The 288,358-nt window shown below is 38.5% G+C and overlaps 1 protein-coding gene across 4 annotated transcripts; it reads left to right on the top strand.

The window, feature by feature from the left end:
- The first annotated feature begins 122,255 nt into the window (after window positions 1-122,255).
- ATP2B1 (ATPase plasma membrane Ca2+ transporting 1) lies at window positions 122,256-257,900 on the top strand. Of its 4 annotated transcripts, none has more exons than XM_056117937.1 (22): window positions 122,256-122,393; window positions 182,948-183,373; window positions 197,686-197,883; window positions 203,583-203,837; window positions 203,929-204,054; window positions 207,936-208,076; window positions 210,546-210,584; window positions 211,272-211,433; window positions 213,725-213,939; window positions 216,894-217,136; window positions 218,417-218,658; window positions 221,221-221,458; window positions 228,284-228,463; window positions 229,221-229,308; window positions 229,646-229,752; window positions 238,334-238,525; window positions 239,031-239,244; window positions 239,687-239,898; window positions 242,938-243,045; window positions 244,890-245,072; window positions 245,460-245,546; window positions 254,679-257,900. In XM_056117937.1, exons 2-22 carry the CDS (start codon window positions 183,166-183,168, stop codon window positions 254,988-254,990), a joined length of 3,750 nt encoding a protein of 1,249 aa, XP_055973912.1. In that variant the 5' UTR covers window positions 122,256-122,393; window positions 182,948-183,165; the 3' UTR covers window positions 254,991-257,900. The 4 variants fall into 4 exon arrangements, with proteins under 4 accessions (XP_055973912.1, XP_055973917.1, XP_055973923.1 ...); XM_056117942.1 differs by lacking the exon at window positions 122,256-122,393 and adding an exon at window positions 123,128-123,194; XM_056117953.1 differs by lacking the exon at window positions 122,256-122,393 and having other exon boundaries at window positions 182,958-183,373; window positions 245,460-245,611; window positions 254,679-254,830.
- The last annotated feature ends 30,458 nt before the right edge of the window (window positions 257,901-288,358 follow it).

The raw sequence follows: 288,358 nt of genomic DNA, 5'->3' as shown, positions 1-288,358 counted from the left end.
CTTTCTGACTCATTTCGCTTAGCATGATACTTTCCATATTGTACCACGTGTATGTAAATTTCATGCTTCATCTTTTCTAACAGCTACATAGTACTCCATTGTGTAGATGTACCAAAGTTTCTTTAACCAGTCATCTGTTCGTGGGCATTCAGGTTTCTTCCAGTTTCTGGCTATTGTAAAGAGTGCTGCAATGAACAAACAAGTGCAGATGTCACTTCGACTATACATTTTTGCCTCTCTGGGATATATTCCCAGGAGTGGTATTGCTGGGTCAAATGGGAGCTCAATTTCTAATTTTTTGGAGAATCGTCCATACTGTTTTCCAGAAGGGCTGAACCAGTGGACATTCCCACCAACAGTGAAGAAGTGTCCCTTTCTCGCCACATCCACGCCAGCATCGGTTGCTTTTGTTCTTTTGAATGTGGGCCAGTCTCTGAGGTGTGAGATGGTATCTCATTGTGGTTTTGATCTGCATCTCTCTGATGATTAATGATGTAGAGCATTTTCTCATGTGCTTTTTTGCCATTCGGATTTCTTCTTTGAGAAAGTTTCTGTTCATTTCATTGCCCCATTTTTGGATGGGGTTGGATGTTTTCTTCTTGTGGAGTTTAACCAGTATTTTGTATATCCTGGATATCAACCCCTTGTCAGATGTGTATTCGGTGAATATCCTTTCCCATTCTGTAGACTGTCTTTGTATTTTGGTCACTGTTTCTTTGGAGGTGCAGAAGCTTCTTAGTTTAAGATAGTCCCATTTATCTATCTCTGTTTTCACTTGCTCGGCCAGTGGCGTGGCATCTTTGAAGATACCATTAGCTTCAATGTCATGGAGGGTTTTGCCAACTTTATCTTCAATGTACCTTATGGTTTCTGGTCTGATGTTGAGGTCTTTAATCCATTTTGATCTTACTTTTGTACATGGTGTTAGGCAGAGTTCTGAGCCTATTTTTTTGCATGTAGCCATCCAGTGATGCCAACACAATTTATAAAAGAGGCTTTCCTTACTCCACTTCACATTACTTGCACCTTTATCAAAGATTAGATGATCATATGATTGAGGGGAGATGTCAGTGTATTCAACCCTGTTCCATTGGTCTGCAGTTCTGCCTTTGTTCCAGTACCATGCTGTTTTAATTATTACTGCTTTGTAGTACAGTTTGAAGTTCGGGAGGTTGATTCCTCCCATTTTCTTTTTCCCAAGAATTGCTTTAGCTATTCGTGGGGGCTTATTGTTCCATATAAATTTCAGGAGTGTTTGCTCCATTTCTTTGAAGAATGTCATGGGTATCCTTATAGGGATTGCATTGAATTTATACAATGCTTTCGGTAGTATTGCCATTTTGACGATGTTAAGTCTCCCGACCCATGAGCAGGGGATATCTTTCCATTTCCTCATGTCCTCTTTTATTTCCTGAAGTAGCGTTTTGTAGTTTTCTTTGTACAGGTCCTTTACTTCCTTAGTTAAGCTGATTCCTAGGTACTTGATTTTCTGGGGCACAATTGTGAACGGGATTGTTTTTTTCATGTTGCTTTCTTCTCTCTCACTATTTGCGTGACTATTAGATTTTTTAAGATCAATAGCTGTACTTGGGGGTTTATTCTTATTTTAAGTTGGATTCTAGTGTTGGATCTAGTGATTTAGATATATAACTTCACTTCTGGACTGGAGCGATAGCACAGGAGGTAGAGTATTTGCTTGCACAAGACCAACAAGGGTTCGATTCCTCCACCCCTCTTGGAGATCCTGGCAAGCTACGGAGAGTATCCCACCTGCACAGCAGAGCCTGGAAAGCTCCCTGTGGCATATTCAATATACCAAAACCAGTAACATGTCTCACAATGGAGACATTGCTGGTGCCCATTCAAGCAAATCGATGAACAACGGGAGGACAGTATGTCAGTGCTACTTCACTTCTGCACCACAGAGAGGTCCAAGGCCCATGAACCTTGCCCCTTATGTTACTATCAGACCTTCTTTTCTTGCTTTCCTGCTCCACTTCACTCTGCCCTAGAAATTTTTGTTTCTGTAATCACGAGTCTGTTTTTTTCCACCTACTACCAACCATTCCTTAGATATGTTTTTCTTTACACCACAGATTAGTGAGAACATCCATTGTTTAACCTTGTCCTTCTGACTTATTTCACTTATCATAAGATCCTCCAGTTCCACCCATGTTGTTCACAGCTCCACCATTCCTTGTGGGCAAGTAGTTTTCCACTGTGTGTAGTTGCCACAACTTCATTTTCTACTTTTCTGATATTGGACACCTAGGCTGTTTTCATAACTTGGCTATTGTGCTGCAATAAATTTAAGTGTACAAGTATCATTTTAAATGGATATTTTTGTATCTAATAGATAAATGCCACACGGTGGGATTGCTGGGTCATATAGCAGCTCTATTCTTAGTTTTTTGACGAATCTCCTTAATGTTTTCCATGAGAGCTGAACTAGACAATATTCCCATGAGCAGTACATGAGAATTCCTTTTTCACCACATCCCCACCAGCACAGCTTATTTCTCTCAACCCCACTCTCAATTCCGCCCACCAGTTCTTGGGTCTTCTATCTTTACTCAAATACATCTATAATAACCTGCTATGCAAACAGAAATATTACATATTCAACTATGTTGCCAGTGAAATAGTATACTATTGGTGTAGCAATTGCTAGATTAATAGACTGTAAGGAGTATCTTCTTCCTGAAAAATAAAAAATAAGATCATATCTCAGATATTCTGGAATATGAAGTTTAAACTATTTCACCCACAAATCTTCAAGAACAATGGTGAAGCAATGGATTTCACGTACTCTGAGAGACAGGGACAGAAGTCCTGACAAATCATTAAGCTCAAATAAACCCTCAAGCCTCATTGATGAGAAACTCAAATCATGCTCCATGTAATATCCATGGAAATAAAGCAATCACTGAAAGAAAAATTCAACCAACTCAAAGATGAACTGATCCAGGACATCAGAGTCCATACAAATGCTATTGGAGGAGTTAAAAAAAATACAAAAGTAAGTCACGGTAACAGAATTCAACTTGGCTGTATCAATAATATTGAAGACAAAATAGTAGCCATCACAAATAATGAAGTGAAAAAAGAAAAGTATGGAAGAGAATGGAAGATTTGTGATTGATAATAGCAAGAGGAATAATCTTTATATTATAGGAATACCAGGAAAGAAAAGTGGAAAGAGGAAGAATGGCTAGTGGAATGAATAACCGAGAACTTTCCCAATCTCGTAAGTGAGAGATCTCTCAAGAGACCCAAAGAATAACAAACAAATTAGACTCAAATAGAACAACACCAAAATACATAGTAATCAAAATGGCAAAATCAAAAGACAAAAGCAAACTACTTAAAGCAGCAAGATAAACAAAAACCTTCAAATATAAGGAAACAGCATAAGAATCATAACAGACCTTCAACTGACATCATAGAAAGAGTAGAAAAGAGCAAGAAAGATTAGAATGACATATTCAAAGTACTGACTGAAAAAAAAACCTCCAGACAGAGTCCATCACCCTACATAGCTATCATTTGCACTTTGCAGACAAACAATAGCTAACAGCACTTGAGACAACTTAACCAATTCTACAAGAATTACTGAAAGCTCATCTATAAAAAATAAATATACTCTTGCAAAAACAATTTGATCACACACACACAAATGACAACACAACCATTTATGTCAATAATCTCTCTAAATGTCAATGGATTAAACTCCCCTACAAAAAAAAAAAAGCATAGAGTACCTGGATGGATCAAGAAAGAAAATTCATCCTTTTGCTGCTTATAGGATCACACATAAGCTCATATGATAAACACAGATTTAGAGTGAAAGATTGGAAAACAATCATAGAAGTCAATAGAATACCAAAAAATGTTGGAACATCCCTACTTATATCAAACAAAATTGCACTCACTATAAAAAATGTAATTAGAGTCAGTGATTGACACTACTTATTGTTCAAGGGAACAATAGGTTCAAGAAACAATAGGTCAAAAAATGCTAACTGTAATCCTTCATGTCACTGTCACTGTCACTGTTCTCCCATTGTTCATAGATTTGCTCTAGCGAGCCCAGTAATGTCTCCATTGTGAGACTTTTTACTGTGTTTAGCATATCGAATATGTCATGGGTAGCTTGCCAGGCTTTGTCATGCGGGCGTAATACTCTCGATTGCTTGCCAGGCTCTCCGAGAGGGGCTGAAGAATCGAACTCGGGTCAGCCATGTGAAAGGCAAACACCTTACCTTCTTGCAAATATTTTTTTCCAACCAATATTTTTTCCAATCTTTTAATTTTTGTTTGTGCTTCTTTTGCCATGAAAACCATTTTTATTTCATGTAGTCCCACTTATTTTTATTTATGTTGTCTTTGTCATAGAATCATACTGCTGAAGAAAACATTGAGGTCCAAATCCTGAAGAATTATATCAATTTTTTTCCTCAGTATTTTTATGGAATCTGTTTTTTGATCTATTTTTAGATTTTTTAATTGAATCTTCATGAATTGCAAAGTTATAAACTCATTCATGATTGAGTTTCAGGCATACAATGTTCAACACCAATACCTTCAGTGTCCACTTGCCTCCACCAATGTCCCCAGTTTCCCTTTCATTCCCCCATCCCCAGGCTGCCTCTATGGTGAGGACTTTTTCTTTTTTCCTTTTAGGCACCATGGTTTATAATACTGTTACTAATAGGGCATCAGGCATGTTACTTTACCTCCTTTCAGCACCCAGTCCTCCATAAATTAGATTATTTTGTGTCTGTCCCTCCCTCTTCGATTTATTTCACTCAGCATGGTGCTTTTCAAATCCATCCATGTACCAAAAAATTTGCCTGACTTCATCTTTTCTTATGGATGAGTAGTATTCCATTGTAGATATGTACCATAGCTTCTTTATCCAATCATATGTTCTTGGATATTTGGGACTTTTGTGTACGATGTGAGATACAGTCCAATTTTATCTTTTTGTTTGTAGGTATCCAGTTTTCCCAACACCTTTGTTGAAGAGACTATTTTTATTACACTTCTTGGACCCAGATCTTTTTGTAAATTAACTGACCAATTGGTGTGACTCCCAAAACACAACCCCTAAATTAATCAGATAGAACACTATTAAGTATTTTATAAATGCTGGAGCAAGAGCACAGCGGGTAGGGCGTTTGCCTTGCATGCAGCCAACATGGTCAACCTGAGTTCAATTCCTCCACCCCTCTCAGAGAGCCCGGCAAGGTACCGAGAGTATCTCGCCCACATGGCAAAGCCTGGCAAGCTACCCGTGACATATTTGATATGCCAAACACAGCAACAAGTCTCACAATGTTACTGGGCCCTCTTGTGCAAATTGATTGACAACAGGAGGACAGTGACAGTGATACATGCCTAAAAATATATAATGAATATTTATAAAATCACTGTCCTCCCGTTGTTCATCGATTTGCTCGAGAGGGCCCAGTAACGTCTCCATTTTGAGACTTGCTGTTACTGTGTTTGGCATATTGAATATACTCTTGGTAGCTTGCCAGGCTCTCCGAATTTATAAAATAGTCATAAAAAATTAAATTTAACCCTAATATATTATTTTATTGCTCTTACAGATTCTAGAATCATCTCTTTTCTAATTTTTGCCAGTATTTTTAAACTAAACTTTAATCTCCAATTATTATTAAGCATATTAAAATATTTAGTGCTTTAAAAGCTTTATATATTCCACAATCAGTATACTGAACCTCAGCCAGAGAGATAATATTAAGATTAAGGCACTTGACTTGCCTGTGACCTATCCCAGTTCAGTCTCTGGAACCTCCTATGGTCCCTGACACTGCTGAGAGTGACTCTTGAGGAGTAGACCCTAAACATTGCCAGTGTAGTCCAAATTCCCTGCCCTTACAAAATAATACTGAACCCCAAGAATGCTGGCAATGTGTCCCAAATCCTAAATTGTGGAAGATCTGTGATTCAAATCCAAGTCTTTCTGGCTCTGGATCCAGCATCTTTCTACCAACATGTATCATACTACCTTGTAGTAAAGAGGAGATGACAATTAAATGTGGGTTATTTTTGGGGGGGGTTGGGGTTTTTTTGTTTTTGTTTTTGTTTTTGTTTTTTGATCCAGCATCGCACAGGGGTTACTCCTGGCTCATGTACTCAGGAATTACTCTTGGCGGTGATCAGGGGATCATATGGGATGCTGGGAATCAAACCCTGGTTGTCCACATGCAAGGCAAATGCCCTACCCGCTGTGATATTGCTCCAGCCCAGGCAATGAACTTTTTCATGCAGTAACTATATTAATATATCAGTGATAAAGTCAGTATGTCCTTTTAAGTAAGTACAATAGTTTGAATGATCCAAATATTGGTTTCTGCATAATTGGACTATACTTGAGGAAATAGGAGGGAGTTGGGCCATACCCAGTGGTACTCAGGACCTCAGGGCTCACTCCTGACTCTGTGCCCAGAGATTATTCTGAGAGTTCTTAGGGGACCATGTGTGGTACTGTGGATTGAACAAGAGTTGGCCACTTCCAAGGCAAGTGATTTAAGCCCCTTAATCTATTTGACCCTGATTAGACAAATTTATATAAAGGAAAAATAAATGAGAGCACTGTGTAAGAACCATCATTACTATGATTTCTTATCTTTAAATTTCCTGGGAGTTAAGATAAATATGATGGTCTACATAATTCTGTCAAAATTTTGAGAAAATTTTTCTGGTACCATGTTCTAAAAAGTAAATGTATTATACTAGAATTATGGGAAACAAGAATTATCAACAATGTCTTAAATATCAATTTTATCAAGAAAGAGAAGCTGCATGATTCACCTGACTTTTAGATCATACCTCTATAAGAGACAACAGCAAAATGTAATTCAACAAGAACAATTTTTCAGACATTATAATTAATAGCTATAAATAACCCAAGAAATTAATATTTCTCTTAACAGTTATATCTGTGAAGGATGTATGATGATCAGTACAATTCAGCCTCGCCATAAAATAAAGTGGTCATACAGATGTTTTTTTTGTAATATCCACTCTAAATTGACGTCGTATTTGTTTGAGTTGTACAAAACTATTCTGTCTGTGAATTCAATCCTTCCTCCCTTTAAGTTCAAAAACCATACAGCTTTTGAAACAGAATTAAAAAGAATGCATACATTCCTTTAAGAAAACTTGCAAAAGAATTTGTTCAGAAGAGCATATATTCTTTCAAAAGAATTCTTTTCTTTCCTTAAAACACCTTCCCTGTCTAAGGCTGATATCTCTGAAAACTCAGATATGAAAATAGTACATCTCCATCTCCATATCCTCTGGTTCTTGCCAGAGCTTCCGGAGCCTTCTTAGTCTGTAACTCTGAAGATAGACCGCTGGAAAGAAAGTGGACAAGGCCACCTGAGTTGACCTATTGTGCTGGAAGTGATTCCTCTCCCCATTCTTTGCGCAGGCCCCAAGTGCACACCAAAACTGTTCTCCAGTACATTCTGTTAGCAGCTGCCGATCCTCACTCATTTGCTTTTTGAATGAGGTCATGCTAATAGATATAATGCAAGGGATATGATGAAGAGATGTAGTCCTTTTGCTCATTAAGACAACATGTAAAACACAGAATTAGATAGGGTCTCTCTAGAGGAAACTTAATTAGACATTTCAAATTCATAGTTATCATTACATATTCAGAGATAATCAGCAGCAGCTTACCTTGGATGTACTGAGGCACGAAGGGAAAAGAGAACATGAAAATCGCTTACCAAGTTCACAAAGGTACTGGGCAGCTAATGCTTCTATAGTCCTTGGACAGAAGAATCAAATCCTTATCTTCTTAGCAAGATACTGGCATGGGCGTCCATATGGTCCCATCTTCCAATAATTGCACTTAGATGTTATATGCCTTTGAGGATTATGATGATGGGTGATGTGATTATAAAATTCGTTCCATGGGGCACTTTGTCCAGGGACAAAACTGTCTTTATCCTATAGGATAAACTTTCTCAGCCTGAAATAATTTACTTCTGCCATCAATAGGTTATAAACTTAGCCTCAGGCTCGTGGTGTGCAAAAATGTCTTTGACTGATGTTCCTGCCGTAAGGGGTTTCTTTAAAAAAAGAGAATGAAGCCTCCATTTGTACCATGTGACACTATCTTATCTATTATCTAGACTGTGTTACCAGTTCAGATCCTTTTCTGTTGGGTGAATTAAGTTTAAAGGGAGATAAAACAAAGCTATAGTTACACTATGTAAACTGATCTGGAAAAAAATTTAACAGGCAGTAACCTACAATGACATTGAACCAAGTACTCATGTTCATTTTGCTTACTTGTAGAAACTTATATTATTCAAACTTAGAATCAATGTGCGAGTATTTTAATTACTCTTATAATTAAATTGAGTCTTATTTGAGAACACAAGAGAATCAAAAGTTCATGAAGCTTGTTATCTAAGTCTCAGATTGTGAAGTCAGTAAAAGGTCATGTTTTAGTTCTGCTTTTTATTTTTTATTTTTAACTTGCCAATAAAGGGAAAATTTTGCTGTAACTTATGGCTTTGAAATATTTCTATATTACTTATTAAATTTTAAGATGTGAATAAAAATTATGCATAGCTTACACATTAGTTTCCTTACTTTCCCTGTAAGAGCAAAACATGGTTCCAGTTTTCCGTTGCCATCCCTACATTACTATGATGGCATTTCTGTTTGAATGCAGAATGCTTGGCAGCATTCATCTTCCCCAGGCTGCAAACTCTTTGTGAAGAGTTTAAGAGATAAGTTAAGGTTTCCCTTTCAACATAGGCAGCTTTGGCACCGCCATATTTATTTCAAGACATGAACGATAAAAACTTCCTTGATTCTTTTACTCAATCACTTTTAAAAAGTGAGGGTTAGATTTTGCAAAGGCAATGATCCATTGTCTTTGTATTATAAGCAAAAGAAAGATACCAAAACTAATGAACTCTTACTCTTCATCCAAAAAAGGGGTGAAAAAATAAGAAAATTTATATCATCCACATCTTATTCTATTTTCCTCGAAGTGAACAATACATAATAGTCAAAAATAACAAAAGGTTAAATTCCTATTATTTTTTTCAACAAACTAACACACTTTAAGAAGACCAGAAAATCTTTTTGAAAAAATATCAAAACAAAAATAAAAAAAAGAGACTACATCACATTTATGGAGTTTCTGCATGACAAAAGAAATATGGGCTGATTATATGACTAGTCATGAACTATACTGTAACATATATCTCACAGTGATCAATTTTTTTAATTAATTATTTTTTTAAAAAAGAATCATGGGCTAAAACTAAAAGGCACCTAACTGAGTGAGAGAAAATATTGCAGTCAACACATCAATACATCAGATAAAGAATTGATATCCAGGATATATGAAGTACTCACAAAGATCAGCAACAAAAAAGTCCAAAAATCCCATGAAAAAAGGGGAGAGGAAGTGAATGGGGACTTCTCTAAGGTAGACAGATGAGCAACCGGCACATAAAAAAAATGGCTATCACCACTTATTATTAGAGAAATTCAAATCAAGAAAACAATGAGATACCATTTCACACCCATAATATGGCACATATCAAAATTAATGGTCTCTGTTGGTAGGGATGTGGCAAAAAAAAGGAACTCTCATCCATTGCTGGTGGAAACATTGGGTCTGGTTCAAACCCAATGTTCCATCAAAACATTTGGTGTAAAATGGTATGGAGGGTTCTCAGGCAACTTAAAATCAAACTACCATTTTTGGGCACTTACCCCAGGGCAGAAAAACATTTATTCAAAAGGGCATATGCACACTATTATTCACTGTAGCTCTCAGTACAGTTGTAAGATTTGGAATCAATCAATATGTCCAACAACAGATCAGTGGATCATAAAGATGTGGTGTATATACACAATGAAATTCTACTCAGTTGTAAAGGTAAAGGTAAAGGCCCTCCCGTTGATCATCGATTTGCTCGAGCGGGCCCAGTAACGTCTCCATTGGAGACTTTGTTGTTACTGTGTCTGGCATATCAAATACTCTCGGTAGCTTGCCGGGCTCTCCGAGAGGGGCGGAGGAATTGAACTCGGGTCGGAAGAAATGATAAAATTATGAATTTGCTGCAACATGGGTAGAACTGGAATACATCATGTTAAATGAAGTAAGCTAAAAGAAGGGCACACACAGGATATCACATGTATATGGTATTAAGAGTAATTGGAGAGGAATTGCAATGGTTGCAAAGGAGTGGATACCTAGATCATCCATGGCCCCAGAATATATGGAAGAGAAAGTAAGAAATGGAGTGAAAGAGAAGGGAAGAATAGACAGATGAGAAGCAACAGGGGCAGGGGTCAAAGGGATTCAGATATATCATTGGTATAAAGGAATGATAGAGCTAAATATCCAAATCACAGAGTCAAGGACACTGAAATCACCAACTTTAATAACCAAACTTAAAAGATGCCTGTGAAGATGTCAGAGAGAATACTGGAAGAGGAAAGCTGACACTTGTGGTGGAACATTGTATCTCAAAAACCCAATTATAAATGACTTTGTAACTTACAATGTTTTAATAAAATAAAATTGGGGGAGGAAGAAAGAAAAAATAATTTCAAAATTATTATATCTTCACATAATTTTAAGTTATCTTGCAATTTAACTGTATTATAATTTAGTATGATGGGTGAGGTTGTCGGCCTCTCCTTTCTCATCCTTCTCAATGCTGCCATGTCGGTGAAGCCTTCAGGGTCAGGTGAATGAGACCAGTTGTAGTTACTGGTTTTGGCATATTGAATACACAACGGATAGCTTGCCAGGCTCTTCCGTACGGGCGGAATACTCTCGGTAGCTTGCCAGTCTTTCCGAGAGGGATAGAGGCTTTTGGGGCGACCTCTAATCACCCTTGTAGGTGTTACCATATTTGAACCCTATCAAATACGGTACGACAATTCCTGGTCGATGGGCTGGTCACGTAATGAGATTTAAAGACGACCGCTGGACTAGAGCTGTTACCGACTGGATTCCACGGGATGTCAAAAGACCGCATGGCCGCCCACCTACCAGATGGTCAGACTTCTTCGTCAAGATCATGAACGATCTGTTTGAGGCCCTTCATGTTCCCGGAGCGAACAGATGCCATTGGGCTACACTAGTACGCGACAAGGACAAATGGAGACGTTACCCGGCGCCCGCTCCAGCAAATCGACGACTAACGGGAAGTTAAGTGATTAAGTGATTAAGTGGGTGAGGTTGAGACTATCCACTATCAACTGTTACTTTTTAAAAACAGAATGATAACCTAAGGTACAGCATTGTACCCAGTCAAACCATTATTTCTGTGTTCATTTATAGCTAAATTCACGTAAAGAGAGGACCAGTTCTACAAATAAGTAAAATTCGTGTAGAACTCTAGAAAAGCTAAAAGCAGTAAACCCAGAAAGATGAAGATTGTATATTTCCCTGAGGAGAGAAAGAAAAAGTGTATATGTCAATACAGTACTATTTTCCCAAAAGATTGGACAAATTTGGGAAACTTAAGCTAATACAATAGTTAGGAATGTAAGGCCTTAACATATACATAATCATTTGGAAATGGATACTTAGATTTTTCCAGTAACAGGCATCTTTGCTTAAGAGTTTCTAAGCTTCAATTAGGTAACTATTTGGAAAGTCCAGTTGTTCTATGGGAGTTTGGAGGAGAAAATCAAGGATCAGTTGAAAAGGGAAAAATAAAAATTATGAAGGGGAAATGGCTTGTCTTTTAAAACCTTGGTGTATTGTTCTAAGTGGGATCTGGGTACTGGTATCCATCATTTCTCTCAATGTTTTTCAAAACAAATTGTAATGTTTTTTATAAGACTTCTTTTTATAGTATTTGCGTTTTGTTGTCACACCCAGTGGTGCTCATGGACTATTCCTCATGCACAGGGGTTGCTCCCGTCAATCTTCAGGGAACCTCAGGGTGCCACAGATCAAATTCTAGTCTCCTACATTCAGAACATGCACTCACACCCTTTGAGCTAGCTACCAGCCCAAATTTCTTTATAGGCTATAAGATTTTAGTATTGTTCGTCCTCTCCATTAACTCAGCATATCTGGGCCCATAACTCATAAAGCCTTTCATCCTTTATCTTGTTTTCATCTTTATCCCAAATACCTAAACTTTAAGGCAAATCTATTTATCCAACAATGTACAGACATATATCCAGCAGACTAGTCAATCGGTACTATTGCTACAGAAGAAAGATTTTAGAACATATTTAAATTTTCAATAATAGAAATGAAGATGGTTTCGCTTCTTGAAAGATCAATCAGTGCAGTCCTTTCTTTACCATGTGTAATGAAAGTGAACATTCCAAAACATTTAAAAATGAATAAACTGAGCTTGGCCAGTTACTCTCTTATCCATGATCCATGATGTGATCTGGATATTTAAGCTATAAGTAAAAAAATAACTGCTTGATTGCTCTTAATTTTATACAGGAATACACTATTCATACTTTAATTTCAGTAAAGTATTTACCTTATATACTGTATTCTATCAGAATGTTGCACCTCTGTATAGAAAACAAACAGTTATTTTGTCAAATTACTCAATTAATATTAGTACCTCAGATAAAGAAGCAATTGTGAAAAAGGAGATAAACTTCAGTATCTACTGGGATACTTCTGTTACATTCACATAAATTATTTCAGTCTTCATTAATTAATCATATGAGACACAAACATGTGTTCTTCAAGGAGTTGGTCTCATTATAATTAGATAACTATGGCTTCATAGGGATCTATACAGTATATTATATATAATACACATACAAGATAGCTTGTAATAACTCCACTTTTTATGTAACTTCATTTATGATGTTAAACAGGTATCTTATCGATAGGGAGATACAATGAAATAAAATTTCCTAAGTATAAGATTGATCATATTAAAAAGGTAAATATAAGAATCCTGAGAGAACATTTTTAAAATAAAAACATCAGTATTTGATCAGTCTTTACATGATTTAATGGTTTGGTTGTGAGTTTAGCTGAGTATTAATACAGATCCTAAAGGACACTACTAGGTTGAACTTAAACCTGATAACAGATGATATATTTTATACAGCTCTTAGTAATAAGCTAAAGTCACTGCTAATTTTCTCCCTATAATAAATATATTCCAGATGGAGGTAAATGGGTTTTCAATTTCTCTGAGCAGTCTTTTAGCTTTCAAATGACCATTGTTCTTGCTCCAATTACTAATTCATATTAGAATCATTACATTATACGCATTATTCATTTAATCAAAAAGCTAACCAGTACTATTAAATGCAGGGGTGGTATTTAAGAAAATAAAATTCATACATTTCTCGTCACCCTTTGGAGCATACAGTTTGCCAATGACTTGTACTTAAAACACTGCCATAGTCAAAAAACAAATAGTCCAGGCTGCATTATGAGACAAACATCTTCCTGAACCAAAGAGAATGAAACCTTATCTAAGTGGCTAGGCTGTAAATGATACCCTGGCTTCAGATACAGCTCCATGAAATTGTTTCCTCTGTTGAGTATGGAAGGATAAAATTGATTGGTAACATACAGAAAAGAGGGGTGATTTTCAGACTGCTTAACCAAAGTCTTCTAGAAATTCTCCTTTAGAAACCAAATCCCTCTTGTAAAGTCTTAGCAACTACCTGCTAACTGGAAGATTAAGATGTTAGAAAGTTTTTTTTCTATAGAATCAATTAAAATGCTATTTAATTTTGTGTGTGTCCAATGAGCCAAAAGATAAAATGACTCATTTTAAAATTTTTTAAAAATTAGACTTTACATAAAAAAATCATTATAGTAATTCTCAATCTATTTGTAAATATGTTTAAGATTTAGTACTCAAAGACATATAAGTATATGTCTTGAATAATTCATATAAAAATACCTACATAATTATGTCAAAAATAAACAGCATTCTGTCCCCAGAAAGAAAAGGGAAACAATATCTAAACTTTTTAGCTGAGTTTTTAAGCTTCTGAGTGTTCTGGTATTTGGTTTTGCCATTTTAGTCCTTTAGTTCTCCTCACTATAGAGTTCAGCTTGATTGGTCTCTCAGCTCTGCCCTAACGCTTCTTAAGCTATTTCTTCTTCCTGGGATGTTGATCTTTCATCTCTTTGAAACTTTCTTTCTCAGGACTCATCTTAAATAGTCCCTCTGCAGTTAGGCCCTTCCTAACAATTTATCAGAAGTGGACTCCTTTTTGGTCTCAATTTCAACATCTAATCCATATATATATTTAGTATGATGGGTGAGTTTGAGACTATCCACTATCAACTGTTACTTTTTAGAAACAGAATGATGACCTGAGGTACAGCATTGTACCCAATCAAATCATCATTTCTGTGTTCATTTACAGCTAAGTTTACACAAAGATATGACCAGTTCTGCAAATAAGTAAAATTTGTGTAGAACTCTATAAAAGCTAAAAACAGTAAACCCAGAAAGATGAAGATTGTATATTTCCCTGAGGAAGATTGGAGATGCCATTGTTTTGTCTATTGGTCTATGTTTGGCTGTTGGCTGTGTGTGTGTGTGTGTGTGTGTAATAAAGAATTAAACCATCTTATGTTAATTTTAAAAAAGAGAGAGAAAGAAAAAGTATATGTGTCAATACAATAATATTTTCCCAAAAGATTGGACATATACCATAACTTAAAATTTTCAGATTTGTTTGTCCTCCATTGGATTATATGTTCCATAGGAAAGAAATCAAAATGCCTTGTCCCACATTGTATCATAAATTCAGATCACTGTGCCTGCCCCTGGTAAGCTTTGGGTATACATTTGTTCAGTGATTATACTGAAGCCCCAAAAGAGGTTATAATAACTGCTTTATTTCTTGATGCTTGCAAGCCAATGTTTAATCCCAAATACTAAATGATAAACAGTGACCTATTTTACCACTCTCAAAAAAGTCTTTGCAGTGCAATTTTTACTATAAATTTTGTTCAAGACAATATATAACTCTTTATCACCAGTGAAAAGAGTTTGAGTTCCTTAAATGGGAAATTAAGTGGGTTTTTTTGTTTGTTTGTTTTTTGCTTTTGGAGTCACACCCAATGATGCACAGGGGTTACTCCTGGCTCGTGCACTCAGGAGTCACTCCCGGTGGTGCTCAGGGGACTATTTGGGATGCTGGAAATCAAACCCAGGTTGACCGCATGCAAGGCAAATGCCCTACTGCTGTGCTATCGCTCCAGTCCCTATGTTTTAAAACTGGCCTCTGAAAAGCTGCCTAGTATCATTTCTCTTCCATTCTTAGCCTTCCTTTTCATACCCTAACAATGACAAATTGTAGCAAGTTTTATACCTGGGACAAAGTAGGCACTCCACAAATATTTGGTAAATTAACTGTGGGAAGTTCCCTGAATACACCTATCTATTGGGACAGTGTCCACTGGGACTGGAAAGCTAGCCAAGGATGAAACGTTAAAGGATCTCTACATAACTTGTTAGTAATTAAAGTCTTCAAAGCAATGGAAAGCTTTGAGGGAACTCTGAGTGGGGAAAAGATAAAAGAAATGACTGCTCAGGAATAGTGTCCTCCCTGCTCTGGAATAACTTAGCCTGTCATTATGCGATTGCCCAATGGCAGAGTCACCAGCCCTCTATGAGGGGAGGGGAGGTGTTCAGCTTCTAAGACTCCAGAGCTTAGAGGAATGAAAATATTTCTACTTGGTAGTTTCCACTTGAGTTGCATCTTGTTCACTTTCAGTTCTGTATTTTATGAAGCACATAAGTTCTGAGTATCATCCAAAATCACTGAAGTAAAAACAAATGAATTGTCTTTTACATTCCACTTCCCTTTGGGTTCACAGACAGAAGTCTAGCGCAGGGATCCATAGCTTTCCTAGTCATTTGTCTGTGCAAACTATTAAAGTCTCAATGATTTTCATGAGAGCATATTTTCAAAAATAAAATAAACATAGGAACAACAACAAAATCCTCCATGTTTTGGTAATTTGAAATACAGATTTCTTGTCGAGATGTATACTGCTATAATATTTGCTAATGTTTGTTTTGATGATGGATATGTGTATTAAGAAATTCATAGCTGGGATTGACGACGCTGGACAAGATCTGAGGGTTAAAAGTAGGTAAGAGAAATACTTGATAACCTTTCAGTATCAATATTGTAAGCCTCAATGCACAAAAAGGAAATGGGGGAGAAAAAGAGAGGAGAGAGAGAGATAGAGAAGAAAAGCACCTGTCATAGTGCATAGAGGAAGTCAGGGGCTGGTGGTGGGGGGTTATAGGAGAGAACCTGGGGATACTGGTGCTGGGAAATGTACACTGGTGGAGAGATGGGTGTTGGAATGGTTTTTGACTGAAATTCAATCATGAACAGCTTTGTAATGGTCTATCTCACAGTGATTCAATAAAAAATGTGAAGAAAAAAGAAATTCAAAGGCAAATTTTGTTTTCATCATCAAAGAGCTTGTACAAAATAATTGAGTCTTTTGTATAAAGAGTCTTTTGTATAAAGACTCAATTATTTTGTACGAGCACATAAATAAATATGCACTAATTTCATCATGAATTGTTACTTCCTCTCTGGTATTCTTACCTGTATTTGGACTGTATTTGGATTGTTTTTTAAATAACTTAGTTATAAAAACATTTTGTGACTGAGTGTCAGCCTGAATCAGTTTTCCTCATCTGTCAAAAATATCTCAAGCTAATATGACAGCATAAGCAAAGAGGAAGGTACATTATTCTTCAAAGATATCAGACAGCTATGTTATGAGTAGGCATTCCTTGCCTGCTTTTTCTAAAATAAATTCCTATAGCTTTCATAAAATCTGAGTTAAAAATCAGCACTTTCCAAAATTACATGAAATAATCTGCAGGTGTTGACATGCTGATAACTTGCAGAGCTTAGAGGAATGGAATTAGCGTGATGAAACAGGTTGCATTTTGGAATATTCTAAGAGCCAGGCATCCAGGGGGACAGCATCGGCAAGCCTCAGCACCTCACTCACACTCAGTGCTCAGAAGTGCATAGGCAGGGAAAAGAAAATAGAGGCAGTCAGAAGTCTGCAAGAGCAGGCCAGGCACCATCTGGGTTATGTAGGAGGACTGGTGGGGGGAAAGGAACATGCTGGCATATGCTCTGGAAGTACAGACTGTAAAGAAGGGGAGCACCCTGGTTTTGCAGGCAAGTTACTACATTTGTGTTGCAAAAGAGTCTCTAAGACTCAAAGAAAGAAAACACTCTGGTTTCAAGTTAACTGCGTTACAGGATTCACTAAGATTTACTGGGGAAGGCTGGTGGGAAGGTGCGGGCATTTATTATAACCCAGTAGGAATAAATAAGTGCCCTTGGGTGTAAATCTCATAAGGACTGAGTAAGAATCTTCGGGGAGGATCCCTATCTAACAAGTCTCCCTACATTCCCTACAGAAATGCAATGCAGGACATGTGAGAGTGGCAAAAACACTGTATTTGGAACTTGGAACATCTGGGTTTAATTACCATCTTTGTTTTTGTGAGAATGTCAACGTCCCTGCCTAACTCATCATCTGCAAAACACAAAAAAGAGGGATGTAAATACCAGTCCATTGTGTTTTGAGGAGAAGTTGTCAGAAATGAATAGATTAATATATGTGAAGACACTCCCTAAACAGTAAAAAGCCCCATAGCTGGAAGGTGAAGCTATTACCATTGGAGCAAAAGGGCAATAAACACGTGTTGATAGACTGGTTTCTTGATTAGGATTTACTCATGACTCATCTACAAAGGATTCCTTTCGATTTACTTCAGTTTCTCGACCTCAGCACTACTGACATTTTGAACCAGAACACTGCATGGGGTAGGGGGTAGAGAGGGTGCAGAATGATGAGAAATGAAACATCCCACTATCTCCTCCTACTTTATACCAATAGCAGCTTTCCTCACCACCACCCTGTCCACCCAACCCCCAGCCATGACTTAAATAAAACAAAAATGTCTCCAGACGCAAACAAATGTGCCCCCTACCCTTGGAGGGCCTGGGAGTAGGGAAAGGGCAAAATGATTCCTGATTAGGAGGGGAAAAAAACTGATTTAACATAGAGACAAAAATCTCTTTATATTCTTAAAAAGCCACATGAGTTTTTTTCTATGTCTGGCCCATACATTATAGCTATTAGTCATTGTCTATGATTAATCTATAGAAGGCACTCTGCAGAACTCTGCTTATATTAAGTTGTTTACTCCAACAGTGAAGAAGCTGAAACAATCATCACTTTATAAATGAAGAAATGGAGGTTGAGAGGGTTGAAGTGACTCACCAACTTACAAGTTAGAATGAAGTAGAGCTGGGTCTAGACCCTGCTCAAGAGAATGCCAATGTCTTTGTTCTAAACCATGCTGGATATACTTCATCCCATTAGATAAGAAGATCAAAACAGCGCACTCTGGGTTAAACATAAGACCTTTGCAAGGTGAACATAAAGGGTGGAAGCTGCTTGCTAAGTATCATTTACACAAACTATAGGAGTAGGCAAAGCATGAAAAAAAACATAACTGAAGAAAACAGAGCAAGACCTAATGTACTTGTGAAAGCATAATCATCATTCAAACCCATAGAAACTGGTTTTTGGGGGGGAAGGAAATATATTTTTGCAAATATTTCTATTTCTTGCTCCAGTAGTATGGGGAAAATGAAGCTATCCAAAACTTAGAAGCAAAATTGGTAAGGACAAGATGATTAAGTATGTACATTAGTCGAGAGATATGAGTGCTGAAAGCCTTTCCATGAGATCAATATGCTCAGAGCAAGTGCTATTATCATTCATTAGGCATCTATGTGGGTATGTTTTGCCAACAGCTTAACAAAAAATTAATTCTGAAATGCTTAAAACCTAGGATCTCGTTTCTTTCAAAAGACAGAAGCTACTAATATTACTCCTGATTTCTGGACTAAAAAGTGAAGACAAGGTGAGGTTGGAGCAATACGTCAAGTCACATAATTCAAAGGCAGCAGGAGAAAACTTCAATTACAAAATGATGTAATACTCAGGTCATTCTCTTTGTACCGTCAATCATTAATGCCCACTGAAAAGTAATCTGGGTAGCAAAGGTATTTTGTTTCTTAAGACATCTATCACTAGTTGATTCCTTCCGAGCTGAACATGGACAAGACTGTAATCTCTACTGTACGAAAAGAAAGACGGTTTTCATTTTCTTCCAACTTCGTTCTCTCAAACCACAATTCCCAACTTCTGCCATTTGATGCGTGTATTTATTTTCTTCAATAATAATCTGAAAAGATAGTTCAACCGACGGAGCACATACTCTGCATCTGGAAGACCTGAATTCGATTTCTAGCACTGCCTGGTTCTCCATGCTCCCTGGGAAGCTACCCCCAAGAACTCATCCAGGAGTAGTCCCTGAGCACTGATCAGTATAGTACCCCACAGCAAAATAATAGTCATCTTGAGTGTTGATAGTGTGGAGAGCATTTATTTCTACCAATAATATACCAATATTTCCAGATGAAGCACAAATCTGGCACTTAGCAATAGTTTGAGCACCTGTCTGCGAGGCATAGTTACAAGTTTGTTCTTTTTTTAAAAAATTTATTATTTTTTTTTATTAGTGAAACACCATGAAGTACAGTTGTAGACTTACAAACTTTCATTCTTAGGTTTCAGCTATACAATGATCGTGTACCCATCCCTCCACCAGTGCCCATTCCCCACCACCAATGATTCTAGTAGCCCTCCCATCCCCCCCAACATTTCTCCACCCCCACCCCACCCCGCCTCTGTGGCAGGGCATTCCCTTTTGTTCACTCTTTCCTTAAGGGTCTTGTAGTTTGCAATAGAGGTATTGAGTGGCCATCATGTTCGGTCTCTAGTCTACTTTCAGCACACATCTTGCATCCCAAGTGAGTCCTCCATAAGTCCTCCAAACATCATTTACTTGGTGTTCCCTTCTCTATCTGAGCTGCCTTTTCCCCCAGCATATGAGGCTGGCTTCCAAGCCATGGAGCAAACCTCCTGGTACTTATCTCAACTATTTTTGGGTGTTCGACTCCCATTCTGTTACTTTATATTCCCCAGATGAATGCAGTCTTTTTATGTCTGTCCCTCTTTTTCAGGCTCATTTCACTTAGCATGATACTTTCCATGTAGATCCACTTGTATGTAAAATTCATTACTTCATCTTTTCTAACAGTTGCATAGTATTCCATTGTGTAGATGTACCAAAGTTGTTTAACCAGGCATCTGTTCTTGGACACTCGGGTTTTTTCCAAATTTTGGCTATTGTGAACAGTACAGCAATGAACATAGAAGTGTAGATGTCATTTCAACTGTACTTTTTTGCCTCTCCGGGATATATTCCCAGGAGTGGTATTACTAGGTCAAATGGGAGCTCAATTTCTAATTTATTGAACCCAGATTAGCTGCGTGCAATGCAAATGCCCTACTGGTGTGCTATTGCTCCAGCCCAAAATGCAGGCAATGGGAGATAAAAGTTACCTGTACAGTGTGCTTCCTGGGATGGCTTGGGGTTGGAGGTGGACACAGAGCCAGGTGCTTCCCTGTTTCTCAGAGTGCAAGGGTGCTTCTGGGGTTACTCCTAGCATTATACTTAGGAATCACTCCTGGGTAGGTCTCAAGGGACCATACGGGATGCCAGAGATTGAACCCAGGTCAGCTATGTGCAAGGCAAAAACCCTCCTCATTGTACTATCTATCCAATACCTATAAGACAGCTTTTTGGAGTTAAAAGTATATGCAAAGGAGAAGACAGTGCTTAATTTTATCACTATTACTCCATGTTGACAAATAGATCAAGAGCCATATCAGTATCATTAACATTTAACTCTGCTATGGTGTCACTGTCACTCGCAGCAAATATAAATGCCAGAAGAGTAAGTTCTCTGTGCACCTCGGGTCACAAAATTAACACTTCCTTTTGCTCATCCTCATAGCCTTGACACTAAGCGTCATTTTGGTTCGATTAATGGAGAACAAATCTTAATGAGTCATAAAATCTAAAGAATAAGTAGAGGACAAATGGAACTCCAGAGACTTTATGAGACTATAGATATTATTCTTTCTGAGTCTGAAATAAAAATTAATCACTTTTGAAGTTCCCATTTGGTTGTAAATGAAGATGACTAATTGATAAAGGATACATATAAGTTACCCCATTGTTGTGGAGTTGTATAAAATTTCAACAATAACAATGGAAAGGTACCTCTGCTGCCACCTGCTCACAGAATCCCATCCGTCCTCCTAACTCAGCAGTTTGTAGACATCAAATATCCAGTTCTATTATTAGAATTAACATCAAATTTGATGTGTCAGTCACAATATTAAAGCACTTTCATCTTCTCCATAAATCCCGTGTATCCCTTTGCTAGATATCTCTTTCCTTTTCATTAGAATCCAACATATAAACTCATTGTCTCAAATTCTTCATCCATCATTTATTTTTCATATTGTCACTCAGTTTTCATCCCCTTTTATTCTGCTAAACTTGTTCCACCCAGCTTCTGATACCATATACCAATTTCAGATTCCAGGGTATTCTTTTTATTTTTGATCTTTCTTGAACCCTCTCTTGCATGACATTTTAAACTTCTTCTTTATAGCTTTCTCCTCTAGATGAGCAGACACCTTAATACAGATGGCCAGTAGACATATGAAAATATGCTCTCCATCACTGATAATCAGGGAAATGCAACTCAGAACAATGTGATATCACCTCACACCTCAGAAAGAACAGTGAGACTAGTACACATTAAAAGAAAAAAATAACCAATGTTGGTGGGGCTTGGGAGACAAAGGAATCCTCGTCTACTGTTAATAGGAATATTGACTAGTTCAACTTCTTCTGAAAAACAATATGGAAAAACTAAGAATTAAACTCAAAAAACTAGGAATTAAACTTCCATAGACTCCAATAACTCAACTTCTACAACCAACGGCCTAAAAATACTACTTTAAAAATCATGTTCATTTCAGCATTATTCATAATAATAAAACTAGAGAAAATGTGGTACATATATACAACTACAATGAATATATATATATATGTTTAGCTATGAAATCATGCAATTTGAGAGATGCTTCTGGTCCCTACGAAAGGCTGAGGCACCCAGAACACCCCTCAGTGGGGTGATGGGTAAGCCCAGCACCCACCCAGACAGTGTCCCAGCAGTCAAAGACCCCCACACTCAACAACCGCCACCATGCTCCTGGCCGGACATCACTGCTCAGGACAAACCTCATTCAAAAATTAATCTGTTGAAAAACCGAGGTATGAGGGCTGGAGCGATAGCACAGCAGGTAGAGCATTTGCCTTGCAAGCAGCTGACCCGGGTCCAATTCCCAGCATCCCATATGGTCCACCGAGCACTACCAGGAGTAAGTCCTGAGTGCAGAGCCAGGAGATCATTGGGTGTGGCCCAAAAAGCAAACAAAAAAAAAGAAGAAAAGAAAAAAAGAAAAACTGAGGTATGCAGGTTTTGTAACTGAAATCTCCCTGCTTTCATGAAGTCAGGGATGGGCTACTTCCTCCCATTTCCCTGTACTTCCAGAAGCCCCAGCAGTCATTTACACACCCTAAAGCCACCATCCAGTTAAAAATTTCATCCCAGCTGTGCACTCCATTAAAAATTCTGGTCAAGACCACAACACCCAAAAAGAGAGAGAGAACTAAAGGGAATGCCCTGCCACAGAGGCAGGGTGGGATGGGCGGCGGGGGTGGGGGGATGGGTGTGGGAGGGATACTGGGATCCATGGTCGTGGAAAATGGGCACTGGTGGAGGGATGGGTATTTGATCATTGTATAATCAAAACCCAAGCACAAAAATTTATAAATCTACAACTGTACCTCATGGTGTTTCCCTAATAAAAATTAAAAAAAAAAAATTCTGGTCTTCCTGGAGTAACATCTCAAATTCTACAATACTAACAAACCAGGAATAGCCTCCAGATTGGATGAGATGGAATATAAAAGGCAACCAATCTCAATAAGAAGTCTTAATCTGTCACATTTTAGTAATCTTTTATACAAGGATTAATGTCTCCATAGTGAGATAGAACAATCTTAACTTTCTTCTACGGAAACATTATTCTAATCATTCTTTTAGCAAATTATTTATAACAAGCAATATAATAAATTATTAACAGCCTGCTATAGGGGCAGGCTTAAGGGATGATTGAAAAAATTTGGGATAATGGTGGTGGGAAGGTGCAATGATGGTGGGATTGGTGTTAGCATATTGAATGTCTATAACAAATCATCATGAGCAACTTTGTAAACCACAGTGTTTATATAGTGTAAGGAGGAAATAAAAAATTTTAATTATTAAATTTAAAAACTTAAATAAATTAATAAAATAGAATCATGCAATTTACTTCTATGTGGTTGAAACTAGGTGGTCTCACGCTGGACGAGTGAGTCAAAATACAGAATGATCTCCTTTATGTATAGGATATAAAGAAATATAGTAGGAGAATAACAAATGGTCATAAGCACAGAACCTCAGAATTGTGCTGGAGAACTGTACCTACCAATAGTGGGGGCAAAGAGTGTCTGGGAGGGAACCCTGAGACAATGGTAGAAGGAAGCAGACACTCTGATGGAGGGTGTGGTGTTGGAAGGTTGTGTGCATGAACCCTATCATTAACAATACTGTAAATCACTACACTTCAAATAAAAAAATTCTTTTATAGCTCTTTCTCTTCTGAAGGTCATAGTCTGCCTAGTTATTTATTATCAATAAAATTATCAATCTCCTTCCTTACCATTCTTCCAAACTACTAGCTTTCCCCCAAGTTCCCTTTATCAATTGTCTATCTACACAACCTTCTAGGAAATCTTGTCCTTATCTCAGCCTTCAGTGGTTATCCTCAAAATCTGTGTCTTCAGTATTCAAGATTTCAATCAAAACATCCACAAGCAATTCAACTAGCTCACACATCAACATTTCAATAGGCCACATACAAACGGCATTGTGAAAAATCCCACCAATTTTTCATTACTCACTCCCTCTCAAAATGAAGTCAGTAATATATACTCTACATTCGAACAATCTCCTCTACTCCTGTGGCCAAATTATCCCGTGCTTACTACCATTTCCAAAATAAGTATCCTGATTTTTATGAAGATGTTATCTCATCCCTGTGTAGAGCTCCACCTACTCATATATCCCTATTTCCCTAACATCATACATTTATCATCCAAACATCAGTCAAAGTTATTCTTAAAAAGAAAATCTGATCAAGGTTGGCCAGAGCAATAGTACAGCAATCACCTTGCATGTGGCTGATCTGGATTGAATCCTTGACACCTCATATGGTTTCCGAAAGCTGCCAGGAGTGATACTTGAGTGCAGAGCCAGGAGTATGCTCTGAGCATCATTGGGTGTGACCCAACACCAAAACCCCCCAAAATCTGATAATGCCATTTCTAAACCTGAAATGCTTCAGTGACTGCCCATCACCTTCAGAGTGAAATTTTAACTCCATAAAATGTCTATTCTACAAGGTTCCTTGTTTCTGGCTCCAGCACTTTTCTTATGCCCCATCTAATATATTTTAGTTGATTTCTATATTTATTGCTCTAGTTCTGAATAGGCTTTTGACAGGAATTTTTTCAATGAATGAACACATGAATAAACGAATTCTTAGAAATATCCACATAGATTTTTAAATAAAAGTAATGCATAGTTTCTTTTCATCTTCAACATATAGTAATGTTTTGAGATATATGAATTTACATCGTTTCTTTGTTTTGATGCTTAAAGTGTATAGGCCAAATAGAGAGGGTCCTAAAATTTGTTCCTTTATGAAAAAATTTTTCTTCTAAGGAGAACATTTAGTAAGATATTTTACAATACACACCAAACATATGAGGAACTACCAAACTTGTAAATGGCTGTGTTCCAAAAATTATTTTATAACTTGGTTCTGTGAAACTTGGAATGCATTTTCTCATAGAAACAATGTTCTATAGTTTTATTTAATTTAGACTTAAACTATTTTTGAAATAATTTAAAGTAGTTTATAATAAAATACACATGTCATAAAATTTCAAAATAATGAAATAAAGGTCTGTAGTAATATATTTGGGCCATGGAAAGTAATTATATCATATGTCCCATAAACCTACACTAACTCAAAACCAAGTAGAATTTAACTATAAGAATTCTGTCAGTCACTATAATAAAAACTGGAGAAAAGAAAAGGAAATATCTTTTTTGGGTGGTGCAGGGCTTGGGTCACATCCAGTGAAATTCAGGGGTTACTTGGCTCTGCACTCAGGGTTTATCCTGGCAAAATATGGGATGTGAGGGGCCAAACTCAGGTCTGTTGCATTCAAGGCAAGCATTCTACCAACTGTACTATCACTCCAGTCCCCAAGATATATTTTTTATTTTCTGTTTTCATTCTTCTTTTACTTTTTCTTGTCTAAATAAGGTAAAGGTAAAAGGTAAAGGCCCTCCCGTTGATCGTCGATTTGCTCGAGCGGGCCCAGTAACGTCTCCATTGGAGACTTTGTTGTTACTGTGTCTGGCATATCGAATACTCTCGGGAGCTTGCCGGGCTCTCCGAGAGGGGCGGAGGAATCGAACTCGGGTCGGCCATGTTGGCCGCTTGTAAGGCGAACGCCCTACCGCTGTGCTATCGCTCCAGCCCTCTTGTCTAAATAATATGCCCTAATCGATCAAAGGAGACAACTTTGTATAACCTCTCAGAAGTAATTTTTATTGTAAACCTTCTACAAAAAAATGATTAATACCACTAGGAAAGGTTATTTTTATTATAGTTTAGATGGTTCAAGTAGTGTAAAAGTTTTCAGTACCGATATACAAAATTACTATCCCTAACCACCAGCAAAGTACCCCCAACCCTCCACTGTAATCACTATGTCACCTCTAGTCTGATCTTATTTCCTCTATTCTCCCTCCACTTTAATAATTGATTTCACTCCAACTCTAAGGATTTGTCATTGTTCAGTACACTGTCTATTCTCTAGTTTTGTCTATAATGCACAGATGAGTGAGATCAGCTAGTGCATGACCTTCTCCCTCTGACTTATTTTGCTTAACATGATACCCTCCAATTCCAGCTATGTTGCAATAATTTCATCTCTTATGCACAATTTCATCTTTTCTTATAGCTTCACAGTATTCCATGTGTGTATATATTCCACAGCTTCCTGATCCATTAAACATTTGGGTTGCTTCTATTATACCAAGTGCTACAATGAACATAGGTATGCATATATACTTACAAAGTAATGGGCGGGGTTGGGGGAGGGGAAGATGCCAAGAAGTAGAATGACAGATTTGTGTGAGAGTTCTATTCTTCCTTTTCTAAGAACTCTCCATACTATTGAACCAAGAAATATTCCCGACTTTTTTTTTCTAAAGTAAAATAATTTTATTCAAAGGGAAGGAGAGAGGTAGATACATACTCAAGACAATACAGTGGAGTCATTCAGAGTGGGGTGAAAAAAGTATCCCAGAGATGTGTGGACCTTTCCCCCAAATGTGGAAATGTACTTTAAATTAAGAAAATACACATCTCGGGCAGATAAGGTTGGAGCTGTTGATGGTCTTCTGATGTTCTGATAGTGGTATTTATTCCAGCAGTGGATCTTTTTGTCCCAGGGGTTTCAGCCACCTTTCTTCTCTTCTCAGGAAGGCACTAATTTTTCTGGGGGCAGAGGAATTCTTCAATTCTGAATTTCAATGGTTTTCCAGATATGTATGATGGGTCTTTTGTCTCAAACAACTTTATGCCTTTGGAAAATCCTTTTTCACCACATCCCATTACACTGGTCATTATATATATAGCATATATATATAGCATTTGCTTTGCATGCATCCAGATGGTTGAGCCAGGTTCAATTCCTCCACCCCTCTCAGAGAGTCTGGCAAGCTACCCATGACATATTTGATATGCCAAACACAGTAACAACAAGTCTCAAAATGGAGGCGTTACTAGGCTTGCTTGAGCAAATCGATGAACAACAGGAGAACAGTAACAGTAATATATATAAAGATATATATATATATATATATATATATATATATATCACGGTCATGGTCACGGTCCTCCCGTTGTTCATCGATTTGCTCGAGCTGGCCCAGTAACGTCTCCATTGGAGACTTTTTTGTTACTGTGTTTGGCATACGAATACATCACAGGTAGCTTGCCAGGCTCTGCCGTGATATAATGAAATATCATCACACCAGTGGTTTTATATATATATGCACATATATATATAAAACCATATATATATATAAAACCACTGGTGTGATGATATTTCATTATTGTTTTGATTTTCATTTCCCTAATAGTGAATGATAAGCACGTTTTCATGTCCCTAGTAGTCATTTGCATGTCTTCTTTGGTGAAGTGTCTGTCCATATCCTCTCCCCATTTTTTGATGGTGTTTTTAGATTTTTTTGTTGTTTCTATTGGTAAAGGTAAAGGTAAAGGCCCTCCCGTTGATCGTCGATTTGCTCGAGCGGGCCCAGTAACGTTTCCATTGGAGACTTTGTTGTTACTGTGTCTGGCATATCGAATACTCTCGGTAGCTTGCCAGGCTCTCCGAGAGTGGTGGAGGAATCGAACTCGGGTTGGCCGTGTTGGCCGCTTGTAAGGCGAACGCCCTACCCGCTGTGCTAAACACTGTGAATTACAAAGTTATTCATGGTGGGTGTTAGACATACAATATTCTAGTGAATTTGCGGGGGGGGGGTTTGTAATTTAGTTTTGTGGGTGCTTTATAAATCTTGCATATAGCCCTTCAACTTATGTATTACATGCAAATATATTTTTCCCATTTGGTAGGGTGTTTTTCTATTTTAGCTCAAATTTCTTTTGTAATTTACACAACATATTTCAGCTACTTGATAACTGCATTTCAAACGTTCAATAGCTACATGTGGATAGTAGCTATTATGTTGAACAGCACAATTTAATTTAAAATGTAAAGTCTTGGGGCTGAAGCCATAGTACAACAGGTAAAGTGCTTGCATTACATGCAACTGACCCAGGCTCGATTCTTAGCATCCAAGATGGTCTCCCAAGTACCACCAGAAGTGATTCCTGAGCTAAGTGGACAGTGTCAAATGTAAGCCCTGAGAACTGCTGAGTGTGGCACAAAACCCCCAAACTAAATAAATCAGATAAAATTCAAAGTCTTGTGTAGGATAACACTGTTTTGTCCTTCCTCAGGTAATTTAGGTTTATTAGGTCACATCCATCTAAGGACACTGAACTTGTATTGTAAGCAATGTCCTTTCTGTATGGACACAGGGAGATAGTTAATATTATGCTTTGTAACTTGGGAGTTGATTGACTCTGAATAATATTTACTCCTGGGCATCTGCTTTCTTGACTCAGTTGCCCTTAGTTCCAGGCACCCCAAAAGCAGGGTCCCAACGAGGGACTGAATGGATCCAGGGCAAGCCGTGAGCTACCCTGACATCAAAATGGGCCAGGCCAAAGCACCAAAATACTCGGCTCTAAGTTGAGGGCATGATCATGGACAAATGCTGTCATGATCCAAAGTTAAGTAACGACGAGACTAGGACCCTGCTGGGGATAGGAAGACTAACCTGGCCTGAGGACTGCGGAATGTATGAGATAGTTTATATCTCTTACTGTGCTCACACAGAATGACATTGCTAGAAATATTAGAAGTAGATTTATTACAACTATTTAAGTAAATTACTAGCTGAGGAAAAAACACACCCTTGTTAGGATCCCACCCTTGAGCGGATCTCCTAGTAATATGGAGTAATCTCTTTAGATGAGATTTTATCCTTAAATTAATCTCCTGGAGGAGTGGTCTTACCTCTCATTGTTGATTTGTCAATATTCAACCCACCTTTGTGTCACCACCTTATGTGATTGCTATATAAATTAAGACTGTAAGCTCGGAGAGCAGAATCAGAAGTGAGAGAGCTTGGGCTCCAGAGATCCAGAGTCAGAGCCAGAAGGAGAAAGGGTTCCAGATTGGGGCCCAGGAGAGAAGGAGGCAGAGGTGAGACAGAAGTGAAGAAGATTGGAATGAACTACAATTGATACCGACCAGCCTGGCCCTCCCTCGTTTCTTCTTTCGTCTGCCCTTGGCCAACAGCCGTCCCGATCCACACACAGTGGCTCAAGAGCACCAAATGCAGCCGGTGAGACAGTACCATCCTGTGAGGCCACAAACACACAACCTTCAGGGTTCTAAGATTTTATACTCTTGTACACTAGCAAATCCAAAGAACCTAGATTAATAGTATATACAATCAGCAGAAGCTGGAAGAACTAGAGTTCCCAAAAGAAAATTGACTTCTTCAGCCAGTGAAAATGATTTTAGGTAGCTAATCTGCAAATGAGTAAATAAAGACATGTTCTTTTAAGCCACCAAATTTGTTGTAGTTTGTTATAGTAGCCATAGGTAACTAATACTTTTTTCTGATTTTTCATGTTACCTTCATGTTTAGTATAATTCTATCATATCTTGCAAACATAACTGAAATTCCTCTTCTTTCTGGATTCCTAATCCTTTTGCAGTGTGAATTAGCAACTCTTCACACCAAGAGTTATACAATCATACACTGCCTAACAATGAGGATACATTCTGAAAATGCATCATCAGACAGTTTTGTTTATTGTGTGAATGTCAAAGAGCAGTTACACAACCCTAGATGGTACAACCTATTATTCATCTAGGTTTTATATATAGGAAATATATTGTTATAGTTTTGAACAAAATATCTTTATGCAGTGTATAAACTATATCTGGTTTTGCCAACGTATTACTTTGCTTAATACAATGCAGTATTAAACAAACTCCTAGCCTAGGTCTCAGAAAACTTTCTATACATTCTTACTCACACTTGGATCTCTCTGTACTTCCACGTGACAAGCCTGGTCTAGTCTGATATAGTATAGTAAGAAATTAGAAAACAAGATGTACTTTATTGTCCATACTAACAGTAAAACATCTGTTGAATTTGGGAATGATGTCAACTTAGATATCCATTCCCAGTTGACTTGCCAGTAGCTAACTAGACAAATTAGCAATATCCACTGAAACCAAAAGTGCTTTAGCTGAGTCTAGCCCAAATTACCAACCTATAAAAATGTGAGTTAAAAAAAAAAAAAGAAAAATTAAAGCAGGGCTGGAGCAATAGTACAGCCAGTAGGGTATTTGCCTTGCACGCAGTCGACCTGGTTTGATTCCCAGAATCCAATATGGTCCCCTAAGTACTGCCAGGAGTAATTCCTGAGTGCAGAGCCAGGATTAACCCCTGAGCATCTCTGGGTATGATCCACAAAGTAAAATATAAATAAATAAATAAAATGAAAAAAAAACCTTTCAAAATTGTTTAAGTGTTAGAGTAGCTTATTAAACACCAATCAATAATGGATAGATTTCCAAAGAGTATATTCCTTCTATATGAGTTCAGTTCTCCTAAGCATATTCAGAGAAATATGCCAAAACAAAAGAACTATTTGTGGTTTTACTTGAGGACAGGGCCAAATTACTACATTTTCTACTACAACATCTTCAGAACTAAAATTTTCTTATAGAAGCATCATTTCATTATATTGAGCATCTCAATGAATATTTTGATAAGGAAAAGTGCTTATCAGCTCTCACAATAGAAATAAAATAGTCCTAGAAAAAATTGTTTCTTACATAGAAAATTTTGAGTGACTTTTAAGTTCCTTTTGTTCAAGACAGATAAATTTGTTATACAATATACCTTTGATTAACTATAAGAGTAGACTTGTTAAATGTTTAATCTGGTCAGTCTAAGTTCTAAAGAATTTCTATGAAAATTTATTATTTTAACTTTGACACAGTTGATATAAAATTGTACTTACAAACAGTAATTAGGTAACAATTTCAATTAGTTCTTATTCTTAGTACATAATAAGAATAAAACTATATTTCAGAAGAGGAACTTGTCTATCTAATAAAGCAGAATACTGTTTTTCAAAATGACTTTTAGATAGACGAATGAGAGATGCCAGAAGATAAGAAGTTTATCAATGTTTAAGACTTGAGTGAAAAGAAATATTTCAGAATTTGGGTTTTGACTAGATGCCCACGCTATAGACTTTCCCTACAACTTGCTAAAATACCCATGAAAGCAAAGACAAAAACTGATGACAACAAAAATGAAAACTGGTGTTCATTCTACTACCAGAATACAGAAAATTTCATATGCTACAGGATCTATGAAGATTAATTTTAGATCATAAAAAGTAGTCACCTAAAATATAGGAGGATGGCATGAAAAATAGAGGAATAGATTCCTCTCACCCTTTATTTTATATCATACAAATCAACACCAGAATCAGTTCTAGTCAGAACACCAGGTAATGTACCCCATCCAGGATATGGAACTTTATCATGGCATATATGTACCTGTGTGGATGCGAGGAGGATGAGGGGGTGGTTGCCACATATAGATTTACCATTCTTTTTCAAAAATAAAGAAGAAAAAACTTTTAAAAGACAAAAATAAAAGGAATACAGTTCAGAGGGTAAAAATTTGGTAAATGGATAAATTTGTATTATTAACTAATCATGAACCAAATAAAGCAACATCAAAATTAAAAAAATATAAAACTTTACCAGTTGAAGTGAAAATCTAAGTGTGATTTGTAGGCAAAAGGACTTATTCTTTTTTTCCAGACTCCTCAGTCAACTGTTATACTACAAGATGTAGACAAAATGAAGCAGAGTCTATCAGAGACACAGAAGAAGACAGAGAAAAATTATTTCTTTCTTTCTTCCTCGGAGATCACAACAGCAAGAACTATAACTTCATCTATCACTGAGAGACCCTTCATAATTTCAGCTTCCAACAATCAAGTAATCAAGTAATCCTAGGCACTGATATCCTCACCTCTCCCTTTATCCTTCCAGCAAATGATAACCTCATTTGTGTGATTTCTGTTTTTCTGATTTGACTTTGATTGATGAAATCATTACAGAAATTCTTTTGAGTTGAACTCAGTTCTTAGGAAGGGAGACACATCTTTAGTTCTGAACAAAAACTTTCTTAGCAATTGTAATTTTTAAAGCTTATTAATTTTCCTGGGAAGATGGTTTACATTAAACAGTTTGAGTCATAAAAGGAAAATTTTTAGTGGGATAAGAAAAAGGTTTAATTAGTGGATAAAAGCCAGTCAGCCTGCTCTATTTAGAACAGTGTCTCTCAATCAAATTTTCCATCAGAATAATCTGGAGGGAGAGAGGGGTGTTAAAAATCACCCAAAAAATGAAATTCTGAGTTTATTTATCCACAATAATTACTTTTGTGTATTGGTACTCTTCAAGCCAAGAGTGTCAATGTTACTTAGAAACTAGCCATAAATGCAAAATTTAAAACCCCACAATAGAACCACTGTAGCAAAATCTTTAGGTTGGCATAAGAAATATGTCTTGTTGAGGACAGCCGCACATGCTAGGGGAAAAGGCAGCTCAGATAGAGAAGGGAGCACCAAATAAAGGGTGTTGGGAGGTTCCTCTCAGGACGGAAAATGCATGATGAGAGTATACTATAGACCAAACAAGATTGCCACTCAATGTCTCTTGTGTAAACCACAGCACTCAAAAGGAGAGAGATAACAAAAGGGAATGCCCTGCCACAGAGGTAGGGTGAGATGGAGAAATGGGAGGTAGGAGGGATACTGGGACTGGTGGTGGTGGAGAGTGGGCACTGGTGGAGGGATGGGGGTATTCGATCATTGTATAACTGAAACCCAAGCACAAAAATTTGAAGTCTACAACTGTACCTCATGGTGTTTCACTAATAAAAATTTAAGAAAAAATAAATAAATAAAAGTATTTGCCAGATAATAACAAAAAAAAAAAGAAAAGAAATATGTCTTAGTAAATCCACGAGATGATTTGTTGTCCACTGAACTTAAAGATCCATTATTTAGGATTTCCTTCGGGTGATTTTAATATGCAAACTTTAAAACCACTGGTTTAGCAAGACTATTGATAAAAACTTTTGTTGCTTTTGTTTGGGGACCACACCCTGCTAAGCTCAGAGTTTATTTCTGGTCTGTGCTCAGGGATCACTCCTGGCAGTATTCAGGAGACTATATGGCATGCCAGGGATCAAACCAGAGCTAGTCACATGCAAAACACAAGTGATTTAGTTCCTGTACTCGCTCTCCAACCCCCAAATTATAATTTTAATTCCAAATATTTATTAAATATCAACATTGCTTTTTAGGACTGGAGCGATAGCACAGTGGTAGGGAGTTTGCCTTGCATGTAACTAGTCCAGCTAAGCCGGGTTCGATTCCTCCGCCTCTCTCGGAGAGCCCAGCAAGCTACCTAGAGTATCTCTTTCACGGGACAAAGCCTGGCAAGCTACCCATGAGGGATTCAATATGCCAAACACAGTAACAACAAGTCTCAAAAATGGAGATGTTACTGGGCCCGCTCGAGCAAATTTATGAACATTGTTTTAGAATTTTCTGTGGGCAACAAAAATTAGATTACTGATAAAATTTGAAACTGCAAAAAATGATGCATTACAGAGAAGTTATAAAAAAGCACAAGTATTCAACTACACAGAACAGAAAAAGAAAGACAAATCATGAAAGTTCCATTTTTTAAAATTAGAGATAGCTAATTTGATAGTAAGTATTCAATTACTCCAATTACTTTACTCTGCAATTCTGTTGGTTTTATTCTCTTTGTATTAAATTTGACTCCAAACTTGGTATGTCTCATTACAAAAAAATGGCTATAGTGGTATCACATCTCATACCTGCATCCCTTAACACTCAGTGGAAAAGAAAATATCTTTACAAATACATTTTTAGATAAAATAAAGATTTTTCTTTTCCAAAAATTCCCAGACACTACATCCTGACTTTTCCTTTGCCCATGTTGTTTCATGGAACCCAGTTCTAGTGACCGGGAAATGAATGGGCTTCAATAAATCAGGATTAATTCCCTAGAGTTAGGGACAAAGATTTTTCTCCTCAGATATCAGAAAATTTATATTCATGCCATAATAAAAGTCCTTGAATGCCAAGATGCCAAAAACGGCAAATATTAATGAAGTATGGTGGAAAAGGGAAGACTTTATTTTAATTTATTTTTTCTCTTCCCTTATCTTTATTTTTCTCTTCCCTTATCTGTGTCATTGCTTTTGTGATATCTATGGGCCACACACTTGTCATGCCAGTGCTCACACCATGCTGTGAATCACAGCGGCACTTTTGGGAATCCCATTAGATTGGTGAGGCATTGCAAAAGATCAAGCTACCAGCATCATACATACGTACAACCAAGCCCCATCTCAGGGAGGAGTGTTTTTCGATTGACAAGTAAAATAATTATTTTTCCTTAAATGATAAGCAGAGTCTCCAAGAGTTTATCCAACGAACAACATGACAACAATGCAGATTAAATATTCTTATGACTCGATCATTCAGTTTATTAACCAGGTTACTATTACTGTTGAATGCTTTCTCTACCTTAAAATGTTATTTTTTTAGTCAAATGTATAATTTTATACTTTCAATGGATCAGTGATTAGAGATAGAACGACAAGCATGTTATTCATTTTTTAATTGTATTTTGTAGTAGGGGGAATACTTAATGGTACTCGGGACTTACTCTTGACTCTGTGTTAAGGAATAACTCCAGATGGTACTTGGTCACATGCAAGGCAAACACTCTACCCACTACACTATTTTTCTGGCCCAATACAAACAATATAAAAATGTGTTGTTTAAGTTCACTCCACACTGTCTAATGAATGCACTATCATTTTATTTTGGGAAGTATCATTGCCTCTCCCCCAGTGATAATAATTTGCATGGGACTTTCAATCAATATCTCCACTCACCCATAGATAGCCAAGCAGAGAGCAAGCAACCCAAAATAGAATCATTAAATTCTTTTTCCTGTAATTTTGACTCTTATTTGGTGGGCCAAAAGAGTAAAGAATGAACGAAGGTGAGTCACCTGTTGTAATGACACTTTGGTAGGATTATTAAATTAGCTACTGGTCACCTAATCCTAATACCTTCCAAGGTTCTTGATCTTTCTAAGACCTGGTTCTTAAGGGGTTTTTTTTTCATTTTTTTTTTATGTTATGAGTCATCTCTTAATTTCCCCATCAATTCTCTCTCAGCTTCAGCTTTAAAGAACATTTCTGTTGTTTGAAACATATAATTCTAATCACTTCCATCACTTGTCATCCCATTGGTCTTTGATTTGCTCGAGCGGGCGCCAATAACATCTCCTCCATTTGTTCCTGTCTCATGCTAGTGTAGCCCAATGGCATCTGCTCACTCCAGGAACATGAAGAGACTCAAACCATTCATTCAGAGTCTTGATGAAGAAGTTTGATCATATCTTAGGTGGGCAGCCAGGCGTTCTTTGATGTCTAATAATCTTTAATTCTAATAAGAAGCATAAATATTACAATTCCAAACATTTTCTTCAAGATGATCAACATCAACAATATGGCTAAGCAAAATTTTCAGAAGGAAGCCCAGAGAAATAGTACAGCAGTTAGGGTACCTGCATTGCAGGGGGCCAACCTAAGTTCAATTTCCAAAACCCCTATATAGTCCCCTTTGCATTCCTAGGAGTAATCCCTGAGCATATTGGCAGGACTTAACCCTGAGCACTGCCAGGTGTGGCTGGAAAACCAAAAGAAAAATAATTTTAAAAAACCCCACTGTTAAAAAAGCAAAATATAACCTTTTAGCTGATTTGACCTATAATTTCTTAGAATAAAGACCTTCTAAATTCTCATTGCTATTTGTGGGTAAGTGCTTGGAAATAACGGTTTGAAGTCTTCACTTTTATTCTAGCATTGAGAAACAAAAGACCAAAATTACAAAAATAAGCGAGCTCTTTTTGAAAGCAACATGCAAGAAATCTAATTTTAGCTACAAAAGCAGTTTTTGTCAAGGTAGATGAATAATAGACAGTTAACTTTAAGTATATGTTTTAATATCTATTCAATCCCAAATAAAACATTGATGTTCTGATTTGTATTGAGATCATATAAATCTTTCACATTTTACTAAATAAAACATGATGTAATATTATTTAAATTGATCTATCAAGAAAGTGTTTCATCATAGAATAAAATTCAGGAAAATTAAAGAAATTTTAGCATTTTCAAATACAAAAGATACAAATATGTAGTGACACATGGTGTATCTATCTAAACTATAATTTTTAAAGATATTATAAAGGTTTTATAAAATATGTATAGTAATCTTTATAAATACACTGGCCTGAATTTGCCTTTAAAGTCACTATCTTAGTTTTGCTCTTGAACTCTGTACTTTCTCTTGAACATGTATCTTGCTTGTCTCTGTTTCTTTGCCTGCTAATTTTCATTCTGGGGAAGACTTGAACATGCACTTTTCTCTTTCTCTCCCACATATTTCTAAACAAGTTTCAATAAAAATCTCATTCAACTAAAAAGAAATCGCCATCATATGTAGCTTATATAATATCTGTTTAATTTCTAATGGAATTTGATGTGTATATATTTCACTGAAAGGTTTCTGAGAAAAAAATGGAAATAAAGGAAAAGGGGAAGAAGGGATGGGCAAATCCAAGGAAAGGGGTCAACTGTAAGGTGACAGAATTAAGACTTTTAAAACATTATTCTCATGAATGTAATATAAATAGAGTTGGTTTATAATGATGCATACCTGAAACCTAGATAATGTAATAAACCATTATTACTTCAGTGAAAGAAAATGTTTCAGTAGGATAACTGGTCTACTTTCTTTCATAACAGTAAATAAAGAGGTCAGTTGGGTGAGATACAGGCAGAGTTCCTTAAACTTTAAATACCAATCAGATTCTCTTACTCCCTGCCACCACAAATGCACATCAACCCTTAAAGAAAAGTGAATTCTCATCATCAACTAGACAATGTCAGTAATTATATATAGCCTCTACATAATAATAACTTCTATATAACAAGTATTATTACTAATGTGCCTCCAGATACGTTGAAAATTGTACTCACACATTTTGAGGCTATAATACAGAGCAATATTTCAATATTCATAGATTGACTTCAGACATTCCCAATTGTAAGTAATCTTATTCATGAGTGGACCATTAGGCCAAGCCAGTAGTGTTCAGACCTTACTCTTGGATCTATGCTCAGGTGTCACATATTCATAGATTGACTTTAGAAATTCTTACTATTGAGTAATATTTTTGGAGGATACATTAGGTCAACCCAACAATGCTCAGGACTTTTCTTGAATCTATTCTCAGTGGTCACATGCAATGCCAAGGATTGAACTGGCCCAGGTCAGTCACATTCAAGAAGTCTCTTAAGCCCTGTTTTACCTCTCCAGTAACTGAATTATGTTGTGAAATAAGTTCACAAATGTATTAATTTATAATTTAGATATTAAAATTATAATACTAACAAGAAGTAAAGCTTTGACCATTTTCCAGTTGTCTGGAAACATAAAGCTAAGCATAGTCAAATACTGACTATTATTGTATGCCTTCACTTGTTTCTGTTGCCCTAGTCACTTTTCAATATTTTTAATATTCAAGAACATTTTCAATATCAGTGTGTCTCTGATGAGATGTCTAATTTTTCATTAATTCAAAATACCTTGACATTGAAATCTGTAAGTAACAAAAAATAATTCAAATTCCTCCCTGGATAAGATCTCTCCCTCTGTCAAATGGACTTCCCTGATAACCACAGAAAGGAAGAGTATTCAAATATTCAAGAAGTCCATAACATCGGAGCTTTAAAAGTCTTTGTAAAAGTTTTGTGTTAGCTTCAACTATGCTCTTGTCTAATCCACATGACATTATTAATGTTACAGAGATAAGAAAAACTTATTATAGACCAAATTTCTAAGTTCCTATGAATGCTATGATCTTCAGTTATAAAAATTAAATAAGCAGATGTCACTGTCACTGTCCTTCCATTGTTCATCGATTTGCTTGAGCAGGCCCAGTAACGTCTCCATTGGAGACTTCGTTGTTACTGTGTTTGGCATATCGAATACGTCACGGGGAGCTTGCCAGGCTCTGCCGTGCGGGCGAAATACTCTCAGTAGCTTGCCGGGCTCTCCGGGAGGGGCGGAGGAATCGAACTCGGGTCGGCCATGTTGACCGCTTGTAAGGCAAACACCCTACCACTGTGCTATCGCTCCAGCCCAAATAAGCAGATGAGGAAAATAATTTGATTGCTATAATTTATGACAGCATATACCCCACCAATTGATTGTAATTTCTGATATGTGAAGTTATGGCCCAAAAACACACTTTTCTTAGATATTATGCAACTTGGCCTAGAGTCCAAGTGAACTGGTTTCTCCAGACCATATTCTATCCTGAAATTTGGGACTCAAGTTCAAGTTCAAGTCTTCTTTTTACCCTCTGATCAATATCATTTTCCAATCAAAGTATCCCATGATACTTTTCAATCTCTCAACAGTTCAGTTTGTGTTTTTTATTATGGAATAGGGAGGGATTCTTTTGGTCGTGCTCAAAGGACCATGAGTTGCCTGGAATGTAATCCAGGATTCACACATTCAGAACATGCCCTCCTTCAACATTGAAGTTAATATTCCTAAACCCTGTTTCTCTCTTATCAACTAAGTTTGTATAATAACAAATCAATTATCTTAGCTTTCATTTCACCACTATTCATAGTTTTCTCACCAGAAATAGATACCATCTCAGGAAACCACTTTCTTTGCTCACTCAACAAAAACAACTCAGCCATTCAAGTTTATCATGAACTGTTCAATAGCAGTTACCAGTTAGCAGTTCCATCACATTTTTCAGGGTATGGGGAGTCACAGCTGGCAGTACTCAGGAGTTATTCCTGACTCTGCACTCAGGGATCACCTCTGATGGGCTTGGATTACCATATGGGGTTCCTGGAATTGAACACAGGTCAGCCTCATACAAAGCAAACAACCACCCACTGCACAATCCCTCTGCCCATAATTCCATCACATCTCGAGGCTCCACTTCTAATGTTAATTCTCTTGTCATTTTCACTGAAGTCTTTTTGTTTTGTTTTGTTTTGTTTTGTTTTGGGGCCACCTGGCAGTGCTTAGAGATTACTCCAGGTTCTACACTCACATTCTCTCTCTCCTGTGGTTCTACACTCCAGGTTGTATCTCTACTGCGGTGCTTGAGTGATAATATGGGATGATGAGGACTGAACCCAGGTAGGCTGTGTGCAAGGCAAGTGCCTTACCTGCTGTGCTATCTCTCCAGCTTCTCCACTGAAATCTTGATTCTTCCATACAATCCTTGAGTGTTTTAATCAGTTTTTCAAAGTCTTTGTAAGTTTTGATATTTTTACTTCCTCTCTTGAATCACAAATGTTTTTAATGTCATCTTAAATCATTGGGTTAGGGAGATAGCTCAAAGGGTTAAGGTAGGTGTTTTTCAAAAGGGCCCCAGTTTTAATCCCTGGAGTACATGGTTCCTTGAGAACCACTGGGTGTGTCCCTTCCCCAAAAGAGGGGTGACAAATTCTCTAGACAATATCTTTTGTTTTCAGGAATGTTATTTTGAAACACTGTGATTTATACAAGATTTTTACAGTATATTTTTTCATTAGAGAAGTTGCTCTCTATGGCAGTTATAGTCTTACTAAATGTATTTCATCAGTAATAAAATTTGATAGTAAAAATTACTCCTTGTTCCATGAACTGCAGAAAAGATATGTCTTGGCAGGCATGAAAATAGCATTAGTATCATGGGACATCTCTATCAGAGCTTTCTGGTATCCAAGTGCATTGTCAATAAATAGTAATATTTTTAAGGGTACTTTTTTTCAGAGAAGCAGACCTATACAGTGAGTTTAAAATATTAAAGAAACAGTGCTGACAAATTTTCTGTCATTCAAGTATGCTATTTAATTTATAAAACAAATGTAGATTAGCTTTAGATTATGAACAAGGACTCTAGAATTTTTGAGATGGTAAAAACACTCATTTTGCCTTCAAATCACTAACTGCAATCCCTATACGAGTTGGTCTGTTCTTGTAACTTTTAAGTCAGGTATTGACTTTTACTCTTTTGCTATAAAGTTTTTTTGTCTGTTTTTTTCTATTTCAAAATAGGTTGTTTCAGTGCTGGCATGGATGTGGGGGAAAATAGACACTCTTTCACTGTTGGTGGGAATGCCCACTGGTCCAGTGCTTCTGGAAAAAAATTAGAACATTCCTTCAAAAACTAGAAATTGAGCTTCCATATGACCCTGCAATACCACTTCCTGGAATATATCCCAAGGATGCAAAAAAGCACAGTAAAATGACATTTGTGCCTTTATGTTCATTTCAGTACTGTTCACACTAACCATAATCTGGAAATAACCTGAGTGCCCAAGAATAGACAACTGGTTAAATAAACTTTGGTACATCTACACAATGGAATACTATGCAGCTGTTAGGATAGATGAAGTCATGAAATTTGCTTATAAGTGGATAGATATGGAGGGGATCATGCTAAGTGAAATGACTCAGAAATAGAAGGACAAACATAGAAGGACTGCACTCATTTGTGGGGTATAAAACAACGTAACATGAGACTGACTCCCAAGAATGGTAGACACAAGGGCCAGGAAGATTGCTCTATAGTTGGAAGCCTGCCCCATGAGCAGGGGGAGAAGGCAGCTGGAATAGAGAATGGATCACTAAGAAAATGATGGCTTAAGGAACCGGTTGGGATGGGAGATGTGTGCAGAAAGTAGATAAAGGACCAAACATGATAACCTCTCAGTGTCTGTATTGCAAACCATAATGCCCAAAAGTAGAGAGAGAGTATGTGGGAAATTGTCTGCCAGGGAGGCGAGGGGAGGGTGGGAAAGGAGGGTATATTGGAGAGATTGGTGGTGGGGAAAGTGCATTGGTGGAGGGATAGGAGTTTGGACATTGTATGACGGTAATTCAAACATGAAAGCTTGTAACTATATCTCATGATGATTCAATAAAATAAAATTTAAAAAAATAGGTTGTTACCTTCTTAAGTTATCTCAACCATATCTTCTGAATAACCTGTTATAGCTCCTATGTTAGCCCTTGCTGCTTCTTCACCTGACATTTGTTGTTGTTGTTGTTGTTGTTACATGATGGCTTCTTCACTTGCACCTCATGAATCTACCTCTTCAACCTTCAGAATTTTCGTCTGCAGTTTCCTCACCTCTCTCAGCCTACACAGAACAAAGAAAATTAAAGTCCTGCTCTGGAAAAGGCTTCAGCTTCAGGGATCACTTTAACTGGTTTGAACTATCTAAACACAAAAACTTTCTTCCTATCAGCATAAGGCTGTTTTACCTTCTTAGCATTTATGTGTTCACTCAAGTAGCACTTTTAATTTCCTTAAAGAAAGATTCATTAGCATTCACAACATGGCTATTTGGTGCAAGAGTCTGGCTCTCAGCCTATATAGACTTTTGACCTACCTTCCTAAGTAAGTTTAATTATGTTGGGCTTTTGATTTAAAGTGCAAATGGTTCAACTCTTCCTTTTCCTTGGAGGTCAATGTGGGGTAATTAACTGGCCTAATTTGAATATTGTTGTGTCTCAGGCATAAAGAAGCCTGAGGAGAGGAAAAGCTGGGGAATAGCTGGTTGGTGGGGCAGTTAGAATACATGCAGCATTTATCTATTAAATTCAGTGTCTTATGTGGTGCACCAAATTAATACAGTATTGATATCAAGGACCACTGACCTTAGATCATCATAACAGATATAATAAAAATACCGCACTGCACTGCACTGCACTGTCCTCCCATTGTTCATCGATTTGCTCTAGTGGGCCCAGTAACGTCTCCATTGTGAGACTTGTTGTTACATTGTTTGGCATATCGAATAGTCACAGGGAGCTTACCAGGCTTTGTTGGCTGGCGAGATATTCTTGGTAGCTTGCCGGGCTCTCCTAGAGGGGTGGAGGAATCGAACCCAGCTTGGCCGGGCCGGCTGTGTGCAAGGCAACACCCTACTGCTGTCCTATCACTCCAGCCCATAATAATAGTAATGATGATAATGTTTGAAATATTGCAATAATTACTATAATGTTGCCCAAAGATATAAAATGAGCATATGCTGTTGAAAAAAAAAGCACCAAAAGATGCACAAATGCACATTTGTCACAAAACTCATCTTATTAAAACACATAAAGTAGTTTTATTAAAACACTAAGCAATCTTTAAGAAAAAAAAAGGCAAAGCTTAATAAAATTAGGTAGGTATGTATTAAGTCTTTCAAGGAGTCCAAAGCAGGTGAGTTTTGTTATTGGTTTTTTAAAATTCATCTAAAGACAATTGAAATAATAATTCTACTAAAAATCCTAACAGAACTTTTTAAATTGTCATAAACTCCACACAGTATGAAATATTATTTTCATATCAATTTTTAGGAGAGTCAATTTATAAGTTTGCTTTATTGCATACTCTTTAATCAAGATAATTGCCATATAAATGAATTTATTTATCTAGTCATTTTAGATTTGCAAAGAGAAAACAATACATACCTCGGATACAATTACTAGTGCATTTGTTCTGGATACCTATGTGCTCAGCTCATTTTAGCTGATTGGCTGGCTGGCCGATTGAAGGTCTATCTCTCGCAGACAGCCGGTGTATCACAGTGGAAAGGGCACAGGACAAGGAGCCAGAAGATCAGATATCAGCACTGCACTGTCCCTGGGAAAATCTCTCTGCACTTATAACTCTCAGTTTTTTCATCTGTAAAATAGGGTAAAAATATCTTCTGGCCTGGCCTGCTGGTTCATTAGGAACATCAGAAAAGACAAAGCAAAGGGAAGCATTTTGCAAATGGAAGGCATTAGTAATACAATTATATTTAACTAATAATTTATATTCTTCTACTAAAAAGCTACATTTTCGGAAACTAAGGCACTTCATTATGGTGATTGACATGCACCTGAAAACTAAATATTATATAAAAACAGCAAATTCATAGGTCTGAGCCAGGTGTCCAGTTCTTGGGTCTGAATATAATTCAATGTTTTCCAAAGCTGGCATTAGTCACTTAGTGGCTCTGGACAGTACCAGCAGCATGCCAATGATACTCAGTTTTAGCCTGGCACCAATTTTCCCCTGACCTCAATATTATAATGTTTCCACTATCACATTTTAGAATTCTGGGGGTTGGTTAATAGGCTAGATGAGGGAGAGTGCAAATACCTGGGGCTCAGCTAGTTTAGTTAGATTACATCACCGTTTGATGAGGGGAGGTTTTTCAACCACTATTCAATTGTTTATTAAGTTGATTTCAGCCTTATGGGAAATTTTAAGCTAAGTTACAAAGCACCCGAGTCAGAGTAACAATGTTATTTCTCAGTTATCAAAAGGGCCCACTATAAACCTAGTCCATGAATGAACATGTTGTGCCTTTCACCTAGCTATTCAACATGGGTCAAAGTTATTTTCCAGAAGATCTCGGCATCATCTTTTATTTGTCCTGTCTTTGGTGGATAAAGGGGTACAGTTCTCTGAGAATAAGAGTAATAGGAGAGAATCTCTGAGCATCCTGACAGCACTCCCATTACCGGTGGTTACAACTTTAGCTTTCAATTTTCAGATATCAAAACAGCAAGGAAAGTTTACTACTTTTCCCTGCCTCTGCCACTTCACAGCTAAATTGTATCTGGAAGCTAAGATATGGGCACAGGACTTTAGGTGTTTCCATTAGCAGGTTGGTTTGCACCGCTAGATAAAGATGTCTGGGGGAGTCCAAATCTCATTTACCAAGGTGGCTCCTTTTTATTTTTCCACTTGCCTTCCATATAGTATAACACAACAAAGTTAAATAGCATAGATTCCCAGGTTAAGGGCTAGCAATAAACTAGACCACATCTGCAAAATGTCAAGCAGAGGAGATGCATAAATTTCAATAAAACTCTAGGGCCAGGAGCTGAAGATGCTATGTTTTAATTAGGTCTACTTCTGTCAGGCTCCTAATGCTCATACAGTTTTCCTCTACCTCATAATTGTGAGGCTGTTCAAAAAACAATTATCAAAATATAAGATTTTTTCTCCCAACCCTTTTAAATACACATCTGCAAGGGAAATTGCCAGATATTTTCATCACATCTATTTTTTAAATATAGCATTATTAGAAATTGAAGACTTGACATGTCAAAGCACTTTCCCATCTCTAAATCGGCATTGAATCAAGCATTTCTAGAATCCCTCCAAGCATTAATATGCTACATTCTATGTCTGCAAAGGAATGCCGACAAATTTTAAAATGAGTAGGGCAAAATTAGTAGACCTAATAGAATGTAAATGATTATTCTAAACGCTAATTTTACTCATTTATTTCAGAATCTTTTCCTGTGTTTTCTCTTATTCTTACTATTCTTTTGGTAACTACACAAATATCAATAAGGACCAAACAGGTATCACAGACAGAAGTATGTAGGTCAAAGAATACAAAGTTTCCATTAGAAGAAGTTCTGGGGATCTAAGGTACAGCATGGTGACTAAATAATACAGTGTTGTATTCTTGGAAGTTGCTGAAAGTGCAACTCAAACATTCTCACCACACACTCAAAAATGCCAATCATATGAGGTGATGAATATCTTAATTATCTTGATTTGGATCATCATTCCATAATCATTATGTATTTTTAAAATTACATACCATATACTTTAAATATATACATTCGTTAGTTCTCATAAAATTGGAGCAGAAATATAATCTATCAATATTAAAGGACTAATTATAATTATGAATCTCTACAATGATTTACAAAGTATATTAAAATGCCTCCTCTGTATATCATTATTGTAAGTAGATTGGGCTCAAGCATATTCCACGTTAGATGCTAATTCTGCCTGCTAACTGCTAGTGAATTGTTCTAAATCTGATTAGGTCCCATAGTCCCTTCAATTCATAGACTAGGGGAAAGAGGACAGTGACAATTTTGCTCCAGGACATTGTACTACTAGTTGGCCTCAATCCTGACCTAGAAGGAACATCTTCAAAGCTAAAAATTAATTGAGAGTCTATTCCAGGAGAGTACTTGGCATCTTTGTTAAGAAGACTGATTATTGCAAGCTGCAAGAGAAATAAATAAAATCTCATCTTGAATTGGACTAAGCCAATCAGTCATTTAACATAAAACAAATAGCAAATCCTGTCAAATCATGACTCTACCCACTCAAAAATGAGAAAAATAAATAAATTCTAAAATGTCATGGGAGGTAATAGCTCATTAAAAGGTGCAGAGTTTACACATTATCAACAAACAGTATACTCTTAAAATAGCATTTTAGAAAAGTCTAAATAGAATGATCTCATTATTTAATTTGAACCAAAAATGTTTCAAAGTAACATATTGTAACATACTACTATTAACGCATGTACTAGGATATGCCACTGAAAATTACCCTTTGTATCTGATTCTATAAAAGATACAAAAAAGTACTTCTAAATTGTATGAAAAAAATTTGTTTTGCTTTTTGGGTTACACCTGGTGATGCACAGGGGCACTCCTGGCTTTGCACCCAGGAATTTCTCCTGGTGGTTTTCAGGGGACCATATGGGATGCTGGGAATCAAACCCAGGTCGGCCACGTGCAAGGCAAATACCCTACCCCCTATGCTATCATTCCAGACCCTGAAAATGTTATTATTCTTTAAAAATGATAAACTAAACAAATGCTAAAATGTAGTCAATCATATACTGGATCAAGACTTAAAAACTTCCAAAATATTCCTATGAGTAAAGGTATCTATAAAATTACCAAATAGTTATATTTTGATGATAGGAAGTCCTTGCCAAATGGAACTCATATAAAACTTATTTTTCAATATCTGAGTCATGAATTAAACTTAATGTATTATAGTATACAATCATATTGAGAAGTATACCCTTGGTGGTTTATATGTAAATATTATAGGCATATCTCTATAGTTATAGGAGAACTGAATTAAAAGGCACTTTTCTGGTATTTGTCCTCCATGGGAAAAGGACAAGTCCAGACTAAAAGTCCATCTCACACAGTTTGCAGATCAATGGTCATGTTTTCTCTTGAGCAAGGATACTTCAACAGTGTGAGTAAATGATAAGGGGCATGAGGCCAGGACTGGGCAGGGACAAAGCTGGAGAAACTGACCCAGCTACAGAACTGGTGCCCGAGGAGGTAGTCTACAGTCAAATGACCCGTCCCAAAGGGCACAGTGATCCTCGAGCTTGGTTGCCAAAGTCATCAGTGTCAGAGATGCACTGAGCAGGAAATGTCTGGCAAGATGAGGTTTTAAGCCCTCAATGATCTGCTGAGACAGAGGGGACTGTTGCCCTACACCCTGTATCAGTCAGGGTCCCAGAGGAAGTAGTCATCACATACACTTGCAGCTACTTCAAGGTTTAATAAAAGGACTGTCTTAAAGATACAGGACTAAGCTGAAAAAAAAAAGCAAATGCAAGGCCCCAATATCGACTTAGGCTGTATCCATCTTTAGTCCAAGGGAGCCGAACAATAGGAGTCATTCTAGAATCTCGAAGCAGAGCAGCTCCTGGAGTTGAGCTCTGGTCTTTAGTAAAAGAAAATAAGTTGCTTGAGGTGGCCCAGAGCTAGAAAGCTGACTCTATAAATGCCATTGTCTTACTCTGTCACTCCCTGAGATCATCTTCCAGGACTCGTCCACTGATAAAAGTCAGCAGCATGCCGCAAGCCAAGGGTCGGTGGGTCCAGATAGATCCATAGGGGAAGAAGAAATAGAAAGAAAAGGAAGTCGAGAGGATCTGATGTAGCAAACAAAAGAATGACAGCTGTCCTGGGAGAGCATCCAATTCCAAACCAGGTCCCAGAAAACAAGTGGGAGTTTAGGATAAGGAGCCAGCATTCTGGAGAAAGATATGAGCAGAATGAAGCAGAATCTGAAAGCTCTAATGGAGAAAAAAAAGGGGGACAGGGGAAAACTCCACCCCCACAGGAAGTCAGGATGCTAAGCAGAAAACCAAGACAGAAGTCTGCTGGCACAAGTCATGCCAGAAATGTGGGAGTCAGAGAAAGTCCCCGGGCAGGCTGCAGGGCCGAGTGCACAGCAGAAAGCTTATCCTAAACCCAATGCTCTTGCCTTTGGCATCAAGTGTACTTTTACTGGGCCAGGACTGACATACAAAATAAGCCAGGACTGAGACCATTACAGACCCACAGCATCTGCAACTGGAAAGAAAATAGGACATAAAGAAGATAGCAGTGCAATGGGAAACTCGGGTTCCTTGCAGAAAATGGCTAGCACACTCGAACTGAAAAATGTGAAGAGTTGACAAAGGTGTAGAAAAAAGGTCAGCAAACAGGAATAGTGCGATGTGTATATGAGTGCTTCATTCTAACCCCTGAGATAATGAGCAAAGAAGCAGTTTGAAAACCCAGAATTGGGCCAGAGAGATAGTACCACAGGTTAAGGGCACTTGCCATGCCACCCAGGCTCGATCCCTGGTATCATATATGGCCCCCCAAGCCCTCCAGGAATGATGTAGGAATAAGCACAGACCCAGGAGAAAGCCATGAGCACCACCAAGTATGACTCCAACACAAACAAAACTTACAGAGTTGCTGTCAAAGTGGAAATGGCCTGACCTTTACATAATGGTCATCAATTGTCTAAGGCAGGATGGGGGAAGGGTGAGACAGAGATGTGAACAGGTGACACTGCTGTCCATATTCAACACAGAAGTATGATAAAGGTGAAAAGAATGCTAATGATCTTCCCATGACATACTTATTCATCACGAAAAAAATTTTATTATAGAGAAACTCACCATCTTCACCTTGAAGGAGTGACCAAATTCACCTCACCAATCAAGGGGCAAATTGACTCAGGTACCACTAGTACATTTCAGGGAGAAGAACCTAACATCAGGTACCTGGTACTCAGGTCAGAAATGCTTGCCTGAATCTGATGAGGAGTAATTAATTACCCAACATTAATTGAGAGACAGTCCACCAAGTAGTTGGCCTGTTCACTTAAAAAAATCAGAATCAGATGCCTGAGGTCCTATGTTTGATCTCCGGCACTGAAAATAAGTAAATAACAAAAAAAAAATGTCAGTGTCGCCAAAAGGATCCATGAAAAGAAATTAAAAAGACATGGACACTGAATGCAATATATAATCTAGAGGCTTCTGCTGCTGTCACGACGTTATGGAACAAACTGGTGTGATCCAGGTTAGGCCTGTAAATCAGATCAAGTTTGGATTTTCTAATTTTTGATTCTTATACAATGGTTATGTCATAATAATAATAATAATTTAATTATTTAATTTCAGATAATTACACAAGTAGTATCTGGAGGTAAAGGGACATCAGGCATTCTCTGTAACAGTTCAGTGGTCAAAATTCATAAAAAAGGAAGAAAAAATAAAATATTACCTAGCATTAGTATTTGAGCAAGTTGGTGAATGGTATACGGGAGCTCTTTAACTATCGATGCAATTTTTTGAGTCTAAAAGTAGTTTAAACACACACATAAAATAATGAGATTGAAATGTGCAGTGTATAGTTTGTGATGATCTCTATGTAAGGAGTCTACAATAAGCAATGCTTTTGAACCACCATATCGTTCAGGAATCATACTTTCGAAATTCTAAGCATCAAATTTCCAAGTTGTTTGAATGATATTTTAAGCAGACCCCGTCTAAATAATCCAAGCATCAGAGTTGAGGAAACAGTTCAGAGGGTAGGATGCATGCCTCCTCTCAAGATGAGAACCAGTTTGATCCCCAGCTAAGCATCACTGAGGTGGCTCCAGGCAGTAACTGGCACAACTGGCACAATAGGGTCCAACCAGCACCACATTCTCAGGCCTTAATACTGGACTGGAATCACTGGGAATGGCCTCAGGTCCTTTAAACACCTCTTAGGAGTTTCTCCCTATCCCCATAGAATCCATAGCTTTAAAACTTATTACATTTCTATTCCATTGATACTGCAGTCGCATATTGAATTAGATATTAATGCATCCAAGTCAAGATTCTAAATCTTTGCCCAGTTAATGCACTGCACTGTAGCACTGTCTCCCATTGTTCATCGATTTGCTCAAGAGAGCACCAGTAATGTCTCCATTGTGAGACTTGTTGTTACTGTTTTAACATATTGAATACACCTCGGGGAGCTTGCCAGGCTGTGTCATGCAGGCAAGATACTCTCAGTAGCTTGCTGGGCTCTCTAAGAAGGACAGAGGAATCAAACCCAGGTCGGCCTCATGCAACGCAAATGCCCTACCCGCTGTGCTATCGCCTTGCCCAATTAATAGGACTAAAAATTCTTTCCCTGAGGAAAGTTAGTTATTGGTAAAATGGAATGACCCTGAAAAAAAGTCCCTTTTTGGCAGTATTCTCTGAGGCAGGGGATATAATCAGAAATCTTTCAAGGAAACATAAAACATTTTTAAGCTAAAAGTAACTCAGACCTGTGAGAGTGATTTGGAACTGATACTAGTAGCAGGTTGTGTGAGAGAACACTCCAAACTCTGGCAAAACACTTTTTTTCCTGTAAACTTGAAAAAAGATAACCTTATGTCTCCTGGGCTTCCATCAATTATTAATCATCATTGACAGAAAGAATTAGCGCCATTGCCTTAATCATCTAGTGTTCTTATCCAGAGTACAAAGTCCAGTTGTTTTAGGTGTGGTCTATTCAATGAATGTGTATAGAATAATCGCCATTATTGTAAGCTTTTTCATCAGTATCAGATTTATGAATAGGTATAATCCATGCCCACACTTTACAGAAAATAATGAGTGAAGAGTCTTGATAGAGCATTCTGTCTTATTATGATTGTAATGTCACTGTAGTAGAACTATATGTAACTAAAGATTTAAATGAGTATACATCATACCATATCTGTTTTTCTTGTTAATTACTTCAACAATTATAATGTGGGTTATAATTATGATACTTAATATTGGTAAAACTTACTGAACAATGAAAACCTAAGAAAATTTGCAGTACCCCCATGTTACTACTGAGCTGAGAAGGAAATTATATAGACATAAATTTAGATACATATTTTTTTTGTTTGGAGGTCATACCCAGAGATGCTCAATATTTACTCCTGTCTCTGTTTCAAAGATCACTCCTGGTGATGCTGCAAGACCATTTGTAGTGTGGATGATTGAGCCAGAGTTGATGACATGCAGGACCTTATCCTCTATAGTATCGCTCTGGTCCAAGAATGACACATTTTTTAATTAGAGTTTAGGTAAAATGGTTCAAATCATTTTAATGTTAATAGTATTGACATACAGAGTTCTGCACTCCACAACACCAAAGTTCCACAACCCTCCACCATGGTTCCTAGATCACATCTAGTCCAATCGTGAAGGGAATGGTATTGATGGGAAATTGATTATTTAATTAAATTGATGTCTAAAGAAGCATCTCTCAACAAAAATTTTTACCACAAATTCTATAGTATTATCAACCATTAGAAATCCCTATCTTTAATGACATCTGCAACTATATGTTCATTGCAGCACTATTCACAATTCCCAGATTCTGGAAACAACCCAAGTGCCCGAGAACAGTTGACTGGCTAAAGAAATGTTGGTACATCTACACAATGGAATACTACGAAGCTGTTAGGAGAGATGAAGTCATGAAATTTGCTTGTAAGTCGATAGACATGGGGAGTATCATGCTAAGTGAAATATGTCAGAAAGCGAGGGACAGACATAGAAGGACTGCACTCCTTTGTGGAATATAAAATAACATAACATGAGACTGACACCCAAAGATGGTAGACACAAGGGCCAGGAAGATTGCTCCATAGTTGGAAGCCTGCCTCATGAACTGGGAGAAAAGTCAGCTGGAATAGAGAAGGAATCGCTAAGTCAATGATGGTTGGAGGGATCAATCGTCATGGAACATGTGTGCTGAAAGTAGATAAAGGACCAAACATGATAACCTCTCAGTAGCTTCATTTCAAACCATGATGCCCCAAAACAGAGAGAGAGTATGGGGGAAATTGTTTGTCATAGAGGCAGGGGAAGGGTGGGAAAGGGTGGGTATACTAGGGGATTGGTGGTGGGGAATGTGCATTGGCGGAGAAATGGGTGTTTGGCCATTGTATGATTGTAACTCAAACATGAAAGCTTGTGACTGTGTCTCACAGTTATTCAATTAAAAAGAAAAAAGAAAAAGAAAAGAAATCCCTTTCTTTGAAATAACACTTACCAAGGTCTCCATTACAATGTAAGTACCCTTAGGTATGTAGATAACGGCAAATCATTTTAGTAAATATTTGAAGGGTGAGGGCACCATAAGAGTACTTCAGGATCTGGGAGTGGAACATTTTGAAATGGAGGAAAGGGCAGAAAATAGGGAAGTGCAAACTCTTAGGGAAAAAAACATGCCAACCTCAGAGCTTTCACTAGGAATAATAAAGTCATGAGTGCATGAGTGCATTTTCTATAACTTTTTCCAGTCAAGAATTTGTTTCCCCTAAGGTCATAATCTATATCCGTCAAACTTAGACAAGCATCTTATATCAAAAGGAGAGCTAAGAAACCAGACAGAATACAAAGACACAAATAATTATTAGAGATTTCAGAGCATATGCTTCACTGGCATCATCAATTTCATATTGCAACAGCATCAAAATTAGTAAATAATGAGGATATTTGCTTACCTTTCTATGACCTGCCAATTCTAGCACTCATTCTCTGCCAAAAGCAAAGGGGTTTTTTTGTTGTTGTTTTGTTTTATTTTGACTTTCCTTCTAACTATAAGAAAGAACACGACTAAAATCTGCAGCTGGTTGGAAGACTATCTCCAAGCGTGGGGTTGAACATCTTCAATTAATTTTCAAAGAACATTTTCTTCTGTGGAGATATGTTTGGAATTTCAGGACTCAGAGCAAAGTACCTTCAGCCTCCTTTTCAAACTGATCATCCTTCTTTAATTTCTCCCACCACGCAGAGTGTTGCCTTGAAGACAGCTCCCAGGACCCTGTGGCTGATCACAGCCCACAGTTCAGCAGGAGGGACCATCCATGCCAAGATCTAAAGGTAAACTGTGCACATTTTCATGAACACCACTCTAGATAATAGCTTATATTTAATCACTTCAAGTACTACATCGCTTTTTCTCTGATAACTTCTATTTTAATTTTCTTCTTTAGTAATCCAAAAAAGAGTGAAGAGGGGAAAAGAACTCAAAATAGATTTCTCCTAGTATTTTGTCATTGGAACATTTCAAAACTTTCCCTTCCCCGATTGTTTTTTCTGAAGGCAGATAAACCCTTTAAAAAATAATATTATAAAATCTAACAAGGCCAAATTTCTTGTCAAGTCCCACATATATTAAAAAAAGACAAAGTTTTCTATGATGCAGAGACAATTATGTAATATGAATTTTACAAAGTAGATGCTTGGTAAATGGTAGTGGTTCTTCCCCCAAGCAGACATTTAGAATGGTAGAGATTCAAATATAGCCTTGATCCTGATAGGGCAGAAACCATTCTAGTAACATTGATCTCATATATACTGCTTCATAACTCACAGGGCATGTTACATACCTCCACACTCTGTTTAGTAGCAAGAACATCCTGCTAGTTTTCTGTCTCTCATAAGAAATTGCAAAAAGAAAAAAAAGAAGAAAGAAATCTCCATATATTTAGTGAATTAAACATTCCAAAGGTTCTGTAGGTCAGAAATCCAACAAGGATTTCACTAGGCTAAAATCAAGGTGTCCACAGCACCGTTTCATTCTGGAAGCTCTAGGGGGATATCCGGTTCATTCATCAGCTGTCCATTTCCTTTCTGGCTGCCAACTGAAACCCATTTTAACTTCTACAGTCTGCCCCATTTCTTCTTGACTCTGGACCTCTTCCCTCCAAGTCAGCAACATTAGGCTGAATTCCTTTTCCACTCCAAACAAGCTCTTATGTCATCTGTCATAGCATCTTCCTGATTTCAATTAGGAAATGTTTCCTGCTTTTAAGGGTGTCTCGGGGTACATATCTTTAATCCCTTCTGAGAAGCCTTTTGTACTGGCCATGTAACATATTCTGACGTTCAAGGATAAGGACATAGATACCCTGGGGAGGGGGAGTTATTAATTTCCCTTTCAGTGTTTTATTGTGCACATTTTTGCAGATGAGAAGATGAGAAGAATGAAGATCAAAAATGATAGGAAAATTATAGAGGATACACAGGAAGTAGCAAAGAATGGACTCAAATTCCAAAATTGTTTTACTCCAAGCCCAAGTCACTGTTCTTCCAATAAACTATCTTTTGTCTGTAAAGCAATTCAGCATTGACTCTCTGGCTTATTCCCCCTTCCCCACCCACACGTAAACCCACGCTTCCATTAGCTATATTTAAGCCTGACATTCTGGAGGAATTAATGCATTTTCCACAGCTTCCATGGAGAAAGTAAAGCTTAGATGCATTTCTGCTGATTTTGTTTTTTATTATTTCTTCCAAAACTGATGCCATGTTGAAAATATTATTTGCGAGCAATTGAATACTTTCAGCTAGGGCTGTAAAGAAAACATATTTCTTGATGTGCTGAATACTAAAGGAAGCTTATATAATAGTTTTTCTCATCTATTTTTCTCTAAAGATGCACTTGGCACTTTTATATCAAACGCTTACTATTTAGTTGAAAACAAAACTGGTCACTTTGTTTTGTCACTTTGTGGGAAACAGTATATCTATCTTCCTTGTCAGTGGAAATTTAAATTGATTTTAGTCAACAACTGGATGTTTAGTAAGTCATTAACAATAAAAATTGTTTATGGGAAACTCAAAGGAATATGTGATTAAATGGAAAATGGGGGTTAAAGCTGTTCTCTGAAACAACCATATTTCTGAAATATAAGGAGACTATTCTGATTTGAAGCAGAAGATGATCATTACATAAAGATGGGCACTAAGTTGACATTGGTTATACACAGAAAACACAGAGGACTCTAAAGTCCAAGCCATAATTAACCATATACAAGAATCATGATAAAAATTAATATTTACCCCCTAAATCCTGAGAACCATATGCCAACAACTTATATATTTTGAAATAAATTATATGCTTTTATGAATTGCAAAATGAAATAAATAGAACTCATTTTTTAAGATCCAGACACTGGATCTTAAAAATGAACAAAATGGATTTATTGCAATTTTTTAAAAGAAAAGATAGTACAAGGGTTAAAGGTGCTTGCCTTTCATGAAGCTGACACTGGTACAATCCCTGATACTACATATGCTCCCCCTGATCAATGCCAAGAGTCATCCCTGGGCACAGAGTCAGGAGTAAGCCCTGAACAGAGTTAAGTCTGGCCCCAAACCCTGCCTCCCAAAATTAAAAATTAAACTTTCATATGATCCAGCAAATTCACTTCTTGACAGCTATCCAAAGAGTCCAAAACCAATAAAATAAAATGTACATATTTTATTAAAAATATATATTTGCACTTCTGTGTTCTTTGCAGAACTATTTACAATAACAAATATATGAAAATAACTTGCTCAAGAATAGGTAACTGAATAAAGGAATTGTGGTGTGTATATATATACAAAGGAATATTATGGCTATGAGAAAAAATGGAACCATACAATTTGATGGTACATTGATACAAGGACAAGGTAACATACTGAGTGAGGTCAGTTAAAAGAAGAGTTACAAATGTAGAATGATCTCTCTCATATATGTAATACAAAGGAAGTAGTAGGTCACTAACAGTAAAAAACCTTGAGTCAGCCCATATAACTGAGTTTGCTAGGGCACAGTGATGGAGACACTGATACACTGGTGGTAGTTGTGATGTTGGAACACTGTACACCTGAAATTGTATCAGTAACTTTGTTGTAAAGCATGGTGTCTAAATAAAGATATTTTTGATAAAGAAACATTTTCAATTAAACCTATTTCTGCCACTTATCAGGTGTTTTCCCTTTAATAAGTCACTTGATTGATCTAAAACTCAACTTTCCCTGCTATAAAATGTAGATTATCACATAACTCTCCTCATGGTATGTTATGGGCTAGTGGCTACTCATCTAGACAGGAGCATAGCTGCTGTCATATCCAAAATGATCAGTATTGGAGACATACAGGAACACCGAAGTATACAGAGCAGCAGATATTGCTAGATGGTGGATGTGATATGGAAGATGTATTCACGTCCAAAAGTAGGAGTAGATCAGAACAAAAGATGAGGACATGTTTATCTTAGGACTGAAAAGTCCAACATTTTATATTATATTTCTGAGATAATTAATAAGCAAGCCCACAGGATTAATAGTTTAAATGACTTCTTTTTTGGAACCTAGAAAAAAGGAAATGAGTAAGGAAATGAAAAAATACATGGAAAACTAGAAGGACAAAAGATCACCTTCCAGTCCTACAGAAGTTTTGGTCCATCTGCTGCTCTCATTCTCTGTGTGCAACAGTGGTTTCAGATGAAGAAAAAGGAAACAGTTTAATTTCTTATTGCTTTCTCCTTCACTTCACAAGTCTTCTACTTCCTTTGAATTTGACCCTATAACTAGCTACATCTTTCCCTGTTCTTCTCCCACAGTAGTAGTAGCACACACACACACACACACTACACACAAACACACACAAACACACAATATCTGAGAAGATTGTGTTTCTTAAACCTAGCTCATATCAACTTTCTAGTCAAATATCTTGCCAGATTTTGGAAACCTTCCTAAGCTTTAGTCATATCAAACGTTCACAAATACAAAGGCCTTTTTCTGTTGCACATGGTGGTTGTTGGAAATGTTTAAAATCTAGCTTTTTCTGCCTAGGTGGTTAAAAACAAATACTTTTTAAAAACATTTTAATTTTTATTTAATTAAAAAACTATGATTTACAAAGTTATTAAGAGTTGGGATTTAGGCTTAAAATATTTTGACACCAATTTTGACACCAATCTGACCACTAGTATCTATTTCATTCCACCTATGTCTCCGTGTTCCCTCCCACCCCACCTTCCAATCCCCCACACCTGCCACCTTGACAGGCACATTTCAAAGTTCTGTGGTTGTGGTTTAGATCTCATGTTCACAGTGATGTTGCGTTTGCTTTAGATATATAGCTCTACCACTCTCCTGCATCATCAATATAACCTAAGGCCCTGATCCCTATTCCTCCACTACTTCCCTCTTTCTTCCCATCCCCCTTGATTTCTTTACTTCTCTGACATCCTCCCTATACTCTGGGGTCAAGGCTAATCTAGGAATTCCCTTTACTATGTTACATTTCCTCTTCCAATTATTCTATGTATCACTGATACTGCAGGAGGCATGGGAGGCCTACCTCGTTGGACTCTTCGAGGACACCAACCTCTGCGCATTTCCCACCAAGAACGTCACCATTATGCCCAAGGACATCCAGCTGGTGTGCTGCACCCGCTGAGAGAGAGCATAAAGCCTACTATGCTAAAATCTCAGGGTTGGGACGAAAGGAGATGCGACTGGTTCCCGCTCAAGTAAATCGATGATTAACGGGATGACAGTGACAGTGACACTGATACTGATAAGCGAAATGATCCTGTGTTTGTCCTTTTTCTGGTTTACTTCACTCAAATATCTTCCACTTCCAACCAATCTTTCATTACAGCTTGGTAGTATTCCATTGTGTGTGTATCCATTGTGTGTATATATATATATATATTATATATCTCACATCTTTGTAATTCATTCATTCATTAGTCGTCAGATATACGGGGGGGGGTCCATATTTTAGCTACTGTATCCAATGGAGACGTTACTGGGCCCGCTCGAGCAAATCGACGATCAACGGGAGGGCCTTTATTATATGCTGCAGTGAATAATGGTGTGCATATGTCCTTTTGAATGAATGTTTTCCTGTCCTGGGAGTATATGCCCAAGAGTGAAATTGTTGAGCCACATCATAGCTCAATTCTAAGTTCACTTAGAATGCTTCATACTGTAAAACTGAATCTCTTAAAACCTCGGGAGTCATCTTTACAAAAAGAAAACTTACAATTTCTTATCAGAAAAGCTTGAGAAAAGCATATTTATACAATTAATTTTATAAATTAATCATTTTAAATAATAGCACAGCGGGTAGGGCGTTCGCCTTACACGCGGCCAACATGGCCGACCCGAGTTCGATTCCTCCGCCCCTCTCGGAGAGCCCGGCAAGCTACCGAGAGTATTCGATATGCCAGACACAGTAACAACAAAGTCTCCAAGAGAGACGTTACTGGGCCCGCTCGAGCAAGTAATTAAAATCAAAATCAAAATCAAAATCAAGCATTTTGAAGGAAATAACTCAGTCAATGGCTTAGAACATATGCCTTGCAAGTGAAGGCCCTGAGTTTAATTGTCAATGCTCTCAATGCACTGAGTGCTGCTCCTAGAAGCTCTCCTATCTGTGACCACTGGGGCTGAAAGCTTTCTGCCCCTGGGGAACAAAGCCAGACTTATGCGAGCACCACAACTGGAAAAGGGTGTGAACCTTATTGTGTACCAAAACTAAAAATAATGTGTGGGTAGCACAAAATGGCCAGGAAGTGACACCCCAGTAGGCAGAGGTGAGAGCATTAACCAGAATGTGCACTGGTACGAGAACTAAAGAAATGAAGCCTCTGGTAAGGGCAGAAGCAAGTTTAGGAATTGCCAGTACTGTGACCTTGTGCACAACTTCCATGATCTGATGTAAGACTCCTGCTGAGGACCACAACCAAACATGCAGTCCCCATACTAAGAGTGTATGTGTGTGTGTATGTGTGTGTGAGTGTATATGTGTGTGTGTGTGTGCGTGTGTGGCGCAAGCCCATCACAACAGCATTAAGAGATGGAAGGAACAAAGTATTTAAAGTTCATTATTTGAGACTTTTTGAAATGCAAAAAAAAAATAATAAATTTTCTAACACCAAGAGAAAATTTATTAATTTAAAAATAAACTAAAAGGGGCAGAGAGATAATGCATTGTGTAGGGCACTTTCTTTATACATGGCCAGCCCAGGTTCAATTCCGGAAACCTCAGAATCACTGGGGGTGGACCCTGAGCTCTACTGGGTATGGCCCCTAACAAAAAACTAAACATAAATTAAACTAGAAAAAATTCTAGAGATTAATTTTTCAAAATACCTTTTCGGCAAACAAAGTGAAATAGATAAAAACTGAGTGCCCTTCAAACACATAAAAAGCAAATGACAGCTTCTATGTAAGACCACTTCCAGAGTTGGAGATAAAATGGGTAAGATAGTTTCCTTGCACACAGCAGACTCATGTTCAATCCTCAACGTCCCAAATGGTCCCCCAATGACTGTAGGAGTGATTCCTGAGCACAGAGTAGTAAGCCTTGAGCAACACCAGGTACCCCCCCCCAAAAAAAACCCAAAATAAATAAATAAAACCAACTCACTACATAATATTTTGTTCTTTCTCAAATGATCAAAGAATTATACTTTATCATGGTAAAAGTTATTTCAACAATAACCTTTATATCAATATAAGATATATTGAGAAAAGCATATGCATATACTATCAATATATATCAATGCAGGCTGGAGCGATAGCACAGTGGTAGGGCGCTTGCCTTGCACGCAGCCAGCCCGGCCGAGCCGGGTTCAATTCCTCCACCCCTCTCCGAGAGCCCGGCAAGCTACTGAGAGTATCTCTTCCTCACGGCAAAGCCTGGAAAGCTACCCTTGACGAATTCAATATGCCAAACACAGTAACAACAAGTCTCAAAATGGAGACGTTACTGGGCCCGCTCGAGCAAATCGATGAACAACGGGAGGACAGTGCTACAGTGCTATATATCAATGCCAAATATTCTCATCAAGCCAATATTTACTAGGTAGAGACATCTAGATATCTCTATTCTAGGTACCTTATCTGAGAGTCAAGAGGGAAGGAGAGATATTGCATTGTTTAATAGAAAGTATCTAATAATATAGTTTGATTTATAATAGCACAGCGGTAGGGCGTTTGCCTTGCACGCAGCCAACATGGTCGACCCGAGATCGATTCCTCCGCCCCTCTCGGAGAGCCCGGCAAGCTACCGAGAGTATCTCGCCCGCATGGCAGAGCCTGGCAAGCTCCCCGTGACGTATTTGATATGCCAAACACAGTAACAACAAAGTCTCCAATGGAGACGTTACTGGGCCCGCTTGAGAAAATCGATGATCAACGGGAGGGCCTTTACCTTTACCTTTATAATTGTTTAATTCACCAATCATATTTTCTGTTGCCAAAATAAGCAGAAAAAACATTTAATTTGTGTTTAAAGTTTTTTTTTCTGCAAACGCTTTAAAATAATGTGACAATAATGATGACCAATACACTGTTAAAGAGCCTGTAACAAGTCCAGAGAGCAGCAGCGCAAAACAGGACCTGCAATCAGAGGTGGGAATTATTTGGAAGTAAAGCAACACTGAGATAGCAACACTGGTGTTTCTACTAGTTTGTTAACAATTTGCTCATTTTAGAGGGCAGATAATTCAATCCATGCATTATGAACACATAATGAATATGTACTTGACATGCAAATATTTATCTGTCTTGATGTGCTTGAATTAAGCCCAGGACTAGAAGTCCATTTTTGGGTTCTCTCTTAAGTCAGGTTTCTTAGGTGAGAGATACTGAAATATAGAGTAACAGGAAAACTACTAGAGCAAGGAGCATTTCTTGAGAGTGAGTACTCCTAGGAACGACACATGTGGCTGCAACAGTGAACTAAAATTCAACAAGGAGAGAGATTTAATTTTGATATAACAAAGGCTTTAGAGATCCTATGGGAGCTCTGAAACTGGGCTGACCCTTCAGTCTGGTGCTCAACTGAGATGAGGGGGCTGAGCAATTAATTTGACCTCCAATCAACCAGCCCTCAAATGTGAGCTGCACTAAGAAAAGAACTATTATCTGGACAAGGTCAATACTTTCGGTCAAGGGAAATTATAAGATAGGAGCTCATGGCAGTCAATTCCTCTCCAGACTGGGATAATGAGCACACTGGTCTTGAAAGAGAACTCTAGTGCTGTATCATAGCATTGATTTCATTACTAGGATTCTACTTATTGATTTAGTGAGTTTACCCAATTGGTCATAGTCCCAGCAGAACTCCCAAGGATTGGATTATGCATCTTTTGAAACCCAAAGACAGCTATCAAACGTGACACTCTTCTTGCTGGTAGAAGATGCAAGATATAATAAGTTTCATTTTCCTTTAGGGATGATACTCCTGCATAACCTAGATCACTGCATTCAAAAAACTCTTCACAGAGGCGGAAGACTTCTAAATCTTCATGGGGTTTTCTCACCCTCTAGAGAAGTTTGATAAAACTTTGGCAATAGAAGGTCGGAAAGCACTGGTAGTTCAGGAGGGAGCACTGCAATGGGGATCCCTTTTGTGTTACCCTGAATTAAGGCAAAAGTCCTCTGCTAAATCCCGACTCCCACACTCCCAATCCTCCAGCTCAGCTTTTTGCCTCATAATCAGCTAATCATTAAAAGGCTCTTCCTCAAAAAAGGCATAGAGTTGAGCAAAGCAACTAGCTCTCTTGGTAGAAGACAATGCCAAAGAGAAAACAGAATTTCTAAAGAGAAAATTGGCCTTTTATCTCAGTCACTAACACTCCCTGCTATCAACAGAAGTTTCAGACTTGGAACTGCAGGAGTGGGAGGGGCGTCTGAGCACTCAGGATCTACTAAAGCATCACTGATCCCGGCTCTGCTACTAGCTAGGGAACCCAGAGATGAAGCCTAACCAATATACTTTACACTCTGGTTTATATTTTAAGAAGTTTCATGACTTCCTTTTTCATAAAGCAGGTTTTTTAAGTGAGATTTTTCAATCTAGACCAATGGAAATTCATAGGAATTTTTAAAAAAATTTAATAGAAACAGATGATTCTACCGATACATTACTTCACTACAACAACAACAATAGTATAGCAGGTAGGGTGTTTGCCTTGCCTATGGCAGATCCAGGTTCAATCCCCACCATCCCATATGGCCCTAAGCACCACCAGGAATAATTCCTGAGTGCAGAGCCAGAAGTCCTGAGCACAGCAGGGTATGACCAAATCAATCAATCAATCAATCAATCAATAACAACGGCAAAAAAACCCTTAAAATCAGTCTTAGCTTCCATAAACAGTTTCTAATAGTTTTTTTTATTTGTTTTACAATGTCACAAGAGTTCTAAGTTTTTCTTGCCACTTAATTTCATTACATAAATTTGTAATCATGAGTTATGTCTATAATGGCTATTCACCTTTAAGCACAAAACACACCACAAATTCATAAATATCCTTAACAAAGACCAGAAAACATATTAACTCTGGCAGAGGGGTACAGGCACTTTGATGACAGACATGATGTAGTAATATTCTACATCTAAAATACATAATCCTTTACACACCTGAAAACTAAATAGAAAATGTAGAGAGAGAAAACATAACTACAGTTTACACTCTACCTGATAGGTAAACTACTAAGGCAATTTAGAATGTTTATAGTAGTCAATAGTCTATATAAATGTGAGTTTTATACTCTAATAGAAAATAAGCAGATCAGAAATACTTGGTTTTTAAGTCAAAGCCTCCTTTCAGGAACCACTGTTTCATCACTTTATCATCACCTTATAAAAGCTAACTGTCAACAAATACCTGTTGATAATTTCATTATTGACAGAGGTAACCCAGGTATCCTCTGATCTGTAGTTATGGTAACTGTGTCCTCTGATCCTTAAATTCATATTGCCCTTGACTTTCTCCTACTTGTTTGTTTCTTTGTTTGTTTGTTTTTGAGCAACACCCAGCAGTGATCAAGGCATACTGTTAATTCTATGCTCAGGGATTACTATTGCTGTGCTGCGGGAACCATATGTGATGCTGGGGACTAAACTATGGTCAGCCACACGCAAGGCAAGTGCCTTAACTCCTATACTATTTCTGCAGTCCTTACTTTCCCCTACTTCTGAGTGATAAGCACTGTACTGATCCAAATGATGATGCTTTTCCAAGGGTTCCACAACTGCATAAACACATAAGAAGGGTAGCTGAACGGTAGGATGGCTGCACAAAATTCCTTTACACATCCCCATGCAGTCATTCAGATATGTGAAGAATGCCTTATGTTTGGTGGTAGATGTTCCATATGGATTAATTTATATAATACTACAGCAAATTTTCTGAAATGCTATTGGTATTATTCTACATCTTTAAAAAGTTAGCTTCAGAGAAATTAAATATCTTGGCAGGGAGGTAGAAAAAAAATTAAATATTTTGCCCAGACCATTTAGGCAATCAAGAGCAGAGACAGAATTCGAATATTTTTGACTCTTAGCCCCTGTTAATTTTCTAGTGTATTCTTCTCCAAGTAACCTTTTATGTTTAGGCAAGTCAGCTTAGTTGTGAAGATTAGGAACTGTGGAGTTAAATTCTGGTTTCAGAACCATTTCTCAGCTTATGACCTTCATGGCATCTCTGTGCTTCAATCCAGTAATCAGTAAAGTAGACAAAATAATAGCAAATAACTCATAAAATTGTTAGTATAATTAAAGGTGTGAGTATATACAAAGTGTGTAGAAAAATGTCTTCCATAGAAGATATCCCCATAATTAGCTATTATTTTTGTTTATTTTTTATTAAGTAATTAAAGGTCATACAGAAAAACAAATGATACACAGGGAGAAACCAAGACAGTGATACACTACCTCAGTAGCCTATTATAAAGTCTGGGAATTAGTCGGCTCCTAAACCCCCAGGGAAATGAAGACACTAAGCAAGTCCGTTAGACTATTGAGCAATGAAGATGGAGAGATGCTGCCACAAATAATCAAATGGACAGAAACACTGGAAGCCTCAGGAGGGTTAAACCAACAAAGAAGCACACAGCTTCTATCTGAAAATACTGGTGAAAGTAATCTCGACTTTTATTTTATATTTTGCAGCTATTCTTCTGGCATCATTTTGGCCCAAACTATTTTAAATACAATTGTCTTCATGTTGACCCATCACTATGCCAATACACGTGTTCAGTGAAAATAAATCTCTTTCTAATTCAGACATACTAATGGAATTTTGAAACATCATTATTCATTTTTATTATTTAACATTAAATACAGCTTGTGGGACAGTTATTATAAAACTACTTGGAATTACATATGAGACTGCTATTAATTCTAGGCCTTAAATTTTTACTATTACCTAATATGGATCAAGATCTAGGGCCCAATAAAGTCACAATTGTTTGACAGGATTCCAAATAGTTCTTATTCTTCTTGATTTGACTTTATTTAACATAAAAATAGCATGCTTCATAGCAGCTTTTAACTTTCTATTGTGTCTGGTACTACAATCTGAGAACGGTCTAAATATCTCATCACATTTTTAAAGTTAAAGCATTGGTAGCATAATCAAAACCTAGGTTTCTATTGACAGCAACAAAAGCAATTCTCGGTGATCATTTTGTTCAATATGTATAAGAATTCTTTTTAACTCATAAAAATTATAACAAATAACATTCAACAAAATTATATTATTCACAGACCTTCAATACAAATATTTAAACTGACTCCCTGTACAGACCATTTGCAAACATATTTTAAAGCTTTATTGCTCCATACTGATTCCTCATGCAAAAAAAAATACTATATTGTGCAGAGGAAAATGCCCTAAAAGTCATGAAATCATAATAGGGAGATGATTCACTTGTAACTTTACTCCTCCAAATATTGCACAGGTGGCCAGAGGAATCCAATGTCCCTATTAGCAGGCCAAATGAAAAAATACTCTATTAGAATAGAGATCTGATTGGTTACTTTGCAACAATACCACTGGGAGAAGATCATATTATTATCAATGCCCAAGTTGTTTTATAATGCCTAATAATAAATAATTCTGTCCCTATAATAAATTCAATTATAGCAGTAAGAGTAAGTATCTTGGAGCCTGAGCAATTGTATTGAAGGTAGGGTGTTTGCCATGCATGCAGCCAACCTAAATTCAATCTTCAACATCCCATATGGTCCCCCGAGCACCATCAAGAGTAATTCCTGAGTGCAGAACCAGGAGCAACCCCTGAGTACCACCGGGTGTAAACCAAAACAAACAAAAAAAACCCCAAAGAATAAGTATCTTAAAAGTAATAAGTAATAGTAAGAATCACTTGTATCACTTGTCATCCCACTGATCTTCGATTTGCTCGATTGGGTGCCAGTAATGTCTCCATTCATCTGTGTCAAGTGCTAGTGTAGCCCAACTGCATCTGTTCGCTCCAGGCACACAAAGAGCCTCAAACTGTTTGTTCAGGGTTTTGAGGAAGAAGTCTGACCATCTCATAGGTGGGCGGACACGCATCCTTTTCACGTCCCTGGGGTCCAGTCGGTAATAGTTCTAGTCCAGCGGTCATCTCTAAATTGCATTACGTGTCTGGCCCATCTGATTTTTGACTACTTGGCAAACGAGACAGAGTTCCTGATTCTTGGTCATCGACAGAGGTCAGAACTCCTGATTCTTTCTCTCACTTGAGTGAAATGTGATATTCCAAGCATACCTCTTTCAATTCGTCTTTGGGTAGACCTGAGTAGAATAGTGTTCTCATTCTGTTTTCATAGGGCCCAAGTCTCTGAGGCATATGTTAGTGCAGAAAGAACGGTGGAGTCGAAAAGATATGCCCAGAGCCAGAGTTTCTTTGTCCTCTTAAGAACTTCTCCAACGCTCTTGAAGGTGTTCCATGCCGCTCTCTTCCTCCTGCACAGTTCCAGCGCCAAGTCGTTCGTCATGTTGAGTTCTCGACCTAGGTACACATAGCTGCTGCATTCAGAGATGTTCGTTCTGTTGAGAGCAAATGAAACGTCAGGGACTAGTTTGTTTTTCATGAACATTGTCTTGGTGAGATTCAGCTGCAGTCCAACCTTTCCACAGTCACAGCCGAAGTTGGCCAGTATTTGTGCCGCTTGGCTAAGTAAGAGTAAAAATCTTAAAATTGCATGTGTGTTTGTTAGAGTTATCAAACACACCAACTACTATAACCTTTAATTCAAATATATGGGTGCATCATAGACACTACTCAGTGGTTTCCACTGTGCTATCACTTTGACAAACACGAATACAATCTAATCTATTTTGAGTGTGCTTGATGATATCCATTTATGGTAAGTCTGTACGTAACATTGTCAATAGGTTCTTAGAAACTAACTCTAGGAAAACAGTATATAACAAAAGCAGTCCTCAATTAACTACCACTTTAATCAACATGGGTCAAGATTGTTTCTTCTCACAAGTAACAAATAACATTGAAAAAAATTATTTTACTCACCAACATTCTGTGCAAGGGATTTTCTATTAAAAATATTTGTTAGCTATTATTTATTAATGATCCTGTGTGCTAGTTTGGATAGGGTAACTATTATTGCCCTCATTTTAAAGATTAAGGATTAAAACCAATCAAAACTTTGAAAGTATTTTAAATGATTCTTCTTGAGTCATAGCTAGTTAGGTTGCCATAAGTAATAGTAAGAATAAGAATCTTATGTTTATTTGCACATGGCAAACAATCATGTAGTACCATGGCTAGAACTGGGTCAGCTGTGTGCAAGACTTGTGCCTTAATCATTGGACTAACTCTCCAGCCCCCAAACATTCATCTTATATGCCAAAATTTATCCTGCTTTCTGCTCTTACAATGTCTTCAGACTAATTGCTGTGATCAGTTTTCAGAAAAGTTACCTTAAAAACACTTAACAAGGGCAATAATAACTAAGGACAAGGGCAACAATAACTAAGACAGTTACTCAAATAAAGAAAACAAATCTGCAAACATTAATCAGTTCCAAAGAAAACTTTATTGTCTCTGATTGTTGGTAATAAAAAAAAATCCTACTAGGATTCCAGTTTTAGAACATCATGTGTTCTTTAAATGTGTAGTGGCAACAGAGGACTAGCTTGGCTTTCTTCTGTGGTCATAGAGAAAGAGCAGTTAGACATCTAACTGGAGGTTGTTTGACCGGTTTGGCATACTGTGAAAGTGCAAGATTTATGTTGGAGAGTATCAGATGATAGTGGTAGATGAATCACAAGAGATTAAAAGAAAGTTTAATACCAAGCAAGAAATTTGTCCTGGATTCAGTTGAGTTGGAATAAAGGAAAAAAATAATCCAGCCACCTGATGTGAGATGAATATAAAGACCTATCAAGATAAGTAAGGTCGATATGATGAGATATTTTAATGGAGATAGCATTCAGTCATTTAAAAAGAAACTGAAGGCTAATTTTTTAACATGATAATCACCAAAAATAGCAAAAGATTAGGGTGATTTTGAAGTCTAGAGATAACTGTATGATCTGTAGCAGTGATCCTATTGATTACATTAAAATGTAGTTTGTCAGGCTGTATTTTAGTGTATTTGGATGCAGAGGGGAAAGTAGTTGTTTTTTGTAATGTGACTCCTTGACTAAAAGCAGGCCATGCTCCTATTTGAGCTACTTTCTTTAATTTGGAGACAAACAAATGACTTATCTATGATAAGATTTATTATTCTACGAAATACCTTACTTCCCATTATATATTTAATATTTAGTGGGGGTGACTGGAGAGGGAAGATAGATCAAAGGTTTGAAAGATTTGCTTTGTATATGGATCCCATGGTTAGGTTCCCCAATATTGCATGGTCCTCTAAGCACTGAAAACTATGGTGAAAACTAAAAAAAACAAAAATGAAATGATAACTGGGGCCAGAGAGGTAGTAATGGGGTTAAAGCACATGTCTTGAATGTGGCCGAGCAGGGTTTGAGTTCCAACAGCAAGTACTCTGGAAAACCCCCAGAAAGGAGAACGAAAGAGTAGCTCCTTGGAGACTCTTGAATAATCTATAGTGTTCCAATAATTCCTGGCAAGAATCCACAGGCAGCACTGCATCCTCTGATGAACATTGAACTGAGGGTGTTACTGACCAAGAATTGCTAGTAAGGGGTTCCAGGTCTCCTGAACAGGGTTTTAATAGGGGGAAAAAGAGATACAGTACTGGGGGAAATTTTGAAAACTTTAATATTTGCAAATTCTGATGGTTTGCGGTCTATAGAAACAAAACCAGGTATTCAGTTGTTCTGCCTTCATATAAGTCTAGATAGTTTATAATCCCCATTAAGGGAGACAGTAATGATGGTGGAAGACTGCAAGTTCAAACCAAGGTCTCTACTTTTAATTTGGTATTTGTGAAAGGGTATGATTCTTCTATAAATACATAATAAAAAATAGAAATGACCAGGCATAAGGTGTCCTTAGTAAAACAAAACAAAGCAAAAGACATAAAGAACAAAATAGAAAAGGATGTTATTATCCTTAAGAAATGAAAACATTTATGAAATAAGAACTTTATTTAACATAATATCTTCAATAAAGCAAGTCAGAAGGATAGACAGGATGACCTGTCGTATGTGATATATAAAATAAGTAATGAGAAAATTTACTTATTTTAAATCTTAAAGATGGGACGCCTAGATCACCCTTGGCCCCAGTCTATGAGAAAGAGAAGGAAAGAAATCAAGGTGGGGAAAAAGAGACAGGCAGGAGGCAGTGATGGGACAGGTATCAATGGGATTTGTGTTCATCAGTGGTGTAAAGGAGTGGTAAGCTAGGGGCTGGAGTGATACCACAGTGGGTAGGGCATTTGCCTTGCACGTGGCTGACCTGAGTTCGATTTCCAGCATCCCATATGGTCCCCTGAGCACCTCCAGGAGTAATAATTCCTGAGTGCAGAGCCAGGAGTAACCTCTGTGCATCACTGAGTGTGACCCAAAAAGAAAAAAAAAGGGGGAGTGGTAAGCTAAATTAAACAACACTGAAAACAAGAGAGTTAAACTACAACTAAAATGACTAAAATGGTGTCTGTCATGGTGGCTAGTGGGCAGGAGGTTGGGAAGATGACGTGGGGCTTGACAGGGAGGGAGGAGTGGCGAGGATTGAAGGATGAAGGGTATGGGAGGGAACCTGGGAACACACTTGGGGGAAGTTGACACTGATGGTGGGATTGGTGCTGGAATATTTCTTGTATGTCTAAAATTCAATAATGAATTATTTTGTAATTCATGGTGTTTTAATAAGATAAAATTTAAAACATATGAATTTTAAAGCAAATAAAACATAAACTTATGGAACTGGAGAAATAGTACAATGGTGGATGGCATTTTCCTTTTGTGCAGCTGACCCAGGTTCAATCCAAAGCACTCAATATGGTCACATGAGTGTTAGGAGTCATCTCTGAGAACAAAGCCAGGAGCAAGCCCTGGGCACTACCAGGTATGCCCCTGCCCTCCCCCACCAAAACAACAACAACAAAATTAAAAACAGAAACATAAGCTTAATAAATAAATGTAAAAAAGACATAAAGATGGCCAAATGGTGCCATAACATTATTTTTAAGTCATTGTGCTATTGCAGAAGTTTTTAAATACCTCACAATAACTTTAGGAGTATTGCCTGAGATTAAAAATAGATTACAGTAAGTGGTCAATTGTTATAAATATGAAAATGTAATGTTTTCCAGATTATTTAAAACTTTAGTACGTTGGGGGCTGGAGTGAGAGCACAGCAGGTAGGGCGTTTGTCTTGCACGTGCCGACCGGGGTTCAATTTCCAGCATACCATATGATCCCCCTGAGCACTGCCAGGAGTAATTCCTGAGTGCATGAGACAAGAGAAACCCCTGTGCAATGCCGGGTGTGACCCAAACAAAAAGGAAACTAAGAGTGTCAAATATGACCAAGGGCATAGCTCTGTAGTTGAGTATTTGCCTTGGATTTGCAATACTCTTGTCTGTCTATGGATTCAAACCCAGCACCACCACCACTACACACACACACACACACACACACACACACACACACACAGGTGTGTCTACAAGTATCAAAATTTTAAGTTTTTCTTTCTATCTCAGAGACCTGTTGCTCTTCAGCCTTTACCTAGTAAAGCCATCTAACACACAACTTGGCCATGAAGTTCAAGAACTAAGTGCAGGGAACCTTCCATTGAGTGAACATGTTTGGCTTGCGCAGTACTACAAAAAACAAAATATTTCTTTCTGATGGATGAATCATAACAACATAAGGAACTTCCCACAGAAGAACTTGACTTTTTTTTAACATGCACTTTAAAAATAATTGAACAAGTGCAAAAGACTTTAGATAACATGGGATTTTGGTAGAAAGAGTTCACGATCAAGTCCCTCACTAGAATCTGACTTTCACTGAGCTTCAAACTGGGCCACACTTCAGAGTTATCCACAAATATTGATAGTAATGTTTGCAGCAGCAAATACTGAAGGTGCATCCTGGGACTTCTTTGTCTTAAATTAAAAAAAGAAAAAACGCTCAAAAATGAGTGAAAGGAACAAGTGAGCTTGAGATTTCTGATAGAAGCAAAATATATAGTTCCTCAGTGAGCTTTCTCTCAGAAGAATTAGCTACGATATTGCCACAAAAGCAAACAGAAAATTCTCTCTGATAAAGAGAATTTTCCCAGTGAGAAGAGTTATCTCAATTCCATTGCTCCACAAAATAGCTGCTGTTCCACAATCTGGATACCTTCAGGCTATCCCACTTTCAGCAGCTGCGATAAATTCCAAGCATATTTCTAATGCAAACCAACCCAACCTTTGAATCTAAATCCTTTCAAGTCTCTTCTAAAGTTTAACTGTAAATGTTCAATTTGGTTCAACTTTCCACTTGCCTTGTATTATTCAGTAGGTAAGGTTTAAACATTTATAGACAGAAAAACTTAGATACAATCCATATTTGATTGCATTCACATGTTAAGTGGGTTGTTCGTGCAACCAAATATTTGATTCCAATAGACATTAAAAAATAATTCCTATTAATGACTCTAAAAATGTTTTTCTTAAAAACAATAATAAAACTCATTCAATATAGGAATTAGGACTCGAATATAGCTGGACAATGTGATATGTTCTGGGTATACAGTGATGTTCTCAATTTGCTCATATTCCAATTGGAAAACGTTGATCTGACAAATATTTATTAATGGATGCAAAGAGGCACAGAATGTAATCTTTGCATTGTGGAACATCACAATCTACATGTAGAAAAAGTTCTGGCAAGTGCATGATAGGAGCAGTCATGAATAGTCAAGCAATCACAAAGGAAAAACAGCTATATGGAGAATGTCAATATAAGTCTTTCAGAGAAAGTGGTTGGAAGAATATGTGGGATTTTTCAAACAGAGAAGAGGAGAAAGAGAACTCAAAACAGAAAGAGTATATTTATGTCTCAGAAGTAAGAAACCATGACACATTCCAGAAAGAATGAAAATTCACAGAATAGTTCAAAGGAGGCATACAGATTCTCTAGGGTCAAGCTCTTATCACTATTGAAAGTGACATCAGTAGATCCTAGCTTCTTAAACTGCAGGTTGCAGCACCACACAAGGTCACAGAACTGGATATATGGGGGAGACGGGTCATGAACAAAGTTGGCAACAGTTAAATATTTCTGAACATGGAGCAACAAAATACTGATTAAAATCAAACATGTGATGAATCTAAGGTGTTTCTGGCAGTGTTCTTCCACTTTATAGTTCCTGGTAAAAGAGGGACCTCAAGTGAAGAAAACTTAAGGACCTGCTGTAGCTATCCATACAGTTGCTTGGCCTCTGGGCTCATCACTCGCATAGAGTGAAGAAGGATTAGCTCTCTGTCTGGAGATCTTGGAACTAGGACCTGAGTAATTTCCTGAGCTCAGATAGTAACTTACACCACCAGCTCTTACTGTTTTCAGATCTGTGGTTCTGGACTCCCACTTGGTGACTAAAGATCTTCTATCTTCTTGGCCTCCTTACCTGTGTAAAGGAATTTCTTAAACAAATACATGCATGTTAAATACATATATATGTGCCTGCATGCATTAGTGTTGGCTCTGTTTCTTTAGAGGGCCCAGACTAACTTAAAAGCAAACAGTAAATAAAATGGAGGGCTTAATGTTGCTATGTGTAACTAAAGTATGGCAGAAATAGTAAGATAAAAAAGCAAAAATACTTTGAGTATTTTTGAGTTAATAGTAGGTTAAAAATATTCTTATTGGGGACTAAAGTGATAGTACAGTGGGTAGGAGGGAGCATTTGCCTTATATGTAACTGACCTGGATTTGATCCCTGCCATATGGTCCTCCAAGCACTGTCAGGAGTAATCTCTGAGTGCAAAGTCAGGAGTAAGGCCTGAGAACTACTGGGTTGGCATATATATATATTTACTATACAAACCAATAATTCTACTCCTAGATATCCATCAAAGAACAATGGAAAGATACAAATTCACTCTCTGCTTATGCACTTCTATGTTCATTGCAACACCATTTACTTTTAAAAGTTATGGAAAAACTCCAAGTGTTTAACAATGGATAAATGGATAAAGGAGATGTAGTGTGTATAACAATGGAATAGTGATCAGAAATAAAAGATAAAACTTTTGCTATCCCTTAGATACAGACCACAAAACTGAGGTTTAGAACAAGAGAGAGATGAGGAACAAAGAATGGAGGAGTAGATCCAATAATTGTAGTAGAGGAATATCTGTACTTGGAGAGTGAGCATAGAACTTACTGCAAAAGGGGTATGAAAATGCACTGCTGAAACATACGCAATTATGTAAAGCAATATACCTCAATTTTTTTAAAAAAGAGTTAAATGTGTTACTTCTTAATTACCCAACAGTATACACTGACTTGACTGCTATGTGTTATTGATGACTTTTACTTAGTAAATGATGCATGATGGTTAGCAGAGATATTTTTCTGGCTTCAAGAAACATTAGGTTAACAATACACAAAACATGATGCTTTTGAACAGCCCTTCCATTTTTCAGTTCTGTAACTAGTTATTTGCAATAGAAGAAATTAATTATAAGAGCAAAATAACTACTAATTACAAGCAACTGTAAAGCAGAAAAATTGAGTTCAATGAAGCATTTTAAACCATGTGTTTCATTTCAGAAATGTGGGGTCCAGGTCATTAGTAATGTGGGAATTATGTTTTACTCTAAAAACCAAAAAGTCTGTGTATAGTAGACTTAATTAAAAAAAATTAAAACTTGGAAGGGAAAAAAAAACTTATTTTCCCCTCACACAGTCATTCAAGGATTGGCAGACCTTCCGTGTATAAATCAGTAAATTCTCAGATAATAAACATTTTATTAGGGTTTTTTTTTTTTGAGCCACACCCAACTGTGCTCAGGGCTTACTCCTGGCTCCATACTCAGGAATCACTCCGGGCAGGATGCAATGGCCCATATGTGGTGCCAGAGATTAAACCCTAGTTGGCAGCATTCAAGGCAAGCAGCCTATCTGTGTACTGTCTTTCCAACCCCCTAATAAATATTTTAGGATTTGTAGGTCATATCATCTCTCTGTCTTCAGTTTAACTCTGCTGTTGTTGTATGAAAAATACACGGACAATAAGTAAATGAATAGACCCAATGTGTTCCAATAAAACTGTATTTTGAAAACCAGATGGTGGATGGGACTTGGTTTAAGGATTGTAGTTGGCCCAAAACTTGATCTAGAATTTATGTGCTGTATTTTCAGATTACAAAACATAAACAAACAAAGATAGACTCCTCATTCTGATGCAAATTACTTAGTGATGAAGTCAAATCTGGCAAATAGTAGCACTCAGAGGGAAGAATAGGTTGAGAAACAGTAGAAGAAGCAGTTATTACAAGATTGTCTCTATTAGAGCCAATAACAAAACAATCGATGTCACTAAAGAATCAGAGCAATTATAACTTTGAGACAGGAAACCACTATTTTATTCAACATCATCTCAAATATCACTGGTTTCCTCACAGAAATCTCAGTTTACTCCCTGTATCTATCTGCCCTAGGCAAAGCAGATTTGTTATTTTCCCTAAAATTATGGTGATTTGTAAGCTGAAGCATGGGTACAAATTAGATATATTTAACTGCAAATTATTTTTTACATATGATATTTCTAATTATCCTACCCATGTCCTAACAAAACTCAGCCAAGGGAAAATTTTCAAAGTTTTCAGTTTGTAGATTCAAATTGCGTTACAAATCATAGTAAATTGCACTGGAGAGGAAGTGCTCTGTATACATATCTATGAAAAAATGTCTTCCCAGTACCCGAGTACTATGAAAAGTCAAAACTGAAAAGAAGAATCTAGCCAAATCACCATTAACTATTTAGGGTACCAGTCAGACCATGTGCTACTGAGGGTGCTGATCAGAGTTTGTAGTAACAAGATGATGCATCAAGAGTTATATACAGTGAACAATGGCATTAAGCAATTAAAAATGAATAACAAGATTTCAACTCCATCGAACTTATTAGTAGAGGTAATATAACCACCATTTTTGTTATCACTCCCACAATAAGTCTACAGGGGGGTGTAGACACACACAGAGAGAGAGAGAGAGAGAGAGAGAGAGAGAGAGAGAGAGAGAGAGAGAGAGAAAGAGAGAGAGAATACAGCACATGGTCGTGGTGGTTCAGTTACCAATCATATGTGAGACTACTACCTAGGGTTGTCCAGAAAGATAGGAGGGGACTGGACTTGTGCAAAGGATAAGAGGAAAAAGAAAACCGCCATAGAATTACTGTTTTGTTATTATCATTTCATTTTTGTTCCTCAGTTAAACCAACAAGGATGGATGAAAAAAAGATGCGCTAAGAAAGAATGAAGCAATGTTTTTATGGTTTCAATATGCTTTCAGTATTAGTGGTCTTACCAGTTTCTTATGTTTTAATTATACAGGGAAATCATTATACAGTGGAACTTCGTCACACCAGAAATTGTTGGTTACTTATGAATGCTTCCTCAAAGATAAGGACCTACATTGTGTATTGTGAAGAAAAACACAAAGGGAGGTTTTGACCTTTTCTTTCGTTTTTATTTTTCATTTCAAAAGATTATAAGAGAATGCTTCAAAAAATTATAACCAAAACATGAATCACAAGCCCAATTTGAGAGTCTAATTTATTATAATCTAAACAGTTATTATGATCTAAATAGTTATTGGACTTATAAATCCTGTATTTAAAATCTTTTTTTTTCACCTGGCTGTGTCAGGGCTCTGCATTCAGGGATTTCTCCTGGTGGTACTCAGGTGACCATTTGTTGTAACAGGGATCAAATATGAGTCAGTTTCATGGAAGGTAAGTTCCCTTCCCTCTGTATCACCTCTCCAACACTTAAAATATTTTGACATTGTGCTAAAAATTCTCCATACTTTAGTAATCAGTACTTTTTTTCCACTTTATACATTTGCTTTCCAGAGATTTATAAACTCTATGTCATTTTACTAGTTCAAGCTGAAAATGAGATCTTGTTAACACATGACACTGGAATTTTATTGTCATCAAAACTGAAATATTCCAAACGGAATTGAAATCATCAAAGGCTACCTGGTTTAAGTTCTAAGTTCCAGTAGAGTCATTAATTTTTTTCCCAAAGATGTGGGAAAAAATTCTTTCCCAAAAGAATATGGAAAAACTTTTCCTTTCTTTTTTTTTTAGAAAATACCATTTTTTTAATTTCAACAGGCAACGCGTACATGTACTTAAAAACCAGAACGTCATAAAACATTGAAGATTCTATTTCTTCCACCCACCTAGATAACCACTATTAGCTATTTATGGGATGCATCATTTCTGATGCATGTTTATATTCCAAATTGTCAAGTACCAAGTACTGTGTTCTAAGAGATAATAAGGAAAAAAGTCACCAAGGATGGCTTTCTGATACACTGGTTTTCCTACTGGTACCCTACTCAAGGAACAGTATACTTTCTAGTCCTGGCATTTATTGAAGTAAATTGCTTTGACTTGCTCTCGGTGTATTTACCTCAGCATATTTAACAAATATTCTTTTTTTTTTCAAACCAGGTGTTATTTTTATTGCTTTAAAATCAAGTGATGAGGTCATGCAGATTCCATTCCTATGGAGTTCACATTCTTTTTTGTTTGTTTGTTTCTTTTTTTTTTTTTACAGTTGTAGATTTACAATTTTTTGTGCTTGGGTTTCGATTATACAATGATCAGATACCCATCCCTCCACCAGTGCCCATTTTCCACCACCATGGATAATATCCCCCCACCCCCATCCCTCCATCCCCCCCTGTCTCTGTGGCAGGGCAATCCCCTGTGTTCTCTCTCTCTCCTTTTGGGTGTTGTGGTCTGCAAAAGAGGCATTGAGTGGCAAACATGTTCAGTCCATAGTCTACTTTCGACATGCATCTCCCCTCCTGGGAGGATCCTCTAAACATCCTTTATTTGGTGCTCCCTTCTCTATCTGAACTGCCCTTTCCTCTAGGATACCCGGCTGGCCTCTAAGTTATGGAGTAATCCTCCTGGTGCTGATCTCAGCTATTCTTGGGTATTAATCTCATACTTTAAAACTTTTCTTTTTTACTCTCTCTCTCCTGAAGCGATAGCACAGCGGTAGGGCATTTGCCTTGTACGAGGTGGACATGGCTGACCCGAGTTTGATTCTTCCACCCCTCTCAGAGAGCCCAGCAAGCTACCGAGAGTATCTCACCTGCACGGCAGAGCCTGGCAAGCTACCCGTAAGGTGTTCGATATGCCAAACACAGTAACAACAAGTCTCACGATGGAGATGTTACTGGGCCCACTCAAGCAAATCGATGAACAACGGGAGGACAGTGACCCTCTCTCTCCACTACCCTTCATTGTTGTTACTATTGCTCCCAGTGCTGGAGCAAAGCAAAGGCATCTTCCTGACACAAAATCATTGATTTTTAATTTCCAAAGAGAATACCACAAAACACAAATACCACCTTTTGCTCGAGCGGGCCCAGTAACGTCTCCATTGGAGACTTTGTTGTTACTGTGTCTGGCATATCGAATACTCTCGGTAGCTTGCCGGGCTCAGGGCCAGACTGATAGCACAGTGGCTAAGATTCTTCTCTTGCATGTGACCAACCCCAGTTCTGTCCCCAGGGCCCCATATGGTCACCTAGGCAACCATGAGTGATCCCTGAATGCAGAGCCAAGAGCAAACCCTGAAGCACTGCCATGTGTGGCCCATAAACCAAAATAATAATATTAATAAAAACTCTAGAAAGATAGCACAAAGGAGCTCATTTATGCTTTGCATATGGAAGTCCCAGATTGGATCTCAGGTACTTCATAGTCCCTCCAACACTGCCAGGAGTGACCCCTCCCCCCCAAAAAAGAAATACATTTCATGTTGTTTTGGAGCGATAGCACAGCAGTAGGGCATTTGCTTTGCACGCAGCCAGCCAGGCCAAGCCGGGTTCAATTCCTCCGCCCCTCTCGGAGAGCCCAGCAAGCTACCTAGAGTATCTCGCCTGCATGGCAAAGCCTGGCAAGATACCCATGACATATTCGATATGCCAAACACAGTAACAAGAAGTCTCACAATGGAGATGTTACTGGGCCCACTCGAGCAAATCGATGAGCAACGGGAAGACAGTGTTATAGTTACAGTTGTTTTGGTTTATTCAGTAAGAAAGATAATGTCCAACTAAGTTTAAGATACTATTGATTAATCTTAAATAGTTTTCAAAGCAGATCTTTAAATTTTCTGAAATATTTATTCTACTTGCCTAAATTTCTCGTCTCAGAAAGTTCAGCTAGAGGTTGGGTTAGCATTTGCAAGAAAATAATATTCTTCATATGAAAAATTTTGTGTCTGAAGCCATTGCAAAAGACTCTTTCAGGCTTTTTCTCTCAAACTACTAGAAGATGTGAACAAGCTGGCTCATGCATTGCCAATTCAGAAGGCCCTCATGTATAGGGGCCTCATCCCTAACACTGATTTAGAAAACTGAATTTAAAATCACATCAGTAGGAAAAAAGTTTATCAATTTAAAACTATGCTAATTTTGGTGTGCTAACGTATTTTGAAGAGGTGTGAAATGGTATCCCTAGAATACATTTAATTGTGAAAACTAATGATATCTGAAATAAAGTAAATTTTAGAACTATGCTATCTACTATAATTATTGTTATTATTTTGAACTATAGTTATTTAGAAGAGAATTTTTGAGCTCTTGTGGGATTCTTTCAAAACACATAATTAGGCATATTAAGGCAAGAAAAAAATTTTTTCCCCACAGATGTGTGGGCTTTTTCTATTTATTTTATTTAGTTACAAAGTAGATTATGACAATAATCTTTAATGAGACAGGTGAACACATTAAAGAAAATCCATTATTGTATCACGGGAATGTGGTGTTTGGAAAGGCAAATATCCTTTTTTCCAAACAATGTCTTGCTCATTTTCAAACCTCATAAGCATGACTTCTGTATATAACACTTATTTGTTGATTATCACAACTGGTTAAAGGGCCAAAATGTGGTTAGAAACTACCAGTATAGAGAAAGAAAAAAAGAGCTTCCTACTTTTCAGCTTTATCAAAAGAGAATTGTGTGGCTAATAAAACACTGTATTTTAAAATAACCATAGTACAAGGCTGAAGCAATAGTGCAGCAGGTAGGGCGTTGGCCTTGCATGTGACCGACCCAGGTTCGACTCCCAGAATCCCATATGGTCCCCTGAGTACCACCAGGGGTAACTCCTGAGTGCAGAGCCAGAAGTAACCCCTGTATATCGCCGGTGTGACCCAAAAAAGCATAAATAAATAAATAAATAAGTAACCATAGAACTATTGAGACAACTAACTTCATTAGTGTTTAAGAATATATTGAAATACCTATCAATAACCATGGCTAGAATCATGTATTTTATTGCATGAAGTGTATAATTTTGCATATTCTATGTCATAATTGAAAATTGCTTTATAATTTCTGAATATCTAAGCCCATCTCCAAGGGCAGAATGAACATATAAGCTTATATTTTTTTTTTTATGTAAACAGTGGTCAATTGGAAGAGGTAAGTAAGAAAACAGAAAATTTGAAAATTTTGGAAAAAGATTAAAGCAGAATTTTTAAATGAGTTCTAGAAATATAGAAGAGAGTAGAAAACAAGAGGAGTGGAAAAGCAGCCAGAGTGGACAGAAAATAGTGGCAAATGGAGTTAAAATAGAATCATATAAAATAGATATTGCCTCAGTTTCTTTTCCATACAATTTTGGACTTAAAAAAATACATACTATGTGAAATACAAACTGTAACCACCCCAAAGTTGCAGAACTGAAACTCTTTTGTCACCAAAGGCATCCTTCAACTTCACAATAATAAGCCCTACCCAGCATTTCTGGACACAGTGATCACTCTCTCATGGCTCACTGCCTGTTCCTTCCATCACTGCATGCTTCATATCCACAGGGGAATAATCTTCTAGACACAGTGAGGTCAGAGCCTGAGTATAGCAGCCAAAGTCACAGTCAGAGCACTAGGAACGAAGCTTTAGGAGAGAATTCCTAATACATAGATCGGGCAGGGAAATATGAGAGTGTAGCACCTCATTTAGACATCATCCTGGGATGCTACGGCCTGTGTGTCAAAGTACTATTCCACAAATGACTTATTCATTTAAAATAGGAGAGCCTCTCTATTAAAACCATGAAATCAGTTGACACCAGCGGTCCCCAACTTAATCCAGCAGTCAAACATAGCTTCATTGACAATAGGGCAACCTTACATTTTCTTCTGTATATTTTCTTCTGCCAAAAATAGCGTGACCTAAATGTAAGTGTCAGGAAAGAACTACTTAAAGACAGAACTTGGGACACTCTGAATGACTAGTTACCTGACATTTCAAAAGCAATAACAGCACACACACACACAACTACAAACTTTTCTTGAAAGAGTTGAAAGATCTAGTACTCAAATGTTGTGCATTATCCTAAGCTAGTTCATGGATAGAGGGAAAAGGTCTATAACAACATTTTCAAAGTTACAGATGAATATTGAATGATATTATTGAATAATTATTGTAGCTAGGTTTCTTAGGTGTGAAAGGATTTGTTATGTAAAATAATGTTTATTCTTAAGAAATTTAGGTTAAATGTACTTGTCTATTAAACTTTTAAAATGGGTCACAAAACAACTGTGTATATATCTTTAAGGACATAAATTTGGCAAGATGAAAATCAGTGAACAAGGTAAAGGGTATACAGATGTTCACTATACTACTGAAAAAAATTTTTTGGGGGGGGCAGAGAGATAGTACAACTATAGGGCATTTTCCTTGCAATGCAGTTGACCGAGTCCAATCCCCACCATATCATATGGTCCCCTGTGCACTGCGAGGAGTAATTCTTTTTTCAAAAAAATTTTTCATGAAACACTGTAAGATACAATTATAGACTTACACACTTTTGTGCTTACATTTCAGTCATATAAAGGTTGAATACCCATCCCTCCACAAGTGCCCATTCTTCACCACCAATGTTCCCAGAGTCCCTCCCACCACCCCCACCCCATCACACACACACACACAAACACACACACACACACACACACACACACACACACACACACACCCTCTGTGGCAGGCACATTCCCTTTTGCTCGCTCTCTCTCCTTTTGGGTGTGATGGTTTGCAATACATCTATTAGTGGTCATCATGTTCAGTCTATAGTCTACTTTCAGCACACATCTTCCATCCCAAGTGAGCCCTCCAAGCATCCTTTGCTTGGTGTTCCCTTCTCTATATCATCTGCCTTCCCCCCCTCTCCCACCCTGCATGTGACGCCAGCTTCCAAGCTGTGGAGCAATTCTCCTGGTCCTTATCTCTACTATCCCTGGGTGTTAGTCTCCCATTATGTTGCTCTATATTCCACAAATGAGTGCAGTCATTCTATGTCTGTCTCTCTTTCTGACTCATTTCACTTAACATCATACTGCAGGAGTAATTCTTGAGTGTAGAGCCAGGTACTCCTGGGCACCACTGGGTGTGGCCCATAAACCAAAATAAAAAATAAATGGGTTTTATTTTATAATTTTTTACACAAAGTGTTGTATAGTATGAGGAAAATTGTTGGTCTTCTAGTCAGAAAATCTGGAATCTCAATTGAGTGTTTTTGCTATAGGCCAAGCTCCTCTAACCTTCGGCATTTGAAAAGATCACTTCATTGATACGTTTCATCAAAGTGGCATAAGAACTAATAACGTGCATCAAAGGGTGTTTGCGAACTGCAAAGCACTTAAGGGTTCTTAACCCGATGTCTAAGTATAGAGAACAGTGTTGCACTCATTTGGATGGGGAAGAACATATACCATTGTTTTCAGTAGCCTCGACATTTCCTCCACATATGCACAAAGGTGTAAGTTAACATGCCGTGCGTCTGGGAGGTCATAAAAGGTTAATAAATGTTAGTGCTGTTATCTTTAACAGTACATTTCTTTAAGTTGCACAGATGAGGGTGGTGAACACTATGAGTCAGTCACTGAGCTCTAGCAATCCTGCACTCTTTTCCCTTCCACATCTAAATATCTACTCGAAGCCAATGCTGTGTGTGACAAATGCTTTATCACTGACTCATGCTTCCATGTCCTCACTTGTGCAATTGAAAAAAGAATGAATTGTACAGCTAACAAAACTAACTCAATGTGTTTAAAACTGATTACTCCCATCATTAAAATAAAAAGAAAAAGAAAAAAAAAGAAAACCTTCCTCAATCAAGTCTCTACCCTTGTATTAAGCTCAAAACTTCGACTCTTCTATCCTCCACACCTCATCATTCAGGAATATCTCTTGGTTCCAATTTTAAAATGTATATTTGAAAACTGAATCAGTTCAGTCAAGGAATTAGTTCATAGGGCTGGTGCATGCACTTTGCATGCAGGAGCCCTGGCTTAAAACCCCAGCAAAACATGGTTCCAGAGTGGCTCCTGAGCACCATGCTTAGTCTGTTCCTCAAAAACGAAGCTTCAACCACTTTCCACCTCCTCTTCTGCTTCCATTCTGGTCCAAGATATCATCATCTCTCATTGAAAGATTAACACAACAGTTTGCCAGCATACCACCTTTTCCCCTTCTTCCCAATGCATCTACTGTCCATAGAGAGTTCACTATATCATCGTATCACTGTCATCCCATTGTTCATCGATTGACTCTAGCGGGCACCAGTAACTTCCCCATTCGTCCCAGCCCTGAGATTTTAGCAGCCTCTCCTTACTCGTTTTTTTCAATTCTGCCATATTGGAGGCTCTTTTAGGATCAGTGGAATGAGACCCGTTATTGTTACTGTTTTTGGCATATCGAATATGTCATGGGTAGCTTGCCAGATTCTGCCTCTAGAGAGTTATCTTTTTTAAATGTCACAACAATGGGTCTTGAGAGATTTTACAGGAATAAGAGCCAACCTAGATTTGATCCCTTATACCCCACATGATCCCCCAACCCCGATCAGGAGCGAACACTGAGAGCACAGCCAGAAATAAGCCTTACAATCTTGCTATGGAACACTACCCTTGCTTCTATGACATCAAATCCTCCCACTTCCCCCACACGCCATCTACTCCCTTCATCCCAACTATACTCTCCAGTTTTTGTGCCCTTAATAAACCAAGCATGTCCCTACTTTTTACCCTGATTATTCCCATTGCCTTGGGATGCTTTTATTTCTCAGATATTCATATTGCTAATTCCATAATCTCCATGTCTCTGCTTGTCATCTCCTTCATAAAGCCTATGATGACAATCCTGTTTAAAATGACTCCAAATGTTTGATCTTCTGACTCTGTTTTGCTTTTTTTTAATCTATAATATAACACTAATCATCCTCTAACATATATATAAGTCAATTCTATATTCTCTCCCTACTGGATTATAAACTTCAGAAGATAAAGAATGTTTTCCCTGGTTTTAAAAAAATTTGTATTGTAATAAAATCCACATGAAATTTACTATACTTTTGTGTGTGTGTGAGTGTGTGTGTGTGTGTGTGTGTGTGTGTGTAGTTCTGTAACATTAAGTACATTCATATCAATGGGCAACTGCCACCACGGCCAAAACTCTTTAAATCATGCAAAAGTGAAACGATACTTATAAAAGAATAACCCGTGGGTCAAGGATGTGACTTAAGTAGTAGAGAACATGCCTCCTGTATGAGGTCCAGATAAGGTCCTACATTTGATACAGGCACCACAGAGAAACCCTAATACCTCAGAATATAGCCCTGCTAGCCTCAAACTCTGTCATGTATGATCCTCACACAACAACTAAGGGTAATTCTCCATCCCTATTTGTACATATTTTTTAATTTTTTTAATTTAGATTTTTATTAGTGAAACACCATGAGGTACAGTTGTAGATTTACAAATTTTTGTGCTTGGGTTTCAGTTATACAATGATCGAATACCCATCCCTCCACCAGTGCCTGTTCTCCACCACCACCGATTCCAGCACCCCTCTTCACCCCCATCCCACCTTGCCTCTGTGGCAGGGCATTCCCCCTTGTTCTCTCTCTCCTTTTGGGTGCTGTGGTTTGCAAAAAAGGCATTGACTGGCAATCATGTTCGGATGCGTGCTGAGAGTAGACTTATTTATACATATTTTATAAACATATACACTTACCACAGAGGTATTTAGTACATTTTGATTGACTATAATATTGAATGTCTCTGGAAAACTTTAAATAAAATTTTTATGGTGAATTTTTCTGAGGTCCCAATTCAAGCAAACACTATTTCAAATTATAATTTGCTCGAGCGGGCCCAGTAACGTCTCCATCATGGGACTTGTTTTTACTGTGTTTGGCATATTGAATACGTCACGGGTAGCCGGGCATGGTGGCGCACGCCTGTAGTCCCAGCTACTCGGGAGGCTGAGGCCGGAGGATTGCTTGAGTCCAGGAGTTCTGGGCTGCAGTGCGCTATGCAGATCGGGTGTCCGCACTAAGTTCGGCATCAATATAGTGACCCTCCGGGAGCAGAGGACCACCAGGTTGCCTAAGGAGGGGTGAACCGGCCCAGGTCGGAAATAGAGCAGGTCAAATTATAATAAATTATTAAATTCCAGGGCTGTGAATGATACCTTTCTCCTACTTCAAAACCAGCATCACAACATTTTAGCACCTATTGCAAAGTTTCAAATCTTTCAGTTAAAGCTGAGATGTTCTGAACAGAAAGGGAATAAATAGTAAATTTGAAAATGCACAGTGCCAATTTTTTCACTAACATTAAACCTGAGTTTAACACGACCTATTTGGGCCAGAATGGTAGTGTTAAGAGGGCATTTGCCTTGTACTTCTTCAACCTGGGTTTGATCCCCAGCATCTCATATGTCCCCCAAACTTGCCAGGAGTGTCCCTGAGCACAGAGCTAGGAGTAAGTCATGAACACCCCTAGGTGTAACCCAACTCTCAGTAAAAAAAAAAAGCCCTATTAATAACCTTATTTATAATACTAGTGTGTTAAAGGCTATCAGATAATAAAAGATAGGAAACAAGGAAAACTCTAATCAGTGTATTGGTATCAGGAATTGTGGGCAAAACAACAGGCTTCCAGGATTTCTGCTAATCTATCTGCTACCTCTCTTACAATAAACACTGAGATAGAAAGCCTAAGACACTGTAAATGTCATTTCTCTGCCAAAAAAGAAAAGGTCAAGGTGTTTAGAACCCAATCTCTGGTACCCATTAACTGAAGGGAAGAAGAGAACTTTTCAAGAAGGCGTAATTACGTCACTCAAATTTAATACCTCCCAGTCCCTAGGAAAATGTGCCGATAAGCACAGACTGGCAAATGTGCAGATAAGCTAAAAGTCAAGCTAATGCTGGGATCCCAGAACATGCTGGAGGCTCTGGTGAGGATGAAAGACTTCGACAACTCTATGAGAAAGAAAAGGGTCACAGCTGTAGTCTGAAGAGAGGAAAGGTGACCAGCAAAGGAGCGGGAATGGCAGAATACCGTTAAAGGAGCAAATATGTAATGGTTAATGTAGAGTGGGCAAGCGCAAGGAGTTATGGGGATGCTGGCACATCCAAGTGCTTAAATAGGTAGATTGCTGTTTTCAAGCACACTTTTATTGTGTGTGTGTGTGTGTGTGTGTGTGTGTGTGTGTGTGTGTGTTGTTAGCAATAGAGCCCATGCCTGGCCAATGCTCTACCACTTATCTATATTTCTGAGCAAAACAGGTGAATTTTAAAGCTGAATGCTAAAATCTCTTATATATTCCTCCTTGTCTACAGAGTTTTAAGAAGAGGCATAATTCAATCACCCAAATTGAATTCTCTTCTTTGAATTTAAATTTCATCTGCAAAATGAGTCATAGAAGGTCTGTGTGCCTTAAGTCACATGTATTTTCTATTCCAAAATTGCACACTAGTTAAATTTCTTTTTATCAAACAATATGCTGAACCTCTCTATATGATTAGATCTGAAGAGTTGACACTGGCTTCTGGTAGCCATTGAACCCAATAATACACTTTACTTCATGTCTCTAATCTCTGTGTCTTGCCTGTCACTTCTATTTTTTAAAGTTTCTCTTGTAACATCTACATGAAAGCTACAGAATTTTGTGGTTGGGGGAAGGAGATAAAGAAGGGAGATTATATGATGATAAAAATATGCTTCATTTTCATTTGCTTCTTCAATTGGACATAGCCTAAACTCAATAAAGCACACCAAGATTTGTACTTTAAACATCAGGGAGCTCAAACATTCATTCAGCATCTCTTTCTTTAATCTGTTTCAAATTTTCTGAAATATTGACACATCTTCAACTTTTAAATTTAGTGATATACTTTTATTTGCTTATAGTCTTTTACAAATGGACACTTTGCTTTTTATGATACTTATATTACAGCCTATTTTGACTGAATGAATGAAATCTGAAGAGGATTTCAGTCTTTCTGACAAAAAAGGCAAAAAATGTCTGTGTTTGTTTTGCAGCAGTCATTTTAGAGTTATTGTGTTTCCTGAGTGGTTAGAGGAGTACCAATATGCTCCTTCTCCAGGAACTACTTTACACAAGTATGTAGTTATCATCTCATTCCAAATCTTAGTAGATCAGTGTTGTTTTAGACTGTATGTATTCTTTGTATGATTTAGAAAGCTATTTTATGAATCTTAGAATGCTCAAAAATTTATATATATATGAATAATAATTGCTTTTTCAATGTGTGCCATTTTGACTTAAAAGAAAAAAGACTTTATATCACTGTTAGGAGTGATCCCTGAACACAGACTCAGGAGTACACCCTGAGCACGGCTGGGTGTGACCCAAAAAAAGAAAAATGTATTTTTAAAGGCTTTGTAGGACACTTTGAAATATGTCTGTGGGAAAGACTTTCTCCCCCAGTGTTTCTCTCAGAGGAAAGCAGCCCATAAGCTGAGGAAAATATAAGTCAGGTCTATGGTGTCCTTCCAGAGAAGGGAAAAAAGGATACTGGAATAATAGGAAGCATCCTGTGTTACAGACTAAAAATCTTGAAATTCAGTTTTGCTCTGTGATTTAATTCCATGTTATACGCCCTCTACACCCTATTATGCTGAAGAATGCTCTTAAATTCCTAAAGACAAAGAAAGTATTGAGGAAGAAAGGAGAGATGTTTTATGAATTGTGTAATATCTCTATTTCTTTCCTTCCCTTTCCTCATTGCTATACACTACGGGCACACGTAATCAAGGTATTTCCCAATTTGTACCTTGTATTCCCTTTTCCTATTATTCTATATACCACAGATATTGTGCTAGGGTTTCAAGAGTTGCAATGAACAATAAGGTACACATGTTCTTTAGAATAAATGCATTTGTGTCCTGGAGGTAGATACCGAGAAATGAAACTGCTGGATCATATGACAGCTCTAATTCTTACTTTCATGAGAAATCTCCGTATCATTTTCCATAGGAATCTAATGAGACAATGAGGAATCATGTTTTTATGTCCAATCTTAGGAAATGAATCATATTCTAAACTAGAAGGTAGCAAACTTTTCTATAATAAGCCAGTAAATATTTAGGTTTTGCAAACCATAGTCTCTGCTACACCAATTAACTTTGATATTACTGCATAAAACATCTATGAGCTGAATTACAGTGGCTATATTCTAATAAAACTTGACTAACAAAAATAGATATATACCGGACTTGACCCATCAACTAGAGTTGTCAATCTTTCATCTGAGGTAGTCACAGCAACTCCATTTTCTTTTGCCAGTGATCAATCTAGGATTACATAGGTGACCTTCTTGTGTTCAGTAAGAAGCAAAAGAAGTCAGTTAGAGGTTTCTAATAAAAAGTCTCTTTCATGATAAAAGAAAGTGGGAAATAAGGGGAAAGTCTTTTGTTCCCTTCCTTCCCTGTTTTGCTTTGAACACTTTGTGAGGAAGCTATGCTTGAAGCTGTGGCAGCCATTTGTCCTCGTGGGACTTTAAGTTATTAAAAAATGATAACAAACTGAGAGCAGAGCAATGGCAGAATGGAAAGAGCCAGATCCCTCACTGAGTCACCAAACTGACAACTATTTCCAGATATCTTAAGAAAAAAATTAATATTCTGATGACTAAGTCATTATTTCTCTAGTTTTCTGACTTGTGGCTAAAAGCATTTCTCATTTATATAGTCACAGAAGCTCAACAGATGAAAGGAACTGTTTTAATAATACTATTAGTCTTCTGAATATCTTGAAATAGTTTATGTTATAGCATTGGGGCATGAGCTCTTATAAAGGGAAAAGAAGGACTAAAAGAGATGGGACGTGCACAGTGAAAAATATGAAGAATGTGGCAACTGCTCCTGTACTTTCTAACACTGACTATAGTAGTCACCATGACTGTAAGAAGTGATTATCTTACACACACACACACACACACACACACACACACACACACATCATTTTATCAGGGTTGGAGCAGTAGTACAGCAGATGGGGCATTTGCCTTGCATGCGGCAGATTCAAGTTCAATCCTGGGCATCCTATATGATCCCCTAAGCCTGCCAGGTGTGACCTCTGAATGCAGAGCCAAAATAAGCACCACCAAGTGTGGGCAAAAACAAACATACAAACAAAGGAAATTATTTTATCTGTAAAAGTAACAGAGAATATAATGAGTATTTATAAGCAGGATTTGGTAAATTATACTCCACTCGATTTGTAAATAAAATTGTATTGGATACAAATTTCCTCATTTGTTTACATGTTACCTACTGCTTTCCATCTATAAGAGGCAGAAATACACATTTATAATGAAGACCTCATGGCCTGCAATACACAAAAGAAATACTATCTAAGTCTTTAAAAATGAGTTGACTCCCAATCTAGATCACCGTTATTTTCATTCCTACTCTAGTCTTCAGATTTAGAATTATTTAATCCATCCATTCCAATCTCCTAAAGGTTTCAGTAACTTGCTCAAAAGCATGTGCATAATTAACACAGAACTAAGACTGATTACATATCTATCACAGTGAGTAATTATTGGATGTTAAGAGTTAAATGTTCTGCCAAGGAGAAAGCACAGTGAGTAAGATGATTGCCTTGCACACAGCTGACCCGGGTTCAATCCCTGCTATCACATACAGTCCTGAGAGCACTTCAAGAATAAGATTTGAGGACAGTCATTGGACCACAATGTTCTGGACGAAAGTTAATAGTGTTTTTATATGTTTGTTATTATATGTTTTAATTTCCACACTTTCAGGATTTTTATACCTTACATTTATTAACAAAAATTCATTATGCGACTTAAAGCAGTAATTTATACAGAACATTTCATTTTAATTACAACATTCTTATTAGTTGAAGAAATAACAATAATTGAGACTATATGTACCAATGCTTATACAGTATTCACAGTTTCATTTTTCTTTCTACACATTCCTCTTGCCAATGGAAGCTCTCTTAAATGAACTTGAGAGTCCAGTCAACTTATCTCTTTAGAACACACAAGTAGATCCTTAGAAGGAGGGGGTAATATCATTTCTATGTTTCACAAACTCGTGTACTTGAGTTCAAGCAATAAATTAAACAATGAAACTGAAGTCTTAATAAGAATCTATGTAACATTAATTTTTTTTGTAACATTAATTTTGCTAAAATTTTTGGCTTACTGTTCAACAGCATATTAGAGGAGATGGAAAAGGACTGAGAAAAGTACACAGTAGAAATAATAATGGATTCAGTGAAAGTAATTTTGGTCAAACAGGAGGAGACTTAGATTGAGATAATCTGTTTTTAAATATTTTATTAGGCCTTGGACAAATCATAAAATATCTCTAAGACTAAAAAACAAAATCTGCACATTCAAAAGAACAAAAGAAACCAGTGCTGGCATGGATGTGGGGAAAAGGGACACTCTTACACTTTTGGTGGGAATGCCCACTAGTCCAGCCTTTCTGGAAAGCAATATGAACAGTTCTTCAAAAACTAGAAATTGAGCTTTCATATGACCCCGCAATGCCACTTCTGGGAATATATCCCGAAGATGCAAAAAGGCACAGTAGAAATGACATCTGTACCTATATGTTCATTGCAACACTGTTCACAATAGCCAAAATATGGAAACAACCCAAGTGCCCTAGAACAGATGACTGGTTAAAGAAACTTTGCGGTGGGACGGGCACAGAGGCCCAGCTCTGGGCAACAAAGCTGAACGGCTCCAATTCCAACAGGTACAGCCCGCCCCCAAGGGCCTGGGTTCCTCTCTGGGCACGCGCAGCTAGAAACAGCCCCTAGACAGCCGGTTTTCAACCCCTGATCTGCGTGGGACGGGCACAGAGGCCCAGCTCTGGGCAACAAAGCTGAACGGCTCCAATTCCAAACAGGAGACATCCCCAACTCCTCGCCCAGTGCCAGGGACTCTTTCCGGAGCCGCGGCCACATTAGCGGCCGCGAAATATTTTCCCACTACATATGCCATAGGAATCATAAGCTAACTTCTTAGATGGAAACTTCTCTATTTTAGCTCAGCCACTAGAAACACAGTAGCCAATAATTCATAAGCCTATCTTAACTCACACTGCATATCAAGCAGAATAGTAACACTGAACGTGAAGGACTAAACCACACCTCTCACAATGGTAAAGCAACGCAAAAGCCCACCAAACATTCATATTGAAGAGTCTAGCCCAGATGACACCAACAGTACTGTAGTGTTAGACAACCTCTCTGACAAGGAATTCAGAAGGGAGCTACTTAGGATGCTTAGGGAATTAAAAGAAACAATGGAAAGAAATGCCAATAGAAGACAAGAGGATCTGAAGGCAGAAATGAGGAAAATGCAATCAGAAATGTCAGACCTGAAAAATCTCGTAGGCGAATTGAAAAGCTCAGTGGAAGGCCTCAGCAGCAGAGTAAGAGCAGCTGAGAACAGAATCAGTGAGCTCGAAGATGAAGTTCAGAGACTCTCCAGAAAAGAGCAGAAAATGGAAAAGAGACTCACAATTCGGGAACAGATGGCAAGAGAAGATCGTGATGAAGCCAAGAGGGGTAACATAAGAATTATTGGAGTCCCAGAGGAACAGGAAGAAAACCTCGATGAAGAAGAAACTGTCAAAGACATCATTGCTACAACATTTCCAGAGCTGAAGAAAACTTGTGACCACATTCAGGCGGCCCGAAGGGTACCAGCTAGAAGAAATCCGAATAAAAATACCCCAAGACACATTCTGATCAAAATGACCAAAACCTTAGACAGAGACAAAATTCTGAAAGCAGCAAGATCGAAGAAAGAAATCTCTTACAAAGGAGCATCCTTAAAATTCACAGCTGATTTTTCTGATGAAACCCTCATGGCCCGAAAACAGTGGTGGGACATAGTAAAAAAAACTCAATGAAATAAATGCCTCCCCCAAAATACTTTTCCCAGCAAGACTCTCATTCATAATAGAAGGAACAACACACAGTTTCACAGACAAACAACAGCTCAGGAACTTCATAGACTCAAAACCATGGTTACAAGAACAACTAAATGGGCTACTTTAAGGCAAGAAAGGCCCCTCAAATACACCAAATTTTAACAGAACAATGGGACAAAATCCCATAACAATAATCTCTCTCAATGTCAATGGGCTAAACGCACCAATTAAAAGACATAGAGTGGCAGGATGGATTAGAAAATTGAACCCAACATTCTGCTGCCTGCAAGAAACGCATCTCAATAGTCAAAGCAAAGACAGACTCAGAGTCAAAGGCTGGAAAACAATCCTACAGGCAAACAGCTCCCATAAAAAAGCTGGGGTAGCCATCCTTATATCAGACCACATCGATTTCAGAGTGAGGAAGGTCATAAGAGACAGTGAAGGCCATTTCTTATTGATCAGAGGATCTGTACAACAGGAAGAACTTACAATAATAAATGTATATGCACCTAATGAGAGACCAGCAAAGTACTTAAAACAACTACTCATAGATTTGGAAAAAGACATCAATAGCAACACAATACTAGTGGGAGACTTCAACACTGCTTTGTCACCTCTTGATAGATCAACCAGACTCAAGCTTAGCAAGGACATACTTCATTTGAGGGAAACAATGGAAGAAAGGGACTTAGTAGATATATACAGGACACTTCATCCACAAAAAGCTGAATACACATTCTTCTCAAGCGTACATGGAACATTCTCCAAGATAGACCACATGCTGAGCCACAAAACATGCCTCCATAAAATTAAGAAGGTAGAGATTGTATCAACAATCTTCTCAGACCATAATGCTCTGAAATTAGAAATAAATCACACACAAAAACAGAAAACTAAATCAAACACCTGGAAATTAAACAGTGCACTATTGAACAACGAGTGGATTAGACAGGAAATCAAAGAGGAAATCAAAAGATTCCTAGAAACGAATGAAAATGAGAACACGAGTTACCAAAACTTATGGGACACAGCAAAGGCTGTGTTAAGAGGAAAGTTTATAGCTCTACAAGCATTCCTCAGGAAGGAGGAGCGAGCACACATAAGTAACCTAACCTCACAGCTTAAGAGCTTGGAGAAGGACCAAAAAAAGGAGCACAACCCGAACAGGAGAAAGGAAATAATAAAACTCAGAGCAGAGATTAACGAGATGGAAACCCAAAAAACAATCCGAAAGATCAATGAAACCAAGAGCTGGTTCTTCGAGAAAATTAACAAGATCGATAAGCCTCTAGCAAAACTCACAAAGAAAGGGAGAGAGAAAACCCTAATAAACCGAATCAGAAATGAAAAGGGGGTCATTACAACAGAAACCACAGAAATTCAGAGGATCCTCAGGGAGTACTTTGAGAAGCTTTATGCCACGGAACATCAAAACCTCGAGGAAATGGATAAATTCCTAGACTCCTACAGACTCCCAAGGCTGAACCAAGAAGACCTGGAATACCTGAACAGACCTATCACCATCAAGGAAATTGAAATGGTAATAAAAAGTCTCCCCAAACACAAAAGTCCTGGCCCGGATGGATTCACTAGTGAATTCTTCCAAATCTTTAAAGAGGACTTACTCCCAATGCTCTTTAAGCTTTTCCACGAAATTGAAATATCAAAAACACTTCCGAACAGTTTCTACGAAGCAAATATCACACTGATACCAAAAGCAGACAGAGATACCACAAAGAAAGAGAATTACAGGCCGATATCCCTGATGAACACAGATGCAAAGATCCTCAACAAACTACTAGCAAATAGAATCCAACTACTCATCAAAAAGATCATACACCATGACCAAGTAGGATTCATCCCAGGGATGCAAGGATGGTTTAACATTCGGAAATCAATCAACATAATCCACTATATCAACAAAAGACAAGATAAAATAAAAAGCATATGATCATATCAATAGATGCAGAGAAAGCATTTGATAAGATCCAGCACCCCTTTATGATGAAAACCCTAGCCAAAATGGGTAGAGGGGACCTTCCTCAACATAATTAAAGCCATCTACCACAAACCTACAGCAAGCATCATCCTCAATGGGGAAAAACTGAGAGCCTTCCCTCTAAGATCAGGGACGAGACAGGGATGCCCACTCTCTCCACTGCTGTTCAATATAGTACTGGAAGTACTTGCAATAGCGATTAGGCAGGAAAAAGATATTAAGGGCATTCAGGTAGGAAAGGAAGAAATCAAGCTCTCACTATTCGCAGATGATATGATACTCTACTTAGAGAACCCAATAACTTCCACCAAAAAACTCCTAGAAACAATAGACTCGTATAGTAAAGTTGCAGGTTATAAAATCAATACCCAAAAGTCCATGGCTTTCCTATACGCAAACAGTGAGAGAGAAGAAAGCAACATGAAAAAAACAATCCCATTCACAATTGTGCCCCAGAAAATCAAGTACCTAGGAATCAGCTTAACTAAGGAAGTAAAGGACCTGTACAAAGAAAACTACAAAACGCTACTTCAGGAAATAAAAGAGAACATGAGGAAATGGAAAGATATCCCCTGCTCATGGGTCGGGAGACTTAACATTGTCAAAATGGCAATACTACCAAAAGCATTGTATAAATTCAATGCAATCCCTATAAGGATACCCATGACATTCTTCAAAGAAATGGAGCAAACACTCCTGAAATTTATATGGAACAATAAGCCCCCACGAATAGCTAAAGCAATTCTTGGGAAAAAGAAAATGGGAGGAATCAACCTCCCGAACTTCAAACTGTACTACAAAGCAGTAATAATTAAAACAGCATGGTACTGGAACAAAGGCAGAACTGCAGACCAATGGAACAGGGTTGAATACACTGACATCTCCCCTCAATCATATGATCATCTAATCTTTGATAAAGGTGCAAGTAATGTGAAGTGGAGTAAGGAAAGCCTCTTTAATAAATTGTGTTGGCATCACTGGACGGCTACATGCAAAAAAATAGGCTCAGAACTCTGCCTAACACCATGTACAAAAGTAAGATCAAAATGGATTAAAGACCTCAACATCAGACCAGAAACCATAAGGTACATTGAAGATAAAGTTGGCAAAACCCTCCATGACATTGAAGCTAATGGTATCTTCAAAGATGCCACGCCACTGGCCAAGCAAGTGAAAACAGAGATAGATAAATGGGACTATCTTAAACTAAGAAGCTTCTGCACCTCCAAAGAAACAGTGACCAAAATACAAAGACAGTCTACAGAATGGGAAAGGATATTCACCGAATACACATCTGACAAGGGGTTGATATCCAGGATATACAAAATACTGGTTAAACTCCACAAGAAGAAAACATCCAACCCCATCCAAAAATGGGGCAATGAAATGAACAGAAACTTTCTCAAAGAAGAAATCCGAATGGCAAAAAAGCACATGAGAAAATGCTCTGCATCATTAATCATCAGGGAGATGCAGATCAAAACCACAATGAGATACCATCTCACACCTCAGAGACTGGCCCACATTCAAAAGAACAAAAGCAACCGATGCTGGCGTGGATGTGGCGAGAAAGGGACACTCCTTCACTGTTGGTGGGAATGTCCACTGGTTCAGCCCTTCTGGAAAACAGTATGGACGATTCTCAAAAAATTAGAAATTGAGCTCCCATTTGACCCAGCAATACCACTCCTGGGAATATATCCCAGAGAGGCAAAAATGTATAGTCGAAGTGACATCTGCACTTGTTTGTTCATTGCAGCACTCTTTACAATAGCCAGAAACTGGAAGAAACCTGAATGCCCAAGAACAGATGACTGGTTAAAGAAACTTTGGTACATCTACACAATGGAGTACTATGTAGCTCTTAGAAAAGATGAAGTCATGAAATTTACATACAAGTGGTACAATATGGAAAGTATCATGCTAAGCGAAATGAGTCAGAAAGAGAGGGATAGACATAGAAAGATTGCATTCATCTGGGGGATATAAAGTAACAAAGTATGAGATTAATACCCAAGAATAGCTGATATCAGCACCAGGAGGATTACTCCATAACTTAGAGGCCAGCCGGGTATCCTAGAGGAAAGGGCCGTTCAGATAGAGAAGGGAGCACCAAATAAAGGATGTTTGGAGGATCCTCCCAGGAGGGGAGATGCATGTCGAAAGTAGACTATGGACTGAACATGTTTGCCACTCAATGCCTCTTTTGCAGACCACAACACCCAAAAGGAGAGAGAGAACACAGGGGATTGCCCTGCCACAGAGACAGGGGGGATGGGGGGATGGGGGTGGGAGGGATATTATCCATGGTGGTGGAAAATGGGCACTGGTGGAGGGATGGGTATCTGATCATTGTATAATTGAAACCCAAGCACAAAAAATTGTAAATCTACAACTTTAAAAAAAATAAAATAAAATTAAGGGAAAAAAAAAAGAAACTTTGCTACATCTACACAATGGAATACTATGCAGCTGTTAGGAGAGATGAAGTCATGAAATTTGCTTATAAGTGGATAGACAAGGAGAGTATCATGCTAAGTGAAATGAGTCAGAAATAGAAGGACTGCACTCATTTGTGGAGTATAAAACAACATAACATGAGGCTGACATCTAAGGATAGTAGATACACAAGACAGGAAGATTGCTCCATAGCTGGAAGCCTGCCTCATGAGCAAAGGGGAGAAGGCAGCTGGAATAGAGAAGGGATCAGTAAAAAAATGATGGCTTGAGGAACTGGTCTGGATGGGAGATGTGTGCTGAAAGTAGATAATGGACCAAAGATGATAACCTCTCAGTATCTGCATTGCAAACCATAATGTCCAAAAGTAAAGAGAGAGTATGGGAAATATGGAGGCAGGGGGAGGGTGGGAAAGGGGAGTATACCGGGGATATTGGTGGTGGGGAATGTGCACTGGTGGAGGGATGGGTGTTTGATCATTGTGTGATTGTAACCCAAACATGAAAGCTTAAACTATCTCACGGTGATTCAATAATTTTTTTTAAAAATCTGTAAAATGAGGAAACTAGGCCAACAGCACATCTATCATAATTCCTTTTAATAAAGTAGTGGTTCTATGGGGTGGTTAATAGAGATATTCCACAAAACAAGACTTTACAGCAAAGAAAATTCAAAATTACTATATAACTTTGCATGGCTTTATTTCATTAGAAACTCAGAAAGCATAGTAAATGTTCAGTGAATTCCTGAATTTGTGTTTTAAATCAAACACCAAATCTATTCACCCAAAGTTATTAAATGATGAACCCATACCTTTTCATATTGAAAATAACTGTCCATTCTTTAAAGGAGAAATTAAGCTTCATAAAATACAACTTGAAATTCATTTAAGTAGTTTATTCCTAAGATCCTCTCTTTTCTTCAAAGTCCTTTCACTGTCACTGTCACTGCCCTCCCGTTGTTCATCGATTTGCTCAAGGGGCCCAGTAACATTGTGAGACTTGTTACTGTTTTTGGTATATCACATACATCACGGGTAGCTTGCCAGTCTTTGCCGTGCATGTGAGGTACTCTTGTAGCTTGCCGGGCTCTCCGTGAGGAGCGGAGAAATCGAAGGCAGAGGAATCCTAACCTTTAAAAAAAATTGTTGAACATCTATTATGTATAAGATACTGTTTAATACATTAAATAAAACTATTGATAAGATATATATATAATAAGATATATTTCTGGAATGGACCTTCAAGAAATTACTCAATATACAGTACAAGTGCAAAGACTGAGAAGAGCTATGAACACACACAAAGCATAATATAAAGATAGAGTTGGCAGAGAGCTCCACAAGGACTGGAACACATGTTTTGCATGTAGAAGTCACTGGTTCAATCTCCAGCACAGCAAGTTCCCCTGACCACAACTGGGTGTGGCCAAAAAAGGATAAAAGATTGAATCTATAAAGGGGGTTATAATAATTAAAAATGGGGTTCTAAGAGTGCTCAAGGAAGACTATTGTTTGGATATAAAATTCAATAAAACAAGTGAACAAGTTATGGGAGCTTCTGAGGAAGTAGGATTTTTTAAATTTGTTTTGGTTTGGGGGGCCATATCCAATGGTTCTTAGGGCATTCTTCTGGCTCAGGGAATAACTCCTGGCAAGGATTGGGGGGCCATATGTGGTTCTGAGGATTGAACTGTGGTCAGCTATGTGCAAGGAAAGTGCCCTATCTGCTAGTACTATTGTTCCAGTCTATGGGCATTTTTATAAGAAGAAGAAAAAGCAATCAGAAAAGCTTTAAGAATATAGGAAGATCTCGAGAAAAGTGAGAGAGAGGATAGGAGATAAGATCAAACTTTGGAATCTTATTGACAACAGAAAATAATGTAAAAAATTTTGAATTAAGAAATAAAGAAGGGACTGGAGCGATAGCACAGCAGGTAGGGCATTTGCCTTGCATGCAGCCACCCCAGGTTTGAATACCAGCATCCCATATGATTCCCCTGAGCACTGCCAGGAGTAATTCCTGAGTGCAGAGCCAGGAGTAACCCCTGTGCATCACTGGGTGTGACAAAAAAAGAAAGAAAGAAAGAAAGAAAGAAAGAAAGGAAGGAAGGAAGGAAGGAAGGAAGGAAGGAAGGAAGGAAGGAAGGAAGGAAGAAAGAAAGAAAAGAATGCAGCATTCCTTGAAACAAGATAGTATTCAACTTGGATGGAAAGTTTGAGCCAAGGAAATTAGTTACATATCCACTTCAGTAGTCTCCAGAGATGATGGGGGGCTTATTAGCCCAGGCAGGACTGGAGGAAGATGGAGAAAGGCTGGAATTTATTTTTAAGGTCTGGACTACTGGACATCTGAATTGATTGATGGTGTGGCTCAAGGAAGAAAAAGAAACATGGGTTGTACCCTCTTAAGTGAAAGCTCTATTTCACTGGGGTGAAGGATATGGCTAAGTGGTAAAATACCACACCTAGCATATATAACCACCTAAGTTTGTTCTCCCGTACTTTATTTTTTAAAAGTTCATAAATTAAATATTGAACAACAAACTTGACTTAATTGACTTTTATAGAACATCCAATCCAGCAAAGAAAATTACAAAAATAGATTTTTTTCCTAAAAAGCAGAAACAAAGACACAGCAGTCAGGGTGCTCTGAGAATAAAATTCTGGCTCCACACATCCCAATCCACCCTGGGGACAGCAGTAGATAAAATTTTATCGGTTAATAATTTATCTGGCTCTAAAGAACAGAATGTGGACACATTTGTAGCTTAAATAAATAGGATGTCATTTTTCTAATATAGCAGCAATGAATCAATGTTTTCTAAGACAAAAACCTCCGTGATTTTCTTAGTCTTTCTTCCTAGAATATTACATCAATTAAGAACTTGTTTTAAGATGGTTTTTTGAAATGGCTGCAGGAGGTTTAGACATCATATTCTTAATTTAAAGAGTAAAGAAATGTAAAAGCAAAGTAGTAATGCAGTTTCATTCCTTTCTTTCTGGGAGTAAAGTTTCTTTTATTATCCACATAATAGTAGTTATAATATATTACATAGAATTATTTTCAGGTGGACACATAATTAAGCATCTACGTGTACTTTATTATGATCAGTGTCAAAAGCCTAATTTCCACCATCATATAACTGGCCTCCTTTCTAGGCTTCATTCAATTCCTTCTGACATCCACCTACCTATCTGTTCTGTCTAGGAGTTCATTTTCGTGCTTTATATGTCATATTTGTTTTTGATTCTTTATACTCCACTTGAGTGAAATCACACGGTATTTGTCTTCAGTTGACTTATTTTATTTAGCATAATGGCCTCATTTGAAACATTTTTAATTAAAAAAAAAACTTTCCCAGAAAAGTCTCAACAAAATTGTGCTCAGATCTCATTCATCAAAAATTGGATCACATAGCTATCAGCCCTTCAAGGGAGTATGAGAAAGATAAAAAGGAAAAAAATGTCATGAATTGATCACTTGATCACTTGACATCCTGTTACTCATCGTAACATCTCCATTCATCCTTGTCGCGTGCTAGTGTAGCCCAGTGGCGTCTGCTCGTTCTAGGAACACGAAGAGACTCAAACCAATCGTTCAGGGTCTTGATGAAGAAGTCTGACCATCTCGTAGGTGGGCGGTCACGCGATCTTTTGACGTCCCGTGGAATCGAGTCAGTAACAGCTCTAGTCCAGCAGTCATCTCCAAATCTCATTACCTGTCCAGCCCATCTGATTTTCGAGGCCTTGGCAAATGAGACAGCATCTATCATTCTTGACCGACAATGGAGGTCGGAACTCTGAATTCTCTCTCTCATTTGAGTGAAGCCGGTTACTCAAGCATAGCTCTTTCGATTCCTCTTTGGGAGACCCAAATAGTGGTCTCATCCTGTTTTTGTAGGGCCCAGGTTTCTGAGGCATATGTTAAATGCAGGAAGAATAGTGGAATCGAAGAGATGTGCCCGGAGCTGGACGTTCTTCATCCTCTTAGCTATTTCTTCGACGCTCTTGAAGGAGTGCGAAGCCGCTCTCTTTCTCCTACACAACTCAGGTGCCAGGTCATTTGTCATATTGACTTCTCAACTCAGGTATACTTAACTGTTGCATTTGGAGATGGTCATTCCGTTGAGAGCAAATGGAACATCAGGAATGAGACTGTTTCGCATAAACATTGTCTTCGTGAGATTCAGCTGTAGTCCAACCTTTCCACACTCATGGTCGAAGTTGGCCAGCATTTGTGCCACTTGGCTAATGTTTGGTGTTATTAGAACGATGTCATCAGCAAAGTAGAGGTGGTGTAGTTGCCAACCATCTATCTTCAATCCCATTCCTTCCCATTCTAGTCATTGCATGAGGTTATCGAGGGTGGCACTGAAGAGTTTCAGTGAAATGGTATCACCCTGCTGAACCCCTCTCTTGACATCAATGATCACTTCCCTGTAGAATGGTGAGATCCTGGTAGTGAATCCATAATACAGCTCATGGAGGATCCTGATGTATTGAGTTTAAATGCCCTGTTTGGCTAGGGCATCGATGACTGCTTCCGTCTCAACAGAATCAAAGGCCTTCTTTAAATCAATGAACGTTAGACAGAGCGGCATCTTAAACTCCCAAGAAACCTCAATGAGCTTGGTTATCATGTGGATATGGTCGATCATGCTGAATCCTTTGTGGAATCCTGCTTGTTCGCATGGTTGTCCTTCATCTAATGTTCTGCCAATCCTATTCAGTATGACTCAGGTGAACAGCTTATAGATGATAGACAATAGGCAGATTGGGCGATAGTTGCCAATGTCGTGGATATCTCCCTTCTTGCACAGTAGTACAGTCCTGCTGGTTTTCCATTGGGATGGAACCTTGCATTCAGACATGTAGCGTATGAAGAGCCAAGCCAGTGTACTGATGAGTACTGACGGCAGGTTCTTCAGGTGTTCAGATCTGGCCTTGTCTGGGTCGGGTGCTGTTCACTTCTTTACCAATGAAATGGCGTGTTGGATTTTGGAAGGGAGAACATTTGGAACGACATATCCATTCTGCAGAATTTGGTATGTGGGGAGGTGGACACGGTTATCTAAGTGATCCAAGTAGAAGTCATGAATAATCTTCTCCATTGCCCTTCTGGAAAATGTGATAGATCCATCAGGATGTTGGAGGGCAGTCATCTTGGTCTTGTAGCTGGCGAAGGGCAGAAAGGCATTGTGAATGCTTTTCCTGGCTTCTGCCGCATGTGCCAGCACTGCTGCTCTTCTCTCTTTGAGGTCTTTCTTTACTGCTTCTCTGCACTGTTTTGCAAGCTTGGACGTTCACTTGCGGTTGCCTGAAGATTGCTCCAAGCCACGTTGGCGAATAAGCTCAAGAGTTTTCAAAGACAGGCATCTTTTTGTGGCGATCTCTCTCTTGGCATTCTTTGCACAATCATGGAGGTGCTGAACCAGTCGATCGTATTCCTCATAAATGTTGTCAACTACAGCATCTTCCCATGTCACCGCAATAGTGCCAAATAGCTCCCAGTTGATGGTCATTCTGGGAGTTCTCTTCTTAAACTTTGCAGCCCTTTCTCCCTGATCAGTGAAGTAGAATTTTGCACAAAGGATACAGTGGTCGAATCCCATTCAGAATTTTGGGACAACAGTGACATTGCTCAGGCAAAACCGTCGATTGAATATGATGTTTTAAATTTCGTTGTGGGACTGTCCACTGGGAGATTCCCAAGTCCAATATTAGATTCAGCCTTCTGGAACTGTGAGTTACCATGGATGGTCTTGGTTGACATGATAACCCAGACAGTTTCTCACCCTATTTGTTCCATTCTAGGCCATGGGTCCCGCTGTGGAGTTCTTCGGCTCATCTTCTTGGTCCTATCTTAGCATTAAAATCACCGACAATGACCTTGTAGAAGGTGTGGTCTTCTTTATAGAACTTCTCCAGCTCCATGTAGAACTTCTCAATTTCTCCTTCATCATAATTGGATGTTGGTGTGTAGACAACCAAGATAGAAACTGCCAGCAGTGAGCCACATCTATTCAACTGTAATCGTCCTATTCAGGTTGTTAGGTATTCGAATGAATCAATGCTTATGGCCAAGTTCATGTTGACAAGGACAAGGACACCACCGACACCTCTTTTGTCACATGTTCCGAGGAACAGTTCTTCTCCAGTGTCAAAAACAGCGTGATGTGATTGATGCCTTCTGGTCTCATTCAGACCAATGATGTCGTACTTGATCTTTCACGCTTGTACCATCAGGTCCTTGATGGATGCATCCGATGCCAGCGTACATGCATTGTAAGTACAGAGAGTCATTTTTGTCTTTCTTCATTTTGGCAGCCCAGTTCGGCCTTAAGATTTTACCAGCCTCTCCTGTTAAGTCATGAATTACTTAACACAATACTTTATGGTCTATAAAATATAAAAACTTCTAATGCAATGTTCTAACAGACACACTTTTATGTAAAAATAAATAAGATATTTCAATTGTATCTTTTAACTCAAGACATCCAATATGTTATTATTTTAACGTGATCTCAATATAAACATTACTGAAATCTTTTTACTTAGTGTTTGAAATGCAGCATGTATGTATATAAATTCCTCCCTTTACCCTCCATTGATGTTTCTAATATGGTGACCAAAGGATTGCACCTCTTGATTGTGATGCTCATATACTTACACACATTACTAACTTCGGTTTGTATGCTCTACTCATAGTGCTTGCAAACATGTTCATCCAGGACTGCACTATTTAGTTGTGGTGCTCACACACACACACAGGAAACAGTGTACAGAAGATCCCATGGATTTTTGTAGTTTTGGGGCTCCAGATCATGACCTCGAGCAAGATACTGAGACAAACTCTGAGCCTTCCTGTATACCTTTTACATGTGCTGCCCATCAATTTGGATAGGCCTCATGTCCAGAATCCATTTGTGACTAGTGGCTCCCTTCATGGATAACACAACTCTAGAGCAACAGAATCTCCTGCCACAGAGCACATTGCTACTCCAGTCAAATCAAGTTTTGTTAACAAGGAGGAAGAGAGGTTGGAGTGCATATGAATAGAGGCAACCAACAATGATTGTCACACTAAAACAATTACTGAAATTATTATTGATTAATTTAAATTGTTAAATTAAATTAAATTAAATGGTTACTGTGGAAGAATGCAGGGAATTATACAAACTATTTTTAAAGTTTGTTGGGCAAATTAATCGAAAAGAACTTTATGGTCTTCAGAAAACCGAGCATTACAGATAGATTCTTGTCCCCAGATCTTATTTAATGAATAGATATTTCACAATGGCTTCATACTGTTTTTAAGCCCCTTATGATCTTTTTCTGTGACCCCTAGTTCTTTATATATACTACTTCCTCTGAAGGTAATGTTTCATAATCCTACATTTCAATCCCCAAATCTGGCTGACTAAACTCATCTGCAGGTTTCAGACTGAATGCTATTGCCTCAGGAAAACTTTTCTCTAACTCCATATAATTACATTATGTGTTTTCATGACTGCCTGTCTTTCCTCTATCATTATGTTCATTGTACTTGGCTGCAATTATTTTTTTATTATCCCTCTACCTCACTATAATATATTCCCCACAAGGTCTAAGATTATGTGCGCTTTGTACAATAGAGCCTATCAGGCTGCCTACTCCATGTTAATCTAGCATTGTTGAATTGGACTAAGCAGATCATGCAAGTCAAGGGAGCAGATAGTACAGCGAGCAGGGAACTTCCTTTGAATGCCGGGGTTCAGTCCCCAGGACACCATATGGTCCCCCAAGCCCCATCAGGGCTCAGGAGTAATCCCTGAGCAAGCCAGGTGTTCACACCCCCACCACCCCACCACCCCCAAAAAGCAACTAAGCTCTGAAAACAGAAAACTGAAGGCAGAATAGCAAAATATTATACATCAGCACAATGAAGGCTACTACAGAATTATGAACAAATTACTAGGGAATGCAAATGTGATGGGTCTAACCTAGGTTCTGTGAGATGTGTTGACCAAGTAGTCAAGGTGAATAAGAACATTTTAGGCAGAAGGAAAACTAGTCTAGAAAAAGACAAGTAAAATTCTGAATCATGGCAGTTGTCATGGGACAGGGTCATAAGAAAGTCAAGGTATATTTAGAAAGTAGAATAAAAACTGAGAAATTGGTTGTCAGTGTTGAGGAAGTATAGGTGTCCCAGATAATGTCAACATTCCCCCTAGGCAACTGGGCTGAAGATAACACCATTTATGAATTATGAATTAAAGAATTAAATGTTTGGGATTAGAAGCTAAGCTTAGAAGCAAACTGTGAAGGTTTGGGTAAACTTCTGTCTATAGATGATAAGAATCCTGAGAAGTTTAAATTGGGAGACATATTTGAGAGAAACCATGGAGCATAGATGAGCACTGAAAACATGTGTACAAATGAGATCAAGTTCAATTTGATACCTTATACCTGAAAAAAAGAAAAAAAAGTGCAAGACTATAAAGCAATGCAATTGCTTCAAACAAACAAACAAAACCCCAGCATCACTTACACATTCAAATGAATGATGCTTCTTTCAAATGAGTCACCCCAGGAGGCCCTGTACTCATGCTGTCTCTGCTGCTACTAACTCTAAAAATAATTTCAATGCTCTTTTTTTGGCCATTCTTTTAAAAAGTGAACAAGATCATCTTTTGGTTATTTGCAAACCTCAGGATTTGCAAATCTTCATTGTTTTAGGATAAATGGATTCAACCAAATAAATGCAGGGCCACTTCTGGTGAATAAGGGGAATGAAAGGTCACATTCTGAAATATCATTAGGGTTCAAAAAAAGAGGTATAGCAATGTACACCGGTGTAAGAAAATTTTTTCTATATGACTTACAAATGACTATTAAAAACAATTTTAATTTCACAAACATTTCTTTGAGTCTAAGAGGCAAGCACTGCACTCTTACATGCAAAATAGCAAAAGGAAAGTTCTTGATGTGTTTTAAGCTACAACAGTGTCAATCAAGTAAGTAATCAACTTCCTCAGTTGACTCCTTTGAAACACATTTTACTTAAAGAAGTGTTCTATTTTTCTGATTTCCACATGGTTAACCAAATGCCTCTTTATTGTGCCTCCAAATCTCCCTGTACATAGCTCTTTGAGATGATGCTGTGATTATCTCTACTTATCTGCCTCAGAAGACATTATGATCATCATATTCTGCATTGAGCACAGTGCCTGACACAGAGTAATGAGTAATAATTGAATAGGTAAATGGATTAATGAGGGAGGGAATGAATAATTTTAAAACTTCAGTCAGATTTCTGTTCAAATGAACTGTCTCCAGAGTCCCTTCTTAATTGGTCCATTTAAATAGTCACATGCCTCAGCCCCTACAAGCCTCTATCTTTCCATCTTATTTTTCTATACAGTGTTTTTGAATAACTAACAATATGTATGAAATTTGAAACCCTCATGTCAATAGTGGGTTTTCCTAAGTTGTTCATTTGCATCCACCAAATGCCAAGAACCATTGCTGGCATAGTAGTTTCTTCTTAAATAAATAAAGGCACATTTCAGCTATTCATTGCTATATGATAAATTATTTCAAAACTTAGTGACATAAAACAACAATAAGGAATTATTATTCTAATTTATATAAAAAACAATAAAAATTTCTTCTTATTATATTATTGGCATAGTACAGGAGTTAAGTTATTGGGCATATAGCATAGGATTTAAGGTGTGAGCCTTGAATGTGGACAAATCCAGTTCAATCATCAAGGAATGACACTTCGTGACAGAGCCAGGTGTAACTCTCAAATACTACGAATGTGACCACAAAAACAATCGCTTCGTTATACCTTATGAATTTGTGGGTTAGGAATTAGGGTAATTTTCAGTTGGTAAATTCTAATGCCAACTGAGGAACATTAGTGATAATGAGCAAGTAGATGGGATGATCAATTCTAGAGAGCCTAAGATTATCTTGCTTATATATTTTATTCCTTGGCAAGGATGACTGGAAGAATAGTCCTGGCTGGGTTCCTTCCCATGACATTCCCAACATGGAGCCTCACACTGGTTCAGTTCTTACCTGGTGGTTGAGAACGTCAAGAATGAATATTGAAAGATATAGAGACAGAAGGCTGGAGTGATAGTACAGCGGGTAGGGCATTTGCCTTCCATGCGGCTGACCTAGGTTTGATTCCCAGCATCCCATGTGGTCACCTGAGCACTGCCAGGAGTAATTCCTGAGTGCATGAGCCAGGAGTAACGTTCATCGCCAGGTGTGACCCAAAAAAGCAAAAAAAAAAAGATATAGGGACATAAAGATGTATGACCTTCTGTCACTTAGCCCTAATTGTTGCATTTGGTCCTTTCCATCAAGCAAGTCACTAAGTCTAGAAGAATTAGACCTCTTCTCTTAAGCTTAAGATATTAACAAAGAATGTATAAAGAATGTATGGCCAAGCTTTAATCTATGTTTTATAAAGGGGGGTAGTCCGTAAAATCTGGTAGGGTTCTAAAACAGAACACTGCTAAGAATTTAGATATAATTAAGAAAAACATAATTTATAACTCAGAAATATTTTTATATCCACAATAGATCCATTCTCATAGCATATGACACTGGAAAACAATATATATATTACCAGCCCAGCTTATTGATTTTATGTATTCTATTTATTCCTCACAAACCACATTACTGAAATATTATTGCAGTAATATTATTGCAATATTACTGCAATCATTCCCTTTTTACAGATAAAGAAACTGAAGTACTTAGACTTCAAGTAATAGCTCAAGATCATACAATGAGAGACCTTAGAAATATTATGAGAGACTTTAGAAACCTAGATTGTCCAATTCCAGAGCTCATAATATTTTTTGTTTGATGTTTGAATCTCATTGGCAGTGTTCAGAGCTTATTCCTGGCTCTGCACTCAGGTATCACTCCTGGAGGGCTCAGTGGATGATACAGGGTTCTCAGGATCAAACCCAAGTCAGCTTCATGCTAGGTAAGCACTGTACCTGCTGAACTATAGCAGAGCCCATAATTTTATCCTTAAGTTTATATGAGCCCTCACAGGGAAGGCATTATAATAAACCATAAGGATACTATTTCTGTCTAAAAGTGAGCGGAAGGAACATGTTTCACGAAAGCACAAAAACCATTAGCTTAACAATCAACCCTGTATCTTCATGTTAGCACTTCTTAATAACTTTGCAACAGTGGACAAGTTATTTCACTTTAATTACTTCTCTGTAAAATAAGGATGTTTGCTTATAGGATGCAGTAAAGGTAAAAGGGAATGGGACTGGAGTGATAGCACAGTGGGCAGGGCATTTGCCTTGCACGAGGCTGACCCAGGTTTGATTCCCAGCATCCCACATGGTCCCCAGAGCACCACTAGGAGTAATTCCTGAGTGCATGAGCCAGGAGTAACCCTTATGCGTCACTGAGTATGACCCAAAAAGAGAAAAAAAGGTAAAAGGAAATGTTTTAAAGTGGCAAGAAAAAAACCATCACTTAGACTTAAATACTGTTCATTCCTGGCCAAGAGTGATAGTATTGAGGGTAGGGCATTTGCCTTGCAAGCTGCAAATCAGAGTTGGATCCCAGACATCCCATATGGTTCGCCAAGCATTGTCAGGAGTAATATTTGAGTGCGGAGGTCAGGAATAAGGTCAGATGTGGCACAAATACAAAAACAGAAACAAAATGATTGAACAAGCCCTTGAATGCATAACTTTCTCAAATATTTCAGAATTTCTCCTGACACAATTAAATATTTATACTTAATAGTAATAAAAGGTTCCAGTAATCTGTGTTTATGTCCTTCAGACTGTTTGTTGAACGTCCCATCTAAGGTGGACAGCAGAATTGATTCACCTAACAAAAAGCAAGGTTACCTAACAAAAGTTAACCTAATAAGGTTACCTGAAAGAACTGATCTTCCTAACAAAACCAAGGTTACAAAGTACTAGGGAGCTGTCTACACAATTTTTCACTGGTAATAGAAATAGTTTAAGGAAAGATTTACTTTTTAGTTAAAATTAGAATGTAATAAAATAATTTAGAAAAAAATGCTATACATTTGGCATCTGGTTCCCTCTAAGTATCATAGGAGGAGAAAGGGTGCCGTAGGACTTCTGTTAGCATATGTAATATCTCTTACCTGTATGATTAGCACAAGTATTTTACTCTCCATTGTACAGTCACATTTTTGTAAGAAAATTTTCTTTTCTACAGCTAAAAGCACAAGACTGAAACTCAGTCACCCATAATTTATGTGTAATAATTCACAGTACTATTTTAAGATTTAAATTAGCTATTTGCCTGACAAATAGCAAAGTATATCAAATACATTAACCAATTCTAAATTCTGTACTCTCTGTAAAAGGATATAAAATACACTTGAGAGCAAGCAGGCAGTCCAAGTTTACTGAACGTAAGTGGACCATTAGTCTAGGGAAGAAGTAGGGCAGCTAGCAGTGACCTAAGGAAAAAGCTTGCGGCTATTAGGAGGAGGAGGGAAAAGTCGCTGGAGATCATGTGCAGAATAGTTTGGCAGAGAGGCCTGAACAAATACATGACAAATACAAAAGTTTAAGACATCCCTGAATTCTAATAATAATATATTGACAAGTATTTCATTTGAGGACTCACGTTGTCTCCTAGTGTCTATTTTATAATAATCTAAGTTACAAAATTTAATTCAAATATTGGAATGGGAGGACCACTCCAGAGCATTAGAATATGACAATGATGAAACAGCAACAGAAAAGGAACAGGGAGACAAAGTCTGAATATCCCAACCTCCTTGAAAATCATGAAGCAATTTTCTTACAAATGAGGGTAGCAGCAGAAGCACTGGAATTTTGAAGAGAACAGGTCTCAGTGAGAACCTCGAGGAAAGTGGGAGATTAAGGGGCCTTCTTAGAGAAAGGCCTCTCAGAGAGAGTCTGTATTTTTGACACAGAGCAATAGAATATGTGATGCAAATTATAAACAAAGCCATCTATGGTCAATAAGTTACAAATGAGTCACAGATTGCTAATGATATAATAAGTACATCACCTTGTTAATTGCCTCTGATGAATTAATCAGTAGAGATCCATGAAAGGGATAATAGTTTTAATCTTTGGCTACTAAGTTACTATCACCAAATACAACCGGTCAAACAGAAAAAAAGAAAGTGAACTTTGTATCATGGATGTCATTAAAACTCTATAAAACTATGTGCCGCTCTACAGTCATGGAAACTTTCAGAAATTATCACAGCTAATGAGATGGAAAACTAATAGAAGAAATTCTGAAAGCCACATGTGTATCAGGGTCCTGAATCATTGACTGTGGCAGTAAAGTGACCAACAGATTGCTACACATCTGAATTTATTGTTTACTGCCTTGCATGTGGCCGACCTGGGTCCTCTGTCTCTCTCGGAGAGCTCAGCAAGCTACCGAGAGTACCTCGTCTGCACCACAAAGTCTGGTAAGCTCCCCATGACATATTCGATATTCCAAACACAGTAACAAGTCTCACAATGGAGACTTTACTGGGCGCTGGAGCAAATCGATGTCCTTAAGAAGTTAAAAATTACACTAAAGATGATAAAATTATAAACATAGAATCAATGCAGAAAAATTCAGACACAAAATTATACAACATTGCATGTAGTTTTCATATTTCTAGAGGTGAAGAAACTGTTACTTTTGTAAGCACTGCATTCCAAGTCCAACTGAGAATGATAATCTCTATTTTCCTTTCATCTACACAATTCAGCATCCACCAGTTTCAGTCCTTAATATGCTCCCTCATTTTCATCCACATCATCACTTCCCTTGTTTATGTAGCAACATTTCCCTTGAAATATTAACATTGTCCAGTCTTCCTGGAGAGTTGTCACTGACCTCAGCTGCCACGAACTCATAACACTCACAGAACATCTCTTCAAATAAAATGTCAATCTGATCATGTCATCAATTGCTTAAAACAAGACGTTTTTGACATTGTGCTTAGGTTTCTAGTTCACTCACCTCATTCTTTCTTTCCAAATTCATTCTTATGTCCAACTGTCAGTAATATTCTATACTTAGTCATGATGAAGAACATAACTTGTACATTTGTAGCATTCCCTAATATGTTCTTCTCTTTCCATATGTTATTAATTCTACCTGAAAAGCTCTCTTCTCTTCCCTCCTCTGGTTAAGTTTATTACCCCAAATTGCTACTTTCTTTGCTCCCACTGAACCATGAGGCTCGCAGGCTTGGTACTCATGGTACTTAAGAGATGCCAAAAATACAGCTAGCTACTCAATGTTGAGCAAATACAAGCAATGGCTACTATTTGGTGAAAAACTACTTGTCCATGGGTATATTCCTACCTTTTCTAAATAGTAGGTCTAATGTTTGAGCACAGCATTATATGTAAATTTACTATTTTTCTCAACATCTCCAGTAATTCAGCATCCTGACTCTGTTTGCCTTGTTGATCATAAGACTATTTTTGAACAGATTTCCTATCGAATCCTATATTGTTTGCTCACTCTCCTCCCGTTGTTCATCGATTTTGCTCGAGCAGGCCCAGTAACGACTCCATTGGAGATTTTGTTGTTACTGTGTTTGGCATATCGAATACATCACGGGGAGCTTGCCAGGCTCTGCCGTGCGGGCGAGATACTCTCGGTAGCTTGCCGGGCTCTCCGAGAGGGGCGGAGGAATCGAACTCGGGTCCACCGTGTTGGCTGCGTGCAAGGCAAATGCCTTACCACTGTGCTATCACTCCAGATATTGTTTGCTGACTTACCCAAATTTATAACATACAATACATACAATCTAAAATCTACCCAATTCATTCTCTAAGAGTAACCCCTGATTGCAACTATAAAATGACTTAAATTGCATTGTAAACGATGAGATCTAAATTTTAAAAATTAATAACAATAAAATAGTAACTCCAGACATATTCTAAATAACTCATTTTCTCCCTTACCTGTTACTACTAAAGCTTTCTCCTCCACTTAGGTGGTTGGGGAAGGGTAAATGAAAAGGTTTTTATCAAGACATCTAATCTTTGCCCTAAATCCTTCTTTGTAAATATAACATAAATGTGTCAAGACCATCACTCACTGTACAACCAACTGCAGTAATAATTAGAAGCCAAAGACAACAACTGACTATGGCATCTTATCAAGGAAGGGACTGTTTGACTTGAAAATATCAGGTTATTGATGAAAACACAAAATATTGAGGCCAAAAAGATAGCACAGTGTATAGGGCGCTTGCATTGCACATGGCCAACCTGGTTTCAATCCCTGGCACCCATATAGTCCCAGAAGCTGAACCAGAAGTTATTTCTCAACACAGATGCAAGAGTAATCCTTAAGCACTGTCAGATGTAGCCCAAAAGCAAAACAAGCAAAATCAGAGTCTTAGTTCAAAATGTTATGACTGCTGAGAAATTCTTCCAACCTTCTCCTTGTTTGAATTGCAAGGTCACTTCTTAAGAAAGCTTTTCCTCCCTGCTTAGAATTGTATAGGAAGAAACTCAGAAGATCTAGAAACGAAGTATCTAACCAAAATATGGCACACCTATATTTAAAGAGTACTTGTTCTTCCACCAAGAAATTAACTTCTGGTAGAATCTGTATGGAACAATAAGAATAGATATATAGACCTGATTTTTAAAATGACTGCCAACTTTGTTAATAACATATTAGAAATGGTTGAGATTTTTTTTATCTCCCCAATTCAAAAGTAGCTAGGGTATGCCAGCTATACATAGATACTATGCATCCATTAGACTATACACAAAAGTATATATTATATGTGAGGCTTATTTGTCAGAGGAAATGTCTACCTAGATGCCTATAGAATTTTTTTGCAGATTTTTTTTCTGCTGCATTTTTGTTACTGCATTGGAAAAGAACATGGGGTAAGTTCTAAACTCTCCATTTTAGGAATGAGTGGGTAGGATTGTAAAGATCTGACTCATTTGTTTCACGTCCTCTTGAATCACTTCCATGAGGTACCAATATTGATGAAACTATTTCAGTTATCATTTCCATATCTTACTTCTACCTTTTACTGTCCATAAATAATAAGTTAAATAATGACAGCTTTAAGAATTCACAAAAAAGTAGAATTTTTGCTTTTGTCTTTTACTTATATTTCTAGGTATAAATTTTAAAGTGCAGTTACTAAGATTAATTAGGAAGGAAAATATCATACTACACAGTAAGTTAAAATATCTTTACCTTATACATTCTAGATTTTACTGATTTATTTCTAAGTTCATTAAGTTTATAATTGCTACATATTTCAAGTATATGTCTGATGATTTGATTCCAGTGTACCACTGGCCATCAATATGTGTTTTGGAGTCTTTGAAATAATATACTTTTGAAAGTGTTTCCAGCATCTCTGAAGCACTATTTTAGAATTTAAATGTCAGAGTGCAATAACCTCATTACTTTGCTTCAAATATCATTGCTCAGTTTTTGCATCTATATGAAGGATCCCATAGGCTTCATCTATAATAAGCAGCTTATACAGTATGTTAATTTTTTAAATGCTGCTCAAGAAAGGGGCTGCTTTTTTCTGATAAATCCCAGACTTTAATAGCATGTACTCTGAATTAATTCTCTAAATGCAGTGCTAAAGTTCAGCATAGTGATCTGGGCTGTTTAATTAACTCACAGCTGCACTGCTGGGATAACATTTCTTGTTGAGGAGCTAGCTTGGTATTCATTATTTGGGCTCTGGTTCAGAGTTCAAGGGTCAGTTTAAGATTTCCTAAAGATTTGCTTGTCTTTGTTTTCAAGGAAAGACCAGATGCTCTCTTGCTTAATCACTCTCAGATAAACTTGCTGGCTTTCTTACCGTAACTGTAAGGTCATTGATCTGGCTTTCACATGACAAATGGTGGCAATATTCTCTGTATGGAGTGACTTAGTGTGATAGAAAAGTGGCATTATAAATCCACAGCTCTAACCTAAATCTCAAACATTTTATGACTTATAAAATCTTCAAAAAATAAAATTATAAAATTTTAAAAATTATTGTTTATACATAGATGATAATATGAAAATTTAATGAAAGAGTGAAAGACTATGTAAAAGTATGAAGAGAAGGAGTCCTGATTTGCTGAGTATCTACTATGAAACGTGTATCGTCTAACTTTATCCCCAAAACAAATTAGTTTGTCCCCATTTTACATAGGGGGTAACTAGAGAATCAGAGCAGTTAAGGAACTCACCTAAGATAATACAGCTGGTAAAATTCAGAACAATGATTAAATGGGGCCTGCTTTTCATCGGAGCTCATGCTTTTTCTAAATGTCTCATTGCCTCCTTTTCAAAGCCAAGTTTAAGATGAATCTTTCCCATAATAATCTTTCCAATAACTTTTATTTCTCTAGGCATGAATTATACAACATGAAATATCTATCACATATTTATATATTTCTTTAGATTACTTTTTGTGTGTTATTTTATAATTTATCAAGGCCTCGTCTCTAAATACAGATTCTATACCCTCTACTTCGCTGTATGAACAACTCCGGACAAATTATACAACTTTTTTCACTGGTTGCATCAGAATAAGATTAGAGATTTTCACTCATGTATGTGGGGGAAGGAGGGTATGCAAATGCTTGCAATCACGTGTGTGGAGTACTTGGGATCAAATCCAGGGTCTCTACAACTGAGCACATCCCTGCCCCAAATCTTTTACTTTTTATACCATTCATATCTGTGTTGTTTGAATTAGGAAAAGAAGATACTTGGACATGTATTACCCATGCTTGTAATTTAAAAAGTATGACAATTAGTGTAGAACATGTTTGATGGGAAAGTACAAAGGGTATACATACAGAAGTAATATAATTGGTTTTAACCTGTTTAATTATAAAAAATGAGTTAAATAGCAGAAATAGCTTAATTATTTTTCTTTTTAATTAGTCATGGGTATGGTTTGCAAGAAAATACGAAAAATAATTATATTACAAAAATAAGAATAAGAAGCTATTAGATACCTAGGACTTCATTTTTAAAGACATGAGGAGGAATTATAAAAGATAGTGAGACTTTTATTTATCACATAAAGAGACCATAAATGTGTACAAAACCAGTCTTAGTATAATTATAGAAAAAGCACACCATACACCAGAAAATAGAAGTAAAGATATTATACTATTCAATTATAATTATCTCCAAATAGTACTACAAAATAGGTGATATACACTGATTTTGTATCAACAGAATAATGTGTCACAAAAAGAATTTAACATACCAAATAAAAATGATTCAATCTTCATCGTCCTTGGCAGACTTTTTTTTTCATGTAAAAGCGTTCTTATTGTTCTATAACCAAGGCAATTCCTTCGGGGAAAAAACTATTTTGTTGAGATAAACTCATGGTGGAATCACTTTCATTACTTACCTGGAAACAAGGCATTTGACAAATGTACAAATAGAACAAACAATACCCACATTAAGTGAATAAAATAAATGAAATTATAATGGACAAACATACTTTTTTGAAATTATAATGGACAAGCGTAAGTCAATGCTCGGATTGTGCACAATGATGATTAGAGAATTTAAAAGTGGTTAGAGTTTGTAACAGGGAAAGCTAGAATTGTAAGAGTTAAGAAGCTTGATAATTCAAGGGAACTAGACCTCAGGATTCTTTTTCAGAATCCAGCATAACTGAAGTTCAAGATGAGCCAATGAGGTCAGAACCGAAGCAACAAGCAAGCAGAAGTGATTATAAATAGATGTGAGAAGTAAGTCTAATCATTGGGTCAAAAGCTGGGTAGATAAGCAGAAGATTAAGAGGACACAGCAGAATTTAGAGCAAAGAATGAAAAACTGGAGTACACATTTTTCCCCCACCAACCAAAAGAAACAAAAACAGAACTTCAAGGATGATTTGGAATCAGAAAAATTCATAAAAGCCAGTGAGTCCAGTAGTAAAATAATTTGCTTCTGTGACAAGGTGTCTGACTTGGATTTCTTGACCATTACCATAAGGAAGAAACTTCATATTTAAATCAGTATATTAAAGTCTCAAAAAGTAGAAATAGGCAGATACACCTAACTGAGCACAGCTTATTTCCAGGTTGTTTTTATGGTGATAATCACTCAGCAGTTTTTTATTTACAGAACTTCAATGTTAGTTTTCCCTCCCTGCCTCTATGCAGAGTAACTTAACTGTCATCTTAGTCATATCCCTAGAAAACTGTCTAAGCTAAATGTAGCGACGATTTCCAATTGCTTTATCATACAATTCCCTCCTTTGATTACTTTTCTGATGATGATTCTCTTTTGGAGGATATGCAGAGTTTGGGTTATACCTGGCACTGATCAGGGCTTATTCCTGACTCTGTGCTCGGGGATCACTTCTGTTGGTGCTCAGGGGACTGTATGTAGAGCTGGGACTGCACCCATGTTAGCACATGAAAAGCAAGAACCTTACCTGTCGTATTAGCTGTCTGGCCCATGTTTTATGTGTAGATTCTAATAACCCTTTCCCTCCCTGTAAATTAGCTAGGTTCACAACTTTTTACAAAAGATGTAAAAAAATGCCATTCTAAAAATAAAGTAACCCCCCAAATAAAACAAGCACAATAAAAATAGAGGGCACCCTTTTAGCCTTAACCCCTGCTATATCTTTGATCCTCTGATGACAATATTGCTCAGGTATTAGGTTATGACATCACTCACCTACAATATCTATTTTAAATGTTTTAACCATGATACAGTGAAATCCCCATAACTATAATAAACTCTGAAGCAGATAAGTAAACCTTCTGGGACCTTTCAACTAGTAAAACTTAAGTCTATCACTGTCAGAAAACTTGTGTCTTTGAGTTCACCTTCTTTTGCCTTCATTTCTGAGGGAGGAGGCCGTGGTTGTACTTTTATATGCCTCTCTATCCTTTAGGGCTGGAGCAATAGCACAGCGGGTAGGGCGTCTGCCTTGCACGCAGCCAACATGGCCGACCCGAGTTCGATTCCTCCGCCCCTCTCGGAGAGCCCGGCAAGCTACCGAGAGTATTCGATACGCCAAACACAGTAACAACAAAGTCTCCAATGGAGACGTTACTGGGCCTGCTCGAGCACATCGATGACCAACGGGAGGGCCTTTACTTTACTTTTTACTTTTACTCTGTCCTTTAAATTCTAACACTTAGAACATTGAGGAAAAAGGGAGATCGAGGAGAAAATGCTTTTCTGACCTAGACTCCTCTGCAACAGCAGTTGATGCATTTGGCATGGTAAATTGTCTAAGTAGGTACACATGGGAGTTCTTAGAAGAACCCCAGCAAACCCTTCCACCAATCAGCTTCTCACTAGCCTCTTGCCCCTGCCATACCATCTCCTTCCTCTAGAACGAAGTCTCCTAATGCTCTCACCTGTACTTCTAAGTCACTAAGGGATTCTCAAGCCCTTCTGTTAAATCAAAACGATGGGCTAATAGATAATTCTCTGCTCCTCCTATACTCACCTAAAGTCTCTCTTTATTTCTTTATGCTCCATAAATTTAAAAAAAAAAGTGTTTATCAACACATATACTGCCTATGCAAACAAACAGCAAAGGAATACAAGACCCCTGGCATTTATTTGTTTTGGATGATTCTCTTTGGAATCTTGTTCTCTTGGTCTGCAATTGGGTAAAACTGCCTGCCTCTAGAAATCTTGCAGTCCACATGTCACACAGTCCTTACTCTTTCCCTTTTGCCCCACCCCACCCTAGTTGTCCTTTCAAAACCGCATGGCTGAGGAAATGAAAGCAGTTGTGCTGTTCATAATAAATTCTGTGGAAGTACATGGCCCTAGCTGTGGATGGCAGTGAGAATACAGGTCATTTCTTGTCTCTTTTACTAATGCTGGGACCTACATTTCTATACAATAGACAACATCTATTCAATGCCTTATTCCATGATGCTGCTATCATTAATAAGCTCAAGACCATCATTTGTCAATGAAAGAGGGAACTCATGCCAGAGTTCCTTGGAGGTTTATATGAAGATATAGAAGCCCTCCCCTAGATTCTAATCTACAGTTTGTGCTGGGCCTCAAAATTGGTTTTGAGATGGTAGAGGGATAGTATGGGGGGAAGTTTCTAACCAGGCACAGCTAACCAGAATTCAATCCCCAGCAGCACACATGGTCCCTTGAGCCCTACCAAGAGTGTTCCTTGAAAACAGAGCAGGACTAAGTCTTGAGCTCCAGCTGGTGTGGCCGCAAAACCAAAATAAATAAATAAATAGTTTTTTTAGGTTAAACATTCTAGCTTGATTAGTTTAATAAATAGCTTTCAAATTTACATGTCAACTAGGAACAGAGCTATAGCATGGGCCGGAGTGATAGCATAGAGGGTAGGGCGTTTGCCGTGCATGCAACCCAGCTGGGTTTGATTCCTCCACCCCTCTCAAAGAGCCGGGCAAGCTACCCAGAGTACTCCATCTGCGCGGCAAAGCCTGGCAAGCTATCCATGATGTACTCGATATGCCAAAAACAGTAACAACAAAGTCTCACAATGGAGACGTTTCTGGGCCCGCTCGAGCAAATAGATGAACAACGGGAGGATGGTGACAGTGACAGTGACACATAAACTAAGCTTAAAGTTAAAATGCATTTCTGACTATTTCTCGATTCAACAATTCTCATGGGCTGATAGATGCTTCAGATATAGTGGCTACTCTATCTTTGAGTTCTACATTTATCTACTCTATCTTCGAGTTCTACATTTTTAGCCCTGAAGATTTCAGGTTTGTTTATTGTAACTATATATGAACTCTTTTTGCGATAGTTTTGCAGCATTTGGAGAGAGATGTTACATAATACATAAAATATGATCCAGTAAGCGAGGGCTTCCCAACTCTTTTCAATCGTGGCCCCACTTTCCACATTGTCTCTCCCCTCTACCCTGTCTTATTGCTTAGCTTAGTCTTTTGTTGTGACCCCTCCCCTCATTTAAATGATTTTTTCTTGTGGCCCTCTTAGAATATCCTAGAGGCCCACAGGGGCCATATATATGATTGAGTCACCCATACTGAAATATTATCATGAAGGCCAAAAGCAATAAAATCTTATATTGAGTTTCATATCCATCCCTGCTGAGACCAACTTTCTTGAACAACTCTATTTACCACCAACACCTTCTAAATTGATGAGAAAATAATATATGTCTCTTTTGTCATAAATTTTTTCTCTAAATTTATCTGCGTCTGGGAGAACATTTTCCTTAATTCCTCAGTTTTAGCTTATCCTTCATGGTTTTAAACTGTACCCTTCCATCCGTTGCCTTTATTTAATTCTAGATGCTGACCATAAACAGATATTATGGAAAAACTATTAAGATGACGTTGGTGTCATATGTTATTTTCCTCTTAATTTTTATTCTTCAAACATTTCTCCTCTTTGCCTTTTTATTCTATTTCAGAGAAAGAGAGTTTCTTTTTTCTCTTTGTGGTGAAGCACCTGTTTTAGCTCCTACCTTCTTCTGACCTCTGCATCTATTTATTCTCCAGCATTTTCAACATCTCTTCTTTGATTCCTTACCCTCCATCATCAAAAACATATTATGTTTAAATATTGGCTTTCAGTAACTTGGTTTTTGGCTATTGGTGGTTATATATTGATGGTTTCTTTCCAATATTTCTATTTAGAAGAAAAAAATGATCCAGAGAGTTGTTTCTGTGGGCCACCAAAATAAAAGACAAGACAGCAGATGTAAATTTAGATTTTTATTATCAAAGAGATTGAAAACTGATTTCTTTTCATCGGGTCACTTCAACCTAATTTATTTATTTCTTTGATTTTTGGGTCATACCCAGCATTGTTCCAGGATTGTTCTCACACCTCCTGCAAGCAAGGCATGCACTCAGTAGGTTGAGTCATTCCTCTGGCCCTTAATCTATTTTGATTTTAAGCAATTCTTCTGTGTCAGATCCTCGGAAGCCTGTAATATTTCTACATACAAGTGAGTATGTAAAATAGCACCTTGCAGCTAATGCCTTCTAAATAGACATCTTTTGTTTTCTTATCTTTGTTAGCTGAGAGGACATAAGTCAGAACCAACAAGTGATTAATGAATAACTGGATGAGTAAGATTAGCCTTGTCCTTAAGGGATTGAAGTCTTGAAAATGGGAGAACTCTTTAGTAGCTAGGATACAGAAAAATGCCCAAACATAAGATTCAATGTATTGAAAATAGTGGGAACTAAAGAATAATAATGAATAACATAACAAAAGAACATTCTCCCAACAGGGGACTAGAGAGACAGTGTGGTGCTTCAGAATCACCTACATGGATTGTCAAAAAGGCAAATCAGTGGGCTTCATTCTGAACTGACTCAATAAGAACCTCTGGCTGTGTGGCCCCAGGTATCTGCATTGCTAAATTTACCTGGAGCTGCTTCTGCACATTACAATGTTTTAAAAAACCAAAGTAGTTTCAAAGAAAAGGGGGAAGAAACAATGAGAAATAACATATAAATATAAGCAAAAAAAATCTGAAAATTGTAAGCTGAACTCCAAATATGAGAGAAATCTACCGTCTTTCCTATTTTATATAAAAAGAGATGGAAATAAGCATACATCAGGGAGAGTAAAGCAGAAATTTGTGAATGTGGATTTTTTTCAGTTTTGGGGTTGAAACTCAGGGCCTCAGATGTACTAGGTAAGTACTCTAAGCCAGATACATCCCCAGTCTTGTATCTTAAATGGTGTTCAACAGCTGAAACAAATCATCTATCTCCAAACTTCTGGTGTGAGAAAAACAAACCCCTATTCATTAAAGAAAAAAATGTGTATTTTTGTTTGCAGTACATTTACTTGGTAAATGCTGATAAAATGTAGTGACAACATTTATGATTTATTACACTTCAGGTTCTCTGTTTTAGTTTTATATAAATCTTCACAATCTCACAATAACCCTATGATACACCCTATAACACAACACCATTAATGGGAAAATAAATGAGTTCCATTTCTGGAGGTGAAGCATATCAAAGGTAGTAAATAAATATTTCATACATAATGAAAGAAGAGAAAAATGAATGTGGTTAACTTTAATAAAGTTATTAATTTCAGGAGCTTTTCTGGCATTTTCATTGCCCATTTACTTTTGCATTAATTTAAATTCTGTGTACCTTGCAGGGCACAAGTTTGATTTCTTTCTTAGGAAACAATAATATTTAAGTATGTTTCTCTCCTTTTTCAACCTTCCAGAGTTTAGGTAGGACCATACAGTGTTATCTAGATTACATAACATTTACAGTAGAAAAAAATATATTACATCTAGAAGACTACAGGGTATTAAGTAACACTTGTCAAATGATGACATCTAATATCTGCATTTTTTAACCTATAAAAGTTTCTGTTTTGTGACTGGCAAATTCTTATATTATACCCACCTGTAATCACATTTCATTTAATTCAGCGAATGTAATTAACTTTTTACTAATAGATAACAGTCCTCTGTGGTTTTCAGCTAAGTAATGTTTCTCTCGACAACTCCCTCTGGTGATCCAGGTTAATGGAACTCCAAGAACACACACAACTACTTTTTAAAAAATGTTGACTATTCCTCCTCCATCCCTCCTTACAGCTCTTGAGTTTTCTAGCATTTTGCAATATCCAAACTGACACATTCATGTATATAAAAATGTAGCACTGTTGCACTGCACTGTCCTCCCATTGTTCATCTATTTGCTCAAGCGGGCACCAGTAACGTCTCACAACAAATTGTGAGACTTGTTACTGTGTTTGGCATATTGAATACGTCATGGGTAGCTTGCAAGGCTTTGTGGTTGAGATACTCTTGGTAGCTTGCTGGGCTCTCTGAGAGGGGCAGCGGAATCGAACCCAGATCAGCCACGTGCAAGGCAAACGCCTTACCCACTGTGCTATCACTCCAGCCCATAAAAATGTATATGGGGTGCTGGAGCAATAGCACAGCGGGTAGGGCGTTTGCCTTGCACATGGCCAATCTGGGTTCGATTCCCAGCATCCCATATTGTCCCCCAGTACCTCCAGGAGTGATTCCTGAGTTCAGAGCCTGGAGTAACCCCTGTCCATCGCCGGCCGTGATCCCCCCCCAAAAAAACGTATAGTTGGGGAAATTATATGGTTTTAAAATATGCTGCTGTTGGTATATTTTTACCTTGTCTTTTTGACAGATGCATGTTACAGATCTCAAGAGAAAAAGCTCCTAGTGTTTTCCTTTTATGTTTAATTGCATCAAGGAATTCTGAAATCTGCCTCCACGGATTGTACATGGTTCATTCATGTTGAATTGATTACCTATCAGAAAAGATGTCAATAGCTGAAATTTATTTGACAAAAAGGAATGCAACTTTAACAATTTGCAAAATCCAATTATTTTGATTAAAGGATCTATCTTAATTCAAACCATCTGAAGATCCAAAATACTTAACTTCACATAAGATGTTAATATCATTGTTAACTTTTGCACTGTAGCTAAAAATGTATTCAAAAGGTAAAATTTTTGTAAGATCCAGAATCTTAAACAACAAATTGCACTATTATATTGCCCCTATGTTGACACATCTCAAGATAAATTAAACCTCACAAAATAAGTGTTGGTTTAAGGCAATCTGGTTATATCAGACACAGTGGTATTTGTAAAACATACAGTTCCATTTTTAAGGAAATGAGAAGTAACCAAAATTCTGGGTTTTTTTTTAATTGAAATGTAGGTTGATCCTTTGGATGGATAAAATAGGAAATTCTCAAATAAAGTATGGTTAATTATAAATTGCATTCAGCTATTATTTGCTATTTGAAGAATGAAAATGCAAATACTAAGAACACAATATCCTATGTCCCTAAAAGTATATCATGTATGTGACTCACATTTCATTAAAATGCATATACATGTTCTGAGATATATATATATATATATAATCTCTGTAAGTGAAAATTCTACAGAAACCCATTCTAAAGTGAAGTTGCTGAGTAATTTTATGACCATAACACATTAAGAGAATATATTATTTGCAACTGCAATAAACCCACAAAGTGAACAGACTCTAGCTTAAGCTATTATCCATTTTGCTAGTGTATTATGGCAATGATTCACATATTACTTTAATGTCAAATTCTTGATTAAAGTAGAATACATAATTCAATTTTCCATTGTGATTTCCTTGGAGGAGAAGTTGGACAAAAGCCAATGATCCTTAAATGTCTCTAAGCCCTTTCTGAAGTGAATCTGTTCTTCTGTTAAGAAGTTTTGAAAATAGTGTCTAAAGGGCTATTTGGTACTACACCAATCAATTCTCTCCCAGTGATTGATGAGAAGAAATACGGCATTATTTCTCCCAATGCCTGTGAAGGGCATAGCCCAAAAGGATGGTAAAGTCTGATCTGGTGAGATATGCAAATTGGTTAAAAATTATTTTCAATCGGATTACCTTGAAACTTTTTGCCTTTTCATTTTCCTTTACATACGTTTTCCAAACCTTTAGAGGTATTTAAAAATACTAGCTAACATAGTCAAGTCCTACTCATCGCCTGCTTTTAGGAAAACGTTAGGCGTGCTAATCTTCTGAAGTTAAGAGAAAGGACGAGACGCTGCAGAACTTGATCTCATTTGTTCTGACCGAGACTAAAAAAAAAAAAAAATGACAAAGCTATCGTGGGAAATGGACCTGGTGAGTTGAAATAGAGGCGATTAGGCGAGGATGCAGAGACCCAGATCTTTCCGTGTGTGTGTGTGTGTGTGTGTGTGTGTGTGTGTGTGTGTGTGTGTGTAGATGGGGAAAGGCTGCATTTTCAAAAGTATGCAGCTGTCACGATGGGTGACTGTGTCCGTGTTTCTCGCAAACATCGCTCGAATGGAGGCAGAGCAGGCTACGTTTTGGCATCGAAATCGCGCCGGTCCCCCTGGGCTTTTCCCAGCTGCTTTTCCGAACACGGAGAGCCGGGCGCCCGGGCTAAGACGCTACAAGTGACCCCGAAGAGCCGGCGGGCAGTTTGGTTGGTGACGGGGAGGAAAAATCTTGCGCCAAACGCAAAACCCCGGGTTCGGGAGCTCGGCTGCCGGCCTAATGTGCAACGGCCCAACACTCGCATCATTAACCCCACGGGCGCTGCAGAGGGGATCCCCAGTGTCCGCGGGCTCGACCCCGCAGGAAGCGCAATGGGGGTACCCGGCCCCCAGCGTGGCAGTGGGCTTTCGGGGGCGGGGGGGCGTGGCTAGGCTAGACGCGGGTGGGATGGGGACTGAGGTCTGAGGCATTTCCTGGGCCGGCTCGTTATGGTTCGGCCCGGGACAGGCAGTCAGTGCAGGAAGGACTGGAGCAGAGTGGCTGCAAGGAGCCCGCTCACGCGGGGTCCCCGAAACCTGTTCTCGCCTGGGGCGCTCGCCCTCCCTAACTTCTCGGCTCCGGAGACGCGCAGGCTCCGGGCCACTCGGGCTGGGGGCCCAGGTAAGGACGCCCGCGTCCCCCCGCGGCTGTCCTGGCTCTGCAGCCTGCACGGTGGCGGGAGCTGCCCGGCCCCTCGCCTCCACAGCAGCTGTGACAGACGGAGTCACCGCCCAGCGCGGCCGGGCGGGCCGCCCCCTCCTCCTCCCCCGCCCGGCCTCCACACCCCCCCCGCCCGCCCGCCCCCATACGTCATGGAAACACGGACGTCAGAGCCTCCCAGCCAATGGCGGGCAGCGACGGGACGAAAGGCACGAGCGGGAGGGGGCGGGGGGAGCGGCGAGCCGGGGCGCTCGCGGAAGGAAGGGCGGGAGGGAGGGGCGAGCGGAGGCGCGAGGTCCCCGCCCCTCACTCCGGCGCCCGCGAGCCCGCGGCGCCGCAAGTTCCCCTCGCCGGGCGCGCGCGCTCGCCGGCCCGGGGGCGCGCTCGCCGGGTCCTCCCCCTTCAACGCCCCTCTCCGGGCCGCTCGCTCGCTCGGCAGCTCCCAGTCCCGGGTCCGTCCGAGTCCCGCGCGCGCCCCCGCGCGCGCGCGCGCCTGCCCGCCCCCAGGCTCCCCGCGGGCCGCGTCACGTGACCGCGCCCAGCCAAGGCGGCAGCAGCGGCGGCGCGAGCTCCGGCGGCGGCGGCGGCGGCGGCGGTGGAGGTGGTGGCGGCGGCGGCGGCGGCGGCGGCGGCGGCGGCAGTGGCAGCGGAGCAGCTGCGCCGCCAGCGTGGAGCGGGAGGCGTGTGGGTGTGGAGAGAAGGGAGCGCGGGTCCGGAACGGGTGAGCCTTCGTCTCTCCTTCTGCCTACCCCGGCGGTCCTGCGGCGGGGTGGGAGAAGTGGGGAGGGCGGGGGTTGGGGAGAGCCCCCCTCGGTCCCCCAGCCGGGTCGGCCACCCGGAGCTGACGGACACGCCGCCTCGTGCGCGGCCCGTGCGCTTCAGTGCCGGCCGCGGGCTGCCGGGGCTTGCCCTGGGCGAGGGCTTGCACCCCGCCCGCCCGTCCGCCCGCCCGCCGCTTGCCGTTGCGGGCCGGCGGCGTGAGGCCGGCCGGGCTGCCCGTGCGGAGCGCGGCGCGCCCAGTGTGCGGCTCTGCGGAGTCGAGGAGGCGGGTCCTGCGGGGACGCGGGCGGCCACTCGCCGGCTGCCGGGCTCTGGGCGGGGGCCGGGTCGGGCGCCGCCTCCGCCGCCGCCGCCTCCTCCTCCTCCGCCACCACCTCCTCCTCCTTCTCCTCCTCCTCGCGGTGCAGCGTGAGTAGGGAAGCCCCGGCTGTTGGACGCGCAGCCTCTCGGCTCCGTGGCCGCCACCTCCCCGAGCTGCACAGCCGCACCTCCGCGTGCTGCCCGCCCCCAGCCCCGAGCGCCGGCTGCCCCCGAACACCGAGCGCACCCCCAACCCCACCCCACCCCACCCCAGCCCAGCCCAGTTCGCGGACGCTGCTCACGGACCTTCCCGCTCTCCTGCTCTCCTCTTCCCCCCCCCCCCCCACACACACACACTCCCTCCCGTCCCCCATCGCCCCGACCCTCCTTGCAGTCTCCTTTCTGCCTCCCTCTCCGGAAAATGGTTCCTGCTGCTGGCGAGGTGAGTGGCGGCCGCCGCCCGCTGTCGGCGGGGGCGGCGGGGCAGGTCACCTGCTGGGGGAAAAGGCCGGGCAGAACCCCGCGGTCGGGGGTCCGGAGCGCCGGCTGCTCGGCTAACTGCAGCCAATTCGGGGGGAAGTTGGCTGGGGGTTGGGGGGCAGCCCGGCAGAACTGGAGGCGCGCGCCGGGAGGGTGTGTGTGTCTGTGTGTTTGTGTGTGTATTGGTGGGGGGGGCGACTTGCAGGTGGTCTCTGGACGTAAAGGTGAGCGGGGTTTCTGGGCGGGCGTGGAGCAACCCCGCCGCCCTGGGGCCTGAGAGCCGGGGCTTGTCGCCGGGGGGGGGGGGACGGGGGGACGGGGGGGGGGGCTTCGTCTCCACCGCCACAGCTAGCTCCCCGGCTTTCCCACCCGCCTCGGCAGCGCCCCGAGCCCATCCTGCCGCCGGCCGCCCCCCCAATCCCGGCGCGTGGTGACCTTGAGGGCAGCGCTGCCCTGCACACTCTGTGTGCCCGCGCCCCGCGGGAGGGTCACCCCCACCTCGAATCCCCACTCCCAGCCCCCTCCGCCCCCGGACTGCGCCCCCCGTGGGGAGGCGCCGCGCGTGGGGCGCTGGGCTGGTGGTGGTGGGGGGGGTGTTCTTCCCTCGCACACGCCGGCCGCGGATTGGTGCCTGTCCGATCGGACGGCGATTCCTGGGGAGTTGAGAGCGAGCGCCTTCGCCTTTGCTCCCTAGTCTTGCAGTCTCGTTCCCCGAGGATGTGCACGGGTGCTTCCGATTTCCCGTTTTTGGGGTGCGTGTTTTTTTTCTTTCTTTTTTTTTTTTAGCGGGGGGCTTTAGTTTCAAAGGAGAGAGAACCGTGCGCCCGCGTTCCCGTCCTCCCCTCCGAGCCCCCCCATCCTTCTTTGGTAGGGATCGGTCGGAACGGGTAGCATTCCTGTTGCGTGGGTGGGGTTCGCCCCTTCTGATTCCCTCCTGCTGGTCTCAGACCCGTCCGGGGACTAGCTGAGGGGGCGACCTCCGGGCTCTCTGCGGCTCCCGCATCGCTTCTGCGCGCGTTTCATTCACCAGATTTTTTTTTTTTTTTTGCGGGACTCGACTCTCGAGTGCCCACGTCCTGTGCGGGGGAGCGGTGTGGAGCGCCCCGACCGAGGACTGGGTATGCTTAAGGGTGGATTAAGTGAGGGAGAAGGTGCTCCTCCGCCAGCGTTTTTTTTTTTTTTAACCTTTGCCTGGAGTCTCAGCGCACTGGCCGCACACCTTTGACAGCTGTGCACGATCCTTTTTTTTTTTTTTTGCATTTTGCATTTATTCAAGCTGATAGTTCCTGTTGGTACAGATGGTGGTTCTTGATCTACTAGTTGCACAGATTTCCCCCGCCTTACGTGTGTGGGTATGTGCAGGTATCTGGACTGTCTGCCCTTGAACATGGGAGCCTTTGTTAGGTTCATCCGCCCCCACCTGAGGACTGCCGTGCTTTAAAATGAGGCTCTTGTTGGCGTGGGTGGATTTTTATCACCAGTAGCGCCTTAAAGATCCACTTGGTCCGAGATCCCTCGGGATCCAGTAACCCACGTGAGTGCGTGGCAGGCCTGACCGCCTCACCCGGACCCCTGTGCCACATGGCGTGCGGCAGAGGCGGATTGTGGGAATTAAAGGGATTGGAGGAAAATCTGCTGTTTGTACTACCTGCGTTTCATTTGGACCTCCCGCTCCCCCTCTTCAGGGTCCAGATGAGTTCAGATTTGAAGGAAATGGAAACATTTCCCTTCAAGGGCCCCTTTGGAGACTGGTAAATAAAATGGGCTCATTTAGCCATGGTTTTCCAGGGGACGTTTTAGTTTCTACCTTGCTCTGGATGAGACAGTTAAATTGCTGTAATTAAGGGTGGATCTCTGTCCTGATTTTGGCTTGGGTGTAACTGCAAAGATCTTTGAAAAGTAACTGTTATTTCCTACCATATAGTCTGCAAAAGTGAGTCACAATCGGGTGAGTTGAGGACAGAGCGCCACCTTTAATCTGAAATTTGTGGTTTTTCTTTTATCAACAAGGTGAAAATTCACAGTATGGCTTTTTGATTTTTATTACAGTTGTCATTACAGTCATATTCATTTAGATGCCTTTAGATGTATGATGAAATTGGCTTCAGTTTTGTGTATTCGCTAATGGTTCACTGTTTGAGGCGGGGGATTTCTGCATTTGTGTAGGAAATCATGTCTTTTAAATTGAAGCGTGAAGCTGTGGTGAGACATCTGATTTTGACTTTTGCTTCTGATAAAGTAGTTAAATGATAATGACAGTTTGAATCTGCTTAAATAAAACAGTAGCCGCATTGTGGACACTCAAAATTGCCCCGGTATAAGGGTAACTACCAGGTTGGTGGCAGTTTATATTGTTTTCCTAGTTTCTCTGCTATTAACAGATCCAAAAATAAATATTCGTTATCTATAGTGTGATCACCCTTGCTTGAATAGGGTTTAGTATAATTTTTTTTTAATCGTCCGTCTGAGAGCTTTAAGGCTTTACTGTAAGTATTAGGATGGCTTGTTTTTAAATAATACACATGAGGACTTCCAGTATCAGTATTTATCTTTGTTTTTATTTTGTTTTGGGGAGCACACCCAGTGGTGCTCAGGGCATTTTCCTGGCTATTTTTCCAAGAGTGTTCAGGGATTATTCTTGGCAGTGCTGGGGGACCATAGGTGATGCCTGAATCGAACCCTAGTTGACCTGTGCAAGGCAACCGCCCTCCTTCTTCTGTACTGTCTCTCCAACCTTAGCATCAGTATTTAAAACTCAGAGTTTAAGATGTGCTGGAAAAAGTGCTTCCTATATATGGCTTTTCTTAAGTGCACCTCATAGGGAAATCAGTGGAATTTTTAATGCTTAGAAAACAAATGGCAGTAGTGTCTGTTGAATTAGTTAAGATTTCCTGCTCAGCCCACATGTTCCCTTCTGTCCCCTTCCCTTCCATATCTCCGAAGACACAATGATTTTTTTTATTATTGTGCTGCAAATGTGACATAAGTAAGGATTTAGCGCTCTACTAATAAATTAATGTGTGGTTATTACCAAATATAGTTGTAGTTACAAACCACAAGATGTTGCTCCTGTTTGCAGTTAAGTTTTAATTAAACACTTGCTCTTTCTTCATGGACTTCTGTAAAACCTAAGCTATTGAGTTGTAGATTAAATTTTATTAAGTTAAAATTAAAGAATCCGCTGGAGATGAAAGGCAGTTTATGCTTTTTCAACCTTTGGAATATGACCCCAGGTTAAAGGACATTATTTGCGCCATTAGGTTGAGTATACATTGTTATATATGCTTGGATAGGATTCTTGATTTGAGGGTTAAGCTTAGTAATTTCCTTTGTCTAACATATTAACTTCAGTTTGATGAAACAGTGCCTTCCCATGTGATTTGAGTTGTACAGGTCAACAGATTTTAAGAGGAATGACCCATTAGAACTGTAGGTGGAGTTTTTTGAATTCTAAAAGAGTTCTTGCCCTTTTCTTCTTTCATGTAGGCATATAGTTGTTATATATTTCAGCTAATTCAAATGTTAGGTCTTCATTTTTTCAGTACGGATGTAGTTGTAATATACATCAACTAATAGAAATTTTACCTTTTCACTTTTTAATTCTGCAGTTTTATTTGTAGAGACTGAGGGGGCACACCCAGTGGTGGTATGGGATTACTCCTGGCTTTGTGCTTAGGCTTGGGGGACTGTGGGGGGGGGGGCAAGATCAAATCAGGGTCAGCATCAAACAAGGCTCTCGCCCCACCTGCAGTACTATCTCTCCAGCTCCTAATTCTGCAGCCTTGTAATGAATGAACAATTAAAACTAAAAGTACAAAGGAGTAAAAAGCAAGAAGCAGAAACGTCAGTGAAATTCTGCAGTTGGATAAGAAGAGTACTTTACTGAAACCATTTGGAGTAATTATTTTCTAGCAGGTGTCATAATGCACAGAATGTGAGGTAATATGAAAGGAAAGTGATACAATATAGAATAAATTTCAGAAAGAACTTAAAAGATTCCTTTTGGAAATTTAGCCTTCACCTTTTCTTTTTTTTTCTTTCTTTTTTTAAATACACCTATCTTTGGTGTCTGGTTAAAATTTTTTCATCATGACTTTGTGTTCAGGGATCTCCTGGCTCCTGCTGTTGACTGGGGGTATTGTGAGGCAAGTGCATTAATACATGTGCTATTTGCCAGTCTAAGTTAAAATTTTTCATTGTGAAAATTTCCAAAGAAGTGGAAGGGTGAAACTTAGAGATCAGTTTTAATAGTTATTAACTCAGAAAGCTAAATATACTTTCTCATCAGTTACTAGCTCCACAGTCCTCTAATTTCATTCATATAAGAAGTACACGTTTGGGGCAGGAACAGTGGTACAGAGAGTAGGATGCTTGCCTCGCATGGAACTGAGCCCGGTTCAGTCCCCAGCACCCTGAGCACTACAGGGGTGATCCCTGAGCACAGAACTAGGAGTAAGCCTGGAGCACTGGAGTGGCCCCGAAACAAACAGAAAAAGAAATTCATGTTACAAATAGGATCATAGGTCTGGTGGCAGAATCTAATTTTTAGATTTTATATTTGTACTTAACAGAAAAATACACAGTGGTGACTAATATCTAAATGAATTTGAAAGGTCAATTTTATTTCTCATGTTTTTGTAACTCCATTTTACAACAGGTATTTAAAGCTAGTGTGCCTTAAAATTTACTCGTCATAATAATGCTGTTGATTTGTAAAGTGCTTAATAGTATTTCAGAATTGTTACCCCCTCACTTGCTTCTCCTTATGAGATGGCAGACAGTTAAACATTTCTTTTTCTCACTTAGACAAAATTAGTAGTCTAGGCCAGTGTTTCCCAAAGTGGGAGATACTGCCCCCTGTGGGGTGCTGAAAGGATTGGGGGTGGGGGTTGTCATGGTGGTAGTCTATGGTAGACTTTGGGGGGACATGTTCTCTTTTCTTGGGGATGCTGTGTGATTCATTTTTTTTCCTGAAAAAAAGAAAATATCGTTTGATACACTAGCTAAATGTGGAACTTCTGGCCTAAGTGTCGAAGGTCACATAGCTTAGATTAGCCGGATCTAGGTGGCTTCTAACTTTTGCAGTATTACTCTTTCCATTACATATGCTTTTAAAATAATGCACATTTATGAAAAATCTGATTAGAGTGAATATGCTGTATTATGAACATTTGTTTGGGTTTTGCTTTATACATTTTTTAAAGCCTGGCAAGCTCCCCGTGACGTATTCGATATGCCAAACACAGTAACAAGTCTCACAATGGAGACGTTACTGGGCCTGCTCAAGCAAATCAGTGAACAACGGGAGGACAGTGCTACAGAGCTACAGTGCTTTTGGGGTCTACAGAGCTACAGTGCTTTTGGGGTCACACCTGGCAATGCACAAAGATCACTACTGGCTCGGCACTCAGGAATTACCCCTGGCGGTGATCGACCATATGGGATGCTGAGAATCCAACCCGAGTTCGCCGCTATCGCTCCAGCCCCCTTGCTTTATACATTTAATTGTTGCGTGTGTTGGGTTAATATAAACAGTCCTGGCCTAATGTAATTCTTTCAGAGTTATCTAAAACCTGAGTCAGTAAATTTGAACTTCAGAAATTTTTAATAGTTCAAGGTATTGGAGCTCACGCTTTGCATTTTGGAAGCCTGAGTTTGATCCCTTTCACCACAGGGACTCCAGAGCGCTCCCAGGTGTGGCCCCAAAACAAAACAACCAAAAGAGAAATTTGTTTTGAAAAACTTGTTCTTTGAAATAATTAAGGGTGTCTTAAATATTAAATTAAGAATAAAATTTTAATTGCTACTCCTCTAATTTGTAACGCTTTATTATTTATTTATTTTTTTGTGCAAAGGACCACATCCAGGGATGCTCTGGGTTTACTGTGACCATATTCCCATATGCAGTAACCATATGCAGTGCCATGGATTGAACCAGGGTCAGTCACATGCAAGGATAATGCCTTACCCCTGACTATCTGGACTCTGCCAGGATTGGCTCTGCTATCCACCATCCCAAGGATATTTTTTCTCTGCAGCTACATGCTAAATCATTTCCCAGCACCAATTTATTATGTAGCACTGTAGCACTGTTGTCCATTGTTCATCCATTTGCTTGAGCGGGCACCAGTAACGTTTACATTGTGAGACTTGTTGTTACTATTTTTGGCATAACGAATTAACCACGGGTAACTTTCCAGGCTCTGCCGTGCGGGCGGGATACACTCAGTAGCTTGCCGGGCTCTCCAAGAGGGATGGAGGAATGGAACCCGGGTCGGCCATGTACAAGACAAATGTCCTACCCGCGGTGCTATCGCTCCAGCCCAATTTATTATGTAATGAAATTTATTTTGACAAAGTCCCAAATGAGAAGATTTTAGCTCTTGAAATCAAACCTTGTAAATCCCACAAAGAAGATAACAGTTCTCCTGTCTTAAGTGCACAAGAGGATCGCCTGGGAATATTGGAGGTACAGACTGCCTAGTATTGGCCCTGCGGTTTCCATTCTGCGTGTTTAGGCTGGGGCTGAGTAATCTGCATTTTGAGGAACACTGAGGTTGAATTTATCACCAGGTTAAAATTATGTATTAGAGGCCCGTTTATAATTAGAACATTATTGATTAATTGACTTTGACCATAGCAGAGTTAGAGCTTTCTGTTTTAACTACTGTAGCCCACGTTTCATTGGTGGATTTAGTTGTGGTTGTGTGACAATTGTATAATTGAAAAATCAAAAATATTTTTATTATCTGTATGTACTATCTTTCAAAAGATCTGTCTCTGATTATTTTTTTAAGTTGCTTAGTAAGCACTGTAAACTCCTAGACAGAATGTTAATCTTTTTGTGTGTCATGTCTCAGTGCCTGCCATTTCCAAATGACTTGAACATGAAACTTATTTTGATAAAAATAATGCATACTGTATAGTTTTGCTTTAGTCTTTTTACTAGAAAAGTAATATTGGATTAAAAGTAATATTGGATAGTCTTTCAAGGTAAAAAAAATATTGGTGGATAAGTAGTGGTCTCTCAGTAGTTTCAACTTACAAGTGACTCTTCTTTCAGAAACGGCAAGTTAGTGCCAGTTGATCTTTCAGTAGTATTAATGATATAAGAAAAATTGATAATTTGCCATCTCTGTGTTGTAATAATACATTGCTATTTCATGTAGATCTTAATAGCAGTTTGTAGAGCAGTCTCCTGCAAGGTTCATTTGATTTTAGTCAGTCTGACTTTTTGAACTAATTTATGTAATAATATATACCACATGATTTTTTCCCTAAGATTGATTTCTAAATGTTATTTTTGACTCATATATCCAGTGGCCTGCATATGTATTTATAATACATGTTATAATAAAAGTCATTCAGGCAGTTCCATTTCAAGGCTGCCAAATGTATTTTTGTTGTTTAAAAAAACTTACGCTTATTTGCATTACTCTAGGAAAAATTAGAATTATCAATTATAATTACCAGCAATTGTGGAAATAAATTTATACTAATACCAGTTTCTATTAGACTCAGATAAATTATTTCTAGACTTCTCATTACTCCTGTTTACTACTATTTTTTTTTGATATTTCTAATAATAATTTGCAATACTCTCTCCCAGAAGCTGAGGTATCTGCTTGGTATTAATATTCCTGTCACCTGAGATTGCAAGGGTTGGATGTGGGGTAGATAGTTTTGAATGAACTAATGCTTGCTTACTCTGTGAAATCTGAGATTATAAAAAAAAACTTGAGATTATGCTTTGTAACTGTAAACTGGTATGAAATCTGTAAAGCTCTGGTAAATTAGAAATGAATGTTTTTATCTTATTTTTCTTCTGAAAAGTAGATATTTAAAAGGATTTGACTTTTAAAAAGGTAATTTTTAAGTAACTTGATAATCAACAATATGGATTTATTGTGCTTTGTATTTGGGGGTTCAATCATGCCTCCATCTGCTCTAAACAATCTTTACCAGTATTTTCAGATCTCCTACTTTAGTCTTTTATTTTGGTACAAGAATTTTTTGTTTTTAAATAGCTTTCTTGTTTTTACTTGTTTACTAAAACTTTTCATGGTTCCTCCTTTCTCTCTTTATGCGTTTTATGTAGCATGATTTAGAAATTAGGACACTTGTTCAGAGAAATATTAATGAAGAAGGCAGAGCCAAATCCGAGATTGGGACTTCTCCCCTGCCTGGACAATGCTATTATGAGCTGAATCTGTCTTAACTGTTTAACGTTTTGCTCCCCTAGTTCCCAGAATCCTTTTAAAATGGAGGTTCTTAGCTGTTACTTTTCTCTATTCCCTAATGAGGATCATTACTTTGCACACCTCTGGGGGTGCTGTTCACAATCAGTACCGTGTGACTCCTGTTAACTGGAGTTGAGAGCAGGGAGGCAGGACTGCAGTAGCAATGCTGACTACCCAGTAGTGCACGTGGGTATTCTGGCAGTGTCCTTGCTCCCTTTACATTCCCTTTGCTGTGACTTCATGTATGTTTTTCTTCCAGTACAACTTTCTGTCTTGGCTTTATCTTTTCTAGTCATTGATTTTCTAGTCTGGATTTCTCTTGTTTTGTAGTGGTGTTTATAAACTTTCCAAAGAGCCTTCTAAATAGTTACTGTATATCCTTTTAGTATTTGGGGATAATTTTATATGGGAGGAGTTGAGATGGGTTATTAAAATATATATATAGCATTGTATGTATACAGCTAATGTTCAATCAGTTTTGGGCACATTTATTTAGAATTCCAGCGTTGTATAACTTGCATTGTTAATGTGAAGCAGTTAAAATTGAAGAGCTTTTCTTGAATCATTCCTCAGACCTTTTTACCTTTGAAGTTAGTATTTTTGGGTCTGTACACTGCTATGTTGAAGGGCCTAGCATATTCCCCAGGGATACTCAAGGGTTCCTCCCTAAGCCAGAATTTAAACTGGGCCTCGCCTACAAAGCATATGCCATGGCTCCTAGAGCTCTCTCAAGCTCCCAGTTTCTCTTTTGCAGTGCGCATATTTCATAGAATGTTTCTTTGGACAATAGAATTTGGTTTCTATATATAAGAAGTCTTTCATTCCCTAATTTCGTTGTAGTAATTAATTTGCCCACTACAAATTTCATTCTGTTTTGTAACTAGTCATCATAATAGCTGAAATTTATATCTTAAAATGACCAGTTTCACTTTTCCTTTGGCCTTTGACATCTTTTCTCTTCATAGGGATTGATGTTCTCAAGACGTACTTGCTGGTTCTGTAATCTTCTGATACGTTAGTGTGTAAAATGGTGTAATTGGAAGCATGTCTATGACTTAAAGGTTAAAGTGACACCATAATAGTGACTATATTGAAGGAATATCATTAGAAATCATTTTTAAATCAAAAAGTGCTACAAGTTCTAATATTTTTAGGAGAGTTTTTCATGAACTGGAATAAACTGTTAGCTTGTAAACTGTTGCCAGGATCACTGTAGCTTCAGGAGTAAGTGTAGATACATGTTCTCTATTAAAGTATAAAAATTTTAGTTTGCTTATCTTTTAAGTGCTTCCCCTAGGTTAATACAGGAAAGCCCATCCATTATCTCTTTTGTGGAATGCTCATATAAAATGTGGAATTGTTATTACAAACATTGAATCACTTACTCATTCGTGTGAATTTAGTGTATAAACCAGTATAAAAGTTGCCTGACATACATGTGAATTTAGTGTATAAGCCATTATAAAAGTTGCCTGAAAAAAGTTCTCTCCAGATTTATTTTCTGGTGATTAATACAACTGAAACGGTACAGGTGCACCTTTGTTGAGTGCTCTAACCCTTTTAAATTTTTTGAACTTAGTTGTTGGTGAGCTACTTAGAAGGAATTCTCACTCCTTTTTTTTTTTTTGCTTTAACATTGTCATAGTCATAATAAAATTGTTGTTGATCCAGAGAGGAAGGCATCTTAGGTTTTGGTGCAGGGGGAAAAAAGAAAGTGAAGGTGAAAATTAGTGGAACCAGCAAAAGTAAATTAGGTTGGAACATGATTTTTTTCTACTCGATTGGGGTCATACTACTGACCACACATGGGCAACATTGACATTAACCCCATGCTGCCTTGCTAATAAAGTTAATGCACGATTTTCAGTTTCTATGCTGTAATCAAGTGATGCTCTCCTCCCTCTTTCCCCTCCCCCACCCCCACTTTTTTTTTTTTTAATTTATGAACACCATGAGGTACAGTTGTAGACTTTCAAACTTTTGTGCTTGGGTTTCAGTTATACAATGATCAAGTACCCATCCCTCTACCAGTGCCCATTCTTCACCACCAATAATCCCATTAGCCCTCCCACCCCACCCCACCTCTGTGGCAGGGCATTCCCTTTTGCTCACTCTTTCCTTTAGGGACACACACTTTGTTTTGCTTTACAAATGATTGTTGAACTTTATCACTCCAAATAACATGATAGAGAATTAGTGTACGTTCTCTGTCCTGGAGATTCACCTGCACCTCAGCCTGTGAATCTCTTCCCTCTTGAGAAGCCTGTGTTCTCTTAAATGTGTACCGCTCCCACCCTCCCTCGCTCCCAGCCCCTGCTTGCTCTTCTATATATTTCTTAAGCACTTTTCCTTGAGTATTTGTTAGCTCTTAATGTTCTTTCCTATGAGGAGGGAAGGTGATGAACCTGGAAAACGAGGTGGAGGGTCACGCCCAGTGATGCTGGGGCTGGGGTCCCTGGAGAAATTCCCAGTGATAGTCCCAGGAGGATCAGCGGTGCTGCAGCCATCAGCACTGCACTCTGCAGTGCACAGGGAACCACGTGGTGCCGAGGACCAAACTCAAGAGCCCGGCACCTATAATCCATCCCTTTGAGCCAGGTCCCCTTTCTTTCCTTTTGCCAGTGACTCCCCCTCCCCCATTATAAAATATTCTATTCTGTGCCAAACATTGAAGAGTCTTATCTTCATGCTAGACGGGATGCTGTGCAATGAAGTCAATTAAATGTTCTTTAAAAAAGAGAGAATTACTGAGTCAAAATACAAAAGTACAAATAAAAGACTGAAAGCAAGTAAGGTTAGTGAGACAGGAAGTAAATGAGGACAGATACATTAAACACTCTGAATATTGTGTAGCTATAAAACAGGTATCGACCAACCAGCCTGCCCTTCACATCAGATGTTATAGCCAGGCATACATAGGATTTAGGGTGAGATTAAGTTCATCTGTTGCTGACTTTTAATTTTTGTTTGGTGACCACACCCAGTGATGCTCATGGACTACTCCTTGCTCAGTGCATGTGGATTGTTCCTGAGTGCTTGGGGGATCATGCAGTTCTGGTGTTAGAACGGGAGCCACTACCCTTGGAGGTCTCTCCACCCTCAACACCATGTTTATAGGTTTAGTTGAACACCGAAACTTACCTGATAGGTTCTCTTTGTCTCTAGACCTCATGCTACAGTAGTCCTTTTGTTCCTTTGCTATCTTTTTCTGTGCCTGTGTTAATTAGTATTCCTGTTTGTCTTTGATTTAGGTGTTCATTCTGATGTGGTCTTAAGTTCTTTCCTTATTTTAAATTTGATTTTTTTTTTTCACCACCAGGAACTATAAAGCCACTGTATCCAAGTGACTTTGGATATGAATCTTGTTTCTTTCTTACTGCCTCCAAAGTACAAAATACCAAGTTCAGGGAATTTTATGTCATTTAGGGTTTGATATAAATCAGAAAATCTTGTATGCCTCAAATTTTCAGCCACTTAATTCTATATTCTTCTAGGTTTGCCTTCTAAAGATCTTTTTTTAAACTAGTTTTTTATCGTTTGATGTTTCATCTGTGATATTATTTTATATATGAAAAGAAGTATAGAGAAGCCATGCTATCTGAGATATACCCAGTTAAAGAAATGGCATATAATTCATATTTAGCTCTGCTTCTTGCCAAAAATGAGTTAGTATGAATTTACATATTTATATTAAGATTCCCAGCCTTCCTCACTTCACTTCATGGAATGCTGGCCACTTGAGAGGTATCTTCCCCAAAGACTCTGACCGACTCGAGGATGTGGACCAAACGATTTTGATATTCTGGCACTTGGGGTGGTGGGGTGTTACAAAGAAAAGGTCTCAGTCTCCTCCCCTAATAGTGCACTCCCCAATTAGAAAGCTCCACAAGTAGGTTTAGCTTCACTGTCACTGTCCTCCCATTGTTTATCGATTTGCTCAAGCGTGCCCAGTAACATTGTGAGACTTGTTACTGTGTTTGGCATATCGAATATGTCACGGGTTTAACTTATTTGTTTATTATTCTTTCCTCACTTTTTTTTTTCGGACCACACCTGGCAGGTGTGTGATAGGGCAAGTGCCCTACCTGCTGTACTATCACTCCAGCCCCACGCACACCTTTTTGAACTGGTAAATTCTTATTGCCACACTAAATTATGCCCATTTTAGCAACAACAAAAAAACCCTTGAACTTTGACATATAAATTACAGAAAAACTGTCACTGTGGTCAAGTAAAAGAATGCAAACTTAGAAGCCAGACAGTTTTATTTAGTGTTAGGACAAAGTGATGTGCTTGCGGGAAGCCACCGCTTGTGGTGCTTAGGGGCGAACATGCTTGCTCTGGGGATTTAACCCAGGGCCTTAGAGGCATTTCTCAAACCGCCTTAAGACTTTTCTGTTTGATTTTTAGTTTTGGGGTTATTCTTAGCAATGCTCAGGGGTCACTCCTGACTGCACTCAGGAATTACTCCTGGCATGATTGGGGGACCATATGGGACGCTGGGGATCAAACCTCAGTCAGACACGTACAAGACAAGCACCCTACCCGCTGTACTATCTTTCCAACCCCTTCCCTTAATTCCTTTTTGTAATCTTCCCCCCTCCATTTTCCTCATCTTCTTTTGTCATTATTTGAATTTTCAGTTGATTTGAATTTTTAAAAATCTCTATGTACAAGGAATCGTATAGCTTGCATTCTTTTAGAGGCCGACTTTGAATACAATTATTTGAGGTTTTATTTGTGTTGTATTAATAGTTCTAATTAATGCTATATATTCTACATGGATGTGTACATTCCTACATACATGCATATTTTATTGTATTCATAGTAGTTTTATCTCATGGCTTTCAGTACAGTGTCCAGTTTCTTATGCACTTCCCCCCCCCCCCGCTTTCCCTGTCCCCCCCCCCCCGCCACTCCAAATCACCCCATTCTCCGCATTTGATACACTTTTTAATTGAATTGTTTGCATTTTAGATGCAAAACTGTTTATATTTTCCATTATGTCGCTTATGTCCTTTACCTGTTGAGTTGTAGGTTCTTTATAAACTCTAGTTAAAAGTACTATGGGAGGAAGCTTTTGTATTTGTACTTGGTTGAAAACTTTGTTGAAGATAAAAAAGTATATGTGATGCCTAAAAGTGAAAGAGTGAACAGGAACACTTAAGTATTCTTTGTTGAGATCAGAACTAAAGTAAAAGTCATTGCTCTAGATGCCCGAGGGAGTATATGGGCAGACTGCTTAATGCCTATGCAGTAGCTGTTTTTCTAAAAAATCATTTGAGAGTTATTTTTGAGCATATGTTAGCCCTTGTTTGTCCAAAAAAATCATATATGGTAGAAATTAAACTCGATTGGTGAAAAGAAAAATATATTTATTTTTCTGATTTTGGGAACCAGCTGTATCCTGGCTCTGCAATCAGGGATTTCTCCTGCCCTGGCTTGGAACCATATTGGGTGCTGAGGATTTAACCTGGGATGGGCATGTGCAGGGCAAGTACCTTACCTGCTACACTCTCTCTCCAGCCCTAAGATATGACCAAATAAAAGAGAGATTAACCTGTAAAGTATTTGAGAAAATCTGCCTTGCCTGTGAATTTACTGTTAAAATAAATGTAGTAGCCATTTCTGTGGGCTGCTTCTTTGGATTCTGCTATACTTAAGAAGTCTGTCTTATCCTTTAAAAACAGTAATGGGAACCACAGAGATAGTAGAGCTTGTAGGGCATTTGCCTTGCACGTCACCGTTCTCGGTTCAGTCTCTGGCATCATTTACAATCCCCTGAGCATGACCAGGAGTAATCCCTGAGTATGGCCAGGTGTGTGTCCTGAAAACTAAGAGATAAAAAATCTGGGGTGGACCAGAGAGATAATACAGTGGGTAAGGTACTTGCCTTGTATGTGACTGAACCAGATTTGATCCCTGGCATCCCGTATGATCCCCTGAGCTCCACCAGGAGTGATCCCTGAGCACCAAGAAAGGAGTGAGCTCTGAGCACAGCTGAATGTGGCCCCCAAATCAAAATGAAAAGCGGGGATGGTATGGTTATTTTACAAAGAATTACATTAATATAGCATAGTTGCAGCAAACTATTTTATATCTTCCATTATGTCATTTTTGTCCTTTAACTGAAGATAAAAGAAATTCTCACCACAAACATTACAGTTCTTAGGGAGAAATAAAACAAGTGCATTATCAGTTATTTAGTTTCTATGTCCATGTGCTGTCTGGTGCGGTTTTAGATGCAAAACCCAGAGTCCCTTTGGATCAAAGAATGCAGTTTTTCAAAAGCATTTGCTGAGCAACCTGTCCTTGACCGAAAATCATCCTTAGTGAAGACAGTCAGTCAGAACAATATTAGACTTGATTTCTGCCTGTCTTCTTTCTCCACTTTGCAGGTTCCAGTGTCTGATTAATTTATTATGTAGAACAGTTGGTTGCTCTTATTGTTTCTTGAATGTCCCCTGGGGCTTCCCTCACCACCTACCCCACACACACTGCGGGAGGCTCATAAAACCCTATAAAGTGTTTCTCTCTCAGATAGTTATTACCATGTCATATAGATACGTTATATACATAAAACTAGTTATTACTTTCCCCCATGTGTAGGTATTATAATTATTGTAGTTGTAGCACTGTAGCACTGTCCTTCCATTGTTCATCGATTTGCTCGTGTGGGCAGTTATAATAATTACATGTAAAAATGCATATTAATGTAACAGTAAGAATTTCTTCATAAGAATCGTGTGTGATTTCTTCATTTCTTTGTCTTGATACATATGTATTATTAGTGTAGAGTTATTTAAGTCCATGAAATATTGACTTGAGACTCTTTAACAAGTTGGTTAAGATTAAGAAATTTATTTCTACAGGTGTATCTGTAAGAATCGACCATAGGACTGACTGGAGAGAGAGTAGTGCAGGTAAGATGATGGCCTTGCACATGGCCCACCCATGTTTGATCCCCAGCATCCCATGTGGTCCCCCAAGCACTGCCAAGAGTGATTCTAGATGCAGAGCCATGAGTTACTCCTGTGCATCAGTGGCCCCCAAACAACAACAGAAAAACAAAAAAAGATTGACCATGTTTTTAAGATTTTACAACTTTCATTTATTTCACTTTGAGGACCTTGATATTTAACTGAATTTGTTTTTTTCTTTGAAAGAAGTAAAATCTCAAAGAACGGTCAACTTTTAAGAGATGTTAGATTAAAAAGGAGAAAAAACAACATTCTTTTTCCAAATAGACTAGCTCTAAAAATAAATTGCTTTCATTAGGTAAAGGGAACTTAAAATTATTAAAGTGAACACTTTTTACTAAGTACTGTTCTAAAGCAATTTATGCATCTTAACTGATTTCTGTGAAATTTGTGGGGCAAGATACTATACTGAAAATGATGAAAAGGTTATTAATGACTTCAAAGAGAAATCCTGAAATACTGCCAATTACATAACCTTTTTGTCGACTTAAAGTATAATGATACTGATTGTATATTGTTTAGGAAATGTAGGATAAGTAAAATAAAAATGAAATCTTATTCTAACTCTTAGAAATAGCCAGTTATGTTTTGACTTATATTGAGTCTTTTTTGTACCTTTTCAATTGCTGGAGATTATGCCGATAATTGTGTCGGTTAAAACTATTTTTTTATTATATCATTAATATCGTTTTAGTTAGTATAATACTCTATCCTGTGGCTCTTTTCATGGACGTATTGGTTTTGAGTTTTACTGTTATGTTAAATAGTTCTGCAATGAGGGTCTTTACTTCTTTATAGGTTTATCTTTGCCGATATTTCCTTTCTAATTTTACTGGGTAATAATTAAAAGATTTTGGTAGTTTATTGTCTTTTGATGAAAATTTTCTTCCATCCTTTCTTTCTGTGAGCCTGAGAAGGCATTTTAAAAATTTTTGCCCCAATTCTTGCTCTGCTGCTCTCTTCTAGATGTGTAATTTTAACTTTTCCAAATTCCCCTAGCAAAGTACCTTCATAAAATACTTAATTTGAGAAAAAAAGAACTGAAAAATCTTAACCAGTTTTGAGAAATTAATCACTCATCTTTGGCACAATGTCCTGTCCCGACATGGTTCTTTGTGACTCTTGAATAAATCAGATCTTGTGTCTGGTCTTGAACTTGAGACCACTGACATTTTACTCTGGTAAAGTGCTGATTTTATCTCTCCTTAGGTATTGTAATATTCTTGTGATAATTTATCACAACAATGTACCCTTTTTTTTTAAATCAAGCCACTTTTTTTTAACTCCACCTAATTGACACTGGAAGGTATGAAATACTTTGTGTAACTATGCTCTGCAAATGTAATTCTTTGTGAAACAATCTCATTATCTCTTTATCTCTTGTTTTTAAAGGGTAGGATAGACTTTACATGAGTCCCAGAATTCAAAGAAGCAACCTGTAGAAATGGTTACTTGATTTTAATAATGTCAGTGAATAGTCAAGCAAGTTTTCTAAAATGCTTATTTACTGGTTATTCTCATTTTTAATGAAAGGAAACTACCAATCTCATAATGGTGAACATTGTATATGAAATAAAAGCTTTACAAACATGTACTTGTTTTAGTTTTAAGTCCTCAGGCTTTGAATGGAATATTTGGGATTTTTGAATATATTTTCTTCAAAAATATTAGTAATCATTGTCCTGGGCAGTAGCTTTATAATCTGCTAAGAGGCAGTGTTCATGTTTTAAGTCAGTCTTATTCTAGTTCTCAGTATGCTTTGAAAGTGTGTGATGAATCATCAGGTGTTGTATAATCCCAAAGAACTATTCTAAGTGTGTGCCCCCTCCTGGTCTGTCATCTCTTCCTGTAATGAATGGGGATATGTTTGCAATTACTCCTATACAAAGAAGAAAAGCATTTTGGAGTGGCTGTCATACCTTCAAACTTCAGCTGTTTTTGCCATTTTTGCATCCTGTTCTTAGAACTAGATAGTGATCTCTAGCTCTCTGCCACGATTTTTTTTTAAGTTGTGCTGAGTTTTGCTTGTATTTCCACATATAATCCAGGTTGAGAGCCCAGCTGTCAACTCTGCATCATAATTTGGATGGCCCTCTACTCTCTGCTCTATTGATATAAACCCATAGATTTCATTTAAATATTTTCTTTGTCAGAGACTACATTGTTCATAGTCTTTGTCCTGAAAGGAGGGAAAAGGAGGGAAGACAATTTTCTGGGAGCTTTTGACCATACACTCTCCAGTAATTTGATACCAGGGCTCCCCTACAAGACAGATGCCCCAGAAGTTGAAAAGAAATGTTTATTGTATTTGTTTTGGGATCTAGGCACTTTTAACTTGAAGTTGCAGATATACACAGATTTCACTGGGAGGGGCTGTGGCTTGGGGGTGGGGAGGTGCTGGGAGAATCATATGAGTGTGCCTCACACATGCAAGATACAAGTCCCATGAAGAAACCGCATCTTTGAGCCCCCCAATTTGGAATCTTCAATAGGTTACAGTGCTGTTGAGATCACAGCTGCAGAAATGGGGTGTGATAATGGAAGGAGACAAAGACAAATGACGTAGTTGATTGGACATTACATTTTTGCATATGAAGTAAATTAGATCAATATATATGAATGTGAGTAGTTTATGCAAGTGGTTTTCATTCAAGTATTGCATCTTAATTAGTAAAAGTATAGGTGTCAGAGCATGAAGTGAGAAGGAAAAGAAAAGATGAAGTATACCATAATAACTTTAGCGGTCTGTTACTTTAAGAGAATGAAGTCACTGAATATTGGTCTGGTCATGGAATACATCTAATTGCTATCTGGAATGGAAAGAAATGAAAGAGTGAGGAGAGGTGTGGGATAATTTCTCTCTTACCCTGAAGGCTACTACATTTTCAGCTTCCTGAATCAAGTAGAACAAATGGAGAACCAGGAACTTGGCAGAAAAATCCTCTTAGAAGCCAAAAGTCTGTCCTCAAAACTCAGTGCCTTACATCACTTTAGTTGTTTACTTGGTGTCTTTAACTTTAAATACATTTCTGTAACATTTTGATAATTTCTTTATCAGCACAATACAAAGGAAATTTGTAGAGATGGAAAGGTTGCTCCGAGATAAGCACAAGTTAAGAAAGAATTAAAAATCGAGATTGAAGTTTTTTTAAAAAAAATAACTCAGCCAGGAGAAATATTAATAGCGGTCAAAATTCTTGCCTTGCACTCAGCTGATCTCCAGTACCACGGAACCCACCAGGAGTAAGCCCTGAGTTTAGCTAGTTGTGGCCCCAAAACAACAAAAATCCAGTAACTCTTTGTTGCTCTTTCTGACTGTCATATTCCCATCTGAACTAGTCATCTTTTAGAATTCATTGCAAAACTCCTCCATGAAGCCCTCCCAATCCCTGCAGAAAAATTAAAAGCTTTCTTGGCACTGAAGTATTATGTGTTCAGTAGATACTGAACCTACATCTCTTTTTTTGTAGTCACAGTAATTAACTCATCATTCCAGGAGTTCACTTTATTATAGACCTGCCTGCTTTGCTCATTATTCTGTGACATGGTTTGTACACGTGCTCCCCTTGCCTAAATTTCTCACATTATCCAAGAGCTCTTTAATGCCCACTTTGAAAATTAACTTTAAATAAGGCAGACCCCCAGCTTTCCTAGGTAGGCATCACTGTTTTAAGCTAGTGTTTCTTTGATTCTGAAACAACCATTAGAAAATGTTTTCAGTAATAGTTATAGATTTGGAAATAGTTATGCACTAAGAAATAATTCTGGATTAATAGAGTTATGGACTAAGAAAGATTTACACACAGATACTTGTAAGGACAGAGGCATATTGTAGGCATAGATCACTTTAATGTAGAAAAATATGAATCAAAGCCTTTTCTGTGTTTCAACTAAATCATTTTGGCTATTTGGAATGACAGCATAGCAACATTTTTTTTTATTACCTGATGTTACGATCTTCACCATCATGACACTTTTACTCTGATTTGTACCTTTGAAATTAAAGGTACAATGAATTCTAAAAGATGCAATGAATTCTAAAAGATGACTAGTTCAGATGGGAATATGACAGTCAGGAAGAGCAACAAAGAGTTACTGGATTTTTGTTGTTTTGGGGCCACAACTAGCTAAACTCAGGGCTTACTCCTGGTGGGTTCAGTGGTACTGGAGATCAGCTGAGTGCAAGGCAAGACAATTTTGTTGTCATTTCCTGTGAGTTAATAAGTTTTTATCTTTTTAAGCTTTTTTTTATATAATAGTAATTGGGAACTGATAGACTGAAAGGAGACATTCTCTTAACTTTGCTTGAAAATTCTGTGAATTTTCTATGAGGTAGCGAATTCTTTCATTTGATTGCTTTGCTTGGGTGTGAGTGGTCTATCAGTGTGGTTTTTTTTAATATCATTGCTACCTTTGAATTACAGACATTTAAAAATTACTTTAAGAAAAAAAATGCCCATCTATTCACAGTAAAAGGATAGAATATGTGGGCTGAAAATGTTGGGGAGTGGAAAGAATAAACTGTGGCCTGTATTGGAGCCAGGCAAATACGGCATCTCTAAAATACTATTTACCATCTTACGTTGTTCTCTCTGTAAGTCCATCCTCACAGATAACCTAAAGATAATTTATGTTCAAGGACAAAGTCTAGGTTGTTGGTAGTTGATGTCTTTAGGACTCAGCATAGTACCTATATTATAGGTTTAAAATATAGTAATTCTCTTTGATCACTTACTGGTTTGATTTAAAATTGTTTTTCAAGATGATTGTTTGTTGTTGAAATTCTTCTTTGTAAAACCTTTGGATAACCTATGCCTTATGACAGTTGTCTCATAACCCAGTTGCACTGAATAATAAGTTGCTTTGACGTAAAGAGTTGGAGTTTTAAAGCTCCGTAACTATCACTGATTGCAGTCTTTGCTTTAAAGAAAATAGGTTTTACTTGGCCGGCGTCAGTGTGTGAGGTCTTCAGGATGAAGACACAGATTTTCTTTTAGAGTTAGTATGGATTGTGTTAGAAGCACATTGTATATAACACTTAGTATCTTTTATTCTGTAGAAATAAGTAGTCCTTCAGATAGAACGGTGACTTCTTTGTAGATACAGAAATGAGTCAGTTTACCTGTCCAAGTGCTGAGTAGCAGAGAAGGCATGTGGTCTGGCTCTCTTCACTCCTTTGTCCATTGTTATTTCGCTTATAATGCATTGTTGAACTTCCTGCATGTTACTAGAGGTTGAAAGTAATGTCAAGAGCAGGAAATACTTTTTCATATTCTTTTCTAGGAATACAATAAAAACAAATAGTCAAGCACATGTCCATTTAACTAAGGGTTGATTAAAAATGTGCTAGAAACTAGGGATGTGACCCCTTTTTTTCAGTGGAGGTGGCGGAACCTATACTGGGGATTGAACCTGGTCTTCCTGTATTTGCAAGGCAAGGCAAACTCTCAGCTCAGAGGTCAGTCTCTGACTGAGGCTAGCAATAGAATCTAAGTATTTACTGCAAAAAGCCAAATTTACAGCTAGCTCTGTTTAAGGTAAAAGAAAATTGTGCACATACTTAAAGCGACAAACAGTGAAGACTTGATTGTAACCTGATCTTGAGGGGAGATCAGTGTTTATGCTACCAGAGATTTCAGAGGGGAAATAATCCTTCATGAATTATTTCTGATGATGTATTTCTGATGATAATCGGTGGGGCAACCTTAAGGCATATAAAAGAATATAGTACTCGATTCAAGAAAGAACTCATGTCAGCTCTAATAAGTGGTCAGCTGTGAATGTTTAAGCGCTGGTCTTTTTATTTGTTTCTGGTTTTGAGTACAGTTCTGGGTCCAGGGTTGTATCTCAATATATGTTTTACTTATGTGCACAGAAGCTTAGCAAATATTTTATGAATATTAAATGTTGGTATGAGGTATTGGGTTTGATCCTGGCACAGGGAAGAAATAATTGTGTTGTATAAAGTGCAGATAATTTATTTGGGATTAGGGTGTTGACATTCTGAACTGATTAAGGAGATTCTCTTATAAAATATTGCCTTTCATAGACATTTGCCTCTGCAAAGCAACAGTTATAATGTTGTTTTGGGTCTGCACTTGGCTGTGTTTAGGGCTGTGTTTAGCCTTGCAGGGCTCAGGTAACCATATGTGATGCTGGAGATCAAATCTGGATTGGCATCTATAAGGCAAGTTCCCTACCTGCTGTACTCTTTTAGATCCCAACCGTTTAAAGGTTTTTAAATGTATGTCCTTATAACTTGTGTGAGCCATCCATATTAATGGCACTTATCAACACAATTCTCCCTAATATATCTCCCTCTATTCCACACCCACTCATGAAGATCAGCTATTGTTAAAGATATTTCAGTTTTTTTAAGTGGTACTAACCCTAAAGGAGATCTTAAAATGGGAGTGCTTGAAATAATTGTAGCAGTGGCAGCCTTAATGGTGAGCTAAGTTTATTCTGCTGCAAAGATAAATATATTTGGTATATATTAGTATATTTTAGAATGTGACATAACTTTATAGTCATACTGAATAGTAAACAGCATCTAAGAAGTCTATTTATTCAGTAAATGCATATCAGAAAAAATCCAGGTATTTGAAAAATAGGTAACAGAGATTTCTACACATACTATGTTTAAGCCATAGGAAAATCAATGAGTGTGAATTTATTAAAAGGTGGCCTGCACGATTTAGGTTGGATTATACCAGTGCAGTACAGGCCACTGCAGCTAGTTTGTTTTTATGCTGTTGTACAAAGACATTTAATATTCATAAAATATTTGCTAAGCTTCTGTGTACATAAGTACTTTGTGCATTGTGTATAGAGGAATGAATAGATGAGGTGAGACTATAAAAGAAGTGTCTCCTAATTTGCTTATGGTATGTTGAATATAAATATTAGCCAACAAATTAAAAGTGGGTGAGAATTAAGAAATTGTTGATGACTTAAAAAATATATGTGCAGAGGATTTTTTTTGGGGGGGGGGCAAGGAGGAAGCCACATGCAGTAGTGCCCAGGACTTGGTCCCAACTTTGTGCCCAAGGTTCATCATGGAAAATTATTTAACCATTAAAAGGAAGGAAATCTTGCCACTTGTACATGATAGCCTTTGAGGCATACATGTTAAGTGAAATAAGACAGAGATAAATACTGCATGTTCTCACTTATGTGTAGAAACAGACAAAAAATAAACCTGAACTTAGATTGGTGGTAGCCCAAGTCAGTGGTATGGGCCTAATGAAATGAGTAAAATGGGTGATCAAGAAACACAGATTTCCAAATACAAAAGAAGTCCTAGAGATGTAATGTACGGAATGGTGACTTATAGTTTATAATATTTTTATTGCTTAGATTCTCATCACAAGATTATTTGTAACGTATAGGGCTGGAGTGATAGCATAGTTGCACGCAGCCAACATGGCCGACACGAGTTCGATTCCTCCACCCCTCTCAGAGAGCCCGGCAAGCTACCGAGAGTATCTCGCCCGCACGGCAGAGTCTGGCAAGCTCCCTGTGACGTACTCGATATGCCAAACACAGTAACAACAAGTCTCATGATGGAGACGTTACTGGGCCCGCTCGAGAAAATCGATGCACAACAGGAGGACAGTGACAGTGATGAATAGTAAGTTTGTGATAATTTCGCAATGTGTATGAAAAATTTTTATACTTGAAACTAATACAATGTTGTATATCAAGTATATCTCAATTTTAAAAGTGAAGAAACATCCTGAGTAGGGGTCACTTGTAATTCCCAAACTGTAAATTAGTATTTGGTGTATTTGTTATTTTTTCCCTTCCAGTGCCAGGTGCCAAAGCAGGTCTCATGCATCCATGGCAAGCGCTCTACTACTGGGCCGTATCCCTAGCCCAGATGTTGGGGTTACTAAATTCCATCTTGGCAGCATTTAGATTATTGTCTTTCTTAATCTGGGCCCAGGAAGTCAGGCCAGATAAAAGGGATTACATTGCAGTTAATTTCTAATACTTTGCAAGTATGGTAGGTTGGGAAACCGGAGCTGATACTTAGCTACTGGAAGACCCAATTTCTTTCTGAAACACAAAAAAAATGTATATAGTCTAAACTACTTATTAAAAGTGTGTTTCTTTAGAAACTTGTAATAATAAATCAGGGGCAACATGGTTAAATTTAGCAAAGTTTGAAAGCAGTTAAATTGCCTTCATGTAAATAACTTTTTAGTGTATGTGATCCAAATAGAGGATACATTTATGAAGAAATGATAGTTGTTTTTTTCTGAAATTCAAGCTTAATGTGCTGATCTGTAGTTGATTTGGCAGCCCTGTTGAGTCCTGATGAGACATATAGTAACAGCGAATCTTCTAAGTTCGAAAATAGGAAGTGAAATGAAGATCTCACATGGGGACTGAAAAGAGTGTTGTTGAAACTGCACTGGATGCTGCTGACATATTTTTGCAGCCCCTTGTGTGTTTGCTGGGCTGTGTGACACTCCAGAAAGGGAAACAAGCCGTGTATTCAAGTTATTCAAGATCATAACCAGTTGCCAGAACCTATTGAGACAGGATTCACAGGGATATTAGGGGAAAGCTGCATTGTGGAGATGGTGCCTGGTCTCTGTTTCTTGTGTAGCCAAGGGTCTTGGTGTAGGGTTATCAGTTCATACTGATAGCTTATTCAAGGCTGATAAAGACCCTCTTGTGGTCTTTATCTGTTGGATTTCCCAATAGAGATTATGATGCCTCTTTTTTCACCATGGCATGTTCACTTTTCTCATCCAGGTACTCCTGCCACTACTAGCTGTAGTTTGAGGGCTGGTGGTAGAATTTTATTTTATTTCTATTTTATTTTATTTTCGGAGACTAGTTATGTTTTTATGTTTAATTTTTTAAAATTTTTTATTTTTTTAAATCGAAACACCGTGAGATACAGTTACAAAGCTTTCATGATTGGGTTTCCATCATACAATGATCGAACACCCATCTCGCCACCAGTGTACATTTTCCACCACCAGTTATCCCTCCCATCACCCCATCCCTCCCACCCTTCCCCTGCCTCTGTGGCAGACAATTTCCTTTTTACTCTCTGCTTTGGGGCATTATGGTTTGCAATACAGATACTGAGAGGCCACCATGTTTGGTCCTTTCTGTACTTTCAGCATACATCTGTGATCCCAAGCCATCCCTCCAAGCATCATTGACTTGGTTATCTCTTCTCTGTCCCACCTGCCTTCTCCCCCCTGCTTATGAGGCAGGCCTCCAAATATGGAGCAATCTCCCTGGAACTTGTCTCTAGGTGGTAGAATTTTAAAGCCAAAGAAAGATATTAGAGAACCTGATCTCATCATCTCTTTGATAGATGAGAAAACAGAGACTTGGGGTACTTGCCCATCAGTGAGACAAACTATGAGTAAGATTTCCAGATTTCCCCTCTTAATGCCCATTCTACCTTGCAGCATTTAGCTTGCCTAAACTTGACAGAAGTAGTGTTCATGTCTGTGAAATATTTGAGCTTTATCTTAATGTCGTTCTCAGTTACAGTTTCACATAAGGTACTTGATGCTCAGGATAATGTTGGTTAAAATCGGTAGTATCTGTCCTGTGTACATGAAAGTTTATTTTTCCACGGTTGACTATATGGGGCTGGAGCTTTCCTTGCATGGGCTGACCCAGGTTCGATCCTTAGCACCCCATGTGGGTCCCTGAACCCCACTAGGAGTGATACCTGGGCACTGCTGGTTATGCTTCCTTCCTCCCCAATAAATAAAGTTCTGTGAAATAAGCAAATGTTTTAAAAGCATATTATTTGGACTCGGTAGAGTAGGAATGGGTTAAAGGTAAAAGTTTGAAGAAAGAGTCATCTTTTGTTTAGATAGGGTAAAGAGTAAATCAGTAAACCAGTGTTAGGATGGATTGTAGGTAATGGAAGCAACACATTTTCTATTTGGAAAGTGACTTCTAACAGTTGGCTATACATCAAACTTACCTTCATTCTTCATTACCTAAAAAGTGTGAAAGATTGATTTCAAGAAGACTTTTATAGATGCTTAAGGGGAGTTTCAGAAAAATTTTCGTAAGCAATGAAGAGTGGGTCCCTGAACCCCGCTAGGAGTGATCATGTCATACCTAGAGGGAAAGAGCCTTAAAATTAGCATTGTTTGGGGCAGATCTAAGTATATTAATTGACTAGTGGCATTGTACCACAGTCTTGGTGGCTTAAACAGAAATTCATTTTCCCACAATTTTGGAAGCTGAAAGTTCCAGATTAAAAAAGGGTCCGCAGGGTTTTTCTTTGTTTGTTGGTTTGTTCTCTGCTTGTGGATGACTGCTTTGCGTGTCCTCACCTGGTACAGATCCCTGAATAATAAAGACAGCAATCCTATTGAATTAGTCTTTTCTAGGTCTAGAATGGGCTTGATGTTTTGCATTTTTAACAAGCTCAACGATATGCTGATGCATTTGGTCTGGGGTACTCAGAGAATCATTGATGTCCAATTTCCTGCTTGATTTGAGGGGAAGTTGCTGAGAATGCCTCTGAAACAGGGCTAACTTTCTTGGGGAATGTGATTGATGGGACAGAATACAGTGGGAGATCAGAAATGATGAGGAATATTGGTTTTACTTGTCAGACTTAGACTTCCTCTGGATTCATTAAGTGAAATAAACATTTTGATTGGAAGTTGAAAGCGAGCTCTTTTGTTAATATTGGAGGAAAATTGATTCTAGACTTTGTTATTAGAGAATTTTTTACTTTAAGAAGCAGTGAGTATATATGTTACCTATAAAATTGGTGATATGGTTATAAATACATGTAAAATCATAAATTAATACTAATACCACCAATTTCAAGCTCAAGCGGGCCCAGTAACGTCTCCGTTGGAGACTTTGTTGTTACTGTGTCTGGCATATCGAATACTCTCGGTAGCTTGCCGGCGGCCAACATGGCCGACCCGAGTTTGATTCCTCCGCCCCTCTCGAAGAGCCCAGCAAGCTACCGAGAGTATCTCGCCCGCATGGCAGAGCCTGGCAAGCTCCCCGTGACGTATTCGATATGCCAGACACAGTAACAACAAAGTCTCCAATGGAGACGTTACTGGGCCCGCTCGAGCAAATCGACGATCAACGGGAGGGCCTTTACCTTTTACCTTTACCACCAATTTCAGACTAACCCACAGCTGTTGTCTTTTACTTCACTCAGTTTTTTTTTCTGAGTCAGCCTCTACAGTGATCTTGAACTGCCACTACTGAAACTTTTAATGCTTTGCTCAGTTCTATAGTATATGAGCTATAGTTTTAGGAGTTCTGTATCCTTAGCTCTTGATAAATTACAGAGCTCTTTTCCCTTCTGTACTAAAGGATTATTAGTGTGTCTAAAGATTACTTGCATTGTGTTCTCTGTCACCACCCTTTCTGGTCGATCATTTTATTCTTTTGAAATAAGTTATTCTGTGAAAGTTATTTTTCATAAAATATATGCAGTATTTAGGTTTAGCCCTTTCTCAAAAATTTTAAAGCTGATAAAAATTATAAACAAAGTTAAATATATTTTGAATATGTAGAAAATTAATTTGCTTCCACAAATCAAATCATCCATTTAAAATTGCTTGACCAGGACTGGAAAGATAGCACAGTGGGTAGGGAATGATAGCTGAGTACAGAACCAGAAGTAAGCCCTGAGCACCTCCAGGTATGGCCCAAATACCACCCCCATCACAGCCCCTCCAAAAAAAGTATATTCAGGGCCCAAGCAATTGCACAGTAGGTAGGGCGTTCACCTTGCATATGGCCGACATGGGTTTGATTCCCAGTATTCTATGTTGTCCCCCAAGCACAGCCAGGAGTGATTCCTGAGTGCAGTGTCAGGAGTAAGTCCTGAGCAAAGCTGGGTGTGACCCAAAAAGAAAAAAAAAGATAATAGAAATAAAAAGTGTAATCAACATGTATGCCACTCCCTCCTTTTCCTTTCTATGGTTATATCACTTTTTTTCTCCCCCCCTCCCCCAACTCTCTCTCTCTCTCCACAAAAGATACTGTTTTGTGTATGCTCTGCTGATGTACCTGTGTGTGTGTGTATTCTTTATGCATATTTCTTTTTTTAGGGGCAGTGGGGGTGTGGTGGGGGCTACCTGGAGTTCCTAGGGGCTTACTCCTGGCAGTACTCTGCCAGGCTCTGCCAGACAGATGGCTCAGTGGTAGGGACTGGTATTGCTGCTCACGCTCAGAGGTGCTGGGCACCATGGCCACATCTAAAGGTTTTGGGGGACCACAGGATACCAGGGATTGATCTGAAGACCTCACATAAGCCTTGTGCTCTCGTCCTCTGAAATGTCTCCCTGACTCAGTTTCCAGCTCTCAGAAGTTATAAGTGCAGTTAATAGCTCTGTGCATATGTAGCTTCCTATTGTTAAAATACGTCTTCATTGTAAATTCTTGTAAGTGGAGGAGAAAAATTATATGTATTATTAGCTATTATCAAATTCCCTTCCATAAGAACAGGCCTATTCTAGTCTAAATATCTACTTCTGTTCTGCAAACCACCACAGATTCAGTTGTATGAAACAATCCTTTTATTTACTCCCAGGTTATTCAGTCTCAGAGATTTGGGTAAAGGACATCAGGTGACTTGTCCTGTTCTCTAACCTCTGGAGAGGTCCTTTCATTCAGGATTTGGGGGGGAAACTGAACAGCTAGAACATAAGGGTTAGAATTGCACTAATACCTCTTCACTGATATCTGGGTGCCTGGAGGAAGATGATTGAAATTAGGCTGTTTGAACTGGCAGCCAAAACATTTACACAGGATCTCTCAGTGTGGCCTGCATTTAGACAGAGAAACGGTAATCCTGCATTTTGGAGTTGGCATAGCAGGACCGTGACAACCAGACAGAGGTAACAACCTTTTATGACCTAGCTTTAAATCCAGTAATAATGCTTCTGTGGCACCTTATTGCATCAAGAAGACATGATCTGCCTCATCTCAAGGGAAGGGACAGACCCATCTCTCCACGGAATTAGAGTAAAAGCATTTGCAACTATGTTCTAAAACATCTATATGACATTTTGCACACATCTGTGGTGAATTATTTAAACAATACACTTTGAGCTTCTGAATTTTTATTAATATTTGTTGAAAGTGGCACTCTATCTTGTAATATTGGTGTGGTACCCTGTTTCTGAAGGATATCGTCTTGTCTCTCTTTTTAAAAACTATTTTTATAAATTGTTTGATTTTTTTTTCTCGTTTTCCTAAAGAATTTACTGTGTTAGGGAAATAAGCTTTTTTTTCCCCTGTAATATTCCTAATACTTTTTATGTACTTATTATTTACCTTGACTTTGCTTATGTTGTATCTTACAATATAGAAGTTTAATTCTGTGGACACATTTGTCAATCTTATTTAATACTTATGCATTTTAAGTCATAAGAAATTTTAAGTCATAAGAAATCCTTTCTGTACATTCCAGCTTACAGAGGGATTTACTGTTTTGCCTGGTTTGGGGGCACTTTTATTTTTTGGATTCTTTAGAGTTTTTTGGTTCTGGAGGTCTTCGGCTGCCTGAGCCTGTGCTGAGTTTTCCTTCCCGCCCCAAACGAGGGCACGCGGATCCCGGGGCTGAGATCTCCAAGCCTACTCGGATCAGGGCTGAGCCTCCTCTACCCAGATCCTCCAAATTCCAGTAGGCGGGGGTCACACCCACCAACTGGCCCCCTGGTGCCGTGGAATCCCATCAACGGCCAAGACTCAGAGACTATAAAAACCAGCTCCCGGAAGAGAACAGTGCAGTCTCCTGCCCCCGCTCCTGGCTGCCCTCGCCGGAGCCCCTCGGAGGGGAGCGGGTTGAGCTTTCCTCCCCGCCCCGACCAGGGCTCCGCAGCTAAAGACCTCCAGGACCAGCCACCACCATGCTGAGACCACTCTCCACACACATGAAGGTACCGGCAGAGGAACGAGGGCACACGGATCCCAGGGCTGAGATCTCCAAGCTTACTCGGATCGGGGCTGAGCATCCTCCACCCAGACCCTCCAAATTCCAATAGGCGGGGGTCACACCCACCAACTGGCCCCCAGGCCCCGTGTAATCCCATCAACGGCCAAGACTCAGAGACTATAAAACCCAGCTCCTGGACATCTTATTATCTCATTATTACTTTGTACAAACTGGCAGGCTACCGAATGTAACCTGTCCACACGGCAGAGTCTGGCAAACTCCCCGTGGCGTACCCAATATGCCAAATACCAGTAATAATGAAGGGTCTCATTCTCCTAACTCTGAAAGAGCTTTGAATATGGCACTTTTTAAAAAAAAATATCAGGGCTAGGACGAAGGAGATGTTACTGGGGCCTGCTCGAGGCAATCGACGAATAACAGGATGGTTGTGATTGATTGATTGATTTAGAGTTTTTTAGATATAATTTTATCTATGTCTAAATAACGATTCAATTGTCCCACATAATTCATTGGAAAAAGATACCTTTGTTTCCCCTTTCTTATAAGTCACTGTCACTGTCACTGTCTTCTGGTTCGTTGATTCTGCTTGAGCAGGCCCTGTAACGTCTCCATTGTGACAATTGTTACTGTGTTTGGCATATCGAATACGTCACGGGTAGCTTGCCAGGCTTTGGGTTATTACCACCACTGTCATGCTTTAACTTTGATATGTCGTTGGGTTTGTTTTGGGGCATTATTTTTGTCAGAGGCTCTGGTAGATTTTCCCTTGTCTTAGTAGTTTTACAGTCTTGAAGAGATCATGGTCTTGAGTAGGTCTCAGATGTACTGAGACCAATATGCTGCCTAAAATTTTCTTCTATTTTGGGGGATAAAGATACCTTGATTATTTTTAAATATTAATTTGGTTCCCTTTTTTTTTTAAGAAAATAATACATTGGATTTCTTGTGTCTCGTATTTCAGAAATTGTCTTCTGACCATTTTAACACTTTTATCGCATTTTCAGTCTCATGTTTTCCTGCTACAGTGTCTCATTAGATTTTCAAATAAATCCTCCTTTAGTAGTTTGTAACTGAGTCTTGATTTCAGAAATGCTCTTATTGTTTCCTTCCTTGAGACTGATTCTCATTGTGTTTGTTTTTTTTCCCCCCCGGATTATTTCTGTTGTCCAAATGTTTGCTTGCAGTTATTTAATTCAGTTCGAGCTATTACTGTGGCAGTAGTGATTGCCTTTTCCCTTGGTTTCCACAGCATCATTCATTTTCCCTTCATCAATTTCCCTTCATTCCCTTCATTCATTTTCCCTTCACTGCCATATCTCCAGGAGCACCTCTTTTCTCGTTTCATGGTACACCCCAGAGGTCTAGGTTTTCTGGGTCTGCATTTCCGTTACTTTTTTTTTCTTTTTTTTGTAAATCTCCTTTGTAGTTGATGGCGGGTGCACATTTCTAGGTCTTTTTCTGTGGGTGAGTTGGTGAAACCTCTTAGATTTTGATGTTTGTTTCTTTACTAACAGGTAATACGAAGTTTGTGGTGTTCCATCTTTTATTATTGTAGTTGTATGTGTTATTTTTACTCTTTGTGATTTTATATTTTGGGGGCAGGGAGATTGGCTGATGATACTGTATCCTCCTGACTCAAAAGTTCCAGGGGGAACCATTTCAAAATTTAGATTCTTTGATCTGATGCCTGGTTACAGAATTTAGTTCTGGAGACTCACTGTTGCTATGGAGTCAGACCAAGGACTTTTACATTTTTGAAAAATTTCTCCAGATAATTTGGATATAGAACTTGCCTTAGACTGGGGATCAACAAACTTTTTCTGAGAACAGATAGTAAATATTTTAGGCGAACATGTACAGTCATTATTACATATTTTTTCTTTTCTGAGTCTTTAAACTATATCAAAATTAATTCTTAGCCTTAGGCCTTATGAAAACAGACTGTGGGTGATTAGGTTAGCTTTGCCATAGAACATCTTCAAAATGCCTTATTTGAACTTGGCTTGAAAGTTAGTGTAATGTTTGCTTTCTTCTGAGAATCTAAAATAAGGAATGTTTTTAATGCTTTAAGCAGCTTGGATCTGCTCAGGAGTATAAACTAAGATACGGTTTGAGGTACAATCCAGAAAGTATGGAAATCGCTATGTAAAATGGCAAATAATAAATGTTGGTTACTGGCTGGCCACTTCAACAATAAAAGAACTTCCTATGATGCTTGAAAAACACCTGGTTTCACAAATACTTCAGATTCCTAGCGTATTCACCACCCCTATGTGTATTCATATGTGAAAGAGGAACCCTGGAGAATGGAGTTGCAACTCACCCTCCACTTCCACCAGACTTTTTTTGCCTTTGTACATCTGACACTGAGCATTTCTGGCATTATATAGTTTCATTTGCAACTTGATATGTGTAAGACCTGCAAAAGACCTTCCCGTTTCCCCCGGCCACAGGCATGTTTTATTTATTTCTTCGAGTTATTAGCATATTTTCTAAATATACTGGAGAAGGTGCACAAAATCGTACTGCGATGACTCGCCTTAACACTTTTAATTCCTCAGCAGTTTTTTTTTAAACTAGGCCTGATAGCAAAAAATTCACTTCAGGAACAAGGATCATTTGGGAGGTTAAAAAATAATGGTATAGAAGTGAAACAGTAAGATTTATTGAGCTTGTTAGTTACTGAGCCAACTCTGGATGTCACCCACTTGAAGTGGTTCATTCTATTCCCACTAGAAGAAAACATGAAATTAAGGTCAAACGGACACTGAAAAATGTCTTTTTAAACTTTTTTGAGTCATATCATCTCATCCTTCTGCCATGAAGGGATTGGTTTCCATTGTGGAATCACTGTGGTTTGAAGTTTGGGGTTTAAAAAAAGAAGGCAGTGTGTTAGTCACCTTTATTTTTGGTCCCAAGTCATCCTGTTTATCTTCATTATTCACTAATGCTGTCAGTGTTTGGGAGTCTTCACACAGACTCTGGGAAATAGGAGCAGTTTGTAGGCTAGTAATTTTGATGCCGTGTCCTGGATTTTTCCACCATTTCGGAAATGATAATTTTTGTTTCCTTGCCCAATAAGACAGGAGTAAAGTCAGACCATATCAAATTGTAAATAATACTCAAAGTTCTTGCCCTGGCCTGTAAGGCCTTCAGTATCTGTCCTTCAGCTCATCCTCTTCTACCTTTTACGGCCTTGTACTAGACATTAGCTGCATTGACCGTCTTTCTCTTCTGAACAACTCGGCCTTCTTTCTACTTCCACAGAAAAGATCTTCCCCCACATTTTCTTGGCTGCACTCTTTTCATTATTGAGGAGACTCAAATACTTCCCTCTTCTAATCGCTAAAATAGTGTCCTTCCTTGCATCCATCCTATCCTTTCAGCTCTTTAACATTCTAAGAAAAATGGAGGAAAAAAGATCATTAGGATTCAGATATCATTCGAACAGGAATGCAGCCATGTTCACCTGAGTTCTGGGTTCCTTTATAAAATATTGCCTCGCACATGGCAGACACTCATTTTGGTAAATGAATGGTAGTTTTTGTTATTTGTTGTATTTATTTATTTTATTATTGATAACAATAAACAGCAGTGTAACTCCCCAAACTCATGTTCCATCTGATGGAAATTAAGGGAAAATTTAATTGTGCTTAGAGACATATCCTTTAAAAAATAAATTGAGATCGCATTGATTTACATTACTATATATCTCCAGCTCGCATATATATATATATATTTAAATAAATTGTCATGACGTGGGATCTCACTCAAGGGGCTAGAATATTTGCCTTCCCTGTGGGAGGCTGGAGTTCTGTTTCTCATGATTGATGGGCCCCCATGTACCACCAGACAGTAGCTCTCAGCACTGAGAGGATGCCCCTCCCCCAAAAAAATATCAGTTGTCAAACCCTAGTCTTATGCCTTATATGCAGTAACTTTTCACTGTTTAAGGATACGTACATAACAGGGTTTCTGTAACTAACTGGGAAAGCTATCTATAGTTGGTTCCCTTTTTGAATACATGTCCAAAGTTCAGGTCCATGAAGAGTTGTATTTACCAGCACTTCAGCAGAAAAACAGGATTTCTTTTTTAATAATAGGACTATTAAAAAGTGATTTCTCACAGGACATTTGAATTTTGAGATCTCTAGATGTAACTATTGTCCTAACTATTGATCCAAGAAAGAGTGAGCACTTGATGCTTTCTGTTTCACACCTGCCTTCCCCAAGCCTGTGAGTATATAATCAGAGGCTTGCTTCTGAACCAGTTTTCTTTGTTTTAGAGATCTGTATAGACAAATAATTTCCCCACTCAGTTTCTCCGAAGATACGCATTATATTTTCCTTACTTATTTAATGTATTGTTGATATAGGGAATTTAGACTGAGTTTGGAGTGAACTCTTAAGTCCTGTTTTTTAATGTTTTTCTTTTGAGTTTTCTCTGTTCTATACTTATTTGTGGCTTTTTGCCATGCTTAAGAAGTTTAAATGTAGGGTTTAGTACTTAGAAAATTTTTGTCTTGTTCCTTTTTGGTTCCATCCAGCGAACATATAGTTTACCATCTGCTTATGTCGTCTCCTACATCTTGGCATTTGAAAATTATGTCTTTTATGCCTTCATTTAGGTTTTTTGATGGGAAACAATAAAAAGGATGGACATATAATTTAATTGATCAGCTTCTGCCGATGAAAATAGGAGTAACCACACCTTACTTTCTGGTACTTTAAAGAAGAGGAAATGAGCACTGGAGGTTTTAGGACCCAAAAAAAAGTGCAAAACATAGTTGTATTTTTCAAGACAGTGTAAGTAGCATTCTTTCCAGTATAGTTTTTCTTTGAAGATAGTAAAGAAATAAATGCAGCAAGTACATTTGTTCTGTGGCATCTTCAGCCTTCTATTTTTTATTTTTTGCTTTTTTGTGAGGGTGGGGGGGATGGGGTCACACCTGATGATGCTCAGGGATTACTCCTGGCTGGGGATCGAATTCAGGTCAGCCATGTGCAAGGCAAAAGCCCTACCCACTGTTCTATCGCTCTGGCCCCATCTTCAGCATTTTAAAATAAGTAAAGTATAAGTTTCATTATAAGCCTAGTCTTGTCTTCTTCCATTTAAAGTGTAGTGAATCAGATATTGCCATTAGAGAGTTAGGAGGAGAATATTTGAAGGACAAATTAATCTCAGTTGGAAACTATTCCTTAAAATGATCATTAGTGTGCTAGAAAGATTTGGGGAGGGTATAATCACTGCCTCCCACTTCCCAGCACACAATTGAAATTAAACTCCTGTGGAGAAATCACTCAAAACAGCTGGGCTCAACATAGGAGTACTTCCAGAGTTGGGCCCTGGATCCCTGGAAAATACAAGGTGTTTAATACCCTGCAGGGTCTGTGTTCAGTATCATTTGGCAGTGATAAAGCTTCTATATGTTTGTTCCTTGTGTTGCTTTTCGATCACTTGCATAGACTGAGTTTGTAACATTCAAAATTGTGGAATACTTTTTAGACAAAGTGCTGTAATTTTTTGATGGTAGCTAATTTTTGCTTTCGAGCGTGATTTCTGATTTTGTTAAAATTAACAATTCATACTAAATATTTCTTCCCGGGAGAAAAATAAGTTGAAATGATAGAATTACGTTTTCTTTTATATTCTGTAATAATAAGAACCATTGGAATAACAGTGGATGATTGTAAATCTGGGAATTATAGTTCTTTTTAAAAATGTGAATATTGGGCCAGGAATGTAGTTCAGTGGGTAAAGCATACACCTTATTTCTGATCCTGGGTTTGATCCCTGGCATGATTGCATTTAATAATATTGTAGGAGAATAATAGTGTAGAAGAATCGTCATTTTGTACTAAACACAATTTAGCTGAGTAGATGTTAAAGCTCTGATTGGCTTTTTGCAACTATTCACGAATGGAACTACATCCAGTCATCCAGATAGAAGGAAACTTCGAGGAGTTGCACAAAACCAAGATACATAGTTAGAAATGAGCAGAAACAAGGAAGTTTTGCTCACTAAAAAAGAAAATTGGTGAAATCAAGGTCACTTGCCTTTAGGGAATAAGAAGAGTATGTCAAGAAGGTAACCTAACTAGAGCTGATCAGGTGATTTCCTGATTGACTGGTTTAAGATTCCATTTCTGTGACAGGTGAAACTGTAATCAAGCTAAATCTTCATTTGAAGGCATGGCGCTTAGCATCACTGACCCTATATTGGATCTGCTGGTCGTCAGAATGTGGGAGCCAGAACATTTTGTTTTCTTGATGCCAGTGAGGCAGCAGCTGTATTGAAAAATCTACATCCATTTTCAGTTCCCCCTGCCACTCCTTACCTTCATTGTTGTGATGACTGGGGTTCAGACGCATTTGATTGTGGCATTCAAACTTGGTTATTGGTTCTTGCTGGAGGTCACTCCTCTGATTGCAGTGCTCGCAGACTCGGCGACAGTGCTCATGGGGAGTCTCACAATTGCACATGGGTGTCAGCCTTCTCCAGTTGTAGTTCTCTCACTCTTGACTCCAATGCTCACATATCTTTCCTCTCCCCTGGTGTCTCACAGTTCACTTGTGTTGGTACACCCTTGCTTTAGTGAGCCTGAGACAGAACATAGTTGTGGCAGATTGTAGCAAATAGGGCTGGGGAATTCCTATTTGCTGGCACATTTGGGTGGCACCAGGGACAGAACTCTGGTCCTTCAGTTTGTAAGTACCTTTTGCTACTGAGTCACTCCTAGGACTCCTGTTGTATTTTTTTATATCCTTGGTTGAGCAAAAGTGGACATAGAGAACTCTTCACATGCCCCTTTTTTTTTTTGTCCTTTTTAATAAAATATTTATATAAACAGCAGCAGCTGAAACGGTTATTTAAAAATTGAAATATAGTAAATGCTTACTTTCCAGACCTTTTCTAGAAGAACATTATTTTTAAGTTAGTGTTCCAAGTCATAAATAGTTCTATCTGCAGCGGCCACACAGCCTAACAAAATCTCTCCAGTTCTACCAAGCAGCAGCTGTATAAACCTTGTCTCTAATTATTTTGTAGTGCCTTTTTTGGTTCTGTTGACCTAAAGCTATTTAAGAAGTATTTATTGATGAGAGTAAAATGTAGAAACCCTTGTTTTAAACCCTTCGGTCTGTATTTCCATGAATACCTAGGAGCTTGTGCAATGCGAGAGAAGAGATGGGACGTTCTTCCTCATTGTACTTCTCTCACTAACTTGTTATAGTAGATACAGCAGGTTTCAGCAGTGTAAAGTTACTACCTCTCTACTGACCCATTCCCCCAAGGAGAAAATATTTTGGTGATACTGAAATTCTGAGTGTTGTGAAAGTAGTTCTTCTGGGACTGGAGAGAGAATACAACGGATAGGGAACTTGGCTTGACATGATTGACCCGGTTCAGTTCCTAGCATAGTGTCTGGTCAGGGGTGAGTCATGATTCAGATACGGATCCAGTAGTGAGTCCTGAGTGCATTTGGACATACCCCAGGCAGTAGGAACAAAATAAAAAATAATTCTTCTCACTTAACAAGATTTGACTATTAAGTGTACTCTTGATCAGCAGTTTTTAGTCTTTTACATATGAACACAAGTGTTAAGCTGCAATAACTTTTTAACTGATCAACCTCCATCAGTGGTCTGAAGGTTGAAAGCCACTCTTTTAAGGAACAGTCTTTTTCTAAGGACCTTTTGTCATTTGTTTTTGAAATAATTATACCTAAAAATAAGACTTGGCTAGGTAGAGTTTCAAGGTAAACAGCACACACACCATTGAAGTTGGAAATTGAGTCTGGGTTTGCCTGGAAAGAACTCTGTACTTTTCATATGTTTTATTTTACCGGCAACCACTGACTGAATTGGTGATATCTATTGATAATCATGAATGTTATATAAGGGCCACTTTTCTGGACTAGAGGAAGAGCACATTATCACTTTTTGGGCAGGGTGCAAATTTTATACTTGGATGTTTTTTTCCTAGCTTGCGGTAATAAACATTCCAAATCTGATGGTATAGTAAAATACCACCTTTTAATTTAACAAGCGTTACAGTGCCTGCTTTGTCTTAGATCATGTACTCCCTTCCGGGGTTGGGTAATAAGTGAATTCTTGGGTTTCTTGTCAGTTTAGCCATAACAAATGTTCTCAAACTTCAGAATAATATGTTTTAAAAATATTACTACTAACATTTTTAAATATTAGTACTAATGTAATAAAAAATATTAGAGAGATAGGGCTGGATTGATAGCACAGCGGGTAGGGCATTTGCCTTGCACACGACTGACTCGGCCAACCTGAGTTCGATTCTTCTACCCCTCTCGGAGAGCCCAGCAAGCTACTAAGAGTATCTCTCCAGCACGGCAAAGTCTGGCAAGCTACCCGTGACGTATTTGATATGCCAAACACAATAACAACAAGTTTCTCAATGGAGATGTTACTGGTGCCCGCTCAAGTAAATAGATGAACAACGGGAGAACAATGCTACAGTGCTAGAGAGATAGTACAGTGGCTAAGGCTCTATGATTCTCTTAATCACCAGGAGTGATCCATGAGTGCAGAGCCAGTAGTAAGCCCTTGAGCACCACTGGGAATGACCCCAAAACAAACAGAAATGAAAAAATAAACATTGATAATGCAAGTATGACTTTTTTTTTTCAGAATAGTTTAATATTTGAATTCTGGAAGACATTTATGTAAAATTCCCTGTCTACTAGTACTTGTGTGTTAATTGTGGAAAGCCTGAGCGTAAGTTTTAACTGCTAGAATAAAAACATAGTATTTCTCAATATAACAAGCTTCAAGTGAATATTGATAATCATGAAAAACCCTGATTTCCTAAATAGAGGATTTTTCAGAACCCTTAATCTCCAAAGGATTTTCGGGAGAGAATCTCTGCTGAATTTCCGAATAGATGAGCATCTCAGCAAGGTCGGGCACCATGTGCTTCCATGTACATGCCAAGGCGGCAGTTCGGGTGAGTAGTGAGGCGCCAGCTGCTGCCTGGATGTGAATCACAGCTCTGCCTTTGAGCTCCAAGATCTTTGACAGGATGCTTACCTTATTTTACCTCAGTAAGTTTAAAATGAGAAGGAAGAGTACCAGGCTTAAAATAGTACACTATGGAAATGTTAGTTTTTATGACTGTGACCCGTGTCGTCATAATCATTGGAGTTGATGTGTATAAAACTGGTAGCACGTGGCTTGCAGTAATAAACATTCCAAATCCAATGTAGTGTTTTTGGGTTTTTGTTGTTGTTGTTGTTATTTTAGTTTGGCATAAGTCAGAAAGGCAATAATGTGATGTGTATTTGCTGTCATAGGCTCAATTTAAAAGAATTTGCTTTCAAAATTTACCTTTTGGCCAAAGATCCCTCACTTAACACTCTCTCCTCCCTATCTTCCCCCCAAATATCCAGCGCTTGTTTTGCTTTTTCAGAGCAATTCCAAAGGCAATGTTTTTTGAACTTTGTATGAGCTAAATGCCCTCTTACCCCCTCCCTTCCTCTTATAAACCTAAGGTCCCATTACTAAGTGGACATGTTTAAAAAGTCAGCCTGTGTACGGTATAGTTCTAATTAAAATTTTTGTTATTTCTTCTAGATACTGCCATAAGATTAGTAACTGTGGGGAAGGGCTTGAGTTTTCCACTGTGTCCGTAATGCTCAGATCTTGAGTGAGTACATAGTACTGGAAAACTTGCAGACTAGATTTGCACCCTTATTTTGATGTTCTTCTGGTATTGAATCTGTAGCAAATCACTCTGTCTTCTTTCTTGGTCTCATTGTTCTCTTCTGTTGCACCAACGGCTGCCTGTTGTTCTTTGCTGTACAACTCCCTTACTTGCCACATTCCATTTCTGGTTTGGTACTATCTCTCTGAGCTTTCCTTTTCTGCACTGAAGAGTTTCTCCTTTCATGTACAGGCATTCCAGTCATCTGGGGGTTTCTACTTAACAGCACTCAGTTACAACTTATATTGAAACACGGTGTCTGACTCTTCCGGAATACATAAAATCATGATGACTATATATTCTTGAGGTATTGAAAAACAGTGCCTTTGTCTGAAAAATCAGGGCCGAATATACAATATAGGGAATAGTGAACTTGTCTTGTGTGCAGCCATGTTGCAAACCCCAGTTTGATCCTTGGCACTGAGTAAGGTCCCTGAAGCACCGCCGGGGGTCAACTGAGCACAGAGCGAAGAACAACTCCAAACACTGCCGTATGTCCCTAAACCCCCACCCCCCAATGATCTGATAAATCCAAATTCAATTCAACAATAGTTAATATTTTCTTTTTCAATTTTTCTCTCTTGTTCTCAATAACAACTTAAGAAAACTATTTCCATATTTTATAGTTCTCTCATCTTCAATACCTTGTTGGTAACTTAATTTTCAGTCCTAACATCAAGCTCAGACCCGTTTATATCAATAGGTTAGCAACCCCCAAATTCCTCTAGATGAATCTTTTCAAGGCTTGTATCTTAGAGAAGCTAATTCACAGTATGCTATTCATCACAGTATAAAAAGTTTTCTCTTCAGCACAGTAAATAGGTTTTCTTTAGTCATAGACTTCTTATCCTTGCACATTTATAAATCTACAAGAGGGAAATGTTATATGTAGCATTTCCTGAGCTTATTTTTAACTACTTTTTCCCCCCATGAAGTGCTTATTAATATCTCCTGGAACCAGTGTTTCATAGAATACTTCAGGAAACACAGTTCTATTCTTTCCTGTTTCAAAGTACCAATAACTGGCTCAAAAGCACTTATATCTCACACTCCCTAAAATCAATCAGTAACTAAGTTTCTTTGCCTCCCCAATCTTATTACTCCTTTCAATTCCCTCAAGAGCATGAACTTCAGACTCTATAATACATAGAAGTTATAGAACATGTCTAAAAATTAAATATGAGATACGGTGTTATCAACCCATCATGTCACACTGCCATAAGGATTAAAAGAAAATGAGTATGACATCTTGTATAACAGTTGTCTTATAAGCACCTAACATTTCTCCCTGGTAACTGGAATACGTTCTTGATTATGGCAGTTTTAATTAAAAGTTATAACGATATCCATATACTTGATAAGGGCAGCATTTGGCAGCAGATTTTTTACTGAGGTAAATTTTAAAATGAGGGTTACATGACTATAACGTTAGTAACAATAGAGGTACAGTAGTTTTCAGCCCTGACACTGGTCATCACCCCTAATCAACATGCAGTCATGCAACAGGGGAAATTTACAGCTAGATGGGAACATTTCTTAAAGTCGTGTTTTCCTAACTCAACATACTGATTTAAATTTTTAATTTCTCCCAAATGGTCCCAATAGTACCTATTATGGGAAGCTAAGTTTGTTATGGAGTTCTGAAATATTTCATTTAAATGCACAGAAATACTTTTTCCATCTGTGATCAGGTTATGAGGTCTTTCTATTATGCTTGTTTATCTTTTGTGTACTTTTGTATTTTGTGTTTAGTGTATTCTTTTGTCATTTCCATTTCTGTGCTTTTTTCCCCCTTCTTTTTACATTTTGTCTGTTGTCTGCTGAGCCCAGCATAGACCATGTGTGATTTTTTACTTGCGTTTATATGGCACATTTAAAGATTAAATTGAACATGACTTTTACCCTTTTTTTTGTTTGTTTGTTTGTTTTTGGGCCACACCCGTGATGCTCAGAGGCTCTGCACTCAGGTATCATTCCTGGTGGGGTTTGGGGGCTCCTATATGGTTCCAGGGATTGAACCTCTGATTGGCTACATGCAAAGCAAGTGCCCAACCCTCTACTATAGCTCTAGTCTCTTTTTAACAATTTTTAAAACAGAGCTTGCTCCTCAGTTTTTAACCTGCATATCAGAGAACGGTATTAGTATCTACTTCCTTTAAGCAAACAGAAAACATCCCCAGTTGCATCCTAGTCTACGGTTGCCCACCCTGGATTGTTCCAGTGCCCTCTAGTGGGGGCAGTATTGCCTGTTTTGGGAAATATTGTCCTAGATCTTCAACATTAACCTTAAAAATTTAGTTTTATTTATGATACTGTGGGTCAATATGACAAAATCTTTTGCTGAAATAGAATTTCACAATGATGCTGATAGATTAAAGCCTGATAACTGATGAGAATAGTTCATTTTTATTTTTGTGCAAGTAACATCTGATGCAGTTTTTTTCTGGTATATGAATATGCATGGTTGTAATCATTACATAGAAACATGATTTTCCCCTGAATTTTACATCACAGGTAGTTTTTTAAGATTTGTATTTAGTTTTTGTTTTCCTATCATTTTTTTGTCCGAAGAATCTTCAACAATTAACTATGCAATATTAATTGTGGGAAGGAAACTATTTCTTCTTTTAATTACTATTTTGCAGTTCTTTTCACAGACTAGTTGTTCTTTGATGGCTGTTGTAAACATTAGGATCATGATACAGCTTCTGCTTTTCAATTCTTAAGCACTGAGATAGTCTTTCTGAAGGATTATGCTGGCATTTAGTACATTGTCTGATGTCCAGTTAAACTGCCCTGTGTTGAAGATCTCTGAACCAAGGTTCTGTTTTTGTAGAAGTAGCTAGGAGATAGTAGAAATGAGCAAACCACCTAACCCCCATAGCTCTTAGTTGAACCGGAAAGAAAACTGTATGTAAGGAACCACAGTGCACATTAAATGTGTTGTAGTTGCTCAAAATGAGCACAGAAACAGTCATTGCATGCTTAGAGATTAAAATTAAATTTACTGTGACTTTTACTTTTTTTGTTTTCTGGGCCACACTCAGTGATACACAGAGCTTACTTCTGGCTCTGTACCCAGAAATCACTTCTGGCAGGGTTTAGAGGATCATATGTGGTGCCAGGGATTGAACCACTGGCCACATGAAAAGCAAGTGTCCTACCTACTGTACTATAGTAGTTTTATTTTGGTTCCACTTTCTCTGGTACTCAGGGGTTATTTCTGGTTTGGTGCTCCTGGCAGTGCTTGGAGGGGACCATGTAGCACCAGGGATGGAACTTCAGTATCTTTCTGTGTCGAGCATGAGTTTCTGGCCCATGATTTCCCAGCACTCGCCAGGACATTTAAACTGTTCCTTGAAGGAAAAGCTTGGCAGGGAGTGAAAAACGACACTAGGACGCTACTTGGAGCATTTCTCCCACTCCTGTCCACATCCCCCCAAAAGGCCATGAGGTGTTTGAGAGTGATATTAAACCAAGTAGCTGCTGCCTTGTTACCTGACACCCACTGTTGATTCTTTCAACATCTCTTTTATTGAAGACCTGAATGGGGAAGAGATGCTTACAGCTGAAAGGCTGTGTCCATCACCATCTGGAAGGTAATTTCTTCTGAACTCCTTCCTACTTTCTTCATTGTACATTCTGTAATGAATACAAAAGGAAATTCCCAAAAGATGCTCAAGTCTTTGTTTGGTCTTATTAAACTATTTCTACATCAGAAATTAACAAGGGAAAAAAAAAAGAAATCAGCAAGGTTTTGAAAATGGATGTCTTGTCCCTTCTCTGTTATCCTGAAGTTTGGGTTATCATTATTTGTTTAAGCTGTGTGCTTATTTATTTTTACTTCAAATTTTTGGTGGGGACTTGCAGGCTAAATAGTATTACTAATCTATTACCATTCAGACATTATAGTTTCAGACCTGTTTTTATTTTCACAGTTGATCAGTCTCTTAGCTGAAGTTGTGGCAGCTGTCCTCTGGAGGTTTAAGTTGTATTTGAGAAGAAAAGATCCACTTTTAGGAAATCCCCAGAGGCATAACTAGTTACTCTGTTTTTATCCTAGTACTTGCTTTTTTTTTTTTTTCTGAACTGCAGCTTATTCTAGGCTCAGTCATCTCAAACATCAAGTATGTCTCTTTATTTTGGGCATTTCTGGATTCTGTTCTCACCTTCATTTTAGGTAGCCTTTATTGATGCCACAAAACTAACATTTTATGCTTTTTGTGTTTACTGACTCCTTGTTATGTTCTCCACAACACGATTGTGTTTGCTATTGTACTTGTTTTTCTCATTCAACTGTAAATTGATTCTTTGACGAAAGAGCTTTTTGAACCTAGGATAACTGAGATATGTTCGAGATTGAAAAAAATAGGACAACAGGTTTGGGAGGAGCAGTGATTAAGTATAGTATTGGTGATGGGGTTTGGTGCACTGCAAGTATTCAAATTTATACTTGAAACTGTGACTTGGAGCTTGATCAAGGCCAGAGATGTAGGTCATGATGAGATGCTGAGAGGTTATAGAGAATGAGCTCTGTGGTTAGATCCCAGGATGTGGGAAGATTCAAAGTGCCAAATAATGTGGCTGAAGAGGATTAGAGAACTTTGAGAACGAAGTGATAAAACAGATGTGGGAAGAATACTGTCAAATTATACAACAGTATCTAGGAGGAGGAGGACTAAGAAAAGTGAGCACTGATTTGATTCACTGCCGAAAGCCGACTCAGACTGTGAGGTTGGAACCTCTGTGATCGAAGTCAAAGTTAGAGTTCGTGATTTGAAAGAAACGGGTAAGATATGATTAAAAGGAGCAATGGGGTGGGAATGGGGGATGAACAGACATGGTAACTTACTTGATTAACAAAATTCAGAAAAAGCCTTTTTTTTTCTTTTTTTTTAAATGGTGATAACATTGAACATAGGTTTACATGTATTGTGTTTCGAAAGTGCTTGTCTCCACCTCTGCAAAGTAAGCAGTCACATCCCACCCACCACCATCCCTTCTGCTCACTGTGCCCTCTCGCTTAGCAACCTCACTTCCACTTTCTGAACCCAGCATCACTCAATCAGATGGTAAATTTATTCAGGATTAGTTAATTTACGAAGTGGATAAGGTGGAAGAATGAAAGAGCAAGAACAGGGTCTGGAGCGATAGCACAGCGGGCAGGGCGTTTGCCTTGCACGGGGCTGACCTGGGTTCAATTCCATATGGTCCCCTGAGCACTGCTAGGGGTAATTCCTGAGTGCATGAGCTAGAAGTAACCCCTATGCATCGCCGGGTGTGACCCAGAAGGCAGAAAAAGCCGGGGTGGGGGGCAAGAACAAACTGGAATTGCTGCCCCTTGCAAAGTTATTTATTTATTTATATATCGAGAGGCAGTAATGATCAGAAGTCCTGAATGGTTTACTGAACTTGAGCTTGACGATCAGAACATATGTATACACAAGATTGCATGTAATTGAAAAGAAATGAAGTGAGATTTGCACTGGAGAGGCGTTGTTGAAAAGAGAACAATTCCAAGTAGTGATGACTTTAGTAAATATATGGCTCTGCCCTTCACTGGCAGTTCCAGAGTACAAATCAAAGTCAGGAAAGAAGGTCAGAAACTGTGAAACCAGAGTTTGTTTGAATTACCATCAACATGATGTGATGGAGTGAGTTACAGTTTAACACATGCCCTACTGTTGGTAACTGTAAAGCAAAAATTTTTTTCTTCTATTCTTTTTTTATTGAATCACAGTGAGATTCACAGTTACAAAGGTGTCCATGATTGTCCAGTCATGTCATGTTACAATACCTGTCCCTTCACCAGTGTACATTTCCCATCACCAATGTCCCCCAGACCCCCCTCCCCTTTCTCCCTTTCTCCCTTTCTCCCTCTCTCTCTCTCTCTCTCTCTCTCTCTCTCCTCCCCCCCCCCCCGTTTCCCACCTCCTTCCTCCCCCCCCCCCGCCCCACTTTGGGCATTATGGTGTGCAGTACAGATACTGAAAGGTTATCATGTATATCACTTTATCTACTTTCAACACTCTCTTGTATCCTCTTAAAATGTACCTTGTTTTTGTCTGGATACTTTCTATTTTTTTTTCCTCAAAAAAGTGCGTATTGATTTGCTGAGCTATTCTTTAGTAACCGCAGTTGGAAATTGCAGCCCATCAATGATAAAACTATATAAAGCAAAGGGAGTTAGAGAAATAGAAAAGTATCTTCCTTTAGTTCTGTATTTAGGTGTTTAAACATTGGACTAAGTCTTGAAATGCAAAGTTTTTAATGAAGAAAACAGAAAGCTCTTGTTAAATTTACAGATAAGAATTATGCCTCCCTAAATGTTGTCAATTTTATTTTTGTGAGCTCCTTCAGTGACATAATGAGCATCCTGTTTCCTTAAGAATTTAAGTGGAGGTTCTTGTGACAGCATCGAAGCTCTGAAGAACTGAGTAGGCTGATGGAGCAGCTGGTGTGACATTCAAGTGTTCAGATTGCCTTCTAGCTCCTGAACAGAAGGGGAAAAACACTGTTTTAATTTAGAAATATCTTTCTTGACTGTAGTTGAAATTCTCAAAACCAGTCACACTAGAAAATGATGGAACATTTCGTTCTCATATCTGACTGGAGATATATGTTTTTAGATTTAGTGGTAAGCTGTGCAGAATTATATAAAATTAACTTATTTTTGAGATTATTTTAAAAGTTTTTGCTTTATAGGAGATGTTTACTGTTAGGATGAAAGTTTCTCAGATACCTAAATAGAACAGTAATGTAGAAAAAAAAAACTAATTTATTTGGGGGAGAGTAGAAGAGAAGGTAGGCATCTTAGAGGCCAGCCGGGCATTCTAGGGGAAAGGGCAGCTCAGATAGAGAAAGGAGCACCAAATAAAGGGTGTTTGGAGGATCCTCCCAGGAGGGGAGATGCATGTTGAAAGTAGACTTTGGACTGAACATGATTGCCACTCAGTGCCTCTTTTGCAGACCACAACACCCAAAAGGAGAGAGAGAACAAAAGGGAATGCCCTGCCACAGAGGCAGGGTGGGATGGGGGGGATGGGGGTGGGAGGGATACTGGGATCCATGGTGGTGGAAAATGGGCACTGGTGGAGGGATGGGTATTTGATCATTGTATAACCGAAACCCAAGCACAAAAATGTGTAAGTCTACAACTGTACCTCATGGTATTTCACTAATAAAAATTTTTTAAAAAGTAGGCATCTCAATTATATGTCTTTGATAATTTAGTAAAATTCTTAATGGCATTTGAAATCATTTTATGTATGTTCAGAATGTTTCAGTAATGAGTCTCCACATTTCTTTTAGTGAAAGCAGTTATTTACAGGTTTTATATAGTATGGTTTTAAGTAGAAAAATGTCAGTATACTTGTAAAATCAAACCAGCTCAAAAATGTTTTTAGAAATACAATATGGCCTGCTGTCAGTATTTGTGCAGATTAAGAATAGTCTAATAAAGAATCAAGAGTAATTTGCATGTATTATTGTCAGGAAAAATTGGAGTAAGATGATAATTCGTATTTGTTTCCTACTCAAAAGTCTGTTGCAGTCTCATTTATCTCTAGCGGTAGTTCTCCAGACCAGAAGTTTCAGCATCTCTGAGCCCTGCATTGGCCTCACCCAGCAGTCAATTGTAGGTTTTGGTGGGGATGCAGGGGAAGGGGGGGTTTTAGATCGGAAGACTCTTCAGTTTTGGGTGTCAGACCCATGCCTCTTGCTTGCAAAGTGTGAGCCTCAACTCCTCTTGCTGTCTGTCTTAGCAGTCTTTGTTTAAAAGGACCCCATGAGTTGATTCTGATTCATGTTGAAGTTTGAGAATTATTGCTCTGTGTTAGGTTGCAGTTAGTATATAGATGAATAAAAACGATTATGTGCTTTAACCTTTAACACTTGAATTTGTTCCCCCCGCCCCTCCCCCCCTCCACACACACACACACACACACACACACACACACACACACACACACCCAGCAGAGCAACCTTTTCAAAGGTACAGGTGATTATCAGTATTTGGAACCAGATATGATTTCAACTGATTTAACTGTAAAGCAGGAATTATCTTTGGTGAATGTCATGTTATCAATGTTTGGGATCACTCACATTAAAATTTTATCATGGAGTATGCTTCATTAAGTATTTTGTTGGCATAAACAAATAATCTGCTGGAAATGACAGTTCTCTAAAGCTAGAGAAAATTGTCTTTCAGCCCTCGGGAGTGGTGGTTGAATCATCAATTTAGAGAATCTGTTCTGTTTTAGGTTGACATATTTCTTTGTAGACTGAAGGCAACGGGAAATAGCTGTGTTTGGGACCAGCAGGAGGAAACTGGGTGGTTTTATTCACACTTTCCCTGAGCCAGATTGATGTGGCATGGTTCGACCAGTTTCATTGAATTGTGAAATTCTGAAGTATGGAGGAAAAACAAAACAACTCCAAAATTTATAGATTTTTACTCTTCTCCATAATCTGATCCTATGCTCACTGATGAAAAACAGATTGAGAACAGTTGTGATCCTGGTTGTGTTGTCACCCAACTCCTCCCCATGACCTCCCTAGACAATTATTCAAGATGTGGAAAGTGAGAACAGGCAGCCAGAGATGGCTTATAGTGGAAACCAGAGTCAGAGAAATTACAGCATCAGTATTTCAAGGAGGGAGTGGTTAGCTGCAAAGGTTGGCTGGGACCTCAGTTAAGAGGGATTAAACGCGTTCATTAGATATAGGTCATTGCCACCTAAATCAGTATGTTCAGCGAAGCCCCGGAGAAGTTAGATTGAAGTAGGTTGATCTGTGAGTAGGAGATTAAGGGGAAATAGTTCATTTTAGAGAGAAATAGCTATTTTTTTGTGACACTGGGCTTTTTGTTTGTTTGTTTTTAATACCAGTGGCCTTCACTGGGTAGGATTTTTGCTTCGTTATTTAAATTTAATTGCTAAGTTTTTAACTATATTTAATACAATTTTAATTTAGCACAGGCAACCCTAACCAGTTATTTAAACAAAGTGTCATGTCCTCCCAAGTTTTATGAAATCCTGTGTGAAATTTAGTATTCACATAGCCTCGCAGGTCTAGGATGCTGTGGTTTAAAACCATTACAATTTATTAGATAACCCTAAGTAGCTTTTTAAGCTACACTATTCAAAACAGCCTTTCTGTGGATTGAGGGAATTGAAAACAAGGTAGGAAGGATTCCATGGTTTGAAAAAAAGTGTTTATGAAGGTTCTAAAGAAAAGTTAGATTTCTGTATCTTGAACACCAGAATAGTTTGAAAACACCTTAAATTTGACCTTAACCTCGTAGACACATAGCACATTATTTATACCAAGGGACTTGAAGTTTTATTCTGTTATCTAATTCAGTTGTCATTTTTGATAATGTATCCATTTTCTTTTCTTTTTGGGTCACACCCGGCGATGCACAGGCGTTACTCCTGGCTCTGCATTCAGGAGTTACTCCTAGCGGTGCTCAGGGGACCATATGGGATGCTGGGAATCGAACCCAGGTCGGCCGCGTGCAAGGCAAACATGCTATCTCTCCAGCCCCCAATATTGTATCCATTTTGAAAACTGATTTTTAACATAAGTTTTGAGGAGAAACATTTATATTCCATAGACATTTAGTACCTGTATTCTAGACTCTTATTTGGCATTAAAAATAGTGTACAAATCCTTGGACTCACAGTTCTTTGGAGAATCCCAAGGTAAACAGATTATTGCAGCTTTATGATCATAGCTATTATATATAATAAGAGAAGAACAAATTAGTCTCTTCTTTAATCTACTTGTTTCCCATCCATCCTGAGGGGTTTGCTGAAGTGGTCATGCTGAATTTATCATTGGCAGCAGCTGTAACTTGCTGTTCAGAGTATTGTTTTTTAGTATCTGCCTCTGAAAGAATCTGGTAAAAAAGTAACTTATTGAGTAGAGAGGCCTAACTATGCAATAGAGACACAGAACTGTATTTATAAATCTTTTTAGATGAATGTTAGACATTGTACACAATGCTTACTTTATAGTTTATCTAATTTAAAAATTAAAAGCCTGTTGATAACTTTAATTATGTATTATTCTTTACCCACCTGATAAAAATTTCTGTATTTATTATTTATAGTCTAAGAACCATTTTATTTTTTATTTGGTTTAGGAACCACATCTGGTGGTGCTCAGGGCTTACTACTGCCTCTGTACTCAGGATCACTCCAGATGGGTTCAGGGAACCATACGGAATTCCAGGCTCAGCTGCATGTAAAGCTAGTGCCTTACCTGCTATGCTATAACACTGTCCCCTCGTTTTGTTTATTTCTGAAAGGTAACTTAAAAAATTTAAACGTGAGTTTAAATTACCATTAAAGCCGAGTTGGTTCTCCTGAACACCTTAACAACAACAAAAACAACAAAACGATCCTTTTTTTAAAAAAAAAACAAAAACAAAAAAACACCATAATCTTGAGGTGTCAATTCTGATACACGTATTCCCTGTTCTTTCTTTCACTAGAGCGAGGTCTTATTAGCATTTACTTTTATATTTAGTAATTTGCAAAAGATTTTATCATTATTAAAAATTGCTTTCTTAGATTAAAAATTTTCAGGATGTGAATCAGGATTTTTTTTTCTTCCTGCAGAAGCTGCCTATATTAAGAGATTTCTACAATTTAGAGATGAAAGATGATAAGGCATGGTTTTTATCCTTATGATTTTGGTATGAAAGGCTTAAATTTAGGCCTGGCTGTAGGTGTTAACACTGTGAGCACCCTACAGGGGCATTTTTAAGGTGGTAGTTTTGGGATAATCAAACTAAGGCTTTCACTGCTGGTACAGTGAAGTATAGTGGGCGGGGATTTCTTTTTTATGAGACAGTGCTCACTGTCAGTGAAATTCCCGTAACACTCAACACTAAGAAAAAGCAGTTTAGTTTGTCTACAAAATAAATCAAAATGTGGGGCGGGGGGGGGGGGGGCAGGGGGCGAATTCTGTGTCTGCGCACTCATATGTATTTTTCTAAATCGTGTGTGGTTCACATGATTTTTATATTAAACAGAACCTACAACATGGAGGTTTCTTGACTTATTCCATCAACTGTGGTCAAATCTATTTTTCTCTTTGTCAGTCAAAGGGTGTGTTTCACAGCCAGGGTGCCTGTGTATCTTTTAAAGTAGAACGCCAGTTACTTTTCTGATATACATTCTTAGGATTTATTCCATAATCTAAGTTTCTCTCTTTTTTTTAAGTAATGACTTTGTAAGTTCTATTCGTTTGCCTTTTTTTGTAAGATATCTTTATTCTTTGGGAAAGTAGATGATTATGAATATATTATTCTTGTGGCTGTAATAGGAGCAGTTGAATTTCATCTGTGTCCCTATCAACTGCTAAACTCCAGATTATTTTGTGGTGGTTTTGTAACAGTGATGGCTTGTTAAAATTTGCTTATGGTCAATATTTTTTATTTAGAAATTTTGAAGTAATTATTCTCTTAAGTGAATAAGAATTCTATTTTTAGAGGATTTGTTTTTTCGAAACAATTGGGCTGGACCATGGTACATGCTTATATAGAACTGGAAATGGATTCAAGCCCTTTAAACATTATTTTTGATTTTTTAAAAACATTGAGACATAAAACCACTTAGTAGAAATTTGACCAACTCTTAAATTATTTTTATGTATCAGATGAAAGTTGAAAAATATTTCATTGAGCTCTTTGAGCTATTTCTTCAAATATTAAGAGAATTGGTTCAATTTGGGTGGGGGAAGAATACATGAAACTGAAAGTAACCTCATAGACTGAAGTTGTTACTAAATGTGTAAACTTTAGAAAATTGAAGAATTAAGATTTAGGACTGTATGTACTCTTGAGTTTCATTTTAAATCAGCGATTTGAAAAATATTAAGATTACTTAGAATTTTTAACTAGTTGACTTAAAAGACATTTAAGGAGACTTGACTCAGACCAGAAGGATAGTATAGAGCGAGCCTAAAGCACTTGCCTTGCACACTGTGGACCCTGGTTCAATCCCCAACTCTGCTTATGGCCCTGGGGGACGCTGCTGTGAATTATCCCTAGCACAGAGCTAGAGCTAAGCTCTGAGTACTGCCAGGTATGACTCCAAAGCAAAATAACAAACAAAATAATAAAGAGACTAATAAAAATTTAAAGGAGCTTTTTTCTTTAAGATTACTTTTGATTTATATAACCAGTTTCTTTAAAAATTGAAATTATACAATTTCTAATACTTAGATGAACACAACTAGACTGTCTTTGACCTGTATCCTATCTTTATATTCACCTAAAAATTCAAGATGTCATTTAAAATACATCAGATTGTATTAACTTGGGATCCAAGAATTGTACTTTAGGGCGCACAGTTTTGTATTTGGAAATCCCGATTGCCCTGAACCAGGGTCAAAAAGTCAGGAACCTTCTTGTAAAGGAAGAAAGAATGTTGAAGGAATGGATGAGGCAAATAATTGTTCAGTGGACAAAATAAAAGCAACATCACACTTGCCCCTCTTCTTTTATCCCGCCACTACCGGGGCTGACTCCTGAACACACACCAGGAATATAGCCCCTGCGCCCTGCCCCAATTAATAGAAAAGTAAAAGTAGTTAAAAGTTCATTTATATGTGGGGCCGGAGAGATAGTACAGCACACAGAACTGCTTGCCTTGCATGAGGCTGAACCTGGTTCCATCCCAGCACCCTGTGTGGTCCCCTGAGTGTGCTGGGTGTGGCCCAGACCCTTCCACTCACTCCAGTCCTTTCAGAATTTATTTCTTGGAATCTTGGCTGTTCAGTCCAGTCCACAGATCTGGCTCAATGTGGAGAGGATGGAATAATAAGTAGTTTTTCTGAGGTCCGCTTTTCACAATTCGTACAATATACATAAGAAAGAATAAGTTTTGTGGTCTAGGGTATGTTGTATACAGAGTATTCGTGACTAAAAGGAATCTTGATGTTTTAAATTATTTTAGAGCAACACAAGATAGTGGAGAATAGGGTGCTGAATAGGAAATTAGTTGCATATAACTTTAATTTATAGAATGCATGGTATTATCTTTTGCAGTAAAAGTGATTTTAAAGCTTAACAACACAGAAGGATCTCCAGGTATTGTGTACTCTTACATGTTCTATTAGTATCTTGTTTGATCAACCCCATGGTAAGGAATTTTAACTTACCAAGGAACTTGTATTAGGGGTTTCCAGAGTTCAACAAAGCCAGTCTTTAGAAAATATGTGTGTGCCTGTATATGTAAAATATTTATGTACATAGACATTCACATTCAGAGAGAGAGAGAGAATATGAGAATATGATTCTGCTCAGGCAGTTACAGAGTCTGAATAGTTTCCACAATATGCTGTCACTGTCACTCTTCTCCCCTGTCCTCCCCTTGTTCATCGATTTTTCTCTAGCGGGCCCAGTAACGTCTCCATTGTAGACTTTGTTGTTACTGTGTTTGGCATATGGAATATGTCACGGATAGCTTGGCAGGCTTTGCCGTGCAGGTGAGATACTCTCAGTAACTTGCCGGTCTCCCTTTGAGGGGCAGAGAAATCGAACTAGGGTCGGCCGTGTTGGCTGCGTGCAAGGCAAATGCCCTACCCGCTGTGCTATTGCTCCAGCCCAATATACTATCTTATAAACTAAATTTCAAGGAAACTCAGTGTTTTAGTTCAGTTTGAGTCTAAAAGCTGGGATACTAGGACGCCATTGTTGTAATTGAATTCTGAGTACAGGAGAAAACTGATGCTCCTGCTCACCAGTCAGGCCAGGGTACAGATTCCCATTAAACTTTTTATTCTGTTCACTTCCTCACTGTATTGGATCATGCCCCTCATATCGTGGAGTGACTTAATTGATCTACTCAATGCTCCCTCATTGTATTTTCTGTACATTTTGTGTTCACCTTTTGTCCCAGGTACACTCAGACAAATATTTATGGACCTCGTGTGATTAAACAGGTTGATAGAGCATGAAGTTACAGACCCATTCCAGTTTTGTAGTGTTACAAGATTTCACTTTACTTTCCTCAGTCAAAGTCTTCCTGCCAACTTCCTTTCATTTCTTCCTGCTTGTGCCTTCCAGTGCTCCACAGAATATTTAGTCACTTTTCTACACTGTACAATTTCAGAGGTTTAAAGATGGCTATAATGATTCATTGTTCCTTAGGCTAAATGTCTTCCCGTTCTTCAATGGACTACTTTCTTAACTCTTCTTTATTATTAACTGTTTTAGAGTATGTATTTCATAGTAATTCATACCTGGTTAGTACAAAGGTTAGTAAGCCTGTTACTTATTGCAAATAAAAAGTTGGTGCTTGTCTTTCGTTCTTTTTTTTTCTTTTTAATGAGTTCAGTTTATCACCTGCTTTTTCATAGTAGAACATTAGTATATCAGAATATTTCCCCCCTGTAAGTCTAGTTGTTTGTTTGTTTAGTTTTGGGGCCAGACCCCATCTGTACTCAGGGCTTATTACTCCTGGTAGCTCTGTGCTTTGGGATTACTCCTGGCAGTATTCATGGAAGACTCTTTGAGTGCAGGGATCAGACTACAGTTAGCAGCAATGCAAGGCGAATGACTTAATCCAGTAGTGTCAGTCTTTCCAAATTATTATTTTTTTAAACATTCCTCATCTAGAATGACTTGCACTTCAGATTTATTTTGGAGTGGGGAGGGTTGTTATTGTCACAAAAGGTGCTTGCAAATTGCAAAAGTTGCAGAACAACAAAAGTAGCTAATTTATTTAATGTTTACTGTGTGCCTGTTCAGATTGTTGCATATATAATAACACAGGGAGGTGTGTCCTGTTAACTGTGTCTGCATTTTACAGAGAATTCTGAAACATTACACCCATTTGTCTGTTACCTCTGTTAGATTCTTGTCATTGTGGCCCAAAAAAGCTTTGAAGGTGGGAGAAGTCAAGCAAATTACCATAAGTTAATGTACATTGAGCTTTGAATATATTGAACCTTTCTCTCTGAATATATACTGTTGCAATTTTGTAAGTCGTATTTGTTCAGTTACATTTTTTGAAATTAAATGTAGACCATACTTTTGTACCAATTAAATTTATTCTCTCACCAGGGATCTGCCTTTCTGGATCCTGATTCTGCTCTAACATTGGTGCTGACTTACCTACCTAGCTTCAAGTCATGTACAGACAGAGATAGCTTCTGTCCTAAAGTCACTGACAGAAGTTTAGAACAATCAGTAATTGAAAACCCCATTGTACATTAAAGAACACTCTGGGTTTTTTGGTTTTTTTTTTTTAACGTGTTTCCTATCTTGTGTGCATGAGGTTGGCCTTTCTATCACTTTGCTACCTGTAGGTCTTTGCTAAGTAAGTGCACGATCACTTGACTGCCCCGCACTCATTTACAATTAAGTAATCCTATTTAGAGCCCAGTATTTCATCTGGCTCCGAATTTTATCCTGTCATTTACTTAACTACCTCCCTATATTTCTCGTAATGTTATGATTATTTAAAAACTTACACATGGTCTTTCACTGATGTGTAACCTTGCAAAAGGAATTAAATTTCGGAAGGACGGGGGTGGCACCCTCACAACTGGTCTGGAAGAGATTCTCCGGCATTGGCAGTTCTATGCAAAGGCTCTGGATGTGGATGCAGTGCCACTTAGGCTCCCTGGGGCCAGGATTACCTGGGTCACCCAGTAGTGCTTGGGGCAGGGGTAGGGGCAGGGAAGCTCTGAACTGTTACCAGATAATGCTTGGGAAACTGGGGTGCTGGAAAATCGAACTGGGGTCAGCTGTATGCAAGGCCAGCTGCCCTGACCTCCGTGCCATTTCTCCAGCCCAGAAATTGAAATGTGATGAACAAAGTAAGTCCTCTCTTGATGAGCTCCACTTGTTGCTAAGGCATCCCAAGCATCTTCTGGTCCCCTTTTCAGACCCTGTTCATTCAGAGTAAAACTGATGGTTAATTTGGAATCCACTTACCTTTTTGAAATCTTCAGCTGTTTTTTGCCGTTTTCTTCTTTCTCAGTGAGCATCAACAGTGGTTTGATCAGTGGCATCTAGTCATCTTAGGATGTTTTGTGCACCACTAGGCATAAGTTGCAGTGTGTTTTCTTTTATTTCCCCTCTTTAGGGACCTCAGCTTCCATTTAACAAACATCTTACTAAACCTTTTATTTTCAAATGTTTGAGTCCATCGGCTGCAATCAGTACTTGCTCTAATGCCCCTTGAGCTCTCATTGTATTTTTAAAATTGTATAGCGTTTGCTGTTGCTTGACTTTTTTCCTTTGAAATTGTGTTTTAATCTAATAAACATAAGTACTTCGTGATGATAATGCAGTGGAAGAAACATAGCTTTTTGACTAATTGTAAATCATAGCTTTATTAAGTATTATTATTGTTGAGAAATTGAAGAGCACCCAGTATATACACCCACTTCTTTTGCATGAGTTCTGTCAAAAAACAAAGGTTTGCACATACGTAGAAAAAAAAAATAATAGCTTGATTATTGACAAAAACTGCAATAGAGGAGGGGGAGGGGGGCTTGTGTTAGTATCATATGGTTCTCTAATATACCAAAAACTAAATATTTATTCACATCCTAGGTAATTTGAACAATAGGTGTTTTCCTGGCTCTTCCCCTAGTAATGCAGGCAAGAATGTGAGTCTTAACAGATAGCTGGCACTCAAAAGATGGCAGCAAGGTGAAGAAGCTCTGTATGTCTAGTTACTCCCAGAAAATCTGAGTCAGCTCATTTCAGTGGTCAGTACCTCAGTAATAATTGGTTATAGAGGAAAATTCTGCTTTATGGAAAACAGGGGATGACACACAGTTCTCCTGCACAGACTTATGAATCCTAATTATTCCCTCAAATAATTTTTAGGGCTGGTGTGATGTTCAGATGTCAAAAACTATTGGGAATGAAAACAGATATTATCAAGTAACCACTCTTTAACTCTCCAGTTTTTGAAGTTGCTTATTACAATAATTTGATGTTGGTAGGAAGGAACCCTTTATTCTTAGGTGATTAAAATAATAGTTGAGGAAGCCTAAGGGTTTGTGATGTACAAAAAAGGAAGGAAAGAATAAAAAGTGGTCTTAAAAAGTCTATAAGAAATGCCTGAAAATTTAACCCAAAACAGGCACCGCCCATTTTATTTTTTAAATCAGCAACTGTCCTTAACCAGTTGGTATGAATTCAAAGACATATGTATCGCCAACAGGTACATGGAAAAATGATCATTATCTGGAAAATAGGATGCAAATAAAAATGAGATTTCGTTTCACACCAGTGAGAACAGCATGAAAAAAGTTAGGCATGCCCTGGATTGATTCACTTTTGTTGGGGGTGTAAACTGGTGCTGCCTGTATGGAAACCAGTATGGAGATTTCTTAAAATACAAAAAAATAGAACTGCCATATGATTCAGCAGTTCCACTCCTACAATTATGCATCCTTCCCCGCCCAAATGCAGAAGAACTAATCTTGAAAGATACATGCATGTCCTTTTATTACTGCAATATTCACAATAGCCAAGATTTGGAAACATCCCAGGTTCCAAGGCCCAGATGAGTTGATAAAGAAAATGTACACACAAAAAGATATCACTCGACTCTAAGGATATGTGAAATCTTGCCTTCTATGACAACAGAGAACTGGAAAGAGTCATGCTAAGAGAATAAGTCAGAAAGACGATATATGCCTAAGGATCCCACTCATGTGGAATACAGAGCTACAGACTGAGGAAACAAGCAACAAAATTCAGTTTACCAAAGGGAGTTGGAAGAGAAAGTTGAAAACACAAAAACTTCCAATTGGTGTACGGTATTTGGATGGTGGGCATGTTGTGGTTGATGCATTTTGTGTGCTGTTGTGCCCCTAATGCATATGTAGTCTTTGTACCATTGTTAATCAGTCATAAAATATGTTTCAACCATTCTATTGTCTGGGGGTCCTTACAGTGTGTTTCTTAGTGCAGTGGAGTCATTATCACCGGATTATGAAATCTGCCCTAATCCTTTTGAATCTAAAACCTTGAAGGGGGCTGGCCTCGGAATCAGTATTATTATATTTTTAATTTGGGGAGGGAATCAGGGTTGGACCACACAGTTCTCAAAGCTTATTCCTGCCTCTGTGCTCAGGGATCTCTGCTGGCGGGGTTTGGAGGACCATATGGAGTATCAGGAACCAAACTGGAGGTGAACAGGGGTGGGGTGCTGCTTGCAAGCAGATGTCTGACCCACTGTACTGTCTCTCAGGCCTGCACCTCTAGGTGACTTTAATGCGTACTGAATTAATGTCTACAGAAGCGTGAGACCCACCATGCTTTCCAAACATTCTCATAGCAATTTAATTGTTGATGATTAATTGCACTTGTCAGTAATCATTTCTAGTTTAATGGTTATTAAACATTTATTAGATATGGGGGAAGAGGCATTTAAGGAGAAAGAAAGCAGAGTGGTAAGATAGCTTAGCCTTGAATACCAAATAGGCCTGAACAACTGGTAGGTATTTTGCTTTCGTGTGTTGAGATAAAATGGCATGAACCACACATGAAACATCAGTAAAGACGATGGTCAGTTCAACATAAAGAAATGGTAGAATGAGAGACCTGCACATAGTGATTATAATTTGTGCAGGGAAATCTAAAAATCAGGAAGAAAAAGGGGTATGCAGAAGAAGAGACTTTGTTCAGAGAGTGAATTAGCCAAACAATAACTGACTGAAGCTGAGAGAAGTGAAATCAAAGATGACAAAGTTTTGTAAAGCCCAGGTGATTTGGGAAAATGGCATTCGGGGCATCTAAAAATGAGATGAATCCAGTGTTGGATACATTGACTTTGGGGTGATTGAAAGACACACATGGGTAAAGAACAATTGAGCACTCATACTTCGTTTACAACAAGAGTCAGGCTCAGAGCTATTGAAAAGAAAATATATCCCTTCATTTAGGTTTTGAGGTTAGCACACAGGTCTGTTTTATTTTGTTATTTTTCTTTTTGGTCACACCTGGCCATGCACAGGGGTTACTCCTGGCTCTGCACTCAGGATTACTCCTGGCGGTGCTCAGGGAACCATATGGGATGCTGGGAATTGAACATGAGTCCGCCGCGTGCAAGACAAACGCTTTACCTGCTGTGCTATTGCTCCAGCCCCTTAGCACACTGCTAAAACTTCTGGAATACAATAGGGGGCACACCTGGGTTCGCCATCAGAGCTAACAGGTGGAGAGAGATGAACAAATAAGATTATATTTGATAGTAGAGAAAGAAAATAAGAGTATAGTAAAGAATAACAAAAGGGTCACTGTCACTGTCCTCCCATTGTTCATCAGTTTGCTCCAGCGGGCCCAGTAACATCTCCATTGTGACAATTGTTACTGTATTTGGCATATCAAGTACGTCACGGGTAGCTTGCCAGACTTTGCCGTGCGGGTGAGATACTCTCAGTAGTTTGCGGGGCTCTCCGAGTGGGGTGGAGGAATCGAACTCGGGTCAGCATGTCGGCTGCATGTAAGGCAAAAGCCCAACTCACTGTGCTATTGCTCCAGCCCAACAAAAGGGTAGAGTTTTTTTTTTTTTTTTTTTGGATAGCTTGTCAGGGGAGCTAGAGAACGTGACAGGATCATTGTGGAAGACCATTTAAAAAAGCAAAAGATGTCGAGCTTGGAGATGGTTCAAAGCATGTTGAATGCCAGAGTTGAATTCCTCGCACTCCTGAGACTACTTTATATGACTTAAAAATAAAAAAAGGTTGAAGATGGTGTTGAGACAGTGTCTAAGGGCAATTGTAGGGAAGAATAGTAGCAGGTTTGCTTTCAATTTGCTCTCTGGGTCTGTCCCATGTGAAAGATTTAGAGCACTTGTGCAGTGTGGTGGAAGGACCTGCTGGCATCCCAGCTAGTCTGTCTCAGGCATTTGTTAGCTATACAGAAACTCTTCAGTTACTCTGAGACTTAATCTTCTCAGTAAAACAAGAAGTGACGACCCCTCATGGATTAAATTGTGATGTTTACATGAAAGTCAGAATTTAAAGCAACTAAACAATGCTTGGAACATAAGTACTTGTATCACTTGTCATCCCATTGTTCATCAATTTCCTCTAGCCGGCGCCAGTAACATCTCCATTGATCCCTGTCGCGTGCTATAACTATTAATATCAACAGAGATACTGAACAGAACATAAAATTCAGTAGTGTAAAATGTAGTTTCATTTAATGGTAAGACCTAATGTCATAGGGTATCATTTCACTGTCACTGTCCTCCCATTGTTCATCAGTTTGCTGAAGCAGGCCCAGTAACATTGTGAGACTTGTTACTGTGTTTGGCATATCGAATACGTCACAGGTAGCTTGCCAGGCTTTGCCGTGAGGGCGAGATACCCTCAGTAGCTTGCCGGACTCTCTGAGAGGGGTGGAGGAATCGAACTCGGGTCGGCCACGTTGGCCACTTGCAAGAAAAACACCCTACCCACTGTGCGATCGCGCCAGCCCAGGGTACAATTTAGATTTATATAAATTAGACTTTGATCTTTCATCATGCAAAACATTTTAAAGGTATTTGACTATAGTTAAATGTGCTTTTATAATTAGTGTGGTTTGGCTATCTCGTGACATTTTATAAAATACATTTATACATGTCAGAGAGATAGTTCAGGAGATAAGGTACTTGCCTTGCATGAGGCCAACCTGGTTGGATCCCTGTAACACTGGGGTCACTACTGAACACAATGCCAGGGTAGCCCCAGAGCACCACTGGATGTTGACCAAAAGCTGAAAAAAGAAATTAAAAAGTACTTAATAATTGTCTTTGGATGAATTTTATTAACTTTCACTTGATATTTTCTTCTTACAGATGTGTACATCTCATGATTGATATGAAGAAACTAGTCATGGGCCAAAGGTCAAGATACTTCTCTGGGAAATGATGCTGATGCTGCTTTGTAAAGTCATACGATGAGTGTTTGGTTTAAGAAAGATTTTCTTATTTAAAAGATTTTCATCTTGGAAATATATCAAGTGAAGATTACAGTCTTTTGGGAAACATTTTCCTCCTAATAAATTATACTTGTAATGGGCGACATGGCAAATAACTCCGTTGCATATAGTGGAGTGAAAAACTCTTTGAAAGAAGCTAATCATGATGGCGATTTTGGAATTACTCTTGCTGAGTTGCGGGCTCTCATGGAGCTCAGGTCTACAGATGCATTACGAAAAATCCAGGAGAGCTATGGAGATGTCTATGGAATTTGTACCAGGTTGAAAACATCTCCAAATGAAGGTGAGTTTATGTCTAAGTTAAGCCCTTTATGGGACTCATGCTGTTTGACTCACAAGCAAGTGTACTTTGTCTTGGCTGCTGTATGAATATACTCTTAATTTTTAGTGACATTAAAAACAAATTTTCTCAGATTAGTGCAGCCAAAATACCTATAGATCAAGATACAGTGTTGTAATGCATGTATTTTAGGCTGGTGGGAGAAAATACTTCCTACGGTTGTGCATATTATTGCTGCTTGTTTACTATAGCAAGATAGTCTTTCCACTGGAGTTGCAGAGGTTGGAACCAGGCTTGGTAACCCCCAGGGGCTTCAGTGGAAATAAACACTGCTTACCACCCTTCATTTGCTAAGTGGCTTAAAATAGTTGTCACTGCTCTTGCTGACCAAGTTGTTTTGTAACCTAAATTTTAGTAATGTACTTCAGGATACCATGAAACAGTTGGAGTAGATTATGTGGAGAGTTTTTGGGGGGGAGTGTAGGGTGGGGGTGTGATTGGAAATCATTTCCAGTCTTAGACTTCTGCTTAGTTTTACTGGTTAGTGCCATAATTATTGATTTATAGTGAATTTCTTCTTGAGAATCAAGAAAGGAAAATTTACTATAACTTCATTGTATTACCTTATTTGAAATGGCTTAAAGATGGTCTTTTTCACATTGATCATGTTGAGCATAAATTTAAGTTTAGGAAATTTACAAATTTTAGGGAAGGGATTTCCAAATTGCAGAGGAAGGGGGGAATGGTACATGAAGATGAATGCTTGATGACTGAGATTTATTTTAAATAAGGGTAGGAAATTAATAATATTAAAACTTAAAGCACATTAATATATTTTACAAAGCTAATTCTAGAAAAATTACTGTCTTCAACATTTTTGGTAAACTTTTTATGCCATACTACTTGATGATAAAATTGTAAGTTATAACAAATTTTTTCCAAAGTAGTTAACAAATTTATACATTCCTATTTATTTTAAACCTATATATAATTAAGTGTCAATTGCTAAGTTTTTAGTGGTAGGTAGATAGATACTTCCGTGTTTCTGAAGTAGCGTGATTTTTTTTTTTTAAGACACAAACTAAGTTCATTGTTGTAAATATCAGGTTATAAACAACTTGGATATAGTCTAGTAAAGTCTGATATATCCCAAGGCAATATAAAATATTAAAAGTGGGCCAGGGATATAGCTCAGTGGTAGAAGACATGCCTCATTTGAATGCATTTCTGGGTTTAATCCCTGTACTAAAAAGGAAACAAATTACAACTTAAAACTAGGACCAAAAAAAATGCTCTACGAAGTAGCATAATTTTAAGGAAACAGTATTAACATTCACACATATTCTATAAGGGCTTCCTCAGATCACCTCGAGTATGTTCTTTTTGTTTGTTTGCAAGACCTGTTAATTCTTGAAGATAATTTGAATATTTTTATCAAATCCAGAGTCACTAGAAATACAGATTTCATAGTTATTCTTTGAATATGCTATTTTAAGGAAGTTGGTACAAATTCAGGGAATCAGATACACACCATAGACTTCAATTGGTAGACTTCAGTTTATTAACCAGAATCTGGTTAATAAATTTATTTTGAGACATTAGCTAATTTTATCACTTTAGAGATTTGTGCATTAATGCACTAGTTTCAAGATTCATTCAGTCATATGTTACCACTACATTTAAAGTCTGATTAGTTGGTGTTTCCCAGTTGCCCCATTGATCAGAGATGCTAACATTGAAAAGCCCTAGGGACCTGGGAAGAAAGCTCAAAGGCCTAGAGCACGTGTTTTGCATGCAGAAGCCCTGGATTGGATCCCTGACACCACAATGGTTCCCTGAGCACCACTGGCCCCAAAATAAATAAAAAGCCCTTGCTATGTAACTACATAATTCGCTCATAAGAGAGATGTGGAAATTTAATCTGCATGTAACTGCATTTTCATGTCTTTTTATTCATCTGCTATCAGTTAATAAAAAAAATCTTGTTTCTGCTGACTAAATACCCCTCCATGATGTATTTTTACTTTAACAGATATTTTTCTCATTTGTTTGCACTGTAGTTTGTTTTTGTTGTTATTTTGGGCATTGCTCCTTGTTTAATTTGTAAACCATAAAAAATTTTTTAAAAACATTTTTATACTGCCGTAGTTTTTAGAGGGGATGATTAAACCCCCATGATATGTCAAAAATGTGGATAATCTCTAGAATTATTCACTTAGCATTCAATTTCATGTGTTGCTGCTTTGTGCAATTAAGCTAGAGTATGACTGTTTTTCTCTTATATTAGGAAATTCTTCCTCATTTCCTCTGTAGTGTGAATTTAATATTTGTTAAGATTTGTAGAAATTTATATGACTTATTTTAAATTCTTCTGAAGATGGGGGAACAGTATTTGTGTTTAAAGTTGAATGAATAAATATAATTGTAGCCTCACAGGAATATTATTTCCAAAGGAAATGCTTAGTTGAAATTCGGAATTCTTCTTTTGGAAAGCTAATGAACATGTTTTCACTACCCAACTAGTAAAACAGTAAGACATCATCTGCCGTAGATAATCAGCTGGGATGTTGAATGCCAAAAAAATGATGTAGTAAAAAAGGGCTCTTACTGTATATCCTACTTAACAGTCATGACAGTGAGAATTAAAATGATTCTTTGAAATAAATGATTTTTGACTAAGTCAAATGTAAGTTTACCTATTTTCAGTTCATATTTATTTTGTATACACCTAAGAAAAAGTGCTGGTAGTTACACCTATAATATAATTATAAACCCATAGATTACAACCCAGTCTTAGATAATATTAACATATATAAAAATAAGTGCATCTTAGAGTTGCTTGGATATTTTATTTATCAGGCGCCCGCTATGGCAATTCTCAACTCGGGGTAAAACAAATTTCTGGTTTATTTCTAATGAGGGAGTCAGATTCACATACAATTAAATGAACTATTAATGTGTAAATGATACTGCTAAGAAAGAATAGTAAATGGAAGAGAAAATCAGGTATGAGGAGACAGTACTGAGGGTAAGGCACTTTCCTTGACATGGCCAACCCTGGTTCACTCCTAAGCACATGTTGATCCCACAGCACCACCAGAGTGACCCCTGGGTAGAAAGGGATAGTCAGTGAAAAATATTTAAGAAACCTCTAGAGCATAACAAAGGAACAATTTAAGACATTCGATAACACTTGGATGTTACTCTTTTGTGGAAGGCTAGTTGATGTCACTTAGAAATATTTTAAATAATAAGCATCATGTTTTATACTCAGGGAACATTGAAAACATTAACCAGTTTATCCAGAGTCTCACTTAAGGTCAGAGTAGGAATTCACACCTTGACGTTCTGGTTGTTTTTTGTGTATTAAATTATTTTTTCTTATTTTGGAGCACTTATGTTATAATGAATTATTTAAAAGTGTTGTATCTTGGAGATTACAATAAGACTGTTTGAATAAAACAAATCTATATGCACACACATATCTGCATTTCTATATTAAAAACTTGGAGTGAGCTCAAAGAATGCATGTAGCTGCTTCGCACGACTCCTAAGTTCATTCTCAGAACTGCTTTGCCCCGAGCACTTGCTGTTTGTGATCTCTAAAACTTTTAACAGGTATGTTACCTGTTTTGAAAGTTCATCTTATACAGCTTAAAGGATTCAAGAAACCAGGAAGAAAGGGATAACGTTTATTCCTTCCGCTCATAGAATATTTTGTAGCAGGAAAGGCATGATGAAAAAATTGGGGGATTAAGGTTCTGTTGAACAATCTGGCTTGAAAGTACGCACTAATTCAGGAAGTTGTGTATGCATGCCTCCTCATTCCCCCTGCTTATTTACTAGCAGACAGCCCTTTAACTTCTGAAGACGATTTATTACATGTTACTAATCTCGAGGAAGTCTTTTTCAACTGTAATATTAAAGGTTCAGCTTCAGTGGTTGTGATTAACTATCACTGCTCTTAAGAGACTTGGAACTATGAATTTCAAGGTTAACTGGAGTTAAGGGTTGTGACTTTATATTTTTAGCTTCATCATTTGGATCAAGCACCTGCTTATAGTTCTCTGACTCCAAGAATGTAGTTTTATGCCAAATAATCTGCGTATAAAATTCTAACGGCACCAGATATAATGATTATACATTTCTTGTCATCTTTGTTTTCTACATTGGCTTACTTTTTTTCTAATTTATATTTCTTGTTCCTTTTTCATTTGTACTAGGTTTGGTGTTTTTTTTCTATTTCAGTATATTCCTATGTTATCTTTATTTTATGTTGAAATAGTGGAATAGACTCTAACATGCCTCGAATGCAGATCTCTGATACCGTTTTTTATATAGTATATTACTGCGTTAGACTAAAGATAAAAGGAATTGATAAAAATTAAAGGCAGATGAGGCCAGTACACTGGGCAGGGCATTTATTTGCCTTGCACACAACCAACCCTGGTTCAATCCCTGACATCTCATATCGTCCCCTAAGCACCACCAGGATTAATTTCTGAGTGCAGAGCCAGTAACCTTTGAGTGTCACTCGATGTGACCCAAAAAAGGGGAAAATGAGTTAAGGCAGGTACGATGTCATATTCTGAGAGTGTTGTGGCTCCTAGCACCTACAACAGGCAGAAAAGCAAATGGAGCCTTAAGCTTTTTTTTTTTAATTTTTATTAGTGATACACCATGAGGTACAGTTGTAGACTTACAAATGTTTGTGCTTGGGTTTCAGTTATACAATGATCAAATACCCATCCCTCCACCAGTGCCCATTTCCCACCACCACGGATCCCAGTATCCTTCCCACCCCCCATCCCCTCCATCCCACTCTGCCTCTGTGGCAGGGCATTCCCTTTTGTTCTCTCTCTCTCCTTTTGGGTGTTGTGGTTTGCAAAAGAGGCAATGGGTGGCAGTCATGTTTGGTCTACGGTCTACTTGCGGCATGCTTCTAAGCTTTTTAAATATTGCTTACAATTAGGTTGAAGGGGGAGGGGGAGGCAAAGAAAATAAAGAAACAAAAAAGTTATGTGAAAGGAAATAGGATAGAGTCAACTACAGTTGTCCCTGACTGACTAAAGTTTCCAAATGTTCAGATTGTAGTTTAGCACTTGAGAAGTAAGACCTAATGGTTTACTCTTACCAGGTCTTCATGTTATACTAGAATAAAACTAGTGTTAACACATGGGAATACATATTTCATTTAAAAAAAACAGCCCTTTGCCAAAGATACATTGTTATTGACTTCTAGGCTAATACTGTAAGATGTGCATGCTTATACAGGTTGGCTCAGCCACGGACAAGGATCTGCCAGGTCTGTGTGAGTTACCAGTGAGGGTTTTGTAGTGATAAGTCTACATGACCTTGTCCTAGAAATGATAGCTGCTTATAATAATTACACATTTAAGACCTGCGGGTGTCACCAGTTTTTTTTTTTAACTAATGAATGTTTTTGGAGCTAGTTCTAATGCTGACTACTTTTTTTTTCTAATTTGTAGCTTATGTATATGTCTTTTAAAGTTAACATTTTGACTTGACTTTTGCCATCTCAGCAGACTCCATCCACATCCCTGCTCACTCAACCTTCCTGGCCCATACTCATACCCCGTGCATTCTCTGCTTGCCATTTCTTGTACCCTAAACCCACGTGACCTTAAGCTCCACTCACCGCACCTCACATTGCACATACTTCATACCTCCTGTCACTGGGTGAGGTCTGAAGCGATGGAAAAGAGCAACACCCAGCCTAATCCCTCAGATACCCACTAAGGGGAACTACAAAGATTTTCCTTCAGAGCACAGCAGACACAGTAGGGAAGCCAGGTAAAAGTCCGCCAGGTGAGTGGAAATAATAGCACAACGGTTCTCCCAGTACCACCTAGAACTGTGAACTCTCAGGTAATAATAGCTTCTTAGAGACACCATGTTGGAAAATGAGTTCAAAGAAATGGTGATACAAGCAGTCGGAAAAGCACAAGAAAATATGAGTGCAGAAATGAAAAAAAATAATTGTAAGTGACAGAAAAAGAAGACTGATAGGTGATATAAACTCAGTTAAATTCATATAAGCAGAATAAAAGCAGCTAGAGAACAGATCTGTGAGCGTTAAGGTGAGGAGTAGAAGGCTCTAGAAAATAACAGATGGGGAGGGGCTGAAAATGAACAGCACACCAGAAAACTATGGAATAAGTTCAAGAGAAACAGTATAAGAATTATCAGAGTCCCTGAGAAATAGGAAGGTAAATTTGATGAAGATAGACTGGTCAGGGAAATCATAGGTAAGAGTTTTCCAGAGTTGAGTGCAGGAGTCCAGGAGACCAAAAGATCCCAGTGAAAATAGACCCAAATAGAAAAACTCCAAGACACATTTTAATTAGAATGGCAATTTAATCAGAATGACCAAAGGCAAACTATTGAAATCAGCAAGATCAAAGAACAGACTTACATACAAAGGAACGTGCATAAGACTCATAAAAGTTATCAAATATGAGATTGTATCTGACAAAATGGTGGGAAGTAGTTTAAAAAAAAATCAAAGGACAAACACAGGATGATCTCACTTATATATGGTACATATTGACTATTGTGTTGAGGGAGTGCAGGGCTTGAAAAGAGGGATGCCTAGATCGCCCTTCATCCCAGAGTATAGGGAAGAGAAGGGCAGAGAAGGAGAGAGAAATTGAGGAAGTAGGGACCAGGGGCAAAGGGAATCCCAGTATATTGGTGGTGTAAAGGAGTAGTATAGCTAGCTATCCAAACCAGAGTCAGCAGCACTGAAAGCAAGATCCAAACTCCAAAACCCAAACTTAAAAATGTGCCTGTCGAGGTAGCAGGCTGGGGAGAAGGGGTCTGAAGGGAACCTGGGGACCCTGGTATCGGGAAGAGGACACTGGTGGTGGGATTGGGGCTGGAACATGGGATGTCTAAAACTCAGCTATGAACAGCTTTGTAAATCATGGTGCTTTAATAATTAATGAATAAAAAGATAATGACAGAAACACCAGGAATACTCTATTGAACCAGATTGTCATTTATATTTAAAGGAATGATACAAAGTGAACAAGCAAAGCTTAGGGAATTCATAGCCTTGAAGCAGATTCTGCAAGACACATTAAAAGTCAAGACAAACTTCTCAGCACTGGTGGTGGGTGTGCTTGTAATGATGTATGTTTGAATAGTATAATTAACAATATTATAATCGCAGAACCTCAAAAAAAGGGTTTTTTTTTTTAAATTTTAAGTAGTCCTTGATATTTTATCAACCTAATCTAATCTAGCACAGCTTCAGTTTTTTTAAATTCAGTTTTCTAATACAATGCGTATTCCTTTGTCAGACATTCTCTTCTGGTTTCATAGCATTCTGTTCTTCCAGGCTTAGAAACTCTTTTCTTTTTTTAATTGAGATATCACAATTTGAAATACTATTTATAACATTTTTTATATATAATGTTACAGTGCCACCACACGCCCACAAGGACAGTGTCCCTGAATCCTGGATGTCCCTGACCCTGAATCCCTTTTATCACCATCCTTTGGAGACTCCCTCTTGACAGACTCAGTATTGGCAGAATCTTAGGGTTTGTTGCCATTGGTCATTGCCGAGTTCCTTGCTTTCTTTATAGTCTACATTTAAGTGAGCATGTATTAGTTTGTGCTTCTGACTCATTTTGCTTAATATGATGTCTTCCAGTTCTATCCAGATTTGAGGTGGAGTGTAAGAATCCATCCAGATGAATAGTATTCCATTGTTTTTTTTTCCCCATTCTCACTTGTATGCTATTGGTCACTTGGGCTGGGAAACTATCTTTTAATGGTGTTGGCTTCTTTGCCTTCCCATTTCTCTGACTGGAACCATTTTTTGCTCTTTCCAGAGTTCAGACTTCTCAGTTAGGGCTTACCAAAAAAAAAAAAAAACCAAAAAACAAAATTCTTTAGGATCTGGCTCTTCCTTATTACCTCTCTAATCTCATCTCTTTCCTACTTCACACAGTGCAGCATAGTGCACTTTGTTTCCGTTCTTCCTACAGATCTCTGCATCTAGAACATGTTATCACACCCTTCCTATGACTAGCTCTAAGTCATTCTTAAGATATCAAGTTAGGTGTGTAATAATCCCCTTACACACACTGTTCTTCCCCGAATTTTAAATTCTGCTTCCTTTTGTATATTCCCATAACTTCCTCACTACCCCTGTCATATTACCCACACACTGGGTTTACTTGTCAGTCTCCCCCTCCCAGCTCTTAAGTTCCTAGAGGGTAAGAGCCAAGGAAGACACTATATCTGATTGATCTTGTTTTGTATACTTGGTGGCTGTCAAAACATCTAGCCTATGATAGGTATTTGGGAGCAAGTCAGTTTGTAAACAGGTCATTCTTGCAGGGGGATGGGCTCTTTTTATTTATGAAATTGAGAATATTGAAGTGTTTCTTAAGAACAATGGATCTGAACATTGCTTTCACGTCCCTTCTTACTCTCCATGTTTTATGTGTCCCTTGCCTAGAAAAAGGAGTTGTGATTCCTGTCGTTACCTCCCACTGTCCCGTATACACAAAGACAGATAAATTTCTAGATACAGAATTTAGGAAGACTGGAGTATAGGCTGAATGTTAGCCATGATTAAACTTAAATATATTCCAGTACTCCCCCTACTTCATTTCCTAAATTGTGGTATGATTTTATTTCTGCTGCTGATTGAGATACTGCATTTTTTTTATAAAATATTAACTTATTGCTAAATCTTGCATTTGGTTCCTTTTTGTTGTTGTTATGAAGATTATACTCTCATTATTCATAGAATGAATATGGACTTTTTCTACTTTCCACAATGGTGGATAGAAATTCCAAAAATTTGTCATTCTAAAGTTGTTTTTGATGGTTTTTAAAATATGTTTTCTCTCTGGAGCTAACTGGGTCATAAGGAGCTCATGAACACCCTTGGATGCATTGCCATTTCCTTACAGTCAGCACTCAGTAGGACCAGGCAGGAGATATTTTTTTTTTGTATTCATAAGCTGTTCTGAATGATTTCACATCTTTTCTATTTTCTAAGTGAGGACCACATAGTCTGGCCAGTTTTACCCACTTGGTTTTATCACCTCCCCACAAGCTTTTCTTTCTCCTCCTCACTAAATCTCTTACTGCGGCTACTCCAGGTAACCACCATATACTGTATTTCATTCTTTTGCCTTTCTCAAAGGCTTTACCTGGCATTAACCTTTGTCTCCTGTATCACTGGAATCTTCTCCGTTCAATCATTTCCATTGCTGAAGAACTTTGCCTAGTTTCTGTCACTCATCTTTTTTTTTTTTTTTTTTTTTTTTTTGCTTTTTGGGTCATACCCAGCGATGCTCAGGGGTTACTCCTGGCTTTGCACTCACACCTGGCAGTGCTCGAGGGACCATATGGGATGCTGGGAATTGAATCCAGGTCGGCCGTGTGCAAGGCAAACAGCCAACCTACTGTCTATTGTTCCAGCCCTTTTTGTTTGTGTGTTTGTGTGTGTGTGTGTGTGTGTTTGTTTTGTTTTTTGTCACTCATCTTTTGAAAAATAAAATGGTTTTATATGCCCTTAACTCCTTCATTTCTCCCACTGCGTAATACCCCTTAGAAAGTTATCTGCCAGCTTTGTTTCTACTTAACGCATTCTCATTCTCTGCTCATTCTTTCTAATTAGACTTTGGACCATATCACTCTCCTGGATGATTCTTTATCAAAGTTTTCAGCCTTCGTCTAGGGAAAACTAATTGTCTCTTTTCTCTCTTCATCTTACTCCTGGATACAGTGAGCCACTTTATCTTTTTTAAAACTTTCCTTTTCTAGGCTTCTATACATATTAACCAGTTGTGTCCCTCTCCCTGGGCAGCTTCTGATTGTGTCAGCTTCCCCTGTCTCATCAGCAAATATTTGGTTTCCACAGCTCCCACCTGCACCCTTCTCTCTGTGTCTACTTACTCTACCCAGCTGTCTGAGAGCTCACTTTGGGCCTGGTCGTCCTGTATGCTGATGGCTATGACTGGATCAAACCTCTCACTGAGTTCTGAATATTAGCTACTTATCTCCTCAGCATCTCCTCTTGTGTAATGAGGACCTCATGATGCTGAAATTTGTTTCGCAGAACCATCAATTCCTGCGAAGTCTGCAAATCCCCAAACCTACTTCCTCTTGGCAAAATCTTTACCACCATCTACTCAACTTTAGGGGGGAGGTAGAGTATAAATAGCAAATACTTTATTCTCCCCTTTTTTGGACCATGTTCAATCCTCTCTCTCTCTCTCTCTCTCTCTCTCTCTCTCTCTCTCTCTCTCTCTAAATGTCCTTACAGGATATTTGGCAGATTCAGTTATTCTGCTTTTTTTTTTAAAATTGAATCACCGTGAGATACAGTTACAAAGTTTTCATGTTTGAGTTTCAAGCATACAATGATAAAATACCCATCCCTCCACCGATGCACATTTTCCACCCCAAGTAACCCCTTTCCCCATTCCAACCCTCTCCCTTCTCCATGGCAGACAGTTTCCCCCATACTCTCTCTCTGCTTTTGGACGTTATGGTTTGCAATACAGATACTGAGAGTTTATAACATTTGGTCCTTTATCTACTTTCAGTACACATCTCCCATCTTGAATGATTCCTCCAAGCATCGTTGTGTTAGTGATCCCTTCTCTATTCTAGTTGCCTTGTCCCCCAGCTCATGAGATAGATAGGCTTTCAACTATAGGGCAGTATTCCTGGCCTGTGTGTCTGTTGTCCTTGGATGTCAGTCTCATGTTATTTTATATTCCACAAATGAGTGCAGTCCTTCTATGTCTGTCCCTCTCTTTCTGACTCATTTCACTTAGCATGATACTCTCCATATCCATCCACTTAAAAGCAAATTTTATGACTTCATCTCTCCTAACAGCTGCATAGTACTCCATTGTTTAGATAAACCAAAGTTTCTTTAACCAGTCGTCTGTTCTTGGGCATAAGGGTTGTTCCCAGATTCTGGCTATTTGGGAACAGTGCTGCACTAAACATACAGGTGCAGATGTCATTTCTACTGTACTTTTTGCATCCTTGGGATATATTCTGCATCCACTTTTAAAAACTAATATTTAAGCTGCCATCATCTCAGACTTCTACTGAACTAGCCTCCTCCTAGTTGATCTTTTTTTCTCTGTTGTTCACACAATATTTTAAAGGTATTTTTAAAAGGTATTTTAATAAGGTTTTTTTTTTGGTTTGGTTATTTTTTGTTGTTGTTTTTGTTTTGTTTTTTGTTTTTTTTTTGCTTTTGGGGTCACACCCTGGGATGCACAGGGGTTACTCCTGACTCATGCACTCAGGAATTACTTCAGTTGGTGCTCAGGGGACCATGTGGGATACTGGGGATCGAACCCGAGTTGGCCACGTGCAAGGCAAATGCTCTACCTACAGTGCTATTGCCCCAGCCCCCAATTAATAAGGTATTTTAATTGTGTATTTACTTATTTCACTCCACTCTAAGGTTGGAGTGAAATTTAGAACATAGAACTCATTCAGAGAGATTCGATCTGTAGAGTAATGCCTAGAAGTAGTATTCAGTAAATACCTGTTAGGGAACAGACTTTTGTTGTAAAACTTTTTCACTATATTTACACTGTGTATGATTATATTAATATAAATTATAGTCCACTCAAATGAAGTCAAATGTATTTTAACTTCATTGAACTGTTGACTTGCTCCAGTGGGCCCAGTAACTTCTCCATTGGAGACTTTGTTGTTACTGTGTCTGGCATATCGAATACTCTCGGTAGCTTGCCGGGCTCTCCGAGAGGGGCGGAGGAATCGAACTCAGGTCGGCCATGTTGGCTGCATGCAGGGCAAATGCCCTACCGCTGTGCTATCACTCCTTTTTCTCTTAACTATTACTCTGTAACTTGTGGTTTACAAATTGTTCCTCCTTTTCTGGTGCTTGGAAATGATCACATAAACTAAGTGTTTCTCATAGTGGCCAAGACTACTTCTTACGGGGTGGGGGGGTGGGGTGAGGGAGACTGTTCCAGGGGGTCAGTAGTAGCCTCAGTGCAAGTAGGAGGTGTTTTCTGTTTGTGCGATTTAAGTTAAATTTGCAGGGGGCCACCGAGTACTTTCCCACCTCCCTCCCGCCGGTTCTGAGGATTACATGAACCATATGCTGAAGTCAACGCTTTAGTTGGCAGGTTTCTTCTTTCATATTGTATTACCCCTAGTAACAATCACTACCATTCATTGTTGCCCTACTTTTTGTTGACTCCATCTTAATGGAACTCTAACATCTTTAAGATAACAACAACAATTTTTGTCATAAATTCTCAAATATGGCTCAAGAGAGCTAGAACAGCAGGAAGGGCACTTGCCTTGGACATGGCCAACTCCAGTTGACTCCCAAGACTGCCGGGAGTAAGCCCGGAGAACAGATGGGTGTGGTTAAAAAATAGATAAACTAAAACGTTCTCTGAACCGCCAGCATAAGCAACTTAGAGTTGCTGGTGGAAATTTTCTCTGGAATCTTGTCTATTCATTTCTCATTGTTAAACAATGAACGTTCTTTCATCTCTTCCTCCACTTTGATACTGATAGCCAAAACTTGAAGTCCAGCGCTTTCAGAGTCTGTTTTATAATCTTGGGCTAAGGAAAACTATTTGTTGTCACCCCTGTTTCTATACTCATCGCAACAAATGTGTATGCGAACAGTTTTAATTGAGATATAGCTAGGTTTGCCAGAATCATTACTATTAGAAGAGGGCTTGCTTGAGAGGGCAAAAGACAGCAAAACCAAAACCAGTGTTCCTCCAGCTCTTTCTTAATCTCTTAACTTCCACATTCTTAACTGTAGGCAGTTAAGAATTCCCACCAAAAGGGAAGAGGTATGAGGACCTACAATGTACCTCTTCCCTTTCGGTAACAGGAATTCCATGGTCTAATGCAAATAGGATTGGCACCCTCCGTCCCTCCCCAGCAAGAGTTGGTCACAGAGAATGAGACAAACACAAAAGGAGACAGACAAACACACATGGACTGTCAGAGCCTTAGGTCTCCCGGGCAGTTATCCTTAGTCTCGTGGACCATTTATTCCATACTGTATCACTCCCCTACTGCCAGGCTCCCAGCAGATAAGCCATTGTTGACAGAGACAATAAGTGTGTTAGACATTAAAAGAAATAAATACGTTAGTAGTCAATAGTACCTGAAGATCAGAGGCTGGGGTGTTTTACACAATTATCAGAAGACACCCTAAAATGTAAAGTCTGGATAGTTTCCATTTCTATATTTGCCATTCCTGCCCCTATATCTGAAAGATCCTGAACAGTCTTAGCCTATGCTAGCCTGGCGCATCTTTACAGCTGGCAGTTATTACTTATTTATTCTATTTTCTGCTCTTATTCTTTCCTGGGTGCACTAAACTATCTTACGTAGGGGTAAATCCCATCCTGAATGGGATTTTTGTTGTTGTTGTTGTTGTTAGGGGGGACAAACTCCCACGTTTTATTAGTCCTTGAGTAGCAGCAGTACCTGTTTCTACCATTGGAAATTAGTCCTAAAAGTAAAACTTGAAAGAAAAATCATCCTGTCTCTTAGGTCTTGTGACGTGTGGATCTTTTATTAATTTAAGTATAGTAGACATTTGTCCCTTTTTTTTTTAAATTGAATCACCGTGAGGTAGAGCATTACAAAGCTATTCATGATTGGGTTTCAGTCATACTATGTTTCAACACCCATCCCTCCGCCAGTGTCATTTCCCAGCAACAGTGTCCCCAGTTTCCCTCCCCCCCCCCCCCCACACACACACACATGTGGCAAACACCTCTCTTTAGTAGACGTTTTTATTAAGGAATTTTCTAGAGCTTTTAGGTTAGCTTTTTGTATTCAGAAATTTCATTGTTTAAAGCTGTCCAGATTGTAGAAAGTATGACAAATAATTATATCTTTATGTACTTCCCCAGTTTTGGAGGGAGAACATTGTTAAAGGTCAGGGAAATGTTTCATTCCAGGATAATGCCATCAAACTGTTACTGTGGTCTTTAGCAGTCTGCAGAATTGGTGATAAAAGATAGTGTGATCTAAAAAAAGAGTACTTTGAAAAGTGAAAATTCTTAATCCAGTCTTGAGTTATCTAAAATATTCTTTCAAACATTGCACATTAGCCAGTTGGTTTAAATTCTGTATGTTTAGTATAGGATTTGAAAAATAAAACAAAAATCCCCCAATATTTGAAGTTATTCATTGGAATCTAAGAGGTAGTAAATGATTTGAGTAAAATGTTTTGATTTTAATTAGTAAAGCTATTTAACAAAAAAAAAAAATTTTTTTTTTCTTACCAGGTTTGAGTGGAAACCCTGCAGATATAGAAAGAAGACAAGCAGTGTTTGGAAAGAATTTTATACCTCCTAAAAAGCCAAAAACCTTTCTTCAGTTAGTATGGGAAGCATTACAAGATGTCACTTTAATCATATTAGAAATTGCAGCCATAGTATCTTTGGGCCTTTCTTTTTATCAACCTCCAGAAGGAGATAATGCACGTAAGTAAATTGGAAAAGGGGGACAGTTCTGTGTAATGTTAAGTTCCGCTTATTCCCTTATTTAATAATACCAGCAACCTCAAATTTTATGAACTATTTTCTACATACTAGACACTATGCCTCTGATGCTTTAATCGTTCTTTAAACGTATTACTACAAATCTCACGGTAACACTATGAGATAATGTCACCTCCATTTTACAGCAAAACATAGGTTCAGTAATTGCATATATATACATAACGTGTCAGGCAAGGAGCTAGGCCATATGATTTGTCTGTGCCATCATGTTTTTTTTAAATTCTTTACACACTATTGTGAAGTAACTGCAATTTGTAATTTTGGGAACCATATTTAAGAAAGCACTTATGAAAGCAAAGGTCTTTCTTTTTACCCCTAATCCATTATTTATGGAGTTCTGATGTTTTTATATACATAATTTGCCATTATAGAAATGTTTATAATATGAAGTGTCCTTACAAATGGAAAGACACATTAAAGAATGGTAGCTATGCTTTCACTTATAGCTGCAAATGGATTATTCCCCCCCCCCCGGCCCCCCAATGGTTGTATGAAGTTCATTTCTCTTTAAAAATTTTTTTCTAATAGTACATTTATAGTAGTACAGTCTATAAGTACTAGAAGATTTAGATTGGGTTTTGATCACTGTGTTTAAGGAGCTGTAGAATGAACCTATTGTAAAAAATATTTTTGTTAATGAAAGCTTTGTTTTTATGCTTTCCTAGTGCTAGAGAGTTTAATAAATATTTGATAACTATAGAAATTGTACCAGGTAATCATTTTAAATAATTCCTTCAGGGACCAGGGAAAAGAAATTTTTCATATAGTTGAAACTCTGGCTTCTATCCTTGGTGACACTTTTAAAAAAAGTCATTGCTTCATCAGTATGCCCAGACCCAGTGGGAACTTTTGTGTTTTTGTAGTAAATCAGTCACAAAAATGATCCATTTTATCTGCAATCACTGTAAATCAGGGGTTCTCAGTAGCTGCACAGTAATATTCTTGTCACTCATTTCTTACCATTCTCCCAGATTTAGGCAACCAGAGTGTTTCCAGACATTCCCAGAGTGTACAGAATAGATGGTATTTAAACATTATGGATGTATTTAATAAAGGATTTTGGCAGTGTTTGTGTTATTATTAAACCAAGTTGCATTTAAGATTCAAAAGGCGTATGTTATTAGTACATACTACTGTAGAAATATTAGGGGAAAGAATTCAAAGTAAATAATATTCATTGAAAGTTGTATATCTTAGAGATTAGTACTATTTTGATCAGTGTTCTGTAAACTTTAAAAAATGTGTATCTATGGGCTAGAGAGATGGTTGGTACAAGGGATGAGACACTTGTCTTGCACGCAGCCAACCCTATTCCATCTCAGGCACCACCAGGAGTCACCCCTGAGGACAGCCAGGTGTGGCCAGATAACAAGGCAAAAGAAAATGGTGTGTGTGCGTGCGCGCGTGGGTGGACACAGGGTTTGTAAATGTATGTATGTGTGTTGATCTGAAAAAGAACCTTATGTCACATATAGCAATATAAAGCTTAATCATTTTCAACTTCTGTCTACACAACTGTCATAGAATATGGAGAGCAAGTATTCTAGAATTGAGTTAGTAGTTATTTAAAAAGCTTGATTTTTTTTTTTAACATTTCCTAGGACTATAAGAGAACTTAAAACTATTTTCAATGGAGTGGATACTTAGAATGTCCAGATAGTTTTTTTTTGCAGTTCAAATTACTTCGTTTGTAAGTTGTATTGATAGACCCTTTCTGATCACACCAGTTTTGTTCAGGGCTTTCTCCTGGCTGGAGAACCTGGGCCACATGTACTTCATGAACCTTACCGACTGTACTATCCTTCTGGCCCCCTTTCCCCAAATTCATTAAAGAGATCCTAGTACTGGCCGAGACCTCCAAGCCTACTCGAATTGGAGTCGAGCATCTTCCACCCAGATCCTCCAAATTCCAGTAGGCGGGGGTCACACCCACCACCTGGCCCCCTGGCGCCGTGTAATCCCATCAGCGGCCAAGACTCAGAGACTCTAAAATCTAGATCCCAGTTCGCGGCCGCGCGACTTCTTATCAGAACTTTTTTTTTTATGACATCTTATTGTCTCATTCCTATTTTGTACAAACTTGCAGGCTATCGAATGTAGCCTGCCCACAGGGCAGAGTCTGGCAAACTCCCCGTGGCGTACCAAATATGCCAAATACCAGTAACAATGATGGGTCTCATTCTCCTAAATAGCCTTGAATATAATCTCAGGGCTAGGATGAAAGAGACGTTACTGGGGCCTGCTCGAGGCAATCGACGAATAACAGGATGATGAAAAAATGAAATGAAATGAAGTACTGGATACAACTGAATATAATATAGACTTGGAGGAATATCGATGTTCAATGTGATGTAACAGCAATACATCACAATGTAGTGTTTTCCTGAAGCACTGATATTGAAAGCATTGTTCCTCAGTGAGATGTTAGTATTACATTTTTGAACATACCATAATTTGTATTCCATGTATTTTTTTCAGAATATATTTTATTTTAATGCTTAAAAGTAGTATTTTTCTTTACAGTCAGAAAAATTTATAGTTTTATAACTAGAAAAAACTGGTTATTGCTAAATCTATATCCTGATATTAGATCAGAGACATAGTATAGGGGTTAAGGCACTTGTGTTGCATGAAACCAATCCCAGTTGGATCCCTGAGACCCCTTATATGGTTCCAACACCAACCCCCACAGCAGTTCCAGAAATGATCCATGAACACAGAGCCTGGAGTAAGCCCTGAGCACTGCTAATTATGGGCCAGAAACAAACCAAAAATAACAAGGATCAAACCCCACATATAAGCCAAATGCTCATAATATTTGATGTGTCGCAGACCTTTTATTTGGAGTTTGCATTTTTCCGACCCACAAATCCTCTGAAAATCTGGGTTACATTTTAGAAGTGTTTTGCTACTGTTTACTTCAAAATCACCCTATTTGTATATTATGTATTAGGGCTATGTATGAAATGAAATGCACCATATTTATTTCAAATTGTCTTTGAAATAATTATTTTCAGTTATAAATTACACATGAGATTTAAAACTGAAAATTCAGGTTGGGGTTGTAGTTCAGGAAGAGTGTTTGCCTTATATGTGTAAAACCTAGATTTGATTCTAATACTGCAAAAAAAAGAAAAAATCCTGAAAAGTCTACAAGTATCTTAGTTCCTTCTTCTGTCACATTATTTAAACTTTGTCAGCTATTGACCCTATCAGGAGGAATTCTGAGTACTCTTTATCTCAAATGATGTATTTATGCATTTGGTACTTATAGTCTGTGTATTTTTAACTATATTCAACAATATAAAGGATTAATAAAATGAAATTATTTAAAGTTTTATTAACGCTAACAACGATAAAGATTCAATAGCATTACAGTATTTTATTATTTTAATTTCATCTGGATCTGACGTATTTCAGACATTTATATTCACATCTCATAGCTGAAAAAAATTACATTATATAAATTTAAGTGGAAAAACATACTTAGTAAATAATCAGGCATATTTTCACTCTAGCAGTTATTTGAAAGTTTATGTTCAAATATCACTGGTAAATTCCATTTTCTGATCAGTAAGTTGTCCTTGCACAATTACAACGTTTGCGTTTTTGTATTTTTAACAAATGAGGTCAAAACGCACTGAAACCTTTATATGTGTCAGTTGAGGGTATAGATGGTCCACGTGAAATTTTAACTTTCATCTGTTCTTAAGGCAGATTTGCTTGATTCAGAGAACACATCGTGTCTCTCACTTCTTAGGTAGAAGGGACGCTAAAGAGAAGCTTTCCTTATATGGTCTGCTATTTAGCATTTGCTTGCTATAAATTTACTTAGCCAGTTCCTGTGGTAACACTGATGTGTGATGATTTTTTCATTAATCGAATTAAAATAGAAATTTTAGTATTTAGATGACACTCTCAGTGGATCATCTTGCTATTATCTTTGGAAAGTTGCCTTATACCCAATGGTTGCATCCTATTCACATTCCTCGGGATATTTGTGTGTGTGTGTGATTTTTGTTCACAATTTTTTTTCTTTTGTTTTTTTGCATTACATTATCTTCAATTTTATCCCATTTGATCTCACTCCTAGTTGCTGTTTTCTCCTCAGTTGTCCCATGCACGTCTGACAGATTAATTTTTTTCATTGCCCTTAAAACATGAACTACTCTTCCCACTCATCCTCACTTCAATCATTTCTAGTGTACTTTATTTATTCGGTGATTTCTTTTAGATAATCCTTCTCCATTTTGCTTGCCTTAAGAACACCCTTGGCTCTCAGAGATTTCTACTCAGGTCTCTGAGAAATAATTTGTACATTGGTTTGCAGACGACCATCCTCCTTAATGTGAAAATAAAAATAGCCAGTGTTGACCACTTTTACCTCAACCAACATGGAAACACAGCTACAGTATTAACTTAAAAATAAAGTATTCTAAGAAAACCAAAGATGCTCCGTTGAGAGTGCTAGTTCCCAATCCAAATATATAAATAAGTTGAAAGTAAGCTTTCAAGAAATAGTACTTACCTCTACTACAGGTATATTCTTTCTCTCATTTGTTACTACATTTTAACCGTAAACCACTGAATTGATTTTAGACTCACATGAATTACAAACCAAAGTCCAGAAAGCATTGTTCATTCTCTGTTCATCTTATTATAGTTTGGAATTGGAGGGAGAGGGGAGCGCTCTCTTTTTCTTAACTTTTAATTGGGGAGTATAAAACCTTTATACTGACTTTAACCTGTTCATCAAATGTGCTTCCCTTAGACCAATATAACCAGTTATTTCCCTTTTATAATTTGCCACCTAACTCAGATGTCACAGATACACTCAGCGGAAGGGCATCTGTTCACCCAAATACAGTTAACCCTCTTTCTTCACTTGAGAGTACATCATCATGTTTTTTTTTCTTCATGGTATTTTACAATATATAAAATTAATTATTGGTCTTCTGGTCTGTATTTGTATTCTTCATGTTCCTTCCTAATCTGTATGTCTGATCATAGAGCTTCTAAAATGGTATCTGTCACCTATAGTGAGGTGCTCAAATAATTGAGTGAGTAGCACTTTGCATAACTTTCATGTTATGAAAGCTAAGCACTGATCCTGCTTCAGTGAAACTGATAGAATAAGTGAGTATGACTTCTGGGTAGCATGTGTTTCACTTTTTCATGCAGATCTTGCCTATAGTATGTGATCATTCAAGTAACTAATGTTTGAACGTGGTGGTGGTGCTTTTAACCATTGAGGATGTTTCAGTACCTACTTTACAGTTGATCTCTCACTCCAGAGTACGTGGTGGTATCCTAATTTGACAAAAAAAAAAAAAACTGAGTCTCAAATGTTACTTACCCATCCAGTTAAAATTTAATCTTCCCCAGTATCCTTAATCTTACTAGTATTCTCTTCTGCCTCCTTATTCTGGGGCTGCACATATCCAGAGACAGGAGTGTCGGGGAATGTGAAATTGATACAGTAAGCTGATTTTGTGTGTGTGTGTGTTTAAGAAGGTATACGAAGCTATAAGAAAAATCCCACGGTATATAGTTATCATAATTATTGCCTGTCTATTGCAGTCATTTTAGAATCTTCAAAGTATTTTTTTCTCTTCCAATAGTTTGTGGAGAAGTTTCTGTGGGAGAGGAAGAAGGAGAAGGTGAAACTGGTTGGATTGAAGGAGCTGCAATCCTCTTGTCAGTGGTGTGTGTTGTGTTAGTAACAGCTTTCAATGACTGGAGTAAGGAAAAACAGTTTAGAGGTTTGCAGAGTCGGATTGAACAAGAACAGAAGTTCACAGTCATCAGGGGTGGCCAAGTCATTCAGATACCTGTGGCTGACATTACTGTTGGAGATATTGCTCAAGTGAAATATGGTCAGTAACAAAGAATAGTACGTTTTTACTCTTGATATGTTAGGATTTTGATTTTGTTTACATTTCAGCCTTCCATTGCTTTCTGTTTTAGGTGATCTTCTTCCAGCGGATGGCATACTTATTCAAGGCAATGATCTTAAAATTGATGAGAGTTCATTGACTGGTGAATCTGATCATGTTAAGAAGTCTCTAGATAAAGATCCCTTACTTCTATCAGGTAAGGATTTTTTATAGAATTTAGAATTTTCTTCTCCACAGCTGTATGTGCCACTGCTAGAAAACGTAGCTTCTCGAAAAGCCAAAGATGTCAAGAATAATTTGTATAAGTTGGCTTTTACCCTAGTAATCCTTAAAGGCTGTGTGTGTGTGTGTGTGTGTGTGTGTGTGTGTGTGTGTGTAGATTGGGCTCTGACATCAGGGTCTTTGAATCTAGAGTTATTTTTTAAAAATGAGGAACCTGACTTCAGAAAAAAATTAAGAGACATAGGAGTCCATGTTTGTGTATATAATGATAAAACTAAAATATAAGACTAATGATGTCTGTCATTTTATTAGTCTGTCATTTTATTTGTTTTAATCACATGTATTCTTAAAGCCTCTGGATTAAAGAATGTATTTTTTTAATTTTTACTGAATCACTGAATTATAGCTTTGCAAAGTTATTCACGATTATATTTGAAGCATACAATATTTCAGCACCAATCCTTTCAACATTGTTCACTTTCCTCACCCCCCAACCCCCCTCCCCCAACCTGCCTGTGTAGCAGGAGCTTTTTCCCTCCACCATTGACTTAACCCCACCCTACTGGCAAGAATCTTACTGAAGACCAGGTTTTAGTTGCCTTTGGATATGTGTTGTTCTCCTCCTATGTTCTATATATCCCACATATGAGAGATCATTCTGAGTCTGTCCCCTCCCTCTAATTTCACTCAGTATGATGCTTTCCAGATCCATCCATGTAACAGAAAATTTCATGATTTCATCTTTGTTTACAGCTGAGTAGTATTCCATTGTGCATATGGTGGTGGTGGTGGTTTTTGATGTGTACCAGTCTCGGTGGTGTGAAGTGATATCTCACTGATGTTTCAGTTTGTATTTCCCTGATGATTAGTGATTTAGAGCAGTCTTTTTTTTTTCACGTACCTTTTAGCCATTTGTACTAAGAAAATTATTTAAAACAAAGTAAATTCTCTATAATGATTAAAGTATTTTTTTCCTTAAGAACTGATTTTTAAAACAAACTTTTAAACTTTACCTACTTCACTTCCCTCATTTAACTACTGAGGAATGGTTTATCTAAGATTATATGACTAACCGACAGCTTGTGTAGGAGTGACATCTTCTAGATAGAACTCAATTTGCAAGTGGTTAAGATACAAAAAATTCTGGCTTTTTCCACTCTGGAGAAGCCTGTGTTCTCTCCTGAACACATATTCCCCTCTCTCTGCCCTCACACTTCTCTAAGTAAATTTCTTTTAATAAAAGCTATTTGCTTTACTTAAAAAATATATGTGGAAGAAATTCAGACATTCTGAGAATGGAGAAGGAAAGGATGTGTATTGGTGAAGATGCTGTTTGCAGAGTGGAAAGTGGGTGTTGGCTTGGGAAGCTCTTGTAATAGCCTGGCTGATAACTTGACCTAAGGTTGATTGGAAGCGAAATGGAAGTGATAATGGGGGGAATTACAAAATGACTCCTAAAGTACTTACTCAAAGAATGCTAGCGTACAACAACTAGACTCCAAAAGCATTCCAGTTTTAGAATTTTTTTGAGAAGAAGGTACGAAGTTTCTGGCACAGTGCTCAGGGGCCCAGGTAGTGTTGAAGATTGAGTCCAGCATATTTTCCTGTACATTGACCATCTCTTGCTCAGTTCTATAACTTTTAATTCTCTGTTTCCACTTTTATTTTTCTGATATTTTTATTGATCTTATCGTAAGACATTGTTTCTAGTATGTTAGATTGAATTATGCTAGGGTTTGAAGAAAGCAAAATGTTGCCTGTGAGTCTTCTGGGAAATTAGCAGGTATCAGTAGAAGGCTGGCATTTTATGCCTTGTAAGGAGATTACCTGCTAATCTGTTTAATAACTTACAAGCTGTACTTTTTTGGTTCTTCTCTGAGAACTGTGCATTTCATTGGTTGAGCATGATTTAACGGAAACCAAAGTGAAGACTGACAAGGCTCAGTTAAGTTGGAATCAGTTTTAGAACACATACCTTTTACTGTTTTCTTTGTTAACATTTGCAAATACATTGTGCCAGAGTGATAGTAGAGGGGTTCAAGTGCTTGTCTTTGCTTGAGGGAACCCCAGTTAGAATTTCCAGCACCAGTTAGTATTTGCCCAGGTGTGGTCAAATACCAAAACCAGAGTGAAAGACTTTGCAATTATGTGCTACACAGTTTATTGTAAAGTGTTCTGCCACTAAAAATCAAAGTGATTACATATGTATTCTAAATTGGATGAAAGTTCCAGTTGTAGTAGGCATATATTTCCCTCTAAAAGACTTAGGATTTATATTCCTTTAGTACTTAGACAACTAGGAACATTAATTCTCTTTGTTTCCTAAATTGGAATGCTTATAATTTATTCTAATAGAAAAATACATTGGATTTTTAATTATAGTGCATTTAAATAAAATGCGTATGTAGTTTATTTCTTGCAGTATTTCTAAAAAAATAAATCAGTGTTGACCAAATACTATCAAGAGATCAAACTTACCTAATCATTATACATTACCATCATAAACTAACTAAATGTTAAGAGTTTGAGTTTGGCCACTGTATTTTGTCTTTTGTGGGGAGTTGTTTGGTGGAGAGAAACACACCTCAGTGCCCAGGGTTACTTTGGTACCAGGAATTAAACCCTGGGCTCTGATACTTTAAACTGTCTTCCTGGTCCCTCCTTTTGCCCTTTTTTTTTTTTTTGCCATCTGTACTCTATGTACATATATCTTATTTACAAGTGCACATTTAGCTTATTCACAAGGTGCTTAGCTTTTCAAGCTGAAAAGCTTGACTGAAATTTGTCCCCTTTTTTTGTTTTAATAGAAAGTCAGGTTCCTTACACACTAAATACACCAAGTTGGTATGAGAACTCAATGCTTTCCCATGTTTAAGAGAACTCAGTAAATTTCCCATGTTTAAGAAGAGACTGAAATAACTTTGTGGAGTCCCTTATCACAATATGGGTGGGAAAGTTTTTTTTTGCATTTATTTCTCTATTCCAAAAACGTTTTAAAAAACATGAAATGCATTTATTTTTAAATTTATTCTCATGTGATGCCATTGCTCACTGCTGTTCTTGACTTCTTAAATTTAGATTCTTAAAAGCAGTTATTCAGTTAGATTAACAGTGGGGAAATGTTCCAGAAGGAGTGCTGTTAACTTTGCCTGAGCACATTAACTACCAAATATGATTGCCAGTGGTAAGGAGCATTAAAAAATTAAAATTTGACAAAAGCCAAAAATGTTCAAAGGAACCAATTGTCTTTTGCACAAAGTTCTTACTCAGTATTATTACAGTTCCACTATCCTGAATTACATTTCTTATTTTCCTGCCATGTTCTCTGGCAAAGAAGCTAGTGATTAATGAACTATTCAAAATACAGATTTCCCCCTCCACCCCAGCTTTTTGCATCACACCCACCAGTGATCAAGGGTTTGTTCTGGTGGTACTCGGGGGACCTTATGGGATGCCAGGGATTGAGCTCAGGTCAGCCACATACAAGGCAAACGCCTTACCCACTGAACTATCACTCCGGCCCCCAAAGTACAGATGTTTAAGCAAGAAAAACAAGGGCAAAAACAGTGTTAAAAATTGAAGATGCTGGGTGGCTGAGTGATGGTACAGCGGGTAGGGAGTTTGCCTTGCATGCGTCTGGCCCGGGTTTGAGTCCCAGCATCCCATATGGTTCCCGAGCACTACCAGGAGTAATTCCTGAGTGCAAATCCAGGAGTAACTCCTATGCATTGCCAGGTGTAACCCAAAAAGTGCAAAAAAACAATTGAAGATGCTACAATAACACTACTAGATTTTGAAAATTGATCATAGAAGAAAAAATGCATTAGAATTTTTAAAACAAGTTTTCTGTTGTAGGTACTCATGTGATGGAAGGCTCTGGAAGAATGGTTGTTACTGCTGTAGGTGTAAATTCTCAAACTGGAATTATCTTTACCTTACTGGGAGCTGGAGGTGAAGAAGAGGAAAAGAAAGATGAGAAGAAAAAGGAAAAGAAAAGTAAGAATATGAATGTGCTATTTGAATAATTGCAGTTTGAAAATAATACACCTAGATTTATCATAACAGAATTCACCTTCTCCTTGAACTTCAATTGATTTTATTCTGCATATTGCCTAGCTTTAGAATCTTTCTGCTTGCTTATTTTTCCTCCTAATTCAGTAGTAGCTTTCTTTATCAGCCATAGCACATTTTAGTCTCATTGATCTTTTAATTCTGTTCCATTTTATACTGTTCACATTTCCCATCCTGTTTTTACATGGTAGTTTTTACCATTAAGTCTAAAGTTTCACTTTCAACACTGTCTTGTTATATACAGCAATAAGTAGGCATTGGGATGTATTTGGTTTTGATTTATTGTATCTACTGCCATATTAATTTCGTTATGTGTTAATCCCTCTGTGTGATTTATCATCAGCAAATGTGATAATGATAGTTAATCCACAAAGATGTGAAACTTTTACATACAGGGAAACAATGCAGAATCACTCCTTGCTGTGAAAGTGGGTTACATCATTTTTCAGACCTTCCTCATTCCAGAGAGTGTGCAGTGAATAAGGTACTTGCCTTGCACTTGCCCAGCCCAGATTCACTCGCACACCAAATATGATCCCCTGAGCACTGCCAGGCCTGATCCCTGAGAAGAGCCTGGAGTAAGCCCTGAACATTGCTGGGTCTGACTCCAAATAAATAAGTAAAAACCTTCCTCACTCTGTGCCTACACTGCTGCTATTCTACCCTTTTTTCAACTCAGATCTATCCATAGTTTCTTTCCTTTCAGTTTTAATTAGGGTAATTTCTCTCTCACAAGTATTTTGAAATCATCTAAGGTAAGTGCCGTGGTACAGTACCGGTTGGCTGTAACTGCAGCAGTGTTTTTAACATTTAGATTTTCTTTCCCCCCTTTGGATCTTCATATTTTAACTCAGAAATTTTTGTTTTAAAAAAAATAGAAACGTTCTTATTGCAAGTGGGGATAGCATGACTGGTACAGTCCCTCTAGGTCTTCCCTCTCTCTCCCGCCTCACAGTAGCCCTCATCTCTGCTCCTTAGGTCCCATCCTTTCCTCCCTCGCTCCCTCTCCTCTGCTTAGGAATCACTCATGGTAGGGCTTGGGGAACCATATTAAGTACTGGGGATGGAACCTGGCGGGGGAGCATGCGGGCAAGTGCCTTACCTGCTGCTTTTTCTCCCGTGCCCCGCCTTGGGTTTCTTAAGACTGGAAGAGAATTTGAAAACCAAAACAAAAGTAATGATCCAGTTTATTGTTTCATACACATCATGTTATTAACCTTACAACATAGTAAAGATTATTATTACTCTTCCTACTGGTGAGTAAACTGAGGCTTACATAGGTTACATAAGTTGCTCCAGGTCAAAATCTAGTAAAAGGCATGCTAAGTCTGTGCTCCTAACCGTACACTGTGCTGCATCTAAATTTACAGTTTTCAAGTCAGTGGACACTATAAAAAAAATCTTTATTTTTGTCTTTTCCATTAAGTACCTTTTTCCTCAAGATTGTATATCTTTTTTTTTTTTGAATCGTATCAGGAGTATTCCCAGAATGAATATCTACTACATCGTTAACTGGTTTTGCTTCTTGTTTGTTTTTGTAGAGCAGTACACCATTTTTCCATCTGTGGATTTCCAGCCCTTCTCCCATTCCCTTGGCTGCTTTGGCAGTAACTCCAAAGCAGAGTAATCTGTCTCAGTTGCCTTAGTGTGGAATGTGGCTGCCTGTTCTCTCCATACTCAATGAAAGTAGCTAGGTATTCTCTTACTATCTCCTCATCGGTCTCAAGTGTTTGTTCCTTCTCGACCAGTTTTGTTCCGTGCTTCCAGTCTGAATGAAGATAATTTTCCTTGATAGAAGAGTTGGAAGAAAAATGGGACAAATGGTTCTGCTTCCTCTTCATCATTTAAAATATTGTACTGTCTTCTCCAAACAATACATCCATTCTCTCCTTGATTACTTGATTGCTTAAAACATTCTTGACTTCCTTTTCTCCAAGTGTAAGCATGTGGGGGAATTACTTTAAATGTTAGTTTTCTTACTGGTTTATGCTAATGGTACTGACTAAAATCTCTTATCTTTAATACATAGCAGTTTCTGTTTCTATCAGGGTTCACCTATGTTCTTTTTTTTTTTTTGGTGACATTCCTTTACCCTTTTCTATTTTCTTAGGATTCTATATATTTGATAATTCCTTGTATCATATATGACTTTATTACAACATATAAAAGAGTAAAGGTCTATGAAGAAAGTAAATCGGTATTGAGGCCCTAAGTTATTTTGAAATATTCTACCATGGGTCAAGATTTTGGAAGTGATAAGCCAATTTTTGTCTAATCTATACAGACACATCATTATGTAACAACTCTCTTATAGAAATGTGAACTACCTTTGCATAATTTAGCATGACTATTCATTTCTTTTGGAAAGCTTTAATTCCCATTTTGTTCCTACAGATAAGAAACAAGATGGAGCTATCGAGAATCGCAACAAAGGTAATTCAAGAAGACAAGTACAGATAACTTGTTTTTATTGTATCTAGAGATATATTTATTCTGTACTATATTCATCCAAAAGTTGGATGCATGTAGCATGGAAAATCAACGTTAGGTTAACCTTTCTTCCTGCCAGTCAGTGCCTTAGTTGTGATACCTCTATAGTACTGGTAAGCTTTTACTTATAATTTGTGATAGTAAACTTAGAACTAACTCAGGTATAGGCCAACTTATCTTGCGATTGGTTTCCATATAATTGCTAGCAGAGATGCATAAGAAGACATATCTATTTTTCTCTTATCTACTTAAGTCTGTAAGCATATAATCATTTCACTATACATGTGATGATTCATATGATCTACTTTATGGTTGTAAATTTCTAGGAGATATTTATGGTATTTGGAATAAGTATCTAAGCTGACAATGCTCAGTAGGAGAGATTATTAAATATTTAGGTCTTAGCTTAAGGGATTGTTTATTTCTTCTTATGCTTAATTCCCATTTCCTAGCACAAGTATTCCCATGTCTCACACAAAATTTCTCAACTGTATTTTCAGTTGTCTTATTTTCTCCGCATATTCACACACATGTGCATACATGAAGCTGAATATTTAAATATTTACTAATTTTTATATATATATGCTTTTAAAATATAGTAGTGAAGCTTGTATTTGCACTTAAATGTAGCAAAAGCCCAGGATGGTGCGGCCATGGAAATGCAACCTTTGAAGAGTGAAGAAGGTGGAGATGGTGATGAAAAAGACAAAAAGAAATCAAATTTGCCAAAAAAGGAAAAGTCTGTTTTACAGGGAAAACTTACAAAACTGGCCGTTCAGATTGGCAAAGCAGGTATGCTGTATAGATGAAAATAAGTTCTATTTTAAAATATGTTAACTTCCTGCATAAAGTTTTTCTTTGACATACTTAGGACTGGAAATTATTGCCTTAACAGTGGAAGGGAAGTAAAAAATATTTGTGATCCACATTGTACTAGGCCTTTTGAGTTTAATAGATCTGCAATTTTGGGATGAGGATCTCAATTTTTATTTAGAGGAACATGTTCTCTGTATCTAACTAATGGCCAAGTTAGGTTTAATACTTACGTCTGTTCAGTTCAAAGTTGTCATCTTGGAATTTCTGGAAAAGTAGAAAAAGATAACTAGCAAGTAAGATTGCTAGGTATTTATAGGTTACCTCACTGTATTTTGATAAGAAATTTTGCCATGCATTTCTCTCATCTTTTACTAACTGAAAATATTTAGTGCATTTTTTTAAAATGTTACATTTAAACAGGCTAGTAAGAGCCTCATTCTGCTGGCTCGAGATACTACATTGCGATAGTCTGTACAAAAACACACATATTCATTAAGCTGTGATTTAGAGGACAGAGGCAGAGCGTTCAGACTGATCAACATACTCCAGTAGCACCATCTTTGTGAACGAACATTGTGAGGGTAATTCTGCACATTCTATTAAAGTCATTTAGATTCATTTTACTATATTGTATGGCCATGTTAATAGAAGTAAGGGTTTTTTTTTCCTTGTCATCAAGAGGCTTATTATCTAATAGTAGGTACTTGATTTTTGTAATATGTAACTGAAAGGAAATACTCAATTAGTATTAGAGAAAGAGTGGAATTAAGGTAATGATGGTATTTTGTAGAAAATTGGCCGGGTTATTAAGCCCAGATATGTTGGACATGCCTTTTTTTTTTAATTCTCATTTTATGAGACTGAATACTCAACAAAATCTTGGTCTGACCACTTTTTGACCTCCTTCACCTGTTTCTCCCACTTTCCGTCCTCCATCTTTACCTTCCCGTTTTTGTTATGAACTTGATTTTTTTCATTCTGTTTTTAGGAGAGGGCGGTAGTTTCTTTTTCTGTCTGACTTCACTCAGCGTAGTGCTCTTGAGATCCGTCCATGTTGTTGCAAATTGCCAAGTGCTTCTTTCGTAGCTGAATAATATTTTATTGTAGGGCCATATGCTATATTTTCTTTACTCATTTATCTTTCAGGGGGCACTTTGGTTGCTTTTATGTCCTAGCTATTATAAATAATGCTGCAAAAACATGGGACAACTACTATCTTTCTGAGTTGATGTTTTTATTTTCACTGGATAAATACTAGGCCAGAGTGATAGCACAGCAGGTAGGGCTTTTTTGCCTTGCACGCAGCCAATCCAGGTTCGACTCCTCCGCCCCTCTCGGAGAGCCCTGTAAGCTACCGAGAGTATTCTGCCCACACAGCAAAGCTTGGCAAGCCACCCATGACTTATTCAATATGCCAAACACAGTAACAAGTCTCACAATGGAGACATTACTGGTGCCTGCTCGAGAAAATTGATAAACAAGGGGAGGACAGTGCTACAGAGGACAGTGCTCACAGTGGTTAAATACTCAAAAGTAGAATTGCTCTTATTATGTGGTAGCTCTGTTTTTAATTTTTTGAGGAAACTCCATGCTATTTGCACCCATATATACCCATACCAACAGTTCACAAGAATGCAGTTTTCTCCACATTCTCACCAATATCTATTTCCTGTCTTTTTGATACTCATCATTCTAATTGGTGAGAGATGATATCTCGTTGTTTTGATGTATGTTTCTCTGATGATTACTTGAATGTGTTTTCTTGTGTATTTTGGGGTAAATATCTTTCAGATCATCTGATTATTTTCTTTTTAAGCAGTTACTTTGGTTTTCTGTTCTCAAGTGGTATGTGTTCATTATGCATTTGTCATACTTTATCAGATGCATGATTTGCAATTCCTTACAATGAGTTGGCTTTTTGCTGGTAGTTCCCATGGTTGCATAGGAGCTTTTTTAGTTTGATGTTGTCCACTCGGTTCTTTGCTTTTGGTGTCATGTCTAAAATATCATCTCAAGTACCTCTAATATTTATATATGCACATATTTATGAGTTTATTTCTAGGTCCTCAATTTCATTGGTATAGGTCTGTCTTTATTAATGTATTTTGTTAGTACAATTCTCAGAGAAAGAAATGGTTTTTCAGAGAACATAAAATAAATAACATTAAACCAGTTAAGATTTTTTTCGGGTGACTAATAATATAATTTGACAATGGGTAATATCTGGAATATCTAAGTAATTACATTTTTGTTTTGTCTTCTGAAAGGTTTGTTGATGTCTGCCATCACTGTCATCATTCTAGTATTATATTTTGTCATTGATACGTTCTGGGTTCAAAAGAGACAGTGGCTTGCTGAGTGCACGCCCATTTACATACAATATTTTGTAAAGTTCTTCATTATTGGAGTTACGGTTTTAGTGGTAGCAGTGCCTGAAGGCCTTCCACTTGCAGTCACTATCTCACTGGCTTACTCTGTCAAGGTAAGTAGAAAATAATTAATTAGATATACTGTCCCATTGTTCTGAAAGTAGGAGTTTTCTTTAAATTTGTAGCTGTTTGATTTCCTGCTCTTCCTGCTTTTTTCCTGTTGAAGATCTCCACGCATTCTAACAAACACAATATTGGGTAGGCAGCCTTGACACCAAACTCAGCACCTCAGCCTTCTCTCAAGCAAAGTTATTGCTTAATTTTGATTCTATGGTAGTTATGTTACCAACTGACATCCCCTCCTTTTCCCGTTGTAAAGTTACAGCAAGAATGCTTATTATTCACAGGTAGTACCAGAACATAAAAAGATTGACTCAAGTCCAGCCTTCTAAGCCTCCTTTTCATCCCTATGACCCAACAGTCTAGACTTCATGTAACAGGCGTACTCCTGTATCGCAGAAAAATCATCCATAGCCCATTACTTCTTTGTGTGACTTCTCATACAATATAAAATCCAAACTGCTTGCCGTGGCCCGCAGGGCACAGCCCATGTGATACGTGCGTCTCTGACAATGCCCACCTTTAGCCCTGTCTCCGCAGCTTTCTTGCTATTTCTTATTAATCATGACCCAGCCCTACTTCAGGTCCTGCTTGTTTCTTCTTTTGATCAATCTCTCACGTTATGTAGGTTTTTTCAAATATTGTCTCTGATGATTTCTTTAATGGTTGCTTGATCCTAGTGTTGCAATTAGATGACTAAAACATGTGCTTCAGTGGCTTTGCTAAACTGTTAATTGACCCAAAGTAAGAACTTGACAGGGGTTTTTTTTTTTGCAATTTGGAAAAGTTGGAGTTTTTAAACGATTAATTTGAGCAATTTTGATCTTTCCGAGTGGTAAAATTGCAAGTAAAATTCTCAATAACAAAAGAACACTGTTGTTTTTCTAAGGTTAATTGGCAGTTCTCCCTCAGTGTAGAAATTCTAACAGTGAGAAATACGAAGCTTATAAAGGACTTACATAAGAATAGTTTTGCTTACAGTTTCAGTTTGTTTTTTTTTCAAGTGTTTTATATATTTTGTTTCAAAACTGACAGTGGTGGGCTGGACTGAGAGTAAAAATGGTAGTACCCAGGTTCAATCTCAGTAGTCACAGAGCACTGCCAGGAGTGATCCCTGAGTGCAATGTCAGGACTTAGCCCTGAGCACTGTTGGGTGTGGACCCCAAACAAAACAAAACTGAATGGTTATTGTGTAATGTGGTGATGAAATACACTAGTAACTCGTTTTTTGGGGGGGGATGTTTGAAAATAGCTAGAAATCATGGCGGATATGTCTACTATGCTAGACACATTTGATAAATTTTATACCAGTATTTCATTTTGAATGGCCACTAATAGTGTTATGTTTTCAGTTCATCGTTAACATAGGATTAATTTGTGTTCCTCTAATAGAAAATGAATAAGAGCATTTTAATCTATTGTTTGTTAAACTCTAATTGTATTTTTATTTATCCCAAAGGTTACTAGTTATGGTTCTTTCCTCTTGGGTGTAGTTTATGGATCCTCTGTTAGTGCTTCACAAAATGAAACACGTTTTCTTCACTTCATAACTTTGAATTCTTTTGGTTGTTAAGATTACATATCATAAGTGATTTGGGTGCCAAAAATCTATCTCAGAAGGCTGGCCCATGTGCTTTGCGGGAGCTTTCAGCACCACATGATTCTGAGCACCCAGTGTTACACAGGAAAAAACCAGAAAAGCAAGAAAGTAACTTGGACTTACTTCGTAATGGCACCATTGGTTGTACAATACCTTGTATATTAGTAGTCACAAAATATACTTTACAATAACTAGTTTTCACCCTTTACACGTATCCTTAAGAATTATCAGTGTTTTTATTCTTTGGTTTGGAGTCACACCAGTGGTGCTCAGGGCTAACTTCTGATAGTGCTCAGGGGACCATATGTGATGCTGGAGATCAAGTAGGGCAGCCACATACAAAGCAAGTGCCTTAACCCGTGTACTCTCTTGTCTCTTAGCAGACATTTGTTTTTTTAATAGAACCACCATGAGATACACAGTTACATCACTGTTCATGATTCAGTTTCAGTCATACAGTGTTCCAACACACATCCCTCCACCATTGTACCTTTTCTCACCATCAGTGTCTCTAGTTTCTCTCCCACCACAGCCCTAGGCTGCCTCTATGGCAAACACTTTTCTTCTTTCTCTCTCTCTCCTTTCCGGCATTATGGTTTGCAGTCCAGGTAATGAGAGGTTATCATGTTTGTTCTTTTGCTTACTTTCAGCACGCAGTTCTTAACCAGAGTTATCATTTCCACCTATCTTTGTATAGACATTTTACTTTAAATGCCTTTTGCAGCTACTGTGAAAAGCCTTGGTTGTTTAGAAATTATCTATTTTGTTGTTGTGAGGGGGGGGGAAGGAAAAATATGTTTGATAATAAAGATAAGCATATCAAACGTACCAGCAAAGAAAATACATAAAAATGAACCATTCTGATTTTGTCTTGTTAAATCAGTCTGTATAATTGAAACAACTATATTTTAACTGTTGAAAATTACTTCCTTGATGGCGTAATGCAGAATTTTTATTTTTTTAATGAAAACGTAACTCTTGAATATAGTGTGCTCTTGCACTATTCTAAGTACCTCTATTCTTAGAATACTTACTTTTCTTGTTTTTAATAATGTAAGGATACCATACCAGTTGCTGAATGCAGATACTCTTGTATATGGATATAGATCTATATTCATTTACTAAGTTTGTTGCTCAGTGATGGTGTAATGATGAAACTACAGGAAATGAATATTCTCTTTAGGTTTTATATACTAAAATTCTTTCAGTATTAATGTCAGTGTTTTTTTACTGTATTTATATGTAACTGGGAGTTTAATTTCTGATTGTCAAACATTCTAGTTATTTCTTTGAATAAACTGATTAGTTTTATATGTAACTAAACTAAATTTATTTTTGTCACTATAGAAAATGATGAAAGATAATAACTTAGTAAGACATCTGGATGCTTGTGAAACCATGGGAAATGCTACAGCTATTTGTTCAGATAAAACAGGAACGTTGACAATGAACAGAATGACAGTTGTTCAGGCTTACATAAATGAAAAGCATTATAAAAAGGTTCCTGAACCAGAAGCTATTCCACCAAATATTTTGTCCTATCTTGTAACAGGAATTTCTGTGAATTGTGCTTATACATCAAAAATCTTGGTAAGGTTTCTTTACTAATTTACATGTGATGATTGAGTTTTGTGTCTATAATAATTATGTGTCCTTTCTTTCCTATAAAGAACGGAATTATTTTTTAAAGACATACATCCACATAATGTGTTTCTTTTGACTTAATGTGATACAGTAAGAAAGGGCTATTGACCATCATACACATTCTGTTTTCCTTGTAATTTACTTCTATATTTTGAATTTTCTGGTTAAGAGAAAATTCAAGTTGAGAGTTCAAGCCATAATACCAGTTACTAATATTTTAAATTCCCTTATGCTTGATTTGTGAAAAACCAGGATATTTTACTGTATAAAAGTTCTTTTACTGTTTTCTGAATAATGTTTTAAAGCCAGTTTTTAATTAAAATTATTGTGTTTAACATATGATTTTCTTTATGCCAGTTTGGCTTCTCACTAAGTTCCACCTTACAAAAATCTAATAATAAACTTTTTCTAGATTTGTTCTACCTTAGTATAAGATAGTGTCAACCTTGCAAGTTTTAAGTCTTATAAAAAGCTTGAAATTGTGTTTGACTTGAATACGTGCTGCCGGTTTATGAATGACTCTGGGTAGAGTTAATATTAAAAGTTATTTAGTAGAAAATAAAATGCATGAATTGGATCACTGGACTGGAAAGTAATGGGATTTTGGTTCTGGGTCTAGCTTGCCTTTTACCAGCTGAAAATCTGAGCTTTGTTTTCTTCGATAGTTAAGGAAATGCAGTCATGACTGCTCTTAGTACCATTGTGATGATTACATAAGATATTTATGAAGATACTCTAAAACAGTAAGGCGTTGTATACTTTCATGGCAGTAGTTCTTTATCTTACCACATATTAATTAAGCATTAAAATGGTAGATTTAAGTTTGAATCCTTCAATAATGTGAACAGGAACAGAAAAGTAAATTAAAGTTATTAAGTGCCACAACCTGTCAGGAACCAACTTGAACTTTATATGTCTTATCTCATTTAATTCTTGGATCGTAAGTGCTCCTGTTTTCCAGGTGCATCAGCCAAGGACTTCAGCAGTTGGATAACTTGCCAAGTTTGTGTAGCTAGCAACTAGGAGGACTGAGACTGAATTCATGTCACTCTCCCCCCGACCTCCTTTCTTCCTTCCTTTTAGTATCCCTTTTTTAAAATAATGTTTTGGTAGAAGTTTTCTTTATGTAATTTTGTTTTAGAATATCTTGTTCTATTTTACATTATACATTAAAGTGTCTCAGAGAAACAAGATAATATTAGCTTCTAAACCTTTTTCTCTTATAGCCACCAGAGAAAGAGGGTGGATTACCTCGTCATGTTGGTAATAAAACTGAATGTGCCTTGTTGGGACTTCTTTTGGATTTAAAGCGGGATTATCAGGATGTTAGAAATGAAATACCAGAAGAAGCACTGTACAAAGTCTACACCTTCAATTCTGTTAGGAAGTCCATGAGTACTGTCCTGAAAAATTCAGATGGAAGTTTTCGAATATTCAGCAAGGGTGCATCTGAGATAATTCTGAAAAAGTAAGAGTAAAATATTTAGATGATAAATTACCATAACTTGCTTTATGGAATATCTGCCTGTGTTGTCATTGTTGCTATTTTCTTTTATGAAATCAGGCTTTTGAGAGGACCTCCGCCTTTTATGACATTTTAATGCTATTCACATATTTGCCCATAGCATTCTATAATTTTTTCATATACAACTTTCTTTTGCTGCATGGAAAATTATATACAATCTGAAAGGTTTGATGAAATAGACCCTGATGCTTGTCTTTAGACATGTCAGTGCCATTGTTGGATAGGATATGAATCATAAAAGCCTCCGTGGAAGAAAAACTTAAGTTCATTTTTTTTGTTTTTGTTTTGGGGTCTTGTGACGTTTGTATTTTCAACATTGTATTGTAGGCAGGAAACTCAACGTGGAATGGATGAAATACAAGCTTTTTTTTTAACATTAGTGAATGCATTGAAACTCGATCCTCAGAACTCTTTTGTAGTAGGGCAGTGTTCTTTTTTATTTATGCTACTACAGCACCATATTCCAATATTTCCTTGTCATTTTGAATAGTCATGTTTCTGTTTTACTGTCATTACACAGAACCAGTAGTCCCATTTTGACATCACTTGTTTGTGTATGTATAATTTTTGTAATAGTTATTTGATATTTTTGGTGGCAGAATTCTTTTGTTTCTTTAATTCCAGTAGAGAAGAAGAGAACTTTAAGCACTTTTTTTAAATGTATGATCATTTGGGGAAATTAGAACGCAGTTGAAATTACTAACTTTTAAAATATTTTGGACTTTGATTGTATGTGGGTTATAATCTACATATATTTGACTGTCTGCCAGACTTAACAGCCAATTCTGTAATGGCAGAGGCAGAAGATAACAAATTGCTACAAAGTTTTCAGATGAGAGGCTGTAATATAAAGGTGTTGCATTTGAAAATACATTTTGGTATGGAGTAAGAAATTCATACCAAAGGAAGGGAAGGCAGCATCAGATGAAGGAAATAGGAATATGCGAACCATTTCAGGAAGTCTTATTTCCGCTAAATTGGGAAGTTTTGTAGCAAACAGGTCATATAGAACTTTCTTCCCTTCACAGGATGCTTGACTTCTCCATGACTTGATAAGTAAGTAGCAAATCGATGGTAAACAGGTGGATTTTTAAAAATTCAAACCCAATCAGTCTTCGTTCTGAACTAACTGGCTATGGGATAGTAGGCATGTTTTTCCTTTAGCTTCCTTTTTCCTTCACTGAAAAAGAAGTAGCGGTTACCAATACTGAAATACGTAGTGATAATGAAATAAATAGTGATAGATGTTTTGCTAATAGTAATTAGCAAAATAAAACAATGCATATAAAACATCTGGAGCCTGATGTGTTTACATATCTACCTATATGTGTGTATACAGATACATATATATAGTATGTACACAGAAGATAGATGTTCTTATAAAACACCACACAACATGATAATTGTATTGTTATAGAGGCTTTTAAATGTTAGGCTGAGCAGTAAGCCTCATAATTCAGCTGAAGTTTTTGTTTTTGTCTCTTGATCAGTGCTAGAATGATCAAAGCTGCAACTGAAGGTTATTGTTACATCAGAGAGTCAGGCAAGATTGGGAGGAAAAAGTGAACTAAAGACTGTTTTAAGTTCTATAGTTCCAAGTGAGAGTCAAAAGAAAGCAGTAATGGGGCAGTAGAAAGGAGAAATAGAATTCTTAAAATGATCCAGCGGGCAAACATGGGTTCTAGGAGTTAACACTAAATAGATGATGAGTTGGAAAGCAAGTATTGAGGTTAGACTTCCATTGAATTTATTGGGGGTTATGCTGGTGTCTGTTCATTCATATTTCAGTCTTGCCTATGGAAAATTTACAGTACTAATCTAATATGGGCAAAACTCTTCAGCGTGTAGCAAAAACTCAGAAATAGTCAAAACAGACCTTGTGGTTTGGGGAATTAGCTGCCAAGAAGCAGGAGATGGAATCACTGTGAGAAGAGAACATAGAGAAGCAATGGGCAGCTTAAACTTTAAGTAAAAGTGAGCAGTGAGCAGTGTGGCTTTGATGTACTACACACAAGAACATTTCAGTTCTCTGAAAAATAAATGGTGTTATCTCACATTATTTTAATAGCATGGTTTTCTTTTTCTTTGATGGTTAACTTAGTATTGGTGATGAAACATTTCAGGTAAAGAGTTGACTGAATTTGGGTTTTGACGTCTAGAAGAAGAAAAATTTTGCGCCATGTTAGTTAAAATGTTCAATTTTGTGCCAAAATAGAGAGCTGTTATAGGTTATTCTCTCTGTCCTTGAGATTTCTTTGTGAAAATTTAAAAGTACGACATTTCCAAAGTGAACTTATCGGTGAGGACAAAGATTAAAATGGTCTGTTTTGTAAAAAGGGAGTTAAAAATTAATTTACATCTTTAAAAAAGTGCTTGACGTTTTATAGAACTCTCTCAGTCCCAGATTTCAGATCCCATGATTTCTAGCCCTTCCAGCTCACTGAAAATGTTGTTTTTCATTGTCTTTGTTAATTACTGATGTTAGGATTTAACATTTCCTTTTAGGTGTTTCAAAATCTTGAGTGCTAATGGGGAGGCAAAAGTATTCAGGCCCAGGGACCGTGATGACATTGTAAAAACCGTGATTGAACCAATGGCATCAGAAGGCTTGAGGACCATATGTCTTGCATTCAGAGATTTCCCAGCAGGAGAACCTGAACCAGAATGGGATAATGAAAATGATATTGTCACTGGCCTTACCTGCATTGCTGTTGTGGGAATTGAAGACCCTGTGAGACCTGAGGTAGTAGAACATTTCTTTTTCTGCACAAGCAAACTCTATATAAAGACTCTAGGCAATATGTAATCTGTTTTCTAGTAGACGTCTGGTGTTTGTGATTTTTCTTTCCCTCCCTATGGATTCTAAGTTAGTTAAAGAATATTCCTTGTGGTGCATATGCAGCCTGTGGTGGATTTGAAGAAGCAGCTTCTCTTTGGAATTCTGTGTGCTTAAAGCACCATAACCTAGCACTGTTCCTTGAACTGGACAGGTTTTCACTTGCTATCTACATTAAATTAACTAGTAGATACCCTTAAATTATTTTTTTTCAGTCTCTTCTCTCATACTGCCCAATAGAACTTCGTGTGATGGTGAAAATGTTCTATATTTTATTCAGGACAATAGTCATTAGTCATGTGTGACTACAGAGTTTTCAGAATGTGGCTATACCAACTGATAAAATGTAATTTTTATTTAAATATAAACCTCTTGTTGCCATAATTGGATAGAATGCAGATTTAAATTATTTTTGACTCACTTTTTTTTTTTGTTTATTGAGAAAAAACTATGTGCTAGGCTTATCTTAGGGGACCAGTAACACAAACTTTTTTTTTTGAGATCTAGTTCACAGAACTCACTCTGTGGGGTGAGAATGAATGAACTGGTGATAATTATAACACAGGATGTTAGTGTATTATTAGATCTATACAAAGTATGTTACATGGACAGAAAACATGAGCCCCCAATTAGTCTAACTTGAATTATTCTTATTGAATTCTTACTTTGGGCTGGAGCAATAGCACAGCGGTAGGGCGTTTGCCTTGCATGCAGCCAACATGGCTGACCCAAATTCGATTCCTCCCCCCCTCTCAGAGAGCCCGGCAAGCTACCAAGAGTATCTCGCCCGCACGGCAGAGCCTGGCAAGCTCCCCGTGATGTATTCGATATGCCAGACACAGTAACAACAAGTCTCAAAAGGGACACGTTACTGGGCCCGCTCGAGCAAATTGATGAACAACGGGAGGACCGTGACCGTGACCGAATTCTTACTTTATTCCAGCCACTCTTCAAGACACATTGTGTGTATTATTCAGTGTTCACTTCTGTGAATTATCACCACTCAGTTATTAATAAAAAAAAATAGAAAGGTGAACTATGAACCATGACACTAGTATGTTTAAATGCTGTCTTAAATGCCTGTGTTTTATTTGTGTGTGTGTGTGTGAGAGAGAGAGAGAGTGGGGGGGGAGGGGAGGGAGAGAGAGACCCATCAGTGCCCAGGGCTTACTCCTGGTTCTGTACTCAGGGATCACATATGACAATGCTTCCGGGATCACTTATGGTGCTGGAACTTGAACCAGGGTCAGTAGCATGCAAAGAACCTTAACCCCTAAACTCTCTCTCCGGCTTCTTATTTTTGTATTCTTTTAAGTATAGGTAACACAGTTGTGATAGTGTTAACATGTATTGTATTGATGTGTGAAGTTACTACCACCCCCGAAGTACCCAAGGCCTTTCAGCACACTGAACCTCTGCCCCTGTTAGTCGTCCTCTTCATTCACCCCAAAGCCCCCCCCCCCCCCCCCCCCCACTACTTGGTATGAGTTTTGTGCTCCAGAATCAAGGGTTTGGCATGGTTCAGTTTTGTCGACTCCCTTTTTATTTCTCTCTGTGTACCATGATTGAGTGATGTCACCAGTTTTTTGCCTTTAACCTCTAACTTAATTTTGCTCAATGCGCTACCCTCCCAGTTCCATTCATATTGCAATGAACTGCATGATTTCATCTTTCTTAAAGCTGCACAATAGCCTGTTGTGTATTTATACCACAACTTCTTTATTCACTAATCTGGCATTGGATATTTGGATTGTTCCATAAAAGCTGCACTGAACATAAGTACACATGTATCTTTTCAAAGTACTATTTGACACAATTCTGTAAAGTCACTAGATCCTATGTGAGCTCTTTCTTATTGGGGGTGCGGAGCTTGGGGGCCACACTCGGTGGTGCTCAGGGCTTCTGACTCTGTTCAAAGATCACTCCTGGCAGACTCGGTACTGTTTGGGCTGCTGGGGGTCGAATTTGGGCCAGCTACAGTCAAGGCAAGTGGCCCTACTCCTGTATTATATCTCTGATCCTGAGGAACACTCTTACTTAGTTGAGGAAGCTTTCTACTGGTTCCCCCTCCCATTTCCCCTCCCCCCAGGGCTGAATGAGGCAACATTGCTTCCAGTAGTCAGTGAAGTTTTCTTCTTCACTGCATGTCCTTCAACACTGATTATATTCTAGTCTTTTTGGTGCATGCCATCCTCTCTATTGTGAGATGTTACCTCATTTGGTTTTGAATTTCCATGAAAATAAGTGACAGTGACCACTTTTTTGTTTGCTAGTGTGTGTGTGTGTGTGTGTATATATATATATATATAAAACATGTATATATTTATCTCCCCTCCAATTATTGATAGGCTTATTGGCTTTTGTTGTTTTGTGAATAAGTTATTTAGTTTTTGTATATATATATAATACTTTTTACATATAGAACTTGGATATTAGTCCTTTGTCTAATGTGTTGTGTGCAAATACTTTATCTCAAAAATCAATTGGGCATTCTTCATCTAAGTTAGAGATTCTTTAGCCATGTGAAAATATTTTAATTTGATGTAGTATCATTTGTTTTTGTTTGTTTGTTTTAATTGTCTTTCCCAATGGAGTCAAATCATTGAAAACATGTCTGAAATTCATATCCTGAAAGTTCTGCCTATGATTTCCTTAGCGTATTTTATGGATTCTAGTCTAATCTTGCTCTTTAACAGATTTTGAGTTAAGGTAACATAGTTGTGATACCTCGTAGCTATGTAATCCATTTTGTGGGGGGAAGGAACATATGCCTTCCAGACAATTTTGCTATATTAACCACTTGGGGAGTCGAGAAAACTTCCCTTTGGTCTTCATTATCTGATCTGAGACTTAAAGGTTGAGGAGTTATTAACAGAGCCAAGAGAAATAATATTGAATACTATTCTGAGCAAAAACAGAAGCATAGGCAAAAGCACAAAGCCAAAAATGGTGACTTTTCTAATGAACTCAGTTGGTAGTACTAAGCACTCGTTTAGGAATTCAAAATATTACAGCAAGGTACATGTAGTCTACAACTTATATTCTCAAGAATACAAATAGAACTTATAGCTGCATCAGCAGTATGCCAAGTAAAAGTCAGTTCTGTGTGCAGTAAACTTGGCCCCTGCTCTTGTGGGTCTTTCTTTTTCGATGGCAAAAGGTATTGGTGATAAGACCATTAAAAGTACATTAGAAGTGTAAAAGATACGTACAGGAGGATGATTAAGAGACCTTGTTAGAATGCCTGAGGATATGACCCTTGAGCTGACAAGTCTAATGACTGAAAGTGAGCCAGCTACGTAAATAGCCCCAAGGAGTATTCTAGGGAAAAAGAACCCCCAAAAATGAAATATTTAGTAGTCTCAAGGATGGAAAAGAGGCCACTGTGTCTGTGAGTGGACAGAAGGAGAAAGGCTATCTTTAACCTTGTTGGATAGTAAGGCTTTGCATTTTAAATGCCTTTTTAAATTATGCTGGGTTTGATCTTCAACACAAAAACATAATTATAGTTACATATATAGTATGTTTTAGGTCCAATGTAAGAATGAGTTATGAGATAAGAGTAAAAGCTGGGAGCTAATGAACTTAATATAGTTCTACCTGTTAAGAGATGATCATGGCTTAGTACTACAGCTGTAGTAGGGAAGATTTAGAAGAAGGGGTTATTTCAAATGAATGGAGGTGGATCAAGTAGGAATTAATATCTTGGCCTTGCACTTTTTTTTATATTATTCAAATATCTAAGATAACCAAATGTGTGTCAAGCACACAGTTTCTAATTGGCACAGCTGATAGGCAGTAGACTATATTACCAATGTAAAAGAAGAACAGAAGCTGTATCGGAGAACAAAATAAACTTCAGTTGTAAGTTTTGGAGTTTGGAGGGATTATGAAACAGCCATGTTTGTGAATCTTTAGAAAAGGAAAACTAAGGATTTTTATGAATTAAGACTTCTTGTAATATTAAAACAAGTTGTCTGTAACTTTTGTCCTTGAGAAAACTTACAGGGCAATTATAGGGCTTTCCCATTGAGCTAAATGGGGAATTTTATCATTTTTAAAACATGCAAATGACAGTAATTTCAATATTACAAGATCAAATTGGTATTTTTACACAAAATCAGACAATATGATATGAAACACTTTCTCAGTGGATATTTTCTCTTTGGTAGACTGCTTTTCTCATGTCTGGAATCTTGATTAGATAGATATCTAGAACACACATAGCATTATTGCATAAGCATATTTGAACAACTTATTTGGCTTCTGAAGTTTCTTATCTACAAAAGAAGGATATTTGCAACATAGTTTTATCCAAAGGCTAGTTTCTGCCTCTTACTCACTTGTTCCAAATGATCACAGGATAAAACCCAAATAGTGAATGCTTACGTGGACTAATTTGGTAATATTTTTATCTCAGATGAGATATCAGGATGTTTCACACACACACACACACACATATACATATATGTGTGTATGATGTATCAGTGTTTCCAAAATCAAATACTGATAAAACAAAGTAATCTGGGTAAGATGTGTCTTTGCTTATCTCTGCATCCTTAGTACCTGGCATAGTGCTTGACACTGTATCAGTATGGCTATATATACGATGTTCCCTTGCCATGATTTGAATGATTGAGTTGACTGGGTGAATGAAAGTACTTTTACCATGTAAATTTTTTTTATACTGCAAGTAAATTGCACACATGTTCTAGGATAGTTGGTACCTATACTATCCTGTCTGGAAGATGCACACACACACCCCCAAATATCTAAATATGACTACTTTCCCAAAGATAAAGTTTAATTCAGTGGTTAACAAATATCAAGCACCGATTTAATGACTGATACTATATAAGTGAAAGTCATTGTATAGTTAACTTCTATGATGTGTATGATGTGTTATAGTAGAGGTATTCGTAATGTAATGGTAAAATTATTTAAAACGAGCCAGGAAAGTTCCTAAGTGTATTGCATTTAAACTATTTACGGTAATAGAAATTACAAGTCGGCACTTGCAGTCAAAATTTAACCTTCAATCTTGAAAGAGGAGGAGGGGGAAAGATTACATATTGAGGGATCACAAAGGAATCTTGGATTTCGCTGTCTCACAAAATCATGGTTTATCATCCATGGTCTTTCCACCCTACTGGAAATTAGCGAGAGCTGAGTAACTCCATTAGGTATTTTCTCTGGTCTTTTGCTTTCCAGTGTGTTTTTCTGTTTGTTGACACCATGGCCCTATAGGTATTTGCATTTGCACCCTGTGCTGTTGTAGTTTGACTGTGATGAGTTTTCTGCTTAGAGAAGAGGAGAAAATTATTTTCTTGGCAAAGGAATCTCAGAAGCAGCAGAACAGAAACAAATATAGATTGTTTGTCAAGTTGCTTATAGAGGAGAAACACTAAAGATAAATCTGGAACACCATTCAGAGGCTCAATTTTGAGAATCTTTTATAAGCTGAGAACTTTATGACTTACAGTATAATAGTTGAGCAATCACATATTTTTTAAGTCTTTTGGTATATTAAGAAAAGAATTCAGTTCTCAAGTGTACCAGGTGTTTTGAAAGAGGAACAAACAATAAAATCCCGGATAGCAAGTAAGCTCAGGCAACATGCAACAGAGATGGGGGCAGGGGGTATAATAGTTAGAATGTGCAGGACTCCTTAAAGTTCTGTAGAGTGAGGGAGAGAGGAGATTGGATGTTTAGAATGTACCATCTTAAGCTCTGGGACGTGGGGTTACAGGACGAATGTGGAGGTTATGAAAAATAGGCAGCAGTAAAAGGTATCTGAACAGGCAGTGATCAAAAGTTAACTCAAAATCAGCTCCAAAATGATTCCAAGGTTTTTCTGGCAACACTTGCCCATGTTGAATTTTGGGACAAAAATTGGTCCCAAGTTGGAAAAGTTTAAGAAGGCTTGTTACAGAAAACATGGTTTCTCTCCTTCGAGTATCTGAATTCTGATGTCTCCTAGTTCTCCTGGTGAACTATGAATCCAGTTCTCAGGGAGGCAGAGAAAGATGTAGATTGCAAGTTATTAGCACAAAGGAGATAGACCAAAAATAGACGAGGGAAGTTAGGGGTCTGGGAGTGAGCCATAGCCTCAAACAGTGCCAAATTTTCACTCTAGGCAAGAAATCCCGGAAGATAGACAAACAAGCGAAAAGATGCCAAACAGTTGTCAAGAGAAAAAACACTTAAAAAGCGTTAATGTGGGCTAAGAGATAGTACAGTGGTTAAGCCCCAGGCCTCAGTACCTACCTACCTGATTCCCTATCAGGTGCTCTCTAAAGCTCCTCTTACGCTTTGCTGGGTGCACCTGTGAAGGCCCTCAGGCATGTTTGGGGTGGCCTAAATATCCCCGGTACTGCAAGGCCCAAGCAGCATTAAGTCCTCAGGTCCTTGCACTCAACCACTCGGCTCACAGGGCCGATACTTGCCACTGGAGCCTTCAAACCTCCCGAACACCGCTTGGTAAACCAAAAAGATAAATAAAAAGTAAATAAAACAATTTAAAGAGGGAATAAGTTTATGGAGAATAATTCAAAATAGATTATCTTAACAAATAAAAGTTGTCATTATTTGTAAAAATATGAGATGTGTATGTATATACATTTGCATGTATGTTCAGTGGAATGTTTCCCCCTCTGGGGATAATAATTTTCTTTCATACTAGAAATTACCTGATACTAGGTTTTGTTTTGTTTTGTTTGTAATGTAAACCAGGTACCAGATGCAATAAAGAAATGCCAGAGGGCTGGAATTACTGTGCGGATGGTTACAGGTGATAATATTAACACAGCTCGTGCTATTGCTACCAAATGTGGTATTTTACATCCAGGGGAAGATTTCCTATGCCTAGAAGGTAAAGATTTCAACAGAAGAATTCGAAATGAGAAAGGAGAGGTAAGGGTTATATTTTTATATAGAGATGTATATTAGGTATTTTATTGAACAGTTACATAAGGGGATATACGCTGAATGTTAAGCACTGTACATGAGTAAATGCAGCCTGTAACCCCAAGAAACAGGAAAAACTCTAGCAGTCTAGAAAATAAAAGGCATAAGTGATGAAGAAAATTGTCCTTGTTGGGAGTGAGTGCCTTTTTTCCATATTTAGGGTCATTTTAGAATTACAGATGTATGAAAGAGGAAAGGACAATAATATGGAAAGGTTGGTATGAAGCATATTTTAGCACATCTCAAACTTCTGAGTTTTTGTGTGACGTTTGGAAATTACACAGCCCAAAGGGCTGGAGTCCATGTTCCACTGTGGGAACCCCATTATTTTCATCCTGTACACCAACACTTCCTGGTCCTCCCTTGAACATAGTCCAAGTGATTCCCCCTCCCCCCCCAAAAAAAAAAACCCAAAAAGTCTCATTTTCATACGAAGTGGGGAAGTTTATGCTTTGATCATAGAGTGAATGTGATCAGTGATACCTGGAGAGCTTGTTAAAGGTTTCTAGGCCTCAGCCTAGAGTATTAGGATAAGTCTGCAACCTTCTTGAAGAATTTACATTTCTAATAAGTTTCTAACAGGCACCCTCACTGTTACTGTTCTGTTAATGTTAATTCTACTTTGAGAACCACTGATACATATACAGGATAGTTTCTAATGACTAAAGTTTGGGCCTGTTGTAACTTCAACAAAAATTTATAGATTGAACAAGAACGAATAGACAAGATTTGGCCGAAGCTCCGAGTCCTCGCAAGATCATCTCCTACTGACAAACACACACTGGTTAAAGGTGAGAAAATTTCCGTTTCTTCTTAGGGGATGTGTTTTGCTTCCTCAAATAGTAATGCTCAATTTTAGGTTGATCATTTTTTCAGTAAATTTGAGTACATGTTTTCTTTTGGTACCTCAGGCTTTGTCAGTCGTCCAGGTAAAGAAAGGATATTGCTCCTCATGTCAACTTAGTTGCTGCATCTGATCGTTGCTCAGTATCCCAGTAGTTTCCTCTTTTCTGTTTAATTATATTTTAACCTCGAGTTTATAGAACCTGTCAGAGTCTATATTCTGCAGAATCACCTTGTTAATTAAAGGCAGTGTTTTTATAGCACTAATATTGACTTTTATTTCAGGAATAATTGACAGCACTGTCTCAGAACAACGCCAGGTCGTGGCTGTCACTGGTGATGGTACAAATGATGGCCCAGCATTAAAGAAAGCTGATGTTGGATTTGCAATGGTAGGCGCTTCAAGTATTTAAGTGTACTTGACTGTGTTTTCTGTTTCATGGGTTGTTTACTGAATTTGTTGATTGTAATATTTCCTCTCAAGGGCAAGGTGGCTGGGGGGGAGGGGTGTGTGTGTGTGTGTGTGTGTGTGTGTGTGTGTGTGTTGGATCTGATCCCCAGCACCATGTGGCCACTGAGCATCTCCATTATGGAGCTTTGGTAACCCTTACAAAAATATTAAAAAGAAAAAAAGTTTAAAGGATAATCTATAAGTGTAAACTGGTTTTTATGCCTTGTTTATTCCTTAACCTTTATGTGATATAATAAAATAAAATCTGATAAGTGACTAGTTCTGAATATTTATTATAAGTTCATACATCTGTCCTGTACCCTGTAAAATAAATAAATGCCGTTGTACTTGAACATAGTTCTTTTAAGTAGGAGATAGAATTAGGACAGTAATATTGATTTAAATTAAACTATAGTTGAGAATCTCCCATTCATCTGAGAACATCTCTCCAGAGAAACTGGAAAATTATAATTTGAAAATTATTAGCTTAACTTAGGTTTGGTTCTTTAAAATTTCAGAATTCCATTATTTTTTTAGATTACAGACAAAATACTGTTATGAATTGTTTACTGGAAAGTCAGTAGAAATACATATGCTACCTAAATGATTAAAATTAGATTGTTTTATCTTTGAACTAGTTTCTTTTTTTCACTGTTGGAATAAGTGTTTATGGTTTCAATATAGAAGATTTAATTTTTAATTTCATCACATTTTATTTTTGGAAAATATAAATCCATAATTAAAACTCTTAATTCCAGAAATTTATAGAGACAGAAACTTCTTTCCTCAATTTGAAATACTTTTTATTGCAAAATTCATTTCAAACTGCTGTGAGAATGTTTTATGACCCATTTACTGTATATTTGAATATTCATAGCCCTTGTACAGACAATAATGTGCTTTCAGAGTATGCTTGTCTCCTTTGGGAGAATTGTGGTATATGGTCTGTGCCTCATCTTTATAAAACACGAAACACTTTGCATTCCAAAACCATTTGTCTCTAAACCAGACGAGAGAGAGGGAGAGAGAGAGAGAGAGAGAGAGAGAGAGAGAGAGAGAGAGAGAGAGAATGTGTGTACATACACACGCGCGCACACACACACACACACACATATGTATATCAATGGGCTGGAGTGATAGCACAGCGGTAGGGCGTTTGCCTTGCACACAGCCAGCCCAGCCAAGCCGGGTTCGATTCCTCCACCCCTCTCAGAGAACTCGGCAAGCTACCCAGAGTCTCTCATCCGCACAGCAAAGCCTGGCAAGCTACCCGTGATGTATTCAATATGCCAAACACAAGTCTCAAAATGGAGACGTTACTAGGCCCACTCAAGCAAATCGATGAACAACTGGAGGACAGTGCTATAACTCAATACTTATTTGCATAGTTTTTGGGGTTTGTTTGGTTTTTTTTTTTGAGGTTTGTTGTTGTTGTTTTGCATTTTTTGGGTCACACCCAGCGATGCACAAGGGTTACTCCTGGCTCATGCACTCAGGAATTACTCCTGTCAGTGCTCAGGGGACCATATGGGATGCTGGAAATCAAACCTGAGTCGGCCACATGCGAGGCAAACACCCTACCTGCTGTGCTATTGCTACAGCCCCCTTATTTGCATAGTTTATGTCCTTCATATTTTGCTGCTAAAATAGAAACTGAGAAGAACTATCACCATGGTCAGCGTATCAAGCAGGGATGAGAAAGATAGGAAACTAATATCCTGTGAGAAAATTGCTGTCAGTCCAGTGAACCCAACCTTCCTTGTCCCAGACTCCATAGGTAGATTGATGGTTTCACTGGTGGGAAATTGTGAAGAGTAGGTAAAAAAATGAGGAGGAGCACTGTTCCTTTTGCTGTGGACAACAGAATCTTTTATTCCTGAGCATTTAGCTAGATTTTTCCTGCTTTCTTCATTTAGACAACTGAGCAGAAGGGCATTAATATATAGTAATTTTTTTCGTCATTGTTGTGGTGCTCCAGGGGCCTGTTGTACTTGGGATCAAGCCCAGGGCCTCACATATTTGGCAAATAGCTACTGTTTGAGCCATAGCTTGTTGTGGTACTGTACATTTTAAAATTTACCCCCACCCTCCTCCACCCCCAGAAAAAGTTCTCAAACTGAGTGTAAGACATCTGTCTTTAAATAAAAGTAAAGTATACAAATACAAACTAGGGCCAGAGAGATGGTACAGCAGGTAAGACATCTGCCTTGCATGCACCTGACCTGAGTTTGTTCCCAGCATTGCAAATGGTCCCCCAAACCTGCCTGAGCGCAGGGCCAGGAGCAAGCCCTGAGCACAACCAAGTGTTGCCCTACAGCAAATAAACCAAGAAAATGATACAAACTAAAAGCATGGTACAGAAATACAGCATCTAGTTGGTTTGTTTTGCTTGTAAGCACCGAAGCCTTCATTGTGCACTTTTTTTAAGGTAGTACATCAAAAATCTAAATTTATTTTTAACCCACAGAAAGAGTAAATACTTAGTGATTTGGTCTCGAGAGCACTCTTTCTAAAACTTGAATTTTCTTTGTGTATTTGTTCAGTTCTTTCATTTATCTTAAAATTGAAAAGTAAAATTGTATTGAATAATAAGAAATTGCTATCTATGTTTTCTTTTTAAGCTTCCTATTTTTCAAGGATAAGTAGCAATTTAAAACACTCTACTATCATCATGGACACCATTTAGCAAATTCATTAAAATAAAATTTACATTTACGAAATATCAAAGGATTCTGAGTATAATATTGGCTTGCCGGGAGGCCTGACATTTTCCCCTATTCAATCATGTCCTTTCCAATTTCTTTAGAAAACAAGCTCCTGAGGTTACAGATATATATATATATATATATATATATATATATATATATATATATATATATAATAGTATTATATTACATATATAAATAATGTTTTTTTAAAACTTAGTATTAATGAGAGATTAATTTATTTTTCACACATTAAGAAACTCTTTAATTTTCTAGGTCTCACCTAGAATTAGAAGTGAGTAGTTGCTGCCTTTTAAAGATTTAGCACACAAGGAAAAAAAATAAGCATAGTGGTAGCCAGTAGAGTTCCTGACTGGCACTTGACCCGGAAAGACATTCTGGAAGGAAGTGCCTCTTGAATGGAAGGAGAAAGAACATGTAGAAAAATACAGTCAAGGGACCCAGTGCATTATAGGTGGTTTGCCATAATTGTTAGAGGGTATGGTATTGGTGGGCAATGGGATGAGGAGCACGGGGCATTAATAGGGTAATCCCCTGCAAAACACTTTGAACACTAAGATAAGGAATTTGTCCTTTCTTCTTATAGATAATCTCAAGCAGGCTTTCAATAGAGTAAAACAAGTTTGTAGACATTGCACATTATCACACAAGACTGAGAAGCTCATAAAGAATTTTGACTTTTTATAATGGAACATTTCCCAAACCTTTTGGAACTAGATTTTATTTGGACTTAAAGTCAAATTGGATGGCAGTCAGTGATATAATGCATACAACTGTGGTCCCAATAGAGGGTATATCAGATAGCATAAGTGTACTTGTTTTAGCCATAATTGTCAACAGATTTTATGCCTATATATTTTTGCTAAAATATCATGGGAAGAGAGTGTCTTTGTAACCATTACAAGAAACTTCTATTTTAAATTCTGCAGGTATGTATTAGGAATTCTTTATTATAGGTACAGAAAGATAGCATGGCAGATCGGGTGCTTTCCTAACATGTAAGCAGCTTACCCTGTTTTAATCTCCGGTACCAGTATGGTCTCCCAACATGCCAGGAGAGAGCCCTGAGCAACACCAGGTGTAGCCCCAAAACAACAACAAAACTTTATTACTAAACTGTTTTTGGTACAAGATTAGGATGTATGGAGTACTCATGAATACACAAGAAAAAATGTGGCTGATTATGCAGTAAAATACAAACCGTACAAGCACTTAGGTTTGTCTACTTAACAACATTCAGAAATACTCATACAATGATGAATTTACTCAAGAGTTCTCATAAAATTGTGGTCATAAACTGATTCATGAATGGTCTTTTTAAATTTTGAAGGATTTTGAGCAAGGGAGTGATGAAATTGGCAATTATAAAAGACAGGATATGATTAAATGCGGAAAAATGTATCGGCTTAGATGTTTTAAATGTGTTGAACCTCCAAAGTATAAAAGAATCAAGGAGCTGGGGATTAAATTTTTTAATAAAGATTTTTCCTTCAATCTTATGAGTAAAGTCTGAAATTGAACATCATCATAACAATAGCATTAAAAAATAACATGTAAATCTCAAGTAGTACAGTGAGATGCCCCATTCATATCAATATATTTCACTCACTCTTTGACTAAAGGAAACCAGCTATTTTGCTGATTCTTTCCTTGTTTGCCTTCTTATCTCTATGTGATTATAAAGTGGGTTTGTTTGTTTGTTTGTTTGTTTTTGGTTTTGGTGTTGAGAGGTTTGATTGATAGGGGCCACATCCAGCAGAGTTCAGGCTCTGCATTCAGGGGTCACTCCTGGCTGGGCTCCTAATGGGTTGCTCGGGATTGAACTGTGGTTGGCCAATTACAAAGCAAACATTCTTTCCTCTGTACTATCACTCCAGCCCAAGTGTGGTTTGTTTGGAGGTGTTTTTTTTTTATTTTTTTTTTTAATGTTGACTGCTGGTTTTTAATGATGGTGTAAAGATTGTAATGTTTTTACAGGTGTGCACACTTCGACTGCCAAGTACTTTCATGTGTACTTTGTCCTATCATTCTTTTCATCAGTGTAGATCATGATCTTTATAAATCAGTATATAATTCTTATTTTGATTGTAAATATTGTTTCATGATGAGATCTCTGTCTACAGTAATTGCTATCTTGTACACTTTTGTTTTCCTGTACTTCAGGGGTACAAGAGGGCACATTAGGCAGTGCTCAGGGATCAGTTCTCTCTCTCTCTGTGCTCAGGGATCACTCCTGGCAGTGCTCCGGATCGTATGGGGGTACTGGGGATCAAACCAGTCAGACACTGGTAAGGCAATTGCCTTATTTCCTGTACTATCTCTCCTGACGTATGTGACCCCTTTCCATATATTATCTTTTCCGTATGTTCCTTATCCATTGCTGCTGTTTGCTTATTTGCTTAGTTTTTCTGTATACTTAATAATTCATCACCGAATTCTTTCAGTATTTTTGAGACATCTGGCAAGTTCACCAATTTCGTCTTCTTAGAGAGGCCTCTTTCAGATTTTCAGACATGCTTTAATCTGATCTGAGTGCCAGACCTGCTACTTAGCCCTCATCTTCCCACATCTCTGAGGATTTCCTTCTCCTATGTTCTATCTGATGATGCCTGAATTCACTGTCATGTTTGGTGTACTCCCTCATAAAGGACATTCATCTCTTCCAATAAATAATTGTCAGAGAAAGTTATGAGTCACACTTAGTAACTGTGACTGAAATCCCCATTTTGACCTGTGCCCTTGATTTTGGTCTTAGTATAAAAATATAGGTTCCAGATCATTTTCATTCAGAATTTGAATTCATTCCTTTAAAATAGTTGCATACTATTTTGAATCTTGAGCCCGTGAAAGGCTTCTTTTTTTAATCTGAGAAAAGGTCAATAAGTCATCCTTTTGGGGGGTTATCTGAAATGCTGACAATCTCAGAGCATATTGAAAACCCATGTCCTTCATTCAGTTGAGTAAAATTGTCTTAAATTAGTCATCATTCTTCACTGTTTGCTCTTTCTAGAATACCCACCCTATATTTAGGACTTCTTGGATTCTTTATGTGTCATAAAAATATTTTATTTTTACTTTACTTTTTTTTTAGAAATAGTTCTTCAACTTCTCTGAGGTAACAGGTAGGAAGCACGAACCTTGAGCACATCGGTGATACAGAGGTGTGGTAGATATACATGCACGTATGTGGTACGTGTGTAGATATACATATATAATTGACAGTGCTGATACTGCAGACAGGAGATTCAAACTACAACCACCAAACTTCAAAATGTGGCTGTCAAGGAAGCTAGCTAGGGTTGTGGGAGGAAACTTGGGAACATTGGGGCTGGGACTGGTGTTGAAACATTGTACTCCTAAAACTCACTTATGTAAATCAGAATGCTTTAATAGTTAATTTTTTTTAATTTTAAAAATAAATGACTTTTCAATTTTTCTCATTGTTTATTTTTGTTATATACTTAATTTCCAAGAGATTTGGGGATCTTAAAGTTTTCCTTTTGGAGCTATAGCAAAATCATGGTGGGTAGAGTAGAGTGTTTGCCTTGCATGTGGCTGACCCAGGTTCAATTCCCAGCATCCCATATGGTTCCCTGAGTACCGCCAGGAGTGATTCCTGAGTGCATGAGCCAGGAGTAACCCCCTGTGCAATGCCAGATGTGACCCAAAAGCAAAAAAAAAAAAAAAAAAGGTTTCCTTTGTTGCTTACATCCTATTATCTCTTTGATGCACCTTTTAAAGAAACTGAATTGTTTAAGTGGTTTTTTTTTTCTCTCTCTCTCTCTCTCTGCAAAGTTCATACTCCTATTTGCCACGTGGCTTCGTCTTTGTTCTGTAGCTGAGTGCTCTCTTCAGATGTCAGGTCCATTCTTGACCAGTCTTTGCGTATTCACCTGTATAAACTTTATAAACTAGGCAGTCTTGGAACTATCAGGACTTGTCAAACAAAAACTCAGTAAAATTAGTAATTTTCTTTAGGGAACCTTAATTTTGGAGTGTTTGTTCATAGGACTTTTCTCTGGAATTATTAGAAAAGAAATCTTCAGATATACTTGAGGGCACTCCTGAGTAATTTGGGTTTCACAGTCATTGAGCACAGTTACTATTAACCACTTTAAACAATATATATTACTCCTAGAGGCCACAGTATTTTGTCCCTTTTCATGTAGATATTCTCATTCATACCCTGTTTAGTAAATAAAAGTCAGCCTTCTTCCAGGTTAGAGGCAAATTGACTGATCACATAAATTCCTTTTGAAGGAATTCTGGGCACCAAATGGCCTTTACTTTTTATTGTGAACATACATAGAAAAAAGTGCATAAGTTATAAGAACCTCACTGAGTGGAATATCACAGATTAGTGAACAGACCCACTAGTGTAGCGTAAGAAACTGGCATCCCACTACCCTGTCTTTCTAGTGCCGGGGATCTGTCAGTATTTGTTATTTTAACTCTATTTTTATCATTGTGTTTATGATACTAATTTTTGCTACAAGTTATAGCTGTACTTCATTTCTGTTGATCCATATCATTCTGTTGTTGAAGGGCGTTGCTGTTTTTAGTTTGACCTGTCCAAGTATTTGCTTAGTCAAACACTTTAGTCTTAAGTATTTGTTTATATGCCTTTACGAAATTCCCGCTTTTCAGTCATACTGTTACCCCTTCTTCCAGTGCTACCCAAATCTGGCTTTCATAGGAGAAAAGGTTACCTCTCTTCTTGTCCCGGTGTTGACTTAGAATTCTCCTTTCTTAGGATCAACGAAATGAGTCACACCAAATTTTTAGTTTCTCAGTGACATAGTAGCACTGTAGCACTGTCCTCCCATTGCTCATCCATTTGCTTGAGCAGACACCAGTACCGTCTCCATTGTGAGACTTGTTTCTGTTTTGTGTATATCAAATACGTCACAGGGTGCTTGCCAGATTCTGCAGTGCGGGCGGGATACTCTCGATAGCTTGCAGGGCTCTCCGAGAAGGGCGGAGGAATCCAACGTGGGTCAGCCACATGCAAGGCAGACGCCCTACCCACTGTGCTATGGCTACAGCCTAGTGACATAGTAGTTAACCAAAAAATGTACGTACCTTAGTTTGAACACGCTTTTTCAGAAGTGTTTATTGCTTTAAAAAAATACCATCACCAGAGCCTTCGTGATTACCTTTTAGCATTATTAAAGATTGTAAGTCTAGATCAGCATAAATATAATAAGTTTTGAAATGTTGTGAAATTTCCAAGATGTGACAATGATTTGCTCAGGCAGGTTTGCTACAAACCTTAAGTGATTATAAAAATATGGTCTATCTGCTAAGTGTAGTTCAATAAAACAATAAACTAAGGTATGCCTGGTTTTGCATTCTAGCCCCCAAGGGTTTTTTTCCCTTTTTTTGCACTGTCACATTTTCCACTGATTTTGTCTTGGGCATACTGTATTTTTTAATACTGTATTTGTTTGTGAACTTTGAAAGACGTTGTGTGGTGCCTTCGTCTACTTCTGTCTCTGACCTAGTTTTTTTTGTGAGAGGTGCCAGAACTTGAGCTCATAGGTGAAGCATGTGCTCTCCCTGTGAGTTCTGTCTCCGGCCCCTTGAACCCAGTAGGAGCTTTACCCTCAGTGCCTCGTTCATTATGTTCCATTTCTGCTGAGATAAAGTGTGAGAGATACGTACAAACAACTACAGTCACCTTGCATAAATGTTAAATATCACCATAAATTTTTTGATCCTTTCAGGTTATCCTTTTGACTGTCTAAGATTTATATTTTAAACACTTAGTCTAATCCACAGAATCTCCTTTACTAGGGCATTGCTGGAACCGATGTAGCTAAAGAAGCATCTGATATCATTCTCACGGATGACAACTTTACAAGCATTGTTAAAGCGGTTATGTGGGGACGAAATGTCTATGACAGCATCTCTAAATTCCTGCAGTTCCAGCTAACTGTTAATGTGGTGGCAGTGATCGTCGCATTCACGGGTGCCTGTATAACTCAAGTAGGTTAACGATTTGTTTCTTGAAACTTGTCTCTTTTTCGTTTTCTTTTTCTTTGTTTGTTTGGTTGGTTGGTTTTGGTGAGGTGGCCTCCTCCCAAATGGTACTCCTCCCAAATGGTGCTCCGGGTGTCCTGGGCCCCATCGCACCAACCAGACTGTTCAACATGAGAGTCCGAGGATGTGCTGCTGCTCAGGCCAGCCCAGCAGTGCTCGGGGACCATGTGGTATCAGGAATCAAATACAGGTCCTCCAGCACATGCCAGCCATGCACCCTAACTCTAGTACTATCTCCCAGCCTCAGAAACTTTCATCTCTTTTAAAGAAAAAGCAAGTACAACCTGCCTTGTTTTTGGGTTTTTTTTTTTTCAAAGTACTGACCTATTTAAGTTAATAATAAAATGTGATCCCGTTCTCTGTCTTAAATTTTTAAGTCCTTAAGGCTTTCTGAAAATTGCTGAGTCCTTGAAGAGATGTGAATATCTATTAGGAAAACTATCTTTTCTAGGATTCACCACTAAAAGCTGTGCAGATGCTGTGGGTAAACCTCATAATGGACACGCTCGCTTCCTTGGCTCTGGCAACTGAACCCCCCACTGAGTCTCTCTTGCTTCGGAAACCTTATGGTAGAAATAAGCCTCTCATCTCACGCACAATGATGAAGAATATTCTGGGCCATGCATTCTATCAACTTGTAGTAGTCTTTACTCTGTTGTTCGCTGGTAAGATTTCAATGCCTAATAAGGCTCCTTTTCCAAGCTAATATCCCAGATGTTTGAATATTACAAGTTTTCTAGGAATCTTAAGTTCCATCCCTGAATTCCCATTTGTCTTTAATTTCTCCTCTTTCTTAGTAGGCACAGTAAATTGGGCAGGATTTATGATAAATTGTTGGGGGAAGTGACGAGAGCCCGGTTCTTGTTCTGACTCTGCCATCATCATCTTAGATTTGGGATCCTGAAGCTATCAACATAGTTGGGGGTAGTTTTGACTTCCTTATTCATAAAACAAGATTGAGTTGTGCAAGAGAATTCTGGGTCCTTTCTAACTCTCTGTGCATTTGAAATCAGGTATCTGACTAGATCTTGTTACTTTTCTTCCGTATAATGGTAAGTTATTCTTTATGATCATTACAAAAATAGTCATTTTTTTTTATTCTTTCAGGGGAAAAGTTTTTTGATATCGACAGTGGAAGAAATGCTCCTTTGCATGCTCCTCCTTCGGAACATTACACTATTGTTTTTAATACCTTTGTGCTAATGCAACTTTTCAACGAAATCAATGCCCGGAAAATTCATGGCGAAAGAAATGTGTTTGAAGGAATCTTTAATAATGCCATCTTCTGCACAATTGTTTTAGGCACTTTTGTGGTACAGGTGGGTAACTAGTAAAGATAGATTCAAATTTTATTATTATGTGGAGGACATTAGGTAAGCAGGGTATCCAGAAATTTCTTAACACTTGTGGGGGGCTTCTTTGTCTTGACATGGTTGGAATCTTTTAAACATTTTTGCAGATAATGCAAGTGAAAATGGGTCTTTTCCTAAAAGTCTACCCAAACGGCATGTATTAAGCTAATACTATTTGATTTACACACTGTTTCTGTGGTTGTGCTACCTCCTCTCTCTAATTTTAGTCATTCTAACTAATAAATTTTGTTATTTAAGGTTATTTATTATTTACCACTTCTGATTTAGCTAGGGTGATTATTATTTAACAATGGTAGTTGTAAAAATCGTTTTAAATAAAATAATAGTTTTATTTCTATAACCAAAGGTTTTTAAATGCTTTTTCTAATGTATGTCCTTCTGAAATGATTGCATGCTGAGTTGGTGTGTGCTAGTTTTCATTTTTTATAATATTTTTGGAATGAAATAGAAAAGGAAATATTAAAATGTTATACTAGAGTGATTTGTGATTAGAAATAGAAAGACTGAAATTTTCCTCAGTTTTCCAGAAGTCATTTGAAGGAAAAAGTAAGAATCATGTTGCATCATGGTCATTTTACAAAGCTCTGTGTTACACCTATGTGTTTATATTGCCTTGGATTCTCTGGTACTCTTCTGTTCAAATGATTTTTATTAATAGAATCTGAAATCAGTGCAGGAAATCAGTGTAAACTACAATAGGATTTGGAAAAATTTTAATTGGATTTTTCAGCAGTGTAGTCAATGTTAGTGCTTGCTTCCAAATAAAGATGAAAGAGTTGCCAGCAGTTTAGTCAGTCTATATCTTGTATACTATGAAGGATAGCAAAACTCAAAATTGTTTACTTTGTAAATGCCATTTCTGTCTTAGCTTTGGAGTCTCTGAATTTTAGGGGAAGCATTGCTTACTTACCAGATAGGTTCTGGGAAAATTTTAAAGTTTATAAGAATCATTTATAACATGTTAAAATTATAACTTTTAATTGCTATAGACTGGTTAGGGGCTGGAGAGGCAGTACAGGGTTTAAGGCACTTACCTTGTATCCCACTGGTTCTGGGTTCGAATTCCCAGCACCAGATACGGTCTCCTGACCACCACGAGGCATCATTCCTGAACACAGAGCCAAAAATAGCCACTGAGCACTGCCAGGTATGACCCAAACCACACTACAGCCCACCCAAAAAAAAGGACTGTTTTTATCTTTTTTAATTTATAAGATATGAGGATTGCAGAAATATATCTTTCTACAAGCCAATCTGATAAACAGCTATATACCCAAACCGTGCTAGGTATTCTTCAGTGCCTTACAAAATAAGCCTGTGCTACTCAGTGTGGCCTGTGAATCAGCCACTGTCTATTTGTTACTGATACGCTTTCCTACTGTAAAGTAACTAACACAGAATTGTTGCTTTCAAACTACATGAACTACTGTGTCTTTGAGTTGCTCTTACACAAATAAGTTTAGGAAATAACTGCCAGTTCCTTTTATCCCTTGGAGAGTCTTCAATATAGTGCTGCTACTGAGGTCAGATCAAGGGATACCTCTTAGATAATAAACTGCAGCTTCTTTATTCCTAAACTAGGGATAATTACATTAGATCATGTCATATAATTATGAGAGACAGGACATATGAAGTCTTGAATAGTCTTAAGTGCCTTAGTGCCTTGAATTGTCAGCTCCCTTTATTTTAAATTATCATCTCAAAGATATTTTAAGAAACACTGGTTACTAGAAAATTGTTGAACATCATTCAATCCATCTCTATAAATTTAAGAGACAGCATTCTAATGCTGAGTGTCTCATCAGAGGGAGAAAGTGTTCCCACATACTTATTTATATGTATCGTGTTGGTATATGTTAAAGAATGTGAAAGCTTGCTTGCTTGCTTGTTTTTCGAATTTCTTAAAATGAATTATGGTTTCATGTCTTATACATCTAAATGAAAGCATTTTTTCTGAAGCTGGATTAATCATGTAAATCATTGTTTTTCCTTTAAAATAAGAAGGGGGATGGTGGAGAAAGATTAAGTGGTGAAACACATACCTAGCATTTGCAATACTGAGTTTGATCCATTTTACCGCTTGGCCCCACCACGAATGACACCGGTGTCCCCTGGGCATCTCCACAGTGATCCCATGCATTTTCGTCCAGCTTCTCAGGGAGTGGCTCCTATTTAAAAAGCATTTTTTTAAAATTTTAAAATAAGGAAGCTTGAGCTTGTATTAAGAACTTTATGCATTTCATTAGATTTCTCTCCCCTTTTAAAGGGAAGCATATTCTGAGTACCTGCCCCAGACCTGACATTATTTTTTAGGACATTGCAAATTGTTCTTCATCTTCCATAGCCCATATTTGTCCTAATGTCTAAATGTTAACGAAGAATAAACAAATACATAGAAGGAAAACAAGATACTTTTCTTTCTTTTTTTTTTCTTTTTATTAGTGAAACACCATGAGGTACAGTTGTAGATTTACAATTTTTTGTGCTTGGGTTTCGATTATACAATGATCAAATACCCATCCCTCCATCAGTGCCCATTTTCCACCACCATGGATAATATCCCTCCCACCCCCACCCCCCACATCCCACCCTGCCTCTGTGGCAGGGCATTCCCTTTTGTTCTCTCTCTCCTTTGAAAACAAGATACTTTTTTTAAATAATGTGTATATATCTTTACATTTTGTGGAAAAGCATAGATTATTTAGATAATTACAGAAAAATCTAGTTACATGGATTGAAAATAGTCTATTTTCTTAATTGTCTTCTTTTTGGTGAGCAGAATCTTAAAATATGCATTTAAAAGTTGGGGGCAGAGATTTTACTTTTTTTCACTTGTCTTATTTGCAGCTACGATGTATTTGAGATATTTTATCACAGTAGCAGTTATTCTGCTTTTGTTTTAGAAGACACAAATTTGGGTTGTTTTTGAAGTACACGCTTTGAAATTTTTTAAGATTTAAAATAAATTTACTATTATTCCTCCAGATAATAATCGTGCAGTTTGGTGGAAAACCTTTCAGTTGTTCAGAACTTTCGATAGAACAGTGGCTATGGTCCATATTCCTAGGAATGGGAACATTACTCTGGGGACAGGTAAAATTCTTACCATTTTTTTTTCATTCAAACTTATACCTATTTTTTGTTTTTTAAATTTCTCATGTGTATTTTCTTTAAGGAGTTCTGTTACTTGATTCTAAATAACCATTCTGGGCAAGAAAGGTCATTAATACAAGAATATGTTTGTGTTTTAATTTAATATTTGTCCTAATATGTCACTTGCTGCTTATTTTGATTTTACCTGTGTGAAAGAACTTGAAATGTGTAATAGATTCTTTATAACTGTTTAGGATGCTAATATCTTTTGCTCTGTGATCCGTATTGCATTTTCAAAATGAAAGTTTTTATTAAGATTTGAAAATACTGTATGCTTCAGACCTAATCATTTATTTAATTTTACTAAAATGTATCATAAGAAAAATACTGAATTTCAGTTGACTTGAAGAACGTTTCCATGGAATTAGTGATATTTCCATAGAAGTATCTGGAAAAATGACATAACTGAGTATTAGGATTGAATGACTTTAGCAGTATGTATAAAATACAATGCCTGAAAAATGAGATGCAGTTCAACTTTGTTTTAGATAACTGACTTCCAAATGTATGATTTTTTTAAAGATAAGTGGTAATAGTATTTGCATTGTTCATTTTAAATTCATTACCTTAATATGAAATCAACTGGAAATTAATTTGTACCAACATTTTTAGAAATGAACACGAACCTAAGTTTCAGTATAACTTGTATGAACTAGTTCATTCCCATTCAGCAAGTGAATCCAGCCAAACATCAAGGTTTACTTAAAGCTAACTCAATCTTATGTGCCTTTTCTCTCTTTTTAAAATTCTATGTCTAGGTTCTGAGGTTTCTCATAACTCATTTTGAAGATACTCTTTGAGTCTTCTAAGTAGGATCCATATTTAGTCCGCCTTTCTTTTTCTTTTTGTCACTCTAATTATTTTATAATGTTCCCTCGTAGGTAAAACAACCCCACCACCCCCAAAAATAATATGGCTGATTTCAGGAAGATGAAATTCAGTACAGTGTACATACTCCGCAGACATCAGTTACTGTCTTTGCTTGACACCTCCCATTGATTTGTACCTTGTTAGGATGATCCCTGCTTTAGATGGTCATCCCATGAGCATTACATCCCATGTTGCATGTATTGAACCTGAATGAGATTGAAATGAGGTGGTCCTGAAATGAGGTGGTTGAACTAGATGTTCTCCAAAAGTTCTGTATATGGCTGCATCTCTTTCCCTTCAGAAATGCCAATTCTTGAGGGATTGACTACTGATTCAAATGATTATATTGTTTATTGGGTTCTTTTGGTGATCTTTATGTTTCCAAAAGCATCTGTTCCTTTTTGGTGTCATTATGAATCATTGCTAATAAAATTTTCAGTAGTTAAGTTCATAAAAGGAAGTATGCTTACTAATCAAAATGATTTTCAATCTAGCCTTAAGGAATTTTTGAATCTTGATCTGTTTCTTCTGACTAAATTTTTACAGTACTAATGAATGGAACCTTGTTTTGCATCCAGAAAACCTACCTGCCGTTTTGTTTTAATACAAAGATAGTTAATAGATCAAAGCATAGTTGCGTAATTTACTGACTTGAATGTTCATGTTAAAATATGAAAAAAATAATTATTTTTCCATTCAAGAAAGATTTTTACCCGTCACGCGTAAATCTTTCGTGTAGCTAAGAGAAGATTGTTTTTGTTGTGAGAAAGACGGCCTGATGGACAGGACCTCAGTGCTCCATTGGCCAAAGAGAGTTGGACACGCTTGCAACTTTCATTCCTTTGGGATTAAAGTTGGTCAGTTTTATTTTCGTTGATATGATTTATTTCTGAGCTCTTTCCCCTGTGTTGTAGCTTATTTCAACAATTCCAACTAGCCGTTTAAAATTCCTAAAAGAAGCTGGTCACGGAACACAAAAGGAAGAAATACCTGAGGAGGAGTTAGCGGAGGATGTGGAAGAGATTGATCACGCTGAGAGGGAGTTGCGGCGTGGGCAGATCTTGTGGTTTAGAGGTCTGAACAGAATCCAAACACAGGTATGGGCTTGGTAGCGAGGTAGGAGAGATGGCGGGAGCGGGAGACGAGGGCTTTTGCACCTGGGGAGGAGTTTTGAATGTGCTCCTTGGCTTCCTTTCTAGCCTTCCCAACCCGTGGCCACAAAGCTTAATTCTTTCGAAAAGTAGTACTGGTGCCTGGAGTGAGTGAAAGTTTAAACTGATCATGAAAGACTCTATATGCCCCAAAGCAACTTTTTTCCTAGCTTTCCCCCACCCTTCATCTCAAAATGCTACCTTGCCTATTTACCTGCTCTATAAAAAGTGCCTTTTTCTTTACTTTTTATATGTTGATAGATGGAATGGTCCTTTCTCTTGTTCTCTCTCTCTCTTGCTGAGCAAGCTGTCACAATCTCTGATTCCTTGCAGATGGATGTAGTGAATGCTTTCCAGAGTGGAAGTTCCATTCAGGGGGCTCTAAGGCGGCAACCCTCCATCGCCAGCCAGCATCATGATGTAACAAATATTTCTACCCCTACACATGTAGTGTTTTCCTCTTCTACTGCTTCTACTACTGTGGGGTGTGAGTGTGTGTTCCTAAGTGCATGAAATTAACATTTCCTACTTCACACACCTAACGTTTCCCATTTTCTCCTTAATGTTTAAATTCATTGTTCAGGCTTTTCATAAAGCTTTCTTTTCGTAAGTGGATTGAGACCTTACAGTGTTGTCATTGTTGTTGTTTTATTTCTTAGCGGGATAGATAACAGGTGGAACAATTGCAACCAAAGATTAGATATACAAATCTGTGAGCTTGTCTCTCTGCTAACTCTGAATAGTTAATACGGGGAATAAAATTGTAGTTTAGGATTTGTGAAACTACTATAAATTTTTGAGTATATGCCTTTAAACATGTTTGTACTGCGTGGTTCCCAGAAGCATGTGATTTGAAATTGACCTAATAGAACCCAAAAAAAAGTCTTTGTAAAGCTGAAAGTGAAGTAGTATCTTGATTCTTAACTGTTTGTAAAATAAGATATTATATGAGTAAAATGTATCAGTATGGAGCCAGCCATTTTAGGCTGGTTGCTTTGATTTTTGTCTCCCCACTCCCCTTATTTTTTTTAAGTGTTCCTATATTAATGTAGCTTTTTATGGTATTTGTGGGTGTTGTATAATCAGTTTAACCAAAACTTCTCTCCTAGGTAAGAAAAGTTCAGTTTTAAAAGAAGTAGTGAAAGTGTGTAATTTATTATTGAATTATAATGTGTCCATAATTGATGAGAATAACCACTTTTCTTTCAGGTTTATAGACCTATCATCTGTAACTGTGACTTAGGGTCTTCATTTTATGATGGCCTTTAATAGTACATCGAAGACACTAACGATAAGCCTACCTATTCCTGTACTCCACTTCCCACCTCTGACCTCTGCCATGGTTACTGGGATTAATTTTGTATTTGAGCAGAGACATTGTTCTCATTTGGTTTTGAATCAAGTAGGCAAGTAGGACCTAAAAGAAGCTTGGGAAACTGGGAAGAGAAAGAATCTTTGCTATTTAGGGACTATTATTCCAGTGCCTTTATCATGTTTGCATAGCATTTGTTATTTTTAACAGTGTAAAACAGGCAGAACAACTATCAGCTCCAGTTTACAGATAGGCAAACTGTCAGCAAGCACAGAGTGACATGATACACAGCAAAGTGCAGAAAGTGCTGTAAAGACGAACCTACCCTGTCACATTAGGAATGTACATCTACCTACATAGACAGATGCGAATTTTTACTTTGAAAATTGTTCTGACAAGACTAGATCTAAATTACTTAGCCTTGTATCTCGGACTCTAATGGCTTTTGTCTCCCTCATCCCTGTTCCCGTGGATTTTATGCTGTTCCTAGAAATGCGGGCTTCTTACCACTCAAACCTTCTTCATCTTGCAGTTGTGTTTCTTCACAAATACTTTGCAGGCGCCTGTAGCAGGCCTTCTCACTGTATGCTGCAGCAGAGATAGAACTGCAGTCCAGTAAAGGAAACCAATAAATAGTTGGGAACATCGGAGTAAAAATGAAACAGGATATATTATGATAGAGTTCTTGACCTGTGTTGGAATATTGAGGGAAATTAGCTGAAAAAAAAACTTACTCTCAAGATGGTCTGTGATAGGAGCTAGAGTGATAGCACAGTGGGCAGGGCATTTGCCTTGCACGTGGACGACCCAGGTTCGATTCCCAGCTTCCCATATGGTCCCTGGAGCATTGCCAGGTGTGACCCAAAAAGCAAAAAAAAAAAAAAAAAAAGATTTGTGATAGAATTTATCAACTAAGGGACCAGAGAGAGACCTCAGTGGACTAAGCATTTGGCATCCAGCACAGCTTGGTCCACTAATAATAGCCAGGAGTGACCCCAGCACCACAGAGTGACCCTTCCCCCACCCCCACTGAACAAAAATGTATCAGTTAAGAAAAAGCAAGCGATAGTACAGCAGGTGGGATGTTTACCTTGCACGAAGCTGACCCGGAGTCCATCTCTAACACCGCTTAAGGTTCTTCGAGCACTGCCTGGAATGATTCCTGAGCACCACCGGATGTGACCCAAAAACGAAAGAAAGAAAAATAGGAAAAGAAGATGTCAATGACATAGTTTAGTACTAAAGAGTAATAAAAAGAAAATCCTGATGAGTCAGTGGGAAATAGGGATCTCTTTGCATCCCATAAGAAGGAGGCTTACAAATTCAATTCTGAAAGATTCCCTCCATCTCCTATTTTCAAATTTTCCGTTTAAAAAATCTTAAACCTATAGACAAGGTATCTTTGAGAAGATAATGGATGTCTGTCCTTCATCTAGAGTTGCAGCCTAGTAGTTTATGGTGTTCTGCTTAATCTATCAGCATACACTTTCTTCTTTTCTTTTTGTTGGGGGGGCGGCTTTTGTTTCTGGGTCACACCCAGTGAGGCCCAAGCTTCACTCCTAGCAGTGCTCAGGGAACCTCTGGCTGCTAGGGTTAGAACCTGGGTTGACAATGTGGAAAGCAAGTGCTATCTCTCCCGTCTTAATTTTCTGAGTTTTTAGGAAGTGGAAGATACCGTGGATTTTAAATTTCAGTTCAACCCTCTCACCCCCAAAGCTCAACTCCCGAGTTTATTGTGCAGTTTAAGTAGGTGGATCCAGGTTCCCTCTCCTTTAACCTGTGTACAGCATCACTTTCCCGGTCTCTCTCTGGCTGCTCCAGATTGCCACACCCTGGTCTCCTCCAGCATGCCATGGTGATCTGGATCATTTCCCTGCACCCCTTCCCCTCTGTCCATGTGTACATTTCTGACCCAGACTCTGCAGCTGGAATCCTGTCACTTGTATCCTCTTGCTGGGGCTTCTCCTCCGTACCCTATTGCCCGCCCTCTCTCTGACTGTACCCAGCAGCCCGTCATTTCAGCTTTCCTTAGTCTCTGGCCACGGCCGCTTGCCCATGGGTGAGATCCAGCCGTGACGGTGGCCGTCCAGGAGTAAGACCCCTGCCCGAGGCTGCCGTCTGTGTGGGCTTAAGTGAGGGAGCAGTGAGAAGTTTTTAGATTTTTAAATTTTCTCATTTTGAAATTCTATAGCATATACATACACCCGAAGAATAAGAAGTTTCCTATCATCTCTAAAACTTAACTCCGATCCCATTTTCAGATTTCTTCCATTCCACCAAAATGTTTTTTTAATTCAGGATTCAAGAAAGGATTTTTCTACACTCTCTGTGCCTCTTTAACTGAATCCATTCTTTCTCCTTTTTCAACAACAAATGACTTTTTTGTAGAATCCAGGTCAATTTTCCTACATTGAAGTTTTCTCTTTTTATTCTTGATCAGCTTCTTGTTAGAATTTTCAGACTATGTCATTTACTTCAAGACATATCTAACCACAACTGCTCTTTTTTTTTCTGATGCAGAGCTCTGCCTAAAACTAGGGCCAATGTGGTTACTCCTCTGAAGTAGAAATCTACTTCAGAGATTGGTGCAGAAAGGTTTATTGTTGCTTGGAGCTTCGAGATTATTCTCTGTTTTATCTTGTGGGAACAGTAGGAAGTATTCAGGAACTAATGTGGATGTTAGTTGTGAGGATATTGGTATATTACTAACAGTTGCAGTTAATCATACTTCTTTTAATCATTATCTTCAGCCTTGCTGGTGAAGCATTCTTTGTGCATACATCAACAAGATATAGAACTAACAGTGTTAATATATTTAAAGGAATGTTTTACTTCCTTATTTTGTTTCTATCCTAATAGAAAATGATCTAAAAAATACCTGTGGATATCAAACTCTTTTGAGTCTTATTGGAGTCTTTAGTAAAGAAATAATTCTCCATTTCAACTTCATCAACTATTAGATTTTAAACATCTCTAGAAAGGTCATCTCCCCCCCATTAGATCTTTTAAAGATTTCTAAAGAAAACATTTTACGGTTTTTCTTTAATCGTAATGCGTATCACTCATATCAGTCTAGTTCTAGTCTTTCCCATTAAATTTATTAGATAATTAATTATTTTTAGAAAGGAAAAATTGAGAGAAAATTTGGTCTTCTAGGATTGGCAAACTGTAGCATATGGGTTAAATCAGACCTGCTTGTTTTTGAAAATTTTTTTACCTAGAGTACATACATACCCATTCATTTAAGCCATGCCCATAAAAATTATTTACAATAGTTTTTGCACTACAGTGGAAGTGTTGAGTAATCGTGAAAAAGGATATTGCTCATAAATCCTAAAATATATAGTGTCTTTTCACAAAAAATTCCAATTCCAGATAATTTAAACATTACACATAGGGAAGTCTGCCTCGCTTTGAGAAAATTCCATATGCAGATACCCATGAGATTTTGTTTTTATCACAAAGTATCTTTTCACTTTACCAGTTCATTAGGTTAATACACATAGTAAAATAATGATGATTACAAATTCAAAAAGTGAAAAAACTTATTGTAGAAGGTAAGATACTAGCCACTGATAAAAGTAGTCTTGTTTCATAGCTATTTCCTTGTGTACATAATTTTGAGCAGTAATTTTATTCTTTTTTTTTTCCCTTTTTGGGTCACACCCAGCAATGCACAGGGGTTACTCCCTGGCTCGTGCACTCAGGAATTACTCCTGGCGGTGCTCAGGGGGTTAAATGGTGTGCTGGAAATCAAACTTGGGTTGGCCTCCTGGAAGGCAAACGCCCTACCTGCCGTGCTATCACTCCAGCCCCAGTAATATTATTCTATCATGCCATAAGAAGCTGTTTTGGAAAACAGGTAGTTTGTAGGGCAAATGTTCTTGTTTGGATTTGTTGCTTAAAACTACTACACTGTTTACCTTGATACTCATTTGCAGTTTCTTAAAAATAATTATTTGATGATTGCTTCATGTTTTTTTTTTCTCCCTACAGAAAATGCTTCACACAGTGCTGTCTTTTCTGTTGAATAATTCATTCTTCAAAATATTTTTGACTCAGTCACTTTTGAACTTACTTTAATTTCAAGTTAGGATTGTGTTGTTCATAGTGCATCATAGTAGACATTAAAGAAATTGAGTTAAAAGATTGAATAAAATTAACAATAGTGTGCACACAGTTGTGCTTTTGAATTATTTAGAATACTGAGAATTTTACTTAAAGGAAATAATTAAGATCAGAGCAAGTATAAATGAATTAATTGTCATTCCATAAAGGGTGCTTTATTATTTGTGTTTCATATGAGTAGAACGTAAAGTATATCTGGTTCAGAAACCCCTGAATAACCTAGATTTTTATTGTATCTAGTTTGAGAAGTTTTCTTTTAAGTGTATTGGAATTTGGAATATTCCAAAGCTGTTCTCTCGCCTTGCTGATAAGAATTCTTGTCCTTATGTTGCTACGCAGCAGAGAAAGAGGCTACATTAGTCTTTTTTGGGTTTTTTGTTTGTTTATTTTTGCTTATTTGCTTTTTGGGTCACACCTGGCGATGCACTCAGGAATTACTCCTGGCAGTGCTCAGAGGACCATATGGGATGCTGGGATTTGAACCCGGGTCAGCCGCGTGCAAGGCAAACACCTTACCTGCTGTGCTATCCCTCCAGCCCCGCCCCGAGGCTACATTAGTCTTTTTCTCAGGAATTATTTTATTCTGCTGAGATTAGCTATAAAGCTCATGTCCACAGATTCTCTTATATTGACATTCAAGGAAGCTGGAATTGGGAATCCAGAAACTTTGATTCCAAAACACTTTAAAACTCACTGGGATTGGATTCACACATTAGTTACACAAACATTTGGTTGCTCCCTTTCATCTTTTGTAAAGGGGGCAAAATAAAATACCTGAGATGCCTTTTCAGGCTCCACTATTTAAAGATAATAAATTAATTCAAACAGGAAAAAAAATTTACCAAACTTCCAAGTTTGTGTTTAAAGGAGTCTAATCTAAAAAAGTTTCACCTGTTTCGGGGTGCAGGCATAAAAACACCTACTGCCTTCATTTGCTTGTTCTTACATTCTGCCCCTCTTAGATATCTGCTGACTGTAAGCCTCCACCTTTGTCCTACATTCTGTATATATTTCCCCTTGGTTCTTCACTACACCTCTCTGTCCTGACTAGTCAAAATAAAACTCAGCACAATTAATTATTTCTCAGTGTCTGTTCAAGCAGTACTAGCAGCAAAGCCAAATAAGCACCAACTTCAGGATTACCTGTATTAGTATCTCAACCTTTATCCAAATCCCCCCCACCTCCCACTTCTTGACCCTGTTTATTCCATCGGTTCCCCAGTTGAGAAACACTGGTGTCAGTCACCCACCTTGGGATGACTGCTGGCTGATTTGAATTCATCTGTATTCAAATTGGCCATTGTCCAGCAGGTTGTTTTTAAGGTTATTTCTTTGCTTTTTTTAAAATCCATAGTTGAAAGGAAAAGGATTCGTGCTAACTGTCCAGCGTATGGAATGTGCGGGACTGGAGAGATTGTTCAGCGCAGAGATACGGGCATTTGTTTTCTATGAGACCAACCCCAATTTGTTCCCACCTGTCCCCCTGAGCAGCCTAGGAGCTTCCCCTGAGTAGTACTGTGTGTGACCCAAAAAACAAAAAGGAAATAGCATTGTAAGCTTTGATGCCCAAAAAGCAACTGAATAAGTGCCAAAGAGGTAATCCAGTGGGTAAGGCATTTATCTTGAATGCAGCCCACCCAGGTTCAGTCTCAGGACCCCCATGTCATTCCTGAGCTACCTGGATTAAGCCCTGTGTTCTGCCAAGTGCGACCCAGAAACAAAAAAGAAGAAGAAGACAGCTAAATGATTATTTTTTAGCATGTATTATTTATATGCCACCTCTAAAGCACACACATCTTAGTAAAGGGGAAATGGTCGGAAAAGGAAATTGAAAGGGTATTTGCAGTGATAGCCTTAACAAATGAAGGGATTTAAGTGCCAACACATGAGCAGACCAGAACTGTAGAAGAGCATGTGATAGAGTACAAGTTGGGAGGGTTGATCCATTGCTGTTCAAAATACAAGTCACGCGCCAGCAGCTTCAGTGCCACCTGGGAGCTTGTTAGAATGCAGTATGTCAGACCTTTACTGAATCAGAATTTTTAAGCAGGATCTGAAATATTAAAGGTTGAAAGCACTGACATTGATACTTATGAATGTTACACTGTTACAGATTTGTCTGTTATAATTTAATTTTCATAATATGTAAGGTAGGTAGTGTTGCCATTTTATAGTTGAGGAAATCTATTAACCTTTGTTTTCCTCACTCGACAATGTTACACCCTTTCTCTGGATAAAGGACTAATTAACTATGGGGGGGGTAGCTATTGGAAAAAATATTTTCCAAAAACCTAGTAGCAGTGGGTAAATCTGGGGACACAACTTGAGATGTTTCAGTGAGGGCATATGTTATTGTAAATAGCATATGGTTTGGTTTTTTTTGAGGCTGAGTAATATTCCATCATCTGTATGTAGCACATTTTTCTTATCTATTCATCCATCTCTAATATTTTGGTTGTTTCTTTATCTTGGTGGTTAAAATACTTCACTGAACACAGGAGTTCCCATGTCTCTTCAGGATCCTAGGTTCAGTTCCTTTGGTTACATTCCCGGAGTGAGGAGTCCAAATTAAATATACTGAAGAAGAGAGTAGAATAGTGTTCAGCAGAACTAGAGGAAGTGACAATGGGGAAATGTTGGTCACAGAGGATAAGACTTGATTCACACAAGATAATTTGCATTCTGATACCTAATTGTAGCAGTGAGACTATTGGTAGCAGTAATGTATTGAATAACTGACACGTGCTAAGGAGGTATACTCCTATTTTCACATCACAAACACAAATGATAATTGTGAAAATACGGGTACATTAACCACTTTATAATGTTTATGTAGTATGTACTTATCAGATACATAAAATTTTGAAATGTGAGCATAGGGTGGAAAGAGATTAAGGGCCTTGCCTTTCAAGCAGTTGACCGCAGTTTGACTCATGAATACCACATGGTCTACCACCAGGTGTGACCCAACCCACCACCTTCCCCTCAAAAAAAAAATTAAAAAGGAAAGAATGAACATAATCGTGTTTTTTCTAAAATGCTCACAAATGTCCACTTAAAGAAACTTGCTAATTTGTTCGTTATCAGCATTGTCTTAAGATTTTGGTAACTATCTTCTTTTCTGCAGTGTTAGTGTCAGACAAGTAAATGGTCACTTCATTATCAGGTTTTTTAAGAATCAAACCAAAAACCAGTGTATTGATTTTTAATATGTAGCAGGTGTTGAGTAATTTGATTTGTTTTTCAATTCTGTGTGACACTGGGTTATTGAGTCACTGACGTCAGTAAATGCTGAAAATCTTTTTTAGATCATTTCTTTCATCCATATGTCAGATATCTTTAAAAGGTGAATTGTTAAGCTATACATTTCAGTATAAAAAGTCAAGAATTACCCAAAACTTTGCACTGAATTTCAGATTGTTTTGTTTAAATCTGTGTCTAGTGAACTCTACTGTGTAGTTTTAATAGAGGAAAAATGTTAACACTTAGATAAATGGCATATACTCAAATATTTATAGCTGTTTAATGGCATTTTATAGATATTTATTTGGGTTTTAGCTTTGTTTTATTTTTGAATTAAGGGATGAGTGGGGGTAGATGTGAGTTCATTGTGGCATTCAGCTTATATTTGCTTGGCTTTCTCATAGTCGGTGACACCCTAATTCCTAGCATGATATATAGTAACCCTCTGTGCTTGACTTTGTTTAACTTATTTGAATTGTTTTCCAAAATTACATTTTTTTTTCATTTTACAAAATTAGCTAAAGCTTGTGTATGGTTAAGTTCTTGTTTTTGTTTGGTCTTTGTTTTTGTTTCTTAGGGGAAAAAAATCCTATAAAATGGCTATTAAATTTTTAGCCAGAGACAATGAGATTTTTCTTAGTATTATTTGAATTCTCTACCTCTTAATTCTTAGAGTATGTGGCTTTGTTGTTCTGTAGTGTCCTACTAAAATATTCATTTTTTTACAGTGTATTGCAAGTTCCACTGCATTACATGCAAATATGATTCACTCATACCTAGCTGTTTGTGGATTCAGACTCATAAATGAACCATCCTTAAGTTGAGCTAATTGTGTGCTGACATCCTTCTGTGTTTTCTGATGTTTGCAGATTCGAGTGGTGAATGCATTTCGTAGTTCTTTATATGAAGGGTTAGAAAAACCGGAATCAAGAAGTTCAATTCACAACTTTATGACACATCCTGAGTTTAGGATAGAAGATTCAGAGCCTCATATCCCCCTTATCGATGACACTGATGCTGAAGATGATGCTCCTACAAAACGAAACTCCAGTCCTCCACCCTCGCCCAACAAAAATAACAATGCTGTTGACAGCGGGATTCACCTTACAATAGAAATGAACAAGTCTGCTACCTCTTCATCCCCAGGAAGCCCACTACATAGTTTGGAAACATCACTCTGATTGTAAGCTGAATGTTAACACACTAGCTGCATTGTAAAGAAACAAATTGAAACTGGGTCTTTTCACATATTGTGACGGACAAGATCGTAATCTTGTCTCTGGACTTCAACAGAAGACACACTTGTACGAATGTAGATTTATTTTTTTAAAAAACAAAAAGCAAAGCTTTCTGCCAGACTGAGGGTGCTTTTTGGGGGGTGGGAGAAATGAACTGACAGATAAACAGTAACTCAGCATATGTTGACCTGTGGATCATCATTAGTACCTAAGAATGGTCCTGAACAGTGTATTAGCAGAGCTTTAGTTTATCGTCATCCTTGATGGGAGAGAGGGAGGAGTAAAGCTGAGCAGGCAAAGAGCCCTGGATCATTGAATTGATACTTTAATTTCTGCTGTTGGCTGTTAATAATTTGGATTATTTATGTTTATAAATGATACAGATCTGTTTACAAGGTTTGTAGATACTTTTTTTGTTCCTGTTCATAGATGGGAAGCTTCCTTATAACTGATGCAGAGAAAAATTAGTCCTTCAAATACTGCTGTATTTTCAGGAAAAAAAAAAGGGGGTGTTTCTATTGAAACTGTACTAAATTTTTGCCTACAATTTACCTTGTTAAATATTGTAGATAAATTGCTAATACTAATAGCCAAATAGATAACACTAATGCTTTGTTTAAAAAAACAAAAAACAAAAAAACAAAACAAACATGAGCAGTGGTGTTCTAATGAAGTTATGGCATCTGTCCTAATTAGTTTCTTAAATACATTTACTACTTAATGGTTTTGAAACAACTGTTTAATTTTTAAAATTTTTTGAAAACTTGCTAATAACCTTTTGTTCAGAATTTAGTAGATTGTTTAATGCAAGACATCAACTACATAATGAAAGATGCTTGAAATGCTTTTGTTGTTTCAGGCAAATCAAATTAAATCAAACTATAAGAGAACCTTAGTCCCTTTTGTTTTTGTCTAAATATGTTAGTTCAGTGGTGTCTTGGTGAACTGTGAGTGAACTGTATTGATTTTTCTAATAAATCCTTAGAAACCTTCATACAGCATGAGGGCTGTTGGCATTTTGAAAAAGGTTAATAACTAGAAGCATACATGTTTTTCTTTTGTTTTTGAAACTTGTTTGTAACATAAATAAATATGCCCTTTTATTAAATAAATATACAGCAATGTTTTTTTAAAAGAAATTTCAGCTTCTTTACTCAGTTCTACATATATGGTGCATCAGTCTCTTCTCTTTAATCGCAATTGAAATAAATTTCAAGATGGTAACAGCCCCATGAAAAACCACTTCAATTCCTCGATGGTAACTTAATAGATAATCAGATTAGGAAAATCACGGCAATTTCACCATTTGACATATTCATCATAGGATTTAGTTTCTCTAAAATACTCTCAGTTTTAAAACATGAAGGACCACTCTTGTCTGTGATACGTCTATTTTTATAAGTGGCCAAATTGATTAAAATGAGATGTATGGAAAAAGTTTTAAAAGGACCTACAATATGTATTTAGATAGAACCATCTGCTGAAATGCCCAGCTCCAAACCAATTGGATTCTTAAGCTGTGTTTCTTTTGTCTGCCCACTCCCTTTTTTTGCTCTGTCTTTACCTTTTAGGAACTGTCATTGTGTTAGGGCCCAGATTTCACCAGATAAATAATCCTCAGGCTGACATAAAGTTTACGGAGGACTACTACAACATCTGGGAATGCTGACCCAGCAAAGAAACATAGGATGGTGCTTGATATTTTTGTTGGGTGGGGGGAAATCATTTTCTCTCCATCAATCCTTTGCAGTAATCTTCTGCAAGTCTTAGAAATACATTGGCTCTGTCAGCATATGTAATGTACATTTATTCATCAGGTATTTATAGCAAATCACACTGTAAAAAGAGGTAGCATGATATGCTGGAAAGCATTCCAGGCTCGAAGTCAAGACCTGGTTTCTAGTCTTGGTTTTGCCATAAATGTGCTGCATGACCTTGAAAAAAATTATCTGCCCCAAATGAGGGTAGTCTACTAGACTCTTGAAGAACCCTTTCAACTCTTAATAATTGACCCTATCAACTGGAGAAGCCTACAGGGCATAGGGGATAGAGAAAAGGGAAATGCTTTCAGTTTTTTTTTTTTATTTTGGTTATGCTTAAATATGAATGTAATTTCCAAAAGATTTAGAAGTGCATGTGCTTTGGAGGATTTGTATTGAGCTTTTACAGTATTCATTTTTCAACTTAAGGCAATGGCTTTTTACACCCACCCTATTCCATGAACGGGTCTTAAGACATCCATGAAGTAGTAGCAGGACATGCTTAGTATGTATTTCTCTCTGTGAGACACTGTAATTTCTACGAGAAATTTCCAGAGCATTATGTAAGTAGAAAAAATGCAAGCAAGCTGTTAAAGATCTTGGATCCCATTATATAGTATGTATAGCTGAAATCAGCATCTGTAATTCAATCACTTTACTCTTTTATCCTCTAACCAAAAAATTGTTTAATTTTGCATCCCAAATGTTTTTAATCTTTGTATATTTTTTAAAAATCCTTTTCTCCTCTTCATTGCCTTTTTTGTGGTTATAAATAGACTTTCTTGCACTTTGAAGATGAGTTACTCCTTGTCATCTTACAAATATGTGATATGGTAATTTTCATAACAGATGTCAGTTTTGAACCAAGAAATGATGATTTGTTTATAAGAAAAAACTGGCTTCATTTCTGTGAAATTGCTCTTTGAAAATTTCTTTTTACACATGTAAGCCAACTGAGATACCGTGATGGTGTTGATTTCTTTCAATGATGCTTACCATCTATTTTAGCCACTGAGCCTTTTATTATTTGTCTATTTGTAAAGTTTATTTGTCTTAACTCATTTAATAAATATACTGTTTATCTGTTTCTGAATGGGGACTGAGCTTTTTGAATATTTAAATTGATCTGAACATCTTATCTTGGATTTTTTTTTTCTACGTGAAATTTCAGAACTCTGACCGAGAATTCTGTTGTATAATTGAAATGTTATGGTTATGTTACAGCACCTCAGTGCTTGCAACTGCAGGACCTTGCCCCAGTAAAGAGGGAGTACGGTTCCCTTCTCTGCTTCCCACAGTGTTCAATTCTTACAGTATAATCATTTCTTCAGTCCATGCAACTGTGATATTCTGGATTTAGAAAAGCTTCGCTTTTCATTAGCCATATAATACTAATAGTTCCCATAATAAGCAGTTACAATGTAGATGTGCTCCTGTGCTTAACAGGATTGGTTTTTGGTACACCTCTAAGTAGCACTGTATTCTAGAAAACTGTTTCCCAAATTAGTAACACCCAAGTCTGGATTTTGAGTCACTTCAAGAAGTCCATAACATTCTCTTTAACTTAAATGAGGTTACAAAGACCACATATTTTCAAAATAATTTTTCAGATTAAATATTAAGCAATGATGATTTCCTTAACCATTGAAAAATATTGACAACATATATCAATCTTTATGGGGTACCTGCTATGTGCTAATAATCATTTTATGTAGAAGTATATAATAAACTTGTGAATTGCTATTTTCACAGGGGGGAACTGAAATTTGGTTTATATAACTTGGTCTAGGCCACTAGGCTAGAGCCAGAATTCATACTTAATATAATTTGCTGAGATCCCAAGCTGAAAGCTACTGATCTCCTTAATTCAACTTCTTAACAAAAGGATTAGCATATTTTGGACCCAGTGCTTAATTTTTAAGTGTTCCCTTGTTCTCATATTAGATTTTTAGAAATAATCCTAAGAATCTTAACAACCTTCCTGTATGGTAACCCAAGACTGAGGCAGAAGAGTCACAGAGTAGATAATATAATACAGGGTTTAGTTATAATCAGACCTGTAACTGAAGAGTGAAAGATAAGCTCTGTAGATGGGGTTTTTAATAGCATCCTCTAGTTAGGGAATTTTATGATTCAATACTTTGCTAGTATGTTCATTCTGTGTTTCATAGCCTATTGATTTTAACAAATGTATAATTTGAGATGAAAATTCATACACTGAGATACTCTGCATTTTTTACCTTGAAAATTATGAAACTGAAGATTTTCACGCAGCAAATCGTGTGAGTTGCTTTTTGAAAATTATTTTGCCCTTCAGAGCTATTTTCTTTCATGAAGATTCTTAATACTTTGCTATTTAGTCTAAGAGTACAACTGGCATATTGGACTTTAAATGAGGGTTTTGAAATTAAAAACTTGTAGCCTTTGTTTCATTACTGTCTAAATATGCTTACAATGCTGCCTATTGTGTATGACTCAACAGCTAATGTCCCTTACAGTCTAAAAAGCAGATGCTGGCTTTTGTCTTTAGAAGTAATGTTTATCTTGCAGAGATATACGTTATCTTAGAGAATAACGTTTTCTATCAGGTTGCTTTGGAAATCATCAATACTTAGGCCCAAATACACTTAAGTGAAGAGTTAAATGAATGAAAATAAAATCTGATCTTAGGGGAACCTCTGGTGTCTGAGGTTAGAAAGTCAAATCAGAGTATGACTGTTTCATCTGTTATCTTGGCTTTTAATCATAGCCTGTCTGTCAAGTTTCAGACCTTCCTAAACATTGTCTCAAGAGTGAAGTGATATTACAGCAGGTAAGACATTTGCTTTGCTCACAGCCAACCCAGGTTCAGTCCGTGGTCTCCCATAGAGTCCCTCAAGTCGTTCCAGGAGTGAAGCCTGAACAGGAGTCAGAAATAAACCCTGAGCACAGCCAGGTGTGGCCCAAAATCCAAAAGGGGAAAAAAAGTGTCTGAATATTATCCATGGTCATAAAACCTTTTACTTACTACAATAGACTTAGCCTGGTGGTAGGTCTCAGTGTCTGAAGATCGTGGGGGAGAGGGTGATAGTGAACCCTCCTCAAGTTCCTGAAGTCTGAGACCAGAGTGACAGTACAGTGGGTAAGACGCTTGCTTTGCATGCAGCTGACCCAGCTTTGATCCCCGACATTCCATGTGGTCCCCAAGCAACTCAGAGTAATTCCTGAGTACAAAGCCAGAAGAAATCCCTGAGCATCACAGAATGTGGCTCAAAACCAAAAAACGTCTGGGACTCAGCTTCTGAGTTCTACTACTCAATGCCCATTTCTTGCCTCAATAATTATCTAAACGCCAACTAGTTTTGTGCCATTTTGCCAAGTGCGGGTGTTCAGAGGGCCCTGGAGCCAATCCCAATGACTCTAGGCCAGTCCAACAGGCAGTTCAACACCAGGGATCAAATCAGGTCGAGCACATACTTGGTACACATCTTAAGTTCTTCACTATCTCCCTGGCTCTAAACGCCAACTTCCTTTGTGTCCATTCCCTCCATCTCCCACATTCCAATCATTCCGTAAATAATTGGTACCTGTTGTGAGAAATTGAGAGAGAACCCTGCAGGGAGTTTCTGTCTGGTGGGTGGGGCTAGATCTTAGGTGGAAGCGGAGCATAATGGGATCATGAAGCCCTATCAAATGAGTTGACATTTGAACAGAGACTAAAGAAATGAAAGAGCCGGTATCTTGGGTGTCTGAGTCTCCCAGTAGACAGTGCTTGGCAAGATTGAACAAGCATCCCTGAAATTGAAGGATCCGGTGGGCGAGTGGTAGGAGATGATTAAGAAAGTTCATAGGAGACTGCCTTACTTCAGAGTTAAAACCTCTTAAAGAACTTTAATTCTAATACTGAGTTCAATGGGAAGCCTAAAGAGGATTTCAAGCAGAGCAGCAATAATCTGACCTTTGAAAGACTCTTTGGCTCTTCTATGAAGAAAGGGAAATTGGGAAGCTTGATGCCCTACAGGCGCTTTCCATTCTTGCTGTTATTTCTGCTTTGTCAACCCCATCTAAAAAGTTGTGTGGATTCCTTCTTTGCTCTACATGTTTCATACTGTCCTGCTCATGCAAAATGACCCAAAGTTAACAAGGTTGTCTTTTAGGGTTAAGTCACAAAAACCTTCACTTTTCCTCATTTGCTTGAGTGTATGTGCCGTATTCCACATGGATGCCCATAGCCTTTATTTTCACTCAGATTTGGTACCAGAGTCACACAGGAAAAATGGCATTCACCTACGATTATTGTTGGCTTCTCCAAACTACCTTTTTCTTGGCTTGCTAACATCTCTTTGTTTCTAATGATCTTGTTTATTCTCAGTGAGCCCCCAGCCGTTGTCTCCCAACCCTTACCCAGTAATTTCTTTTTTTTTTAATTTTTATTAGTGAATCACCGTGAGGTACAGTTACAGACTTACAAACTTTTGTGCTTGCGTTTCAGTCATACATTGGTCGAGTACCCATCCCTCCATCAGTGCCCATTCACCACCACCAATAGTCCCAGCATCCCTCCCACCACCCGCACCCCGTCCCCTCCACCCCACCCCGCCTCTGTGGCAGGGCATTTCCTTTTGTTCTCTCTCCTTTTAGATGTTGTGATTTGCAGTAGAGGTATTAAGTGGCCATCATGTTCGGTCTATAGTCTACATTCAGCCCACATCTTCCATTCCCGAGCGGACCCTCCTAGCACCCTTTACTTGGTGGTCCCTTCTCTATCTGAGCTGCCTTTTCCCGCAGCATGCAAGGCCGGCTTCCAAGCTGTGGAGTAATCCTCCTGGTGCTTATCTCTACCGTTCTTTACCCAGTCCTTTCTAAGCAAGGCCCTTGAGTTGATTACTCACTCCTGCTGTTAAGGCTTTGCCTCCTTGATATCTGAACCTGAGCTACCTTCAGCTTCATTCCAGTTCTCAGTTCAGAGCTTGTTCACACACTTTCTGGCAACAAATCTTCACGCTAATGCCCTATTGTTCCTGACTGATGTTCAAACCAACCTTAAATGTATCTCTTTAACCTTTTACAAATAGGTCATGTTTTCTGACATTTATTCCAATCCTTTACATTTTTTTCTGTGTAAGGATTCAAAATGTTTTCTGCTCTTTTCCATTCTTCCTCTGCCAAACAGAACTGTGGGGGAGGGTTTTTCCCACATATATTAGTAGACATCTGCCTTTCCTCATATTTTATTATTGGTATTTGGTCCCCAAGAACCGCTTTACATCTCTGTAGAAATATTGCGTTACTTGACCAGATCTCTCAGACTCCTAATTTTATTCTCTCTTTAACTTTCTCAACTTCATGTTACCCAAGAGAATGATTATCTTTCTTTATACTCATTGAAACTATGTTCTACAATAAAAGTAAAGGAAAAACTGAATAATATTCAAATAACACTTTACAAAGCTAGTACCAGGTTGAGAGTATGCTGTTTAACATAGCTACTCAACCAATTAGAGATCACCTATTCAAACATTCTGAATTACTTTTGGTTATTGTCAGTGCCATAAGTAGATGGTCTATTATTAAAACGCCATCCACTTAAATGTTTTGTTGTAAATATATTTTTTGCTTGTAATTTTTGCTTTCTACTTGTAATTTTTATTTAAAATGCATTATTCTATTTCAGGCTTGCAGCTCAGTGACTACATACTGCTCGGTGATAACATTAAATGTAAGGGCCATCATTACACATAATTACACTTTTTTTTAATTGAGGTATCATAGTTAAATAGTATTAAAATCACATTTTGTATTTGTAGAGTAACTACACCAATATCTGATTTTAAGTACTCTTAATTAGTTTTGGGGTGTTTTTTTTTTTTTTTTTTTGGTGGTGAGAAGGAGCTTGTTTGGTGTTGGGACCACACCTGGTGATGCTCAGGGTTGATTCCTGGCTCTGTGCTCAGAGATAACTCCTAGTGGTGCCATGTAGTACTGGGGAATCAAACCTTGTTAAGCCGCATGCAAGACAAGCACCCTGCATGCTGTCCTCTCTCTTGCTCCTCATTTATCAGCTTTTTTATACTTATTGCTATTATCCTGGTCAACTTCCTCTTGGGCTTCTATATGAGATTTCCTAAGTCTACATTCCCACCATCTGTCAGTCCCATACTGTTCCAACACATAATCCAAAATCTTTCTAAAAATCGCTTGGCCTACATCACCCCTCCCCTTCTTAGGAAATGCAAGAACAACAAATGCTCTGGAAGAGCTTTTCAGAAGTTTCCAGAACTCTGGAAGTGCTTTGAGTGTCACTCTCCTACCTAAGCCTTTCCTAGCTGTCATCTGCACACAGTTCTTTGTGCCTCTTCACAGCACTTGTGCCACCCAGCCCTGAAGCCCTCAGAGATCTGAGTAGGGAAGTAATGGTGGAGTTTCGAGTTTTTGCTGTTTGTGGCTTTTTCCCAAAGGAAGATTCCCTCCCTGGGAGAGTGCTGAGACTCAGGGAACTCTGAGTCTGAGGGAATTCTGGAAAAGTAGTTGTTGGGTTTTTTTGTTTGTTTTTTGTTTTCATTGTGGGGAGGTAAATTTTTTTTATTTTCAATGACTTTTTATGTATTTATGTTTTAGCTACTTAAGCTATTTCTTCACATCTCCCGGGTTCAAGAGACGGCCAGATTACATGATGTCGCCCTGTAAATCTATTACATTCATCATGTAGTTGGTTTTTGTTTGCTTTTTCATTGACTCGTGAGATACACTGTTATAAAGTTGTTCAGGATTGGGTTTCAGTCATACAGTGTTCCAACACCCACCCCTTCATGGGTGTGCATTTCCCACCACCAGTGTCACCAGTTTCCCTCCCGCCTCCTTGCATCCAGCCTGCCTCTGTGGTAGACACTTACCTTCTTCTCACTTTCTCCAGAGGTAGTTTTACGTCTGAGGAGCATTTGCATAGAAGTCGATAGACTTGGAACTGGTTTCATTTCTGCCTTGTACTGGCTTTCAGTACCTTGAGCCCTCATTTTCTTCCATAGGATTATGAGACAGGCCCTGCCCAGCTTTGGGATGTTCAGATGATCTTAACATAAACAAGCACTTTGACAATGACAAAAAGCCCTACAATTGGTACCATTGATGTTAGCAACAGAATCGACCCTGTGAAGAGCTGCTCCTATCCAAGTAAACTGGCTTTATATATTTTTGGTTTGGTGACCACACCCAGCATTTTCAGGGATCATACCTGGCATGACCTAAGAGACCTCATGTGCTTCCCTGGATCCAACCAGAATCAACTGCATACAAGGCAACACCTTACCCGCTTTTTTATGTTCCTGGTAAATTTATTTTCAATAGGAAATTCCAAAGTTGGAAAGGGCTCTCAAATCCCAACCGATTCATAAATACCCAGAACCCTGATAGAGTCTACACTGGAGATTCATTCATCTAATCAGAAATAATAGTGGGGGCTGGAGATAGTAGTGAGTAGTGCATTTACCTTGCACATGGCTAAACCAGTATAGTGGGTAGTTTGTTTGCTTTGCAATGGCCGAACCCGGTTCAGTCCATGGCATCCCATATCCTTCCCAGAGCGTGGCCAGAAGTAAAGGTAAGGTAAAGGTAAAGGCCCTCCCGTTGATCGTCGATTTGCTCGAGCGGGCCCAGTAACGTCTCCATTGGAGACTTTGTTGTTACTGTGTCTGGCATATCGAATACTCTCGGTAGCTTGCCGGGCTCTCCGAGAGGGGCGGAGGAATCGAACTTGGGTCGGCCATGTTGGCTGCTTGTAAGGCGAACGCCCTACCCACTGTGCTAACCCCCTGAATATCACTGGGTGTGACCCAAAAAGCCAAAGGAAAAATAGTGGGGGTTTTGTTTTTAATTCCTTTTTGTTTTTGATGAGTAGAAAGATTTTTCTTCTTTTTATTGTTGTTGAGGTTTTTTTGTTGTTGTTTTCTGCTTTTGGTTTGGGAGCCACACCTGGCAGTGCTCAGAGCTTACTCCTGCCTCTGCACTCAGAGATTACTACTGGTGAGCTCCAGGGACCATATGGGGTGCGGGGATCAAACCCTGGTAAGTCGTGTGCAAGCCATGCTCAACCTGCTGTACCATTGCTCTGGTCCAGATTTTTCATTTTTAAAGCAGCAGCACTCTTGCTTGTTGGACATTTGAGAGGTAGAGATCAGAGGAGTGTGCTAAGTGATCTACTCAAACTTTTTTTTTTACTGTGTTACTTAGCTGATGGTTTGAGAGCATTAGCATAGTTTTTATTGCTTTCTGATCCTGATCATATTCATGTTTCCACAAAAGAATATATATATATATATGGGGGGGATAATTAACATTTTTCAAGCTTCCCATCATAATAAAACTATCTGTGGATATTTAAACATCCTGGTTCCAGGTTTCCACCCCCAAGTACTGTGAGGGGATTTTCTTAAACTTCACAGGTGATTCTAATATACAACCAAAGTTGTATATTAGACCAATATACCAAATATACAAAGTTGCATATTAAACCAATACACCAATTAAACCAATATACCAAATATACAAAGTTGTATATTAAACCAATATGCAACTGAAGTTGTATGTGAAATAAGTTTATTTTTAATTTTTTAAAGAAGTAATTTTGTAGATTTTCTTTTTTTTTTTAATTGAATCGCTGTGAACTATACAGTTACAAAACTGTTCATGGTAGGGTTTCAGTCATTCAATATACTAACAGCCATCACTCCACCAGTGCACATTTCCCACCACCAATGTCCCCAGTTTCCCTCAGCACACCCCCTCACACCTGTCTCTAAGTCAGGCACTTTCCTTCTCTCTCTCTCTCTCTCTCTCTCTCTCTCTCGCTGTCTCTCTCTTGCTTTACAGATTTTCTTATAAAATAATGTTCAATACCAGAAGTTCTATTTACTGAGACAAAATGATTTATAAAAAGATCTCTAGTACTTTCAAAATTAATGTTATGAAAAATACATAGATGATTATATTTCATTTTTATTTACTCATTTAAAATCAAATATTTTATGGAAATTTACTACAAATAAAATAAAACTTCAGTCTCATTTGAGAAATAATTGAAAAAATTTAAAGCTAGTTTTAAAAACACAAAATGGAAGGATTTCAACTATCAGTCATTTAAGTTTACTTTTGAAATTCTAATTTACAGATATAGTTTTAATCTAACAACATACCATCTTTTAAATTTATTTTTCTAGCATGATTTTCTGTAAAATTGAAAGCATCTATCACTTGGCAGGTCACTTGATGAATATTAAGTATATATAAAAATATAGCATTAAGACTATACCTTCTAAAGTAAGATATTAAATAAAAGAAACTTATGCCTCAAAAAATTCCTAATTAGTTTTCTGTTTCTAGAAATAGCTTCCAGAAATGTGGAAATTTTTACATTTATCTTTAATCCTTGAATGATCCTCTAACATGACCCAGTTGATTATCTCCCCTTGGCTTAAAATCTTTCAACAATAGTTACAGACATACACTTACACTTATTGAATCTCCTTCCTTGGTTTTTCTATTTTTCTTTCTGGGTTTTTCTATTTTCAAAATATAAAATTTTCCAATTTTGCCTCAGGAAATCATTGTGAATCATATTCACCTTTTGTAATAAAGGAGAGAAACTTGCCGCGCAGCCAGTTAGTGTCATCTGGGATTTAAATCCACAGTTGTCCAACAACTGGACACATGGCTGATATTACTTCACACTAAAAAGTGTGATATGACCACACTTTCATTTCCTCAGCTTGGTCCAGTCACCCCAAATTTTAGAATCAGGTTCACAGCAAAGGAGTTAATGGAGTTACTCAGACACTAAAGACAACTTCCATATTCCCCACCCCCAAACACATCCCATCTCATCGTAGCCAGGTTCCACATCTCCAGATCTCCAACTTCTTCAAATTGGGCCACCAATTTTCCCTAGCTTCAAGGAGGGAGTCTGACACAGCCGCATATTCCCAGCGTGACTGAGTGGTACCTCCTCCCCCCCACCCCCCATTCTTTCAATCTTGTGTTCTAGATCCATAAAAAACATGTATTCAAACTCATAGTCATCTTGGACCTTTTCCTCTAATTTGTTTATATCCCTTGCAACTCCAGTCTGACAATCATTATTTGAAATTATAGAATTTAGTATTCAGCTGTGGAAAATGGGATAAGTGGTTAAAAAAAAAATGGAGGCAGAACAAATACTACAGCGAGTAAGGCTTCCTTGCGCACAGCCAACCTAGGTTTAATTCCTGACACCCCACAAAAGTGATTCCTGCCCCATCAAAAGTGAGCCCTAAGTGTAGAAGCAAGAGTGAGCCCTGAGCACTGCTGGATGTGTTTCAAAAATGGAAACGGCACTGCCCCTCTTAGCCAGAAGATAATACCCCATCCAAAAAAAAAATATATATATATATATATGTGTGTGTGTGTGTGCATGCGCGCGCGCACACACACACACACACACACGCACACACACACACACAAATGCCCTACCCGCTATGCTATCACTCCAGCCCCATATATATACATATATATGTATATATATATGCTTCTAATATTAGGTAGTTCTTAAAATTCTTTCTGTAAACCTCGGCAAAGCTTCCCAAAATATTGAGCAGAGAAGGTCACAGTGATCTGTTGTGCAAGTCTCCCAACTCGGTGGTGGCAGAAGCAGTTCTTCAACCCATTTCAAAGACCACCCCTGTCATTTGGGACCTGATTACTGATTCCAGGGTAGCTAGGGGAAGGAAATAGGTCAAAAGGGAGCCCAGCTTTGACCACCAGCATTGCATGGCCCCTAAGTACTGCCAGATGTGAGCCTGGTGGCACCCCACACTACCCGATGTAAGTATGAGTGGCCTCCAGATCCCCAAGCTCTGGCAGGGAGCACCCCAAAGTAAGGAACTTATTGATCAGAGTACTTTCTTGAAACATTTTATTATTTGGGGGTTGGGGGGGCACACAGCAGTGCTTAGGGTGTATTCCTGGCTCTATGCTTAGGACTCACACCCTGCGGTGTTTGGGGACCATATGGGATGATGGGGATTGAATCCAGGTTGGCTGTGGGCTAGGCAAGTGTTCTACCTGCTGTATTATAGCTCCTGCCCCAACATCAACCCTGAATACCACAGATACTTTATGAGTCGTACATCCCTGTGCAGATTACAGCTTATAAACTGACATACAATTTATAATAAAATCAGTTCATCATAGTAAAATGAATTTTCAATTTAAACAATATTTTAAATCAATATAATATTTTAAACTATTTAAATTTTAAACAAAGACTAAAGTATTTTTTTAAATGCTTCCCTACATGAATAGTAACATGAGAGTTTAAATGTTAGGGCTTTTGTTGGTGATATTATAGCCTGTCTTCATGATAGAATTCTATTCAATAATTAAAATTTTTTTAAAAGGGAGGACCAGTTTAAAACTAATAGTCACATGGGGCCAGGGATGTGGTTCAAGTGATCAAACTAGCACATACACCTTACATGTACAAGGCCCTGAATTCAATTCCTGGCAGTTCATGCCCCTATAACCATCCAGCACAGCCAGGTATATAATCTCTGGTGACCAGGCTCAAACACTGTGGAAGTTTCCAAAATCATCATCATAATTATCGTCGTCGTCATCATCATCATCATCATCATCATCATCATCATCATCATCATCACTGTAGCACTATCCTTCCCTTGTTCATTGATTTGCTCAACCAGGCACCAGTAATGTCTCACAACAAATTGTGAGACTTGTTGTTACTGTTTTGGGCATATCGAATATGTCATGGGTAGCTTGCCAAGTTTTGCCATGTGGATGAGATACTCTCGGTAGCTTGCTGGGCTCTCTGAGAGGGGCAGAGGAATCGAACCTAGGTCAGCCACATGTAAGGCAAATGCCCTACATGCCATGCTATCACTCCAGCCCAATAATAATAATAATAATAATAATAATAATAATGCATACATACACACGCACACGTCTATGATTTTTTTAAATTAGCATAGAATTGCAAATTCATGTCAAGATCTTATACTGTTATTTCTTTTTTTAAAAAACCGGTTATGTGACTTCTGCAACTTAGAGCAGAAGTTATTTTGTCTCTATAAGTCAAAGTATACATGGAAAATTGAGAAAATCGAATGTTTGCCTACCTATTGGGATTAATGTGATAATCCAATAAGGTCACGGTCACAGTTCTCCCGTTGTTCATCGATTTGCTCGAGCGGGCCCAGTAACGTCTCCATCATGAGACCTGTTGTTACTGTGTCTGGCATATCGAATACATCACGGGGAGCTTGCCAGGCTCTGCCGTGCGGGCGAGATACTCTCGGTAGCTTGCCGGGCTCTCCGAGAGGGGCAGAGGAATCGAACTCGGGTCGGCCATGTTGGCCGCTTGTAAGGCAAACGCCCTACCGCTGTGCTATCGCTCCAAGTCTGAGAGCCCTATCACAGAGCAAAGCCTGTAAAAACTTCATTAAATACTCTATCAATTATAAGTTTTCAGTAATGTTATAATAAAAACTCTCATGATAGGGGTGATATTAGCAAATTATCTAATATGTGCTGATCCCAAGGCAAAAATTAAGGCAAAGTAGATTACCCCTAGGCCCTATTTGATCCTATATTTTTAGTTGATTGCCTACACTGAAAATTCGATATCACTGAAAACATCCAAATTTGCTGAGAACATTAGATCCCCGATACCCTGAACCAACAATAGCTGATGCTTTGCCTTCGTCACCTTACCAGAGCCCCACACTCCCAGCGGTCTTCACAGTACTGTCTGTCATCCATCCATGAATACTTAGTTTTCATAATGGAACTAAGAGGAAAGTGAAATGTTTTAGCTCCCCCTCCCCCTCTCCTCCCTCTCTTTTCCTCCTCCTCCTCCTCTTCCCTTCCCCCTCTCCTTCTCATTCTTTTTCTTCCTCTTCCTCTCCTCCTTCTCCTTCTCCTCCTACTTTTCCTTCTCCTTCTTCTTCTTCTCCTCCACTTCCTCTTCCTCTTCCTCCTCCTTCCTTCTTCTTCTTCCTTCTTCTTCTTCTTCTTCTTCTTCTTCTTCTTCTTCTTCTTCTTCTTCTTCTTCTTCTTCTTCTTCTTCTCCTTCTCCTTCTCCTCCTTCTCCTTCTTCTTCCTTCTTCCTTTTCTCCTTCTCCTCCTTTTTCTTCTTCCTGATAGATATTGTTCAATGAACAACATAAACCAGATATGTGAAGGGTGTTGTGCTGTTTTACAATCTAAGCCTTGTTTTCTTTATCAGGAAGGAACTTTGCAGTGGTTCTTTATTACCGTGGAAATAGAAAACTTAATAATAGATACATTTAGGAATAGAGATATAGTACAGGGATTAGGGCACTTGTCTTGCATGCAACTAGTCCTGGTTCAATCACCAGCACCACATAAGTTCCCCTGGCCATTGCCAGGAGTAATCTCTGAGGACAAAGCCAGGAGTAAGAACTTGAGCACAGCTGCGTGTGGACAAAAATCCCAAAATAACAGATTCCTGTAGGTACATAATTCACATTAATTTCAAGCTATTTCACCAAAACATTACTTAACAAATGACTAAATTTAATCATCTTACAAGTTCATTCTCCCTTCCCTGCCACAGTTTCTGGGAAGGAAAATAGCCCAAAGGAGTTGAAGGGCAGATGATGTAGTTATTGATAATAGCATCTATCCTAAATAAAGGAGAAACTATTAGTAAGTATAAAAAAAAGTAAGCCTCTTTTGAGATGTATCATGTGGCTAATTTAGTTCATTTGAAAACAAAAGTAAGCAATTATAGCTAACTCTAAATATATAGCTATAGTTTATAGTATTTATATGTAGTTTTTATTATATTTACATATGATTTGTGTAAAATTTAAATATATTACATATAGTTTTACTAAGTGAAAAGCATTTTGGAGGGCCAGAGATATAGTACACATCTTAGCCTTGTACACATCTTCTCTGAATTTGATCCTCAACTCTCCATCCAATCCCCCAAATCTCGGGTGATCCCTGAGCACAGAATTGCAAGTAAACCTTTAGCACTGTCAGCTGAAGGGCTGAAGAATAAAAAAAAAGAAAAAGATATCAGCATTTTTAATTTTCTCTTTTCCATTTTCTCATTGGATTGAAAACAGTATTCTGGGACATTCTGAATTATATAGAACGTCCCCAGTGGAACCTTTGTTCTAATTTCATAGCTTAAACTAATCCATGATCATAGTTAAATAAGGAAATTAACTAACAGCAAGAAAAACTACCTTTAACAATGCATCATCTAGACTTAAAATCCTGACGTATATATTTAGACCATATACTCAGGGGCCTTGGAGCTAGCACAGCGGTAAGGGAATCTCCCTGCTTGCTCCTGACCCAGGTTCACATCCCATGGTCCCCGGAACACCACTGAGTGCAGCCTAGAGGCCCCCACCTCTGCTGGACTGCTCCGGGTATCCCCAGCCCTGCAGGGCCCAAGCAGTACAGAACCAATGGCCTTAAGATGTTCCCATGCAACCCCCAGGCCTCCTGAGAACTGCCTAGGAGGCCCTCTAGCAAAAAGAGTAACCCAGAATGTATCCTCGTGCCCAAACAAACCCTTGGACATGCCCTCAATAAGGCTTTGGAATGAGATTTTTTTTTTAAAAGTTTGATGAATTTAGAAACAGTACAGCACAATCTAAATTATAAGGAGGATGCAAGGGACACCTTGAGAGAGAAAAGAAAGAAAGAGAGAAAAGATAAAAGAAAAAGTACCTGCAAAGACGATGGTGTCAGGCCTGGTCCATGGTCCAGTGAAGAGACCTTCATAACATTTCATATTAATGTTACGGATTATGTTAAGAGACCTTCTCTAGCTGAGGGCGAGAGAACACGGGATCTTGGTGCGCTAGGAGACTAGGTGCCTGCCCCAGGAACAGATGGAGCAAAAGCAAAAACCACAGAATTACAAGGAACATGTTGTCTTTCCCCACTGGGCTGTACAATGAAACCAGAACCCAGGTGGCCTAAGCCACTCCTGTGGGACCCTCCAAAACTGAGAAGAAAGAGGAGTAATTTGTCCATCTGAGAAGATGATAGAGGCAGGCTTGTGAGGAGAGATTCGATGACCCTAGTCCCAAGGAGCATGCATAGGACATTCAGACTGGGCCACCATGGATCAGAGCCGAGCAGGGCTTTCCTGCTCGGTAACAAGCAGTCTTGTCACACAAAGAACGCCAAGCGTTGTTTCACATTCTGTTCCCAAACTCTCACTGGGCATCTGTGCCAGTCAGAGACTGTGCTAAGACCAAGGAGTATAAAGATGAAAAGAATTCTCAGCAGCTGAAAGCAATACCGGGACAATCATGATAATGTGATATCCACAAGTATGACGCCAAACAGGACATGTTCATGTTGGAGGATTAACTCCAATAAGGGGTTTTGGAAGTACCGGATTAAAGAATGCTGAGCAGAGAAATATCCTGGACAGGAAACAGAAATGAACAGACTTCATCAGCCTGGAAAAATGGAGAAAGGCCATACAGAGAAAACAGCTGTTGCAAAAAACAAGAACGGGGTGGGTTGGGGGTGGCGGGAGAGAGACAGACAGACAGACAGATAGACAGAGACAGAGACACAGACAGAGATTGAGATTGAGAGATTTTGTCATCATTTTCTATCTTATCAACTAAGCAATAGTTATATATTCACAATAGCTTAAGATCAATCAAAATTATAAGAGGTGTCCATTTTTGGTGCATGTTTCACCGTTTTTAATATGATAAGTTGATGTTAAGTGTTTGATAAAAATGTTCCGGTCAAGGAGGCAGGCTAGAGAGTGAGAGGGAACCTCAGGACATTAGAGGAGCTTTGTTGACAATGGTGGTGGGATTGGTGTTGTGATTGGGGTGCCTAAAACTTACCTACGAATAACTTTGTAAATGTTGTGCCTTAATTGAAAAAATGATTTAAAAAAAAAAGAAAGAGAAGTTCAAAGGGGAATAAGAATCTAGAACAGGCTAATGGGAAAGACATATGTTGATTCATATTCTTGGGCATATGAGACTGCATAAGTTTTAAATATGCAAAAACATTAATATGAAAATAACTGTCAGTAATATTTTTCAGAAGCTGACAGTGAAATGTTGACTTGTGCTTCTGTGATTCTAAAATGATCTCTTCTTTTTGCTTATGTTCTTGATTATACTCGAGGTGTGCTAAGTTCACCTTCCATTTATTTCCTTCTAAGGCAAAATAGATCCCGAATCCAAATGATAAATATTTAGTGTGCCATACTATTTTGTCCCAAAAATAAGCCAAACATTCTGGTTGCCGAAAAGCATTTCTGCTCTTCCATGCATAGCATAACACACCTAGAAAATACTCTCTCCTGGCTTGATCTAGTGTGAGAAAGAATTCTAAAAGACAAACAACTTTCAAGTTCTTCCCTAACTGCCAAATATACAACTTCATGTAAAGAAAAATAAAATTGCATATCTATTCTTACCCCAACATAACTAATTCCTATGAAATTCAAATCATCACTAAACCAAAAATTGTTGTAGCCAAGCCTTTTAACTATACAGTACACTTTACTGTGTACTCAGTTTTATGGAATGTGGAAGCAGCATCTGATTGAAAATTTTCTGTTCAAGTTGTTTACTTTGTAGTCAAACATTCTTCAAAAACATTTCAGTTCCCCCCCACATTTTCCATTGCAAGCCTGTCAGTTTTTATTTGGAAAGGTTAATTGAGACCTGAAGTGCTCTAGCCTCTGATACAGAAGCAGCTTTTGCTAGCCTTAATAGTTTGCTTTGAATGTACTGCCAGGTCTGATTCTCCATGTAAATATTTGCCTGAGTTTGTTTAAATTTTTTTTACAAGAATGGGGGGGAGTGAGGTTACCATCATGTCATTTATAATTGGAGAAAGCTAACTTTCATTCCTGCAAGCTTTCTTTTTCCTTTTGCTAATTTCTTGGGTATTGTCAAGTTTGCAAATGTCTTTATTACAGCTGGGAACCTCTCGTCAGCCGGGAGATAGTGTGACGCGTTTGCAGCATCCATGCTCTTGGATTGAACTTCTCCGAAGGCCACAATGGAAGTTGGATCCGGTGGGGCCTCGGCCGTGACTCTTGATCCTTGCAAAGTGAGCATCTTGTTCTGAGAGCCAGTTAAGAGCAACTTACTGCTGGACCGCTGACAACCTTCTTTTTTTAACCTCTCCAGATGCAGAGCTGGCCTTGAAACAGAGTGGAAATAACCGACCCCAGAAGAGAGCGACTGGGAGCAGACAAACCCCTGGCAAATGGCTTTTCACCGTTGACTCCTGCAGAGAAGCACGTAAGTGGGTCTCCTTCTGCCACCTCATGTCCCCTTCCCAGCCAGAGGTCACCCACCCAGCAGAGGTGAAGGAGGACCCAGGAAGCTGGACTTAGCGTGGCCTGACCTGGCTCTGCCATGCCCAATAGGAACACCACATGGGCCACAGAAGTCCTGGTGTGTTTTCTAGTAATCACAATTTGAAGAAGCAGAAGAAAATGGCCTGGTCTACTGCCTCCTGCTACAGGGGCCCAGGCTCCCCGAATATGGCTCCATTATTTTTTTTTTGTCCTTTTGGGTCACACCCAGTGATGCACAGCAGTTACTCCTGGCTCAGTGCACTCAGAAATTTACTAGTGGTGTTCAGGGGACCATATGGGATGCTGGGAATCGAACCTGGATTGGCCACATGCAAGGCAAATACCTTACTCTCTGTGTTATCACTCCAGACCAACTCCATTTTTCTTGAACATTTGGGAGGGAATGAGGGATCCCAGGAGGAGCTGAGAAGGTCCAGCATCCTCTCCCAGGGATCCCAGCCAATCAGGAATGGAGGACGTGGTGCCAGGGATTGACTTGGCCACCCGGTCATGAGGACTATGGGGAGTCGGTAGACCAAGCTATGCTGGGGATTCAACTAGGGTTGGCCACATACCCTATTCTGTGTTCCTCCCACCCACCGCCTTACTTTCATTTTTGCGGTAGTGCTCCAGCCCTCTGGCTTGATGGAGGCAATACCAGTCAGGCCCAGGGTGCAGGAATGAAGCCCAGGACTCTCCTATACAAAGTGTGTGCACTGGCTCCTTGGCCTGGCCCAGTCCCCACCTTCGTGCGTGATTACACCAAAAATCACAAAACCCTTTGCTTCAGCAAAGAGCCCTGCCCAGGTTTTTCCAGTATTATGCTGGGCTTTCTAGTAATAAACTGTTAGAAGAGCTTCGGCAGAATAGGGCCCAGTGCAGTCAGTGTGCAAGCTTTCGAGCCGTGAAAGGCGAAAGCTTTCAAAATGAAAGAAATGATTTGAAAAAATGACATTCAGAGCCATTGGCAGCAGGGCCCAGTTCAGCCCCAAAGATCGCACGCAGCTGAAAAAGAAATGTCTGTCACAGAATTCTCAGAAATTAGTATGTGCGGTGCTAAATTGTGAAGCTGTGCTAAGCAGTTTGCCAACATTATTAAGCCTTTTCGGTGGCCCTTTTCCACAGCAGACACAGCAGAGAAACTAATTTACCTAAGGTCAAAGAGCTAATAAGAATCACACAGCCCAAGAGTTAGAATTTAAACTCCAGTTGAACTCCAAAGCTTAAGGGTTTTTTTCTCTCTCCCGCCCCTTCTCCCTACCCCTCCCCTCCTCCCCCCACCACACACACACACACACACACACACACACACACACACACACACGCATGCACGAACACACACACTTCCTTTCCTGGCTGCTCTTTGCAGTGATCAGGGCATCACATTTGCCTGACTGCCACATTTATACATTGTAGTTATTGGGGGAGGCAATCAGGGGTTCTAGCTGGTGCTCCTGCTGGGGGGGTGGAGGCGCGTGTGGGTCACACTCTTCTCATTGAGACTCATGCCCACATTCTCTCAGTACCTGCTGGGAGTCATCCACAAGCTCATCATGGCACTTCCTGGCCATGGTTATGGTGCTCACAGAGTGTGACCCCCTTCCCCAGTGCAGCGCGCATACACACAGACACACAGACACACAGACACACAGACACACAGACACACACACGCACATGCACGCACATGCCTGGCTGCAGTGTGAGACACGTGGGAGAATGAGGCTCACAGAGCCCAGAAGGCCGACACCAGCAGCAGAACCCTCAGTGCTGCACTGTGCGTGTGGAGGCACCAGGGATCAAACTCACAGCCCTCAGCTCGCAAGGCCAACACTCGGAGCTGTTCCTCGGGTCCCTCGCCTTAAAAAATATAAGCGTCACTCTTCACAGTAGCCAGTACCCAGAAACAAGCTGCGTGTCCCCGAATAGGTGACAGGGTAAAGAGATGAAGAGAGTGCATACACACCATGGCATACTGCTCAGCCGGAAGGGAAAACAGAATCCTGTAATGTGCGGTTCCATGCATGGATCTGGAGAGCATCGTGCTGAGCGAAGTCAGTCAGAAAGAGAGGGATGACACCAAAGGAGCTCCTTCACAGATGGGATTTAAAGGAACATAGCAGGGGAATAACAAAGGCCCAAGGCAACAGAAACTGAGAATTGCCGCAGGGAAGAAAGGGAGAAGCACTGGGACAGAGTATATGTGGGGGGGGGGGGGCGCTGTAATTTTTATACATGAACATCCACCCTTACCAGGATTGTAAATCACAGTGCCGAAAATAAAATGTGAAAAAGGAAGTGAAGCATCATGCTTTGCTTGCTGCCTCATAGACTTTCGGTTTATACTTATGATAAGGACTCTGACTCTGTTTTTCTGTTTTGCTATTTGCTAATGGCTTTTAGGCCCCACCTTCATCCTTCTCCTCCCCCTTCCACCTCTCCCCTCCACACACACATTTGGACAAGCTCATCAGAAAACCCACACGATTCTCTCTCTCTCTCTCTCTCTCTCTCTCTCTCTCTCTCTCTCTCTCTCTCTCTCTCCTGCTTTTTTGGGTCACACCCAGCGATGCTCAGAGGTTACTCCTGGCTCTGCACTCAGGAATTACTCTTGGTAGTGCTCGGGGGACCATATGGGATGCCAGGGATTGAACCCAGCTCGGCCACGTGCAAGGCAAATGCCTTACCCGCTGTAATATTGCTCCGGCCTCCACTTCCTCTCTCTTGCTGACAGCAAGGAAGTTCATCTTTCTTCAAGGGAGAACCGTGCCATCTTCTCAACATACATGTGTGCCTGAGCATGTATCCACACATACACACATGCACACACACACATGTATGCACGCACACAGGTACACACAATGCTCTCATATCCCCTCAGCAGTCATTTCAGCTCAGCTTGTGTGCTGTGTCTGCCTCTCTGAAAATCCTCACGTGTGAGCAAATCCAGCCTTTTCTACTCCCCTGGTAGTTGTTGGCATCATCTGTCTCAGCATCTGAGCAGACTTGGGAGCTGGGGTTGTTGATTCTGCACTGCCAGGCATAGCCGCATGACGGTGTTGAGTGTTGACTGGCAGTCAGAACATAGATGTGTGCGTGCGCATACACACACAAACACACACACACACACACACACACACACATACACACAGGTACACACAATGCTGTACTCTCATATCCCCTCAGCAGTGTTTTGAGCCCAGTGTTTTCCCTGTGGAGCCAGAAGCTTTCGTCTGGTTGTTAAAATGGTGACAAAGATGGGAGCAAACCTACCATCCCATTTATTGCTGAAAGAACTTCATTCATTATCTTGTTTAATGTTTGTGAGTGTTCCTGCCTTCCAGAGTCTCTCTGTCTTCCTTCCCACTCTAAGCTCGTGTCTGTCTTTCTGTCTTTCCATGGGAAGTTTTCCATCTCATGGGAGAAAGAATCGACTGTCTGGTTGCTGCAGTGCTCAACTGAACTTAACGTTTGGGCAGTCTCTCCACAGAGGGCACTCTGGGCGTGGCTTCAGGCAGAACACTGTTGGCCTTGGGGCCACAGAAACGTCTGGGCCCAGGACCCTACAAATTTCACGTCTTTCACCTCATTGCTGTGTCTCACCATCCTCCCTCCCCTGTTTCCATGCTCACCTCCGTGACTTTCTCCCCTTTCTTTCTTCCCTGCCTAGCCTCCTTCCTCTCCCCTAACCTTGATGGCAGGAGAAGTAACCACATATTTGAGTCCTTCCTGATATATCATAGAGAGCCGCGTGAGGGGACTTAGTCCAATCCCACCACTGGTCATCATGAAACTGAAAAGAAGACTTTTATTTGCTGAGTTGCTGCAGGGAGAGTTATAAATTTCTGTAACTATAGTCGCTCCTCTAATAATACATCAACTTTAACAGTCCTACAAGGTACTTCTGTATAGTGAAATGTTCTTGTAATTTTATCAAGGTTTTTGTTGTTGTTGTTGTTGTTGTTGTTGTTGTTGTTTAATGAGAAAAATAAGAAATCTTGCACAGGCTGTCAGAATAATATAAGACAGCTTGTGGGTTTTTGCCTTGATTTGTGTGGGCAGGAAATTTATTCTCCGCTTGGTAAAGCTGATCACAGCTGTGTGAGACCCCAATGCCTCACAAATTGCTCATAAAGAAGTTAATGCCACCATTTGCATACTTCTCCAGAAGTCAACTGCTGAAGATTTAAATCAACATTTCTGGATAGAGAATCTTAAGCTTTTGAGTCCTGTTGCTATGCTGTTAAATTTACTTTTTAACACCAAAGTGAACTGAATCAGAATTAGGAGCAGGCCAGAAAGTAATGAAACCATCTCCTCCTTTGTCTAACACAACTGACCGAACATCTGTGCTTGCTGCTCTTTATTTTGTTTTGGTTTTTGGGTTTTGGTGTTGGGCTACTCCTGGCCATGCTCAGGCTAACTCATGGTTCAGTACTCAGAGATCAGTCCTGGTCGACAAAGGGGACCATATGGGGTGCAAGGAGTTGAACCCGGTTTGGCCACATGCAAGGCATGCACCTTACCTGTTGTACTATCACTCCAGCCCCAGTGTGTGCTTGCATTTAAAAAAAAAATTTTTTTTTGCTTTTTTAGGGTCACATCCGGCGATGCACAGGGCTTACTCCTGGCTCATGTACTCAGGAATTACTCCTGGTGGTTCTCAGGGGACCATATGGGATGCCGAGAGTTGAACCTGGGTTGGCTGCATGCAAGGCAAATGCCCTATCCACTGGGCTATCACTCCAACCCCTAAATTTTTATTTATTTATTTTTTATTTTTTTATTAAAAAATTTTTAATAGTGAGACGTATAATTTTTTTTTAATTTAAAAGATGACATGGGTTTTTCCTTGAGGTTAAAGGGTTCCCTTAAGTTTCAGTTGAAGAAGGTAGTTGACCCCTTACAACGCTAGGCCTGCTCTATCTGCCCACCCTCTCAGGAAGGTGCTCAGCCAGGCCCTTTCCTCTTCAGCCTTCAAGCAAAGACACTCCTTTTCTCACCGCATGTGACATTGCTTCCTACTGCACCAGAAAAATGAATCAATCAGAAGAGAATTTAGCACAGCAGTAGGGCGTTTGCCTTGCATGCAGCCAATATGGCCGACCCGAGTTCGATTCCTCCGCCCCTCTCGGAGAGCCCGGCAAGCTACCAAGAGTATCTCGCCTGCACGGCAGAGCCTGGCAAGCTACCCGTGATGTATTCGATATGCCGAACACAGTAACAACAAGTCTCACAATGGAGATGTTACTAGGCCCACTCGAGCAAATTGATGAACAACGGGAGGACCGTGACCGTGATAAATATATATATATATATATATATATATATATATATATATATATCATTGACCCTACTTTATGCATGAAACTACATAACCAGGAAGTAACAGAAGTGGAGTTTGAACCATTTGAGGGAGGCATGGCCCATGTTTAGTGATGCACTGAACCAGGTCTGCCATATGCAAGGAAAGTCCCACTGTACTATCTCTCCGGCCCAAAAATTTTACCTAAACTGTGTCCAAAATATATTTTATGGTTCTATATCTCCTATAATCTGTATTTTAGCTTTAGAAATGTTTTCTTCATTATGGTGAGCATTACAATTAGGTGTACACACACTACAACCAACTTGTAAGACCCATTCCTACCTCAGCTTGTCAACCCAACAATAGCAATAAAGAGAAGGGAATTGAAGGAGGAAAATAATAAATTAATATACATGTGACTTTATGTATGTAAACATATGCATGTATTCTTTTTTTTAAGCAAAAATCTCCTTACATGCCAAATTGGGGCCAGAGAGATAGATAGTATAGCAGATAGTGTGCGTTTGCTTTACACACAACTGACCCAGGTTTAATCCCCAGCACCAGATACAATTCCCTGTTCCAGCCAGGAATGAATTCTGAATGCAGAGCCAGGAGTAAGTCCTGAGCATTGCTGGGTATGGCCCCAAACAAACAAAACCTCATTATATGTCAAGTACTGTATGGAATATAATGGAGGAAGCCCTGTGACAGGGAGCAGACTCCAAGATAGAGTTAAAGACATAAAATATCAATTTCAGATCATCTGCAAGAGTGGTAAAGGGATGAGAACATAGGAGCAGGTGGGGTAATTCTTTGTCCGATGATGCAGGATATTCTGACACTGATGAGAGAGTAAGGAGGACAGATCAGGAAGCAAGAGCCTCAGCTCTGAGACTATCCTGCCAGGCCAGGCCAAGCTCCAGCCCAGAGTGTGTCTGGAGGACAGGGGCTGGGACATTCACCTTTCCATGCTGCTGGTGTCAGTTTGCACCTCTGCACCCTACTGGTTCTCCAAGTACAGCCAGGAGCTATCCCTGAAAGAGCACTCTTTAAAAAAACATGACACTTTTTAAAAAATAATCTCAGGGCTAGGACGAAGAGACGTTACTGGGGCCTGCTCGAGGCAATCGACGAATAACAGGATGATTGTGATTGTGATTGTGATCCCTGAGCACTGAGCCAAGAATAAGCCCTGAGCACCACTAGGTGTGGCTTCAAAAAAGAGGTAATAGGCCCAAGGAGTCATTGATGCCAAGCCCACCTTTCTGAACCAAAGTTTAATATCTAAATTATAATGTCACCCCCTCCCAGCAACGTCATAGTGAGCATCCTGGTCGATAACAGAAGATACATCATAAAGGTGCCAAGATGCCCTGCTTCCTCCAAAGGAGGGTAGACTGGCCCAAAACTATCTTATCTTTTGCTAAAACCAAAAAGCAAGCCCTTGTCCCACTTTGCTGACCATAAAAACGTTGCATTCTGTGTGAGCCTCCCAGTACCTTTCTGCTTGCTAGATGGGAGACAGTCCTGTGTCTGAATCATCTAATAATGGCAGTTGGGTCTCTGTTCAGGTGAGCTTTGTTTTCTAACCTAGCAAAGAGAGGCCAGAAACAGCAAGTATACAAGTCATGATGCAATGTCTGTTGTTAATCAGATGGGTTTGTCCTTCATGGCTGGCACAGATCGGGACTTCTGTGGGGTGAGTAGACTCATGGATCTGTATTTACAGAAAATGATGGTGTTGTACATCCTCCTGGATGACACCATCAGACCACTGATTTTTTTTTAAAGGACAGTGTTAAAGGACAGTGCTAGGCCTCAAATTTCCAAGGCCACAGGAATCCTTGGCGATCTTTGTGGTTTACCACTGTAACACGGTTCACTGGCATGTGTGGTATACTACTGACTGTGATACATTTCTGTGTTTGGTACATGCTGTGTGTGACACATGATGTGTGTGGCTCATAATATGTGTGGTACATACTATGTGTGGTACACTACCATGTGTGGTACACTACTTTGTGTGGTACATGGTAGTGAATGGTACATACTATAAATGGTACATGCTATATGTGGTACATAATGTGTCTGTGATCCATGCTTTGTATGGTAATACTGTGTGTGGTATATTCCATATGTGGTAATCTATGTGTGGTACACTATCGTGCATGATACACTACCATGTGTGAAACACTGCCATGCATGGTATGTTACCATACATGGTACACTACTGTGTTTGTAGCATGCTTGATAAGCTACTGTGTGTACGGTGCAATACTGTCTGTGATACAGGACCATGCCTGTGCAGAGTGTGGTATACTTCTAATCATGGTGTACTATCATGGTGTACTACCACACCTGTTGTGGGTGCCACATGCCATGGTACACAATTGGGATGCTCAACCATTAATTCATAAAACTTATCAGACGAGTTCATGAACCTCTACCCACATAAACAACTAACAACTTAAAAATAAGAAAATACAACCAAATTACTTTGTAAAATCTAATTGCGTTTCTTTTTCAGCATGGGGGCACACTCAGTGATGCTCAGGGTCATTCCTGGCTTTGCACTCAGAAATCACTCCTGGTGAGTTTCAGGGAATAATATGGGATGCTGGGGCTTGAACAAAACAAATGCCCTACCCACTGTACTATCACTACTGCCTTAGTTGATTTTCTTATGAAATTCCTGGATCAGCAGCATCTCATCTAAAACTTATATAGGCACCACAAAGTTATTCAAATTGGAAGATTTTATAATCAAAAAGAGAGCAGTGATTTAGCAATGGAAAAGAAGAATTGCTTCACTCTGCAACTTTCCTGTAGGGTGAATGGAGGTTACTACAGAGAATATGATTTTTTCCATATTCTGATAACATATCAAAAAGCTTCTGATCTGTTAGATTAAGTTTCTGCTTTTGAATTTTTTTTTAGACTAGGGATGAGATCTTTGTGGTTTCAACATGAATGGCTCCATCGGGGACCCTTCTTTCTTTTAAGGGGGGTCTCTAATAGGGTTCAGAAGGCCTGGGGAAATCTTTATCAACTTATCATTGATTTAAAATTTTGTGTAATTTCAGCATATTCATCTATATGCATGTAGGTGTCACAATTAGAGAAGAGGAGAGAGAGAGAGAGAGAGAGAGAGAGAGAGAGAGAGAGAGAGAGAGAGAGACCTCAGATATGGTATAGGAAAAAAACGAACATAGTAAGAGAACAACAAATGGTCAAAGTCATCAGAACTGGTGGATGGAAGAGGAAGGACTCTGGTGGAGGAAGGCAGATTCTTTGGTGGGTAGGTTGGCTGATGGAATGATGGATGCATAAAAAAGTGTGAGTAATGGTATTCTAAATACAGCTCCCTCAATAAAATGATTTTTTTAATTTCTGTTGATGTACAGGAATTAAGGAGATAGTCTTTCAAGTGTAGCACAGTCGTAGGACATTTGCCTTTCACGCAGCCAGCCTGGCTGAGCCGGGTTCGATTCCTCCGCCCCTCTTGGAGAGCCCGGCAAGCTACCGAGAGTATCTCGCCTGCACGGCAAAGCCTGGCAAGCTACCCGTGACGTATTCAATATGCCAAGCACAGTAACAACAAGTCTCAAAAATGGAGACGTTACTGGGCCCACTCGAGCAAAATCGATGAACAACAGGAAGACAGTGTGACAGTGTCTTGCATGCAACTGGCTCAGGTTTGTTGCCACACTGCATACAGTCTCCTGAGCCCTGCCAGGAATGATCCCTGGCACAGAGCCAGGCAGGAATAAGCCCTGAGCAAAGCAGAATATGGTCCATCCCCCCACCAACAAATAATAAGAAGAATAAAAAAACATTTTGAAAGGAGGCCTGGAGGACCCATCCCATGATTCTTGGCTGGGGACTGGACTGAGCTTGGTGCAAAGCAGTCACCTTAATCCCTGTACTAGCTCTCCAGCCATCCTTGTTTCTTTTTTAGATACTACTAATGGGTCAGGTTACACAGCATCCAAGAACCTAACATTTGGTAGCCTCTGCAGGCAGCATCTTGGAGATGTTGTCATTTTCTCAGGGATGTAGTGACGTCTGTGGGCAAAGAAAAAAGAACAGAGCAGATTGTGTGGTGACGGAAACTGTCAGCCTGGCTTATGAGAGACCACAAATGAGACATTGGAATTTATTTTTTATATATACATATATATAAAATTATACATATATAGCGATAGCACAGCGGGTAAGGTGTTTGCCTTGCACGCAGCCGACCTGGGTGACCCGGGTTCGATTCCTTCACCCCTCACAGAGCCCAGCAAGCTTCCAAGAGTATCTCGCCTGCACGGCAAAGCCTGGCAAGCTACCCAGGACGTATTCAATATGCCAAACATAGTAACAACAAGTCTCACAATGAAGACGTTACTGGGCCTGCTCAAGTAAATCGATGAACAATGGGAAGATGGTGCTAAGGTGCTATCTATATCTATATCTATATCTATATCTATATCTATTTATTACTCAAATCCCTGAACCCTCGAGCTTTTTTAAGTAACAGACAATGAGAATACTTTGGTCATATTTGGCCTTTTGCCCTCATTTATTCAAATCCACTTAAAAGTTAGAAAGCTAGAAATGAGAATCTTGCTATTTGTAAAAGCCTTTTTCCACCACAGCTGGGTTTTGCTGTTAGTAAAAGCACTGGTGCTTTTGCAGAGCCCAGAAGGGGGGATGAGGGAAGCTGGTTGCTGCCCACTGGGCAGAGGATTAGCACTTTCAGGTGCCCCGAACTTCCAGGTAGAGGGCTGGTGGCTGCATCAGTCATCACTGGGCAATGATTGGCTCAGTCATGACAATGTAATGAAGGCTCCTGAAGGAAAGGGCATGGTGAGCTTCCCAGAGTGTAGACAGGTGATTTGGAGCGTGTGCTCAGAGGGCACAGGAGTGCTGTACCTGGCTCTACAGATCATTTCCATCAGCTACTGAGTCCTATTCTTTAGTACCCTTTGTAATAAAATCTGTAATCCAATGAGTCAGCGGTTTTCTGCATTCTGAGAGCTACTCAAGGAAATAACACTAACCGCAAAGGAGGTCTTGGGCTCCTGTAACTTCGACCCGTCAATCCCGAGTCACAGGGCCTGCTATGTCTGGTGCAACTGAGTCCTTTCTTGTGGAAGCTGTCAAGTGTCAGAATTCAATCACAAGGCAGAATCTCTGTCAGCATCTGGAGAATGCTGAGAAACCAGCCTCTATATCAGAAAATGGGAATCTGAATCCCTTTAATGATGCGCAAAATGAAAACACCGGGGTCGAGTGGGGTGTGTAGAGACACAAAGAGGGAATGATTGGAAGGGATGTTTAAACACATGCACACACACACACTCACATGCACACACACACACATACTCACATACACACACTCACACACACACACACACACATTCCACCCCTTGCCCCCCCCCCAAACCAATCTGAATTGAAAATGTCAAAACTTTTTGTTGCAACTTTACACCTTCTCTTTTTCCCTAGAAACATTAGGACTCTCTGGAATTAGGAAAAAGTAAAGCAGATTAGCTTGAGGCCTGTAGTTTAGCGTGTGTGACTATCTTTCCATGGGACAAGCCACCTCATTATATTCTCTTGGCTCTGTCTGATTGGGCCGAGACAGAACTGTAGGAATACATTTGTCCTGGGCCTGAGCTATAGTACAGTGGGTAGGGTGCTTGCTTTGTATGTGGTTGACCTGAGTTTCATCCCTGGCACCCCATAAGGTCCCCCAAGCCTGTCAGGTGATCCCTGAGTGCAGAGCCAGGAGTAAGCCTTGGGCACTGCCAGGTATGCAAAAACCCCCCACCCGAAACTCCCTGCAAAAAGAAAAAAAAAACCACAACTGACTAGATTAAGACCCCAGGCTGCTGTGGAAAAGTACTAGCCAGTAGAAACTGCATGAAGGAGCCCTTCTCAACTTCCACTCTGCTTCCTCTACATGCCCACACTAAGTGACACCCCTGTGACATTTCTCCACCATTTCTGTACATGAATATTTTGAATGCAGATTCTTCAATCGCGCATGCTCAGCAAGCATCCTCCTTCAGGAATATGCATGAGTTCCATGAAAAAACCATGAGAACACATACCAGCTGCTGTCACCCTAGCTCTGCTGGGCACCAGACCAGATGCCCTGACTGCCGCTCTTTGAAGCTTGTTCTCCAACCTGGGCTCCTGGACGTCTTCCCCAGCATCACTTGCTTTCATGCCAATCATGTCTCCCTTTTCTATTCATCTGTTCCTGTGTTACCTCACATAACAAAAGAGAAATGCTTCGCAGGATAGTAGGGAAGCAAAATCCGCCACCCCCAAATATGTCTCTTTGGCATAAGGATTATTTTCACAAGTTATTTTTGGGAGACAGCAGATACAGAAGGGACCCTGGAAGCAGGGTGGCAATGAAAGCATTTGGTAAAACATTTCCAGGCTTTAAGGAAAATCCCTGTTTGTAGAGGTGTCTCCTCTCTTGTATCTGGAAAAGGTGTGTGTGTGTGTGTGTGTGTGTGTGTGTGTGTGTGTGTGTGTGTGTGTGATAAAATCTCTTTAACTTTGTCATAGAGAAGGAAGAAACTTCAATGCCTAGCAACCATACTTTCATCTCTTGTGTCTTGCCTAGAAGCCTCCCTAATTGGCTTTTTCCCCCCTCCTCCCACCCCAGCATTCTTTGTCTTTGATTGAAGATGGTATTTAAGGTGAAAGCTTGAGCCATTTTAGTGAGTTACTCAATTAGCCTGAGTCTCTCCCATGTACACAACATGTTATTAAATTTAGGTTGTTTTTCTCCTGTTAATCTGTCTTTTATTATAGGAATGTCTCAGCCAAGAACCCAGAACAAAAGAATAAACCTTCTTCTTTCCTATGATGTAGCTGAGAGAATGAAACAAGGTAAGTTATAGGAAGTCTGACACACATGAAGTACTGCCTAGGTGGTGACTGCAGTTTTATGGATGGAGGCCCTGTTCTTTGTCTCTCTGGCTGTAACAGCAAATAATTCAATTATGCTTAATTTTACAACAAAATTAAAAGGTATCTGTGTTTATTATAAGAAAATAGTATTATCTTCTGGCACTCAAAGATGAGAATTTACATAGTCCTTAGCAGGCCTTGGGATCAAGTGTTAGCAGGATAATTTCCCAGCTAGTGCATTCTTCCTCTGCAAAAGAATTATGCCATGGAGCTGGACTTTGAAAGCTGGCTTTATTTATCCAAGCCAAAGAGTTCATGAGACTTTGAAAGAGGAGAGATTCAGACTATTCTCTCCTAGGGCACAGCAGACTTCTTAAAAACGACCCTTCCAGGGCCTGGAGTTATGACAGCAGATAGGGCACTTGATTGTACATGACCTACCCAAATTTGGTCTCCTACACCCCTTAGAGTCCCCTAAGCACCACGAGGAATGATCCCTGAGCACAGAGTCCTGAGAACTGCCCGGTGTAACTCCCAAACAAAACGAAAATGTTGCCACCACACCAGCCTCATAAACACCACTTGGTTCAGGAGGTGATGTGGGATTTAGAGGTGACAGACTCTACCCTCTGGTCCTGTTGGGGGTTGGTGGGGTGGGGAGGATTAAAAAGGGGTCCTTTGTCTGCCTTTGTCTGAGGCTCAAGTGGCCAAATTCTACAAAGGTGCTTCTGGCCCTGATCCCTAATAAATAATAAAATGCATTAGCAACTCAAGCATAAAGAGTAATTTAATTAATTTAATTAAGACTAAACTCATGAACTGAGAATCATTCAGAACTCAGACAACTTCAACCAATGGATTTCTCTATAGAACAATACTCTCCGCTTCTGGTCATCTAAATGGGCGAAAATGATACCCCACAAGTCCTGAGTTTACCTTCCCCCGCAGTTCAGATGAACAATTTCTCTTTGTTCTTTGTTTCTAGACAAAGGTCTCACCTACTTGCTACTGAGCCAACAAACTCAATCCCTAAGAATCTAGAGGAAATGTGGTTCCTTCACCAAATGTATGCCAGTGGCATTGCTGCTCTCAGCCTGCTGTGGCAAGATGCTGAGGACCGGCACAGCACCCACCTGCATGCTCTCTTGTGTGATTGCCTGGAGGCCCTAAGTGGTTTTTCTCCACTCTCTCCCCTTGGACCCGTGCCTGATTTTTATCACTAGTTTTTATCCAAATCTACTGGGAATATGTCTCTTGGTCAAGAACCACTTGATCCTGAAAGTCTTGTGAGAAACCACAGCGAGGAAGAGACTCAAATGCACAGAAGATGGTGCTGGAGAAGAGAACAGAGAAGCAGAAGGATTTCTTACTACTTAGACTTTCCACAGGAAGTTTTGATTGAACTAATTCGCGTCAGGCAGCCAAATAGTCTTCCAATTGTAAAGGCGGTGAGGAAATTTCCCTGATTCCTCTGGGTTTTCTCTTGGGCAGGTTGAGCAATCAAATTAACATCTGATAGATTACTAGCAGTAGAGAACAAATTCATTACATATGTGTGGAGACTCCACAAAGATAGAGATCCTAAAGAAAATAATGTAACACAAGCATATTCACCTGAGCTAAGGAAAGGGTTGGGGCCTGGAACTTTGAGGAGAGAGGAGGAGACTCATGGGAAAACAACAACAGGGGCTTTGTAGTTAGACCATTGCCCTGCTGTATTAGGATTTTTCAATAGAAAAGTTATTTCTGGGGAAAAAAACACCTAAATTTGGATAATACCCTCAATTTTCATTCTTCTAAGTAGTTAAGGAAGTGGTAAATGTTTTCTTGAACCTGCAGAGCCTTGACTGAGCTGGACTTGAAATGATTCACTTGCCAGAGTAAATGGTCTCGGGGAGGCCTCATCGGGGAAAGCCCCAGCTTCAACTATAACTTTGGTCAGAAGTGTGGACTCGCT

This window comes from Sorex fumeus, unplaced genomic scaffold, assembly GCF_029834395.1.
Source record: "Sorex fumeus unplaced genomic scaffold, SorFum_2.1 ptg000003l, whole genome shotgun sequence".
Taxonomy (NCBI): Eukaryota; Metazoa; Chordata; class Mammalia; order Eulipotyphla; family Soricidae; genus Sorex; species Sorex fumeus.
The sequence above is the reverse complement of the archived record's forward strand: the minus strand, read 5'-3'. Positions and strand labels throughout refer to the sequence as shown.

Bases quoted from the DNA above. Each gene is read 5' to 3' on its own strand.
- ATP2B1 (XM_056117937.1), top strand. From the start codon at position 183,166: ATGGGCGACATGGCAAATAACTCCGTTGCATATAGTGGAGTGAAAAAC. The intron at 229,309-229,645 runs GTGAGAAAATTT...CTTTTATTTCAG, and splicing joins CAAACACACACTGGTTAAAG to GAATAATTGACAGCACTGTC. The intron at 238,526-239,030 runs GTAGGTTAACGA...TATCTTTTCTAG, and splicing joins CGGGTGCCTGTATAACTCAA to GATTCACCACTAAAAGCTGT.